At 43.6% G+C, this 288,358-nt stretch overlaps 2 protein-coding genes, 2 long non-coding RNA genes, 1 other non-coding gene and 1 pseudogene across 9 annotated transcripts; 3 read left to right on the top strand and 3 right to left on the bottom strand.

Moving 5' to 3' along the window:
* Positions 1-668: 668 nt before the first annotated feature.
* LOC147582001 (uncharacterized) lies at positions 669-5,519 on the top strand. 3 transcript variants are annotated; one of them, XR_015250460.1, is made up of 5 exons: positions 669-794; positions 929-1,017; positions 1,225-1,302; positions 2,991-3,125; positions 4,555-5,519. It is a non-coding gene; the product is annotated as an uncharacterized LOC147582001 (long non-coding RNA). The 3 variants fall into 3 exon arrangements; XR_015250459.1 differs by adding an exon at positions 3,746-3,876 and having other exon boundaries at positions 677-1,017; XR_015250458.1 differs by having other exon boundaries at positions 681-1,017.
* Positions 5,520-7,242: 1,723 nt separating this feature from the next.
* On the bottom strand, positions 7,243-12,696 carry LOC147582002 (uncharacterized). Its single transcript, XM_086702979.1, has 3 exons — positions 12,661-12,696; positions 8,749-9,591; positions 7,243-8,006 (listed from the first exon to the last, which is right to left on the bottom strand). The coding sequence occupies exons 1-3, from the start codon at positions 12,694-12,696 to the stop codon at positions 7,836-7,838; spliced, it is 1,050 nt and encodes a 349-aa protein (XP_086559105.1). The 3' UTR covers positions 7,243-7,835.
* Positions 8,476-8,595, bottom strand: LOC112859200 (small nucleolar RNA SNORA26). The gene has a single exon (XR_003223499.1). It is a non-coding gene; the product is annotated as a small nucleolar RNA SNORA26 (small nucleolar RNA).
* A 10,541-nt stretch (positions 12,697-23,237) lies between the features above and the next one.
* On the bottom strand, positions 23,238-42,571 carry LOC147582003 (uncharacterized). Of its 2 annotated transcripts, XR_015250461.1 has the most exons (3): positions 42,387-42,571; positions 34,710-34,774; positions 23,238-30,757 (listed from the first exon to the last, which is right to left on the bottom strand). It is a non-coding gene; the product is annotated as an uncharacterized LOC147582003 (long non-coding RNA). The 2 variants fall into 2 exon arrangements; XR_015250462.1 differs by lacking the exon at positions 34,710-34,774.
* USP46 (ubiquitin specific peptidase 46) lies at positions 42,228-103,923 on the top strand. 2 transcript variants are annotated; one of them, XM_025921432.2, is made up of 9 exons: positions 42,228-42,465; positions 66,308-66,388; positions 69,415-69,628; positions 71,302-71,531; positions 84,402-84,478; positions 93,234-93,317; positions 95,387-95,584; positions 98,969-99,047; positions 100,088-103,923. In XM_025921432.2, exons 1-9 carry the CDS (start codon positions 42,430-42,432, stop codon positions 100,187-100,189), a joined length of 1,101 nt encoding a protein of 366 aa, XP_025777217.2. In that variant the 5' UTR covers positions 42,228-42,429; the 3' UTR covers positions 100,190-103,923. The 2 variants fall into 2 exon arrangements, with proteins under 2 accessions (XP_025777217.2, XP_086561202.1); XM_086705076.1 differs by lacking the exon at positions 42,228-42,465 and adding an exon at positions 43,329-44,996.
* Positions 103,924-220,378: 116,455 nt separating this feature from the next.
* Positions 220,379-249,464, top strand: LOC112858690 (MICOS complex subunit MIC10 pseudogene; annotated as a pseudogene).
* The last annotated feature ends 38,894 nt before the right edge of the window (positions 249,465-288,358 follow it).

Raw genomic sequence — 288,358 nt, forward strand, 5'->3', positions numbered from 1 at the left:
TGTAGAGGATAGCAAGGAGAGGAGCTAAGGGGCTGTTTGTAGAAGTAATCCAGGCAAGCAATTATGAAGGCGTGAATTAAAGTAGGGCAATAGGGCTGACAAGGACAGTAATAGCACCTACTTCACTGGGGCTCTTCTGATGAGTTAATGGGAAGGCACAATGGGTTTAATTATTGTTCCAAATCAAACAAACAAATCAATGCTCCTTGCATACCATGCAGAGCAAGATATAAAGTATTCGGATTAGAAAGCTTTAAGGGAAACATCTTAATTAGTCCATGCAACCTTGCCTTCTTTCAAGCACAGGTAAAATCACCTCCCTGCCTAAGACCGGATAGTGTGGAATACAGAGTAAATGGCCGAGGTAAGGAATACCACGGAACATGTCAGAGCCTGAGCGTGACCTGTTCCTATGGTGCCCCAGGTAAAGGGTTAGGACCATTCGGGCGCCTGAGCTCCAGCACCTGGAGCCCAGCGCTACTGTAGGCGTTTCCCCTCCTCCCTACCCACTCAGCTCAGAGGTGGGGCCATTGAAGGGGGCGGGCATTCCGGTCGAGGGGTGGAGTTGGGGCCAGAAAAGATGCCAATGGGACGCGAGCTTTCCCCTGGTTAGCCAATTGAACGCGCTCTGGGACCGCCTCCATCCGCTGATTGGCACGACGAACCTCCCAGTAGTCTTGTGTCTCGCGAGAGTCCCGGTTTTCGGCGGTGCTTTGTCAATTGGTCTGGCTCCTCCGACACTTGGAGCCTTTTGCCGGGTCGAGGCTGAGTGGGGGGGCTGTCTGGTGTCGTGGGTACGGCCAGGGACCTTGACGAGGCGCAGGCTGGGAGCTGCGTCTCCTCCCACCCTGGAGCCCGAGGCCCAGGTGAGGCGCGGCCCGGGCATTGGGTTCTCGGGCTGGACCTTTACCTGCCTTCTCCTTCGCAGGAGCGGAGATGGGCTGGCAGAGACGCTCTGCTGCCACTTGGCAGAAGGACCCCGTGGTATTAAAGCGAGACCCGATTAAGCCCTGCCAGGTACTGACTCACTCCACCTATGTGGAAGGGTGTGCAACCTTGAAAGGAACATTTGGATTAAAAATAGTGGGTGAACTTGTGGTTCTAATGCTAACGCCCTTTTTAGTTCATGGAGTACAGTACAGTATACTATGCTTCTAGGGTTTAACCGCCTTACTTAAGTGTCCCAGCCCGTTTTTAACACGTGCTTTTTCTGCTAATTTACAGAGTTCAAGTGGAGTCACACATTTTGAACTTCGTTTCTAATGCAGACACTTAAAGCAGCTCTATTCACCTCCCAAAAAGGTAATGCGGATTCCTCCAGTAAAGGAGCATATCAGTATTTATTGAATTCTTGTGCTTGTCAAAAACCACAACATTATCTGTGTTTTCACTGAAGGAAAAGCTCTGCCAAAAAAGCGGGGGGCCTGGGGAGATGGGGAGGCAAAGGAGGATTGGGAAGCAAATACTTAACCCTGTAGATACCGGAATTTTCACCCACCGGTGTGAAAGTTTGTAGAAAATAAGTGTTGGTGAGGATATGGAGGAACTGGAACCCTTGTGCATTGCTTGTGGGCATGCAAAATGGTGTAGTTGCTTTGAAAAAGTTGGATTATTTCTCAAAAAATGAAACACAGAGTTACCATATGATCCACTGAAAGCAGACACTCAGTTACTGGTACATCCATGTTCATAGTAACATTGTTTCCAATAGCCAAAGGGTAGAAACAACCCAAGTAAATGTAGAAAGGAATGGATAAACAAAATGTGGTATGTACATGCAATGGAGTATTTGTCAACCTTAAGGAGTCAGTAATACCTGCTACAACATAGGAGAACCTTGAAAACATGTTAAGTGCAATAAGCCAGACACAAAGACAAATACTGTATGATTCCACCCGATATGAGGAACTTAGTCAAATTCATAGAGACAAAAAGTGAAACAGAGTTTACCAGGGTCCAGGGAGAGGAGAGAATGGGGAGTTACTATTTAATAGGTACAGAATTTCTGTTTGGGATGATGGAAACGTCCTGGAAATGTGATGGTTGTACAACATTATGAATGTAAGTAACGCCTCTGAATTACACACTTAAAAATGGTTTATGGCCTGTATATTTCACCATACACACACACACACACACACACACACACACACACACACACACACACACACAGCAGAACTCATCAAATACAGTCTATATTTGCAACCAATCATTGGGTAACTTTAATTCCAGCATTTGGGTTGTACAAACATAATTTGTGAAACCTTTTCAAGTTTTGATTTGAGAACTAAATGAGAGAAATTCATGTTCAAAGCTTACAAGATGCTGTTTTTCAGTGTATGTGTGTTTGTTTTAAATTCTGAATACACTAGATAGTATGTGCAGGATGAATATAGGTTACGATGTTTAAATGTTAGAATTCCTAAACACTCAACTACATACATTGTATTATACACACTGGAGACAACCAAATCTATTCTCGTTATGTATTTGGAAATAAACTATTTTGATATCTTACATTTGACCTATCAATCAACATCATTAGAAAAACCATAATTTCAGGGCACCTGGGTGGCTCAGTTGGTTAAGCATCTGACTCTTGGTTTCAGCTCAGGTCATGATCCCATGGTCATGAGATCAAGCCCCACATCAGGCCCTGGGCTGAGTGTGGAGCCTGCTTAAGATCCTCTCTTTCCCTCTGCCCCTCTTCCCTGCTCATACTCAAAATAAATAAACTGAAAAAAATAAAGTGTTAAAAACAAACAAAAAAGCCCCATAATTTCAAACTAGCTCTTTCTTAACATACAGCCAGGACAAATGGCATCTTCCATACTGTTATTGGGATGGATTTTATCTTAGGGTTTTTTTTTTTGGGAGGTGGGGAGGCTAAATGCTCCCTGCGCATAGTTCATATATTTCAAATATCATTAGCCATTCGATAAGAAAATGCTGATTTATTTTCTCCCCTTTTGTATATGGGAAAATACAAGGTGTTCAAGCTGAGATGGTATATATACGATGCCGAAACCTTCATCAACTCCTCCAAAGATTGTTTGCACTCTTCTGTTTGGACTGTTTTTCCATGTGTGGCTTGTGAAATCACAGGAGGAGTGACTGTTGCCCAGGTACGTGTTTAGCTGGCACAGCAGTGCTTTCCAGGTTGCCCACTAACCTTGTGAGTACATGTGAATAGAATTATTCTTTTTTCCACCATCAAAATGAGTGACCATTATTTAGAGCAACGAATTCATGTTAAGTTTTGTGTAAAGTTAAATAAATCTGCAAGTGAGACACTTGAGATGTTAAAAGTAGTTTATGGTGAAGAAGTAATGTCGAGAGCAAGAGTTTTTGACTGGCACAAAAGGTTTAAAGAAGGCAGAGAGGATATCCATGGTGATGTGAAAAGTGGCTGTCCAGTTATCCACAGAACACAGGAAAACATTGAGAAAGTCAGAAATCGGGTTGGCTCAGATAGCTGAAAAGTGAAATGTAGACTAAGAAACAAACTCATGCTGAAAGAAAACTTGCACATGAGGGAAGATTCTAGGAGGATTATATCTCATTCTGTTGTGGTTCAGGACCCTGCCGAGGCCAAACGATAACAGAGCTGCACATGAACCTGACACTTGGGTATATATTCAGGGCACAATCCTACAGACAGTTTAGTTTCACTGGTCTTGGAGTAACTTGTATCTGAATCTCAAGTGAGCTGAGCTTTTTCAAACGTGTTCCGTTGGCTTTGTAGGTACATGATTTGAGCAGAGTCAAACCTGTGGAGTTGAGTGTGACAAAGGAGAGAGCGTGGAGCCTAGAGGTTTATTGGGAACCTGGCCCTCTGTTACTGCAGTACCTAAATTTCTACCTTGTCTTTTCAGGGTGAGCTCATTTGAATAATCAGTAGGTTACCTACAGTCTGGGCAGTTAAACTTTCAACAGGGAGCTGGACATCAGTGTTACTCTGTATGGAAATACTTCATGTTATTTTTTTAATGTTTATTTATTTTTGAGGGAGAGAGTGTGAGCAGGGCAAAGAGACAATGGGGGGACAGAGGATGCAAAGTGGGCTCTGCACTGACAGCAGTGAGCCCGATGCGGGACTTGAATTCACGAACCGTGAGATCATAATCTTAGCTGAAGTCGGATGCTCAACCAACTGAGCCTCCCAGGTGCCCCTCTATGGTACTGTTTCAACAATGATAAGAAAAGAATGGCCATCTTTAGGCAGAAATATTCAGACTTGTAATAATGGAATTTTTGTGGTGGGAGACTGAGGTCAGATGTTGGAAACTGGAATTCAAATCTGTCAGCAAGAATGAAACAGAAGAGGCTGTAGGAATAGTGGGCAGTTTTAGTAAAAATATACTCTTCCCTTCCACTCCCCCCACCCCCAAATCAGGACCTGATTTTGGTCAAAAGCCCACAAAACTTTCTATTCTTTATGTAATCTAAATTTTAGTTTCAAATGGATTCTTATATATAAATTGTTTGGGTCTGGAATTTGGTATGAAGGGTAGACAAATAGAGTTCAATTTTGTTCCTAACTTCTTTCACCAGGAGAACGAGATTCCATGCTTCGAGTTTTGAAAGGCATGACTGCAATTAGCAATGTGTGAATAACAACATACTCAATCTCTTCATCGACAACAAGGAACTGCATTCTGACCTTCACATTGTCTACGTGTGCTACTGAGTGTGGGGTCATATCCTAAGCTTCAGCTCTAATAAGCATTCATCAAAGGGAAGGTACGATCTTGGATATTCAGTTGGCCACAAATAGCTCTAAGTACATTATGGTCAAGTCAAATGGTAGCTTTGCTGAAACATTAATAGAAAAGCATTGGTAATTCATGTCAGAATGAGACACAAAATAATAGGTGAAAAATGATTTCATATAAAAGAAATTTTGATAAACCTAGAAAACAATTTCAGTTATTTTTGTCCATTAACATTAGCATTTTAGCTTAAAGAGCTACTTGAATCACATGTTGTTCCTTCCCATAAGAAGAGATTTTGAGTACAACAGGATGAATTTCTCATTGAGAAACTTGTTTTTGCCCCAATTTCCTTTCTAGTCTCCAGTAGGACACTGTCATCATTCAGTATTGGTATTGTAGCAACTTAGATGCACCAAATTGCAACATATAGGACTTAAGTCAGAGCCCCATGGCAGTGACTCTGAAAAGACTAGTTTTATTAGTTATACTATTAAGGGTTTTTTGTTGCTGTTTTAAAAGACTCCCAGAAATCCAAATTTACATTTTGTGGAACATGAGCCAAAACTAATTGAGGGTGTTATGGAAAAATGGTCTCATTTTAATGGTCTATATTACCTCTGGGACCCTGCTGGTCAAAGCTGTGTGGCCCACAAGGCAAAAATTAGAATGATGTTTTTCATATTGTCTTAATTTTTTATTACTTTGTTACAGCTTGATCTTTGGAGGTGCTTTGTACTGTGTAAATGAAATTTACTGAAAATGTACATAAATGACGTCCCAATAAACCATAAATTGATTTTTTAATATTAGTGTTGATCATCTGTGTTTTATGAGGCATTTGCTAATCCTCCATACTTTAGCCACCTGCTCATGTCTCTAATGGTTTTAATCTAAATAAAGTTTAACTTCATTGCCATACCTCAAATTTTTTAAAAATCGACTAATGGATAGGTAAGATCTAACCCCCCTGACCCGCAGACCCATAACCCATAATAAAAACACAGCGTAGGAGGCAATGTGGTGAGGTTCCAGCTCCAGCTAGACTTGTGATCTGAAGTATTAGTTACCAGAGGCTAGCTACTGCAACCGATTACAAGCTCGGTGGCTTAGAACAACAGAAGTTTATTCTGTCAGTTTTTGAGCCCCAGAAATCAAGTATATGCTCTGGGGAGGAGGGGGTCAGTTCCTTGAGTCTCCCAGTTTCTGGCGGCTGCCAGCCTTACCTAGTCTGAAGTTGTATCTACATCATCTTCAAGGCCAAAATCAAATCTTTTTTTTTTTAATTTTTTAAAAATATTTATTTTTGAGAGAGAGAGTGAGTAGGGAAGGGGCAGAGAGAGAGGGAGACACAGAATCCAAAGCAGGCTCCAGGCTCTGAGCTGTCAGCACAGAGCCGAGGTGGGGGTCAAACCCACAAACCGTGAGATCATGACCTGAGCCAGTCAGTTGCTTAACCAACTGAGCCACCCAGGCATCCCTAATCTCTTTCTACTTGTCTTCACACAGCCTCCTCCTTTGAGCATGGAATCTTCTGCCTCCCTCTTACAAAGGCATTTGTGATTAGACTTAGGGCTCACAGATTATCTAGGATAATCTTCCCATCTCCAGATTCCTAATCTAATCACATCTGCAAATCACCTTTTCCAAATACAGTAACGTTTACAGGTTTGAGATTAGGACTCGATTATCTTTGGGAGTCATTCTTCAGTCCACTATCCCATAGATTTTTCTCTTCTGTAAAACACCCTATAACCTCTAGAACAGTACTGCCAATGAAACTTTCTGTAGTGATGGATATGTTCTGTATCTGTTGCTAGTACAGTAGCTTCTAGCCACTTGTGACTACTGAGCATTTGAAATGTGGCTGACACAACCGAGGAGCCACATTTTTCATTTTATTCGGTTTTGATTTAAATTTAAATAGCCCCATGTGACTAATGGCTATCACACCGGACAGTGTCTATAGTTCTAAATCCTGGTCTCTGTGGCACCTTAAAAAAAAATGAGTTCCCTATTTTTCCGCACTGTTTCACTGCCTGGCTTAAGACTGCTTACATTTTTCACCCAACTACACACACACACCCACATCATCTCCTTCAGGTTTTTTATCATCAGCACTCCCTGGCCAGCCCTGTCTGAGCTTATAAATGTCCTCCAGTCAGTGCAAATACATGTACTTGCTATCCCCCCCTCCCACTTTTTCCCCTCTAGCAATTTTGGCCTTCTAACACATTTGTTGTGTAAATTAACTAAAAATCACAAGGCTAGGTTTTACAATGTAATAGGTAATATTAAAAAATGCAATTTAGATACAAAGCCTTCAACACTGTTATGAAATAAGCATTAAGAGGGATTCCAAGGTGGGGATGCCCGGGTGGCTCAGTGGGTTCAGCATCCAACTCTTGATTTCGGCCCAGGGCTGTGGGATCAAGCCCCGCGTGGAGATCCGAGCTAAGCATGGAAAGTGCTTGAGAATCTCTCCCCATCTGCCCCTCAAAAAAAAAAAAAAAAAAAAAATACTCCAAGGTGAATATTAATTATCTTTATTTAAAATTACTGGAAAATGAGGTATTTACAGACAATCAGGGCAGGTCAGAAGGAAGAACTAGCTGATACTAGGCTCTGTTCATCTTGCTACAGTTACATTTCTCCCCATACAAAACCTTCCCCCATCACTCCAGTCCAATACTTTCACGTTCTAACAATCTAGCACCGTCCTGCCCTTTAAATCCCCCCTTCATAGCCGTTCTGCTCATTCATCAAAACCACCTAACATGCTGACAGATGCTCCCTTTGTGCCAAATTGCAACTTCTGTAGGTTCAATGCAACTAAATACTATGAAGAGCTTATATTCTTAATACCTCTGTGCTCTCCCCTGACCAAACTGGCCTCATCTGTTTCAGCATTTCTACCGTTACACTACAACATGAAATGCCAAGAGGTCACATAGCCAGAAAGTTACATGAGGATCCGTGTTCAGGGCTACACATGTGACAGGAGCTTGAGTCAGTACCTAACCTGTGGTTGCTTCATCTGTAAAATGAGAGCACAGCGTCACCTTCACAAAGTTGTAAGAACTAAATGACAAGATGAGAAATCGAACACCTGCTGTGCTGCCCTCACTGCCAGGGCTGTCCTGCACTGGATACATGGTTGCTACAAGTGAAATAAGAATATCTGACCTCATTAGAGGCATGTGTATGTTGTAAACTGCAGAGCTGGGATAAATCAGTTAAAATACCAGCATTAGAGTATTCCAGCTTCCATGGCTTGTGCCTGTGGTTTTCAACCTACAAAAAAGAAAAATTTTCAAATGACCTTTTACATTTTAAACAGAAAGCAAATTTTGAGGTACATTCTTTTCAGTTTGTCTCAAAGGAGGCGCAGGAAAAGCCTTGTATGCACTGTTCCAATACCTGGGTTTTTCACCTTTAAAAATAAGCTGCCCTTGGGGCACCTGGGCGGCTCAGTTGGTTAAGCATGGGGGGTCAAGATTTTGGCTCAGATCATGATCTCACCATTTGTGAGCTTGAGCCCCACTTCCGGCTCTGCGCTGGCAGCGGAGAGCCTGTTTGGGATGTTCTCTCTCTCTCAAAATAATCGTCAATAAATAAATGAATAAATAAATAAATAAATAAAAGGCATCTCTGAAGGTATTGTCAAAACTAAGGTTAAGGTTAAATTTATCACTGTGCTATTATTAAACGTATAAAAATATCACAAAGGTGCTGAAACTTCAAGAAAAATTTCCTCTGGTTCCGCTGTGACTCCAGACAGGATCCAGAGAGGAGTTTTAGTCTCATCCCTGGGTTTTATGGAGACTTACTTTACCCTTCTGTGTTAGCCTCTTAAGGCACTGCGTCAACCTTAAAAGGGCACAGGAAAGGGCGGTCTGGGGTTTTACAGGCTTCTCTACGACCCCTGCTCTCCTCTGCAGACAACACCCCCTGAACCTCAGCGGTTTCCAGGGCCAAGTCGGAAAACCCACCGGAAGCAGTTGTCCTGCAGGGGGTGGGGGAGCCGGGAACTTACATGTCCTCTATCCGAAGGGGCAGCCAATTGGGGGGCCTTGGAACCAAGCACGTGGGAACCCCCGGTAGCCATTGGCCACGTGCTCCGGGCCGAGCGCCTCGCTCTTCCCTCCAGGACGGGGACATACCTGCGCCTGGAAGTCAGGCCGCTGCAGCCCCGCACACGTCGGAGACCGACTCCGCAGGCCCCGGGTCGGGCTCCCGCATTCGCAGGCGGGGGCCTGGCCCCGAAACCGCCGCAAAGCAGCCGCCACTGCGGCCGCGCCCTGGGGGAGCAAAGCGCAAGAATGTTAGGGCGCCCGGGCCTGCCCGCGGGGAAGCCTCCCGGCGGCTCCGCGCGGCGTCTGTGCCTCGCGCGGCCCCGGGACGGGCTGGACCGCCCGCCCCCCGGGCCGCCGAGGGCTGCTCTACCCCTCCGTTCTGGCCGCCGGGAGCAGCGGAGCTCCGGGCGGGCAAAGCTCGAGGGGACGCGGGGCGAGCGCAGCCCCACCCGGGCCCGGAGGCCTGGCACCCTCCCCCATGCCCACCGACACTTACGGCTCAGCTCCGCGGGATGAAGCCGACGACTCGCGTGCGGCACAGAGAACCCGGCGGTGGCGCGGCGACGAGGTCGGCGGCGCAGCGGGAGGCGGGCAGCCAATCCTCTCAAGTCTCCGGCCAGGGGGCGGGGCGGGCCCGGCGATTGGCGCCCGCGGTTCTCGGCCCGCCCCGGTCTTTCGGGCTCCTTCGGGCTCCTTCGGGCTCCTCCGGGCTCCTCCGGGCTCCTTCGGGCACCTCCGCGCTTCTCCGCGCTTCTCCGCGCTTCTCCGCGCTCCTCCGCGCTCTTCCGCGGGCGGAGGATGCGCTAGGCCTGCGGGAGCATCTTTCTCGGAAGCTCCGGAGCCCTAGCGCCTCCCCTTGGCCCTGAAGGACGTGGTTCTCGCAGGCGCTGTGCCTTCCTAGGGGCCCCTCCTAGGGAGAGTTCGTGGTTACTCTAGGGCTGTGCCAGGATCCAGATAACCTTTCGTACAACTACACCAGTCCAGTACGTGTCTTGAGTCTGTCTTGCTAATCTGGAAGCTTAAAGAGAAGCCGGACCTTGTCTCTTTGACCAGGCTCACCCAGCGGCTCCTCCTAAACCTGAAAGGACCACTGTTCCTTCATTCGTTAACCGCGTTCAAAGAGCGGACTTCAATCAGCAAGCGGTTGGGGAGCACCATAAACCTTCCCTAGGTGACAGACTCACACTTGACAAACAAGCGGAATAAAATCGGAGTATGTGCTAAAGTAACTTGTATTACAGTCCTGAGTTTACCATCCGTTGTCAAATTTAGTCCTCAAAATATCTTATCAGCCCCACATTTTAAGTGGATAAACAGACACACTGAGTAACTTTCCAAGGTGACAAATTAGCTAGTAAGTGGTGGATCGGGGATTTCAACTCAAAAAGTCTGGAAGTATAGCCCCTTAAAACACCACACTGCCTTTCCACAGGTGTGTAAGGTGGGGCGGGAAGGGAAACGTAGCATCTACATTTGATGGGCTGATCAAGATAGGCCATCTATGTGGTTCGGGTCCAAGAGGCACGAAGAACAGCTTGTGGAAGAACAGGAAAGCACTTGACCCGTTTAAGGAGCCCAGAATGTAAATGGAACTTGAGGATGTAGGAGCAGAGTGGTCTGAGATGAGGGTGGCTCCGGGCCAGACAAAGCTTGAGGCCCTGGTGGAAGGCATATGACATGCTAAGAACAATGGAAAGCTGTTCTAGCAGTTTTTAGGAGTGGAAATGATAGGATCTGATGGAGGGTGTGGTTTGAGAGTCAGTAAGTTGCTTTTGCCGAGAAGAAAAGGAGTAAATTTTATTAATACATCGTGGCAGCCAGCCGCTACTTTGCAGATATTCATAAGATCAATGTAAAATGGGTTAAAGTGGCAGAGGGAACACCAGTTTGCTCGTGCGTTTACCTTTCTTATCTCAGATTCTTCTAAACAAGTCTCTGGTTTCAAACCTGTTCTTGTTTTAGTCCTTTTGGATGTCCGAGAGGCATTAACCTTTCCTTCGATTATGTCAGTGAATGTGGACAAGTTGCATGGCAAGAATCTTGGGACAGAGAAAGAAAATCTCAATAAAGAGACTAATGTAGGATTCCAGTGGCGATCTAGTGGGGTTGGCAGTAGTTGTGCAGAATGTCTTCCTCCCCAACCAGGTGATAAAAACTGAAAGAGGTTATGAAATCATTACAGAGTGTTTAACTTGAACTCAGGGAGAAACCCACCTCAGTCCGAAGGCTTCACACAACTCTGGCCAAATGACAACTGCAGCTCATTGGAAAAGGCGAAACCATTCATTGTGTGTAGAGGAAAAATGGCTTCTCAACTATGAAAAAAATTACTTAATTAAAATTAACACAGAGATGATGGAGTGAAATTAACTCATTGTATAAATTCAGGGTAATCTGTATGTGGTATTACAAATGCTTCTAATTCGGTTTAAAGAAAATGGAACCAATTGGCTTTATTACCAGATCTGATTGAGAGAAATCTGTCCCATCTGAGAGAACTTAGCTTGATCCAGAGGACCAGGGATCCAGGTGGAAAGGCACAGGAGACCTGATGGGCTTCTGCTGTCTTCCTAGTTCCCCAAACTCCCTCCTCAACAAATAGGTCCATCTTCCCTAGACCACCCTGAAGTCCCTGCCCCTGAGCTCCAGGCTCCATTCTTGCCAGCCTGCCACAGCCTCACAAGCTATCCATTATTTTGGGGTTTTTCCCCTTCCTGTCTCTTCTCTCACTTCTGCTTGGCTCTTAGCTTCTCTATGTATATATACTCTCTCTCTCCCAACCTGAATAAACCTTCCCTCCATCAAATGTCCCCCAGTCCCCCAAACCACACTCTCCTCCCCTTCCTAAGAGACCTTCAGAAAGACCACACCAACACAGGTCTCTAGCCTTATTCAGCCTCAGCCTCATGCAGCCCTCAGGTCAGTATAGTCTGGCTTTCCTCTTCCCAATTTCCCTGACACTACTCTCCAAGGTCACCAGTGACCTCTCAGTGATCAAATCCAATGCTCCTTATCTCCTCTAGCTTCTCTGTGGCATTGGATATAGCCGACCATTCCTTCCTTGATTCCTTCTTCCCTCTGGTTTCCAAGTCTCCACTCTTCCCTGCTTTTCCTCCTACACCTTCCTCCTCCCTCTTTTGTCCTACCCTTTCCGGCGACATTCTCTCTCAACTCTCTTGCCTTTTCGCTGTTTGCTCTTGCTGACCCACCTCCCAGGAATGATAGTGATACAACTCATTAATTGAGTATCAGACACTTTATACATGCCATCTCTAATTCATAAGACAATTCTGCAAGGGAGATAATGAGAATATTATTAGTATCACTGAATGAGCTTATGAACCAGTCATAGTGTTTAGTCTTTTACATAAAAATATCATTATCATCACTTTAGAGATCATAAACTGAGACCAAGAAAGCTTGAGTGATTTTCCTAGACTGCACAACTTTGGCAGAGCTAGGATCCCCATGCCGGGCTCCCAGCCTGCCTGCTTCCCCCCCCCCCCACCCACCCCCACCCCATGGAGAGGTGATCCCTCAGCCAAGACTGCTTCCCCAGCTTCAGGTACCAAATACCCACAAGCCCTGCACACATCCTCATCCGGTGGACCCAGAGACACCACAGATCAGCTTGTCTCAAGCAGTTCATTCTCTTCTTCCAACGCCACACTTTTGCATCCTCTTGATGAATAACACTTCCTTAGCCCCCGCGGTCCAGGATTCAGCCCAGATGACTTCCTCTTTCTGCCTCCTCTCCAATTCTCAGCACCCTGCTTCCTCACCTCCTTTCATTCGGTCAGTTCTCTCTATAGATCATCCCTTGAGTCTCCCGTCTTGTACCCACTCCCTGTTAAACTTTAGTTCTAGCTTACATCATCTGCTTTCTGGCCCACTGCGGCAGCCTCCATTCAGCCTCCCTCCCTCCGGTCTTCCCTCCCCCAGTATAACCCCCACACTGCTATCATCTCCATTGGAAATCCTTAAATGGCTCCACACTGCCACCAGGATCAAGACCAATGCCCTGTCTATCTTTCTACCTCCCCCCATCCCACACACCTGTTACGATCCAGCCATACTGAACTATCTGTGTTTCCCTGAATGTTCTGTCCAGCACTGCTCCATGCAACTCTCTGTGATAATGGAAATGATCTATAACTGTGCTGTCCATTATGGCCGCCACAAGTGGCTAGTCAGTCCTTGAAATGTGACCAGTACAACAAAGGAATGATTTTAAATTTTTATTTACTTTTAACTAATTTATTTTTAAATGTTTTTGATTATGTTTCAAGAGAGACAAAGCATGCAACTGTGTGAGCGGGCCAGGCGCAGAGAGAGGCGGTCAGAGGATGTGAATCAGGCTCTGCACTGTCAGCAGAGAGCCCAGTGCGGGCCTTGAACTCACAAACCATGAGATCGTGACCTGGGCCAAAGTCAGATGCTTAACGGACCACCCAGGCGCCCCTACTTTTAACTAATTTGAATTTTTTTTAACGTTTATTTATTTTTGAGAGACAGAGACAGAGAGCCCGTGGGGGAGGGACAGAGAGAGAGGGAGACAGAATCTGAAGGCTTCAGGCTGTCAGCACAGAGCCCAATGCAAGGCTGGAGCCCACGAACCTTGAGATCGTGACCTGAGCTGAAGTCGGATGCTTAACCGACTGAGCCACCCAGGAGCCCCTAATTTAAATTTAAATAGTCACGTGTGACTGGTAGATACCATATTGCATAGCACAGCAATTTATATCTCAAAGATGTCCAGCAGCATGGACATCACCTGAAATCTTGTCAGCAGTAAAGGCTCTCAAAAACAAACAAACAAACAAAAAAGAGGATCTCAGGCTTGATCCCTCATCTGCCGATTCATAATCTGCATTTCAACCAATGTAATTTATATGCACGTTGAAGTTTCAGGAAGCACTGCTCTAACAGCTCTTGCTTCCTTGCCTTTGCACATGCCGTTTTGTCTGGACTGCCCATCACATCTCCTCCTTTGTTCCTTAATTCCTATTTGTCCCTCAAGACTCATCATCTGCAAGCACAACCTATTCTTAGTATGGTTATCTGGAGGACAGAGAGTGGTGGGGAGGAGTGAGAAGGAAAGAGAAAATGTCTATGATAAAACTACATGTGTCTTGTAAACCCAAGTATCTATGTATCTGTATCTATGCTCATATATACACATATTATATATAGTCCGTGTGTCTACATGAAAAGATGGTTACTGTTGGTAGTGTTTCTCTCAAGATGGTGGGATTTCACGTAATTTTTTTCTTTCAAATATTTCTGAGGTGTCATTCAAATTCTTTACAATGAGTATATATTATTTGTAATCAGAAAATAGAATAATAATCATGGGGTGCCTGGGTGGCTCAGTCGGTTGAGCATCTGACTCTTGGTTTTGGCTCAGGTCGTGATCTCATGGTTCTTGAGTCCGAGTCCTGGGCTCTGTGCTGGCAGAGTGAAGCCTGCTTGGGATTCTCTCTCTCTCTCTCTCTCTCTCTCTCTCTCTCTCTCTCTCTCTCTTTCTGCCCCTCCCCCACTCGTTCTCCCTCTCTCTCTCTCTCTCCTTCTCTCTCAAAAATAAATATTAAAAAATTGTTTAAAAATAAAATAATAATCATTTTCATTACAGAAAATAAAAGAAAGCCTATTTTGCCCTTCTGTAGATACCTGTATGAACGTGATATCAGAATACAGTACTGTGGAACCTTGAACGATGTGGGGGTTAGACGCACTGACCCCAGCATGGTCAAAAATCTGCATATAACTTTTGACTCTTCCAAAACTTAACTACTAATAGCCTACTGTTGACTGGAAGTCTTACGGATCACATAGTCAATTAACACAATCCTGTATACTATAGGTTTAAATATACTGTATTCTTAAAATAAAGCTAGAGAAAAATGTTACTAAGAAAATCATAAGGAAGAGAAATACGTTAACAGTATCACACTGTATTTATTTCAAAAGTCCACACAGAGGCAGCCCTGGGCAGGCCAAACCTGTGTTGGTGAAGGGACACCTGTATAGTGCTTTTCAAAAGGACAGCTGACACCTTCCACAGTTAGAGACGCTCATTTGATTAATGGCTGGGAGCAGCAGGGCAACCGCTCACTGAAATCAGATGAAGAAAACATCATGGTCTCCCTTGCGACGCATTTGCTGTTCTCTCTCATGTCTACCCTTGTGCCCCAATAGACATGATCCTAACAGGGTAGAGACAATCACTGCATCCCCTGCCTGGGTTCCTCTCTATGGCTGCAGCCTCAAAGCGGGGTCAAGTGTCCCGAGAGGGTCACCTAGACTCATTACAGGTATCTGCGGAGGCATTTGGGCACCTTGGGTGGCATCTTAGCTGGCCCGAAGCATCATGGATTTGCTCTACTAAGAACCGGTGTTTTTGTATATTGCATTCCATTCTTTTCTAAGTTTTGGCGATGTTTTCTTCACTGGAAACAGTGTGACAGTTACCTATAGAGGTTATTTTAAATTCGTGGCAAAATGTGTTTGCTGAGCGGTGGGAGGCAATTTCTGCAAGGCTTAGTGGGATCAGCTGTGGAAATCAATGGGGTCCAGTTATAGAGTAGGGCCACAAAAAGCCATCAGCGCAAACAGAGGAGGCAACATAGCCTGGGGCCAAAACATTCTGCACAGCAATTAATCTGCAAAGTCAGAGAATATTGTGAAATTTGATTAAGCAGCAAGATGAAGGTGGCATTTTTTAGACTAGAGAGCTACCTATTTAGGGTATGATGCAAACATTCATTCAATTCTAAAGACAGATTAGAAGAAAATTTATAGTCTTTATTTTGGAGCAAAGGTGTCTCATCTAAGTGAATGACACCATTTAAAGTCAGCCTTTTTAACGTGTACGATCATATTTATAAGTCTATACCCATTTATCAATTTCCCTGCTGTCAGCACCCATCTGGCCATATCGTGGTGGCTCCAGAGATATAATATGACTTGGGTACCAGATGGAGCCAGACTTTAGGAGGCCTGACAATGAGACAATTTCAGTGGTCCTTCTCATGGAAAAGAAGGCAAAAACACCTTACTCTTATGCATTGAACAAAAATACTCAAACATGTGAACACATTGTAGGGCCCCTCCCAAGCCTGGAACCTAAACTTTAGCAGCTTCATTCTAAACCGGCCTGTGTTGCTCGGACGCGTGAGAAAAGGTAAGCTTTGGCTCTCCTTCAACAACATCCCTAGCACGGCACAGCTAGGGAGAAAATTCTGTGTTCGTACCGCAAGGCCTTCTTGCTGAATCATCAGAATAATGGCCAGCTTTTATTACACACTTATTATTATGTGTCGGGCACTGTTCTAGGTTTTTGACACATGTTGTCTCCTTGAATCCTCACGCTAACACTGAGAAATAGGTAATGTGATGGTTTCATTTTATACATGTAGAAACTGCGACCCAGACAGGTGATCACTTGCCCCAGAAGATGAACCAACTGTGCGTTGAAACGCAAGTAGAGGCGGGAACTGGTTTCTAGCTTTGGAATTCCTGCTGCAGCGCTCTCTCTGCCTGACTCCAGAACTGGTGGGAGAGAGCACACTGGGTCACCACGCTGAGATTGACCACGTGACCCTGGCTCTAGGAAGAATTTGGTAAGAACGGGCAGGTCTCCAAGTGACCAGAAAGGTCACTAGAAGGTGGACCCAGTTACCGGAACTGGGCAGAAGGTCTCAGCCAAGTTTGGAGGGCAGGTGTGGAGAAGCTTGGTTTTGAGCTCCAGGAATCTCTCCTGCACAAAATGAGATTGGTTTTAGAGACTCCGAAAAGATGAGCGAACCTGCATAAAGGTTCCCTGACAGCCACAACCTCAAGCATAAAAATGGTCAACTGCCTATACTCTCTGAACAGCCACCAAGCCCTCTGGATAAAAAAGCTGCTCGGAATGACTGGGGAACAGTCTGACACTGCTTTTCTCCGCCGTTTGGGATGGAACATACCTCACACGCTCGTCTTGCACGTGCGTGCACACACACACACACACACACACACACACACACACACACAATTACTCTCAGACCATCTCTGTAAGGCATGCTTTTGGTTTCCCAAACCAAAGGAAAAGTAGGAAAGTCCTAATAATATATCGAAAGCCCTCTGAGTCTTGCTCTCTCTCCATTCTTTTTTTTTTTTATGCTTATTTATTTTTGAGAGAGAGAGAGGGAGAGGGACAGAGTGAGTGAGGGAGGGGCAGAGAGAGAGACACACACACAGAATCTTGAAGCAGGCTCCAGGCTCTGAGCTGTCAGCACAGAGTCTGACGTGAGGCTCAAACTCAGGAACCTCGAGATCACAACCTGAGCCAAAGTCAGATGCTTAACCAACTGCGCCACCCAGATGCCCCTACATTCATGACATTTGTGGTAAACCCCAGCTCTGTTCACAGGTGATAAATGTCAGAAGGGAGCCAGACATTCATATATAAAGGAAGAAGGCAGTAGTACAAGTTAAAAAGTGAAATGGTGTTAACCAAGTACTTGAAAACAACTTGTAGTTATTTGTAATATTTTTTGTATTTGTTTTTGTATTTGCTTATTTGTAATTTATTCTTTCTTTCTTTCTTGTTTATACCCCTATGTTAGTCCAAAGAGGACTTGGCTGTAGTTTACAAGAATACATTGCAATGAGATTTAAAAAGGAAAAAAAAAAGTGAGGAAATTGGAGTGCGGGGTCTAGCACACAAAATATACCCATGAGGCTCTGTACACTTTGCTGGAGGAAGGCCAAAAATTTTGCTCTGCACTGCCTGGCAGTTGATGCAAAAATCAGAAAATAGAAACCATTCACTCAAGAGAAACACAAATATTCCTGAAACAATTTCCTCCACGGCTCTTCATAAAGAGGGCACTGGAACCAGCCTCCTCAGTATCAATAACCTGAAAAGAATGTTTATGATCTCTCAAACTTACACATGTCCAAGATTTTTGGCGTCCAGGTAGAGTATTTCCTAGTCGATGTTTTTTTCCAAAGCCTAATTAACACGTGGCAAGAGGGTTATCAGTCAGGCCAGATGACATTGGAGAAGAATCTGGGATTTTGATTACGAAGCACATAGGCCACCCTCCCCTAGCACACTGAAATCAGGGGCTGAAGACACATGGTATGCTCCCATACGAAAGATATGATAATCTGGGTGAATTCCCTGGTCAAAAGCCAGCCTTAAGTTATATATATATACATATATAATTTTATATAATATTAAGTTATATATGCGTGTGTGTGTGTATACAGTGGCAGGCAGATCTTTGAGGCACGTAAATGTCTCTAGTAAGATTGTAAGAGTAAAATTCAGTTCTGAAGCAATCGATCACCACAGGAAGTCTTACACAATAAAATGTGGAGCCCAACCAATTAGACACAAATTGATTTTCATGTGAAATTAACTCTTTGCTTAAAGTATCAACTGAATAGTTAACAATAATTTCATCCTCTTAGAACTTCAAGAGGCTTGGGAGGAATGTGAATATAGGTGTTTTCTTTTTTAAAATGACCAGAGAACTTTGAGCCCAGTGCCTTTCTATTTTGTCCATTCATTTCTCTGAATTCAAGGAGGTATTCAAATTCTCCCTTTGGCCTTTCCTTGCTGGAAAGTTCAAAACTAAAGACCTACCTCTAATATTTTCCCTTTAATCTCATCCTGACACTGTAGTGTGTAATCCTACAACTGAAAGTTTTGGAATCAAAAAAAGTGAAGATAATCAAGAAACCCCAAGTTCCTTTATTCTTAACTTTTTATCGTGAAAATATCCAGGGGTGCCTGGGTGGCTCAGTCAGTTGAGCGTCCCACTTTGGCTCAGGTCATGATCTCACAGCCCGTGGGTTTGAGCCCCGAGACGGGTTCTGTGCTGACAGCTTGGAGCCGGAGCCTGTTTCAGATTCTGTGTCTCCTTCTCCCTCTGCCCCTGCCCACCCCCCTTGTGTGCTCTCTCTCTCTCAAAAATAAATAAACATTAAAAAAAAAAAAAGAAAATATCCAACTATGCACAAAAATAAAATTCAACACACCCCTGTGTATTTATTTTTCAGCCAACAACTATCAACTAAAACCATTCATTTTTCAGGCTAATTTGCGAGATTATTTTAAAGAAAACCCAGATACCATGTTATTTCACCCCTAACTATTTCAGTATTCATCTCAAAAGAAAAGACATAATCATACCTAACAATACCAGTATGATTGCTAAGAAAATAAACAATAATTCCAAACTATATTCAACTTTCCCCATTGCCTAAAATTGTCTATTTTACAATTTGTTTGGATCAAGATCCAAACAAGGTCCACTCACTGTATTTGGTTATATTTCGTTTCTTTTAAGCCTCCTTTAGTCAAGAAAAAAAATGCCCTTTTTTTCCACAACACCTTTGTCAAATAACAAAATCAAGACAATTTATTTTTTTTCTAATTTTGTTTTAACATTTATTCATTTTTGAAAGGCAGAGAGAGACAGAGTGCAAATGGGGGAGGGGCAGAGAGAGAGGGAGACACAGAAATAGAAGCAGGCTCCAGGCTCCGAGCTGTCAGCACAGAGCCCGATGCAGGGCTTAAACTCACGGACTGTGAGATCATGACCTGAGCCAAAGTCGGCCGCTCAACCAACAGAGCCACCCAGGTGCCCCAAAATCAAAACAATTTAGTAACAAGTTTGATGTCCTTTGTTCAAGGGAACACAGTCCATGGTTTGGGGGAGTACAAGAGTGGGGCACTCTTCCTGAAGGATTTTGGGCAAAAGTGAGTTTTATAGAGCCTTAGAAGGGGCAACAGAAACAGGGCATGAGTGGCTAGGAAGTCAGAGATTTTAAATAAGACTAGCAGGTCCTATTTGGTAGGATAAGGTAAGCTCACTGAGCCCGAGTTGGAGGGTGATGACTAGAGTGGCCGTTTAGGTTAGGTTTCTTTGACAGGTGTTTCCTGTAAGTGCAGGCTGACCTAGGTTTTGATTCATGAGGAGGGCCAGGCTCATGGGTGGCTTCCGTTCTGTGGGTCCTGATATAGGAACCAACGTGATCAACTTCAGCTTTTCTATCGAACGGTTTTTGAGACATAACTCAGATACAATAAAATTTATCCCTTTAAGGTGCACAATTCAGTGGGTTTTGGTATATTCATAGACGTGGGCAATCATCAGCATTATTTGATTCCAGGACATTTTTAGCACTCCAAAAAAGAGACTGATCCATTAGCAGCCACTGCCCACTCTCCCTCCCCGTATCTTCTGGCGACCACTAATCTACTTTCTGTCTCTATGGATCTGTGTCGGACATCTCATATAAATGGAATTACACAACCTGTGGTCTTTGGTGTCTAGCTTTTTTTACTTAGCCTGATGTTTTCAAGGCCCAACAGACAAGAGTACCGCTAGGCAGTGCTGGACTCCTTCATCCCTACTGATGGCTGCGTTGATTGGATATATGGCATTTTAAAATGTATTTACCATGTTGTATGGAAACCAATTTGACAATACATTTCATATATTAAAAAAATAATAAATAAATAAATAAATAAATAAATAAATAAATATAAATAAATAAATAAATAAAAGGTATTTACCAGCCGGTAGCTACGCCTTTGGCTTTTTCTAGAAACCAGGCCAGTTGTCTCGCAGAGTGTTCGGCCTGCTGGCTGACTGCCTCCTCTTGATACCGGTTCACTTGTTTCTCTACCCTCTGTTCTTCTCATAAACTTGAAGAGCCACCTCCATTCTGGAAAGTCTCGTTGTCAAATTGTGTGTGGAAGAACCAACCACCGGGCACTCTTGCTTTAAGGAGCAGAAATCTAGGCCCCAGCAGCAGCAGAAAGTCTCACTTAGTAGACTTGAGAGGGGGCCCAGATTCTGCAGTTTTGAACACACTGGTTGATCCCGATGAGGGTATTACCAGAACACATTCTGCGAAACTCTGCTCATGCCCTTAGAACTTGGCTTTAATGGCACTAGATGCCATAAAAGCCACCGGTAGGTCATTGGCTGAGATTTTTAAAAAAACAAAGTTGGAGGTATTATGGGATTGCTCAAAAGAGCCTAGGTTAGGGGCGCCTGGGTGGCGCAGTCGGTTAAGCGTCCGACTTCAGCCAGGTCACGATCTCGCGGTCCGTGAGTTCGAGCCCCGCGTCAGGCTCTGGGCTGATGGCTCAGAGCCTGGAGCCTGTTTCCGATTCTGTGTCTCCCTCTCTCTCTGCCCCTCCCCCGTTCATGCTCTGTCTCTCTCTGTCCCAAAAATAAATAAACGTTGAAAAAAAAAAAAAAAAGAGCCTAGGTTAACATCCTAGCTGATGTCTGGTGGCTTGGAGATAGGCATTTGAAGGAATCCTGGCCAAGAGAATTGTGCTGTGGGTGTTAATTAGCCGCCCCGAGTGAGCGAAGCTGCCAAATGTGGCTGTAAAGGCAATGAGTGCCAGAGAGCCTTTCAGAATTAAAGGACTGCACGCATCTTTACAGTATTGAGCTCAAAATTTACAAGTGTGCCCAGATAATTAGAGTACTTTTTGGTTCAGGGATTTTTAATTCTTAATCTGAAGCTATCGTCTTTTTGGTGACCAAGAGGAAAGTCCGTTGTGTATATTCTAAGGCGGCTCTCCGTGTGCTCTAGAAAAAGAGCTACAACAAAGCACGGACACTTTTGCTTCGCTCTTTTCATTATCTAGTGCATTTTACACCCAAAACTCCTGAGTGAGAAGAGTTGTTTTCCCTTAACTTAATGATGAGTTTTCTTTCACTTAACAGATGAGTGATGCTTTTAAAGGTCTTTTAATGGTTCTCTAGCAGTCAAAGCAGCAAATGAACTTCCATTTATGCTCTTCGTCTCATCAAGCTATCACAGAAGAGGGTAATGTGGCCGAGGAAACACCGCTGTGCTTTTCTGGGTCGTGAGAGGGGGAAAAAAATGGACTTCTGGATATGAAAACTGAGTTTTGACTTTCAAATGCCCTTCTAGGAGCGTTTACAGGGGAGTTATCCTTAGAAAGGAATGTTAATTCCTAAATAATAATCACCCCTGCTTCTTGACTTAGTAGCCTGACTTATAGGGGGTGAGTGCCGACAGCAAAAGTATGTGTTTTTTTTAACGTTTATTCATTTTTTTGAGAGATAGAGACAGAGCATGAGCGGGGAAGGGGCAGAGAGAGAGAGGGAGACACAGAATCCGAAGCAGACTCCAGGCTCTGAGCTGTCAGCACAGAGCCCAACGTGGGGCTTGAACCCACCAACCACGAGATCATGACCCGAGCTGAAGTTCTGTGTTTAGCTGACTGAGCCACCCAGGCATCCCAGCAAAAGTATGTTTTTAAAAAACTTTTTATGGTGGAAAATTTCAAGTATTCCCAATAAGGAGAATATTGTAAAGCTTCACATACCCAGCATCAGGCTTCCGCAATTAGCCATGTTTTGCCAATCTCGTTTCAGCCACCCAAGGATTTAGCTTTGCTCAAGCATTTTCAGGAAAATCCCACACATTGTGTCATTTCACTTGTAAGAACTTTAGTATGCACTTCTAATCTATAAAAACTTTCTTTTTTTTTTTTTTTTTTTTTGAGGGAGAGAGAGACCGAGTGTGAACAGGAGAGGGTCAGAGAGAGAGGGAGACACAGAATATGAAGCAGGTTTCAGGCTCTGAGCTGTCAGCACAGAGCCCGACGCGGGCCTCAAACTCACGAACCATGAGATCATGACCTGAGCCGAAGTTAGATGCTCCACCGACTGAGCCACCCAGGCGCCCCTTGATAAAAAAATTCTTGAATGTAATTATATGTTACTTCCACACCTAACCATACTCATTTTTATCATCGAATACCAGGTCCATACTTAGATTTCCCCTATCGTCTCTGAGCAGTCTTTTTACAGTTAGCTTCTTCTAATCAGAATCCAAACATGACCTATTTGGTTATGTCTTTAAGTCTCTTTTATTCTATAACAATCCTCCTTCCTCACCTGACCGCTGATTTGTCACAGAAATTGAGTAATTTGTCCTGTAAAACGATGGCACTTTCCGGATTTGTCTTCTTTCTTCCCTTTGGTGTCACTTAACTTGTTTCTTTATTTCCTATAAACCGGCTTGATGAGATTTGAGTTGAATGTTGGGGCAAGAAAACTTCACACTTCCTAGTGAATCACATCATGAGGCACATAATGGCACAGTTGTGCCATTTTTCTAGGCTTCCTTTGTGGGTCCGGATGGTGTCCATGTGATTCCTCTGTTACAAAGTCAACAATCACCCTTTACTTCATGTCTTAAGCTCCCACTTATGTTCATTCCTTAAACTCTCTATCCCATTAGTTATAAAATAGTGATTAGAAATTGCTAAAAAATAATTTCTTCTGCATTTTATTAGCTGGACTATAAAGAACAACTTTCTCTCAAACACTATTTGGTTACCGCCCCCGCCCCCCCCCCCCCCGCAAAAAAAACAGTTCATACAGGAAAGGCAGAATACGATCTTTTTCTTTTCCTTTATTTTTCAAATTTCAAAGTAATACAACCTCTAATAAGAACAAGGAGGTTTCATACTATTATGAATTCAGGATTTTTATGTTTTACATTTCTTCAAAAGTAAGTTTTTAAATTGTTGCTGGGGATGGAATCCTGAAATGTGGGCATCAGCCTTCTACGATAGCATTTCTTAAGGTATGGCCACAGACCATACATGCATCAGAGTCCCCGGGGACATTATGTAAATACCCGGTCCCCGCCAAGACCTCCTGGGTTCGAGTCTTTGGGAATAAACCCTAGAATCTGCATTCCTAAAAAAACTCCTCTAGGGATTGCTAAAATAGCTATGGAATGGATAGCCTCTTGGGAGCACCTCATCAGAGTTTGGGGACAAAGCATCAAAGTGGGTACACACCTAAGCAGTTACTCCAAAATAAGAGCATGAGATTAACCACTGATAATTCAGGAGAAGGGAGGGTGGGGTAAATTAAGTCCTTGAAGAAGGGCTCGGCAAACACGAGGAGTGCTATGCAGTGCTGGCCTCCCTACACAGCTTTATCTTGGCTGAGACAGTCTGGGTTCAGACTACACCTTATAATTAGGACTCTGGGAAACTTTCATAACCCTAAATCCTGTACAGTGTGGTTCTACATGGCATTGAACTAATTCCTCCTGTGGATTCCCGTGGACCTCTGTTGTTCACACCCACAGCCTCAGATCCTACACAGCTGCTGTCCACTGGGCCCCCGAGATTCCCCCTGTGTGATTTGTGTCATCTCATCAGGGAACACAATTCCTCATCCATTAGGACATGGAGTGCCATTCATATTTGAAGTATCAATTAGCACTGTCCTCATATAGTTCTATTTTTGAGTTGCTCATCTCCTCCAGGGAACTCACTTTTAATATTTTTTTAAAGTCCCCTAGTGCCTGACATTTTAAGCAAAACATTTGTTTAGTTGGTTTTCCATAAAAGTGATGATCCATTTTTGTAATTTCATTTGCCTCGATTTATTGAATATTAAATAGCATTGTGGAATGCACTGACCCACGGGGCAGAAAATACAGATGTTTGAAAGAAGCAGCAAACTTGTCTGTCAATTGAATTTTTCTGCAGATTTGGAGACCATTAAAACACATCACTCGGCACTTTTCTGCCCTTGTATTTGGAAAGAGAGAATGGGAGTCAGGGTCCTAGAGCACAGTGGAAGTCCCAGATCTCCCTCTGAATGAAATCCCACTGTATGCCGGTGAAGCTCTGTGTTGTGCCAGTATCCTGCCAATAGAAAGGGTGTGGCAAAGGACAGGGTTGAGCGATCCTGCAGGGAACCAGAATATGCAGCCTGTATGGAGGTTCTTCCAGCTGCTGCCCATGTCTAGCATTGTTGCCTCCAGGCAGAATCCTGGGCTTCGGAGGCTATTTGATGAGGGCAGGCTTCGTAAACCCAAGTGCCTATGGGGGCCAGGAATAATGTAAAGGAGTGAAGAGACTTGGATAGAAGACTGGTGAGTTATGGAGACTTGTCTCTGCTGAAGCGGGTTACTCCATTCAATTTCTTCTGGCTGTGGCCCGGAATGTGGACCCTGAATGGCTAGGGCTTTTGACATTTTGAGAGAAGCCAATAATCTGAATTTTTATGAGAACTGTCTAGATTTCAAATGTTGGCATTAATTCAAACAGGTTTTAAACATAGCGATGATTAAAGTAAATATACCCATGGGCCACTATTTTCGGGCTTGTGATTTAGGGGATACAGTACTTTAAATTAATACCACGGTGAAATAGAAGAGAACTTATGTTTCCCAGATCAAGACGAGTAAAAGTTAAGAGTCTAAAGCCAGTTTGCTGATGCCATTAGCAGAGACTTAAACCATAAATCTTATAGGGATAAATTAGCTCTATTCTGGTCAGTGGCCAGAGGCTTGAATTTTGCAGTTGTGTGCCATTTGTCACCTAGAAGCTCTGGATGAATGCTTATGGATCAGGGCAGAGCCATGACTCAAAGTTCACACTCTAATGATTGTGGGTCAGGGGTGACCTCTTCCTACAAGAAAGCGATCATTACAGAGCTGGCCCCCCTTTTTGAATCCTCGCAGGCAAACAGAGCTGAGCATGTAGGCTGCTTTCTTAAAACCCAAAGGTCTGACTTGCAGGAAAAGAAGGTAGTGGGAATTTAGACGGAGTGCTTTCCTCTTTCGGAAGAGTGATAGCCAGACAGCGTGTTCTGCTGGGAGTAGATTTCGGTGCCAAGTTGTCTTCTACTTAGTCAGAAAGAGAAAGCATGACTATATAATTACTGCATATGGACTGTCAAAAGAAGCAACAGGTCCAAAATGGAGTCGCTAACATTAAGCCCCACCAAGACTTAATACCTTAATACTTAGTGCAGTTTTGGCCTCTCCTTGGAGTAGAATTTAAAACTCATCAGTCTGGAATTTCCTGATCAGCATTAGTGAGGTAATCTGCCTAAGACCCCCTGTTCTTCTCCCTAAGGGAAGGTGACCTTGCCTGAAACAATCCTTTTTTTTTTTTCTTTTGCAGATAACTTTCTTGTCCTGCCCTATTTGTGTGCATGAAAATGAAAGCCTTCCATTTTCTATAGCTCCTTGGAGCACCCGTCTAAGGGATGCTGCACGATTCACGAAACATTGAATAAATCCAATTAGATCTTTTAATTTCCTAGGTTGAATTTTTATTCTTTAACTGATTTGGTGGCAGGGGTGGGACTGAAGAGAACTGGCAGATTTGGGAACAAGAAACACAGGCGTGGCACCTGCAAACCCTTTGAGTTCTCCTCCTGTTTCCAAGGGCTATTGCTAAGTTCTCTGTTCTGATCTCTTTTCTCTTTGCATTGAGCTCCTGATCTAATTGACTTTCCACAGTTCTCTATTTGATTGGAAACCCCAGTCCTTGGTTCTAGCCCTTGACCCCACACTGAGACCTGTTGGTGGCAGCTGTCTGGAATCAGTCCACAGTCCTGTTCTTTGGGATCTGCTGGTTCAAATCTTTCCCCAGTTCCTAGGTTCCATACACGAAACTGTTACTGGTTACCAACCAAATTTGGACTGGGTCCAGGATCAGACTGGGTCCAATTTTGGCTAGACTGGGTCCAGTGGGAGGCCTTTCATTACACAAGGGCTAGTTGCTAATGGGAATTTCAGAAGTCAATAAAGTTGGTGGGCACAGATCCAGCATGTAAAGGTGGTTAGAGGATGTGCCACCTCAAGGACTCCTATGATAGACCCTCTTCGGTATTAGTTTGGCTCCAGGAAATACAAAGACCTAGCTAAGTTAAGAAATGGGATCCTTGGGATGCTTGGGTGGCTCGATGGGTTAAGCATCCAACTTCGGCTCAGGTCACGATCTCATGCTTTGTCAGTTTGAGCCCTGCATCCAACTCTGTGCTGACAGCTCAGAGCCGGGAGCCTGCTTCAGATTCTCCCTCTCTCTGCCCCTTCCCTGCTTGCACTCTGTCTCTTTCTCTCTCAAAAATAAACAAACATTAAAAAACAAAAAAAAAGAAGAAGAATATTTAAACAACAAAAAAAAAAAGGAAATTGGATCCTTTAGGGGCACCTAGGTGGCTCTGTCGGTTAAGCATCTGGCTCTTGATCTCGGCTCAGATCATGATCTCAGAGTCCATGAGAGACAGCCTTGCGTCAGACTCTGTGCTGACAGCATAGGGTCTGCTTGGGATTCTCTCTCTCTCTCTCTCTCTCTCTCTCTCTCTGCCACACCCCCCCCCCCAAATAAATAAACTTGAAAGAAAATAAAAGAAAGAAATGGGATCCTTTATATCCAAAGAGTTGAGGGCACCAGCTTATGGCACACCTGCTGATTTTATGTTTAAGAGCTATAATCCTAGAAGCTGCACATATGTAACAAAATGGCAAAACTTTACTAACGATAACCTAGAATTACAATGGCCACTACAGGGAACATCCCAATGAGACAAGATAGCTCACTTAAGAAACACACTTGAGAGCAAGGGATCCCAAGTTGAACAAACAGAATGGGATGCCTAATTTAATTGGTGAGCAGAAGATTTCAAAAGGCTTTAAGATTCCAAAGTAGCTTCATTAAAAGACTTTTTACAAGGGCTAATAAAAAATTGAAGACACAAGAGGCACCTTAAACAAAAAGATAAAAAGACTGATGTGACCCCCCTCATCCTTTTTTCCCTGAGAACCCACATTTCACTAATTGTCTGATCTACCCTTCCATTCTGAAGAGATTATCTGACAGTGACCTTTTAAAATAAAACTTTGCGGTTGTAGGTGAACCTCCTCAGGTACCTTTCACCCCTTGGCCAAAGACTGAACCAACGGCCATAGTTAAAGAATGTCCTTAACCTGGGGAGGAGCCCCAAAAGTTGTTTGAAGAATTTAGAGTCATTATCAGGGTCTATGACCCCAGGTGTATACAGCTCATATACATGTTGGTAGGACCTGGTAAAGGCCAAATACGGATGCAGGAAGCAAGATGGCAAGACGCCAAAGATGATATTTGAGATCTTTGGTCCACAGTGTCTCAGAGCCCAGCAAAAGCTCACAAAATAGCAGCTGAACTTTTACAAGCCACTCCTAGAGTCTTTCCTGCCCGTCCTCATTGGTCTATTATACAAACTTGCAAACAAACAAAAAAAAAAACCCGATGAATCTCTGGCAGACTTTGAAGGCTGTTTGTAGCTCTTTCTCTATGGCATTTGGGGTTCCATGCAATAAATAGGGTCACCCAACCTGTTTTGGCTGCCCTCTTTGTACATGGATTATCTCTTGAGATTAGTGGATCAATAAAGAGGCAGAAAATAGGATGGGAAGCCACTACTCTACCTGAACTCATGACTATAGCTGAGTATTTTGAAAGCACCCTGGAGCAAGATCATAAACAGAAATCCGCCAAGCTATTAGCTTTACAGCTCCAAGGCCAGAGACCCAAACAACACCTGGGTGTCTAGCACTGCACCTTCCTAGGGGTCCATTATCAAAACTCTGGTCCGAAGATTGATGTCTCAGCTGTAATCAACTGGGGCACTGGAAAAGAGATTGTCCTCAAAGGTCCCATGCAAATTCTTCTCAAATGCCCTCATACTTACCTTCAAAGGGGGGCCCGTCACAGAGTTGAAGGGACTCAGAGGGATTCTCTGCTAAACTATTACCAGAAATTCCCTTAAATAGCCAAGGGAAAACTAATGTTAAAATTAATAGGAAACCTCGCCAAGTTTTAATAGATACCGGAGTTACACGTTATACCTTAAACCCTACCCTCAAAGCAAAGAGGAGGTTTCCACAGTTGGAGGAGAGGGTGTCTAATAAAGTTCAGAGAGAATTTTTATCTCAACCAGTACAAATGATTCTGGGACCTTTTATTGACAAACATTCCTTTTTACTGTGCCAGTCAGTTCCAGATAATCTATTAGGTAGGGCTCTCCTTTCTAAACTAAAAGGGCTAATATATTTTGCCTCCAATGGAGACTTTGTCTTAGAATTTCCTGACCCACCAGAACCTGATCTTTTATGCTCCTTATAGTCTGTCCTTGACACAGGAAAGGAAGAATTCCAACAAAAGTCCCCGAATTTAATGGAGGAGCCCGAAAATCTGTGGACTACTTCTGATACTGACACTGGAAGAATAAGAAGTACAGAACCCATAATGATTCAGACAGATATAAATAAAACTGTCCCTATGTTGTCTCAATGTCCCCTCAAGCGTGAGGCCATCCAAGGCCTCACCCCACCTAATAGAAGGCCTAACTGCCCAGGGGCTAATCATTCCCTGTACCAGTTACTATAGATCTCGTCTGTTCTGAAACCCCCAACGGACAGAGAGGGCAATTCGTTCAGGATTTGAGAGCTATGAATATGATGGTCATTCCTGGTTTCCCAGTTGTTCCAAACCCGAACACCCTCATGTCCCAAGTTCCACGTGACTCTGTTCATTGCTGCTTTTGGGGCATCTCTGGAGACATCATCAGCCAGTTATCTGTTTGCCTTTACTTGAAACTATCAACACTGGACCCGGGTAGTTATGCCTGAAAGGCTCACCCAGGCCCCTTATTTCTCTCAACTAGCTTCACTGAGCTCTAAGTACCCTCCAGTTCCCCGGGAAACCGAGCCTTTTATGGTACGTAGACAAACTTTTTGCTGTGCGTGGTTACCAAAGAGGGCTCCTCTATCTATTTGCTGCAACAGTTAGCTGAAAAGGGACAGCAAGTCTCTAAGGAAAAATTACAACGATCTCTAGACATTGTTCAGTACCTAGGTCATGATCTAAGCTCTGAAGGAATTCAGCTGTCTCCAAAAAGAACTAGGCCAATTCGGGAATCGTTTAGACTTACAAGTTAAGTGACAGCTTTGTGGATTTATTGTAGACTATGGGTTCCTAATTATCCTCTTTTAACTTCTCCAACTCCGTGAACTCCCTAAAATTTCAGTCCCTGAACCCTTTGCTTGGAAAGACAAATGTGAGGAGATTTTTATAAGACTAAAACAAGCTCTGTAGGAACCGCCTGCCTCAGGGTCACCTAACTATTCAAAACACTTCACCTTATTTGTACAAGGAGGGGATAATGAAGTCCCGGGAATGCTCACGCACGGACGTAGTGGTAACGTAGGCCTGCCGCCTATGACAGCATACAGTGTGGCTCAGTTGCTCGCCCCTGTCCCAGCTGATGTGAAGCTAGAGCCACAGCTGCTAGGGGAGTGGAAGCCTGCGTGGGCCTGACCCAGGGGAACGACATCTACTTGGAAACTTCACACTTTGTCCAAAGTCTTCCTCGCTTTGCACTGACTCAACGTTTCTCTGCAAGTCGACTGACTTCCTGAGGTCCTTCTGCTTTGACCACCTAAACTACATCTTCTATGTTGCGACACCCTTAATTTGGCTATCCGATGAAGGTGAGCCCCCGGACTGGGGTCTTAGCTCCCGTTTTGTGACGCCTCGTCCTGACTTACGAGATGCCCCTTTAATCCTGATCTAATCTCACTTAATTGATGCGTCATCCCGTAGAGGCAAAAAAGGAAATTTTCAGGCAGGTCGTGCTGTTATTCCTCAGTACGACCAACCAGAAAGCAGAAACCTGTCACAAGCCAGATCCACAGAGCTCCACACCTCACCTGAGCTCGCCAGTTATCCGAAGGACAAACTGTTAATATTGATATGGAGAGCTGGTGTGCCTTTGGAGTCATCCATGATTTTAGAACGTTCTGGAGACAAAGGGATTTTTCTTGCGTCCTCCGGGACTCCGGTCAAAAATGGGCAGCCAGTAAATGATGTTCTTAGTGCTTGTTATTCTGCCATTCTCTTACCTTCTGGAATTGCTGTTATCAAAACTGAGGCTCACTCTGAAGGCACGGAGTATCGGAGCATGCCCTGGCTGGCTCTCGTGCAAAGGCAGAAGCAGCTGAGTGTACAGATTGTGGCACATGTGGAGGAAGTCCATTCTGCTTCTGTGAAAAATGGCCCGGCGTTGCCATAGTTTTGCCATCCCGATGTCCTTGTAACATGGCAGCGGTCTGCTCCTGAATCAGAGAAATGGAGATGGGTAAATGATGGCTGTAGATTAAACAAACAGTTGGAGCTAAATAAACCAAACCCCGTTTTTCGGTTTCTGTATTCCTTCGCCCACCTTAGCGCATTTAGGATGACTCAAGTTATAAACTGATATTGGTAGGGATGCTTCTGCAAGATTGCAAAAAACAGTCTACCAGCAACGCCTGGCCTGCCACGGCCATAATCCTGGCAAGATATTTTTGTCCCCGGAAGCCTCAGCCCTCCTTCCTCTGGACTCTGAACACCCGCAGCTGCTCTCCATTCAACTGCTACTTGGTACGGGTTGTCGATACGTTGTTATCGTAAGCGTGTTTTCCAGGTGTGCGGAAGCCATCCCCTGACATCGGTTGGTGACCTCACAGCGGCAAAGAAATTGTTGGAAAATGTGTTTCCCACTTGGGTTATACCTTCTATAACTCCAGTGATTGAGGCACCCACTTCACTGGGTAAACCATATGAGCCTTAATGAATACCTTGCAGACCTCTTCGGATACCACTGTCTCTATCCCCCTCAATCGTCGGGCAAGGTTGAGAGAACCAACGGATCCTCAAATGTAAAATGTCTAAACTTGCAGAAACCACTGGATTTCCATAGCCTACAGTATTGTCTTTGGTCTTGCTGACTGTTCACAGCACTCCCTTCGGGAAAATCCGTCTACACAAGATAGTCATCGGCAGACCAGTGTCTATTGGTATACAACCTTCTGCTGAAGATACACAACTTTCAGGCTAGTATGACTAGCCACAGTAAGTCTTAGGTTTGTCTTATGTTTAAGTATATCGTCAACAGATTAAAGAAGCTTTCCTGGATCCCATTTCAAGGGATCCTGTAGTTCACAGTCTAGACCCTGTTGATTATTCTAGAAATGTCATCAGAGGAAGACAACCCCATTGTTCCTCATTGGAAAGGACCTTAGCAAGTGCTCCCAATCACACACTACTGCAAAACTAGAACACACTGAGCCTTGGGTACATGTCTCACCGATAAAGAAGGTTCCACCTGACATGTGGGCAGATGATGCAGACCTACAAGCTGAATTGACAAGGAAGAGAGGTAGCTGACATGGAGGTAGACTGCCTTCACTTCACCCAAGACGCTGGATCAAGATTTTATACTTTAAACATGAAACCCTTTCTCCTTTTTCTTTTCTTTACTCTGGCATTGGCATGGAGAGACAATGCTCTCATTCGTTCCCCCCCCAGGCCATTGCTAAGGGGGGTAAACTCTCAGACTGCAACATTTGTCATGATGCAAGAGATCCTCCCTGTGACCAATTTCTCTTCAATTTCCAATGCCAATGCAAACTATGTCTGAGAAACCCCCCCCGACCACCACCACTTAGAAGTATGTACCAATTAGACATGTTTACCTATGTGAATCTTAGCACATTTGGACCCTATGTTCCCATGATTATCTAGACCAGATCTGCCCCCGGTCACCGAGAGATCTCACCAGCAGCACCCGTCTTTCTAAGGCACTTAGGATGACTATTTCAGGGTTGGAGATTCTCTTCCTACACAGGCTAAAAACCTGACTGACCCCTAGTTTAGGAGTAAATACAAGAAAATGGTTTGAGCCCTCTCCTTAACTCTTGGACACACTGTAGATTCTGTTGCTAAGATGCTAGCTGCCCAGCAAAGACCCTTATACTCTCTGGCCAAAGCTCTTCTGAGCAAGGAGGTGTCAGTGCTGTAGCCAACACAACGTGCTGTACCTGGATTAACACTCCTGTGGAGGCTGCAACTCTGTTATGTAAGATCAGTGGGCAAGCCACATGGCTTAAAAGGGGGACTTCTTCAATGGGGTCATTCTTTGATTGGTTTGGTCTTGGGGACCATGGCTCTGAAGTGCACTCCAAATGTTGGGACTTATCCTGCTTAGAGTTATAATGATCTCCCTGTATGCTTCATCCTCCTGAAAGCCTTACATGTGTGTTTGCAGCCACTAGCCACCAAGGAAACGATGTCCCTAAGATTGGGATGACAAAAGAGGAACAAAGAAAATGAGCAACTGAAAAATCGCGAGCCTGAAGTCATGACCTGTGAGTACCAGAGTCAGCAAAATCCAGGATGAATGAACATTTCGAGAACTAGAGCGGCCACTGAGAGAAGCGCTAATGCCTTAAATTTTGATCACCTCTCTCAGTGAGGCTGAGAGTTTGATCAAAAGGGGGGAACGGTTAAAAAGAAGCAACGGGCCCCAAATGGAGTCATTGGTGTTAAGCTGCACCAAGACTTCATGTCTAACCTGCCGTTTCAGCCTCTCTTGGTTTTAAACTCGGTCTGGAATTTCCTGATCAGCACTAGGGAGGTGATCCGCCTAAGATCCCCCTGCCCTTCCCCCTAAGGGAAGGTGACCTTGCCAGAAACAACCCTTCCTTTTCTTTTGGTGGGAACTTCCTTGTCCAACCCCGGTTCTGCCTATCAAAGCCTTCCATTTTATGCAAGTCCTTAGAATACCCTTCTGTTAGTTAGATGGGATGTGAATCTTAGATAAAGCCATGTAGATGTTTCAACTTACCCCACTGAATTCTGTTCTTTAACAAGATATGGTGGTCTTTTTCATGGTTAACTTAGCGCACCTAAGAAATAAATCTGAAGTTGGGGAAATCAAATTTAGTTTAAAGAGAAAGTTTAGATTTCAGAAAGTACATTCAATAAAATTCTAGGTATCCTATAAAAGGCTAAGGGTGTACGGACCAGAATTTTACTTCTGGCTCTGTCTGCAACTGAACCAGAATAGTCACAAAACAGCATACAGCATCTTTAACTATTTAAGTAGGACTCTTGAAAGTTTTGAATTCATTTGCTTGGTTCATGGAGATTTTGAAAGGTCTATTCGATGAATACAGCATTCTAAGCCAAGCAGTTGCTCACGGCCTATCTCTTTTAGGCCATCCTGATGGTAAGTGATAGGTAGGATGTGGGCGGTGTTTTACGAGGTAACAGCATCACATCCACTGCCATGCTGCTCAGGTGGCTTTGTCAGTGGCAACCTGAATCTGGCCCCCTGACTCTGTTCTCTAAAAAGGAATGGAAGAGCAGAGCCTCTTTATCCCTGATAAAGCAAGTTCAGGATGGTCGTGTGTTGTTTTCAGTGGCTGCCAACTCTCTAGAAGGACAGGACCAAAGAGGAGAATTATAGGTACTGCCCCTTGAAAGAAAACTCATTTCGGGTGCCGCATGTGAATCCCCGCCCTCCCACCAGGTGGTGGTGGCAGTGGGGTTTGTTAAAGCTATGGAAGTGATCACATATGGGCTGCTAGGGCAGGAGGGTATAATTTGGCAAAAAGACCTATGTTCCCTTTATTGAAAATAGTGTTTATGAATGGAAGGGATGTAAATGCCCCCAACAAAAGCCTGTTTTAAGTCTGATCAGACTATAGAACAAATCACCTGACTTCAAGAGTCCATACTTGGACTTCTTCCAGTCTTCTTTCGAACACATTCAATGCTATCCCCACTCAACACTTTATTGATCACCTACTATGTCCGTTACTGTTCTGAGGGATATGGCAGTGAACAAAGCAGTCAAAACCTCTTAAAAGTGATGGAGCTTATATTACTCCTTACTTTACTAAGAAGATGGGGGTTATTTCATGTTAATTTCTGCAACCTAATAGATGGATTTTCCAAAGCCCTAAGGCTTCTGATCTGTCCCTCTACCCTTCTAATAACTACCTTCATCAAGCTGCACTGCTGGGTTCACTGGCCCCTCATTTTTTGATGACAAACATACACAGGGTCTCCCCGGACTAATAGTCATGAAAAAAGGGACAAATAATATGATTGAAACTTTCCACTGTTCTCTTGCCTCCCTTAAGCTGCTGAGATCTCTCCTTATTTTATCACCAAATCTCTCTAGAAAATCTCATTTCTAAGGGAGGCTCATTTGCTTCAACTACTTTACCGCCCACTTACCTTCCAAACTCTGCCTTCCCCACACCCAATGAAGGCTGTTGGTTCTATAGAGTTCAGATCAGAACCTGGAGAAAAGAGAAAACCACCAGGAACACAGGATGGTGAGGAAACAGTTCTGACCAAGTGAGCCAAGGGTTTCAGGTAAAATAATTACCTGCTAATTATCTGAGAGCCTCTTGTTGTATGCCAGGCATTGTGCCAGGAATATTAGGTTTCTAGCGAAATACAAAAAATGACCTTTGATGAAAAGTTACAAGGAAGACGCGGCTGAGAAGACTTCCTCTGGAAGTAAGGTTTGAGCTGAGTTTTTGGGAATGGGTGGACTTGAAACCGAAAGAAGAATAATTGGCTGAGGGAGGGTAGAGGGGAGCCATGAGCCTGAGGACCTGGAAGCAGGAAATGGGAATGATGTGCTAGTTTGGTTTAAGAATTTGGCAGAGGTGGGGCAGAGCCACATTAGGAAAGTCCTTGCAAACCAGGCAGAGCCACTCATTAAAGGTACCTTTGAGCGCTTCAATCTTCTACTCCCCCATCTCTCTTTCCCTTCAAAGCCAAACGTCTTTATCTTCTCACTTCCCTTTCACTCACCACCCGGTTCCAGTATGTGTTCTCTCCTAATCATTCCCTGTAAACTGCCCTTGAGACAATTCAAAGGACTCCTGAGTAACAGGTCCTGGTGAGAGAATACGTACACGAATCCGGGCACATTACTTAACACTCTCTGAGCCTCAGTTTGCTCTAAAATGGGGATTATAATATTGCCTTCCTCAAAGGGTTGTCGGAAGGATTAAATATATCTTAAAGCCTTGCTCAAGAATTGACCATTGCTACTATTTTTATCTTCCTTGATCCCTTAGCTCTCTCTGATGCATTTGACTGTTCCCTCCATCTTGAAACACTCTTTGGCTTTTGCAATGTTGCACATTTGTTTGCTTTCCCTCTACCGCTTTAGTTTAGTTTAGTTTGTGTTAGTTTTCTTTGGGTCCTCTTCCTCCACCTGGTCCTTCCATGGTGGAGCCCTTCTTGACTTTCCCCTTGTCTATTCTCACTCTAGACACTCTCCCTACACAATTTCACCCATAAATGCATGTCCTGCATTATCTTCTATGTATTAACTACTTTTAGATGGATCTCCTCCAGTACAGACATTTCTTCTGAGCCCCGGATTTGTACTTGATATAACTATTCAGGTTTTTCATGGTTATCTGAAACTCAACACCTGTGAAACCAATGTCACTTCTTCCCAACCATCTACCCCTGAACCTTCTCCATCAGCATTCCCTACCGTTTAAAAAAAAAAAAAAAAAAAAAAAAGACATTCTTTTTCATCCTGGTTGGAAACTTGGGACCCATCTTTGACTCATCCTCATCTCTCATCCCAGTCCATCACCAAATTCAGCCGACTACCTCCCAAAAGCGTCTGCAATCTGTCCACTTTTCTGTTTTTCCACTGCTGCTACTTACGTGGACTCAGGCTACCAACAACTTTCTTGCCACAGATTTCTTTTCTTTCTATCTTTCTTTTAAAGTTTATTTTGAGAGAGAGAGAATGAGAGAGAGAGAGCGCGCACGCACATGAGCAGGGGAGGGGCAAAGAGAGAGAGGGAGAGAGAGAGATCCAAGTAGGCTGTGGGCTGTCGGCACAGAGCCCAATGCTGGGCTTGGTCTCATGAACCCTGAGATCATGACCTGAGCCAAAATCAAGAGTCAGATGCTTAACCAACTGAGCCACCCAGGTGCCCCTTGCCACAAATTTCTAAATAGCCTCACAAAGAGAGCTTTTGCTCTCCTTCGACCCTTTCTCCAGATGGTAGCCAGCTTTCTTTCAGTCAATCAAAATGTATAAGCAAATAGCAATCTAATCATGTTCCAACCTAGTTTAAAAATCCATCCATGGAGTTTTCATTTGGCACTTCAAAATAAGCCAGTTGTTCCAAAGGCTTAGGAAATCTTAACCACCCATAGATACACTCATGATCTTCGATGCACTTTCCCTCTTGTAGGACCTCTAAATTGATCTTCACTCCAAAGTTAGCTTGTCCTTATGTTATACTAATTGCATGCAAAAAGTAGCAAAGACATCCATAAACAGTGCCAATGAACACTGCATCAGAAATCAAACAGTGCAAACACTGTGACTGGCTTCTTTTATCCTAGGATCACCAGTGGCTCACAAAGCTTCTGGCACAAGGTATGTGTTTAGTAAACAGGTGTCTGATACATGGTGAAAAAGGAAAAAGGCTGCCATAAAGTTCCTCACAGAACTGAAATATAATCCACAGAAACCACTTTGGTTGCAAACTCTACAGGCAGCAAAATATTTTCCCCGTGGACAGCCAAATGTTTACTAGCATTTGCATAGCAAATGAGCTGCAATAACCTATTTGGCAATGAGGAAAAAAAGAAAGGAAAGAAAGCACCAGGCACAGTGCCTGAGGCCGGATGAGATTTTTACAAACTTGCAGACGAGCCTCCTCCCCTCCAGGAGCTTCCAGACCACTTGGAGAGAGGCAATCGCCCCCAAATTTAATATTCACTCCCTTGACTCTCCCTATGGATAAGGCATTGTGTCTTTCTTTGGGTGTAAAACGGTGAATGAAAACAGGTCTGTCTCTCAGTCTCTTTGTGTCTGATAAGGACTGGGAATTGGGCATTAATCAAATAATCACATGTGCAATAATAGCAGCTATTCTATACGGTGGTGAGTATGTGTCAGGCATATTTTTAGTAGTCTACATAAATTAATGCAGTCACAGCCTATGAAGGGTACTCTTACCATCTTCATTTTACAGAGACAGAAATTGCAGCAAAGAGAGGTGAAGAAACTTACCCAATGTCACACAGCCAATGCCATACAATGTCCAGGCAGTCTGGATTCAGGGGTCATTTTTTCTTTTAACGTTTATTTATTTATTTATTTATTTATTTTTTCAACGTTTATTCATTTTTGGGACAGGGAGAGACAGAGCATGAACGGGGGAGGGGCAGAGAGAGAGGGAGACACAGAATCGGAAACAGGCTCCAGGCTCTGAGCCATCAGCCCAGAGCCTGACGCGGGGCTTGAACTCACGGACCACAAGATCGTGACCTGGCTGAAGTCGGACGCTTAACCGACTGCGCCACCCAGGCGCCCCACCGTTTATTTATTTTTGAGACAGAGAGAGACAAAGCATGAACGGGGGAGGGTCAGAGAGAGGGAGACACAGAATCTGGAACAGGTTCCAGGCTCTGAGCTGTCAGCACAGAGCCCGACGCAGGGCTCAAACTCACGGACTGCGAGATCGTGACCTGAGCCGAAGTTGTCCGCTTAGCTGACTAAGCCACCCAGGCGCCCCAAGGGGTCATTTTTTTTTAGCCACCCATTCTACTGCCTCCATGCTGTGTGCTATACAGCAAAGACATATTTACAAATATGAGGTCCATGAAGGGAAGATGGATGGTGCTATAAGGACACGTAACAGGGCATCTCAATTTTTCTTGGCTTATCTGAAGGCTGAGTAGTGGTTGTTTTTTAAAATTTTTAAATTTTATTTTTAGATAAAGAGAGTGAGAGAGCACAAGAGGGGATAGAGGGGGAGAGGGAGAGAGAATTCCAAGCAGGCTCCAAGCTCAGTGGCAGAGCCCCATTTGGGGCTCCATCCCATGGCCCTGGGATCATGACCTGAGCCAAAATCAAGAGTGGGAGGCTCAACGGAGTGAGTGGCCCAGGCACCCCTGAGGGCTCAGTAGTGTTAACCAAGCAAAAAGGGGAAGTGGGAGAGGGAAAGACATGAAACTGGTCACAACGGAGGGGAGACTATGGAACCACCTGGATATAGTGTGGTTCATTGGTAGCGGTAGTGGGTGGGAGGAAAGGATCTGGAAGGCCTCATGGAGGAGGCAGATCTGAAGGAAGACCTTGAAATATTGGTTTAGTTTGTAGGGCAGGGAAGAAAAGGAAACATGAATTCAGATTGAACCTAATTAATTTGGGGGACAGAAAGACACTGGTTTTTAAGATTCTTTCAATTGCAAATAGCAGACACTCAATTTAAACTGGCCAAAGAAAGCAACGGCTTTACTAGCTTAAGTTGCTGAATAGTCCAGATTATAGATCTAGCAGCAGGTAGATAAACATGTTGTTAGGATCTCTCTTACATTCCTCAGTTCCATTTTTCTACGTTGGCTTCAGTCTCAGGCATGAAAATATGGAAGCTCTAGACTTTATCCTATCAGTTCAGCAAACTCAGGAAGGGGAGTACTTATTTTTCCAAAGGCCCGGGTAGACTCTCATTGGCTCCGCATATATTACATTCTCCTTGTTGAACCAATCACTGTGGCTGGGCCATGAGGTGCTCTCATTGGCCAGCCCTGGATCATGTGCTTTCCTCTGGAGCCAGGGGGCAGGGGCAGCCACACTTGAACCTTAGGTTCTGAAAATGAGAAAGTTTCCTGAAGTAGAATCTAGAAGCTGGACAGGTAAACACTGGGAATGGCACCACAAGTGATTGGCTGGAGCAGTGCTCCTCACACTTCATTTATTTAAAAAAAAAATTTTTTTTTAATGTTTATTTATTTTTGAGAGAGAGGGAGACACAGAATCTGAAGCAGGTTGCATGCTCCAAGCTGTCAGCACAGAGCCTATCGCGGGGCTCGAACTCACCAACCGGGAGATCATGACTTGAGCAGAAGTTGGACACTTAACCGACTGAGTCACCCAGGCACCCCATCTCCTTGCATTTTATATGAAGAGTCTCATTTAGTAGGTCTGGGATGGGAACCTAGAGTCTACGCTTCTTTCTAACAGCCTCCCAGGTGAGACTAGTGCTATTGGTTTATGGACCACATTTTGTGGAGCAGGGCCATACGATCTGGAGTGACTGCCTCCCTCAAATTTACTTAGACTGTTTAGGACTAGCCTGTATCCCATCCTTCCATTTGCCCACTCTCCTGTTTTAACTCCATACCTTCATATTGGCTGGCCTATATGTGAAATGCTTTTCCTCAAATTTCTCTCATTAATTTGTCAACATTTTTATGACTTTACCTCTATCACCTCCAAATGTCTCCTCGATGAGTGACGCTGAGGTTAGGATTCTTCTTCAACTGATGCCTTTTCCAATTTAGACCTGTGAACACTAACCTTGTGGCAGTATAAAAATACATTTAATTATTCATGAGTCTGACAAGATCTGCGGTGTTCATTGATCTGTTGTGTATGTAATTCACTGCCTGAGTTTCAATCTGGGTGTTTGTCTGTATTGAACACTTCAGTTTTAGGCTATAGGCTGTTAAAAGGCATGCAAAAGATCCTTGGAACTTGCTGATATAGCACTCAGTAACCAGATGATGTTCAATTCTCATTATGTCATTGGTGTTTTCAATCCTCTGGCCTTTGCAATCCACTGTGCCGATGTTGGCAGAAATAATGCCTCTAGTATGGTATAAAATTTCCATATCATTTAAGGCTTTGGATTAATGCCTTTAGAATGGAATGTCTGTGAAATTGAGTCCTGAGGCCTGAGTTTTAGCCTCAAGTGTGCTTCTTGCACGTATTTTGTGACTTCCTCCAAGCCTTCAAACCTCTTTAGGCCTTTTACCCAACTGGCCATATTGGGTGTCTTGTGGTCCTCTTCTCTCCCATGGTGCTCTGCCAGCTTTTCAGACCTGCTTCATTTGTAACGCGTGGGTGACACCATGGCGGTAGGATACTTGACCCTCTGAGTCTTATTTTACCCACCTGCAAGAGGCAATAATCATCATCTGATAGCTATGGTGGTGACTGACGGCCATGACTGCATAGAAGAAGATCATGGCTGACGGTGGTATGACGTCAAGGTTGGCTATTGCCATCATCAGGATCCGTTTGGAAACAAGATGCTGCCAGGATGACTTAACATAAGCAGGAATATTATTCTTTAAATCCACTGAAATATACAGAGCGGGGGGAGGGGGGGGGCGCCTGGGTGGCTCAGCTGGTTAAGCATCTGACTTCATCTCAGCTCAGGTCATGATGTCACCACTTCTGAGTCAAACCCCAATGTCCGGCTCTGCCCTGACAGCCTGGAACCTGCTTGGGATTCTGTCTCTCCCTCTTTTACTCTCAAAATAAACAAACAAACAAACAAACAAACAAACAAACTTAAAAGAAAAAAAAAAAAGAACTAAACAGAGCCAACAGGATCCCACAGAACTTCAGGCAGCAGTTGTCCGTGTTCTATTTCTACCTCAGGTCCTCGAGATCCCAGCCCTCAATGCTTCATCCCTGGCAGTGTAACACTACGGAAATAATGGAGGTTTGGAGGCATGATATTTTGCCAGTATGTCAGCCTTGGTTAGTAAAAAGCTACCTTCAATTGTATTCGTTTCTAATTCGATCTGTCATTAAATACATCGGTTTCAGAATTACCACGGGTTCCACCTCTGTAACTTCTCTGTTGAAAGCACTGAACTGCAACTTTGTAGAATTGTTTCACTCATTCGGAAAGCGGCTCCCCCACTATAGGCGAACAAATCTGCTAAGCGGTGTAGATCCGCATTTTGAGCCACAAGCCACGACCTTTTATGCCGGAAACCAGGCAGCACCCTCACCAAAGCCTAAAGAGGCTGCGTGCCTGAGAGGTCTGTGTTTCCTGAAGATGCGTAAAAGTTTGGTTCTCATTCTATCCGTATTCAAATCGCTCCTTGGGCAGTCTCTAGTCGTCGGCCAGAACCCAGACTTCTCTTTTGTACCTGCTAATGTCACAAATTGCCCGAGCGCGCCGTGGCTGGCCTCCGCCCAGCCCCAGATTCTTGTCCCCTCCCGGCGCCTTTTACCAGGCGGCCGGCCCGCTGCCGGCCAGGGCTTTCCAACAACCCCATGACCTGACCCCATTTACTTCTTGGGTCCCCGCCGGTGCCATCTGGCTGGAACCATGGGGAGAAACCAACAGTTGGACGTGGTCATCCCTGCCCCTGGCTTTCTCCACTCGCCCCAAATGAAAAACCCGGGGCTGTTGGGGGCGGGGGGGGGGGGGGGGCGAGCGGCAGGAAGGAAAAAGCGAAGACGGGAAACGGCCCCGGGTCCCCGCCGGCCCTCTAGGCAGCCCCCGCCTCCCCCGCCCTCGGACCGCGGGAGGCGCGGCCCCTCCAGGCGCCCAGCGCCCAAGGCGGTCCCCAGTTCCCCGCGGGCCCCGGACGGTCGCCCCCGCGCCGGAGTCAGCCTGGGGGACCCGCGAGGTGTGGTTGCTGCAGCCACGCGAGCCAGGGCCTGGCCGTGCGCTCCAGCCCAGAGAGGGGGAAGCAGGAAATGAAGAGGCCACGAGAAAGGCCGGGCCGGGTGGCCGGGGGCGCGGGCGGGCGGGGGAGCGGCGCGGGCGCGGCGGGGGCCGGGGCCGGGCGCGCGGCGGGAGCGCTCGGAGCGCGGGCTGCACGCGGCGCGCTCGGGCCGCCCCTCCTCCCCGCGCCGCCGGCCGCGGCCCAGGCTCCCTCGCTCCGCCACTCCCCGCCCCTCCGCTCTCCCTCCCGCCTCCCCGCCTTCCCCGCCCTCCCCGCCTCCTCCTCCTCCTCCCCCTCCTCCTCCTCCTCCTCCTCCCTCCCGGCCTCCCTCTCCCAGCCAAACTGCTAGCCGGACCCCAGGCCGCCTCCCCGCAGCCGCCGCCGCCGCCCCGCCGCCCGGCCTCCCCGCGAGCGCTCCACCATGGACAGTCCTGTTTTCACCTTATAAAGATGGCGGTGCGGGATCGCTGCAACCTTTAGACTAATGACTGTCCGAAACATCGCCTCCATCTGTAATATGGTGAGTGGCGGCCAGCGCCGCCTCGGGGGTCGCGCCCGAGGCGCGACGAGGCGAAGAAAGGGAAGCCCGAGCCGCACACCCGCGGGGCGCCGGGGTGGGGGCGGGGGCGGGGGGGGGGGCGCGCCGGGGTCCGTGCGGCGCGGCCAGAAGTTCCCGGCCCCTGCTCTCGGCGGGCGGGCCGCAGCCCCCGGGGCGGCCGCGGGGGAGGGGCCCGATCCCCCGCCCCCCTCCCAGCCCGGGGACCCGGGAGCTCGCCCGCTGGTGCCCGGCCGCGCCGCCGTGCCTCCGCCCTCGGGCTGCGGTGGAGGCGTCTGGGGGGGGGTTGGGGGTTGGGGGGATATGCCGGGGATCGGAGGCACCCATCCTGCCCTTGCGGTAGATAAAGCCCTGCCGGTCTCCCTGACCGCCCTCATCTCATTTTGAGTTCACTCCTTCAACTGTATTTAAAATTCACTTTGCAAAGGCAGCCGGTTGTATCTGGAGAAATCTGAAATGCAATAAAGCTGTAAAGAAGTGCATAATTGTAGGTGCAGAAGTGAACTTCTACCTGGTTGGGAAAGCACGGTAATTTGTGGTGGATGCCTCAATTTCCCCACCTGTGAAGGAGGGTCAAGGTTATTGGCGGTAACGCGTGGAGGCCCAGAGGGTGGGGCGGTCTTTGGGCCTGGAGGAGGTCTCCAGGGTTATCCTGCCAGATGCACTGCCAGACCCAGTAGAGGCTGGTGAGCAGGGGCACAGGGCAGCAAGGGGACGCCATTGGGCTCTGGTGGGGCTGGGTCCATGATGTGGTGCTCACTTCAATTTGGGTTTCTCCCTTGGCTCTCCCTACCTTTTCAGTTTCTGTGGGAACAGCCTCCAGCCCTTTGGGTGCCCAGGGTGCGTCCTGCTGGCACCCCCCACTTGTCAGAGCTTTGCAAAGCCTCAGCTTGACCCCTGGCATAAGGCATTGCCCTCCTGTGCAGGGTGAGAGACTGTGCTTTGCTTCCATTCTCCAGGGTCCCCTTCCCTTCCATCAAAGCGTCCCCCCCCCCCAAGCTGGAACATGTGTTCTTTTAATGCCAGTTGGGGGAGAACCTCCCTTGAAGCTAATAATACAGGCCCCCAAAGGGAATCTGAGAAGGCTTGATTGAGAAGCCTTGGGGTAAGGTGATCTGGCTACCCTGCCCCCGTCACACAGCTTTTTAAATTTTCTGTCCCACATTCTCCTACAAGATTAACACATGTTCAAGGAGCATTACGGAGCCCTCGTTGTTAGCTCAGGGGTGGAATCAGGACCCACTGGCCCTGGCTTCGGTTTTCAGCACCGTTGGACGTCGCTGCTGCCTTGGCCAGCAGAGCAAAGGCTGGGGCTTCCCAGAGTGATAGCTGCAAAGGTATTGGCGCAGGACCAGTTAGATGTGGTGGGTGGCCCCTGGAGCCGTTCCATTTCCTCCCTTTTCCTTACTTCTCCACGCAGAGATGGGTCTCCTGCTCCTTCCTGTCGAGTGGCATTAACGTTGCTTGGTGCAGTGAAAGGTGATGCCTTTCTTCTCGGTTACTCTCTCTGCGAAGACCAGCTCCTGAGGGGAACTGTGAAACCAGAGCAGCTCTAATACTCTCCCGTGCTTGCTGTGTGGCCTCGGGCTTACAGGGCAGTGAGGCATGGTCCCAGCCCTTGGTGGCGTTCCTCTCCTGCTTGGATGTGGTGACACCTCTCTGTATTGAAGTAGGCTGGGAACTTGAGAGCTTACATGTCCCAAGAGGAAGCCAGCCTCCAGCTTTCCTCCCTCCCCCCACCCCTCCGTGCTGCTGGGGCTTCTTGGCACACCTGGGTGGAATGTCACAACCAGTTTCCAGTAAAACTCAGGGAGGCGGACTGCAGGGAGGACGTGAGAGGTGCAGGCCAGTACTGTGTCTGGAGAGTCGACACCGTAAGTGCAAAGGTATCAGGGTTATTAGCATCATCACCCGGGTGAAATGAGGATCCGGTAATTCCTAAAAAAAGGATTTTTCCGCTCCTGTTTAGACACTGTCTTGAGCGAGTGCAAGTCCTGGCTCTAACATGTGCCCGCTTTTTGTCCTTGAACGAGTTGCTGTCTTCCTTATCTAGCAAAAGGGGATGACAGTGGCTCCTACCTCATCAGGCGTTGTATTAAATGAGCTCCTGCACTACACGGCCTGGTACCTGGCAAGTCCTCAGTGAGGGGCAGCTGCTATTATTAAGCTCTTTTTCACTATTATGGCACCTTCCAATGGTTTAAAAGACCAATGAAGATGATGCGTTCTTGGACCTGGTGGAAGCAACCACTGCTGTAAACGAGCCCCAGGATCATTTATGCAAACCAAGCCGAGAAACTGTATGGGAAGGCTGGGATGGGAGTCCTTTACCCCGCCCCTTGTAAAAGGCTGCTCAGATCACCCCTGTCCCTCCCAGCCTTCCTTCCCACGCGAAAAGGCTTGCTGATGAGGCGACTGCTGTCTTTTCACCTGGCCGCACGTACCTTTGCACTGGATCCCCCTTTAAATTCTTCACGATTATGAATTGTTTCCAGGTAGGTGTTGTCTGAATCTCTCTTCACTATTTAGCTTCTCTCTGGGGCTCTGACTGGTCTTTTCCACTCTGAACGTGGGTAGGTCCTCGCTGGTTTGAGTAGTTGTAGAAAGAGCAAGTGGCAGCTTCGTTTTGTTTTTTTTTTTTTTTAAGCAGGTCGTTTGGCATATTTTAAACAGGCTGATGTGTCTAGAAAGGGTGTTAAAAGATACCATCCATCCAGGTAAGACTTGAACAAGCCAAAACCTAGCACTGAAAAGTAGATTTGTTTCCTCTACCAGACAAGAAAGGACCCAACAGAGCAGAAACTAAACTTGGAGCAAATCCTTTATGTGATTGAGAAATGATCACCTTCTCTTTCCCCCGCACTTCTCATGCCGGTTTTAGATACGGGCGTTTTGGAGAATATCCACACCCCTTGCCCGCTGAAATTTTATCGTCTCTTGGAAGTTTCATGCTAGTTCCTATTTGTTTTCATTTTACTTCCATGTGAACTCCTGCCGTAGTGATTCTTGATCAGCTTGCTTGTGTCAGCTTCGCCACACCGCGCATCTGGTTCAGAGAGAGTAAAGCTTGTTTGGCTGGTGTGTTGTAATTTTTAAAATGTACTAGCTGCTGCCAAGCATGAGGAAATGTCCCTCGTTGATAATCCTCTGATTTTTATCCAGATCAATGGATTTAACTTCCTGTGTATTTTTATGGCTCGACGAATGAAAAGGTTTGGTGTGGGTTTTTTTTTTTTTTTCCCTGTTTTCAGTTTGAAGAGCTTGAGAAATTTTCTAAAGAGGAAGCATTTGTTAGGAGAAACCAAATGTGCCCTCTAGAAATGGGACTTGTACCGATGCAAATTGGTCTGAATCATTGAATCTTCATTTGTTGGGAGCGCTCTAAGATGTACCATAGAGAAAATGCTGTGTGTCAAATAGACTACAGTGTCGTTCGCATAAGCAGCCATTTGTTGAGGACCTGCTATGTTTGGGTTGGCATAAACTATGTGTTGGTGCTTCATGAATGAGGGGAGTCCCTATCCCCACAGAGCTCAGCAATTTCGTATTTTGTGGGCATAACATTGGTAAAGATGAAACAATTTGCGTACGGTGTGGTATCTGCACAGATGAACGTTGAACAGAATCTCAGAAGCAATACAAAGAAAAGGCTGATGAACACAGCAGGATGTTTCTTTAACGTAATTTGCATTTGACCAAAGTTGGGTTATTTTTTATTTTATAGTAGCGTAGCTTAGACCTGGCATCTGTTCCATGGCTGTCTTTTTTTAGGCATGAGTCTAAGGGTGCCTTTGGACAAGTTGTCGTATTTCTTGGGACCTTAGTCTTTCTCACCTTGTAAAACTCATACACTTTTTGGAGTTGTCCAAAGCTTCTTAGTGAACGGTATTTCTTAGAGTCTTTATAAAAAATCTCCATCTCCTAATTGGTTAGCAACCATTTGAGGACCAAACCAGCTTATTTAAAACCGTGTGGAATTTACCACATATTAGCATTTTTGTATTCATTGAACAGTCCCAGGATATTATTGGACACCATAGTGAGTGCCGTATTTGAATTGTCTTAAATAAATGAAGTTACCTTGTTATGAAGGGAAAGTAAATTGAGTAGCAATTTGGAACAGAGCTAGAGAATTTTATAGAGATCATTTTATCTTGCTAAGTCAATTGCCTGAGGCAGTATTTTGAGACTAGTTGGAAAAAATTTTTTAAACTATTCAAAAAGTATGTACATCTTATAATATGGGAGAAGACATAACTTATCTCTTCCTCTAGTACTGTTACTGTTGTTTCCCCTTCCCAAAGAGAATTGGAGACTCAGTTTAATGTATCAGCTAGGGGTCTTTAAAGTCATGTGTGAGGGTCTACTCTGATAGTGGTCAGAGTTTAGAAATTGCAGCCTGGGGTGGGGTGGGGTGGGGTGGGCTGAGGTTTAAAAAAAATTCTCATCTTCTGGCCTCTTGGTCTAGTATGTAGATGTTTGTGTTGGATCAGGACCTGACAATTAGGCCTATAGATTTTTCTCTGTTTTTTCTTGGATTCCTATATGAAAACAAACTTGAATGCCAATATTTAGTTAGCGTTATAGATTATAATATTATTTTCTAGATATCAACTTTGTGTTCCAGTTCACACACAGAATAAAACCTGTTTTTTCTTTTCATGTTGATTTTGAGAGAGAGAGCATGAGTGGGAGAGCGGCAGGGAGAGGGGGGGAGAGAGAGAGAGAATCTCAAGCAGGCTCTGTGCTATCAGCACAGAGCCCAACGTGGGGCCTGAACCCGCAAACCCGAGATCATGACCTGAGCCGAAATCAAGAGTCGGTCACATAACTGACTAAGCCACCCAGCCGCCTCCAAACCTATTTATTTTTTTTAACATTTTTTATTTATTTTTGGGACAGAGAGAGACAGAGCACGAACGGGGGAGGGGCAGAGAGAGAGGGAGACACAGAATCGGAAACAGGCTCCAGGCTCCAAGCCATCAGCCCAGAGCCTGACGCGGGGCTCGAACTCACGAACCGTGAGATCGTGACCTGGCTGAAGTCGGATGCTTAACCGACTGCGCCACCCAGGCGCCCCATATTTATTTTTTAACTAATGTGGAATTTGGGTATTTGGGGTTGTAATTGAAAGTATTTTTCGATTTTGATTCTCTTAGCAATTAAGAGAAATCTATAGTCACATGTTTCCTTTTTCCCCAGCTTGTTTGTTTGAATGACTTCAGGCTTTATAATCGTGTTCAATTCTGTGGTATCATCAAAAGGTGTCTCTGGGTGGTTTTATCTCTAGCCTTCTCATGGAGCTAGCCCAAAGCAAACAGACTGGAAGAGTTTGGTGTATTTTAGTCTAGTTAGTGCTCTGGACCAAATATTTTAATGCAGATTAAATTGCAATTGTGGTGAAACCAATGCTAATCTAAGGGTTTGAAAGGCCTTGCTGATCTTTTAAGAGAAAAAGCCACTCCAACATGAACAAGCAGATACTTTTTTGAGACAAATAAATTCTGTATCAACAATCAAACCTGGCATTAAAGGCTTTTGGAATGTTTGTGTTCGGAGATTGTTGCCAAGAATTTTGGGTATGTCATAAGTCCTCTACATGAGATGTTACTACAGTTTTAAGAATGGTTATTTGTGCTGGATATTTTTAAGAGCGTGTGGATGAAAACCTTGCTGGTTCCCAAAGCTTCACGTTTCGCCTGTCGGTCCATTCTTCTCCCGCCCGTCCAGTTTTCATGCCACTTGCAGAGCCTGAAAATGCTTTAAAGTTGTTCAGACTTGGGACTCTTCTTCAGGTGCTTACCTGGGTGGTAAATTTCAGGCACACAGAAAAATACGGAGAATACTAGAGTGAATGCCCGTGTGTTTCCATCCACCACCCAGTGAAGAAATAAAATATAAATACAGGCGAACCCTTCCTCATTTCACTCCCCCCTCCTCCAGATGGTGACCGCTATTCTGCATTTGGTGTTTATCCCGTTTGTATACTTTTACTAGATACGTGTATGTTCATCAACCACATGTAGTGTCACTTCCTCATGTTTTAAACATGCTCCCTGGTAGTGAGATTGCTTTTGTTTTAAACTCTGATTTCGAGGGGCGCCTGGGTGGCTCAGTCAGTTAAGCGTCCGAGTTCTGCTCAGGTCATGATCTCGCGGTTTGTGAGTTCAAGCCCCGTGTCGGGCTCTGTGCTGACAGAGCAGAGCCTGGAGCCTGCTTCAGATTCTGTGTCTCCCTCTCTCTCTGCCCTTCCCTAACTCGTGCTCTTTCTCTCAAAAATAAATAAACATTAAAAACACACAAACAAACAACTCTGATTTCGAGATTCATCCATTAAAGTCTACGTGATTCTAGGTTATTAACTGCTTTCCATGCGTATGCTACAATATACTCACTTTATTGTTGATAAGCACTTGGCTTTACACTTTTCTGTGTTTGTCATGACATTTTGAACTTGTCTCCCTGTGCATATGTTTGAAGTTTCTCTGCGGCATATACGTAGAAGAGAGATTGCTGGGTCAAAGGAAATGGGCATCTTCAACTCTTAATATATTGCCTGGTTGCTCTCCAAAGCAGTCGTGCCGATTTGCATTCCAACCAGCAGCGCTGGGGAGCGCCAGCGGCCGCACGTGCTTTCAGACACCCGACATTGTCAGACTTGATGTTTTGCCAGTCTGAAGTGGGATCTTTGTGGTTTAAAATGTACACTTTCCTGTTTACTAATGAGGCTGGACATCTTTTCGTGTGTTTATTGTGCTGGGTTGTTTTTCATCCAGCGACTCCGGGGCAGTTTTCCAGGGCTTGAAAGTCAGGATTGCATTGGTTTTGTCTGATAATAGGGAAAGGGAGGATGCAGGGGGAAAGTGGGGAGACCAGAGAACAAGTTGAGAACGGTAGGGGTGGAATGGAAGATACAGGTTGACGGAGTGATAGAAAGGGGCTGAAGACTTGCAGCGTGTTGAGAGTAAATTCGTGATACGTTGTCGGGCGGGCCAGGCCTCCCAGTTCAAGTTATGTGGTTCATGCTTCGTTTCATTGAAATTGGCTTTGGCGTCTGGGGCCTCTTCCGGTGAGAACGACAGCGAGGCTGGACTTACAGAGTTTTCCTGTTTACCCAGTTGCTTTCAGAAGTTCTTTTGGAAAGGCGGTGTATTTCTCTGGAAACAGTGCTGCCGTGAACGTGCTCACGCCTGTCTTCTTTGCACACGTGCCTTCGTTTCTCCAGGATGTAGGCCTCGAAAGGAAAGTGCTGCTCTCCGAGTGTGCCCATCTGGGGCTTTACTAGGTGTCGCCAGATTGCTCCCCAAGGTGGTTGCATGAAATGGAGCTTTTTGGATGTGTAGCTTCTGGGGCCCTAGTCTCAGAGTTTGTGACTGTACAGAGGTGTAGGTAGGTCTGCGGTGGCTTTTAATCACCTGCGAGATTTTTAAGTGCCACAGCTGATTCTGAGGAACATCCCAAGCTTAGACACCAGGGTGTTAGATTGGCGGCTCCTCAAGGTTATCTTCTTCACCGGCATTCAGCGCAGTGCCTGGCACATACGTGCCAGAGGCTCAACCAATGATTCCTGGCTGATCGAATGAAGAGCTGGAGCCTGGGAGAATGGGAGAATTGCCTCGGAGGGAGGTAGTGCTCCTCGGATTTCGGATTCTGTCGTCCACCGGAATTCCCTGGTGAGCTTGTTAAAATGCAGATTCTGATTCAGGAGGCCTCTAGTGGGCCCTAGATTTTGCATTTCTAGCGTGGCCAGATTGTCCTGGTTTGGGAAGCACACATAGAACAGCAAGTCCCCAGGGAAAAAAAAGAAAAAAAAATTTTTTTTTTTTTCTAAAGTGGAGGAGTTTGGGATTCGGAATCCTGCTTGGTAAATTTCAAAGCCTGTCTCCTCATCTCTTGATAACACAAAAAGGCAGGTGATAAAGTACCTTTCTCACAGCATTCTGGGGAAGAATCAAAGACGATCTTGCTGCCTGTGGAAGCATTTTGTGAACTGCGATGCCCTCACACATTCTACTTTTCGTAATTATTCTCGTTCTTTTAGGGAATTAATGTTTTTCCCTCAGGTTACCCAAAGCACAAAGCTGTTGTTAAAAGAAGTTGAACGGCTTTAGGGAAAGCAGCTAATAAGTTCAGGTAGTTTATAGATACACTGAAAACCACAAAGGATAACACACTGATGTCTGAGAATCACTGGCTTGATGGAATTCTGCTCTCATTTGACCTGCTGTCTACGTTTAGTGGGCATTTTGGGAGGAGTGGAGTTGGGGGAAGGAGGTCAGGCAAAGAGCAGAGGCAAAATTCACCTTGTGTGGTTCTGACTGCGGTGCTGGGACGTGGGGTTCCCTCTTCACTGGTTTGTGATAGGGGGAGGAACGGGACCAGAGAGAGGCCCAGAACTCTCTCCCACTCAGCTCTGCACTGTAGCAGGTGATAGGACAGTAGGGAGGCTCTCTAGTTTATTTCCCCAAGTCAGACACTTCTTACAGTGAGAGGGGGATGCTTTAAATAACTATTAGGCATTAATTGATTTACTGTAGGTGTAATCAAAGCTATTCAGGGCAAACCAGGCCTTGTGGTCAACCCAAGGTTAAGCCACCGAAGGACACTGTCATTTAAATGCAGCATTTCAGGGTGCTTTATTTATTGGGGATACTGCCTCATCCACCTGAGAAGAGGCAGTGTGGTATGGAGAGAGGAGGGCAAATACAAATAAAATAAAAGGGACATTCAGAACTAGTGTGTATTGTATGCTGCAGTTTTTTTTTTGTTTTTATTCCCAGTCTTCACTGTATCTTTTTTTTTTTTTAATGTTTGTTTATTTTTGAGAGAGAAGGAGAGAGAGAGAGAGAGGCGGTGGGGAGGGGCAGAGAGAGAGGGACACACAGAATCCAAAGCAGGCTCCAGGCTCTGAGCTGTCAGCATAGAGCCCGACGCGGGGCTTGAACTCACGAACTGCGAGATCATGACCAGAGCTGAAGACAGACGCTTGCCAGTTGAGCCACCTGGGCACCCCTTCACTGTATCTTTGAACCACTTGAATTTAGTAGTACTTTTCCTTAAATCTGTCCAACTTCTTTTAATTTGGTCTCATTCTCTGCTAAGACATCTGTGAAGTAATGGGTTTGGTGAGCTAGTTATATGCTTTTGTAATGCATATCAGAAACATAATCGCTATAGATACAAATATCAGATCATTATGTTATACACCTGAAACTAATTTAATGCTGTATGTCGATTATGCCTCAATAAAAAATGCATAATTGCTAGAGTTAAAAGTGTTCATAGTTGTGCCACCTAAGATTATCTAACCTCCCACTGGGATTCATGGTTCCTAGTTTGGGAGGCATTGGCTCAGATAAGAGGTTCTTTATGGTGGTTCAAATAACCGACTATTGGAGGAACACTTGTGGTTTTGTTGTTGTTGTTTGTTTGTTTTTTAAGTAATCGCCATGCCCAATGTGGGTCTCCAACTTATGACCCCAAGATCAAGAGTCCCATGCCCTACCGACTGAGCCAGCCAGGCGCCTCTGGAGGAATACTGTTACAGTGGTTTGTAGGTTACAGGTTGGCGAGCTTCCTTGGGGGGCAGGTTAACAAGTGGAGGAGATCTGGTTGGGGTTTCCACACTGTTGTTGGTTGAGTGTGAGAGTTGCCAATGCTCCCCTTTCAGAGACTCTGCTTGTCACCCATAATGTCGGTGGCAAGAGAACTTCCCTCCCTGTGGTATCGTGGGGCTGAAATGGACTCATTAATGTCTGGTGCTTAGCCCCGAGCCTGACCATTTTACTACTATTGCCTTCTAGTGCCCCTGTTTTTCCCACTAGCACTGCAGTCCAAAGGATGGAGTGGAGATTGCCTTGGGATCTGAGGTCTCAGGTTCCAGTCTTGATCCTGCCACTTTGTAGCTTTCCTAACACGGGCAGGTGACTTAGACCTCTTTGGGTTTGCACACTGCAATCTAGCACGGCTTCCAGTCAGAGACTGGACTTGTGGGGAAAGCCGGGAGGGGACAAAAGGAGGAAGAAGCTGTGATTTCCCACTGAAAGGTCCTGGGGAGGCACAGTGCAGTCAAAACTTTTGTAATCATCGGTCAGGATACAATGTTTTTCCCTTTCCTGATAATGAGAGCGCGTCATCTAGTCAAAGACTTTTCATCACCTAATAAGTGTCTAACATACCCTCTTGTACTACCTGGCATCTGCAGTTAGGTGTTCCTACCTGAGAAATACATAAGCAACTGAGCTCAGTTTCTTTTTAAAAAAAATTTTTTTTTAAGTTTTTAAAAAGGTAATATGAGTTCCTATGGTAGAAATTTCAAATTGTACAAAAGGATATATCTTGAAAATATAGCCAGCACCCAGTTGTTATAACTGGCCTGATTAATATTTGCAGTTTCTTCTGCTTCCATTCAGACGTATCCTATGCATATACAAACAAATATGTTTATGTTTCTCTCATAGTTTTTATTTTTATTTAAAAAATTTTTTTCAATGTTTATTTATTTTTGAGACCGAGAGAGACAGAGCATGAATGGGGGAGGGTCAGAGAGAGAGGGAGACACAGAATCTTAAGCAGGCTCCAGGCTCTGAGCTGTCAGAACAGAGCCCGACATGGGGCTCGAACTCGTGGACCGTGAGATCATGACCCGAGCTGAAGTCGGACGCTTAACTGCATGAGTGACCCAGGCCCCCCCTCTTTTTTTAAAAAAAAATTTTTTTTACTTTTATTTATTTTTGAGAGAGACAGAGCATGAACGGGGGAGGGTCAGAGAGAGAGTATTTTTGTTTTTTTAAAAAATGTTTATTCAGAGAAGAGAGAGAGAGAAGGGGCAGGGGAGGGACAGAGAGGAAGAGAGACTGACTGTGCTGAGCGCAGAGCTGATGCGGGGCTCAGCCCCACCACCTGGAGTTCATGACCTGAGCTGAAATCAAGAGTCGGGCGGTCAACCGACTGAGCCACCCAGGCGCCTCTATATTTCTCTCATAGTTTTTAAAAACACAGGTAATACCTCCGGCATATACTGATCTATCCTGATCTGCCCCTTGCTTTTATGCCTTGAAGGTGGGTCTGTGCTAGTAGTTAAGTGAAGAGCATCCTCATTCTTTTTTAATGGCTACAGAGTATTCAGTTACTTGAATGTATTAGATTCACTTAAGCACTAATGGGCATAAAGGTAGTTTTCCACCCTTTGGTTTTTACAAACAAGGCTATAGGGAACGTATATCCTTATGTCCATAAATCATTTTACATGTGTGGGAATATAGCTGTCGGCTTACTTCTCAGAAATGGATTTGCATTTGTAACTTTGACGGATTCTGCCAAATTGCCCTCCACCAGCAATATGCCTTGCCAAAGCAGTGTGCTATCCAGAAACCTTTTGATCCTTGCCAGTCAGGGGAAAAATGGAGTCTTAGTATATTTTTAGTTTGCGTCTCTCTTGTTAGAAGTGAGCTTGAGCAGCTATTCACACGTTCAAGAAAACCAGCTCAATTTCATTTAACTGTTTTGTTGTTGCCAATTACTTTCAAAGTCTGTAGAGAAGGACCAGTTTTATTTTCATTTTCGATCTGTGGCAGACTGATATTTTTATAAAATACAATAAAAAAGAATTATTAGCAAAATAGAGTTAAAAACTCCAAAGATACATAAGCACACAAACCCCTATTTTTTTTAATGTTTATTTATTTTTGAGAGACAGAGCACGAGTAGGGGAGGAGCAGAGACAGAGGGAGACACAGAATCTGAAGCAGGCTCCAGGCTCTGAGCTGTCAGCCCAGAGCCCGATGCAGGGCTCGAATTCACGAACCGTGCGATCATGACCTGAGCCAAAGTTGGACACTTAACTGACTGAGCCACCCAGGCGCCCTCAAAACCCCTATTTTTTATGATTAACTTGACAGATACAGAATTACTCTGTCCATTCATTATACCTGTTTTTACTTTCTGAACTTAGCTCATGGCACTATCAACACTTTGGGTGATACTGCTGTAAAGAACTCCTGTCGTTTCTTTTTTTCCATTGCAGCCCTGTTTGGGGATGAGAGAAGAGAGCACAGAATTCTATATTTTATGTTTCACAATCAGTACTAGATGTTTTTGCTCCATCAGAGTAGAATATCTCTGGTGGTGCAGTACTGATCGAGAAGGGCAGGGTGCCATGCAAACCCATCCAGGTACCTTAACCCCTTCAGTTCTCCCAGGCTGTAACATGGAATACTGGTGCCCTGGTTTTTCACTGGATGAAGACCTTGAACTTGAACTACTAGACAGGGTTGGGTGGAGCTCAAAATCACCCGATTAGTCCAATTTGCAGAGTTGACCTCTATGACCTGGGATTTTGCCAGTATCCCATGCCATTCATGCTGCTTTTCTAGGAGGTGATGGGAGGGGTTCCTGGGTAAAGTAAGACCTTAAGAGACCTCATAATCAAGGTGGCACGTTGGTGGCTTTGCAGAACGTTGGATTAGGGATGAGTTTCTCTTCTAGCACACTGAGTTCAGTGACTGTGGGTGAAGTTTCCTTTTTCTCCCCCTTCAGCCAGAATATAGACACAGACCAGTATCTTTTGTTCTGCTTTTGAGTTGAAATTTTATCTTTGCATGACGACTTTGTTACGCTGTCTCTAGGCACGCGGAGAGCTATTTTACGAACCAGAGTCTCGAGCTGCTCTTTAATGTCCCTTCCTGTGATGACTTGGGATCGTTATGTATCCCAGGGTCATCCTTCTTCAGTAGCAGAGGTTTTTGTTTTGTTGTGTCATGATCATTAAATTAAATCCTGTTGAGATGTTTTTCCTCGTGTTTCCCCCTACCCAATATCATAGAAGGCATGGAAATGTCATGCTATTGTGGTGCAGAATGCAGATGTGTTGTCACTGCCTTCCGTGGATGATGGCTCCCGGGGAAAGCCGGCAGAGGTCCGGAGGCAGGTGAGTGCTCGTGCCAGGAGTTGGGGCTGCAGCGTGTCAGGATTTAGGTCGTCGGTTCACAGCAGACCTCTGCTACATACTAACACCTGACCTTGGCAAGTTCCTTAACCCCCCACTAACCACATTTCCCTCACCTATGAAATGTGGTCCCCGGGAGTGGTTTACCTGGAAGGAGAGTTTTGTTCAGTGTTGCTCACTGGGCCTGGGTGACCTGTCTGCTCTCTAAGCAGGACGGGCACCGATAGCCATACCGGGGTGTTGCGTAGTCAGTGGTTAGCGTTCGATGGTTAGGTGATGAGGTGATGTGTGACCAAGGGCCAGAGAGCACGTGCTCAGGAACACCTCTGGCTCCCTGCCTAGTCCCTATAATCTGCAGCTATGGAATTATGAAAAATACAAATGAAAAGATCATCTCCCTTGCCTGGGGGTCAGGAGTTCGGGCTCTGAATCCGAACGGCCTGTGTTCAAGTTCTGTCTCCTTTACAGACTGAGTGAAGGTGGGCAAGTTCCCTCCATTTCTTCGTAAGTAGAACAGGGGTAACAAACATAATCTGGCTTGGGCTAGTGGACAAAATTAAGCGAATATATAGACATGAAGTTTCTGAATGAGTGGCACGTAGCACTTACTCTTCCCCATTTGCCAAATTTATTCAGTTAGCAAATTTATTTAAGTGCCTTTTATATGCCAGGTGCTCTGCTAGGTGCTGGCAAACGAATCAGACGTAATAAGAGTCTGTTCTTGTCGGGTTTATGGTCTAGTGTAGAGATTAGCAAGCTTTTCAGTAAAAGGCTCTATGGTAAATATCTTGGGCTTTCTGGGCCATAATGTCTTTGTCACAACTACTCTACTATCATATTGTGAAAGTAGCTACAATAAGTAAATGGATGACTGTGTCTGTGTTCCAATAAAAGTTTATTTACAAAAGCAGTTGTGCCAGATTTGGTCCATAGATCATCACTTGTCAACCTGTGGTTCAGTGGGAAAACATGTTAAGTAAGCACAAATATGTTATCAGAAGTCGTGATAGGTTTTATAAAACGGAAATCTCACAGGATTACATAAGAAAAAGGTCAAGAAAGGTAGCTTTGAAGAAGTGACATTGAAGCAAAATGGTAGGAAGGTAGCCAAAGGAAGAAAGGGCAGCTGCAGCAGGCATAGCTCTAGTGGCCAGTTTTAAACTTGCCACACCAGTTGTTAGCTAAGAGGCTCAGAATTACAGCCTGCATTTCTGTCTTTTGGAGCACATTGGATATTTTGAAGTTTTCTTTGAATTAAAACAGAAATGGGTGTCTGACTTCGGCTCAGGTCATGATCTCACGGCTTGTGGGTTTGAGCCCTGCATCAGTCTCTGTGCTGACAGCTCAGAGCCTGGAGCCTGCTTTGGATTCTGTGTCTCCCTCTCTGTCTGCCCCTCCCCCACTCATGCTCTGTCTCTTTCTCAAAAACAGGTAAACATTAAAAAAAAAATTTTAACAGAAATGGGAAATTTCCCCTGAAATATAATTCATGCCAGTTGTCTTCCCCTTCCCACCTCCCTAACTCCTGTTATAATCTTAACACTGAGAGATGAGCTCTATTAATATATTAACACATTTTGGGGCACCTGGAGCATGTGACTCTTGATCTCAGGCTTGTGAGTTTGAGCCCTACATTGGGTGTAGAGATTACTTTAAAAAACTCAAAAAAAAAAAAAAGGTGTGTGTGTGTATATACACATATATAAGAGATATATATAAGGTATATATACAAGTTATATATATATGTATATATATATATATAAGGTATATATACACATATAAAAGATATATATGTATATATAAACAAACACATTTTGTTATGCATTCTTCTGGTAGGTTATTTTCTCTATGCAGGTGTTTTCATTATATTGTCAGTATCTAAAAATTCAGAAGTTAGAGTAGTAAGATTGCACATTATTTCATTATTAGGTATAAAATATTTTACCCCTTAGAACTCATTTTTACTTTTTGATGTTTTTCTCTTTTTGCCTGGTTAAACTTAAGATTCTCTTCTTTTCCTATTTGGCTAAAGATTCACAGACCTTAAAACCATTTTGGGGAAAAAAATCTGTTTTCTTATTGACTACATCCTGAGTTTTTCCCGATTTCCAACCTCAATTGTACATTTCCTTTAATTTTTTTTTTTTTAACGTTTATTTATTTTTGCGACAGAGAGAGACAGAGCATGAACGGGGGAGGGCCAGAGAGAGAGGGGGACGCAGAATCTGAAGCAGGCTCCAGGCTCTGAGCTGTCAGCACAGAGCCCGACATGGGGCTGGAACTCACAGAGCAGGAGATCGTGACCTGAGCCGAAGTCAGACGCTTAACCGACTGAGCCACCCAGGCGCCCCTGTACATTTCCTTTATACAGGTTGTAGCATCTTACAGTATTCCGTAGAGATTTTACGGAAAAGTATGTTGCTCACTGTGGACTATTTGAAGGGGTGCCTCGGAGTTAGGGGTTTGTCTGTACAACTTTGTGACCCCGTCAAGTTTTCTCTTTCTGCCATTCTGGGATTCCGAGGGGACTCTGCCTGCGTGAGAGTCATTGCGGTGCAGTGGTTAGGAGCATACTGGTGTGAGTTAAACCCAGTTTTGTTCCTTGGCTGTGTGAACTTGGATCAAGTTACTTACCTTCTCTGGGTCCCAGTTTTCTTCTCTTTAAAATGGGAACAATCGTGGCATTAACCTCATGGAGTTAAATTTAGAGGATTAGAGGAGTAAAATGAATAAAATACACATCAGGTCCTTGGAGCAGTGACTGCAGTAGGGAGGATGATTTGTGTTATCCGTTGTTATTATTACTGGTTACAGCTGGGGAACCAGTGGCCCTATTCCTCCTTAACCATCCTTGAATTCTGGCAAGTGGCTCCTGACTCATCCTGAGATCTTGGGCTGCATCACTTCATTTTTGTTTCACCCTCTGTGTAAGGCCGTAGGACTGACTTTAATCAACAGAAGTCAGGGAAACCTAGTTTTTTTTGAAATCTAGTTCTTTATGTACTTTTGTACTTGGAAAACTTACTTGATAAGTAGAATAGCCTTTTGAACATAGACCTAAAAGTATGTCTTTGGCAACAACATTATCTTCTTCTGTCACATATTTTATTTTTAAAAATTTTTTAACGTTTACTTATTATTGAGAGACAGAGAGAGACAGAGCACAGCTGGGGGAGGGACAGAGAGAGGGAGACAGAATCCGAAGCAGGCTCCGGGCTCTGAGCTGTGAGCACAGAGCCCGACGCGGGGCTCGAACTCACAAACTGGGAGATCATGACCTGAGCCAAGTCGGGTGCTTAACCGACTGAGCCACCCAGGAGCCCCTCCTGTCACATACTTTAATTCCAGGTTTATAACTGATAACTTATTCTGTGTATACTTGGAGATTTTTACATGTTCTCTTTGGCCTTTTTTGTGTGTGGCCCTTCTTTACTTTGTAAAAACTTGAAAGAGAGGTTGCCTAACCTAGGATGCCGACAAATGGGCTGTCCTGGGGTTATCTTGGCCAAGTAGGCTTACTTCTCTGGGCCTTGAGTTTTTTCATCTGTGAAATGGGTCTAGATGATCTCCAAGGGCTCTTCCTGGTCTCTGTGGCTTTTGTTCAGGTGCTCCCGTAGTCTGGCAATATTCTCATTAGCTTTTATAGACCTTGCAGTGCTGCTGTTCTGATTATACCATCCTCCTGAGCAAGATTCTATCTCCTTTTTGTCCCCCACTGGAAGAGATCCTAATATGCCTTCCTTATAAACTGCCTTTAAAATCACTTTAAAAAGAAATGCCTTTCTATATCCATCTATGCATTTACGATTCATCCTTCCCGGTGGCGGTGGTTGTTTATTTGGTGGTTCTCTAGCCCCCCCTCGGCAGGCACAGGATTGCTCTCAGAAGTGCTCTGAAGAGCTAACATTACAGTCTTCTTGTTGGAACTTGTCCCAGCTCAGATTCTATTTTTAATAAAGTGTGGTGCATTGTTTTTCAAAGGTTACCAAATTTTTTACTGATGGAAATAAGATCTTTATGTTTCTATACCTCCAGACCCTGTGATTTACCACCATTGATAAGTTCTTTTGTTCAGCATCTGGTCATGGAGTAATTATTCTCAGTGCCTCCCACTTGCCTTTTGTGCCTGTGGGCTGGGTGCTAGCAGTGGGAGTGTAGGCGCTGGGATTTGTAGTGTACCTTGCAATTTGCATGGTGCTGATGACATTCCCAGTTTTGCTTGATTCTCCCTGTTACCCTGAGTAGTGGGTTGGCCCGATTCCAGCTCCTCCCCCACCCACACCCTCCCCAGCCAGGAAACCAAGGCCAAGAGAGAAGAGTGACCAAAACCAAAGGCAAATTCACACTGGGAGGAAAAAATGGCCAAATACAGTCTGAATTGTGTGCTGTGGGCTCGAGATAACTGGTCTGCAGGATATTAGTTTGCTAATTTTCATTAACTTTCTTTTTTTTTTTTTATAATTTGTTTTCAATGTTTATTTTTGAGAGAAAGAGACAGAGTGTGAGTGGGGGAGGGTCAGAGAGAGAAGGAGACACAGAATCTGAAGCAGGATCCAGGCTCTGAGCTGTCAGCACAGAGCCTGATGTGGGGCTTGAACTCAGAAACCATGAGATTATGACCTGAGCCTAAGTCGGACACTTAACCGACTGAGCCACCCAGGCGCCCCCATTAACTTTCTTTAATGACAAAAATAACAATGCCCAGTGTAAAAAGGGTGAATAGTTGGGAAGAGAACACGAAAAGCCTCTTGGTGGCCTCCTCAGTTCCCAGCCCTGCTCCTAGACCCTGGTGACTAGTGTTCATAATTTCCCAAGTATTCTTCAAGGGGTTTCCATTAGAATGTAGGCACGGAGGGGCGCCTGGGTGGCTCCGTTGAGCATCTGACTTTTGATTTCATGATCGTGAAATCAAATCAGGTCAAATCGGGACATGATCTCTCAGTTTGTGGGTTTGAGTTTCACGTCGGGCTCTGCACTGACACCGTGAGCCTGCTTCGGATCCTCTCTGTGCCTCCCTCGCTCAGGCACGCACACGTGTTCTCTGCCTCTCTCTCTCATTAACAACAACAACAAAAAACGTAGACATTGAACACAGGCCTGGTCTGCGTGTGCTGTGTGCCTCAGATATAAGTGCTGGGCACACAGCAGGGCTCGGTGTCCGTTGATTAAATTGAGTGGCATCTCCAGCATCATCCTGCACATTGTCACTCGCCAGCACGTTTCTACTTACTGCTCTATCTTGGACAGATTTTCAGAGCGGGACTTGTATGGCAACTTTACTTCTTTAAATAGCTGCATGGTATTCCATTGTATGGATCACTATAACTTTTTAACCAGTTCAAGCTGTTTCTAACTTTTTCTGTCACAAACCTTGCTCTGAGGGCCCTCTGGGAACAACATTGGTTGTTCCCCCCGATACCCATTTTCCAGTTCTTTTTTTGTTTCTTGTTTTTTAATGTTTATTTATTTTATTTTATTTTTTTAAAAAAATTTTTTTTTTCAACGTTTTTTATTTATTTTTGGGACAGAGAGAGACAGAGCATGAACGGGGGAGGGGCAGAGAGAGAGAGGGAGACACAGCATCGGAAACAGGCTCCAGGCTCCGAGCCATCAGCCCAGAGCCCGACGCGGGGCTCGAACTCACGGACCGCGAGATCGTGACCTGGCTGAAGTCGGACGCGCAACCGACTGCGCCACCCAGGCGCCCCAATGTTTATTTATTTTTGAGAGAGAGGAAGAGAGAGAGAGAGACCGAGCAGAGGAGGGACAGAGAGAGAGAAGGGGACAGAGGATCCAAAGTAGCCTCTGCACTGACAGCAGACGGCCGGATGCAGGGCTTGAACTCACAAGCCATGAGATCATGGCCTGAGCCGAAGTCAGATGCTCAAACGACTGAGCCACCCAGGCACCCATTTCCCATTTCTGATGTTAGCTGGTCATGGCCGCTGACACCTGCCAAGTCCCCTTGCAGCAGGTATGGATACCATACAGGGTCCCCAGGTGGGGGGTGGAGGTTGTGTGGGTGAAGTTTCCTGTTGCTGCTGTAAAAAATTACCACAGACTTCAGAGCTTCATTTGAAGCTCCAGAGGTCAAAAATCCTAAAGTCAAGGTTCCGGCTAGCCCCACACCTTCTAGAGGCTCTAGGAGAGAATGCGTTTCCTTGCCTTCTCCAGTTTCTAGAGGCTGCCTACATTCCGTCGCCCAGGAACTCTCGGAACTCTGCTTCTGTTGTCGTGTCTTCTCACTGACTCTTGCCTCTCACCTCCCTCTCCTGAGGACCCTCCCTTGTGGTTACACTGGGCCCACCCAGATAATCCAGTGTGATGTCCCCATCTCAAGATCCTTAAATTAACTGTACCTGCACAGTTCCTTTTTCCATGTAAGGTAACAGATTCACAGATTCCAGGGATTAGGGTGTGGAGGGGCCATTATTCTTTCTGTCACAGGGACTACCAGAGCCTGGGGGTAGTCAGTGAAGAATGCCCTGAGAAGGATGATGGGGTACAGCCAGGTGAAGAAGCTGAGGAAGAACCTTCAGGTGGTGAGTGGGATGGAATTTGAGGTGTCCTGATCTGTATGAGGAATGGAACGAAAGGCTGTTGTGACAGCCAAGTGTACAAGGGAGTGGGTGTTGAGAGGTGACGCTGGAGACAGCAGGGGAAGTCACTGGAGGGTTTTAGAGTAGCTTTGTATTTACAAAGAACACTTGTGCCGCCATGATGACAGTGGGGTTAGAGGTGGGTATGGAGGGTGTTGGAGGCCACATAGGAGGCTGTCGTAATTCAGGTGAGAGATGCTGGGGGCCTTGCCTTGCTCGTGGCAGAAGATGAAAGAGAAGCGGATGGCTCTGAGAGATTGAAACCACAGACATGGTAGTGGGTGGGTCGGGCAAGACCCCCAGGCTAGACCTAGCGTCGGCCAAGAAGGTGGCAGCATTGTCATTTGTGGGGAAATACCAGGAAAGGGTTGGAATTGGGGGGAAGGAGAAGGGAATGCTCTAATATGGAGTAGATTGATTTTGAGGGCCTATGAGACAAACCAGTGGAAATGTCAATATTCATCCAGTCTGAATGAGCTCAGAAGTTTTCTGGAATGAAGATGAAATTGGAAATGGTAGCTGCTGATTGATGCCACATGAGTGGTTATTACCTGGGCCCTACAGAGAGGCATGGAGAAGAGGGAAGAGGGCCTCAGTGCTTGTAGAAAGCCCAGGGTAGCTAAAAGCGCCCTCTGTAGTTGTCAATGTTTCGAGCTCATCGGGGGTGAAGTGGAGATAGAATCCAGATGAAGAAATGTGGAGGTGAAGAAACAGAAGAATCTTAAAGAGTATTATGGAAAACTTCCCAAAATTGTATTAGCTTCCTATTGCTGCTATAAGAAATTAGGATTGACTTAGTGCCTTAAACAACACAAATTTCTTGGCTTATAGTTCCGGAGGTCAAAGACCTGAAATTGGCCTCCCGGAGCTAACATATAGGATGTGTAAGTTTGAGTTCTTCCTGGAGGTTCCAGCAGAGACTGTTCCTTGCCTTTTCCAGCTTCTGGAGGTTGCGTGTGCTCCTTGGCTCCTGGCCCCCTTCCTTCGTCTTCAGAACTAGCAAGGGCCAGTTGAGTCCTTCACACATAGCATCACTCTGATCTGTCGGTCTGTGTGTTTCCCACTTTTAAGGATGCTTGTGATAACATTGGGCCCGCCAAGATAATCTGGGACAGTCCTTCTATTTTAAGGTCAACTCATAAGCAAATTAATCCCATCTACAAGCTGAATTTTCCTTAGCCATGTAAGGTAATGTATTCACAAGTTCTGGGGATTAGGACATAGACATCTTTGGGGCACCATTACTCTTCCAGTACACATATATGTTAATGTATAAACAGAATAGTATAACGAGCCCCACGTACCCAGCACTCAGCTTCAACAACACAGCGTGTCCTCACTTCTCCCCACCTCACCACTGGTTATTTAAAATAAATCTTAGAAGTTATCTGACTCATCTGTAGATGTTCCAGAATAGAGTTCTTTAAAGAAGTTGAGCTCTCATGGGACAGTGATGAGGGGGAGGTCACTGGGGAGATGTGTGGGAGAGTGTGCACGTGTGCATTTTTAGAGGGGGAGGCAGTTAGGCATGCTAAATTCTTCACTTTGACATTTGCAGCACTGGGCAGAAATCACATCATGTTAACACCCTCTACAGGGCCCTGCAGTAGGCATGTTAAATTCTGACGGGAAGGATCTAACTGTGGAGGAGAGACGGGCTTGGACGAGAGACGTGTCCGTCATTAACAGAGGGAGGCATGTAGGTTTGAAGGTTTGGGAACGAGAGTTCCTCTCTGCTGGTTTAATTTAATCCAATTAAAAAAAATGTTCCCCTATTGAGTAGGAAGCCAGTGAGTGGGGCAGAGGGGAACTAGGGGATGTTGAAGATTTGAGGAGCTCCAGGAAAGTTGGAAACAGTCACTGTGGAGAGAATGAGTGCACTGAAGAGACATTATTGGAGGCGGGACATGTTCGGGGCCTGCTTGGTGAATTCAAGTGAGTCCAGCCGGCATCGTTGTGGGACTTCTTCCGTTAGCATTGCACGTCTCTATGGGTGTATGTTCAGAGATGGCGGACCATTTGGCTCCTACTGGCTTAGTTTTTTGCCAGGTGGTGTGACCAGAGGACAGGGTTTTTAAGAGCAATTGAAGTCATGCTTCCTGGGCTCTACGCTGAATAAGAAAGAAGAGGCGTGACAGGATCAGGTGAGGTGAATGTAGCCATGGTGCTGGGATGCTTAAGGAAGCTGGCAGGCAGAGCGGAGCCTGGATCGATTGTAGGGTGGTGACCAGGTCCAGAGGAGCTGGAATGGAGTGGAATAAAAGCCAGCTGGTAAAGAGGACATCCAGTTACCGAGAGAGCAGGCTGTGGGAATGCTCCTCCACGTGGGTATTGAGATGACCCCGGATGACAGCAGGAGGCAGAGGGGAGGGTGAGGTCGTCTGTGAATGGAGGTCAGCCAAGAAAAGGAGATGGGAAGGGCCTTGCACAGATCTGGGAGGTGTGGACCTCAGGAGGGCAGGTGTTTAGCACAGGTTATTCCTCTTAAACATTGCCCTCTGTTTGGGTAATCACCTCCCCAACTCTCCCTCCAGTGGGAAAATATTAAGCTAGGTAGAGAAAAGCAGACTCGATCCAAGAATTCCTAAATAGCGAAAATCATGGATTCACTTGAATATATGGCTACCTCATAAAGAGAGATTTAATGAGCTCTGTCTCCGTGCGCTATCCTTTTATATCTGAAATTCCTCCCGGGCTCTAAGCCATATATTCTAATGTTGCTTCAGATATGGCCGTGGGTGTATTTAATATGCATTATTTATATTGATTTATGATTGGGATGTGGCTTTTTTGAAAAATTTTAGTGGTTTTTGTCTATACCATAAAATTCTGCTGTAATATTATAACTGCTGTTTAAAAGACTCAGCCTTGTATATGGCGTCGCTTATTGTGAAAGGTGATGGAAACCGCACGCGTGCGCGCACGAGAAGACAGTGAAACTATCAAATATGCACAAATGACCACTGAGCTCAAAGTCTCAGCTGACAGGAAAGGGAATTTAGATTGGTGGGCTGTATAATGGACCTAGAAAACACATGAAAACAGGATGTTATGATAAGGGAATAGAATTGGCCATTTCTGCTGCAGTCCTGTTTGCTCAAAATTGGGTTATTTTACATTTAACATTTTCTTGCTGACAAGTGACCATTTTGTCTGGTTCTCAGTCCACCTTTTGGCCATTTCTTCCCATGACAGGAGATGCCAATTATATGGATCAAGAATAGATATTAGCAGCAGATTCATTTTTTTTAGAAAACACAACGGTGTCTCTTCCTGTCTCCCAGATGTTTGAGATTCTCTGAACGGAGTCCTTCTCTGATAGCCTGAGAACGAGAGAAGGCTATAGAATGATGATAGAGCCACAGGTATATGTGGAGCCTGATCCTCGCACCCCAAACAGCTTACCTTGTTGGACTGGACTTCGGTCACTTTTCCTAATTGCAGCGGGGTCGTCTGGGCCTTCCGGGAGAAATGGGTGTCGTGTGGCTCACCAATCTGATGCATTTGGGAAGGGTTTTAAAGTATATCGTTCCATTATTCACAGTATTCCTTGGACGTTTCACTTTCCCAGTTAAGGCATTTCTCTGAGTGCCATATTTAAAGCTTCAACTATGTACACTCCCCCCCCCCACCCCCCGCCTTCATTTCTCTCCTCCCTGAGGTCCGCACCCTCATTTCCTGATTTGTTGTTCATCACTGTGCTTACCACCTTCCTGTATACTGTCCATTGTATTTGCTTTTTCTTTCTGGCTGTCTTCACTAAAATGTGAGCTCCATGAGTGTGGGCTTCCTTGTCTGTTTTGTTCACTGTTACATTGTCACTGCCTGGAATAGTACCTGGCACATAGTGGGCGTGCAGTAAATCGTTATCAGAATGAAGACGTTGACTTTGAGAGTGGTGATATGATTCTCTACACCACCAAGTATTATAAAAGCTGCTGGGCTTACAATTTACAATGTTTTATTCACAAGCTCTTAATGATAATTTGCTTATTTGCCTATCTCAAACCAACTTTACTAATAGAAGATCATGGAAGTCAGGTAGAATGGGTTTGAAGGGATGATTACATTGGATGAAGAGAAGAATAAGGCTGACATTATTAATTCCTTTACCGACTTACTTCTGACACTTTTTTTCCCCAGCACAAACAGCACTAACCACCACGAGGGCGAGAGTGATGCTGATCTCAATAGTGGACTCTCTTAAGAGTCTATTGTCCATTTTATGTACAATAGAAACTTTGTTATTTTTCTCTTTCAGGGCACCAATGCCTCTGCTCTGGAAAAAGACATTGGTCCAGAGCAGTTTCCAATCAATGAACACTATTTTGGATTGGTCAATGTAAGTATATAAAGATGTCTTATTTTTATCAAATGTTTTAGAGTACTTGAAGCAACTCCATGGCAGTTTCTCTTATTACCAATTTTTAAATAATTGTTCATGTGCCTTAGTTCCTAGAAATGGCAGGTGTTGGGGAGGAGAAATTTAGTTCAGTTTTTCAAAGTGTCAGTTGTCCCAGAAAAAAGGGTTTAATTACTGCATTGTTGGGTCACATTCTCACTTTTTTCCCCGGTGCTCATGAGATTTCCTTTATAACTTTTGGAATAATTTCATTAGCCTTTATGGCCAAATCTGCTTGTATCATGTGGGTGAGCTGGTCTTTGGCCAGTCTCTGTTTCAGTATGCATGAGTACAGAGTTTTAAAAGTGTTACCAGCTCATCACCAGGAACTGTTTAACAATCAAACTTGATGCTGGTACTGAAAGCAGGGGTGGATTGTGAGGGGGAAGACTGGGACCAATTTATCTCCCAATTCCTAGGCCTCATCTTATCTGTGCTCAGCAATGCTGCCTTGCATGTGACCACACTTAGGCTCTGCTTCCTTGATGAGTTGGTTATGACTAAGTCGTTAGGCGATGTTACCCAATACCCTTGTGAGCTTTCTTCCTCACCTGATCCGTTCCCTCTGGGGTAAAGGTTTTCCACCTCATAAGCACCTCACAAGCACCTGGTTTTCTGGTACAACCGCTCTGAGCAGAATCTGTCAGTACCCAGGTGTAACAGCTAGTAATTTCCACTGGGGAAGCTAGAAGTATTCTCAGTGAACAAATGCCCCTTGTGGCATAATGGAAAGAACATTGGCTTTGAAGTAATATAGCCCTGAATTCTGCCTGTGCTGCTCACTAGCTGTGTGATCTAGAGCAAGTCACTGGGCCTCTTTGAGCCTCCATTTCTCCATCTGTAAATTGGACACCATAACGATATCTTTCTCTTGGGTTATAATGAAGGATCAGTGAGCGAGCTCCTACTGAAGACCCTGACACAAGGCTGAGTCTTGTGAGACCCTGACACTCCGTAAACGTTAATTCCTTTTCCTTCCCAGAGTCATCCACTGGATCGGGGCCAAGCATTACTAAAGGGTATCTAGGCAAAGGAGGATACACTGAGTCAAAGAGAAAAGGATGGAAGAAGGAAGGCTAAAGTACTAGAATATAGGGCATTCTGTTGGCGAAATACGGACTTCCAATTTAAAATGTTTTTTTTTAACATTTATTTATTTTTGAGAGACAGAGAGAGACAGGGCGTGAGCAGGGGAGGGGCAGAGAGAGAGGGAGACACAGAATCTAAAGTAGGCTCCAGACACTGAGTTGGCAGCACAGAGCCCGACGCGGGGCCCAAACCCATGAGCCGTGAGATCATGACCTGAGCCGAAGTTGGACACTCAACCGACTGAGCCACCCAGGCGCTCCTGGACTTCTAATTTCAATACAATTTTTTTAGCCATTATGCACAGGCCTCTGCTGAGCTCTATGAAGATAGTTGTTCAAGTTGTGGAAAATTCTGCCCTTGCTAGGGAAAATACAAACGAGGAAAAAAAGAATTAAGTCCATTTCCTAGTTTGTGGAAGCATCGTGAGATTACATTTATTAATAGCTTCATTTATGTTCAAATGGTAATTCATGAAAGTTCCAGCTTCTCTTTAAAAAGAGGTTTGTCTCCTATTACATAATTATGTCAAAGTAGATTAAAATATGTAAAAATAGGAAATGTTCTCTCTTAGCATACGTAGAAATGTCACATTAAGTATGGCGGAGCATCTGTCTCACCCTTGGGAAAATGACACACAAGCCAACAACCAATCTTGAGAAGATGTTCATGTTCTATTTTAATCTTACAAAGGATTTTGAAATCTATGTTATTAATCTTGTGGTTTCTTTAGATTTTTCCCTTTTTATTTTCCTCTCTGTGAAGATTCCTAAAGTGATAGTCTAGGCTGTGTTCTTCCACTGAGTTGGTGTCACAGTCTGTTGAAAACCACTGAGATGATGACTTTTTCCTTCTTTAATCATAATCTGAGTATCTGTGGTTTTTGAGAGGAACAGAATATTAGGGTGTGCGTCCTAATGTGATTGTAGGAGACCAGGAACTGAGTGCCGTTGTGTTGGGACACTTACCATCATGGCAGAAAAAAGACTGAGGGTGACTCAGGAGTTGGAGGGGAAGAAGCTGGTGGGATGACCTAGGGAGGCACCTCTTTGCCCCATTGCTCTGGAGTAAGTGAGGACATGGGGTCTGAAGCAATGCGCAGGGGCGCCAGAATCTTGGAAGAGTAAGACTAAAACAAGTCCCCATGTAGATGAGGCTGCTTCAGCTGACCAACTGCTTCTTTTTCTTGGATTCTTTCTGATTTGGATTTTTATTTTCCACCGTAGGAGTTTAGATATGTCGTAATGTGGCCTCTCTTATTTATTTAATTATTGTTACTTTTCAATATTTATTTGGAGAGAGAGAGAGACATACTAAGTGTGAGTGGGGTATGGGTAGCAAGAGAGGGAGACACAGAATCCGGAGCAGGCTCCAGGATCTGAGCTGTTAGCCCAGCGCCTGATGCAGGGCTCGAACCTACGAACCATGAGATTATGACCTGAGCCAAGGCTGGTCGCTCTACTGACTGAGCCACCCAGGCACCCCCCTACAACATGGCCTCTCTTATTTAGCCAGCTGCTTTCCTTCGTCACCATATTATGTCGAGTTTTCTTCTTTTCTTTTTAAGCACTAGAAGCTCTCCTTAGATTTTTTTTCTTTTTTTTTTTTTTTAATTAAGGCTGAGAGCTTCTTATCTATTTTAGGGACTTTCATGGGCTAGAGAGGCACCAGGCTGATATAAACCTGTATTCGTTTCCCTGTTGCTTAGATAGTCACTGGTGTGTGTTTAGAGTGGTTTGCTGGTTTTCTAACATGGCGAGCAGGCCTCCGATACTGGGAAATCTGGGCTGGCTCCTGGAGGGTGGGCTTCTCCCTCTTCCCACCGGAGGTGGCGCGTCTCCAGACCATGAACTTGAACCATCCCTGTTGTCCTTTGTCAGTTCGGAAACACGTGCTACTGTAACTCCGTGCTTCAGGCATTATACTTCTGTCGGCCGTTCCGGGAGAATGTGTTGGCATACAAGGCCCAGCAAAAAAAGAAGGAAAACTTACTGACGTGCCTGGCAGACCTTTTCCACAGCATTGCCACGCAGAAGAAGAAGGTTGGCGTGATCCCACCAAAGAAGTTCATTTCGAGGCTGAGAAAAGAGAATGGTGAGTAATGTGTCTGAAGGTCCGAAAGAAGGAGTATTCATAGTTCTGTGCATCCTCAAAACGTACCTCCCCTCTTGCTTTTTTTCATGGGAAAATGGTCTGGCCAACTACTCATAAAGGCAGATACAATTCTCCTTTTCCACCACGTATACGTAAAATAAGACTGGATAAAAAATATGCTTACAAATTCGGACTTATCATTTCGTTTTGGAATGGTCTTTTTATTTGCCGTGCATCGGGAGGGGCTTTTTTCTGGATAGGACCCATGTAAGAGAAAACTTGCCCAAGGCAGCCTTCTAGGCCGGCACACTGATTGGAATAAATAAGTTGATGCAGTAATTGAATAAAATGGTACTCTTATAAAGTTGTCGTAAGTGATTAAAATAAATGTATATTCTCTAATTGGAGACTCTGCTCTTTTAAAAATAATAACTCTGATTTTTAAAAAAAAAATTTTTTTTAACATTTATTTATTTTTGGGACAGAGAGAGACAGAGCATGAACAGGGGAGGGGCAGAGAGAGAGGGAGATACAGAATCGGAAACAGGCTCCAGGCTCTGAGCCATCAGCCCAGAGCCCGACGCGGGGCTCGAACTCACGAACCGCGAGATCGTGACCTGAGCCGAAGTCGGACGCTCAACCGACTGAGCCACCCAGGCACCCCATAATACCTCTGATTTTTATGCCTGAGACAATTGAAGGATATTAAGTTGATATCTTTATATTATAAAAATGCCCGGCTGTCACCTGATTTTTTTTTTCTTCTGATTTTTTTTTGTTTTGTTTTGTTTTTTGGGTTTTTTTTTTTTTTTTTTGGTTTTTTTTGGGGGGTGGGGAGTGGTGGTGGGGACTAGGTTATTCCAGAAGATTTGCATTGGTAATTTCTATGACTAGAAATAGTTGGTATGGCAACTTGTGTTTATCCTAGATTTCAGCCTTACTCCAACAGACTTGCACAGTTAATCAGATGTTTGTTTTATAAAGTCTCATTTAATTTGATTGCTGTCTCTTAACGTTGTTGTAGTTTATACGTGCCAGAATAAAAATAATGTGAGCAGGAGGCAGAGCGCCCCCGAGTCTTGTCGCGAACGTGATTAATAACGAAGTTTCACAGCTGCATTCGTCTCTTGATTGTCCCTACGGCAGGGAACAGCAGTAGGCTTCTGGAATCACTCGTATTTGGTTTCAGAACACTATCAGATAGACACATATATCCCTCATCTCCCATATGTGTTTCGTTTAAGCTGCTTCCAGTCTGGTCCAGGGCTTAATATGATCTTTGGGAAGAGACCCCTTTTGCTCTAGATAAATTGCAAAATGAATAATTGATCATTGGTGGTCACATCATATTAAATATTGATATTTTATCAGGGAACTTATCAAATAATTTCTTGGGTTTTTTTTTTTTGTAGAACAAATAAAAATTTTGGTAGCTTTTTATATACATGATGACTTTTAGGAGACATGGGAAATTTAGTTCTTGGTGGGTGGTGAGAAAAATGAACAAAATTCTTTTAAAATGTAGCCATTAAAGTTGGAAAATAGAGATGAATATATGTGATACCTGTCCACTGGACATTTCAATATAGAAACTGAAGCGTGGTGTATAAAATGGAGCATCGTGTTTGCTTTTCAAGAACCAGAGACTGAAACGATGACCTTCTCTTTTCCAGATCTCTTTGATAACTACATGCAGCAGGATGCTCACGAGTTTCTAAATTATTTGCTAAACACTATTGCGGACATCCTGCAGGAAGAGAAGAAACAGGAAAAACAAAATGGAAAATTAAAAAATGGCAACATGAATGAACCTGCAGAGAATAATAAACCAGAACTCACCTGGGTCCATGAGATTTTTCAGGGAACGCTCACCAATGAAACTCGATGCTTAAACTGTGAAACTGTGAGCATTATGAGGGCTTTCATGTAATTCGCTTGTGCGTATCTGTACAGGCCGTAGTGTGTGTGAGTGCATTGTCTGTGAGTGCAAGCACCTGGCACTTGTCTTCAGGATATGCAGACAGTTCTATTTATGTATATGAGCAAACTTGTGGAAGCGTGTCTCCATCCAAGATGTCTCAGCTGTGGCTAAAGTAGACTGATGAGGGAAAATCTCAAAACTTGGATGTCTTTGGATCATGGGCAGGCAGATTAAGGGTGCACATATTGAACAAACTAAGGGTGCACAAATTAAGGGTGCAAATTAAGGGTTAAACTAGATCTCCACCAGTTACCTTGAAAAGATTTTGCTCATGCGGAGGTCATGTGAGGCTTAGAACAGACCATCCCTCCAACTTGAAAGGAATCAGCTATGGGATGGTGAACTTGAAGTTGGAAGTCGGACTCGGCTTCTGATCCTGCTGCAGTTAGCTGGGTGTCTTTGGGGCGGGTCCCTCACAGCACTGTTGCAAGGGCTGGGTGGGTTCATCTGTCTGGAGGAGTCTGGCACATGGTGGGCACTTACTGTTAGTTGAATTTGAAGTCATGGTCTCCGGAGTGCGACTCAGGACGTCACATTTGCTTGGTATATTTGACTTAACTCTATGAATGGTCTCATAATTGGGAAGTGAAAAGCTCAGCTCTAGAGCCGGGCTGCTGAGTTTGTATTGCTGGTTCTGCCATTCCTTAGTTATGGGACCCTGGGCGTATCATTCAGCCTCTCTATCTTCACTCTCCTCCTCTGTAAATTGGGGACGATGAGAGCACCTATGTCATAGGGTTGCGTGGCAGGGTGAAATGAGTTAACAGTTGGAAAGCACATAGGGCCATGCTTGGCATGTAGCAAATATGCAATAAATGTCAGCTGTTATTATTTACTATAACTGCTAACAACGTAGAAAGCCTCCGAGTTCATTAGGAATCTCAGAGTTTCTTCACATCATATGAAAAATTCTGTAGGATTGTGCATTTTTCTGGGGGGAGAGAGAGAGTCACTCTCATTAGTTTTTGCTAAGGGCTAGGACCCAGAAGTGGTTAAAAAAATGTGGATTTAAGTGGGAGGTTCTTTGGGTTTTTTTGGCAGTCTTTCTTCTGTCCTTTTAAATAATTTTTGAATCAACATTCTGATCTGTTCATTGTAGAAACAACTAGAGAGCATAGCTAAGCAAAAAGAGAAAAGAGACTAAAAGTTACCAGTGATCTCCCTACCCAGAGATGATACATTTGTAACATTTTCTAAAAATTGTGATCACATTTGCCCAGAGAGAACCACTTGAACATTTTGAGATACATCCTGCCAAAACATTTTCTACACATACTTTTCTATCTAGAGATCTTTCCTCCCTCCCTTTCTCCTTCTGTCCCTTTATATTTTATATTCCAGTACAATCCAAATGAATACGGAAGTAGAATAGTAGAGTAAATCCCATATGAGTATTACTATGATTGTTAACACGTCGGCCTGTCTTGATCATTTCTTGTTTCATGCCTCCCCTACTCCCCCCCCCCCCCCACCCTTGCCAAACTGGTCATTTTAAAGCAAATCTCAGATAACATATCACTTCCTTTGTAGTTCCTTTACTACTTTGTTACAGATCTCTAGAAGGTAAGAAAAAACATTTTAAACAAAAGTACAATATTGTTATCACACCTGAAAAGAATTCCTTTAAATCGTTATTAACTTAGTGTTTAAGTTTCTCAGTTTATGTCTTTTTTTTTTCTTTTCTTTTCTTTTTTTTTTAAGCAGTTGGTTAATTCACATCAGGATCCAGATGTCCACACACTGCACTCAGCCAGTATGTGTCTCAATCTATAAATTACCACCCACTGTTCCCCTTCCTTCCTTCTTTCCTTGCAATTTAGTTGTTGAAGAAATCAGGTTTGTCTTGTAGAATTTCCCACATTCTGGAAGCATCCTGGGGTGTTAACAGGTACGGGAAAATGGCAGTATGTTTCTGCCATCCTGTTCTTTGTTCTTATTTAACCCTCCTATTTTATATTCCTTTTTCTTCCTTCTTTTATATCAATGAATTCTTCTCCCCCACCCAACCCCCCCTTCTGCATCTATTGTATTGTTAGGGTTAAATTCTCTTAGAGGTTACTCTGGACTCCATGATATACATCTTTGCCTTAATTTTTTACCACTTTCCCACCATGGCTAGAACCTGTGGCATACTTCACCCCCTTTTCCTTCTTTTGTGTTGCTGTTTTCTGATGACCTTATGAATTTTAGCATTTTACGTGTTTTAATCCATTGCAGTTTTTTATTCTTCTTGGTAATGTATTTTTAGAATACCTTCATGTCTTTTAAACATCAAAATTAGAGCTCTATTGTAAATACTATAATCTGCAGATGTATAGTCTGTTTCTTTCCTTCTTCCCTCTTTTTAATAAGGGAGGATTCCTTGGTACCATCGCCACCTTACCTCTCGTATCTGTTCTGTCATCAGGTTCTGTCTGTTGTATCTCTTTTTTTCTTTTATTTTTTTAAAGTTTATTCTGAGAGAGAGAGAGAGAGAGAGAGAGTGGGTGAGCAGGGGAGGGGCAGAGAGAGGGGGAGAGAGAATCCCAAGCATGCTCCGTACTGTCAGCACAGAGCGTTGTATTATTATTATTTAATTTTGATTTTATCTTATTTATGTAAGTAAATGTATTTATTTATTTATTTATTTATTTATTAATGTTTATTTTTGAGAGACATCAGGGGATGGGGTGCAGAGAGGCAGGGGGACAGAGGACCTGAAGCAGGGCTCTGTGCTGACAGTGGAGAGCCCAGTGTGGTGCTCGAACTCACGAACCATGAGATCATGACCTGAGTCGAAGTCAGATGCTCATCTGACTGACCAGCTAGGAGCCCCAAAATGTTTATTTATTTTTGAGAGAGAGAGAGAGAGAGACAGAGCATGAGCAGGGGATGGGTAGAGAGAGAGGGAGACACAGAATCTGAAGCAGGCTCCAGGCTCTGAGGTGTCAGCACAGATCCCGACTCAGGGCTCAAACCCACGAACTGTGAGATCATGACCTGAGCCAAAGTCAGACATACAACCAGCTGAGCCACCCAGGCACTGCTCTTTTTAATCCTCTACTTCTCTCAGCCCCCACTATCACACCCTGGCTCAGGCCCCCTCAGCTCTTGGCAGGCGGTCTCAGTTAAATCGCAGTAACTTCCTATTGGGATTTTCTGCCTTTTCTCTTGCCTCCTGCATGTTACTGTCCTACTAACCTATAGCAGTCTATGGGTGCTTTGAGTGTTTGGTAGAACTTGCAACTTACTTTTGCATCCCTAAAATGTATCATTCCATTTGGCTTGTTTTTTGTTTTTGTTTTTTTTTTTCTTGATATGAATGAAGTCATACAATATGTATTCTTTTGTGTACTGTTTTTTGGTTTTGCTTTGTTGTATCCCTGGTAAGATTCTTTTGTGTTGTTGCAGGATTCTTTAGTTCATTCATTTTCATCACCATATAGTATTCATTCCATTGTATGAATATACCACACACACACTTTACTAATTCATTTCACTCTTGGTGGATATTTGGTTGTTTCCAATTTGGAGCAACTCTGAGCAATGCTGCTGTGAACCTTACAGTACATATAATCTAGTGGACGTAAATCTCTCTCTCTCTCTCCCCCCCTCCCTCCCCCCTCTCTCTCCCTCCCCTCCTCTCTCCCCCTCTTTCCCTCCACACACACACACACACACACACACACACACACACACACACACAGACGTATATGTATGTATATATCTATGTATTAATCATATGGTATGCTAATCAGAAAATGTTAAATCCCCAAAATGGTTGTACCATTTTATACATCCAGTATATGACCATTCTCCTTTCTCCACATTCTTGTCTATATCTATATCTACTATCCTTTGAGAGAGCCATCCTTAGATGGCTTCACTTTGGATAATACAGTGACTATGTACCTGAATACTCTTTTATTACCCTCCCCCCCCCCAACCCACCTCACATCTGCTGTGCAAAGGCACAGATATTGAGGATATAATGAGAGCCTTGCCTTTCTGGAACTTTCAACATGGAAGACAGGCATTAATAACAAAATAAATAATTAGTTTTGCAATTAAGATTATAAAATGCTGTGAAGAAGAAGTACCAGATACTCTGCGAACTTATGCTACATGAACCAGAACAGTAGGGCATCACATGTCTTCATTTAGCCAGGAAGCCTGCAGCAGACGGTGTGGCTGGTCTGGTCCTTTTGGTTATCTTTGACATTAACACGGTTATTAAATCTGTCTTGTGGAAAACTAAGTGAGAGTTTTCAGGAAGGCTCAGATAATAGGCTTAGTCACATTTGTAGTTTCTTTTTTTTTCTTTTTGTCTGTGAACAGTTATTTGAGCCCAACAAATGCAAACACCGCACTCTCAGACATTTGTATGGCAGTAACTATCACTTAGCCTGTTATTTCCTAAAGGGTTACCATAGATGTGATGCCTATGCCCAAAGATACCCTTCAGAACTTTTGGGTGATGGGTGCCTGGGTGGCTCAGTCGGTTGGGCGTCTGACTTTGGCTCAGGTCATGATCTCACGGTTTGTGGCTTCAAGCCCTTTGACGGGCTCTGTGATGACAGCTCAGAGCCTGGAGCCTGCTTTGGATTCTGTGCCTCCCTCTCTCTCACTGTTCCTCCCCTGCTCGCACTGTGTGTGTGTGTCTCTCTCTCAAAGGTAAATAAAGATTAAAAAACAAATTAAAAAAAAATTTGGGGTGAGACCAAATTTGTTTGGGATAATGGGATTCTAATTATATAACCATTATACTTGGTGGAAGTGAATGTGAATGTGTGAGTGTATCGTTTTGTTTTGTGTTGTTTTTGTGTGAGTGTATCTTTATGGAGGATGGCACACTCTGAAAAACCTGTGTTTTTTAAAAAGGGATTCGATTTGTGGCAGGAGTTTTCTGTGGAGTTCCTTAGGTGGTCACCTTCATTTCATGGATCCTTTAACTGGATGGGATCCTAGGAGTCATCTAATCCTTCCCTACCAGTGCCCGAGTCCCTTCTGTGACATCGTAGCCAGTTGGTCACCAGCATCTGCTTGGACTCTGTCCAGAGATGGGGAACTCAATCTTCCCAGCAGTGCATTCCATTTTTAGAAAGCTTTAATTGTTAGAAAAGCCCTCTACTTTCTAAGAAAATACAAAGCCTGCAGGCTTTTTTTTTTTTTTTGTCGTGGTCATCATGTCGTAGTCGCCGTTGTTGTAAAATGTCGAGGACTTAGTGTAAAAGAAGACCTAACATTTAAGTTTTCCTTCACTGGCTGAGAAATAGGGGGCAGCCTTCTGCCCAAGGCAAGCAGCCTTTAGATGGTGCTTGAGTCACATTTGTGAAATCTCACAGTGGGATTCCACTGCACTAGATCCTAAGCGGCAAATGAGCCCCTGGGGGAGCAGGGAGGGAGCCTTGCCATTGTAGCCACCTCAGCCAATTGTGCAAAAAACTCTTTGTGCCGGCTTTCATGCTTTTAGAAAACAGTGATTGTTTTTTTTCTTGGTCTTACCCTTTGTGAATGTTGCTTGTGATTGCAGTGCAAAATGTCAACTGCGAGATTTATGGAGACAAATCGTTTCCCTCTTCAATAGACTTGGAGAAACTGTTTTAAGGGGGGTAATTCAGTGCAGACTTTCCCAGATAACCTTGATCTAGGCACTTCAGAATTGCAGCATGGGGATTTTCCAGCCTAGTCTCAGCACTCCTTTGGTTGTCCTTTGCTTGGTTTATAAGATTTGCTGGGCCATTTGGAGCTTAATTTTGTTGGTGTTAATGTCCCCCCTTTCCATTTAAGCTGAGGTTTTGCTTTGCAAACTGGTGGTTTTTAGTGCTTCTCGGGGGCTTTAAGGCACATTTATATCTGTCGCTGGAGCCAAAAGGGTGTCTAAAGAACTGCTTTATTAAGTACCAATCGTACGGCTCCTTCTTGCTTATTTGCAGAGGTTAACACTGATTCAGTAGAGCTTCTGAGCTCTTCTGAGCTCCTCCCCAAGAGGAGGAGTTGGGGTGGGTGGTGCGGCCAGGTGACATCACTCACTGGTGCTTCTGAGTCCCTCAGGTGGGCTTTTGTCACCACTTTTCCCAAGCCCACTGCTTTGGCACTGCTCTAAGGTAGCACATCTTCAGTTCCTGGCCGATGGGCGTTGAATAGCCCCCTGGCCTTTACCACCAGGCCAAGGAGAGGCATCTGGGGACTCGAAGCGCATTTGAATATGATGTTAATTACTTGGAGCCCTTGGACAGCTCCTAATTTATATGTATACCTTATATATTAATTTGTTTTATGAATTGATTTGTGATTTGTTAAAACGAAGAGCAGGTAGGGTCACTTAATTTTCCTAGATACCTTTTCAACTAGTTTTCGGGGAACTCCATGCCCAGAACCAGGGGAGAAGAAAGGAGAAGAAGATGTAGCCTGTGCTTGCTGAGAGTATTGGAGCCTTAGTGACATATATGTTTCCTTGGAGACAAGCTGTATTTTCACTTAGACCAGAATGAGATCCTTGTGTGTGGGAAGAAAATGGTTTCATTATCTGGCAGCTTTCTGGGAAGATAGAAAGGGGAAAAAAAAAATTGCTTGATCACCCATTGCTTTTGAGTATGTCAGTCTGAGTCAGAGGGAAGAAGAATCCTGATGGAAGTGGTTTAGAGCCATTTTTTCTTATTCCCCACGGGGTTGATCTACCTGAGCAGTGCTTTCTCACACTGTAAATTCTGGAAGCAGGTTACACTGGGAATTGGGAAAGTTACAGTAAGCTTCTTAATTTCATTAATTAGGCTTGTACCTTTCTCCCCTCCCTAAAATAATTAAGTAGAGAAAAGATTGGCATCCAGCAGGAAACCATGTTTCTTTGTTTTTGCCCCCTTCAAATAAAAGCTTTCTTAGAACCTGATCCTCCCTCTCTAAATGATGTATGATTTCAGTTAGCCGTAAATCCGTTTATTTTCTCCCAGACAAGGACCATTTAGGTTTAAAAAGTTTTACTAATTTAAAAAGAAAAATGCAATACCTGTGGATTATTATTTATTTTTTGCAAATCATACACAGGCATGTTTAAAATGAAAATCAGGGGCGCCTGGGTGGCGCAGTCGGTTGAGCGTCCGACTTCAGCCAGGTCACGATCTCGCGGTCCGTGAGTTCGAGCCCCGCGTCAGGCTCTGGGCTAATGGCTTGGAGCCTGGAGCCTGTTTCCGATTCTGTGTCTCCCTCTCTCTCTGCCCCTCCCCCGTTCATGCTCTGTCTCTCTCTGTCCCAAAAATAAATAAACGTTGAAAAAAAAAATTTAAAACAAGCAGGAAAGATAGTCCCTGCTCTTTTGTTTACTAAGATGCACATTTAAACCTATACATTTCCCTTTACTGCCTTAGCTAGATCCCACAAATTCTGATTTTTCTTTGTCATTAGTTGAGAATATTTTCTAATTTCTCTTGTGCTTTTGTCCCTTTGATCCATATATTACTTAGAAATGTGCTGTTTAACTTGCAATTATTTAGGATTTTCCTGGACACCTTCATTTTATTGATTCAAAATTCAATTCTCTGTGGTTAACGGGAAGATAGCCTGTATCATTTCAGTCTTTTAAAATTAATGTGACATGTTTTGTATCCTAACACATGGTCTATCCTGGTAAATGTGCCTGAAAACGAGTCTCTCAACCTTGGAACTATTCATATTTAAAGTCAGATAACTCTTTGGGTGCTACCCTGTGTATCATGGGATGTTTAACAGCATCCCTGGCTTCTACCTGCCAGATGCCAGTAGCATTCCCCAAGATGTGACAGCAGAAATGTGTCCAGATGTTGCCAGATGTTCCCGGGAAGGAAAAGTTTCCCTTGCTGAGAACTACTGGGTTGAACAGAATATAGATATTGCAGTTATTGGATACATTATTCACATAACAGAGTTCTTCACATTTTCTATGATTTTCTTGATTTTCCTGCCTAACCTTTCTATCAGCTGCTGAGAAAAGGGGTTTAAAATATCTATGATTATGGGGTTATTTTATTTCTTCCTCTAATTCTGTCAGCTTTTGCTTCATAAGTCTTTTACTTTTTAAAAAACTTTATTGAGGTATAACTTGTGTGCCGTAAAGTTCATCCATTCAGTAATTTTTAAAGTAATTTGGTGAGTTGCGGTGCCTGGGTGGCTCAGTCGGTTGAGCATCCGACTTTGGCTCAGGTCATGATCTCGCGGTCCGTGAGTTCAAGAGCCTCGTCAGGCTCTGTGCTGACAGCTCAGAGCCTGGAGCCTGTTTCGGATTCTGTGTCTCCCTGTCTCTCTGTCCCTCCCCCACTCATGCTCTGTCTCTGTCAAAAATAAATAAACATTAAAAAAAATTTTTTTTAAGTAATTTGGTGAGTTGTGCAGCAATCATCATAATCTGGTTTTAAAGCATTTCTGTCACACTAGTAAGATCCCTTGTGTACCCAGCAATTAATCTCTGTTGCAAGCCCCAGGCCACCACTGATGTTTAATGTAATTATTGGTGTGGTTGAGTTTGGGGCTCCCATTTTATTATTTGTTTTCCATTTATCTCCCCTCAGTTTTTTATTCTTCTGTTCCTCCTCTGCTTTAAAGAAAAAAAAAAGTATTTTAATACATGTATATGTTGAGTATATGTACATATACTCATATGTTCATATATGCTTATATGAACAATTCCATTTTAATCTTCCTCTTAGTGTGCACTTGTGTGTGTATTGTGGTTTGGTTGTTTCTCTAGAGATTACAATATATAATCTTTACTTTTCACAGTCCACTTGCGATTAATAATGTCACTGTGCACATAAAACATAGCTTGTTACTGTACAGGCATATTCCTTCCGCCTACCCCCACCATACCTTGTCCTTATGCTGTAGTTGTTATATGTTTTACATTTATACACATTATAAACCCCACAGGGCAATGTCAAAATTACTGTATTTTTTTTAATGTTTGTTTTTGAGAGAGAGAGGGAGCGGGCAAGGGACAGAGAGAGGGAGACAGAAAATCTGAAGCGGGCTCTGCGCTGAGAGCAGAGAGCCCGACGTGGGGCTTGAACTCATGAACTGCGAGGTCACGACCTGAGCTGAGGTTGGACGCTTAACTGAATGAGCCTCCCAGGCGCCCCCAAAATTATTATTGATGCTCTTCACTCTGTCTTGAGGCTCTGGATTTCCATCTGGTATCATCTCCCTTCGGCCTGAAGAACTTCCTTTAGCCTTTGTTGCAGTGCAGGTCTGTAAATAATGAATTCTCTTTATTTTACCTTCATTCTGGAAGGATCTGTTTTGGACTCTAAGAGTTCTGTGTTGACAGTTTTTTCTTTTAGCACGTTGAAGATGTTGTTCCACTGTCTCTGGCCTCCGTAATATCTGATGAGAGAGCAGCTTCCAATTGAATCATTCTTTTGTAATGTGTCATCTTTCTGTAGATGTTTTTAAAATTTGCTTTTTACCTTTGGCTTGTAATGGTTTGACTGTGATGTGCCTTGGCTGGCCTTCTCTGTATTTATCCTACATGGTCTTTGTTGAGCATCTTGAATCTATAAATGTATATCTTTTACCCAATCAGGAAATATTTAGCCATTATTTTTTAAATGGCTTTTCTGCCCTATTCTCTCTCCTTCCTTCTGGGACTCCAGTTATGTGTATGATATTTTCTAACAGTTCTCTGAGTATCTGTTAATTTTTTATTCCAATCTTCTTTTTCTTTATTCTTCTCATTGGGTAATTTTCATTGATTTGTCTTCAAATCCACTTTTTCTTTCTTCTGTCATCTCCGGTTCGTTGTTAGGTCCATCTCGCGTATTAATTTTTCAGTTCTGGAATTTCCATTTGATTCCTTTTTTTCTTATTTCTCTGCTGAGATGTCTTGGTTTTTTTCATTCATTGTGAGTATATTTGACTTTACTGAGGATAGTTAGAAGAGCTTCTTAAAAATTCTTATCTGCTAAAAAAAAATTCTTGTCTGCTAATTTTAACATCTGCGTCATCTAAGGATCAGTGTTAGTTGTCTTAAGAATGTCTCCCATTTTCCTGGTTCTTCACACACATTGTAAGTTTGAGTGATATCTAGGACACTAAGGATGTAAAATTTGAGAGTCCTTGGGTTCTATTATTTTTTCTTCAGTGATTATCGTGTTTCTTGAACTTCAGCAGGCAGTTTTTCTTGGTTGGACTCCAACTACCGATCCAACGACAGCCACTTGAATCTTGGGTCAGCCCTTTTGTCTGTAGCCGAGTTGCTGAGAGTGTATCCTGTGCATAATGTGCTCAGGAGTCAGGCAGAGATGAGGACAGACAGAGTCGGGGATACCTTCCCAGACTCATTCCCTTCTTGCCAGTAGACATGGCTTCCCAGATTCAGTTTTCTGGTTCCAAAACCAAACAGACTGCATTTGTTTCCCAGATAAAGGCTGTGAAACCATAAGGCTATTGTATACAACTGTCCTCCTTCGGGTACAGACTTCCCTGTGTTTATTCTCTTAACACTTTCAGGTAGCTTCTTTTATTTACAGTTCTCTGAGCTTTATATAGTTTTCTGGAGGAGTGTTGAAATCATAAGATTTTAGTCATTACTAGAGCCAGTCTTGAACTTTCATTTTAGTGAGGGAGTCAGACAATTAAAAAAAAATACAAATAAAACATTTATACTGTGATGAAACAGTTGTATCAGTTATCTATTGCTTTGTTACAAACCACCCCAAAACTGAGACTTAAATCAACTCTTGTTCATTGTAATTCATTCAACTGTGGGTTGGCTGAGGGTCACCTGATCTAGGCTGGACCTGGCTGAACTCGGGTGTTTCTGTTTCAGCTGACTCACTTGTATGTCTACAGGCTAGCTACACGTTTTGTTCTAGCCTGGTCTTGTCTGGGGCACCTTAGTGAGAACAGCTCTCTTCCATGGGTCAGTCTCTCATCTTCTTCCTGGGGATGGTGGGCTACCCTGGGCTTATCTTTCTTATGGCGATGACAGAAACGAAGTGAGCGATTTCATAAGTCCTTGTTCAAGCTTCTGCTCATAACGTGTCCTCTAATATCCCACTGGCCAAAGCATTCAGATGGCTGAACTCAGAATCAAGGATAGGGAAGCTTGTCTCTTGATGGGAGGATCTGTAAAGTCATGGCGAAGAAGCCAGTATAGGCAGTGGTGAAGATCTGGGGCTTTTTATGCATCCTACCATAGCAGTAACAAGTGCCATTAAAAAAAAAAAAAAAAAAAAAGGGCAGAATGACATAGTGTGTGTATATGTAGAAGGGCATGTATATGTGTGTAGATGTATATGTGCCTTTTTTATACAAAATTGGAATTAGCCTATAGATGGTAGTATAGCCTACTTATTCATTTAACGTGGTACGCACCATGCAGTAAACCTTTGCCAGCTCTTAGACCATGTTAGGCCATTTATAGTTTCTGTACCCCTCTCCGACTTAGTGACTGTTTCCTTTTTTTGTTTTTTTTTGTAAGTTTATTTATTTATTTTGAGAGAGAAGGAGCACAAGCACGGGAGGGGCAGAGATAGAGAGGGAGACAGACTCCCAAACAGGTTCCGTGCTGTCAGCCTAGAGCCTGACATGGGGCTTGAACTCCTGAACCGTGAGATCATGACCTGAGCCGAAATCAAGAGTTGGACACTTAACCGACTAAGCCACTCAGGTGCCCCGACTTTTACTTCTGAAAGCACTTTATGTGTGTTGTTTTATCCTTATGACAGCCCTATGAAATTGATGTTCTTACTGTCCCCACTTTACAGATGAGGAAACTGAGCTACACCGAGGCTAAGTGGCCTTAAGTCGTCCACTGCATGGTGGCAGAGACAGGATATGGAACTGGAAAGTTCATATCCTGCCTCAGTACCCTTCCTTGTGTATACTAATGGAAATATAAAAGATTGTGCCCACCCTCTGAATATTTCTGTAGAGAATGGCCTAGCGGTAGAGTGTTGGGTCATAGGGTAAATGTCACACTTAAAGGAGTGTTTTCTCATTTGGTTGCCAATTGGCAGAACACTTCAAGGTTGTTGCTGAGCTAGTTTGCTCCTCCCACTGCCAGAGAGTAAAACGCCAGGCTGCCAGTGAACTTCTGGCAAGTGCAAGCACTTACTCGGTGAGCTTGGATAGGTACGAGAGCCAGGATTGGTGTGGTGTGAACCGTAGGGGCTGACAAACAGCTGGGCCAGGGAGCCAGCCCCCGAGAGCAGGCCACAGCACGGGGCCCGTGTGAGCCAGGGCCCCTGGCCAGCTCTGGGCCCAGCTGTTACCACAGACAACACAGGGCTCTGCAAATGATGGCCACTTCCCAAGCTGAGAGACAGGTGCACGTGCCGTTAGTGTGACTGTCCAGCCCGGCTCACACTAGGCTCCCTGGCCCCAGACACAGTTTGGATGACGAGGCGCAGGAGCGAGTGATTTCAAGGGATTGGCAGTTAGCCTCATGAAGAGGTGACCCTCTGAGCTGGGGGTTTTCAAAGTCTCTTGTCCTTTCTCCATTTCCGTTTTTATCATTGTGCCGGTCTTGGCCATGTGGGTGTTTATTTGATAACTTCCTACTTTGAAATGATGGGGAAAATGAATAGAGAGGAAGAGACATCTGGTTGAGTGTTCACTGCTAAGAGTTCTAGATCAAGGCTGGAATGGGACCGTGGGTAAATTGAGAATTTGCGATTTTCTCCAGGTCGTCTTCAGCGTAGCTGGTTGCCAGCGAGTGTCCAAAACCGTACGTGGCTGTTTCTGCAGTCGTGGGGTTTGGTTGCCTAGGAGCATTCAAAATTTTATCTATGTCTATTATGTATTTTGTACCTAATACTTTTTTTTTTTCTTATTTTGCTTCAGGTTAGTAGCAAAGACGAAGATTTTCTTGACCTCTCTGTCGATGTGGAGCAGAATACATCTATTACCCACTGTCTGAGGTAACCTCATGAATTCTGACTGTGATCTGAGATTTGGATCAGACCGGTAAATAAGTTGGGGGGGAGGGGGGGAGCGGGGAATCCTGTATTTCCTCAGGAGGTAATCTTCCTTTCTGTTAAACCCATATAATCCTATTATTTTCTGTTTCTTCTTTCCCAAGAGAGATTAAAAATAAATATATGTGGTCTAGAGAAGGATCCTGCTGAGAAGAAAGAGGATCAAGTGGAAGTCATTAGTCATTAAGTTTAAAAATAAGTTTTAGTCTTTAACACAGATGTGGGCTTTCGGCTTTCATCAGTTTCTCTCTCTCTCCTCTTTGTCTCCTTGACACAATCACACAACTAATAAATGCTGCACATACCTACCATTACCCTTTTTTTTGTTTTTTGGTTTTTTTGTAAGCTAATATTAAAAATTATGTACTTTTGAGTGGAGACCCGGTGAGGGGAACTGCCTCTCCTCCACCTTTCGGCATTCTGTGGAGATCATTAATAGAAGGAATTCTTCCTTGTTAGGGTTGAGAGAAGGTACGAGCCTGGAATGCAGGAACAGCTCATGTCCAGGGTTCCATGCGTGTCGTGTATTGACTTGAACATTGGAAATGTGCCCAGAGTTGACACGGAGACACGATTCCCTTTTCCCTACTCCATCCCTTCTCTCCTGTCCTGTTTTCAGTAGGTCGGGAGGGCTTAGCAGCAGCCCAGCCCTGCTATAGCCACTAGGCATGGAGGAGTGAGTGGCAGACACATTCCGGGCCCTCACAGCACTTGCATCCTGGGGGGGGGATCCACAGGCAACGATTGGTGCCTCGAAGAAATTTAACAGGTCCACAGAGTGCGTGGTCATGGGGGTGCCAGTGTAGATAGACCTCGTGGTCAGGGCAGGCTTCCCCGTTGCTCAGGAGCCCAGAGCTCTGAGACATTTTATAGTGTCTAACAAGGCACTGTTGATTTTTACCAATGGTGATTGGGTGACAGAGGTGTTAGTCCAGGTTACTTGGAACCTTTTAGAAGGATAGGTTAAGGGGACTCGCTGTGGTGGTTGGCTGTTAGAAAGTCATCTTGCGGGGCAAAGGCACCAACGTCAACATGGGAGAGTTTCTTGCTTCATCTGGGTTTCATGTTTTGTGTGAGCGGGTGGGGAGCTGATTGCTTTCTGATTTCCCAGGGCCCCAGGTTCCCCTCCGCTCCCCCATGAGTGACCAGTTACCCAGCACTTCCTGTTGGTGTGGCCCACCGGCCCTTGTGTCCAAGTGCCTTAGGCCCAGATGTCTAGGACAGGTGTGTTAACTCTTTATTTGCAAAGTGTTTTGTAGGCCAGGGTGGCCTCTTTCTTCTGAATGGTTCTGTTTATAGCATGGGTTCCTAATATTCCTGTGACAAGAAGCCATTTTTTATTTCCCCAAGGTCTTACAATCACAGGGAGTGGGGAAAGTTATGATTTTGCCAACGTCAGTTGCAGACAAAGGACTGGGAGGAAAGGTATCACTTGCCCATCCCGCCCCTTTTTATTTTGTTTTTTTACGTTTATTTATTTTTGAGAGGGAGAGAGACCACAAGCAGGGAAGGTGCAGAGAGAGAGGGAAACACAGAAACCGAAGCAGGTTCCAGCCTCTGGGCTGTCACCACAGAATCAGGGCTGTCAAACCTACAAACCCTGAGATCATGACTTGAGCCCAAGTCAGATGCTTAACCACCTGAGCCACCCAGGCGCCCCTCATTCCCCGCCTCTTTTTTTTTTTTTTTTTTTTTTTTTTAAAACAAGTGGGCGTTAGGGAGCATTTGGAGTTAGAGTGACTGCTTCCCCTTCCTTCTTAGAAATTCCTGGGCTGCTCAAAAGGGCAGATGGCAGTGGCTGTAGCTTTGAGATCTCAGTCAACCAGCTAGAGGAGGGCTAACTTGTTAGTTATAATTTTAATCTTTGGGGAACCTTGTTATAAAGAAATGTAACCCAGATTTACGTTTCTATTATTATCATTATTATTTTGAGAAATGTATATGTTAGTCATGCATACCTGATGTAGAGGTGTTTGGAGACGTTAAAGCTGGGATGGATGAGCATGAAATAGCTTCAGAATACCTTTTTAAATTTTTTTTTTTTTTTTCAACGTTTATTTATTTTTGGGACAGAGAGAGACAGAGCATGAACGGGGGAGGGGCAGAGAGAGAGGGAGACACAGAATCGGAAACAGGCTCCAGGCTCCGAGCCATCAGCCCAGAGCCCGACGCGGGGCTCGAACTCGCGGACCGCGAGATCGTGACCTGGCTGAAGTCGGACGCTCAACCGACTGCGCCACCCAGGCGCCCCTTCAGAATACCTTTTTAAACATTAGATTCCCATCCGATTGGGCTTCCGGGCTGATATTCCCGAATTGCCTGCCCTGCCGCCATTTTACATCATCCCTAAACTAGACCTTGACTGACTTCCCCACACCTGCCCTCACGCAGGCAGGCCTGACATCACCCCCACAACAGGAAGACAGGCCCTGCCAGGCCCACCCACCCCCACCCTCACCCTCCCGGAGAGTATTGTGCTGGGAGTGGCGGCGTTCTCACCTGCCCCCGAGGAGTGTAGCAGTGTAGCGGGGAGCCAAGGCCCCAGGGGAATAAATGATACCAGCTGATCAGCTGATCGTTAGCATTTTCTGTCTGAGACAAGGGAGAAGGAATGATTACAGATCTTGATCTTTTGGGCCCCATTCATGGTTTAATTTCGTTTGCATTCTTAAAGGTTTGTTTTTAAAATTAGAACTATGAGTTTTCTTTTTATGTTTGCACCTCTTCTGATATTTTATCTTTCCTTCATTTTGACGGCCAAAAAAAAGAGTTAAAAATCAAGCTAAAATTGTAGGACTTTTTTTTAATGTTTGTTTATTTTTGAGAGAGAGAGCGCGCGCGCGCGCGCGCGCGCGCGCATGCGTGGGGGAGGGGCAGCGAGCGAAGGGGACCCAGCGAAGTGGGCTCTGTGCTGACAGCTGGGAGCTCCACTTGGGGGAGGGGGGGCTTGAACCCAGGAGCTGTGAGATCATGACCTGATCCGAAGTAAGACCCCTAAAATTGTAGGATTTGAATGTAGGGCCTTTGCCACCTCCTTTCAAGGGACTTTAGATGACCGATTACAGTGTGTTTTCACTGCTTTTGTTGCAGAGAAATGATGAAATAAATAGTGGTTCTATTCAGGGTACAGGCCTACGGAAGCCATTAAATCCATACTGTAACTGACCTATATTCCAAATATTTCATATGTCAGTGCCTTGTCTTAGGCCCGGGGAGCCTTCAGTATCAGAAGTGAATACCAAGATAGTTTTTTCTTCTTTTGAAAAGTTCAGGGATGGCCTCAGGCAAAAACTTCAAATACGTGAAGTTTATCTTAATTACCCTTCTATGGCCTTTTGGGTAGTTTTTGTCTTTCACTTCAGTGCCTTAGTCTCCCCTGTGGCTCCTTTACAGAAACCTTCTCGAAACATTCCACTCTCTGAAGCACCTTTTCCCCTTCCCCTGTCCTCCTCTCATATTAAATGTCCGTTCTTCCAGTGCTGCCGAGGTCAGCTGGGAGGAAAGTAGCTTTTCATTCTCCCGTAGCTGTTTTAAAAATGTATCCTCTCTAAAACGAATTATTTTTCTACTTCTTTTGGAAAATTTCTTTTAAGTACTAAGTCCATATATCTCCTGTCCCCACCACACATCCATTGCTGCATGCTTGTTTATTGGTTTCTCTGTTTTGTTTCTCTGACCTGTATTGGGTTATTACTGATATAAAGTATTTTCTAATAGTTGACATCTAAGTGTTTCTTGTGGATTTCTTTTTTCAGTCTTCTTTAATACTCTGTTCATTGGTTCTCAAACTTTGGTGTGTATGAAAATCACCTTGGGGAAGTTTATAAAAATAGGGGCCTAGCCAGTATTCAACTTCAGTGAACCCAGGCCTCTCTCTCCCTCTTTTTTTTTTTTTTTTTTTTTCCTTTTCAGAGCCAGGGCCCAACAATGATTTATTTGTTTTGGGCATCATATTCTTTTTTTTTTTTTTTTTTTTTTAAGTTTTTAATTTTAATTCCAGTATAGTTCACATCTAGTATTATATTAGTTTCGGGTGTACAATATAGTGACTAAGCAATTACACAACACCCAGTGCTCATCACAACACTTGCACTCCTTAATCCCCATCACCTATTTCACCCAGCCCCCCACCAACCTCCCCTTAGTAACCATCAGTTTGTTCTCTGTAGTTGTGTCTTTTTTTCCTTCCTTTGTTTTGTTTGAGTGAAATCATATGGTATTTGTCTTTTTTGACTTATTTCGCTTAGCATAATACACTCTAGCTCCATCCATGTTGTTGCAAATGGCAAGATTTCACTCTTTTTTATGGCTGAATAATATTTATGGCAGAAATACACACACACACACACACACACACACACACACACACACACACCCCATATCTTCTTTATCCTTCATCAATCGTTGGACCCTTAGGCTGCTCCCATAATTTGGCCCTGGCCATATTCAACTTCAGTGAGCCTTGGCCACTATTTTTAATTAATTTTCTTGGTGATCCTAATACCACCAAAGTTTGAGATCTGCTGCTCTAAATCTTTGCTACTCAAACAGTGGTCTGTGGGCTAGCACCATTGACATCACCTGGGATCTCATTAGAACAGCATCTCAGGTCTCCCCCAAGAATGAATGAATGAACCAGAATCTGCATTTTGACAGGATCTCCATGTGATTCAAGTGCATGTTAAGGTATACAAAGTACAGAGCACAGTGGCTCTCAGACTTCGAAGCATATTCTTAAAGGGAAACTTTAAGAACAATAATGCCTGGATTCTACCTGGAGAGATTCTGGTATAATCAAGTGGGGGCCAGGGGGAGGAATTAGGCATTGAGTGTGTTTCGAAAGCTCCCCGGGTAACTCTAATGGGCAGCCCGGAGAACCGCTGATGTTGCCGATGTCAACCCCAGAACAAAGTTTCCCAGCTGGTGTGCACCAGGAAATAGGTTACAGGTGTGGATTGATCCCCTTGGCTCCTGGGAGGTCAGGCACAGCCTGGAGCTGCTCTGGGCTAACTCTTCTACAGGGTAACCTTTTCTGTGGAGATCATGACAGGACACTTATCGGGAAGTGTTGTTTGAGAATTAAAAAAAAAAAAAATCAATTTCTGAACTATTGCATTGAGTGGAAAAGTTAAGACTGTACTAAAAAACGTGTCAAACATGGACATAACCTTGGACACAACGGCTGTCTTTACAACAGTCTTTCCACCCGGAAACATAGTCTTTCTTCAGGTTTTCAAGTTTTCTTTCATATATTTTTCTAGAATTTCATAGTTTTCTTTATAAAGACTTCTATTTCTTACTAGATTCATTTCCAAAGTGTATTTCTGAACGATGTTTTATTGCTATTGTAACTCTTTGTAAAGAAATACAGAGTTTTGTGCTTTCCCCTAACCTTACCTCTGTGCTTTGGTCATTTATCCTGAGCATCAGAAAGGCCTCTCTCCTCTCTCCCTCCTCTTTGACTTTCTCCTTGAAAGGTGTCCTTACCCCTTGTTGCCTGCTTTGATTCCAACAACTGTACAGCCTCTATTGACAGACCTGCTCTGCCTCCGAGTCTCCTGCTGGGGTCAGCCCTTTTCCCTGATGTAGCCTCATTTTCCACTTCTCAACTCACAGATGCCCCGGAAGCATTGCCCTGTGTCTCGTGGCAGTAAGCCCCCAGCCAGCCGGGGTGTGGCAGGATGGAGGTGAATTTTAAATCAGGTCTTTATATTAAGTACTAACTTTTGCTATATTTCCACTCGTGTGGGTCTGCAATCACCTCAGAAAACTTTCTTTGAAAAGTAAGAGTAGAAAGTATTTAATTCCTTATTCACTGCTGTGCTTGCCTTGGTTATTCTGGCTCTTGAGCTGGATAAAGAGCTGTATCTGTGGTAGAAATCCCATGGATATGAACCTCCACCATCACCCACCCATTCTCTCCTCCCCCTCTCCCTTGTCTCCCCCAGCCCCATTCCACCCCAACCCTGTGCAGGCCAAGAAAGGATTTCACATCAGTTACTTCATTAAAGAGTTAGTCTGGGGGCGCCTGAGTGGCTCCTTTGGTTGAGCATCAGACTCTTGACCTCGGCTCAAGTCATGACCTCACGGTTCGTGAGTTTGAGCCCCACGCCGGGCTCTGCGCTGACAGTGCAGAGCCTGCTTGGGATTCTCTCTCCCTCTCTCTGCCCCTCCCCTCCTCATGCTCGCTCTCACACTCTCTCCAAATAAATACATAAACTTAAAAAAAATAAAATAAAAAGGAGTTAGCCTGTGTTCATTCAGTTGTGAGTCTGTATTACGCACCGAGCAGCTGAGATCGGAGATTTGAGTATAATTGTCTTCTAAATCCTTTTCTTGCCTCTCAACACCTCCTGTCCTCCTCTGTAGTGCTGCCAGAAATGGTTACTCTAGAAAGCACTGTCTGGTTACATCTTTTCCTTGCTGAGCCCCATCAGTGGATTTCCAGAGTCACAGGGTCCACACCAGCTTCTAAGGCACACCCACACCTTGCTTCCGTCTCCCTATGCTGGAGCGTTCCCTCTGTCTGGAATGCTTGCCTCTTACCCACCTGCACACTTTCCTTCTTCGAGAGCCTGACTTCCACATCACCGCTTGGAAACAACTCACATTACCCCAAGTTCATTTCTCCCTCCTCTGTGCTTTCCCCTGGACTTTATACACGTGCTTCTGTCTTCACTCAGCCAACAAATATTATGGAATGCTGTGCTGCATTGGTCCTCTTCATGGTGCTGGGGCTGCGGCAGTGAGTAAGACAGAGTCATTGCCCACATAGAGGGAAGGCATGTAATCAAATAGGAGGATGGTTTCAGATAAGGGTAAGTGCTCAGAAGAAAACAAGACTGCAAACCAGATAGAGGCTGAGTGGGTTTGGAGAAGGTGGACAAAGAAGTCTCCCAGGAGGTGACATTTGTGCTGAGCTCTGAGCAATGAGCAGAGGCAGCCATGGAAGCATCTGGAAATGAGCTGTTAGTGCAGAGGAAGCAGCACCTGCAGAAGCCCTGAAGCAGAAAGGGTATGGCATTCTGGAGGGACAGGAGAAAGCTGCTGGTGTGGCCTAAGCCGGGTGAAGGAGGTGAGGCAGGGTAGGAGATGAGGTCAGAACAGCTAGGGGTATGGGGACTGAGGGCCTACTGGCCATGGCAAAGAATTCAAGTTTCATTCTGAATTGCACTAAGGAATTGTTGAAGCATTTTAGGCAGGAGAATTGTATGAAATTATTATTTTTTCTTTTTTGAGAGAGAGATGGCGGGGGGGGGGGGCAGAGAGAGAGAGAGAGAGAGAGAGAGAGAGGTACCACAAGTGTGGAGCCTGACTTGGGGCTTGATCTCACAAACTGTGAGATCATGACCTGAGCCAAAATCAAGAGTCTGACACTTAACCAGGTGCCCCTGAAATGATTTTTCTTTTTTAATGTTTACTTATTTTTGAGAGAGAGAAAATGAGTGGGGGAGGGACAGAGAGAGAGGGAGAGAAAATCTGAAGCAGACTCATTGATGACTGAAGAGAGCCTGACACGGAGCTTGAACTCGCAAACCTTGGGATCATGACCTGAACTGAAGTCGGACACTTACCCGACTGAGCCACCCAGGCGCCCCTGAAATGACTTGTTGACCTGCACTGAACACTTAGGCGGCTCGCTCGCATGTGTGCGTGTTAGACTGTGAGCAGTGTGAGGGCAGGTGCCTCTGTGAACCCCTAGCACCAAGCCCAGAGTGCTGTCAGTAAACATTTGAGTAGTGAATAAATGAGCAATCTATGTTTTCTTTTGGTAAGCTCTGTTTATGTGTGTGAGTCCATAACACCATGTAAATAACACTTTCTGTTTAATAAAATCTGATCATTCTGGTGCTAGGATACTCCCTATGAATAAAGAAACATCACAGGCTTTCTCAAGACTCTAGGGTATTATTATATTCTGGATGTTCTTCTCAGCCTTTGAAGCGGTACCACAGGAATGTTAAGTAGAATCTCAATGACCAGAAAAGAATGAAAAGCCATGACATTTAAAAAATGAAAACTTTTAAGTAGTGCAGTAAGTCTCATGACAGGAGTGAATACAGATATAACATCACAATGACATTTGTTCTCAAAAGGAGCCGGGGGGTGGAGGGGGGGTGGGGGGGGCAGGGAGCTGGGGATTGTAGAAAGCTGGCATCTCCTGCTAATTTGGGATTTTCTTAGTTCAATATAAGGGCAGTTGTATGTGATTTAAATTTCATTATCTTTACTCTCGTGATCTTAGAAAATACAGACTCCTGAGATACCCTGTTTTTCATTAACTACACAATAATGTCACCTTGCATTTTATGTGATTGAGATTTTTGGACCTGACTTACAGTGTAATGATGGACGTTTACAATAGTATTTTCGGTTATAATTTTTAATCTCCAATTTATAGGTAGCTTGTTAAAACTTGATATTTTTTTTAATCAGTTGGAAACTCTAATTTATATCTATTTGTGTCCCATTTAATAAAGCTATCCTTGGAAATCTCCAAAGGTGAAACCATAAGCCAGTCCAGGAGACATGCTGTAATGGCAATCATAGCCCCTACTCATAAGAAAAGTCTTTTCTCATTACTTCTTTCCCTGCATTCACTTAAAAATTACCCTGCAGGTGATAAAGGGTTTAAAACATGGTGTATACTAAGTACATTTTGGACTGTTTTTTGAGTTGAAAATATTTTTCTCTGCAGAGACTTCAGCAACACAGAAACACTGTGTAGTGAACAGAAATATTATTGTGAAACGTGCTGCAGCAAACAGGAGGCCCAGAAAAGGTGTGTAAAAGGGTTTAGCCCAGAGGGTGGCTTGGTTTTGAGGGAAGGAACCATACCTGATTTTGAATCCCAGTTCTGTGGGCTCGTGGCCAAGTAGCTTTGAAGAAGTCAATTGCCTTCCTCCCTGGATAAACTAGGATAAGAGTGCCTGCCTTGGAAAGTTGTCCATTTGTCTGATCGTTTGATCATTTGTTCATTCATTCGTTCAGCAAATATTTATTGTGTGCTGTGTATCAGATACCATGCTGGGTAAATGAGTGGTGGTCAGATATAATTACTATTTTCTTGTGATTAAAGACAGATTATAAAAAGGATTTAGCATAGAGTATAACACATAGTAGATATCTAGTAGAATTGTTACTTCATATTGGAACTTCTTATTTAGAGGCACAAGAGGTTTAAAAAGTTAATGATTTAATGTGGAAACACGAGGAAATCAATAACACATCAGTTGCATGGATAGGTGATAAGAAGCATCACATTCTGAATTGATACAGGATCCATAGTTGCCTTTTTACCAGCACCGGCAAGTTAGAGCCCCTGGACAATGTGTGCGAATCAGTGATTCTCTGTTATCTGCCCCCGGAAGCCAAGAAACTTGACATTTTAATTATCCTGTGAAGTCTTACTATGAATTGAATTTACTCTGCCCATGGTTGTGGAATATTCAGAATAGCTCACAGAAGCTCATTACCGCCATCTAAAACCTTCAGGGGTCTTGAGCTGAGGTTGAAATCATTTCTTTGCTCAGCCTTCCCTGCTCTTCCCCCCTAGACATGCACATCTTTCCTTGCTGCATCAAAACTTACGAAAGGTGACTCCTTGTGGCAGATGGGAGTGGAGTGATAGCTGGTTAATTTTTGTGAGTCATCAGGGGAGCTCACTTCTCCCTGTCCTTACAATCTCAGTCAACCCAAGGCCAGCCCAGGCCTTCCTATATGGCATGAAGGCATGTTCATTAAAATACTGTGTGTTCCTGTAAAATATCAGGCTTCCCATGATTCTTCTGTTTCTGCAGACGTTATTTTGCTTATTTTTACGAACAGGGTTTTACCTCAATAGATTCCTGAACAACAGTCTCTTAAAATTTGTCCTTTTCAAATAATATGCATTGAAAATGTGTGCATGCTGAACAGCATTGACACTGACTCAGGGCATTCCTAGAATGGGGGTCCGGAAGGGGACCAAAGATCTCTAGGACCAAAGATCTCTATTCCAGCAGAGTTGTCTCCATAAACTATTGTTTTTATGAATTTTTTTTTACCAAGGAATATTAATGGTCACCTAGTGAAAAAAGATTTCTGTGTTCATGTAAGTTTGGGAAATGCTACATCAGACAAAAGAGAACAGTTCCTTTACTATAGGATTTCTCAGAACCTCTCTGCCAGTGCACAGGGAGGAACTTTGAAATAGAAAGTAGCTGTCCAAACTTGGCCCCAGGAACCCCGCCTCTGCTGATGTCTCCAGTGCTCCACAAGCCCAGTTTGGGAAGTGTGGCCCTTAAGCCAACCCCTACATTTTACGAGTGGGGAAACCAAGAGCTAGACGAGGGGAAGGACCGACACAAGAGTGAGTGAGCGTGAGCCCAGCGTGCTTGGTTTCCCCAAGCGCCCCCCGTGGTCCTCAGACCCCAGAAGTCCATACCGCAGCCTTCTGCTTGTCCTCTTCCCAAAAGTGGTCACCCCTCCTCTCCATTATCTCCAGGCGGGGTGGAGGGGGGGTGTGGCTGTCCAAATATTGTTCCTTTCTGGAAGGCAGGGGGCAGTAATGGAGAGCAGTTGCGCACCGTATTTGCATTGGTACAAAACTTCAGGACTGTCTCCTTTGGCCAGAGAGAAACAGAGCTGCTGTTGCCCTCCTCTCCTGCTGGCTGTGCCCGGTTAGCCGAGCAAGCAGGTTAACCAGCTGTATGTGTGCAAGCATCCTTTTATTCTTACGGGCGGTGTGGTTACTTGCCAACCTGAAGTCTGTTAGACCCCTTCTGCTCTCCGTTTGTGTGGCAGCAGTGTATTCTGCCCCCCAACAGCTCTTAGGGGGTACAACTTCTTTTCTATTTCGTGGTTTCTTAGGATGAGAGTAAAAAAGCTGCCCATGATTTTGGCCCTGCACCTAAAGCGGTTCAAGTACATGGAACAGCTGCACAGGTACACCAAGCTGTCTTACCGGGTGGTCTTCCCGCTGGAGCTCCGGCTCTTCAACACCTCCAGCGACGCCGTGAACCTGGACCGCATGTACGACCTGGTCGCTGTGGTGGTTCACTGTGGCAGGTGAGGGCAGGCGGAAAAGCGGGGCGCACGGCGGGGTGCACGCGAGAAGGGTGCCGAAACAGAGGCAGCTATGCCTTTCCTGGGCTGTGAGACTCCGTAGTAATGGGACTTCTGAGAATGTCTTCCAGGCTCTTATCTATCATCTCAAAATGAATCCAAAATGTACTCTTCAAGATATTCTTCATGCAGTTTTTAGCCCAACCAGAAAAAAGAGAGTAAGAGAGAAGGCTCCTAGATACGGAGAAGAAAAGTGTTTGCTGAAAGTCCTTTGAGCAGATATTTTTTTCTTCCATAGCTATAGATACAAGCATGGAAAAGTCCACTGAAAATACACCTGTTTGTTATCCTTTGCTCAGCTGGAAGAGATTTGTGTTCTGTCGTTCCCCTGCCCTTCTGGGTTTTAGGTAGGGGTGTGTCACTGAGCAGGATTATTTTCCTCTCCATCTGCCTGGATTGGATTTTGGTGCACAGACCATAACAAGAGGATGCATGGTTCCACGCAGAGGAGTAGACTGATTTCCTTTTCCCCCTGCACGGCGGCGGATGCTTCGCCTCTGAAGCACCTTATTTGTCCCATGCAGAGCGGACTTGAAGTCACAGGATCCTTTCTTACATTCCCAGTGTTCTGTGTTTTGGTCGGTTATAAGCCAGCTCTGTGGTTTTCCTGAAGAGGAATTCCACCAGTTATTTTTCTAAAGAACGCACGAGGCTCGTGATCTGGAAACTAGCTGTGAATGTTGGGTGGGACCTCGTGGCAGGAACTTAGGGCTGGCAGAGCCTGGTACCTGAAGGGCATTGTGGCCGAGGTGGGCAGTGGGCTGATGTGGGCAGGTGATGGGGAGACAGAAGGTGCTCAGAAGTATATACACGGTTTCAGTACAGATCTCTGTGGGTGATGACTAATCCCTAGAGCATTGGTGAGGATAAGGATGCGACCCCTATAGGGGACCTGGAGGACAAGTGAGGTTGGGTTGCAGAATAGTGACTTTCTGTAATGAGGGCTCAAGGTCAGAGCGGCCCTGGCAGCAAGGGCCAACTGGTGCCGAGTCACACGTGCTACTAACTAGCATTCATTAAATTCTTCCCCACTAGAGACAGGACTGTCCTCCTACACAGAGCAGGGCTGGCCTTGCACATGGGGATCAGGTGGCTCTGGGCCGTGGACGCTGGGGATCTCCGAGGCTGGGGAGCTGAGCGTTCCCTCATCCACGCCAGGACCTCCTGGCCCATGGATGCAGCTGGTGCGGTCTCATTCTCTGATTTCGACTGCAGTTATTCTTTGAACCCTTGTTTCTTGGGTTCGTAGCAGAGTCTGAAGGTACAGCAGTGATGAAGATCCACGGGCCCTGTTCTCATGAAGCTGAGCCTCTGGCGAGAAAGACAGATAATTAGCAAGTAAGCACACCGCCTGTCAGCACCAAAACAAAAGCACTGGGAGATGACTTCGAGTTTGAGGAACGCTATGAGGAATGAACAGGGCTCTGAGAGAGAGCAGTTGAAGGTTCCTCTTCAGGGATGGGGACTGGTGAAGCGAAGCTACCAAGGTGACATTGGGGTTGAGGCCTAAGGGCTAAAATGAGCCAGGAAGGCCCACATCGGAAGAGGATCATTTCGGGCAGAGTGTCTCAAGGGCAGAGGCCCGCCGTGTGAAGAACAGGAAACCAGGGGTCCAGAGCCCAGGGAGGGGAGAGCGTGGCTGGATGGCGTCGGAGAAAGGCAGGAACAGTTCGCGTGGCTCGTCTTGTATTTAAAGAAAGCGGACAGGGTCACCTGGCTGGTTCAGTCAGTACAGCATGTGACTCTTGGTCTTTGGGTTCTGAGTCGAGCCCCACATTGGGCACAGAGGTTACTTAAAAAAAAAAAAAAAAAAAAAAAAAAAAAGACAGAAAACAAAGGCAAATTTGGCTTTTGAACTTTAGTGGTAACACTGAAAAAACAAAACGGAACTCTAGATTTGGGGTTAAATTCCCTCAGTCGTGCAGATCTAACTAATAGTAACAGCTGTGTAGTTCCACTTTTTCCCATATTATGTGATACGTACCTTTTCCTTTGAGCACGTGTTATTCTATATTATAGTTTAACATATTTCTAAAACTTAGATGATGCCACTCCTCAGAGTTCCCCAGTGTCTTCCTGACTGACTCACCACGGAGTCCAAAATCCAAACCATGATACCCCGCGCCCCACCTCTGTGGCCTCCTTCCTCCCCTCCCCCTGGCTCACTGGGCTCAGGCTTCCTTGCTCTTCGGTGAACCCCGCAGGAACCCCCCCACCCCCCACCCCTGCCATGCCCAGTACCTTTGCACCTGCTGTAAACTTCCATCACATGGTCACATGGCTCGTCACCATCACCTCGTCTCTCAGGGAAAGTTCCTTCTGCTCAGATCTTGGGTTAGCAGAGGACTGTCACCATTGTGTATCAAATAGTACTTCCCGGGGCGCCTGGGTGGCGCAGTCGGTTAAGCGTCCGACTTCAGCCAGGTCACGATCTCGTGGTCCGTGAGTTCGAGCCCCGCGTCGGGCTCTGGGCTGATGGCTCAGAGCCTGGAGCCTGTTTCCGATTCTGTGTCTCCCTCTCTCTCTGACCCTCCCCCGTTCATGCCCTGTCTCTCTCTGTCCCAAAAATAAATAAATGTTAAAAAAAAGAAAAAATTTAAAAAAAAAAAAAAATAGTACTTCCCTCTGTCACTCACCATGCTTTACTCTGCTTTATGTTTCATGGCAATTTTTTTTTTTTAAAGTTTATTTATTTATTTTGAGGGAGAGCAAGCGAGAGGGAGGGGGTAGGGGCAGAGAGAGAAGGAGGGAGAGAATCCCAGACAGGCTCTGTGTTGACTCTCCGTGCAGAGCCCGATGCGGGGCTCAAACTCATGAACTGTGAGATGGTGACCTGAGTCAAAATCAAGAGGCAGACACTAGACTGACTGAGGCACCCAGGTGCCCCTTCATCACACTTAGTATACATTGAAATCTATTTTAGTTTGTTCAGTGCCTCTCCAGCCCTCATCCCAAGAAAGTGGGAACACTGTTTTCTTCACTGCTTTTTTGTCTGACGGCCAGAAGAGAGTCTGGCACATAGTAGGTGTATGGTAATTATTCATTTATATTTGTTGAATTTGAATATCTGCTTTCCCCACTGGACCGTGGGTCTTTAGAAGCCTGACTTTTTTGCGTCTTTGCAGAAGATTCCTTTATGCTCACCACAGCACCACCACGTGGGTCTTCCTCCATAAATTGTGGCCAAATAAATGTGGATATAGACGTGACCTATACCCATTCTCCTGCTGAGAGAGGTTGTTCAGGTAGATCACTGCCTAAAAAGAAGTACCTAGTTTTTGAAAGAAGTTAATGTTAACTTGATAACTTGTGTTTGTTCTTTTCCAGTGGTCCTAATCGTGGGCATTATATTACTATTGTGAAGAGTCATGGCTTCTGGCTTTTGTTTGATGATGACATTGTAGAGGTTGGTATGCAGATTACTCTATAATGGGGCTGCAGCGTAGACTGTATTTGGGGGAACGTGTATGTGCGGACATTTCCTAAGATAGGCCTGTTTTCCCATAACCTGGCTTAAAAACCATTTACATTTCTCTCAAGACTAAATTCTGCTGTTCTTTATTCTCTATAGAAAGGGAGAAAGGGGTGTGACTGGGGACTAATGAGTTAACTGCGTTCTTGTTAACTGATCAGCCATAGATGTGGGATCTCTTTGTCCCCTGAAACCGTATTCATATGTAAGTCTCATTTTCCACTGTGACTAAAGCCCTCTCTACTACAGACCAAATAATAAACTCTTTATTTTCATTTTTTAAATTTTTAATTTTTTTTAATGTTTATTTATTTTGGAGAGAGAGACAGACAGGGTGCGAGCAGGGGAGGGGCAGAGGGAGAGGGAGACACAGAATCCGGCTCCAGGCTCCAGGCTCTGAGCTGTCAGCACACAGCCCAATAATAAACTTAATAAAAAGCTCTGTAAGCACTCTTTCATTATGCCAGATTCTTCTTGTATGGATTGATATTTAAAAATATGTTTTCAGTCTGTTGGACCTGGAAATCTTTATGTTACACTCAAGTGTTCCCATATATTGATTCTGTTGTAAAGGAATACTAGCCGGAGAGAATTCCACACTCAGACAAGGTCCGTTTTAGCTCAGAGGGTGACACTAATGGGAATGAAGTCTGACGACCTGCAAGAATTAAGGTTATTCCCCAGACCCCCCAGTTTACCATTTGAAAGATGGGCGTCCTGGCTGCTTCAAAGCATGCCCACATATGTTTGCCGATAGCTTGAAGGCTGGCCTCCCTCCTCCAGGATTTGCAATGTATGTAATCATGCCCCATTGCCAGGTCTGTGGAATTAGCTGTTTGCTGTTGAAAGTTCCCAGTTGTGATTTTGTAGCAAACAGTGTTTGCTTCAGTCTTCTTGTTCATTCCATTTGTTTTTCTTCCCTTCTCTCAGTCATCCCATTAAACAGTTGTATTGTTTTCTTTCTCTTATTGCAGAAAATAGATGCCCAAGCTATTGAAGAATTCTATGGCCTGACGTCAGATATATCAAAAAATTCAGAGTCTGGATATATTTTATTCTATCAGTCAAGAGAATAACTTGAAGAACTGTGGGACGAGTTCACATGGGGGGAACTGTTCACGGCACTATTCCCTGGTTTCTCTGCAGACTTTCCTCCCCAGTGGCCCCGCCAGTGGTACTACGCCAAGTGTAATGGTCTGGCTGGGTTAGACTTTCTCTCCCTTTGGTTTTTTACATGCAGCACTACTTGTGGTTTTATTTTAGTCTGAGGTAGAGTTAACTGCAATCAGATTGTAGTAAGATTTGTATGAGTAACAGTTGCTAATTTTAGGATTGGGGAAACGCTACGCCACCGGCTACGTCTGGCTCAATTAGAGTGACATTTCCTACGGGAAGGTCTACAGTCTGTTTTGGGTCCCTGCTAAACGTCCCAAGTGGCTTCCGGGATCTCACGTCAATGCATTCCTTTAACTTGTCCCGGGAAGCACTGCTACCCACTTGTAGCTTCTCTGCCTCTTTTCTGACGCAAGGACAGAATCGGGTAGAAGTTCACCTGTTAGGGCTGCAGCTATAGCTTTAAGTTTGTGCAAGTGAAAACGTTTAAAAGTGAGTAACCTCAATACTAAAATCATCCTCCAGGTGGAACAGGGTGGAGAGAAGCTGTTCACGGTGGCTAGCGCCTGCCTGGGGCTGTGTTCCCCTCGCCGCCCGCCGCCGTTAGGACCCCAGAGGCTAAGAAGGCACGGAGCTCAGGGCAGGCAGAGCCCAGAGGAGGACGCTTTTGTGGACAGTGAAAACTTAACTTTTCTTACCTTTCTACCAAAACCACGTTTCAGGAAGATACCCCTACGCCATTTGTTTTTAGTGATGCTCTACTTCCGTAAGGTCCTGTGAGTTGTATCTGTCCTTTATCTGGCGCTGCTAAGCTTTCCAAGGCATCCGCCCGGGCCGGCTGGTGTTCTGCAGGCTGTGGCCGCAGGGCTGAGCTACCGTGGTGACTGCTTCCGGCACAGCTCTCCTTAGCCAGTCAGTACCCACCACCTTCTCGGTCAGGAAGGACCCAGACACTGCAGTGTCACCACCATTGGCCGCATTGTACAGCTGTTCACTTTTTAACATTTCAGTCTGTTGACTGAGGCGCTGGCGAGTCCCAGGACTAATAAGGAACCTTCCCTAGAGGGACCACTGGAGTCAGCTGGGGGTGAAGGTGGGTCAAAGGAAGTGGGAGCGGGTGGGCGGAGGAATGAACAAAATGGCAACTTTTCTTTGGCTCAGACTCCTAGAACGCTTGACAAGACCGTTTTGTGGAAGAACCTCATCTCACTGTAGTTACTTTTACTTTTTTCACTTTTGTTATGTATGTATTTATTAGATCACTTGAGTATTGGTACCTTTTATTAAAAGGGTCAATTTGGCGTTTTGCTGTTGAGCTGGTTTTTGGATTCTTACAAATACTATGAGGCATAGATCTTGGCTTCCTTTGGGAAGTCGGTTGACTTCCATACACTTCTAAGATACTGTGAACATACTATTTTGTTACCTAATAAATCAGCGAATGAACATGCAAATGTTTGGCATAATGTGAACTCAAATTGAAATTGGAAATGTTAGCAGCCATTTTGTAACAATTAAGAGCATAGCACTTTATCTAGATGAAAACTGGATTTCTTGTCTTTAAGATATCTTGAACTGTTTATTGCTCAGAACTTAAATAAGCATGCCAACACTTCATTTGTTCATGCTTGAAGTGAAATGTTTTACTTTTCACTGGAGAAGACAAAAACAGGGTGATCTTCATGTTATTTTATACAAGTGATGAAAATATACCTTGCCTTATTTAGAGGCAAATTCATATTTATAAATATTTTGTCTTTTTTTTTTTTTTCCTCATGAAACATATGCAGTAATCACTTACCTGGAAGGTGAGTATTTATTCCGTTTTTAAGAGGAGACACTTTGCAATTGAAGGCAACTGATCCGAGGAACTGTTTGTACTATATATAACCCATATATTTGACTGTAGGTTGCAAAGTTTTTTTTAAAAAAATGATGGTTCATATCTAATATATTTGGAGCTGGTTCATAAGAAAAACTATTAAAATCATCTTTGGAATGACTCTTGAGGCTAATTTGTTAGAGAAAGAAAGTTTCAATTGGAAGCCTACAGAGGTAACATCTAAATGCTAAGTCACAGATTCACTACTGTTTTTGTTTGTTGGTTTGTTTGTTTGTTTGGATTTTTTTGTTTTGTTTGGTTTGGTTTTGGGTGTTTTGTTTTGTTTTGTTTTGTTTTGTTTTGTTTTGTTTTTGGTCTGTATGTGTGAAGAGTTTTTCCCAGTGACTTAACAGAAGTAATTGAAAGGGTCAGTTAAAATTCTGAATTCATGGATAGAGTTTAGGAATAAAAACAAGTACGGAAGAAAAAATGCAAAGGCATTAAAATGGTTGTGTGATGCAGGAGAAGAAGCTTGGAGAAAGACCAAAACACACTTATCCACCAACACTCCATCACAGCTTTTAAACTTCGAGCTATCTGGTAATTTCTTTCCTCTTCAGTAAATGGAACAAACACTAGGCAGCTACATTTCCCCAGAATCATTTCACTTTATGTAAAGACAGTAGCATGCAAACACTTTCTCTTTCACCCTTGTTCATCGTTCGTGCAGGGCAGGGAATGGTGTGAGGTAGGTGAGACCATTCTGAGGTCAACGATAGCACAAAGGCTCAGCAATATTCCCTCAAATGGCAGGGTTTTTGTGGGTCCTTTTCTGGCAGGAGTGAGTAGGCCTGCTGTATTTCTTTTAACTGCTGCAGGGTTTTAAAATAAGTTACAGTGTTTTACACCTAGAGGAGAGAAGAGTATTTGCTTTATTGGTGACTTACTGGCCGAGCATCTAGATTATGGTACAGTTTGCTAAAAAGGCATTTGTTTAAAAGTCACTTTTTGGCAAAATGAGCTGACATCCAGTCCTGTTACGTGGATGCATTTTTCCCTCCAAGGCAACATCGAATGGACTGGTTCTCAGAGAGCCAAGGAACACAATGCAGGAGGGTGTTGGTTTGACTCGGAAGCCAGTCATGTTTGGTTTTACCGCCTGGTATATTTTGGATTTCAGATGAAATGGGAAAAAAAAAAATGACAGGAGTGGTCCCTATGCATTTATTTTCATGGATATGCTTAATTTCATGGGCATGCCTAACAATGAACTATGTTCTAACTGGAGCTTAGGGCTTATTTTAGATATTGGAGTGTAGCTTTATTACAGATGGATTTTATCTTTAAACATTGCATTTTGATCAACTTTGTATATTCACGTGTATTAAAATATTGTGCACTAAATGTTTTGCCCTCATTTGCTATTATATGGTCAAGGCATTTATCGGCACTATTGTGATTAACTCATGTAAATGGCATGGGTCAGGGAAAATTATTTCCTACTTTTCTGCCTAATTAAATTTCTGTTTTCCAGTATTACATTAATTTATTTTTGGCTTCCATTTCTTTGTAACCAAAATAGTTACTGTATTTGTGTGGCATTCATTTCATTTTGTTGCTAAAGAAAACAAGTTTAGTTTTTATTTAAAATGATCTGTACCTTAATCTTTTTTTTTTTTTTTGTAACCAAGTCAAGCACTTTAAGCAATAATGTCAATCTTGTGAAATTTCAATCAGTTTAACACCCTGCCTCTAAAATTGTTTGCAAAAAAAATAAATAAATAAAATAGGAATTCCCTTCCTAGAGAATTATATCTTGGTAATGTTACACACATGGACTTAAAATCCTTTTTATAAAATGTGAGTTATTGGCAAGTCTCATGTCTGGCTAATCATTCCAAATGAAATTTTGAAGCGGTGGAAATGTATAGAACATTCTGGTCATTGTGACGTATAAAGGCAATGCTACTGTCAAGGTTCTGGAGGTAACCCATCCCTTGCGCCGAGTAAAAAAAGATCAACAGAAGTAATCCAGAAACCTGTATTTGGGGAATAGCAAAATTGAGGGTATCAGTGGGTAGGGGGTGGGGTGAATTAGGGGCCGTATATTAGGCATCACAGTGAATTCCTTAGCTGGGACTCTGCATATCAACACGTCCTTTCCCAGTTAGGAAATAAAAGATCCCTTCCTTAAGTAAGAAAGTAGCTTCCTGCTTCTGGCCTCTAGGCAAGAGCGGGCAGTGTGGCCCTGGCCCTGTTGTATTGACAGCCAGCCCCGGACCTCTAGGTGGTTTCCAAGCTGAGGTGGGAGGGACCCCAGCGGGGTGCACACCACTGCCTACACTGGCCTGCCAGAGTAGGGGCAGTATGTGGCTTCCAGCCCCAGACTCAAGGTTGCTGTTAAAAAGCTCAAGGCTTTCCCACCGCACCCCAGCCCCCCGCCCCCAGCCAGTCACTTCAAGGGGCCATGTGTGGGCAGGAACTTGTCATCTGAATGCATCTGTCTGGGCCCAATTATGAGAAATGCAAACCCACAGGCCAAGAGTGGGACAGTGTGCCATTCAGTCTCTCAGCTTCTGTCCCTCTTCTCTCAGGTCGAGTCAGCTGAGTGACCGAGCTGGAACAACAGAGGCTTGTGGGAAAGTCATCTGTATCCTCCATGAAGGCTGTAGGAAGGAAAGACCTCCGGAAAGCCTTTTTCTTTTCTAGGCCTGGCGTTGGCCAACTGTTAAATGGGGTCTGTAGGATAGGTCTGTCACCGCCAGAGGAACCCGGTTCCTGGGGAATAAGGAGTGTTCTCCATTTATCCTCCATTTCTGTATTTTGATACCTAAAACCCCTTTAACAGAGAAAGAAGTCTCCCTTTGCCTTCTATTTACATGAAGATAATATCTGCTAAGTAGGGAAGGTTTTGATTGTGGGATAGTACTAAAAACAAACCACTGGGGCGCCTGGGTGGCGCAGTCGGTTAAGCGTCCGACTTCAGCCAGGTCACGATCTTGCGGTCCGTGAGTTCGAGCCCCGCGTCAGGCCCTGGGCTGATGGCTCAGAGCCTGGAGCCTGTTGCCGATTCTGTGTCTCCCTCTCTCTCTGCCCCTCCCCCGTTCATGCTCTGTCTCTCTCTGTCCTAAAAATGAATAAACGTTGGAAAAAAAAAAAAAAAAAAAAAAAAAAAAAAAAACACTTAGACCTGTCCTAGAGATGCCCCCAGTGGAGAGGTTTCTAATGAAGCCATCATTTAGCACCTGTTACATGCCCAGTGTGTTGGGAGTTGGGGGACAAAAGGAGGAAACAGAGGATCTCCTTTCTCATTTCTTAACCTCAGAAAGAAAAGATTTGTGGAAAAGAGATTTAAATTGTGGAAGTACTGTGTGTGAGGGGAATTCACAACTGAGCACAGTTTGGCTTTTGGCCTGGGTCTCCAGGAGCAGGGGGCCAGTTAGATAAGGCAGGCGGGTTCCTCTCTCCCCTGGGTCCCATTCTCGGAGTCCCATGTTCCTCTCTGCCTGCTCCTTTGAGGGAGGGACAGCACATCTTTAATTTTTTTTTTAATGTTTGTTTATTTTTGGGAGAGACAGAGACAGAATGCGAGTGGGCTGGGGCAGAGAGAGAGGGAGACACAGAATCAGAAGCAGGCTCCAGGCTCTGAGCTGTCAGCACAGAGCCTGATGCGGGGCTCGAACTCAAGAGCCGTGAGATCATGACCTGAGCCAAAGTTGGACACTCAACCAACTGAGCCACCCAGGTGCCCCAGCACATCTTTAAAAACAGTGTATAAATCTGTTATGTTGTAGCAATGGACTTGAGCGTCTTGCCTCTTAATTTCATGTCAAAAGAGCCAGAATTTTGAAAGTCTTAACAGAGGATTTTTGAATAAGATAAACAATCCCTTTACATTATTACCAAATAATTGGAGCCTGTCTGAACTTAGCAAGACCGATCAGGGCAGGAGAGTTTCTAAGCTATGCGACTAATGACTTTATTGACTTATCAACTGTGTTCCCTTTTTTGAGTTCCTTTATGTTTTATTATTTTTTTAATGTTTATTTATTTTGAGAGCAAGGGAGCACAAGCGGGGGAGGGACAGAGAGCGAGGGAGAGAGAATTCCAAGCAGGGCTTCGTGTTCAGCGTGGAGCCCAACGTGGGGCTCGATCCCATCACTGCAAGATCATGACATGAGCCGACATCAAGAATTGGACGTTAAACCAACTGAGCCACCCACGCGTCCCAAGTTCCCTTCTGTTTTACAAGTGCTTTGAACAAAGCACATTAGGTAGGAGCTTACAAACAAATGAAAAGCTCCGTTTTGGTTGTGAGACACCAGAGTCAGAAACGACATTAAATGTTGTAAAAAGGATTCCTAATTTTGTGCTCATTCCCCACATGATCATTCATGAGAAAGTTTTTATTGATGACCCTGGCGTGGCATATCCGCGTTGTAAGTTAACGTGGACGCGTCTTCACGAGTGAGCACACAGGTTCTACTAAGGCAGTGTGGGATTCCACAGAAACTCCAAGAAGGTTGGGCGCTTGTGTTGTGGGTTGAATTCTTATTTTGTTTTGACCTCCTCCTTCTCACAGGAGGGAGCTTGGAGAAGAAAACAGATGTAGATTTGACTTGGCAAGAGGCAATGTAATTTAATAGTTGAAGCCAGCATTTCTGTGTATTTAACCAAGTCCTCCTGAGATCCAACTCAACTGTATTTGTATTCAAGAGGCTTTTAATCCACCTTACCTGAGAGAACATTCTGTACTGGGATAACTGAAAATAAACACACAGTTTAAGAGTGAGCCTTCATCCTTCCTGTAGCAAGCTGAGTCTCTTCACTAAGGAGCTCTTTTCCAGGTGAAAATTCCCTGTTTCCCATGCTGAGGGGTAGAAAAATATCTTTTTTTTTAAGTTTATTTATTTATTTGGAGAGAGAGAATTCCAAGCTGGCTCCGCTCTGTCAGTGTGGAGCCGGACGTGAGACTGACCCACCCAGGCACACCGGAAAATATTTTTAATGGGTGATAAAAGCTGCGTGAAGACTCATTCACCCCCACCCCCAGAATAAATTGTTTGGGAAAACTCTGAAAAGAGGTTGCTTCTGCTCATTTTTCCATCTCTGCAACCCCAAAGCCCAGAGAACAAAAATAAGTATGAGCTGCCAACCTAAGTTGGTCCTCTGTGCCAATCTGGACTTTGAACAGAAGGAGGGGTGAAGGCTGTGGAGACGATCCCTCTTCCTGGATGTTCATTGATTGACCTGGTCCCTCAATTATGTCCTCTGAGGAGTCTGGAAGTTTGTGAAACTTACCTCAGAATCTGTCTTCAAGTGGGAATTTGTACAGAATGTAGAAGAATAAGGGGGTGTGGCTCTCTGGAGGGGAATAAGACCCATCTACCAGTCTTCTAGCCTGGGTCTCACTGCTGCACCTGCCCCAATCTGCATTTGCACTGCAGGATTAGATGAGCCCCAGGGAACCCTAGAGGTGCCTCTGGCCCATGTACAGCCTACAGATGCTACACCATTTTCGTTACTGTCCTGATCTCTGACGAGAGAATTTTAGGCTCAATTCAGTGGCAATGTGGAAAGTCCTCCCGGACTCGGAATCCGCTCCAGGTTCTCGTGCGGGTTGGTCGCCAGTTGGTGCCCTTGGCAGAGCATGTGGGGAGAGCAAGGGATCAAAGCCATAAAATCTTTTTTTTTTAATTTTATTATTGTTATTTTTTTAATATATGAAATTTATTGTCAAATTGGTTTCCATACAACACCCAATGCTCATCCCAAAAGATGCCCTTTTCAATACCCATCACCCACCCTCCCCTCCCTCCCACCCCCATCAGCCCTCAGTTTGTTCTCAGTTTTTAAGAGTCTCTTATGCTTTGGCTCTCTCCCACTCTGACCTCTTTTTTTTTTTTTTTCCTTCCCCTCCCCCATGGGTTTCTGTTAAGTTTCTCAGGATCCACGTAAGAGTGAAAACATATAGTGTCTGTCTTTCTCTGTATGGCTTATTTCACTTAGCATCACACTCTCCAGTTCCATCCACGTTGCTACAAAGGGCCATATTTCATTCTTTCTCATTGCCACGTAGTACTGCATTGTGTATATAAACCACAACTTCTTTATCCATTCATCAGTTGATGGACATTTAGGCTCTTTCCATAATTTGGCTATTGTTGAGAGTGCTGCTATAAACATCGGGGTACAGGTGCCCCTATGCATCAGCACTCCTGTATCCCTTGGGTAAATTCCTAGCAGTGCTACTGCTGGGTCATAGGGTAGATCTATTTTTAATTTTTTGAGGAACCTCCACACTGTTTTCCAGAGTAAAAGCCATAAAATCTGAGTTCAAGTCCTAACTGCCATCCTAGTTGGATGGTGCTAGAGATCTGTCACCTGAGGCAGACGTCGGACACAATGTTGGGGTTAGGGTGCTAATGAATGGTATTTGCAAAGGGGCCCTTCTCCACAGGCCTCTAAGGCAGATAAAAACACAACTGCCGACAACAATGGAAAGCATGTAATTGCTAGTTTAAAAAATTTTTTTAATGTTTATTTATTTTTGAGAGAGACAGAACACAAGTGGGGGAGGAGCAGAGACCGAGGGACACAGAATCCGAAACAGGCTCCAGGATCTGAGCTGTCAGCACAGAGCCCAATGCGGGGCTTGAACCCATGAACTGTGAGATCGTGACCTGACCTGAAGTCAGATGCTTAACCGACTGAGCCACCCGGTTTCAATAATTAAGTTCTGGGATACCATGCTGTACTGCTTGCTTTTTTTTTTTTTTTTTTTTTTTTTTTTTAATCTAACCACGTCTTCCAGACGTGAAAGACAAGACTAAACAGAGCTGAGAACAAGAAAAACAGCCCGGACAGGCGGGAGCTAGCTTGCGACAGATAACATTTTGGATGTTGTTAGGAGCTGACCTGGCACTCCGGCTGGGCCACCGTGTTTTCTGGTTGGACACACCCAATGTCACAAAACACCAACCTCAAACAAGGTTATGCCGTGACCACGATGAAGTGACACAAAAAACAAGACCACGTCATAATTTTATCTAAGCCCAGGCAAAAACAAGGTCACTGCAAGCCACAAACTACCAAACATTCATTTCTCCCACGGAAGTCTGAGTCACTGCCCCTGCTCTACTGGTGACAGCATTAGCGCTTTGCTCTCATCTGTCCTAGGTGAGATTTATTGTGATACGCCATCAAAGAATTATCCCCACTTCCCGACAGCACTCGTTCCAGAGCAAACCCCTGTTCCTTGGACCTTCCCCCAAATTACCAGACCAAAGCCCCAATCCCACTGGATCTTTCTACGCGCTGTTCCCGAGGGCCCCACGCTTCCGCACCATGTGTGGTCTCGCTGCTGTGAACATTAAACACGATCCATTCAGCTTCAGTTGTGTTCCTGGTGGTCCGGCTGGAGAGCATCCACACAGGAGTGTCCTACACTGACAGATAAGCCACTTCCTGGGGTTGGCCTGGATCGGCTATCCTCCTGGCTGGGGAAAATGAGCCACACACATTCAAGGTTGTCATTACAGGAACTTAACAGTTCCTATAGAGGCTTCTTACAAGTGACTTCGGATAAATCTAGACCTCAGTTTTTCCTAACCTGTAAAATGAAGTTAGAGCAGGACTGTGATGAGCAGAAAACCGCTGGAGAGTATGGTAGGCATACAACGTGAGGATTATGAGCAGGATAGGATATCTATTGCTCATTGTTTATGGATCCCTGGTACCTGCATATTTACCCACACTTAGAATTTCTCAGGCTCAGGTATGACTCTCTCCAGAGCCCCCTTGAGTTCACCCAAGTGTCAGAACCCCAATTTTGAGGCAGGGTCTGAAAACTCGTGAGATGGGCCTGAGTTCCATCTGTAGGGAGGGTGCAAACTCTACTGAGGAATTCCCATTCTCACCAACGAAGAAGGTCTCAGTTCTGTCTGGACCTTGTTATGTATGCTGAATAGCCTTTTAGAATTACAGAGGCAGTGAGGGGTGAGGACCACTGAGAGGTGGGGAAGCCCAGGGTCCTAGAGGTGATTGAGAACATGGTGCAGGGTCCAGTGCCCTCTAATGGGAATGACCTAAAAATACCCCTGAATTTTCTCAAAAGAATTACTGTTTGTCTGCTTTTATTTTATATACGTTATTTGTCCATGGGTTTTTTGTTCATTACAAACAAACCCTAAATCTGACAACAGTTATGTTGAATCCACATCGAGGCTTTAGTTAAACAGGCCCTCACTCGCCTGGGTGGCGCAGTCGGTTAAGCGTCCGACTTCAGCCAGGTCACGATCTCACGGTCCGTGAGTCCGAGCCCCGCGTCAGGCTCTGGGCTGATGGCTCGGAGCCTGGAGCCTGTTTCGGATTCTGTGTCTCCCTCTCTCTCTGCCCCTCCCCCGTTCATGCTCTGTCTCTGTCTGTCCCATAAATAAATAAAAACGTTGAAAAAAAAAATAAAAATAAAAAAAATAAACAGGCCCTCACTTTTCTGCAAGATGGCGCAGTGGAGCAAGGTATGGGCGGGGTCACAGGAGAGAAGAAAACGATCTCTTTGAAGACAGAGGAGTGTTGCTTTCACATCCGAAGCTTCATGCCTGGAAAAGGCTGTAGAGTGAAAACAAGCGCTTGATATCAGGCAGGAGCTAGAGGAGAGGAACCTAAGACAGAAGAGCAGAGGGCAGTTGATTCCTGGTCCTATGTAGCTTGTTAATGTTACTAAGCAGGAAGGGAAGAATAGAAAAAGAAGAAAGGACAAAATATGGCATCACTGAGGAACTGATACAAAGAGTTCAGTGAAACATCTGACGGCTACTTTCATGTTTGGGAGGTAAAAGGACGGAGTGCCCCACAGCAAGCCAGCTAAGGTGACAAGGCGTAATTTTAATCCTTACGGTTTTGCCCAAGGGAAAAGATACTGTTCTCTCTTTTTTCTGCTATTCACATTTTGGTGAACGTTCTTTGCAAGCTATTGATTTTTGTGCACAAACACTGTAAGACCTCTGCAAGGGTGATATGGGGGTAGGGATTCATTTATTGTTTTAGAGTTTCTGGAAAACTCTTTTGCATTTGGGGGCAGCCTTACATTATTTTTTCTGGAGGTGTGTATTTGTAATCATGTCTGCTGACCCTCAACTGTAGGGTATAGACAACAGAACTTTAATTACAATTAGGCTCAGGGTTTTTCTCTTCTGCATTTAGACAAATGAGGGAGTGACGTATGGACAGAACGTCTATAGGTACATTTGGGGACAGGAGCTGTGAATGAGAGAATGAGGTGTGCTAAGAACATCTAAGAAGAAAAATTGCATCGCGGAGCCAAAGGGAACAGGGAGAGATAACGGTTATTCCTCTCAGGCATGGCTGGTCAGTGTGTGACTTCTGTCACACTGAGATTCAGATGAAGGTGACTGATAGGATCTATTCTAAAATAGATTTCAGGGAGGAGGATCTATTCTAAAATAGATTTAAGATTTATTTCAGTACAAATAAATACATTTATTTAAACTTTATTCTAAGAAAACTTAAAGATGTATAAAAGTAGGATAGAATACTGAACCTCCATGAACCCACGACCGGTCTTCAGCAGTTAGTTACGGCTGGTCTTGTGTTAGACTGATAGAATTTTCACATCGCACTGGAAAGTTACCCAAACTCACAAGCCTCCAACTCTTCTGGATATCTAATAAATATATGAGGCATTAGTACAGTTCAGATTAACAACCTGCTCTAAGGGATTACCTGTCTATCTTGTCATTCCTCTAACGTCATTCCTTGAACCTGAAATGTTTCTGCATACAAGTGGAGACATTTTTGCAATACAGAGATTTATGGTGGAGGTAGGCTTAACTTGTATAATGGCTAAATAATATGAAATATAATGCTGAAGCTGCAGGGTTTGAGGGTGACCACATTTATGTGGAAAATAATGATGAAAATAATGGCCCTTCTATTAGTTATAAACTAATCTAGTTTTAGAAGACGGTCCTCCGTATGTTTATGCAAAAGTGAAAAGTTTTATGGCTCCGATCTCTCTCATACGCCTTCTCTTCTAGGTCTTCACTTTTCCATCTACCCCTTCTCTTTCTGGAATTTTCCAGAGAAATGGGGCCAGGCTCAACATTTCTATTTGCCTCCATCCTTTCCTGTTGGTATTTTCCCTCCCGCCAGCTCAAGAACAGATCTCGCCGATAAGTGGAGTAAACGGATGAATGCTAAAGTGGAAAGGAAGTTCCGGGTTAACAGGAACCGGAAGCCCTGAGCTCTTAGCAAGACTTGCTCGATTTGCTTTCCAAGCTGGTGTGGCCTGGCGTCAGGCAGGAGGGCCTGGCCGCAGACAGGACCTCAGAGCTGCAGGGTCTGGGCAGGGAAAGAGAAACAGGTGGTCTTAGCAGTCGGGGTAGAGCAGAGACCTGAGGGTCTTGTGCATGAGACTTCTCCCTCCCCACCCCGTTGTCCAAATGGGCTAGGGCTGAGGTTTTCAAACTTTTCACTTAGTAGCACGATCTTTTCTGAAAAATAAAATCTTATGTAGAACCTCACTGTGGGTGTATATAGTAGTTTATATCACATTTTATTAGTCTACATTCCTTTTATAAGTTTGCTTTATAAAGCTAATGAGAACAATGAGACTACTTGATGAACCTGGTATTTCGAAAGTGGCCGCGTTTTATTGGTCCCAGGACCCAGCTTTATGAATTTTGTTTTGCTTGCGTAGGATTAAGAAAATCCAAGCTCACACAGATATATGATTACAAATAATGTTTTGGGTTTTGTTTTTGTTTCTTTGTTTCTGTTGTTTTTTAAAAAGCTGTCTTGCAAATTCCAGTATTCTTTTCAGTAGAGAAAGTGGGGGAATTTTGTTTTTGAAATCTTCATAAAAATAAGTTAACCTCTGAAGTTATTTCAGCTGGAAGTCTCCAATGAATTTAAATTTGATTTATAACACACTTGAGTATGTCTGTTGATTATTAAACCACATTATATTTAAAAAGTAAAATCCTAATGGGGTGCCTGGGTGGCTCAGTGGGTTAAGCATCTGACTTCAGCTTAGGTCATGATCTCGGGGTGAGCTCAGGCCCCCATCTGGTCTCACACACACTCTCTTTCCTCTCCTTCTCTCTCTGCAACTCATGGGATTCTCTCTCTCTTCCTCTCTCTACCCCTTGCTCACTTGTGCCTTTTCTCTCTCTCTCAAAAAAAAAAAAAAAAAAAAAGGAAAATCCTGATGAAAACATTTCTGGAACCCCTGAAAGCAGGGTTGTGTGGAACACAGTTTGAAAACTACCAATCTGGTCTTCAAAAAGTAAGGCTTCCTTTATTTCCTTACCCAAACATCTTTCAGCCTTTAATGCTGCCCTTTCATGGCTCACCCCGCCCCCCCCCCACCAAGATGAGCACATTGAGCTGATTTTCCCCCAAGCTTTATTGAAATGTAAATGACGCACAACACTGTATCCATTTAAAGTATACCAGGTAAGGGGCACCTGGGTGACTCAGTCGGTTAAGTGTCAGACTTTGGCTCAGGTCATGATCTCACACTCTGTGAGTTTGAGTCCCACGTCAGACTCAGTGCTGACAGCTCAGATTCTGTCTACCTCTCTCTGCCCCTCCCTCACTCACGCTTTGTCTATCTCTTAAAAATAAACATTTAAAGAAAAAAGTGTACCAGGTAATGATATAATACACATATATGTGGCAAAACAATTACCACCATTACCTTAGTTAATATCCATCACCTCAAATAGTTACAGTGTTTGTTTGTTGTTGTTGTTGTTGTGAGAACTTAAGATCTACTCTCTTAGCAACTTTCAGATAAGGTTGATTGAGCTCATTTTGACTTTCTCTAAGATAGCGCTGTTGGTCGGAGGATGGAAAGGAGGATAAAGTAGTCAGCTTGTTCTGCCTGGGTGGGTTCCAGGGCCAAATAAATCAAGCAGGTGAACTTGATGCCCATGGCTTCTTCAGTCCTTCGATCAAGACTTCTCTCTGTTCAGTATTCCCTGACTCAGACCCTATTTCTGCACGGAGTTTGTTGGCTATCCTGGTAAATCCATTTGGCTGCTGTGTCTACCCTTTTGTACCCTTTTGTAAGTACTAGTTATTTGTATTACATATTTATTGAGCAACTGCTATGTGCAAGATACTAAGCCAAGCACATTACATGAGTTACCGCCTTGGGTTCCCACAACAACCCTGTGAGATGGGGTCTAGTATTATTCCCATCTAGGGATGGGAAAACTGAGGCTGGCACTTCTGAAGCTTGCTGTTCTGCCACCAAAGCTACCTGGTTCGAATTCCAGGTACAAATAATGAGGTGGTTTAGAACCAAGCTTTTGTTCATCTGAAGAACAGATTTTCTTTCAGTAACAGAGCAGATAAGAGCACAGGCGTTGAAATCAAATTACCATGAATTTGAATATAGGCTCTGCCACCTACCTGCGGTGTGTTCTTTGTCAGTCTCAGTTTCCTTATCTGTAAAATGGGGATGAGGATAATAATAGTACTTATGTCTAAGCATTATGAGGATTAAATGAGATGAAATATGTCAGACAGGTAACACAACTCTTGCCTCTGAGTTCAGTGCATTCAATACATTCGATGCTATAAGTGTTCAGAAAGTATTAGTTATTATTTTGTCATTATTAATTCATTAATAGGTCTGGACTGGCTGAACACGATGGTACCAGTCAAATCTTCCACTTATGCACGTATTTAAAATAGGAACAACCGAAGTTGCCTGGATTAATTTCAGAGAAGAAGTGAGACTATGCTAATACCATTTAGATGACTGGTTTTATTCTTTTAAGGTATGATGGCCTCTGAGAGGTGCTAGCTCATGTTTGGTGTCTTCTGTGGCCTAGTTCCTTTTTTTCCTTATAGTTTTTTTTTTTTAACATTTATTTATTTTTGAGAGGGAGAGACAGAGCATGAGCAGGGAAGGGGCAGAGAGCAAGGGAGACACAGAATCAGGCTCCAGGCTCTGAGCCATCAGCATAGATCCCAACGTGGGGCTCGAACCCATGAACTGCAAGATCATGAATGACCTGAGCCGAAGTCGGATGCTTACCAACTGAGCCACCCAGGTGCCCCTGCTGTGGCCTAATTCCAAGGTTACTGCTCCTCCTCCATACCCGCCATGTAAACCTTTTGTTTTAATAAATAAAACATATTCATAGCTCAGATTTTATTTATTCATTTTTTAAATATTTATTTTTTGAGACAGAGAGAGAGCATGAGCAGGGGAGGGGCAGAGAGAGAGGGAGACACAGAATCCGAAGCAGGCTCCAGGTTCTGAGCTGTCAACACAGAGCCCGACATGGGACTCAAACTCACAAACCGCGAGATCATGACGTGAGCCAAAGTTGGACACTTAACTGACTGAGCCCCTCATAGCTCAGATTTTAAATCACATTTACAGATGAGGAACACTTCTGGGCCCAAACAGGTTAACAGTGAAGCTACTATTACTAGAAGGAACGCATGCCCCTTCCCCCCACCCGGTGCAGTTTAAGCCTAAAGAGCAGAGACTTAATGTCAGAGAGCATAAGGTTAGTGTTTTATGTCTTCTTTTCCTTTAGGGCAACAAAGTCAGCAGATCGGGGTCTGGGCATAGGTGCTTGCTGCTCTGGCCAATCCGTGGAAAGAAAGGGCAGAAGGAGCTGAGGTCATCAACTCATCATTCCTGTACTTGAAGTGAACTTGGCCTGTGAGCAGCTTTGGGACAAATTTTGCGCCCCTGAGAGCTGTTCGTGCTGCTGGTGTCTAAATAAGTCAGCATTTTCTCCATAAGCGCCGTTTCTGCACTGGGGAAAGGACAAGGGGCCTGCCGGTTGCTGGCCGCCCTCGTGCACGCAGCTGGGCCTCAGCGGGGCTTGCAGAGGCCCCGACTCACAGATACTGGGATCTCTCCTGGGCCTAAAGGGACAGTCACGGGGGCCCACGTGGAAGGGCTTCTCACTTCCTGTCCATCCACTGAAGACTGGCCCAGCTGCTCCAAATCTATAGCAATTTTGCAGCCCCTTTTCTGAGCCATTTAGGGAATCTCCTACTGGGCTTTTTTTTTTTTTTTTTTTTTTTTAATTCCGAAACACCCTTGCTTTCCCTAGCTCCGGTTAGTTGTGTTTATTGTTTTTTAAAAGAGATACTTTACCTTGGGGCACCTGGGTGGCTCAGTCAGTTAGTTCAGTGTCCAACTTTGTCTCAGGTCATGATCTTGTGGTTCGTGAGTGCGAGGCCCTCATTGGGCTCTGTGCTGACAGCTTGGAGCCTGGAGCCTGCTTCAAATTCTGTTTCCTCCTCTCTCTGCCCCTCCCGTGCTCATGCTGTGTCTCTCTCTGTCCCTCAATAATAAATAAATGTTAAAAAAATTTTTTAAAAAGTCATTTCCTATAATTCTACAACATGGATATATCATAACTTATTTAAAGAACAGTTATGTTATGTTCTTTACTTGCTATTATAAGCAACCTTGTAGTAAGTATCTTTGCAAGGGACTCATTAAACTTTTTTTTTTAAAGAGATCTCTATGCCCCACATGGGACTTGAACTCATGACCCCTGAGATCAAGTGTTGCATGGTCTACGGCCTGAGCCAGCCAGATGCCCCCTGTGAAACCTCTTGGACAAGAGCTAACACTGAACTTCAGAACTATTTGGGCTTACGAATGCCCAAAGAGATATTTTAGTTTCATGTTTGTTTGACATACACAGACCCTGGAGCTATCATCTAAGGGTAGTAACCGCAGGCATAATTTTAAGATTACTGGAACACAGTATAAAATGGGCTTGATGTCTAATCTCATCTGGTGTTTTGGATTCTTTCAAGTGTCCTAGAGCCAAAAGAGGCTTGAAAGTTGATTATGTGTGTTTTTCCATTGTTACCCTTTCACCAGGGTCTAGAATTTCCAACTGGTTCAATTGTGAGACTTATCTTTTTGCTGAAATGTTTTTCCTTGATTTGGGAGTGGGTTTTAACAGTTGCCAAAGTCACACGATTTAAATTAAAAATGCCACAGAGTGTATTCTCATCCTGCTCTTCTTGAGATAAAATGTGAGGGATCTGAAATTTGAAGAGTAGGACTTGGAAAGGAGCAGGTAGGACTTCAGAAGCTACAGTTTCAAAGTCTTCATGAAAGTGATGCCATCACACGTTGCTTTGACTTTAGACTCTCTTGAATAATCTTGTTTGTCTGTCAGACCATCCCTGGGACAATGATTAATAAACCCCGTCCAGCCCGAGTGGAGGGTTACTCCCAAACACCGAGGGAGGTGAATACAACAGGAGTCAGAGACTGAAGTCCAAAGCCAAGACTATGCCTGGAGCAGTGGCTCTCCAACTGACTGTGTCTCAGGGCCAGTGGGAAGCTTTCAGCAGCACCGTGTCCCGGGTCTCACCCTCACGTACCCCACGTCTAACTAATCACAGACTCCAGGAGTGGTTATGGCTCCTCCATGAACATGTGTTACATCAGTGGGAACAAGTTATGAGTATGTAGTCTGCAATAATAACACTACATTTATGTTTACGGTGACTTTAAGGATTATCGTAATATATGGAAAGATAATATTAGGCTGATAGGTCAACGTGAAAGAAACTGACATGTAGACTTGCGTGACGATGACAAGTGTAAATCTGATACCTCTGTCTCCTCATGCCGCAGGCCTATTCCTTCACCTTCAAGAAAAATGTCAACCACATGGGCGTCCCTTCACGTCCATTGTCAAATGCCTAGACCAAGCCACGTTTCTGTTTGCCTGGACCAACCTTCTGGATTGCTCCCTCCAGTCTATTCATGGCACAGCAGCCTGAGGGATTGCCTTTACCTTTTTACTTTGAAAAATGGCAAACCTGCAGAAAACTTGCAAGAATAGAATAATAAGCACATATATACCTTTACCTAGATTTATTGATTGTAATATTTTACTGTATTTGCTTTATCTCTTTATATATGTGTATCTTTTTTTAAGTTTATTTATTTATTTTGAGAGAGAGAGAAAGAGACAGAGAGAGAATGAGCAGGGGAGGAGCAGAGAAAAGGGGAGAGAGAGAGAGAATCCCAAGCAGGCTCCGCGTTATCAGTACAGAGCCAGATGTGGGGCCTGAACTCACCAAGCGGGGAGATCATGACCTGAGCCGAAATTAAGAGTCGGATGCTTAACCGACTGGGCCACCCAGATGCCCCTATATATGTGTATCTTATTGCTATCACTATTACAATTATTTATTTATTTATTTATTTATTTATTATTTATTTATTTATTTCTTGCTGCTCTACTTCGAGTATGCAGGAGACATCATGGCCCTTCACCTCTAAATATTTCAGTCTGTGTCCTCCAAGGACAAGGGCATCCTCTTCATACCAACTACATACAGCCCAATGATCAAATTCGGGAAATTTGACATCGATTCAATACCATTATTAATAAATAGTCCACATTTAAATTTCACCGATTGTCCCCAAAATAGCCTTTATAATTTTTTTCTTCTAGGATCCAATCCCCAACGTACATTTAGTGGCCATGTCTTTAGGCTTTCTTAACCTCAGACTTTGTCTTTCATAACTTAGGATTTTTGAAGAGTGCAGGCCGATCATTTATAGAGCACCCCTCCCTTTGGATTTGTCTGAGATTTCCTCACGAGTAAATGCAGGTGATTCATTGGGGTAGGCTCCTTCTCAGAGCATCACAGCAGGGATCCGACAGACCGTTGGACAGCTGGTGCTTCTGTGGGTTTGTCACCCTCCGGTGGCCTCTCCCTCAGGTAACCTTTCCACGCCCTGGCCACAGAGCCCGGCACCGCCTCATGGCCACTTCTCTTTACCTTCCCTTGTCCCATCCACTCCCTTCCTCTCCCTGTACTCCTGCCGCACTGGGCTTCTTCGAGTTCCTTGAGCCGGTCACCCCTGTCCCTGGGAAGCTCTTCCCACCCCATTCTACTTGCATTTGGTCAGTCTGTACATTCCAGGAGTTCAACTATAGCAGAGAGAGAGAGAGAGAGAGAGAGAGAGAGAGAGAGAGAGAGAGTAAGGAATCACCATTATTTTGAAATGGAAGTCACAGCAAGACGGTTTTTGTTAAAAACATTTTACCTCCCTAAGGCTACTTGTCTTTCGTTCTCTTCGCTTCAGTTTTTAATGCCAGATTGCCCAAAAGGCAGGCTGAGCTATAACTGGGACTTGGCACACGCTGATATACAACCCCAACTCCATGTGACAGGCTTAGGTTTTGGTGGAGTGTTTTGTTTTGTTTTTTTTTTTACAACAAGAGAATCTAAAAGGCAGCATTTTAAAAATCAACTTTTAATTGGATTTACAGCAAGGTTGCAAAAGATTATCGAGAGTTCCTGTAAATCCCCTCACTCCTTCCCTCTGTTGTTGACATCTCACCTTCCCTTGGTACTTTGTCAGAACTAAGGAATCAAGATGGCCATGTTATTTTTTGTTTTTTTAATGTTCATTTATTCTTGAGAGAGTGGGAGAACGCGAGTGGGGGAGGGGCAGAGAGAGAGAGAGAGAGAGACAGAGGATCTGAAGCGCGCTCTGCGAGGACAACAGAGAGCCTGATGCGGGGCTCGAATCCACAACCTTCGAGATCACGACCTGAGCAGAAGTCTGACACTCAACCGACTGGGCCACCCAGGCGCCCCTGGCCTATTATTAGTAACTAACTTCCTGACTTCATTCAGATTTCCCCACTTGTGCCACTAATGTTCTCTTCCTGTCCTAGGAGCTAATCTAGGACAGGACAACACATTCAGTTGACATGTCTCCACAGCCTACTCTGATCTGGAGTAGTTTTGCGTTTATTCCTTGTTTTTCATGATTTTTTTAAAAAAAATCATTCAACAAACTTTTACTGATACTTTTTACAGAGTACAACATAGGGACTCAATATATGTATGCATTGTGAAATAATTACCACGATCAAGTTAATTACCATGTTTTTCATGATCTCGACAGTTTTGAGGAGTACTGATCAGATATTTTATACAATGTCTTTCGATTTGAGTTTTCTGATGTTTTTCTTTTTATTAAAAAAATTTTTTTTAATGTTTATTTATTTTTGAGAGACAGAGAGAGACAGAAAACGAGCAGGGGAGGGGCAGAGAGAGAGGGAGACACAGAATCGGAAGCAGGCTCCAGGTTCTGAGCTGTCAGTACAGAGCCTGATGCGGGGCTCGAACCCAGGAACCGTGAGATCGTGACCTGAGCTGAAGTCAGTTGCTTAACCGACTGAGCCACCCAGGTGCCCCTGTCTGATGCTTTTCTCATCATGGGATCAACGATATGAATTTTTGGGAAGAAAACCTCAGAGGTGAGGGGTCTTCTCATTGTCTCCAGTCAATGGGTGTGTCCTACCAACTGGACTTAACCACTGTCGTATTAATCTTGGTCCCTCGGCTAAGGTCATATCAGCACCCTTCACCACTATAACATTATTTTTCCCATTCCATACTCCATTCTTTGGAAACAAGTCACCAAATCCAGCTCACATTTGGGGGTGGGGGTGGGGACAAAGGCAGCTTCAAAATTGTGAGCGTATGTGCTAGTTTCGCCATTTAGAATTAAAAATTTTTTTTTCCAACTGCTTCTGGGGTCAGAGGGGCTATATTCTTTTGAAGTGTTGTGATCAGACCCTGCTCCAATACCTCCCTGATGCTAATTCCAAATGCTTTAATATGATTTGGCATTTCCAAGCTGGTTCATAGCCAGAACTAACAAGGTTTGGCCGGGAAGTTTATATTGAAACAGTTTTAATTTTGTAAAGATACCTCTATATTCACATACTTATTTAATAAGTAGATATTTATTGAGTGCATCCCATGTGCCAGGCGGTGCTGGGGAGTCATGGACACATTTCTTCACCCTGCAATTTGGCATGGGGGAATAAATAGAATCACAACTACTTATGGGGGGCCTGGGACAACCTAGACATTGGGTTTGGGTGCCCTATATCCCTAATGAAATCTTTTAGCAGTCCTGCCAAAAGTAAGGTTTCACTATCCCTGGTTGATTTTATTTTAAAAATTAATTTATTTTTTAATCAGAAAAGCTCAGCATCAAAGATTTATGATGAAATATAGGAATTCATCACCCATAAGCCATGCAACCCCCAGAAGTAACCCACACTCACCTGTTCTAGCCATTTCTCTCGGTGTTTACCTCTGGATTTGTAAATAATACGCTTGCATTATCATTAAAATTTAAAAGATGCATTTAAGGCAAAATAGAATACAGACACAGAGCACCACACAAAGTCAATGAATGGTTTAATGGGATATAGTGAGCCGAGCACCTTGTAACTACTAAGACATGAAACAGACCTTTGTGACACATCCCTCCATGTGCCCCAGGCTTATTGTCCCTCTTTTTCAAGAAGTAACCACTCTGCTGACTTCTCTTGCTATCACTTTCTTGTGTTTTTTTTTTTTTTTTTTTCAACGTTTATTTATTTTTGGGACAGAGAGAGACAGAGCATGAACGGGGGAGGAGCAGAGAGAGAGGGAGACACAGAATCGGAAACAGGCTCCAGGCTCTGAGCCATCAGCCCAGAGCCTGATGCGGGGCTCGAACTCACGGACCGCGAGATCGTGACCTGGCTGAAGTCGGACGCTTAACCGACTGCGCCACCCAGGCGCCCCTTGTGTTTTTAAAATAGTTTTATCACCTGCTGTGCATCCTTGGGCACTATGGTTTGTTTATTTTTCATCATTTAAAAAAAATCGTTACGTCTTTTGAGTTTCTTTTCATCTAAAGTTTCTTCTTATCCTTTTTTTCCTCCCCACCAAAATCCACAGTTAGGATTTTCTTGGTTTTAATCTTGGAGGGTGTCTTTGACAGGACATTGCCCCAGTGCCTGGACTCCCTTGTTACACCAGCTAGCTATGCAAATAGAGACAACCTGCCCTAAGAGACATTTTTACACCTATCATTTTTTGGAGAAAGACATAAAATATAGTCCAGTGATCGTTTTGGAAGGTAGGAAACTGAGGGTGAAATAGAAGTGTGGGTGCTCAGTAGAGGCCAGCGGGGGTTTACCCAACATTTTGCCTTTAGCAGAAAAAGAACCACTATTATACGTATAGTTTTGAAATAACAAAGACCTTAAAAATGGCATACTGGGTGCCTGGGTGGCTCAGTCTGTTGAGCATCCGACTTCGGCCCAGGTCATGATCTCGCAGTTCACAAGTTCGGGTCCCACGTCGGGCTCTGTGCTGACAGCTCAGAGCCCGGAGCCTGCTTCTGATTCTGTGTCTCCCTCTCTTTCTGCTCTTCCCTCAGCTCATACTCTATCTCTCTCTCTCAAAAATAAATAAAAACATTAAAATAAATAAATAAATAAAAATAAAATCACCGTTTAAAAAAAAAGTTGCATACTGATTAAAAGTAGGTGCTCTGGGGCGCCTGGGTGGCGCAGTCGGTTAAGCGTCCGACTTCAGCCAGGTCACGATCTCGCGGTCCGCGAGTTCGAGCCCCGCGTCGGGCTCTGGCCTGATGGCTCAGAGCCTGGAGCCTGTTTCCGATTCTGTGTCTCCCGCTCTCTCTGCCCCTCCCCCGTTCATGCTCTGTCTCTCTCTGTCCCAAAAATAAATAAACATTGAAAAAAAAAAAAATTTAAAAAAAGTAGGTGCTCTGATCGCTTCTCGGCCTTTTGGCTAAGATCAAGTGTAGTAAAAGTAGGTGCTCTGATATATGCTTGAGTTCCAATCCTGGCCTCTACTGTCTAGCAGCTTTGTGACCTTGGGCAAGTTACTTAATTCCCTGTGGCCTCAATATTCTCCTCTGCAATATGGGGTGATAACTGTCAGGGTTGTGGTATGCTTTGAGCTCTTATTATTCTTTGCAGTGGCAAATAGATTGACAATGATCAGCTTAAGTATGATGCACATGGCCAGGATTTCCAACTCATTTTCTTTCCTCCTGGTACATTTCCAGATCTTGCTCATGTGACTGGGGATAAAATTAATTCATCCACAGCTGTTCTTTAATCTCTGGTTATTTCCTGACTCCTTGGCAAATAAATTATCAACCTTTAAACTAAACAATTAGTCCTAGCTTGAAAAAATTTGTATATATCTCCAAGGCTATGCACAATGAAACAAATCTTTTGTTTCCTCTGTTTATACGTAAACTGTGGGTTGTAACTTACTGAAATCTCTGCTCTTCTCTATGGTATTTCGGGAAGGAGAAAAAGACTATCATAAGTCTTTCCCTGCAATCACATTTTCTTTTTTTTTTTTATTATTTTTTTATTTAAAAAAACTTTTTTTTTCAACGTTTATTTATTTTTGGGACAGAGAGAGACAGAGCATGAACGGGGGAGGGGCAGAGAGAGAGGGAGACACAGAATCGGAAACAGGCTCCAGGCTCTGAGCCATCAGCCCAGAGCCTGACGCGGGGCTCGAACTCACAGACCGCGAGATCGTGACCTGGCTGAAGCCGGACGCTTAACCGACTGCACCACCCAGGCGCCCCTGCAATCACATTTTCTAATATGGGTATCTATTCTCTTGTAGTGGATTGAATGTATCTCCCCAAAAGATGTGTCTGAGTCCTAACGCTCTGGTACCTGTGAATGTGAACTTATTTGGAAATAGGGTCTCAGCAGATATAATTAAGCTAGGGAGCTAAAGATGAGATCATCCAGGATGTAGGGTGGGCTCTAAATCCAATGATTGGTCCTTATAAGGGACAGAAAAAGAGACACAGACACAAGGGGAAAGACAGTGGAGACTGAAGTAAAGCTTGGAGTGACATGTCAGCAAGTTAGGGAACATCAGGGATTTCCAGAACCTAGCAGCGGGGCTCTGAGGGTAGATTCTCTCAGAACTTACAGAAAGAACCAACTCTGCCAGCATTCTGATTTCCGACTTCTGGCTTCTGTAACTCTGAGAGAATAAATGTCTCTTCTTTCAAGCTGCCACATTTGTGGTAATTTGTTATGGCAGCACTGGGAAACTAATATAACCCTCATGATAGTAAAAAACATTCTGAAAAAATTTCATTTTAGTGTATGTGCTGCTGAAGTGAGCACTCTTCTGGAAATTTTTAAATCAGAAACTGAAGAAAACTACAGTGTAGACCTAGATATTCTACTTCTTTAAAAAATTTTTTTTTTCAACGTTTTTATTTATTTTTGGGACAGAGAGAGACAGAGCATGAACGGGGGAGGGGCAGAGAGAGAGGGAGACACAGAATCGGAAACAGGCTCCAGGCTCCGAGCCATCAGCCCAGAGCCTGACCCGGGGCTCGAACTCACGGTCCGCGAGATCGTGACCTGGCTGAAGCCGGACGCTTAACCGACTGCGCCACCCAGGCGCCCCTCTACTTCTGCTAGGACAAATGACACCCCTTCCTCACACACTCACTTTTTATTTATCCTAAATAAAACACAGCTAGGAAAAGAGCAGGTTCTGGTTCAGATGGGGTCCCATAACAGTATCTGTACATTTAAGGAATCCAAACATTTAAACCACGCTGCACATAAACTATTCGCTCTTGGATGATTCAGAAGGCACTGCATATTTTTGGAGGCCCAGAAGTTACCTGAGATGTCCCCATCACATTCACCCAGAAGTTACCTGCGGCCTCCCCATCACATTCACCCTGATGTCCAGTTAATCACACGGGCCTTGGACGTTACCTTTGAAATACCTCTCGAATGCACCCTTCTTTCCAGTCCTCTGTCACACCCGCTATCTCCTGCCTGAAAGTCCCCCCTAGGCATCTGCGGCTCTTTGGACAAGAGATCAAACTCCTTGACAGGAGAGACTTTGTTTTCTTTTCTTCCTTTTTAATTTTTTTAAAAAAGTTTATTTATTTATTTATTTATTTAGAGCGGACACGTGAGCAGAGAGAGAGGGAGAGAGAATCCCAAATGGGCTCCGAGCTGTCAGGGGAGAGCCTGATGCGGGGGCTCAATCAATTTCACGAACCGTGAGATCGTGACCTCAGCCGAAATCAAGAGTCTGACGCTTAACCCACTGAGCCATCCAGGCGTCCCGAGACTTTGTTTCCTTTTCTTCTCTATTTCAAAGCCTAAAACAGTGCGTGGCCACAATAGGTACTCAATAAATGTCCATGGAATGAATGACTTAAACGATGCTTTGCATAATCTAGCTCAGAATCTAGCCAGGCCCCTACATGTGCTGGCTGCGTGACTTTGGGAAGAATCACTTTAGGAAGAAATTCTCAGGCTCCCTCCGGGGCCCTGCTGTGCCTGGCTCACTATGCCTTAGCCACGCTGAGCCTCTTGGGTCTTTGCATATGTTGGCTTTCTTCCGTCCTAAAGAGTTTTTACCAGGCAGTCCCCCCCTCTTTCTCATACCTCCTCTCTTAGCATCTACATACCAAATGACACTTCCCAGGTGAGATGACCTCTCCTTATTACAGAATCTCATAGGATTTTATACATTTCCTCCACCTTGCGTATGACTGTATTTACGGCTGACCCTTGAACAGCACGGGTTTGAACTGTGTGGGTCCACCTATATGCAGACGTTTTCCCCATAAACACAGTACAGTGCTGTAGATGTATTTTCTCTCCCTTATGATGCTCCTAATAACATTTTCTTTTCTCTAGCTTACTTTCTTATAAGAATACAGTTTATAATGCACATGACATACAGAATCTGTGTTAATTGACCACTTACGTCATTGGTAAGGCTTCCAGTCGACAGTAGGCTATGAGTAGTTACATTTGGGGGGAAGTCAAGAGTTCTGTGTGGGTTTTTGACTGCACAGTAGGTTGGCACCCCTGACCCCCGCGTTATTCAAAGGTCAACCACGCATATTTATTTGCTGATTACTTGTTTGCTCTCTGCCTACCCACGAGGCTTCAAGTTCCATAAGAGGAGAGATAGGCTCCACCAAATTTACCACTGTATCCCCAGAGGCAGGCACGGTGCCTGGCATATAAAAGTTGCTCCATAAAGGTTTGTGGAATAGAGCGGGTTGCTTCGTGGTGTCTCAGCCTTGTCATGATGACTTGCAATGTGCACAGCACGCTTCTGGCTTTGGGGTTCATGATACATGAGCATTCACAGTGATATTCACTGGAACCCAACATGGGTAGAAGATTCTGTGTGATAGGAGGTCTCCCGTGGGCTCGCTGATGTTGTATGACGAGCGGTGGTGGAGGGGGAGGCGGGGAGGCAGGGGTGGTGTGTGGCAAGCAAGCAGGATGGAAGAAGAAAGGTACAGAAAGCAGCAAGAAAATCAGGGCTTTTGTCCCACCCCTGCCTTTTGCACCTGGCAGTCCTGGGCAGATAAACTACTGGTCCCGGTAGAAGGAACAACAGGACAGGGTCAGAGGGAGGAGAGAGGGCAAATCCACACAATGTTTCACAGAGAGACAAGCTACAGAGACACTGAGCCTCTTGGGAAACACTTTTCCAAGTCGGTACATCATGGTTCCCCTGAAAAATGAAACTATGTTTAATAGTGCTTAAAACTTTCATTTTCTCCCTGATTCAGCTGTTATGATGTTGTAGTACATCACCAGGCCAAGAAACTGCAAGGCAGGTTGGGAAACAACACTTTTTGAGAAACTTTAGAGGATCAGGTTCTGTGCTACTGACATTTGTCAGCTTCTTTCTCTTCCTTCCTCTTTCTTTCTTCTTTCTTTCTTTCTTTCTTTCCTTTCTTTCTTTTCATCTTTCTTTCTTTCTTTCTTTTTCTTTCTTTCTTTCTCCCTCCCTTCCTCCTTCCCTTCATCTTCTTTCCTTCCTTCCTCTTTCTTTTTCTTTCTTTCTTTCTTTCTTTCTTTCTTTCCTTCTTTTCTTTTCATCTCTTTCTTTCTTTCTTTCTTTGTCTTTCTTTCTTTCTTCCTCCCTCCCTCCCTTCTTCCCTTTGTCTTCTTTCCTTCCTTCCTCTTTCTTTCTTTCTTTTTTTCTCCCTCCCTTCCTCCTCTTTCCTTCCTTTTTTCTTTCTTTTCTTTCTTTCTTTCTCTTTCTTTCTTTCTCCCTTCCTCTTCTTTCCTTCCTTTCTTTTTCTTTCTTCCTTCCTTCCTTCCTTCCTCTTCCTTCCTTCCTTCCTCTTTCTTTCTTTCTTTCTTTCTTTCTTTCTTTCTTTCTCCCTCCCTTCCTCCTCTTTAGTTTCTTTCTTTCTTTCTTTCTTTCTTTCTTTCTTTCTTTTCTTTCTTTCTTTCTTTCTTTCTCCTTCCCTTCATCTTCTTTCCTTCCTCTTTCTTTCTTTCTTTCTTTCTTTCTTTCTTTCTTTGTTTCTTTCTTTCTCTCCCTCCCTTCCTCCTCTTTCCTTCCTTTTTTCTTTCTTTCTTTCTTTTCTTTCTTTCTTTCTTTCTTTCTTTCTTTCTTTCTTTCTTCCTTCCTCCCTCCCTCCCTCCTTCCCTTTGTCTTCTTTCCTTCCTTCTTCTTTCTTTCTTTCTTTCTTTCTTTCTTTCTTTCTTTTTCTCCCTCCCTTCCTCCTCTTTCCTTCCTTTTTTCTTTCTTTCTTTCTTTCTTTCTTTCTTTCTTTCTTTCTCCCTCGCTTCCTCCTCTTTCTTTCTTTCTTTCTTTCTTTCTTTCTTTCTTTCTCTCTTCCTCTTCCTTCCTTCCTTCCTCCCATTACCCGGCACTGTGTTAAGTCCTGGGAATGCACTGATGATTAAGACATGCACAGTTCCTGCTGCCATTGGGCTCACCCTTTAGCTTTTATAAATTTAATTCTCCCAACCATCCACTGCAATATATATTGTTTTCCTGGTGGGGAAATAGGCACTAATAGGTTAGGAGTCTTTACCTTAGAATTGGCAGAACCGGATTCAGTCTTGGACCTACATCCCTATCGTAAGCTATTTCTAATCCCTTCCCTCTCAGGCAACATGTGGTGCCCTTGGGAAAGTCACAGTCCTCACCAGGGCTGCACCATGAGGAGTCAGTGGCAATAGGTTGGGGTGATATTGGGGTGAGGGAGGGGCGCCTGCAGGAGCCTCTGGTCCCTCACGGGAGCCTGGCAGATGCTGTTGGTGCCCCACCCAAATCCCCTCCACGCTCACCATCCAGACTTGTGGCAGAAGCATCCTACTGCCAGCCCCGGGGATTCTCCACACAAAGGTCTGCTCTCAGTCTGGGCATGAGGTAGGTTGAGCAGGCCAGGGAGCTCATGCCCTTGGAAGATCCCTCAGCCAACAACAGACAGAGGTTAGAGGATAAACATCCCTCAGTGTCTCCCAGAGCTTCCCAGCAGGATGAGCCTCAGTTGCCCATGGGAGACACTTTACTGGCTTCCTTCCCTTTCCTCCCTCATTTCTCCACTTCCTGGGATCACCTCTAACCACTTGCTTTCAAACCTTCATCTCAGAATCTGCTTCTGAGGATTCCATACCGAGAAAGGCAGTAACACTTCATATTCTGGCATATTCCAGTACTGACCAGGCTCTTCAGTAGCCGTATAGTTTTGGAAAAAGTGATCTTTTTCAAGGTTCCGTTTCCTTAGCCTTAGAAATGGGGAGTAATAGCATCTTCCATGTCTCCCTCTTGGGGGACTTGTGGGACAGTCAAATGAGAAATGCCTTTGTAAGTGACAGAGTTCACAGAAACTTGGTGTAGCCTTGGTATAGTTAAAAGTTACCTGTGGTGTTGAAACAGTTGAAGTGTTTGTACGCCCCAAGTTCAAAGGCCCCCTTGGGTCCCCGGAAAGGGTTCCTTGTTCAATGGCCCCTCAGAAGTAGTTTCCAGTTTTGTAGCCTCCCTGTCTGGGGCGGTGGGGGGCAGAGCATATCGTGACCATTGCGGAAGGACTGACATGACTGATGGTCTGGGGAGAGGGCCCTAGCCCCTGGGTCCCTCACCAAGTGACAGAGGGCACCCCTTTGTGGTCATGAAAATGAAAATGCAGCCAGAAATGCTTTCTCTCTATGTTAAAATGAAATTTGAGAAAATGTTCTGCAGTAGGAAACCCTGGAGGTGTAAGCAGGGACCCTACAAGAGTCTGGATGTTTTTAGCCTCCTTCCCACAGCGGCCGTCAGCAAGTCACTGTGGATGTTTCTTAGAAGCTGGGTGCTTTGCTGGGCCCGTGGCCATCACCACCTGTGCCCCCACCAGAGCCCTATGAGGGAGGCACTTCTCCATGGCCCTATGCTGCAAGGCTAGTGCCAGAGAGGTCCCCAGCACGCCCCGATCGCTGGGGCCCCCATTTCGGCCAGGCATTCTGGCACCACAGCCAGGTCCCTCGGCCTGGTCACCGCGCTGCCTCCCTGGGGGATAGTGCAGTTAGAGCCAGAAGACCTGGGTTCGACACCCAGTGGAGATTACTGTTTGGTGCTCCTGGGCTGCTGGGGAGGATTAACTGAAAGAATGCACAGGCAAGGGCTTTATACAGTACGGGGTATTATGCAAATACTGTGATGTTGACAAGGAATACGCAGAAGACAGGGGGGAGAAGGCAAGCCGTTGTACTGACATTGAGTGCCGAGCAAAACAGGTAGCAGAATCATCTAGAGCTCCCCAAACCCGAACCTCCTCTTCTGGGGACAGAGCAGGGTGCATTTCTCAGTCTCATCTGTGGGTAGAGAGACTTCTGCCTCTAAATCGTCCTGCACATGTGTCCTTAGTCTCCTGCCTTCCATGTCTGCTGGCCAGGGCCAGAGGGGTCTCTAGTGACACCTCTAAGGCTCAGCCAGAAGACCACGGCACCCACGAGACTCCCTGCCCAATAGTCAGTTGAGCTTTGCATGAGTAAGAGATAAAATGGTCTCAAGTTAAGTCACTAAGATGGGGGTTATTTCCTGCAATTGTGCGTGTGCCCTTCATAACAGAGAGGATGAGAATATTTGCCTTGTTTCCTTCTCTTTTATTTATTTATTTATTTATTTATTTATTTATTTATTTATTTTTTAACCTTTTTGCTCAGACCAGTAGAAATCACACTCTGGAACTCAAGGGGTACATCCGTTGGCTACAGAATGCTTTGTTCAAACTGACCCAAGATGGAATTCTCGCTTCATATTGTTCTAATTAACAAACAAGCCAACAAGTAATTTGCACTCCCTTTAACGTCATTTTCTAACGAAATGAAAAACGGGATTTAAATAATAGTACTTCTTAGAAACTTGGGGAACACATATTCTGGTATTAATCCTATTCCCAAATCTCATTATCCATGGAGAATCCCTGACAAAATTTACAGGCACTTGAGCTCTACTTAAAAGACAAAAGTGCAATCATCTCCTTAGAACAGAGGCTTCTCCTGGGGGGTTGTGATTTGTGGAATGTGGTTTAAGTTAAGCTTTCGAGGCAGGGGTCTCTCATATGAGCAAAGATTACTCTGTTGGCTAAGCTCCTTTGGAAGGTCACCACGGTCAGCGGCCAAGGGCATCATATCCATTTTAGAAACCGGGCCCAAACCTGGAATCGCAGGAAAACACAAGAGGAAACCTGCCCACTCCAGCAGAACTGGGGCATGTTGGTTCTGGATGCTAGACCAAAACGAAGGTTCTGGAATCTCAGCTATAAAAATCGCCACAGCAGCCTCTGGAAAACCAGAAAGGGTTGGTCATAGCATGAAAGTTAAGTAGCCACAACATGGCAGGAGCCCTCTGAATATCAGCAGCGCGGTGGTGATTGTTAGGGACTGAATGTTGCCCTCTCCGCCCCCTTCCCCGTATATTGAAGCCCCAAACCCCAAAGGGATGGTGTTAGGAGCTGGGGCCTGTGGGAGGTAATTAGGTTTACATGTGATCATGCAGGTGATGCCCCCATGGTGGGAGTAGGGGGTGCCGTACAAGGAGCCGGGAGAGACACCAGAGCTTCCACCTTCTCCATCGAGTGGGGACCCGGTGAGAAGGCCCCACCTGCAAGCCAGGAAGAGGGCCCTCCCCGACCCCGACCATGCTGGCTTCCTGATCTGGGACTCCTCACCTTCCAGAACGTAGAGCAATAAATGTCCGTTTAAGTCCCAGCCTGTGGTGTTTTGATATAACAGCCTGAGTTAAGACAGGGGTTTACTTTGTACCTCAGTTTAAAAAGAGGGTTGTTTGGAGGGTGCCTGGGTGGCTCTGTTGGTTAAACATCTGACTGTGACTCAGGTCCATGACCTCAAGGTTCATGAGTTCGAGCCCCACATTGGGCTGTCAGTGCAGAGCCTGCTTCAGATCCTCTGTCCCCCTCTCCCTCTGCCTCTCCCCAGCTCGTGTGCTCTCTTTCTCTCTCTCAAAAATAAATAAACATTAAAAAAATTAAAAAGAGGGTTGTTTGGGATTTACAGTGCAGGAGCTGGGTTCTTTCTCTTGACTCAATGATCTTTTGATGAATCCATAGAATTGACCCCTACGAGAGTCATTTCTTTTCTGGAATCTGAGAGACCCAGGAAATCTACCCTATTAGGCAGTTGTTATTCTTCTAAATGTTTTTTTAAATCTTTATTTATTTTTGAGACACGGAGAGACAGAGTGCGAGCAGGAGGAACAGAGAGAGAGGGAGGCACAGAATCCGAAGCAGGCTCCAGGCTCCAAGCTGTCAGCACAGAGCCGGACGCGGGGCTCGAACTCACGAACCGCCATTTGTGACCTGAGCCGAAGTCGGACGCTTCCCCCACGGAGCCACCCAGGCGCCGCTGTTATTCTAATTGCAATTTCTCAAATCCCATGTCCTCCCACACTTACAAACGAGTAGGCGCGGTGTTGCACGACATCCACAGTGGTATCTTCTTTCCAAGCTCTCAGTCCCAACTCGCGGGGCACGACCGGGGGGAGTCTGCTGCTTGCCCATGTCTCTCCCATCCCACCCGGCTGTCCTGGACCTGTTCTCCTTCAAGTCACATCAGCGAGGCATCCGTTCCCCCTACTCTGTGTGGTAGGTAGCTGCCACTCAGCTCAACAACTAGGCTTCTTTCTTCCTTTGCAGGTGACCATAAATACAGTGCCAAGTGGCTCAAGTAGAAACGGGAGATCGTTGCCTCGCGTGGTGGAAGCGCCAGGGCTCTATCTTCGGCTTCTAGCACGTTTGGCCTAGGCTTCAAAATAATACCGCCGAGATCCCATCTGGTGATCCCTCTTTCCTTTTATCTCTTTCATCTCTCTTGCTCGTCCAGCTTTTTTCTCTCGGAGTTAGCTCTGTTTTCAGTGCCCACCTGTTTCGAAGATGGCTGTGGCCTTCCAGCTTCCAATGTGAAGTTCAGCTTCAGGAGGAAAGAGCACGTGCTTCCTTGCAGCATTTCCGCAAAAGGTCTCATTGTGTTTCCCCCCCTCCCCGGCACTGATTAGAACACCTGTTGATACCTTAGACCAGTCACTGTGGGGAGCCGGTGGGGGAGCTGAATGAGCTCCTTGAATGAAGTCACGTGTTTCATCATTGGTGCTTTGGGGGGGTGATGGGGTTAGGTGTACATGAGGGGCAGTGTGCATCTGAGCCCCAGGGCGTAAGAATGAGAACCGAGCCTGTTAATGGAAGTAGCTTGAAAGGACACCGGGTGACCCCAGATCAGCAAATGCCTATTACCGTTCCTGTCTAAACCTGTCCTCTACATTAAGATCACCAAAGAGGTCTGTAACTCCCTAAATGGTAAAAGGAGACTTCAAGGTTCCCGATGTTTTTGGCTCAGGGTTGTCTGAGAAGTTTTATCTAGAGTGTAAAATCCGAGTGCTTTGGGAGAATAAAGTTCCGGACAAGCAGGATGTTTCTGGGAATGTGTACGCGTACTGACAGCCTCCAACGATGAAAGGCAGAAAAGAGGACAGATAATTACAACAGCTGTAATATCAGCCCTTAGACTTTGAGCACTGTGTTCAGCCCTTTATACGTGTTTCTGTAATAGAGAAAATGCAGACATTAGAAATCAGGACCTTAGATCTCCAGCTCTGCAATGGATGGGGAGGGACATCTAGTCCAGACCTCCCTGGGGGTCAGGGAACATTGCTGGGTCCTGCTGTGCCGCTCACCTGGCCTTCTGCTTCCACAGGGCCATTGCCTTTACCCTTTTTGAGTTTCTTACGACTTACAAGCCCAAATGAATCTCTTCTTATCAAATTAGAATGCATGGGTAGATCTTTCCTAAAATTGGTCCTGCTGCCTTTCAAGATAAGCTCTGCGTCATTCCCACTAGAATGTAAGATGTGAAAACCCTGCTCCCTGTCATCCCCACCTTAAGTGATGAATATTCCTCCCCCTTGTTAACAACTTTCATCAGAAGGTAGAGACCCAAACCCCAGGTTCAGCTCTCTTTTGAGCTCACCCGTTCTCACATTTCCAGAGTGTACTTTCGATTTAATAAACTTTCCTGCTTGTACTGCTAATCCACTGCGTTGGGTCTGTCCTTGAATTCTTTCTCATGACCAAAAAAGGCCTTTGAGGGCATCTTCTGGACAGGCTGGGTCGAGGCCTCAGGGCCTGAGGTCTCCCCAGTCCACCTGCTAACAAAATCTTCCCGGGTTTGAGTCTGCTTGGGGGTCAGCTTGGGAGGCTGTCACTCTCTGAGGACACTGGAGGGACTTTCCAGAGATGATGATCACAGAGAAGGACATGAGGCACCCTTAGCAGGACCCTAGTCTTTACTCTAATCTGGAGTAGACCTTTGAGGAGGGGGACCAGACCATCCTGGCATGTTCCCACACCTCTCCCAACAGTGGTTCCAAAGACTGTGACGTCTCTAGTGATTGGGAGTAGCTTAGAATCTAAATGGACCTTTTCTGCAACTCTCAGTGATGGATCCTTTTAATCCCTTGGGAAAATACTAGGTTAATACAGTCCAAGGAACTACAGGTAAGCTGAAGAATAATAGCTTTGGTTCTAGTACAGAAAGGTCATCGTGTATTCTCTAGGTCATATGGCTATTTGACATTCCTGCTCATAGAATCACTTACAGGAGGCTAAGTGATGTCTTCTCCCAGACATCACTGCAAAGACTTGCCATTAGTCACAGAGTGTTGAACACATACACTTACCTCATTCTACCACCCCACCCTGTCACCAATATCTTGTGAAGGGACAACGAAAGGTGAAATCGCAGGAAGACACCAAGTGAACAGTGAATACCTTCAATCGCAAACAAGTTCCCTTTCCCCACTGGGTTCTGACACGGAAAGAAGCTTTGTACCCTTCTCCATCCTACGGCAGAAAATTGGAGGATTCCTGTCTGGTAAAACCAAGCAGCTCAAGAGAAAAGAATTGATGATCTCTAGCCTGATATCCTACGAGAGAAGGCCACCCGTCAACAAACGTTGTGTTCAGAGTTTCCGTTTTTTCTCCCTTTGTTCCCGAATGAAGTTTTGAGGCCTTGGAAAGAATAAGGTAGAGATGTAAAAGGGGTCAGCAAAGAGGCTGTGCACAAAACGTAAAGGCACCCTTGCCATGGGTGGGTCACAAATTTGGCTCTCTCAAAAGCCAACCCTGAAATAGCCACACGCTAAAAGCCAATCTGTTGCTCCTAGCGCCCTTCTCTTTTACTGTCCCCCTGTCTCCTAGGGATGGTTGCCATGGACTCTCTCCTGGACTCCACTTTTGTAGATTGAGTGTCTGTCCTTGGGGGCATCTCAACAAAATGCCCGTAGCTCGGGTTCTGTTTGAACGGAAGTCACCCTGGCCGTGTCTGTCACTCCCACGCCCAACACGCACACTTCCGATTTCATAACAGCTGATGAACATACCTCCTGGGAAAATGCTGTCACGGCTATTGACTTCTAACCCACCCATCCAGTAGGTCCCCAAAGAAGATTAAAGGGATGATGGGGATTAATTTTTAAAAAAGAAAGAAAATTTCTTTTTAAGGGTTGACTTCTAAAGCTTTCGTACCCCCACGGGCAGGAGGTGGGGAGGCGTATTGGCTCAGATACCTGCTTCTCCATGGAAATTGTCCTAAAGGGGCACGGGTTATTTGCATTCTCTGGGCCTTTGGTTTGGAACTTCAGAGTGCCCTTATGGAAGCAATCATGCTATTAAACTCAATTCAAGGTATACCCTGTGCTCTGCAAATTTCTTACATGGAAGCCTAAAACCTGTATCTTCTTTCTCAAAAGCCTGCAAGGACTCCCTTCCAGTATCCCCCAAATATGTATAATGTATAAGTACAGTCGTCTTTTCTTGCCCCAACGCGACCCAGGAAAACAGAGCTTTATCCCTTTATTAAAAATGGATGGAAAAGGAATCCTGTGTTCAAATAAGATAATTTTATTTTAGATATTTTATTGCACTTGCCCGCGACAGATGTTGAATATCCACTATGTGCCAGGCGCGGTGCTAGATGCTGGGATACAATAACAAATGAGACTTTCCTCAAGGGGTTCATGGTCTCCTGAGGAAATAGACAGAAACTTCACCATCATATACATCTTGATCAGTACTTTGAGATAAGCTTGTACAAAGTGCTGTGGAAAGTACATGAAGGGTCAGTGAATTCTTTCCCACAGGGATGGGGGGTGAGAATGAGGAAGGGTGATATTAGGGAAGACTTTGTGAACCTCATGCTTATCTTTTCATTTTTATACAAGGACAGGAAAAGAATAGCCAAAAGAGTTTAATTTGAGCATCCATTGGGTGCTGGAAGTGGGTATAACAAAATAACATGGAGTTTTTGGCCCTGAGAAATGTCTTACTCCTTTTGGGTCTGAAATCTATTTGGTTTCCTATAAACAGCATTCACTAGGAAAATACGTACGTCATATGTGTTGAAAGTATCCAGATGCTTGATCTAAAGACTAAAGGGGAGATGGTCGACCCCGTCTGGAAAGGGAGAGTGTGACTCCTCACGTTCAAGGAGTCATTGATGGAACAGGCATCGGGCTTATTAAGTGCAGCTTGGGGGAAACTACCTGAAGGCAGTTGTGAGTCCATTCTAAGAAAGATTTATTTTTCTGACATTTAGAACTCTCTAAATCTGGAACAAGATGTCTGGTGGAGTGGTGAGTGCCTTGTAAAGCAAATATAAAATAATATTCAGGTGCTATAAAAGATTGAGCCAGGGGCGCCTGGGTGGCTCAGTCGGTTAAGCGTCCAACTCTTGATTTTGGCTCAGGTCACGATCTTGCGGTTCATGAGATTGAACCCTGTGTCGGGCTCCACACTGGTAGTGCAGAGCCTGCTTGGGACTCTCTCTCTCCCTCTCTCTCTGCCCCACCTCCACTCATGCTCTCTCTCTCTCTCTCTCTCTCTCTCTCTCTCAAAATAAATAAATAAAATTAAAAAAAAAGATAGAGCCAAATTCATTTGTTTAACAATTATCTGCCATGTGCTCAGCATTCTGCCGGTATCTAGGCATTTAATAATGAGTAAATCATAAATCTTGCCCTCAAGGAAACTGACAGGTATACAGGCAGTACATAGACTACGGTGCATAGAAGTAAATTTAACGTACTGGAGGGGATTATGGAAAGCTGGAAGCATCACACTTCTGATGCCAAACTGTATCACATAGTAATCAAAACAGTATGGTATTAGAATGAAAATGGACACATAGACCAGTGGAACAGAATCAAGACTCTAGAAATAAACCTCTGCATATATGTGAGCTAATATTTGACAAGGGAGCCAAGACCGCTTAATGGGGAAAGTGCAGTTGCTCAGTAAATGGTGTTGGGAAAACTGATACTCACTTGCAGAAGAATGAAATTGGACCCTGATTTTACACGACTCACAAAAATGAACTCAAAATGGATTACAGACTTAAGTACAAGACCTGAAATGGTAAAATTCCCAGAAGAAAACCTAGAGGGAACGGTCCCTGACATTGGTCTTCGCAATGATTTTCTTTTTCTTTTTCTTTTTTTTTTCCTTTTTTTGCATATGACACCAAAAGCACAAGCACCAAAGACAAAAATAAAGAAATGTGACTGTATCAAACTAGACAGTTTCTGCACAGCAAAAGAGCCAACAAAATGAAAAGGCAACCTACCAAATGGGAAAAAAATGATTACAAACCACCTATCTGCTAAGGGGTTAATTTGCAAAATGTATAAGGAACTCCTACAACTCAGTTTCAGGCAGACCGAACAATCTAATTTAAAAACAGGCAGAGGGATTGAATAGACATTTTCCCAAAGAAGACATACAAGGCCACCAGGTGCATGAATAGATGCTCAACATCACTCATCATCAGGAAAATGCAGATTAAAGCTACAATGAGATATCACCACCTTACACCTGTTATAATGGTTCTAATTAAGAAAGGAAGGAAGGAAGGAAGGAAGGAAGGAAGGAAGGAAGGAAGGAAGACAGGGGCACCTGGGTGGCTCAGTCAGTTAAGCGTCCAACTTTGCCTCAGGTCATGATAACACAGGTCATGAGTTCAAGCACCATGTTGGGCTCTGTGCGGACAGCCTGGAGCCTGGAGCCTGCTTCAGATTCTGTGTCTCTCTCTCTCTCTACCCCTCCCCAGGGCATGCTCTCTCTCTCTCTCTCTCGCTCTCTCTCTCTCTAATAAAAAAAAAAGACAAAGGAAATGACAAGTGTTGGTGAGAATGTGGGGAAAAGGGAACCCTGTGGGCTGTTGGTGGTAATGCAAACTGGTGCAGCCACCATGGAAAACAGTATGGAGTTTCCTCCCAAATTAAAAATAGAACTAACTTATGATCCATCAATCCCACTTCTGGATGTAGATTCAAAGGAAATGAAATCAGGATCTTGAGACATCTGTGCTCCTGTGTTAACTGCATCCTTATTCACAATAGCCAAGATATGGAAACAACCTAAGTGTCTGTCTGTGGATGATTGGATAAAGAAGATGTGATATATATAGGTAATAAAATATTACATGTGTCATATATATGAATATTATTCAGTCGCTTGCAACAGTATGGATGGATCTTGAGGGCGTTATGCCAAGTGAATGAAGTCAGACACAAAAAGAGAAATACTGTCTGATATCCCTCATATGTGAAATCTAAAAAAATCATAGAAATCTAAAAAGCATAGAAACAAGAGTAGAACAGTGGTTGCTGGGGCGGGGAAGTGTGGAGTGAATGGAGACCTGTTGTCACAGGGTAAAAACTTCCAGTTATGAGATGAATAAGCTCTGGGGATCTAATGTGCAGCATGGTGACTAGAGCTAACAATACTGTATTATATACTTGAAAATTGCTAAGAGGTATATCTTATTTAAAAACTTTTTTTAATGTTAATTCATTTTTGAGACACAGAGAGAGACAGAGCGTGAGCGGGGAGGGGCACAGAGAGAGGGAGACACAGAACCTGAAGCAGGCTCCAGCTCTCGGCTGTCAGCACAGAGCCGGACGCGGGGCTCAAACCCACGGACTGCGAGATCGTGACCTGAGCCGAGTCGGCCGCTTAACCGATCGAGCCACCCAGGTGCCCCAAGAAGGTATATCTTAAATATTCTCACTACAGAAATGGTAACTACATGAGGTGATGGAGGTGTTAGCCAACCAACTGTAGCAATCATTTTGCAATCTACGTGTATCAGCATCATGTTGTACGTCTTACCTTACACAATGTGATCTCAACTATATCTATAAATTTGGGGAAAAAAGAAAGCACCACCGCAATAAAGAAGATGAGTGAGTCAAATAAATTTTTTGGGTTTCCCGGCGCACACAAAACTTCTGTTTACACTATGCTGCAGTCTATTACGTGTGTAATAACATTGTGTCTAAAAAAATCCTTTGTGTCCATTGTGTCGTTAAACAATCCTTTATTTTTATACTAAAACTGCTAACCATCACCTGGGCTTTCAGCAAGTTGAGATCACTGACCACGGATCACCATAACAAATATGATAATAATGAGAAAGTTTGAAATATTGTGAGTGTCAAAATGTGACACTAAGTGAGCAAATTCTGCTTGGGAAAATGGGGCCACACAGGGCTGCCACAAACCTGCAATTTATACAACACACACACACACACACACACACACACACACACGCACACACACATACACACACATACACACCCATACACACGCACACACAGTATCTGCAAAGCCCAGTAAAGTGAAGTAACATAACACGAGGTCTGTCTAAAAAACAGATTGAAGTTCCCGAGACACTTTCCTAATCCCCTGCTCTCCCCCCACCCCAGAAGTAGCCATTTCCCTGGACTTGGTATTTATCTTTAGTGTGTATATGTTAAGACTAGGGTCGTTACGTATGTATCCATAAACAAAAGTAGTTTTGCGCTGCGTGTTTTTTTTTTTTTAATTTTTTTTCAACGTTTATTTATTTTTGGGACAGAGAGAGACAGAGCATGAACGGGGGAGGGGCAGAGAGAGAGGGAGACACAGAATCGGAAACAGGCTCCAGGCTCTGAGCCATCAGCCCAGAGCCTGACGCGGGGCTCGAACTCCCGGACCGTGAGATCGTGACCTGGCTGAAGTCGGACGCTTAACCGACTGTGCCACCCAGGCGCCCCGCGTGTTTTTTTAAAATGATACAAGGGGACTTGCTATTTTTTTTTACTCACCGTTACAGTTTCAGATCTATGTTGACACATACATGTTTCATTCATTTTAACCTACGTATAGAATTCCATTCTGTAAATACACCACAGTTTATTTTTCCATGGTTGCATGGAAACCATTCTAGTTCTGGTTGCAGCAACCATTTTAGCACGTCTTTTTGTTTGCAAAAGTGCAGAACTCTTTAGTGTTATGAACCAAATGTTTGTGTCCCCCCCAAATTCATATGTTGAAGCCCTAGTCCCCAGTGTGATGTTATTTGGAGGTGGGAACTTTTGGAGGTGAGGTTATGAGGGTAGAGCCCCCATGATGAGATTAGTGCCCTTCTAAGACGTGGAAGAGACCACCCTTCTCTCTCTCTCTCTCTCTCTCTCTCTCTCTCTCTCTCGTGAAAACATAACAAGAAGGCAGCCTTTTGAAGAAGGAAGAGGGCTTTCACCAGACATTGAATCTGTTGGCACCTTGATCTTGGACTTCCCAACTTCCAGAATTGTGAGGAATAAATGTTTGTAGTTCAGCCTCCCGTCTGTGACACTTTGTTATAGCAACCCAGATGGACCAAGACACCCAGAGAAGCCTCTGATCATCAGAGAATGAAGAACTGAGGCGTTCAACCCAACACTTCCTTGGACTTTCTTGGTGTTCTTGGTTGCAAAAATATAGACTCTGCTCTAGCTGGTTTCGGTGTGCATAAAAGGGATCTATTAGAGGATTTTGAATCAAACAGAAGCTTGAGATGGGGCAAAGCAGCAGATTTGGAAGCCTGCAGTGAGGAAACATATCCACTGTCTTTAGGGGTGCTGCTGTTTGCCCGTGATGCCAGGCTGGGATTCACTAGGAATTCTATGTCTACTGCCTCCAAAGGGCCCATGTCGCATCATCCCCCATGCCAGAATCAGTGTCACCCTATTCTTTTCTCAATCACAGGTTCATCTGGGTGCATCTGAATGGGGAAGCCTGGGTCACATCCCTCAGCTTTAGCAGCAAGGGAGGCTGGAAAAGAGAAGGCAGGCTTTTGCCCAAGGGACATGGTGCTAAGGGTAGGAAATTCCTCCAATGGAGGACCGTTTTCAAAGAGTGTTTGGTGGCTAAAAAGCATAATAACTGTTCACTATGATACCCTAAATTAGAACTTTGTGTTCGAAGGCAGGCATATCTTCTGCCTAGTAGATGTTGCCGAATTGCTTTCCAAGTGGTTGTGTTACCATTAGAAATGTATTAGTCATCTATGGCTGTGTAACAAATTACTCCAAAATTAACAGCTTAGCACAACAAATATCCATGATTTCACAGTTTCTGCAGGTCAGGGTGTTACTCACGTGAGGTCCTCTTGGTCAGGATCTCTCATGCGATTGCAGTCAAGCTGTTGGCCTGGGCTGTTGAAGCACTGACTGTAAGACGGTCTTCTAAGCCCACTTGGGGTCATTGCTGGCAGGCTACAGAATGTTCATTTCTAAGCCAACTCACATGCCTATTGTCAGGTCTCAGAACTTCTCTGGAGGCTGGCTAGAGGTCTCAGTTTCTTGCCCTGATGGGTGTCTCCATAGGGCTACTTCCAACATGGCTGCTTGCTTCCCCTAGCATGACAGATGACAGCAACAGAGTGAGGGCTTTTTAAGGAATGGATTCACACAATAGTGGAGGTTGGCACGTCCAAAATCTGCATGGTGGCTGGAGACGCAGGAAAGGGTTGCTGCTTGAGTCCAAAGGTGGGCTACTGGCAGAATTCCCTCTTCTTCTTTGTTCTATTAAGGCCTTCAACTGATTGGAAGAGGCCCACCTGCATTATGGAGGGTAATCTGCTTTAAAGTCTCTGGTTTAAAATGTTAATCTCAGGGTGCTTGGGTGGCTCAGTTGGTTAGGCGGCCGCCTTCAGCTCAGGTCATGATCTCACGGTCCGTGAGTTCGAGCCCTGCATCGGGCTCTGTGCTGATAGCCTGGAGCCTGCTTCTGTTTCTGTGTCTCCCTCTCTCTCTGCCCCTCCGCCATTCACACTCTGTCTCTCTCTGCCTTTCAAAAATGAATAAATGTTAAAAAAATTTTTTTTAAATAAAATAAAATGTTAATCTCTTCTAAAAAATGCCTTCACAGAACTATTTGGAACAGTGTTTGGCCAAACATCTGGAGAATGTGGCCTAGCTAAGTTGACACATAAAATTAGTCATAAAATTATAAAATTAGTGTGTGTGTGTGTGTGTGTGTGTGTGTGTGTGGTGGGGGGTGGGGGGAGGGCCAGAGGGAGACAAACTGTGGAAGAGCAAGAGGGGGTATAGTTTCTCTGTAACTCCTCTCTCCCCTTTTCCCTTATTTCCCAACCATACACGTCACTGTCTCACCTGTACCATGCTCCTGCCGGGACTGGGCAACAACCGGGCATGGCCTGACTCCAAGCAATGGCTGCAGAGTCAGTGGCGGGGGAGGGGAGGTGCAAAGTGTGGCTCCATCAGGCTTCGGCAGCCGCCAAGAAACTTGGGCAACGGAGAAATGTGTATTTGCTCTGCTTACTCAGACCTCCCCCTCACTGCACCCGGCGGGGGGGGGGGGGGGGGGGGGGGCTTTCTCATTTCATCTAAGGTCACACCTGGCTGGGGCAACTCGGTGATGAAGAGAATTCCCAAGGGGGCCTTAAGTATCTTAGATGGACTCCTCCACCCCCCTTTCCACCCTCCACGACGAGCTATATTCAATCCCCTTGCAGAATCCATAGACATACACTTACCTATCGTCCTCTGTCATCCCTAAAGATCCTCCAAATCCCCTGGCTGAACGCTCATTTGGGAGAAACGCAGGACCTAATTGTTGGATTCGCTTTTCTTCGAAAAAGGTTAACCTCTCCTGGTAGAATAATCCAGTTTACCTTTATGTTCAGTTTATCCTTCCTGTTCGGTCTTGCTCTCCATACGCCTTTTGAAGATTAACACCCAGAGCCTTTGGGTAATCATGTATATTTTTTTATCCATTGAAAAATGCTTAGAGACCCTTTCCGCTTAGAGCAATTGCGTGTGCGGCTTTATGATTTTGGAATATCTTAGAGTCATTTCTTATTTGAACACTTTCTATCTATGAAGCCCAGGACTGAATTGGAGAAGAGAAAACGGGGTTTGACAGTTCAGTGAAAAATTGACAGCATTTTTCCCTCCTGCAAAAGGGAGAGAGGAACCCTGTGCTAGGGAGGGGCTGGGCGTTGTCTCTGGCGCAGATACTTCTTTGCGTTAAAGGTTACTTTGTTCCATTTCAATGCACTGGAAACTTTTTTGAATCAGAAGAAATTTACTTCTGCCTTCACCCTCTCCCTTCACCCTATTTCTCTGGATATTGAAAACACTGAAATTTAAGGGAGTTCTGGAGAAGGTAGTCTTTATGTTTCTGCAGATCATACAGTAACCAAGTAGGATTTTCAAACTTACCTTCCAATTTCTGTTTTGAAACCAAGGTGGATTTGGGGGGAAAGTCTAGTTTCCCTGTCTCTGACCTAGTCCTATCCAATCCATCTCCCACAAGCACCAGCGTTTTCTAATAGGCCCTGGTATTTTTTTTTGAATTAAACAGTAATTAGGTGGCTGCGTGTGTATGTGTATGTGTGTGAGTGTGTGTGTGTGCGCATGCGTGTGTGTCACGTGTGATTAGTGACAGTTGTGAAGATGTGGCATAGGAATTACTACGCTGTCATTTATCTTCTTTCTCTGTCCTCTGCTTTCCGTGTTACTGACCAAATCAGTGTGTTAGCTGCAGTGTTTCCACGACTTTCTACGGCTCTGAGTTGCATAACCTGGTGCAGCCTCCATTGGCAACCTCATCTGGCATCCTGAAAGGACATGATGTCTAAAGCGCTTTGCTGTGCCGGGCTGTGGTAGGCACTGCTGGTGGTCTTCCCCCAACTTTTCCCAAGCCCCCTTTCCCTTGCCTGTGTCTCAGATCCTCACTTTCCCAGCATCTTCCTTTCCTGCTCCCATCCCAGCTGGGGTGGCCATGTGACTCACTTATGGTAACTTCCCGCCTTTGGGTGTGGTAGGAGAGAATGTGGTGCTTGTGAAGCCTGGAGCCATTGCAGCCGTTTTGCAACCACGAGGCATCGAGATGACAAACCAACATTTGGAGTCAGTGTATTAGAAAGATGGCAAGAGACTGGCTGGAGATGGCAAACCATTTCTGAGACTGCCTACCTCTGATTTTCTCACTAAGGAAACAACGAGTCCCTATTGTTTAAGCCGAATTTTTCTGGAGGTGGGATTTGCAGCCAAAAGCAATTCTAACTGATACACAAGCAGAGCAGGATAGGACTCAATATATACTTTTTGGATGGATGAGTAAAAACCAATGAATGAAACTCCTAGCTTTAACCAAACCCACTTGCACTCCAGTTGTACCTGACTGCTGACAGTTCCCAGATTAGCCCTTGCTCTCTGGCTTCGGTATTTTCTACACTCTATTCTGTTTCTGGTAGACTATCTATCTCCTCCTTGTTCCTATGTATCATCCTTCAGGATTGAGTTCAAATATTAGCAGCTCTTCACAATCTTATATGACTTCCCTAGGAAGGCTGAGAATTCCCTCTATGATCCCAGAGTGGCTATTCCAATTTTAACAGTCTACCTTAAAACCTAGTGGTGAAAACAACCATTTATTATGCTCCTGGATTCTATGGGTCTGGAATTTGAACACAGCATAGCAGGAACAGCTTCTCTCTCCTTAGCTGGACACTGGAAGACTGGGCTGGGATCATCTGAGGACTTGTTCATTCACTTGGCTGGTAGTTGTTGCAGGGGAAGGGCTGAACACCTCGACGCTAGAACAGCAAGAGCCCGGAGGCTCTTTCTATATATCTCTGTTGCTTCCCTACATTCAGCATTACAATTTTAAGGAAGCTGGACTTTCTACAAGGTGGCTCAGGGTTCCAAAGGTGCACACTGAGAGAGCGAGAGAGAGAGAGAGAGAGAGAGGAGAGGAATTGAGAAAGCTTGTATTCTTTAAATGATCTGGACTTAGAAGTCCCTGAACATCACTTCTGCTTTATTATATTGGTCAGAACAGTCACGAGTCCATCTAAGTTAAAGAAGAGAGGAACTAGATGTCCCCTATTGATGAAGAGTGGAAGGTCCTGGGTGGTTCTGGAAAAGCATGTGAAACTAAAAATACTGCCAGACCATTTTTGGAAAATCCAATCTGCTACCGTGCCCTATGCATACCTCTATTATAAAATTTACCTTTTAATATAATTAGTTTCTTTCATGTTATCATTTTAACTAAAATGTGAACACCTTGAGGAAACAAAAATAATATAAAAACAGGGAGGGGGCCAAAACATAAGAGACTCTTAAATATGGAGAACAAACAGAGGGTTACTAGAGGGGTTGTGGGAGGGGGGAAGGGCTAAATGGGTAAGGGGCATTAAGGAATCTACTCCTGAAATCACTGTTGCACTATATGCTAAGTAACTTGGATGTGAATTAAAAAAATAAATTAAATTAAAAAAATGTGAACACCTTGAGGTTTTCACTGCGTTTCATTCACTTTAATGTCTGTGGCACCTTTTAAAATACATGTTCAATAAATGGCTTAAGCTAACCTCTCTCGGCCTCATCTGATTTTAAAAAAAGCATCAGGAAGAGTAAGAACGTTGATGTAGCTTGCCAAGGTCCTTGCCAACTAGGACATTGTGAGAGTGCCTCTCTTTAGGAGCATACGAGAAGAACAGGTCTAGCTGGTATAGATATTGATGGGTATTCGCTTTTCCACCTGTCAAGCTCTATAGCCGTGCTGCCCTACAGAGCTTTCTGGGATGATGGAAACACGAAATATCTGCACAGGCCTCTATGTCACATGTGGCTATTGAGCCCTTGACGTGTGTATAGTGTGACTGAGGAACTGAGTTTTAAAGTCTATTTAATTTCAATTCATTTTAGCTAATTCTAGATAACGCACGTGGCTAGTGGCTGCCTTATGGGACAGCTTAGTTGTAAAGGGTCAGGTTTGGCCATTTGATCTTGACTGTGGACCGGTACCACTGGCCTTTTTTTCTTCAGCAAAGTGCCAAACGTCACAAAGCCTTTTTGTGCGTCCGTCCCTCCCCACTCCCTGCCACCGAAACACTCCTTTAAATTCCCAAGGTAGCTCTTAGTAGCTGGTTTCAGCAAATTTCCCCCACTCACATTCTGTCTTTATTTCTCTAGCCTTTGGGGGCGCCTGGGTGATTCAGTTGGTTAAGCATCCGACATGACCTTAGGTCATGATCTCGCAGTTCGTGGGTTCGAGCCCCGTGTGGGGCTCTGCGCTGGCAGCTCGGAGCCTGGAGCCTGCTTTGTTCAGATTCTGTCTGTCTGTCTCTCTCTCAAAAATGAATAACTATTTTTTTAAAATATCTATTTCTCAAAAAAAAAAAATAATAAAAATAAAAATAAAAAAAATAAAAAAAAATAAAATATCTATTTCTCCAGTCTTTCAACCAGTTGGTCATGACATACAATGCCTTTTGTCCCCATTTTCTTTTTGGTACTTGGAAAAATACTTCCTCGGGTCTAATCTGCATCAGTAGCACATACACTAATGTGATTATCTGTGGAGAAAGGTGGTTGATGTTACATAAGCTGGTTACTGCATTCCTGCACTTTAATGAAACCCTTTAAACGTTCGCGATTGGTTGTTGTTAATTGTGTTCCTGTCATCTGGCTTCTCCGGCCACCTTGTCTGATTCCAGTTGGCATTCTCTGTGCGCTTCCCTTTGGCATGTCCTGTGTTTTTAATAAACTGTTACTGGAATGTTCTTCCTCTTAATGTGGCTTTTGGGGACTAGCCAGCGTTGTCTCTTTCATAGTAAGGAAAGGGGGCGGGTGGTAATCTTTACTGACAAAAGCGTGTAGCCTTATAACCCATTTCTGAACATTTTGAGAGTGAAAACAGGCAGGTGTTCTGCCCGAAGCCCAGAGGTACTGCCACGAAGAGAGTCTAGGAAGCATGACTGGGGCTCTGGAATGTTTACATTTGGAAGGCAAACTTTATTTTCCTAAGAACAAGTGTGAAATTGGAATCTGGAGTGACCTGGGGATTTAGGTTTTGCAGCAAAGGCACTTGGGCTGCTCTGGAAAGGAGATGCCACAGCTTGCTGGAGGCCCCTGCAGGAAAAAACTGGAAGATCAGGACAGGATACCTGCATCATTGTTGGACTAAACCAGAGAATGGCGACGGAATGCTTGGATGGGGAGAGCGGGAGAGAGAAAGATAAACACGCAGAAGACACAACTTTGTTCTATTCACTGTTGTACCCCAGCACCCCAGCATTCATTCATTCATTCACCAGATATTTAGTATGGATTACGGGCCAGGCACTGCGTCAGTGAAAAAAACAAACAAACAAAAGAAAACCAGATGAAGATTCCTGCCCTTGTGGAGCTGAAATTCTGGCCCGGCATGCGGGTGTGGGAGAAAGACACAAATTAAAGACAATAAGGAAGTACATTGTAGTGTGTTAGCGGGTAACACTAACATAATTTGTTACAATACTTTCAATACTTGCTAGTGCTGGGAAACAAAGCCTACAGCAGAGTAAGATAGGTGGGGAGGCTGTGCTTTAAATCGCAATTTTATTTAAAAAATTTTTTTAATGCTTATTTCTTTTTCTTTTTTTTTTTTTTTAAATATTCTTTTTTTTTTTTTCAACGTTTATTTATTTTTGGGACAGAGAGAGACAGAGCATGAACGGGCAAGGGGCAGAGAGAGAGGGAGACACAGAATCGGAAACAGGCTCCAGGCTCTGAGCCATCAGCCCAGAGCCCGACGCGGGGCTCGAACTCACGGACCACGAGATCGTGACCTGGCTGAAGTCGGATGCTTAACCGACTGCGCCACCCAGGCGCCCCGATGCTTATTTATTTTTCAAGGAGAGAGAGACCTAGGGTGAGTGGGGGACGGGCGGAGAGAGAGGGAGACACAGAATCTGAGGCAGACTCCAGGCTCTGAGCTGTCAGCGAAGAGCCCGATGCAGGGCTTGAACTCATGAGCCGTGAGATCATGACCTGAGCAGAGGTCGGATGCCCAACCGACTGAGCCACCCAGGCACCCCAAGATTTGGTGATGTGTTTCAAAGCCAGAGGAGAAAAACTGACCTTGCTGAATTTACTTAACCACGCACTTACACAGTATTACCATCTCCAACCGGAACTTTCTCAAAGTGTGTGAAAGCGAGTCCTGCAAAATGCACGTCTGTGCCCACTAAACGGGATACTGCACAGTGAGGTGACGGTGGTGGGGGGAGGGGCGTGGAGATTTGCAGACTCAAGTTAGAAAAGCCAAGCTTCCCTGGCTTCACAGTTTTGCCTGGGGCCAGGCCTGTGGGAGAGTTTTAATAATGAACATTCTTCATGGCTCTGAAGTTATTTAATTTCATGGTGATTTTACAACTCCCATTTTCAGACTCGAGACACAATGAAAGTAGATCATTTGTCTGAGGTTCTCCAGGGTGAAAACACTAAAGCCCATAAAAAGTTTTGTGTTGCCAGGAGCCTAAGCTCTTGTGCTAAATACTAGATCCAAACGGACTGGGTTTAGAGAAGCGCGGAGTTGATTAAGTAATTCATTCATTGATTTGAAAAGTATATTTGAGCCCTGTGTTTGAGCCTCCGAGACGGCTGCCAAAGATTCTTGCCTCCTGCTATTCGTGTTCTGTGTAGTTCCCGGCTACAAACACTAGGGCGGACCTGGGAAACCCACAGGACATTGTGGAAATGACACGGTGTGACTTATGAGGCCCAGACACCAAAACACATTATAGCTTTCATCTTGCTTTCCGGGGGCACTTGCTGGGAGGGGAGCCATCATGTCCCGAGCAGCCCCCTGGAGAGGTTCTAGTGGCAAGGAAGAGAGGCCTCTTGCCAACAACCAGCACCAACTTGGCAACGGTGAAGTGGAGCTCTGGAGGTGGACTTCCGGGCCCAGTCACGCCTTCTGGTGGCCGCCGCCTGGCTGACGTCTTGACTGTGACCTCACAGAAAGACTCCCATCCAGAACCATCCAGGTAAGCGGCTCCCTAAGTCCTTCCTCACAGAAACTACGCGGTAGTAAACGTCTATTGTTGACTTGTTTTCACTCACAACGCTTCAGAGGCCAAATGTGTGTGGGTTTTCCATACCGGTTCTCCCGTTCTCTGCACACCAGGCGGGTGTTGAACGATTGGATTCAATTCTGACACTGACTACCCGGGGTTAGCGCAGACCCCACAGGGTAAGAGCTCAGTCCCAGAAGACCGTTCACACTTCCGACGCCAGCCCCAAGTCTGGGCCTCTCGTACTTCTGACCCATCAGCTTATAAATCGGGGTTCCCACAACCCCCTCCTCAGGCTTCATAACATGCTCGAACTGCTCACAGAACTCAGGAACACCCTTTACTTGTTATTTTTGGTTTATTATAAAGGATACAACTCAGGAACAGCCAAGTGGAAGAGATCCGCAGGTCAATGTATAGGGGAGGGGATGCTAGGCAGAGCCTTCATCCTCTGCCTGGGGACGTCACCCGCCCGGCACCTTATTGTGTGTAACAACCTAGAAGCTCTGAACCCCATTGTTCAGGGGGTTTTATGGAGGTTTCGTTATATAGACACAATTGATTAGATCATTGGCCATTGGTGATTGAACTCAACCTTCAGCCCTTCCCCCTCCTGCCCCCCCACTGGTTGGCATTGGGGTGTGGAGGGGCTGAGCCAACTTGCTAATTATGCCTTGGTGTTTTGGGGGCCAGCCACCATCCTGAAGCTATCTAGGGGTTCCCCGGCTGCCCCTCATCTCATTAGCATATAAAGACACATCACTCAGTACATTCCAAGAGTTTTAAGAGCTATGTGTCGGGGACTGGGGACAAAGACCAGATATATATTTCCCATTATACTATGATTGTTTTAAGCCACTAAACTCTGAGGTGATGTTTTTACTCAGCAGTTGGTAACCAATGTAGATATCGGTACTTGGAAGGGGGATGACGTCATAACAAAATCCTGAAAATAGGAGTGTGATTTTTGAGTGGGGTGGTGGGCCGAAGGACGTGGAGAGGAATGTTAGCGAAAGCCCGAAGAATGACCGGAGACACTTGAAGTCAGGCTCCACTGACATCAGGCCGTAACTACATTTTCGGAGCATTTTTTCCACCGAACCCCAGATGGCTGCTCCTTTCTCAACGATCCTCTCGTGTGTCAGGGAAAAGCTTTCTTAGATAATTTCCAGACGGGTTCCCAAAATGAAGGACTCCTAAGCACCCGGACTGGTACAAAGCCGAAAACCATCCCCATCCTTCTCTTTGCTTTGTTCATGCATTCCACAGATAACCGTTCAGCACCAAACACATGCCAGGAGTGATTTTCGGCACTGGAGATAGAACTGTGAACGAGACAGGCAGAGGCTCCCATCTCATGAAGCATACATCCCATTGGGAGGAGACAGAGACAAAAAGAAGCTCTTGGTCACAGTGACTTCAGAGGGTGATGTAAATGCCCCGAAGAAACAGTCTATGACAAGAGTAACCCTGATAAATGGTCCCCTTTGATCTCAGATGACCCCTTTGTCTCCCGCTGTTACAACTTCTAGATTCCGAGACATCTGCCCACATCCCACTTTTTATCCTACGGTGCACCAATTGCCAAAATCTGGAAGCAACCGAGATGCCCCTGGCCATAAATGAGAAAGTTGACTCTGTCTGGGAATAAAACTCTTGAATTAGCTGGTTCTTATGGAAGCAGTCCACAGCCAAGTGCAGACAGAAGAATTTGGCTCTAGGGCATGAAGACAATGGGTGGGCAGGCAGCAGGGACAAGGTACTTAAAAGACTTTACAAGTAGCCCGTTGTGTTAAGTCCCAAGGGAATTCCAAAGGCTACCTTATTGAAAAACATTAAAAAAATCATCCTCCTGCCCTCCCCCCCTCCCCCAGCCCTGACAACCACCGATCTTTTTACTGTCTCCACAGTTCTGCCTTTTCTGGAATGTCATATGGTTGAAATCATCCCATATCCAGCCTTTTCAGACTGGCTTCTTTCACTTAGTAATTTGCATTTAAGGCCTCTGCCTACCTTTTTCATGACTTTACAGCTCTCTTCTTTTCAGCCCTGAATGATATTTGTTGCCTAGACATTCCACAGCTTATTCATTTATTCATCTACTCAAGGACATCTTGGTTGCTTCCAAGTTTCAGCAGTTATGAGTAAAGCTGCTGCAGACATCTGTGTGCAGGTTTTTGAATGGACATACGTTTTCTTTCTTTTTTTCTTTTCAAATTTGTATTTAAATTCTAGCTAGCTAACATACAGTGCAATATTGGTTGCAGGAGTAGAATTCAGATCATCCCTTACGGACAACACCCAGGGCCCGTCGCAAGTGCCCTCCTTAATTCCCATCATCCATCTAGCCCATCTCCCATCCCCCTCCCTCCGTCAACCCTCAGTTTGTTCTCTATCTTTAAGAGTCTCTTACGGTTTGTTTCCCTCTCTCTCTCTCTCTTTTACTCCCCCCCCCCATATGTTCACCGGTTTTGTTTCTTAAATTCCCCATATGAATGAAATCCTGCGGTATGTGTCTTTCTCTGACTGACTCATTTCGCTTAGCATAATACCTTCTAGCTCCATCCACCTCGCAAACGGACATACGTTTTCAATTCCTTTGGGTAAATGGCAAGGAGCACAACTGCTGGGTTGTATGGTTTAGCTTTGCAGGCTTTGTGAGAAAAGGCCAAATTGTCTTCCAAAGTGGCTGTACTATTTTGCATTCCCACCGGCAATGGGTGAGAGTTCCGGTTGCTGTGTCTTCTCCAACATTTGGTGTTGTTAATGTTCTGGATTTTGGCCAGACACGGTACCGGTATCTTATTGTTATTTTAATGACCCTAATTAGAAAAATTAATTTAATTCATTTCGTAGTGCACCTTAACTTTTAATCCATCCCATACGTGTTTGAGTACCCGTGATGCGGACGTCACTCATATTTAATTTTTTTTTTCAACGTTTATTTATTTTTGGGACAGAGAGAGACAGAGCATGAACGGGGGAGGGGCAGAGAGAGAGGGAGACACAGAATCGGAAACAGGCTCCAGGCTCTGAGCCATCAGCCCAGAGCCCGACGTGGGGCTCGAACTCACGGACCGCGAGATCGTGACCTGGCTGAAGTCGGACGCTTAACCGACTGCGCCACCCAGGCGCCTCAAACGTCACTCATATTTAGCTTGATAGGAAGATAACAGGAGTCCACAGGCAAAATAGACATTAAAAAATGTAGCCAGATCCTGAATGCTGGGCACTAAGAACTAGTGGCTGTCGTGTGGGTCATCTTGCTTCAAAACAACGAAGAGAAGGCTCTGTCACATACAAGGCATGCCCTACACGGCAGGTTTAATTCATGCTGGGTGATGGCTGTATCCTGGGATTAGTGCATGAAGGGGTCGGAGAATTGCTTTTTTTTCCCCTATTTTCTGCTTTACAGAAAGGAGAGTCCCACCCCCTGCCTCCTGCCTCTCTAACAGTTGACAATCTCCAATGCATACGAATAAGTTTAAAAAAAGAAAGCAACATGCAGAACGGCATATATTGCAAGTAAATGCGCAAAATGGGAGAAATTATTTATGCATAGCTATACATGCATCATTAATATTACTGAATCCCACCATGTAATAGGCATTTCACTAGGTGTTCAGGATGCAGAAGTAAATGCAACAGACGACACTGCTATCCTCGGGGCGCTTTTACCCTAGGAGTGTAAACAGAATTGGTTTATTTTAGAAGCAGCTAGTTGAAGTATGGTACCTAGTTTGTAAGAACCAAGTAAAGGAAGCTTCTTCCAGTTGGGTGAACCTGGGGAGAAGGGTTTTTGGAATGATGAAATGACAGCTAGCGCCACTACTGTTTTGACTATATGGGACTCTTACTAAATGTATTGAAAAGACAACTCAAGCTCTCTTAACCGACAGCAAATAGCAGGGGTGGGAGAGGGGAACTCAATGGACTTCTCTCAGATTTCAAGGAGAAGCTGAACAGCCGATCCCGAGGCCTGTGTGGTTCACCAGCGATGACATTAGTGAAACTCAGGTCTCAGCTCCCAGTTTCTGTGTCCCTTCGTTTAAATTTTTCAGAGAGAAAAATCATTGCACTGTGACGCAGAGCAAGACTGGTCCGCTTGCTCAGGAGCCAGACTCCCCCATTCCTCCTGAGAGAGTGGGATGAGCCTCACTTACTTGTAGGTATGGAGAATGGATCAGGTGGGGTCTGTCAGACTCTTCTTTTAAAGACCTGAACCCTTTCACCCCCACCCCCCTCTTCATTTAACCAAAGCAGCCCAGAATGGCTTCCGTACCTGTCCACCCTCTTCCCATGGCCATGGTAGAGCCTGAGGTGGTCCAGGGCAGTGCTGGGGAAGCGGCCTCAAGCACTTGGCAAAGTTTCTAAGTCCTTTTTCCCCACTCCTGGTATTAGCCTGGTTCCACTGGGTACAAATGACCAGTATCGCTCCCTTCCAAGGGCTAATATGACATAGAATCAACAATACCAAAAAATTGTGCAGCCTTGGAAAGTGTGGCCTTTCCTGAATTCTGGGAACTTGCTTTAATTTAAAGATGTTGTATAGCTTAATGGTTAACAACTAGGACACTGGAGCCAAATAGTAGTGGGTTCAAATTTCAATTCTGCCAATCACTAGCTGTGTAGACCTGGGTGGGTTTCATGACTTCTGTGTGCTTTAGTTTCCTCAGGGGTAAGTTCGATGTGGAAATAGCAATGCTTATCTCACAGGGCTGCATAGCACACACTTGCCTCTTGGGTGCTGCAGCTGGGCAGTCTGGGGTGGCTTTGTTACTGGCCAGCCATATGACCTTGGCAAGTCATTTCCTCTGTCTGTGTCTCAGGTGTCTTATGCAAATGGGGATAAATCTTCTAAGAACGTATCTCAGAGGGCTTTGGGGGCTTTGGGGAAGATGAAATGTGTTAATGTATATGAAACGGGTTGGATTTGGTCCCCCAAACAAGAGATGTTGAAGTCCTAACCCCTAATATCTCAGAATGTGACCTTATTAGAAAATAGGGTCACTGTAGATGCAATTAATTGAGATGAGGTGATTAAGGTGGGCCTTAATCCAGTGTGATGGGTGTCCTTATAGATAGGGGGGAAGTGCGGACATAGATATTCACGGGGAGAACGCATGTGAAAATGAAAGCAGAGATTGGGCTGATGTACCTACAAGCTAGGGAACGCCAAGGATTGCCAGCAAACCACCAGAAGCTGGGGGAGAGACAAGGAGCTGATTCTCTCTGGAAACATTTAGAAGAAACCAACCTTGCCAATACCTTGACCTTGGACTTTCATAAAACTCTGTGGTGCAAGCCACCCCGTCTGTGATCCTTTGTTAGCCCCATAAAACTGATACAGTAAGTAAAGCACTTGGAACAGAAAAAGGGCACTAAGTGAGTTACTACGCGAACCCCAGGCGACTGTAGTTAAGTGGTCAGGGAAGGTCAATCATTATTGTTAGAACAGAAGACTCAGAGGCTGGGAATGACAAATATCCTCATCACAGGTTCTTCCATGGAAGGAAGACTCCATCAATAAAGGGATGACACTGCCTCCTTTTAGGGGGGGATGCTTGTACTTCAATGCAGTTAGGATGAGGCTGGGTCAAGGTGTGCCTGCAGCGCGGCTCACTGTTGAGTGAGAAACCCTCACCTCAGAGGTCACTGCCAAGGGCTTTGAGGAAGACAGGGAAGCAGCAGCCCCAGGGAGAGGTGGTTGGAGGTGTGCACAAACATTGTGCCTGTCTCCACGCCAGACAACAATAAGGAACAAATCTCAAAGGCTGCTGCTGAGGAGAGCAGAGTGTGAAACATCCACTCCCCAAAAGGGACACTGGCTTGCACCTCCATCTTTACTGGGAAGGAGGGGCTTGGGGAATTCTGAATCCACTCCTTGCTGTGCCCCGGTTGGCTTTGACTGTCCGCCATTTTGATGGCAAGTTTAAACTGCCATTCTTTCCTGAGCACTTGAAAGTGACTTGAAACCCTGAAAGCTGTTTTGCTTTTTCGAAAGAGCAGTCTGCCTGACGTGCTCTATTTGTCCTCAAATAACACACTGTGATTACGGCCTGCCTCTCCCATCACCTCCTATGAAAAAGGGAGGGCAGCTGTACAAAAATTGTCGCTGGTGTTTGCAGTACTGGGGAAAAAAAAATATCCATTTGTTCTCAGCTGGCTTGATGAGATCTTATGAAACCCTCTGGCTCATGGAGTGGGTGGTCCCTCTGGGAGTAAAACAGAAGGCCTCTTCCACCAAATTCCCATTGGCATTGACCGGACAACGTCAACTTCAGTTCATTGTTTAGGAATAATAATGTTGCAATTATCATGCGTCCTTCTGGGGTTTCTCTGAGGAGAGGGGAAGTTAAAAGCAGGTTCTTTTGAAACAGGAAGCTCCTTCTGATCAAAAGTTATCAGTCCATTATAGTCTATTTGTATAAAACATTTCTCCAGGGGGCTCTGGAGTGAGTGTAAATGTCTGTGCAGTGTCTTTGCAAGGTCTAGAAGGAATGTGTTGTTCAGTTCTGTTCTGTCCAATACGGTGGCCATTCCCTGCGTGTGGCTACCAAGCACTTGAGATGTGGCTAGTCAGAACTGAGATGTGCTCTAAGTATAAGATACGTACCAGCCATCAAAGACTTGGTATGAAAAAAGCACGTGAAAGATACCATTCATAATTTTTTTATTGATTACCTGGCAAAATAATATTTCTGATATATGGGTTAAAAATTAAAGTACCATTAAAATTAATTTCACCTGTTGATTTTTACCTTTAAAAACGTTTCTAGCAACCACTTTAAAATTGGACACCAATTTGACAATAAATTTCATATCAGAAAATTACAAAAAATTACATCTATGACTTAACATCTGGCTTACATCATATTTCTGTTGCCCAGTGCGTGTCCAAAACGTTTGTGCACGTGTTTCCTCTTAAAGGCTATTTGGGTATTTTTTTGACAAGTTGTCTTCCTGTTGAAAGTTTAGTCTTGCCTTCTAGAAACTGATACCCAATATTTCATTCAGATATTTTATTTCTCCTTCATTGCTTTTTATGTTTGATTCAGGTGACTTAGCAATTTGCTACCAAATGTTGAAACAGTATTTGAGTTTCTTTTCCTTTATAGGGCCTATTTATTCATTTTTAAACCGGAGTGCTAGATAGGATATAATCCGAAAGTCTCCTTCTGGCGTTGGGGTATTATGACTGTTTTAAAATGTGAGGCCTTATTATATTTTTAATGTTTATTTACTTATTTTTGAGAGAGAGACAGAGAGCATGAGCAGGGGAGGGGCAGAGAGAGAGAGAGAGAGGAAGACAGAGAATCCCAAGCAGGCTCAGTGCTGTCAGCGCAGAGCCTGATGTGGGGCTCGAACTCATGAACGTGAGATCATGACCTGAGTCAAGAGTTAGTCACTTAACCTACTGAGCCACCCAGGTTCCCCTAAAAGTTGAGACCTTAAAAGGAGGAAGAAAATCTAGATTGACCTCAGAGAGTCTTGACATTGGCGGCATGATGGTTTTCCTAAGATAAAATCTTTTTTCCATTTCTAGTCCTGCGGAGACAGAAGCCTGGAATCCCAGCCAGTGGGGAGGCCAGGGCCTAGCAGGCAGAGGGAGACAATGCTGCCCCCTTCTGGGCTGGAGGGGAGCCGCGGCTGTGTGTGCATCCACACACAACTGCTGCTGTGCTGGTCACAGCCCAGAGTGAGACCCCCAGGCCCCGTAACAGACACAGTGTGTGTGGGGGGGTCCCAACAACCCCCGGCAGTTTGCCCAGTCTGCCCCCCACGCCTTGCCATGGGTCTAACATTTGACGCAAGTAGGAGCTGATGGTTCCCTTCTGGTTACAGCTTTCGCTCTAGGGATGTCTGGGGTCCAGGCTGGTGAAGCCACAGGGATGTGAGTGAGGGCAGGAGCCACCCCCTCACGGTTCCTGCCTCCGGCAGACAGCAGGCCTGTGAGAAGATACCCGACGAGCCATCAGAGACCAGCCCCAGAGGTTAGCCCGAACTGAGCTCCTGCCCTTTTCCACCGAGAGTCCTGAGCAATCAGCGCATGAAGTGCTTCCTTAGAAGAAGATGAGCTGACTTTCTGAGTAAATAAAGGATGTGAATGGAAGGGACATGGGCCCTTTCCTCTTTGCATGCAATATATTTAGGACAAAGGGAATCTGAGGGACATGGGAAGCCAGACTGGTGCCAGACAAAGTGTGAAAAGGCACCAATGAGTTTGTCCATATCTGTTTTACCCCCATTACCGGGGTCTCCTCCCCTAGAACCCTGAGGTCCCAAATTTATCACTGCTCTGCTGCCCGCAACATCCTTTTATGTCTCATCTCATCTTGCCAACCCACCGCACGCTGATGCACATTGTACACACACACGCACGCACACACACACACACACTCCACTCTTCAATAGCAAGGAATACAAAGGAATATACTTACCTGTGTCACTTCAAGTTAAGGTGGGTATCGCTTGTGTCTTCATGGGAATAAGAAAGACTGGAATCTCAAGCTTGTTGCCGGGCCATTTGGGAATGGAAGTAAAGCCATGCAACCTGTCTAGAGGAGTAAGAGCCACCGGGAAGCATAGCATCACAGAGCCCAGAATGGATTATGGCACCAGGAAGGTCATTCAGTACTCACATCGTCCTTGAGACCAGTTACCCTGTTTCCAGCCTCAGCTCCTGTCTTCTTCTTCTGAGAAGCTGGAATGTGTTGATCTTCAAGTGGTCAACTATTCTGGGGCACACCTCCCGTTTGTATCTCCAGCCCACTGTGAATAGCTACTTACTTCTCTACGTGCATATATCTTGACTTCTGTGCCCCCATAGCTTCTGCTTCCTCGAGTTTCACAATTTCTACTTTCCCTTGACCTTCTAATATTTGTTTCCAATCCTGTTTGTCCTTTCCCTGTGTTGTTATCCTTCTCTCTTGCGACCAAAGACAGACTCTCTTCTTGGCTTCATTTCATATTGCTGAGAAAGATAATTTGATGCCTTAATCACCATCATCTCTGAGGGAAGCCATTTCTCACCAGGCTTTCCCATAGACCGCTGGTCAACCCTAAGTTGACTACGTTCTGGTTCGATAAGCTGTGAGTCTGGAGGCAGGGCACAGACATGGCCATTTTTGCTTACGGACCAGCATCTCAGTGAAGTGAGGAACCTTGTGTATAACCCTTTATGAGGGGTCAGTGGGAGTGGTGAGTTCCAAGACTTCTCCTGTCCCATATACACCCGTAGAGTGCCTCTAACTCCCACCTACAATGACATTTTCCTGTCTAATGCTCATCTTCTTGGTCTAAGATAAAATTTTTAAAAATTATTTATTTATTTTTATATTTTAGACCAGGAGAGAGAGTGTGAGTGGGAGGGAGGGGCAGAGGGAAAAAGAGAGAATCCCAAGCTCCACACTAAGCGTAGAGTCCGACACGGGGCTCGATCCCACAACCCTGGGATCATGACTTGAGCCGAAACCAAAAGTTGGATGCTCAACCCACTGAGCAACGCAGGTGTCCCCCAAGATCACATTTTATAGGTTGCCACCTGCATTACTTGGACAGAGCCCAAGTGTTACTTTTCTCTTTAACTGGGAGTAACAGATGGGGTGGTGGAGAGCTGGTATGATTTTGCTTCTTTAATAAAATAAAAAAAAAACTTTGAGAAGAAGGAAGTGTTTCATGGTGGTGCGAAACAACACACACATCTTGTGCACCATCGGTGGCAAATGCAGTATGCTGGGACTCTTCCCAGAGGAAGAACTTTCTGGGGAATGTGGAGAAGTGGAGCGGGGTGGGAGGTATTGGAAAAGAAACCTTAGGCATCTATCCAAACACTGTTCTTTTCCCTCAGGCATCTATCCAGACACTGCTGGTATCCCGGGACAGTGCCAGTCTGGGGGTCACATGGTTCAGTCAGTCTTTTTATTTAGTGCAAACCTAGAGTTTCTCCCATCTATTCAATATCAATTTTCCACCTCTTTTTTTTTTTTTTTTCCAACGTTTATTTATTTTTGGGACAGAGAGAGACAGAGCATGAACGGGGGAGGGGCAGAGAGAGAGGGAGACACAGAATCGGAAACAGGCTCCAGGCTCTGAGCCATCAGCCCAGAGCCTGACGCGGGGCTCGAACTCACGGACCGCGAGATCGTGACCTGGCTGAAATCGGACACTTAACCGACTGCGCCACCCAGGCGCCCCACAATTTTCCACCTCTTTAAATAGCTGTCAGTGACTGTGCAAAGAAGAATCTTCTCGGAGCGTGGCTGCTCTCCTCACACGTACATGGCCTGGTTTCTACTGTTTCTAAGTGAAATCATTTCCGGTCATTCTGGATCTGGATGATCTGATTTGTGAAATCTAAGGAGAACTGAAATTGGAGAAAAATGCTTTATATTTTCTTCCTGGACATAGCATTCTTATGTTTTGGAAATTTCAATCACTACATTCGTCTGTAAAGTTCCGGAGTTTGTCTCCTGCATGTTTTTTTTTTATTTTTATTAAAAAAAAATTTTTTTTAACGTTTATTTATTTTTGAGACAGAGAGAGACAGAGCATGAACGGGGGAGGGGCAGAGAGAGAGGGAGACACAGAATCGGAAGCAGGCTCCAGGCTCCGAGCCGTCAGCCCAGAGCCTGATGCGGGGTTCGAACTCACGGACCGTGAGATCGTGACCTGAGTTGAAATCGGACGCTTAACCCACTGAGCCACTCAGGCACCCCTCCTGCATGTTAATGATGACCCTTACTCTGCTGTTTAAACACCAGGCTCCGTTTTCTAGTGAAATCTGGGGTTCTGTGGGCATGAGTTCCTACTATGTACCCGGCACTGCTGTAGGAACTGTAAGTTCACGAAGATAAAGACAGATGTATTTGTTGATGCAATTATTCAATGTGTAGCAAATATACCAAATATACTCAAGAGTATGTAATGGCTCAGATATGATGGAAGTTCATTTCTTCCTCATATGAAGTTCACGGTGGGCATTGCTGATGAGTAGATGCCTCATTCAAGTAGAAATTTGAGGACCCGGATTTCTTCCTCTTGTGGCTGTGACATTTTCAATATGCGGCTTTCAAAGTCTCAATGAGTGTGGAGGATTGCTTGGGGGGAGTTTCTATGCGCCAGGCCAGGACGGGCACACACGACTTCCATTCACATTGCATTGGTTAGTGCCCAGTCACATGACCTCCCCTAACTGCAAGGAAAGCTGGGAGATGAGACAGGAGGTTAGGTAGGTGCCTGGTAAGAAGAGTCTTTGATGCAAACACAGCAGTTTCTGCTACAATAAATGAGTTCCTTGTTTTCGAGAAGCATGCACCTGTGATTTCAAACAAGGAAAGATGCTTCAGCGTGTGACAACTAGAACCAATGGGCCAACTAACATCCCTGGCTTTGACTACTGTTTGCCAGGGACATAGCCATTGATCACTTGGCTTCCACAGATTTCCCGTGGGGAAAGAACGCATTGATGAAGAACACCAGAACTCTAGTCCGGCATTCAGGGAACACCATAAGGACAGGGATCAGGTATCCATAACTTTAGTTCTGATAACCATAGCTAATATTTGGAAACTTCTTCCTAGAGGCTAATCTAAGGATGTGACAAACATAGACAGAATAGAAGATTGAGACTCTACAGGAGGGGGAACACCATCTTCGCTTGGTGCTAAAGGACTAAATAAACAGGCTGACTGAGTCTGTGGCCCCAGTCGCACAGCTAGTGAATGGCTCATGCCCGGATAGTTTGACTCGGGAACTGGTGTTAACCTTTTGCTGTATGTCCTTGTTAAATGGGTGAATCAGTTATAAACCAAACCAACCCCTGCCATTGTGTTTTATGCACTGATCTCTTATGAATTTAGTTAGGGTGAAGCTTGACCTTCCAAACTTAGTTGTCCTGTATACACAGATAACATTAAGTTTCTGGAACACTGACTGTCTCCTGCCAGTGGAAAGGCTTCCTCCTCCCAGGGGCCAAGAGCTTCCTTCAAGGACCTCCTTCTCTGGTCTATTCCATTGTCCAAGCTTTGGTTCCTTCAAGACTTTCTCCCTACTTCCTTAATAAAAGTCTAGTTTGAAACTCAAAGCTAAGAAATGAATCATTTGTTATAAGTCAAAGCTGCCTTCCCACTCCTTGGTCCTAGCCAACGAATTAAAAAAAAAAACAACCACTTCTGAATTATTAAGAAGGGAAAATGCTTAGATCCCACAAAAAATGATACTGTCGTTCTGTGACTTCAAGAAAAATTTCACTTGTCTTTGCTTTTAAAGGGGAGCACAAAAAGCCAACTATAAGATTGTTTTCTGTTTGTTAACAAGTTCTGACTATGCGTTAGGCATGACAGCAGATTCTGGAAATATAAAGAGGACAATGATGTGGGCTAGGCAGGGAGGGAACGATGAGTTGCTATACATGTTAAGCGCTAAGCAAGTGTGGTGGGGGGCTAGAAGGCAGAGCGACTGCTTCCATCTGGGAGAAGGATATACCCATGGTAAATGATAAAAACCAGAACCATGTTCGATAATACCATTATTAGACATCATTTTTGCTTCTTGATCTTAGTGGGTATGCCCCCAATATTTCACTGTTAAATATTTGTTAAGATGTTTCCTCTCTCCCGCATTCAGAGAGTATTGATGTAGTCCGTCCATGGCTTGTTTTTGAAGGAGACAAATTGAGTGGCATTTAGAGAATGATTGGGTATGCGAGGGAGTTAGTGTGTGGGGCATGAGGCGACAAATAGAGGCCATTTCCTTCAAGCAGCCTGAAGTAAGGAGGACCAGAACCAAAGCAGAGGCAGTAGGGGGCTGGGGCAGATAGGTGGAGATGCAAATCTAGAAACAAGATTGGACAGAGAGCTCTGGGCATCATCAGTGTGTGTGTTGTCTGTGGTAGGCAGTGAAAGTCATGGGACTGGGTGAGGTTCCCTGGGTAAGTGTGCAAAACAGGGGGAGAAATGAAACCCGATGTCAATGGTGCAGGCAGAAAGGGTCAGCCAGGCAATGAAACCAACAGGGTGCTTATCGAGTCTGATAACATCTGGGAGAGTGTAAGAATAGCTACCATTGTTTTGAGTGCTTACTGTATGCTTGGCACTATGCTAAATACTTTTTCATGCGGTATGTGATTTGATTCTCACAACAATAAAATGGTTATAAAGTTGGAATTAGGCCCATTTTATAGATGAGGCGATCGAGGTCTAGAGAGAGTAAATAACTCACCAAAGGTCACACCGTTAGCCTGTGGCAGACCTAAGATTTGGACCCAGATTTGTTATACTTCAGAGTCTTTGTTCTTACCCCATATGGCTTGCAGTGCTAGCATCTGGGAAATTGAGCAAGGAGGGAGTTCAAGAAATACGGGGGGTGGGTGTTGGAGACATTGGCGGGAGAAGATATTTGCTTGTCCAATTCTGTCTTGTCCGGACTAATATCAACAACAGTATGCAGACTCCTGTCTTTGGATAGTTGAGTAAAAGAATAAAGACCCCTAATGTGAAGGTGTCATGAGATCTCATGAGACCCTCAGTTTGGAAAGGAACTTGAGGGCAATTCGATCCCTGAAAATTCAGGCACCAGAGAGGCTGGAGGCAGGCGGTAGGTGAAAGAAACTAGAGCCTCTTACCAAGTTCCAGATTCCACTCTTGAAACACGTCACGATTGCAGCCAAGTCTTTCTTCCCATGGCTACGAATTCAGATTTCTCTTTTCATTGATTTCCTAATTCAGAAAAACCACGGTCCCTATCCTACCCTCAACACAAAAAATACTAAAAGGTGTGAAACATCTATTCTGGTAGTGCCCTGAAAGTTAAATTTGATGAAATGATTCTTCGTCTCTAGGCCAGTAATAACTCTTAATGGTCATTGAGTCTTTACTTTGTCTTTTCTAGGGACTGATTAAAGGGTTTTATGTGCACGATCATTTTTAAGACACATCAATCCTGACAGATAAGCGTGACTTTTAGGCTCATTTTACCAATGAAGTCAGTCTCTGGGGTCTGCCCTCTTCACCCCTGCATCCCCAGGACAAAGGATACTAACTGGCAGCTGGGTGTTTTGCAAAGCCAAGGAATCTTCTCTTGCTTCTCACTGAATGAGTTAATGTTGATTCACTGTATGTAGAGGAGAATTTGCCATAACAGTTGTAATCTACATGCATCAGAAAATTTAGTTTTGTTTTCAGCTCTTTCATGAACGTTGTACTTGGGTCACTTTGCAGACTTCTTTGCGTCTTAATGTTCCTACTGTTTTTATTTTAAAAACATTATTGTAAAACATACCTTACATACAAGAGTGTATAAAACACACCTGTACAGGGGCGCCTGTGTGGCTCAGTCGGTGAAGCATCTGACTCTTGATTTTGAGTCAGGTCATGATCTTGTGGTTCGTGAGGTCGAGCCTCACGCTGGGCCCTGTGCTGACTGTGGGGAACTTGCTTGGGATTTTTCCCTGTCTCTGTGCCTCTCCCCTGCTTTTGCGCGCGCTCTCTCTCTCTCTCTCTGAAAATAAATAAATAAACTTAACAAAATACTTCTACAGTGTGAAGAATAGTAACACAACATAAAAGCGTCTCCTACCTGGGCCAGGAAATACTATGTTCTAAAGCCCAGAAGCTTCCTGTGCGGTTTTCCTGATTGAATTTCCCTCCCTTCCTCTGGAGGTGACCATTGTCTGAATTCTCTGTTGATTAAGTCTTTGCTTTTCCTTCTAGCCTTATCACCTCTGATTGTCTCTAAACAGTGTATATTTTAGTTTTGAATGTTGTAAACTTAGGTTAAATGAAACCATACTCTCATTCTTGCTTCTCTCCCACCATCACGTTCTCGAGATTTCTTCATCATTGCGTGTGCTGTGACTCACTGTCTTTCACTGACCTGCACTGCACGGCTGTTGGAAGGCCCCATCATTTATTTATCCATTCTTCCATCACGGGCTGTTTCTGGCTCTTGCCCTCACTGACAATGGTACTTTCTACATTCTGGGACAAAGTTCCTGTGCGTAGGTACGTGACTTTCTTTAGGGGTGGAATGGCTGGATGTAACTGCCCTTCCGCCTGTAACCTTTGTGATTTCTCTTCTACGAGGATGTTAGGAAAACTGATGGATGGGGGCAGTTACAATGAAGTGATTTAGGCTTGCCTGCTCTAGCATCAGACTGGCTCGGTTCAAAGTCTCGTGCTGCCACTCACTGGCCGTAGGTTCTTGGGCATCTCTCTGAGCCAAAGTTTCCCGATTTGCCCATCTGGTTAAATGAGAGAGCCTAATTCACAAGGTTATTCGGGGAATTACGTGAATTAATGCTTGTTAAGGAGACGATTAGCACAGTGCTCCAAGACAAGAAATGTTGGGGAAATGTCACTTTTTGTATTACCAGGTGAAGGGACTTCGGGAATCTTTCCTCAGTCACTACTTCTTCCCCTCCCCCTCCACCGCCCAACCCCTATCCAGAAGGACAGCAGAGTGACTTCTCCAATACGGAGTCTGGGAGAAGAAATGAGCCTAATGGCTCAGTCACTGTCATTTCAAACAAGCCAGGCCACAGAGGGATGTGTTCTGGTCTGTCTCCGCATGAGGTAGGTTAAGGGGGACTAGCTCCGCCCTCAGGGGGAGGGGTCTGTGGTTGTGGAGTGTTGTCTGTAATTGGCGATCCAGTCCAATTCAAGGATCAAATATATACATTTGTTTACTTGTGTATGAGCTAAAGCCTTGTCCTGTGGCCACTTCATCAGTAGTAGGGCTGTGTTCTGGTCTCCATCTGTCCTTCCATGTTTCACTGCTCACGTTCCAAGCTCTGGAGTGGGAAGAAAGAGGGTATCATTTATAGACTCCCAAGACATCAATGCTGAATGCTCCATACACATTACTTACGACAATGCAAAATGTTTGGGGAGCCTCTTAAGTTTAAGATGCAGGGCAAACTCCCTTGTGTGCAGGACCAGAGTTGAGCTGTTCAGGTAGGTTCTAAGACCCAAGTCCCATCTGGAAATAATCAAAGATACCCAAAGAATCTGGTTAGTTCATTTCATGGTATGAATGAAACAGTGTTGCCCAAGGACAGGCAGCTGATCTGGGGATTAAGGCTTCCCCAGCTATCAGTACATCTAGCTTTCAGAAAGGGATAAGGCTGCTGCCTTCCTGATTTGGCAGTCAGCTGAAGATCTCCAGTCCCAAAGTCACAGTTGGCAGTGTGGCCCTGTAGATCATACGGGGATCAAGCTGATGTGTGTGTGTGTGTGTGTGTGTGTGTGTGTAATGTACATGAAGGGAAGAAGAAGTGAAAGAATGCTGAATATATTGAATTGAATGTCTGTTGCTATTGAAAAGTATTATTGTTTTGGGGCACCTGGGTGGCGCAGTCGGTTAAGCGACCGACTTCAGCCAGGTCACGATCTCGCAGTCCGTGAGTTCGAGCCCCGCGTCAGGCTCTGGGCTGATGGCTCAGAGCCTGGAGCCTGTGTCCGATTCTGTGTCTCCCTCTCTCTCTGCTCCTCCCCCGTTCATGCTCTGTCTCTCTCTGTCCCAAAAATAAAAAAATAAAAAAAATAAAAAAAAAAAGAAAAGTATTATTGTTTTGAATCTTTTACAAATAGTAGAGCTTTCTACATTTGCATGATTCAAACAGTGAGAGACAGAGAGAGACAGAGAGAGAGAGAGAGAGAGCACAGAGCACAATAGAAAGAGATGGGGAGAGCGGGGTGGGGAGTCCTCAAAGCCTCTGGATGCTCTGGTCCTGCTTTTACCTCCTGTTACATGCAATTTCCCTAATGACATTTTAAGATGAATGAGTTCTTTTCAAAGAGACCGAAAACATCTTTGGGGGAAACACAGATGGAGATCTGGGTTTGTAAGTGCTGCATAAGCTAAAAGCACTCCTGCTCCCACTGCCTTCCCTGGCCGCTTTCCAGCATGTTCCTCCGGCATCTGAAGGCAGAAGGTCATCTCGGTTCTACCGGGAAGTGCAGCTGCGGACCGACGGCTGCAAACAGCCGGTGTGTGTGGGCAGATGCTGTCGGTCCTTCTTCCTTGCTCCGGGTTCCAGGGACCCTGGCTCTCCTGCTGGTGTTTTCCATCACTGTTGTTTCAAAGAGCAATGCAGGATCAGGAGAGCAGGATCCCGCCACGTGAAAAGCTGTGTTTCAGATCTGCTCCCAACTGGTTGGTGACAGTGAAGTTCCTTCCGTAATGGGGGCCTCTCTCGCTCCCCTATCGGAGTTCTGGCTCCAATAACTTGTGTCTTGCCATCTCCTCCTGTCTTGCGGACTGGAGTCCGACGCGGGCCCCGTGGCTGGGCTGTGATTTGCTGCCCGGCGTGGCTGTGCTGCCGGTTTGAGTATCCGTGGGTGGGACACCCAATCCATCTTGGCCCTGTCGCCCACCTGTGGGGCCTCTATCTCGGGCAGAGATCAAGGACAAAACCCTACAAGGAGTGTGGCGGGGTTGGATCACAAGCAGGTCAGATAAGTGAGGCTGCCAAAGAGGCTAAAATACTGAAATATTTCCATAGCTACTATCCCAGGTCCCTCGGTGTCCTTCCACTGTTCCCTGCTGCTCTCAGCTGCTCAGGCCCCTGCCTCCGGACTCCCAGGATCCAGCAACCAAAAGGGTAGAACCCATACAGTCTGGGCCTCTGAGACCTCACTTCAGGTCCTGGCACGGACAGTTCTGACCGCTCATGCCCGTAAACAGGGCAGGGAAGGCTGGGGTGTCAGACTGGCTATAGGTCGGTGAGGTGCCCAGACAGAGACGGGGGGCTGGCAATGCCCTGCAGTGGAGAGCTGGGAGCAAGCAGAGGTGGCCACAAACACTCCCGCAGTTGGCACGCCCTGGATGACACTGTCACCCACTGGAGAGACAGCCTGCTCCTCGGGAACCAGTCACCTCTGCAAACCAGAGCTCCCCACAATGAATTATCACAGATTTAGGTTGAGAATAACATAGATTTCTTCCCTCACGGTGCTGGAGGTCAAAGTCTAAAATCAACGTGTCAGCAGAGCTATGGTGCTCTGGAAGCTTCCGGAAAGAATGTTGCCTTGCCCTGTTCTGCATTCCTTGCTCATGGCTCCCTTTTCACATCCTGTTGACCTCTTGCTTCCACCATTACATACCTTATTCCCCACTCTGACCCTCCTGCTTCCTTCTTATAAGGACCCCTGTCAATCCATTGGGTCCACCTGGATGATCCAGGATCACCCTCTATCCCAAGACACTTACCCTAACCACACTTGCAAGGTCCCTTTTACCATTTTCACAGGTTCCGGAGATTAGGGCGTGGACATCTTTTTTTTTTTTTTAATTTTTTTAAATGTTTTCTTTATTTTTGAGACAGGGAGAGACAGAGCATGAACAGGGGAGGGTCAGAGAGAGGGAGACACAGAATCTGAAACAGGCTCCAGGCTCTGAGCTGTCAGCACAGAGCCCAACGCGGGGCTCGAACTCACGGACCGCGAGATCATGACCTGAGCCGATGTCGGCCGCTTAACCGACTGAGCCACCCAGGCGCCCCATAGGCGTGGACCTCTTTGAGGGGCTGTTATTCTGCACAGCACGCTCCTCCTCAAGCTGCACAGTTCCCCGGGCATGCCAGATGACAGAGTGGTCCCCACGTGTGGTGGCTTCGCGTGAGCCTCACGTACAGGCGCACCTGTTGGCTCCCAGAGGGGAGACTGGAGTATGAGTCAAAATTCATACGGCGGTATGACGAACAGATTCACAAAGTGGGTCACGTGAAAAATGTGAACCTCCACATGTGAAAGTATGAGAATGACACATGTCAGCTGTGCATTGAACAGTTTTATTGAATGTAATAATAATGAGGTGGAATTGGGGGGCACTCCTGGAAGACAGCAGCGTATTTGTAGAGTATGGTTTGCTCACGGCACAAGTTCCTTTTACCGCAGTGTGCCAGGCTACCAGAACAAAATAACACAGATTGGGGGGGCTTGGCACCATTTATTTTCCTACACTTCTGGAGGCTGGATGTCTGAGATCAACGTGTCAACAGGGTTGGTTTCTCTTAAGACCTCTCTCTTTGGTTTGCAGAGGGCTGTCATCTCCCTGTGTTTTCACCTGGTCGCCCCCTTATCCACACGCCTCTGGAGTCATCCTTTTATAAGGATACCAGTCATATTGCATTAGGGTCCTACCCCAAGGGCATCATTTTAACTTTGTCACCGTCTTTAATGTTTTTTAAGTGTTTATTTATTTATTTTGAGACAGAGAGAGAGCAAGTGGGGAAGCAGCAGGCAGAGGGGGACAGAGAGGGAGAGAGAGAATCCCAAGCAGGCTCTGTGAGGCCAGCACAGAGCCCGAGGCGGGACTCGATCTCACCAACCGTGAGATCGTGACCTGAGTCACAATCAAGAGACGATTAACCGACTGAGCCACCCAGGTGCCCCTTCATCACCTTCTTTAAAGATCTTATTTCTTTTTTTTTTTTTTTTTTTTTCAACGTTTATTTATTTTTGGGACAGAGAGAGACAGAGCACGAACGGGGGAGGGGCAGAGAGAGAGGGAGACACAGAATCGGAAACAGGCTCCAGGCTCTGAGCCATCAGCCCAGAGCCCGACGCGGGGCTCGAACTCACGGACCGCGAGATCGTGACCTGGCTGAAGTCGGACGCTTAACCGACTGCGCCACCCAGGCGCCCCTAAAGATCTTATTTCTAAACTTGTTATATTCTCAAGTACTTTTATATGCTTGTGGGACTTCAACATTTGAATTTTGGGGGTATTCAATTCATCCCACAGCATCCACTCTGCCCAGATTCCTACCACTGATCCTTCCTAATGGTCTTTTTCAGGAGATTCATGTTTAACTGGGTTTAGACATTAGATAAACCCAGGAAAGGTTGTCACATGAGGAACTGTGACTTATTAATCTGATTTGTGAATATAGTACATGTTTTCTTTAAAAAAAAATCGGAATGTACTGAAACGCTTATAATAGTGAAATAAAAAATATCTTTAAAAAATCGTAATATTAAACATTTTTTAATGTTTATTTATTTTTGAGAGAGCGAGAGAGACAGAGAGAGAGAATGAACAGGGGAGGGGTAGAGAGAGAGGGAGATAGAATCCAAAGCAGGCTCCAGGCTCTGAGCTGTCAGCACAGAGCCCAACGCAGGGCTCGAACTCATGAACTGTGAGATCATGACCTGAGCTGAAGTCGTATGCCCAACCCACTGAGCCACCCAGTGGCCCCCTTTTTTTAAAAAAATGTTTTTACTAACATTTGAAATATATCAGTTATGGACCTTGCATTGCACATGATCTGATTTAATTTTCTTAACTCCGTGAGACAGGTCTACTGTACAGACAAGGAAACTGAAGCCCGGAGAGATTATGGGACTCATCTAAAGTGCCACAACTGGAAAACAGTGATTCTGTCAAACTTTGGAGCCCACCTTCTCAATCACCCATGAAGTGATGCTGTCCTTTGTAATTTAGAGTGTTGTTACTTTCCATCTCCTCTCCTGATTCTGCCAACAACATGGAGGGTTAGGCATTAGTATACCCACATTATAGACGAAGAAACTGAGGCATAGCTTCTTAAGTATCCTGCCCAAGGTTGTTCGCGGGAAATAGGCAGTGAAAATGGGACATGAAGCCAAACTTGTAACTTCGAAACCCTCATCACTATTTTCAGAATGCTGCTAGCTTCTGAAAGGGCTGTGGCCAAATCAGTTACCATAATGTTCCAGATGCAGGCATGTCAGTAAGAGGATACATGGGTTCACAGAAGCCAGAGACCAGGTCCTTCAGTTGTGAGACACATAGAGAAATCCAGAATGGAAAGCTCTAGGCCCTTCTTGCTCAAAGTGTGGACCATGCATCAGCAGCAACGGTATCACCCAGGAGCTGGTTGGAACCACAGAAGGTCATGACCCACCCTAGACCCATTGAACCAGAATCTAATTTTAACAAGATCCCCAGGTAATCCTTGCGCAGATGAAAAACACACACACATACACACACGCACACACATTGATACCCCATATCATAGAACGATCTGTGGTCATTTAAACTTCTCTTCTAAAGAAGAGATAACTGGCCTGGTGGCCAGTATCAGGGGGGTGGCATCCCAGGTTGTAGGTTGTTTTTGTGGTCGTTGTTTTGTTTTGTTTTAAATAGACTATTTTTCAGAGAAGTTTTAGGTTCACAGCAAAATCGAGGAGAAGGTGCAGAGACTTCACATATGCTCCCTGCCCCCCACATGCACAGTCCCCTATTAGCAACATCCCCATCAGATGGTACCTCTGCTACAACCGATGAGCCCACGTTGACTCATCGTAACCCAGAGTTCATAGTCTACATCAGGGTTCACTCTTGGTGTTGGACATTCTGTGGGTGTGGACAAGTAAAGTCTCCCAAATTGGAAAATCCTATTCAATTGTCTAATTGATGCCGACATTTACATGTCTAGTGTGCACCTCAGACTTCGTGTGGCCCACGCTGCATGCCATCACCCAAGGACGATCCCCCCAGAGGCCTCCCATCTCCATATTGCGACTCCACTGGAGTGGTGGCAGTCCTGGAGACAAGCCACGCCCCTCCTCAGAGCCCACGTTGGTCAACCAGAAAAGCTCCTCTGCCTTGTCCTCAAATATATCAGAAATCTGAGGACTTCTTTCTGTTGTCTTCCTTTAAGCTGTTGTTAAAATTGAACGGTCAAACCTCAGTTTTGTTTAGGCCAAGGAAGCCGGACAAATGGTTCTCAAATTCATTGTGCTTTAGAATCACTCAGGACACTCGCTAAGAGCCCACACGGCCAAGTCCCGTTTTCACAGATTCTGACTTGGTAGCTCTGACGTTGGGCCCAGGAATCTGCATTTTAGCGAGGACCACGCCCCCACGCCCAGTGGATTTTGGATGACGGTTGTTCGTGGGTCGTGTTTTGGGAATTATATCTTTACAAACGCTATTTTGTGACCGCGGTTGGGGGTTTTAAGTACACATTTCAGAAGCAGAAAATGTTAAAAAGACGAGAGCATGGTATCTGATGCAGAAAAGTTAAGAAAAGAAGAGAGGGTGGTGTTAAATGCCACTATTTCCTTCAGATCTCTGAGCTCTATTGAAGATTGTGATCAGTGTCCGTTGAGACCAAATCACCATTTTCAAGGTCAACTGTGGTCAAAGCGTTTTGCCTTCTGTCTTCCTGCTGGTTCCCCACTAAAAGAAAGAACGTTTTATGATGAAGAGAGGCTATTTCACTCTCTCAGCCTAGCAGACTTGTGTCAAATGTCTTCCTGGTTAACTTGAATGATAAAGTATAGGTAGCGATACCATCTTGAGCCAGGCAGTCCTGGAAAAAAAGACAATTTCATTTGAAAAAGAATCTTGAGTCAGAAACTTGTTGGACTGATCCAAAGTTAAACACCTGTTGTATTGAATTCAACTGCTGTGAATTGTTTCTGTTTCACGGACGTTTTACAGGTTTGGTCTAAACTTGAGGGCAGCAAAAACTTGAGATCCAGCATAATGTAAATGCAGAATAAATATCCGCCTTGTCTTTTGTGTGTAGCATGACACTCCTCTGCTTTCAGATTTCCCAGGGTCTGCCTTGGAGGCCCAGTGGAGAAATCCTGGCAGGACTGCGGAGCGTCAAGCCCCCTTCCCTTGTGGCTGGTAGGTTTCCGTGTTCCGGGTCTCAAAGGGAGGGAACTGCGGCCATGATTATGTTCTCCTCTCTATGAGGGTAGATGAAAGTCATGTGAATAGACGAAAATTGCTCTTCTAGTGGTCCCCTATTTGGGGCTCCCGAGACTGTGCAGGAAAAGAAGTAGAACAAGGGTGGTTGATGTTCTGAGTTGAGGCTGATGATAATCGAGAAGCTGTCATTTGGAAGAGCCTCTATGTAGAGAGGAAAAGTACCCAAATGAAACCAGCTCACAAAAGATGTTCAAAGGAGCAAAATGTCACATTACCAGAAGCTTAGCCTTTCAAGCACCAACCTTCATTTTTAAAGCATATCTGAGGGGCGCCTGGATGGCTCAGCTGGTTAAGTGTCCGACTCGATTTTGGCTCAGGTTATGATCTCAACGGTTTGTGAGTTCGAGCCCTGCACCAAGATCCTCTAAGCCCTGAGATCCTCTCTCTCTCTGTCTCTCTCTCTCTGCCCCTCCCCTGCTCATGCTCTTTCTCTTTCTCTCTTTCCCTCAAAATAAACAAATAAAACTGTGAAGCATATTTGATGAACATCTTTCTGAAACTTTATCACATGTTTTCCATAAGTGCTTTAAATGGGGAATATGGAGCACAATTTAATGTCAGGGCGGGGAGGGCTGATAGAAACTCAGACTCTAACTCAGTCCCTCTGTTTTGCAAGTGCAGAGCTCAACCCCCAGAAATGCTGGGGGACTCACACCGGGCCACATAACCCATTCACAGTAGAACCAGGCTTTGAGAAATACTTGGAAGTCTTTCAATTCCACAATTCCACTCTTCCCTCCCCCTTTAAAGTGTTATTACTCTCTTATCTAATATTTTTTAAAAATAAATAATGGGGGGCGCCTGGGTGGCTCAGTCGGTTAAACATCTGACTTCAGCTCAGGTCACGATCTCGCGGTCCGTGAGTTCGAGCCCCGTGTCGGGCTCTGGGCTGATGGCTCAGAGCCTGGAGCCTGTTTCTGATTCTGTGTCTCCCTCTCTCTCTGCCCCTCCCCCGTTCATGCTCTGTCTCTCTCTGTCTCAAAAAAAAAAAAAAAAAACGTTAAAAAAAATTAAAAATAAATAAAAAAAATAAATAAATAAAAATAAATAATGGCTAAGGAAACTTACGCAGACTTTCCCGTCAGGTGCAAATCTGGTGTTTGGAAGGTCAGCACAGAGGCACTCAGGACGAAGGTAAGCTTATCACTCAGACCCACGTGTTCTGTCTGCTCAAGCTTATTGATGCTTTTCTGCACACTGCTTCCAGATAAAGCCTCTTGCTTCCCAGACTTTATCTCCGTGTGCACACCACCCTCCCTTCGCCCCTTCAGTCTTGAACCGGCGGCTGCTTCTATTACTTTTGTTTGGAGCAGAGTTCTGCTCAAGATTTATCTTCCCAGTGTTCACATCTTGTTTCTTATTTTCCTAACAAACAGGAGACCGAGTGTGGGACGTACTTGTACAGTGATTGCATTGCCCGCCAGAGAGGCCATTGCACACATGGTTAATAGCATGAACCATCCATTCTATTCTTCCTTTATAGAAACCCCCTTAGGGTTTTGTGTTGTTGTTTTTTTTTTTCAGATGGAGAAGATAAAAGCTGTTTTCCCTGCTTCATTTTCCCTAACCCACCAGATTTCCGGAGTGGTGTAAGGGTAGCCGATGAGAAAAGTTAAGACTCCCCGGAACATGTAAAATGTATTTTTTTTTTCCATATGAGAGAAAATATAGATTTCTGGACAAATGGTTTTAAGACCCCCAATATGGTGACGTGATGATTCCTTTAAAGACTATTCATGATTCGTTACTGTGGCAGTGCTATTAATTTCCACTCCCCTGTTTCATGGTGGCTTTGAGCATAGTCTAGAAAAGACAAAAAATGAGAAGAACCATTGCTTCCACCACTTAGACTTTTACTTGGAATCGCTGCATTTACTTTTCTCTTGTGGCACAAAAATGAGCGCCTGCCGAAATAGACAAAGCAAGACGTACAATTGTAAGTAGGGAGCTCCATACGTTTTGGCATACGTGTGCACTCACGTAGCTATCGCTCAGATCGAGATAGGAAAATCTGCAGCACATCAGAACGGTTCCTTATGCTCTCCCCTGCCCATGTGCAGCCCCCTACTAGACATGACTACTCATGATTTTTATCACCGTCCATTATTTTTGCCTTCTGGCGGACTTCGTATCGACGGGAGCACACAGGGTGTGTCTTTTGTGTCTAGCCTCTGTCGCTCCACATGTCTGTGAGGCTCATTCGTGCTGGTGCTTGCATCAGTGGATTTTTCTTTCTTAAACTAGGTAATGCATTTCATTAGCTGGCTATATCAGAATTCAACCATTCTCCGGTTGATGGACATATGGGTTGTTTTCCATCTTGGGTCATTATAAATAAGGTTGCTAAGGACACACTGGCATATGTCTTTTAGTTGGCACAAGAACTCATTTCTCTTTGGTACATACCCGGGAGCAGAATTCCTGGCTCAGAGGGTATATGCTTGTTTAACTTTAGTGCTCATGGCCAAATGGTTTTCTAAAACGGCTGAGATCCCATCAACGGTGCGTAAGAGTTCCAGTTGTATCCATAATACATCTCAAATTAACTTTTGAGTGTGACCTGAGGTAGGGGTCAGGGTTTATTCCTTTCCCTTCCCTGCCATGTGAATATCAAATTGTTCCAGCACTACTTAATGCAAAGGCCATCCCATTTCACCGCGGTATGGTGGCATTTTTGTCGTAAAGCAAGCGACAGCGTATCTGTGGGTCTATTTCTGGATGGAGGAATTCTACTGTTAGTGTATTCACTGCATGTGTTGTAGTGGGTGCAGCACTGAATGGGCATCAGGAGCCTCGGCCTCCAGGGCTGGTGTCTCCAGGGGGAACCAGGAGACTTGGAAGTAGAGAACATATTGATCTATTTGCTGCCACCCAACCCTCCCTCTTGGCTTCTTGTGCCCCATCCTATGTGAGAGGTGAGCACGTCTACCTTCATCAATGCTGGTTACACCATGGGGGACGCCTGATGCAGACCTATCCAGCTACCTGATGGCCTTCAGATTCTCTGCCTCTTGGTAATTTGGCCCGGGAGTAACAGAAACTCGTAATTTGCACTGACAGGTGCTGCAGAATAAGTTTTGTGGTCCAGTGAAGAGATGCCAAGGCCACAGGGCAAGTTTCAGTTAAGGGAGAAGGTGCAGAAATGGCCCAGTGAGAAAGCCAGCTGAACGAGAGAGAGAGCGAGGGAAAGAACGGAAGCAAGGTACAAAGAGAAATGGTGGAGACACCAGACGAGAGGGCGACCTGCAGAGAAAGATTACTTGAAAGCTCTGTGAGAGACCCTCTTAATCAATCTTCCAACAGTTCCTGGAGAAAGAACAGGAAAGATGCACAGAGGGGGTCTTTGCCATCAAAACACCCTCTCATCCTGAGGCACAGCAGAATGCTTTCTATAATTGAACAAAAATCACGTACAGATATATTTTAATGATTTCCTTTTCTTCTTAGATCCCCCAAGTAACTTTGAAGGGTGTTTTACACAAGATCTCACGGATTTTGGATCCATCGCTGCAGGGCTGGGAAAACCCTGCTCTTACAGCTCTCCCTTCCTCCCACCCCTGCACTGGAGCCAGACTGGATGTGCTTTGCCTGGGTGAGGTTTGGACTTAAAAGCTTCAGTTTCCCATAGGTTGTGTATCTTTGTTAGGAAGTCTTATTTTTATTCAAACTAGCTTGGGTATTTCTTGCAACCAAACAAATTCTGGCTACATCCCTTGAAGAGTTTGTTACTTCTATTGTCCTAGGTACTCAAGAGGGATGTTGGCCGCCATAAGTGGAACTTGCCAGAGAAGCTAAACACACACGTGACAGGGCAGGAAGCAGGGGAAGAGCAGCGAAAGGAGGCTTCGGTTTGGGTTGTCACCCCCCACCCCCCCCAAGGAATTGAAAAAGGGGAATAAAGTAAACAATAACACCCAGAACATATTTTTTTTTCCTACTGAAAACCAAGTATTATTATCCATTCGTGAAATTGTAGTGCTAACGAGCTCCCTAAAACCTGGAGAAATGGCTGCCCTCAGTGTTTCTCTAATAAAATCCACGTGCAATGAACATGACTGTTGTCTCTGAGGGTAAAGCAAGAAACTGTAAATGAGGGCTCAGAGAATTTGGGAACAGCTAAAACTCCAACTCCAATGTGATTTGTCATGAGAAAAAGGAAGTCGAATCAATCACATGGTGTCCTGTGAGGAGAAAGGGTAGGTGAACAGGAAAGGGCGGCATCAGCTTGGAGCGTGCAAAGTTGTCCATGTGTACCTGGTGCTGTCCGGATGAGGGAGATGCTCTGGGGCAGCACCAGCTTTCTGGTGCCTGGAGAAGGGCTCTCTCCTGGCACAGGGACCATGACCTGGAAAAACACCTGGGTGACTATCCACTACCCTCCTTTGATCTGATGCCACACACATGGCTCACTTCTGATCACCAGTTGCCAGTACGTCTCCCACAGTGTTCTGTGAGTGGGAATACCATGCCTCAGATAGGAGTAGCAGTATTTTAGCCACTAGTGAGAGATAGCTCTGGTTTACATATTTCAGTGAGTTTCAGCGGTAAAAGTCAGCATTCTTGTTCTCACCCAACTCTGGTACACTAGCAAAATTAAGAGCACGATTCCAGTCAGCTTTTTCCTGCAAATCACCTACGTGGTTGTCCCTAAGTTACTCTATATCGCCATGAGAGTTAAGGGCCATAGGAATCATCTTGCGGACTATAATTTCTAAAGGCATTTACAAGAACGTTGCAGTGGGTACCTAAGAAATGCCTTTGCAGGGGTGCCTGGGTGGCTCAGTGGGTTAGGTGTCCAACTCTCGATTTTGGCTCAGGTCATGATCTCACAGTTCGTGAGATCGAGCCCCACATCGGGCTCTGGGCTGACAGAGTAGAGCCTGCTTGCTTGCTTGGGATTCTCACCCTCTGCCTCTCACTTGTGCTCTCCCTCTCAAAAATAAATAAATAAATACACATGAAGGAAAAAAAAAAAAAAGAAATGCATTTGCTTTGGAAGGCCCTCATATCTTCAGAATTTTCAGCATTTTGTGATTTTGATGGATCAGATAGGAACAGAAATAGAGCATGAGAAATAAGGTCATGTCTTAGTTTGCTAGGGCCTGCCATAATAAAATATCACAGACTGGCGGGCTTAAACACCAAAGATTTACTTTCTTATGGTTCTGGAGGCTGGAAGTCCAAGATCAAGGTGCCAGAAGGGTGATTTTCCTGTGAGGCTCTTTTCCTTGGTTTGGAGATGGCCACCTTCTCACTGTATCCTCACATGATCTCCCCCGTGTGCACTCACCCTGTCCTTTTCTTATGGTCACCAGTCATACTGGATTAGGGCCTCACCTAATGGCCTCATTTTAACTTAATCACCTCTTTAAGACATTATCCCCACATACAGTTATATTCTGAGGTACCAGGCTTGGGATTTCCAACATATGACTTTGGGAAGATACAGTCCAGCCCATACAATGTGGTAAAATCTATCCTGTCAAGGCAGCAATCCTTCTTGACTAACCTATTGTTTTGGTGAGTTAGAGTAAGGAAGAATTTCTGGGGATTGGTAGACTCCCCCAATGTCAGCACTCACCAGGCAGGCAAGGTTACCTTACTTGTCCTAGAATGTCCACCCCCCACCCCCACCCCACGCCAGAGTCTGTTCTTACAGAAAGCATCATCAAAAGTCAACTTGTAATTATTGCGTTTCATGGACAGATGCACAGCCAACATAAGATGTCATGGTTTTAATCTCAAAACCAGTGGGTAGGTGAAGAATATACATATCCCAAGCAGTGCAGGGGTATTGGTCTGATGTTAGTGAAATAGTTGTTGTTTAGGAAGAAGGACTTTTCTGTGGGGAATGACCAGTCAGCAGGCCAAGAAAGGGAGAATTAGTACTTCCTGTGCTGAGACACAGCTTCCCAGAATTCTGAGGATTTTGCCAGAGTCCAGCTGGTTCTCGGACGGGGTTGTTAGACTTCTCAGGGGGGCCTATCAAAGGTCCCTCCTCTAACTGCTGGGCAACCAGAGTCCACTTGTTCTCTGCCAATCTCAGCTCCAGATTTATGAATGAGAGGAAGCAGTTGAGTCCAAACTAGCTGAACCATAATCTCTGTTGCCCTAGCAATGCCCCTAGGGGTTCCGATGATGGACTGTGTTTTTCCAAGCACGATTTCCTTCACGTGCCACTGCCAGCTGCCAGGATTGGGTCGCCGTGAAGAGGGTTGTAAATAAACTGAGGTTTGGCAGGAGAAATGGCCTCAAATAAGAGTTAGAATGACCAACACATTTATTTGTTTATTTATTGAGCACCTGGTAGGGTCAGGTATTGTTAGCGGAGCTAGGGATATGCTTCTGATAAAATAGATAACAATCCCTGCTCTGGTGGGGCTTTCACTCTATTGGGAAGAAACAGATAACAAATAAAACCATTAAATGAAATATATCCTATGTCAGATGATAATGTATGGTTAGAGAAAAATGAAGCAGGAAAAGGGAAGGGTCCCAGGTGGTTGAGAGTTTCACAGTGGTAAAGGGTGTCCAGAGAAGGTTTCACAGAGAAAGTGACATTTGTACAAAATCTTGACAAAATCAAGGAAGGAAGCTGTACAGCTATCTGGGGGAAGAATGTGGCAGGCAGAGGAGATGCCTAGCGCCATGACATGAGACACATGCAGGAAAAGTAAGGAACCCAGTGTGGCTAAGTGAAGAGAAGAGGGGGGACAACAGTAGGAGATGAGGCGATAAGGTGGGGCTAGGGCAGGCCAATCCCATAGAGCTTTGTGGGCCATTGTAAGGACTATCACTTTCCCTTTGAGTGAAATGGAAGCTGTTGAAGACTTTTCCCCCCTAGCTTTATTGAGGTGTAATTGACAAATAAAATTATGAGATATTTAAAGCATACCCTATGTTTGATACATGTATACATCGCGGAAGGGTTCTCCCTTTGAGTTAACACATCCATGAAGGTCAACTGGTGCAGCCACTATGGAAAACGGTATGGAGGTTTCTCAAGGAATTAAAAATAGGACTACCATATGATCCAGCAATCCCACTTCTGGATGTTCATCCAAAGGAAATGAAATAATTATGCGGAAGAGATATCTGTACTCACATGTTTGTAGCGGCATTATTCAAAGTAGCCAAGATATGGAAACAACTGAAGGTTTTGGGCAGGAGTAGCATGACCTGAAAACTTTAAGAACAGTTGAGAACAATTCCAAGAGAAGAAAGCATGGAGGCAGGGAGATCAATAAAGAAGCTACCTCAATTATCCAGGAAACAGATGGTGTTGGCTGGGACTGGGGTGGTAGCCATGGACTGGTGAGAAGTGGTTGGATTCTGGATACGTTTTTTTTTTTTTATAATTTTTTTTTTATGTTTGAGAGACAGAGAGAGACAGAGTGTGAGTAGGGGAGGGGCAGAAAGAGAGGGAGACACAGAATCTGAAGCAGGCTCCAGGCTCCAAGCTGTCAGCACAGAGCCCGACGTGGGGCTTGAACTCACCAACTGTGAGATCATGACCTGAGCGAAGTCGTACGCTTAACCAACTGAGCCACCCAGGGGCCCTGGATTCTGGATATGTTTTGAAGGTAGACTTACTGGGATTTACTGACAGCTGAGATGTGGGGTATGAGAGGAAAAGAGGATACAAGACTGACCTCAAGGTTTTAGACTGATGAAAACTTGAAATCTGGTGCTAAAGTGCCTAGAAGTATTATCGGAGGTATTTCTAATCAAATGGATAGACTTTGGAGTGTCTGATACTCAGACATCATCGTAGACTCCTCTGGGATTACTGAAGTATATAAAATGCTAAAATTCTCCATTCTCACTTCAAAGTAACTGACACCTCTAACTCCATTCATTCTTTCATTTCCTCATTCATTCCATTCATTCAACCTTATCTCAGATGCCAACCAGGAACTCCCTATTCTTTGAGATCTACATGAGCATTATTTGAACACCACCATCCCATGCTATGTGCAAGTCCAATGGTTTTCCAGGGATTTCCATCAAGTATCAGGGGAACTCTGGCTCTTCTGGCCTCCTCTGAATCCTGGATACCAGCTGCCCCCAATGCTGCCTTGGTTGTGCCCTCACACTAAACATCTGTGGGTGTTAGGCACTCTACTGATGATTTGGGATGGGACACCCGTTTCTCCATCTTTTCTAGGAGTAAGAATTATTTCCTTCATTGTCTTCTGCATAGCAGTTTAGTGGACATGTTTGTGACTTAAGCTTGGACTTCATCCCAAGATCTTATCTTAGAAAAACCATGTCCTTAGATTACTCTGAAAGGTTCTAGGCAAAACTTGTTTGTTTTCTCGAGGTTTCTCTGGCTGTTGGTTGGACTAGGGACTGAAGGTAGATGAAAGTGTGGGAAGGTCCATGCTCCTTGCCACCCCTGTCACTGCCCGTTGTCTGTACTTGCGTTGTGCTATACTCTTTGTTTTGTTTTTAATTTTTGTTGTGTATTTATTTTGAGAGAGAGAGAGAGCACAAGAAGGGGAGGGGCAGAGAGAGAGGGAATGAGAGGATCTTAAGCGGGCTCCATGCGCTCAGTGAAGAACCTGACGCGGGGCTTGAACCCATGAACCATGAGATCGTGACCTGAGCTGAAATCAAGAGTCAGACGCTTTACGGACTGAGCCACCCAGGCACCCCTGTGCTACACTCTGTTAAAAGTGCCCTATACTAGTGCTGCTTGGGGTCCAATTACACACATCAGCCAAGTAGCTATTATGGCTTTTACTTTGCTCTCTATAACCCTGGCACCCAGCTATGGGTTTGGATCAGAGAGGGAACCAAGTTACAACCACCGTGCTGTAAACAGCCTCCTTCCCCTCTACTCACAGGTGTGTTTATTAAGCCCTGCTAGTTTTCAACGTTTTGGTTTTTTTTTTTTTTTTTTTTATTTTTGGGACAGAGAGAGACAGAGCATGAACGGGGGAGGGACAGAGAGAGAGGGAGACACAGAATCGGAAACAGGCTCCAGACTCTGAGCCATCAGCCCAGAGCCCGACGCGGGGCTCGAACTCACGGACCGCGAGATCGTGACCTGGCTGAAGTCGGACGCTTAACCGACTGCGCCACCCAGGTGCCCCAAGCCCTGCTAGTTGTATCCAGTATCTTCTTCTGCCAGTCAGTATTTGGCAGACCCACACGGCCACTTTACCAAATGTGCCCATACATATCTGGCTGTCATTTAGACTCCATCTGGGACCTACGATGTTATGAATAAGCTTCTTCATGACACGTTGACCTCAGTCAATGACATTTATACTGGTCTCGAGTGAAACTACTTTTGCGTAGAAAGGATATCCAGAACCTGAGATGAACATGGTCATAGTTAAATAAACCATGTGTGATCATTTGTTGTGTCTTTTCGTTTCCATACTCAAAACAATCCCCTTACAAGTAGTTTCTAAGTATCCTGGCATTGCCAGTGAAGGAAGCCAGAATATCCCTGAATTCATGCATCACTCAGTCAACGCTAATTTCGGCAGGTACCTGAAGACACGGGCCCCATCCAGTCACTGCCCTGTTGGTTTGTGGCCAATGTGGAGAGTCTGGTCGGAATGCACTGACACCCACCGAAAGCTTGGTCAGACTTCTTTGTCAGACAGGAGGCCTTTGTGTAAAAAGAACAGGGGAAAAAATGCTATTATACTTATAAAATATAAAGCTTTTTCCATTAAAACCACTAATTACTTATAAAATGCAATAGGAGGAAGAGTGATAAGTGAGTAACAACATAAGCTTGCAAGCTGCAAAGAATGTTTTTAGTGTTATATTTTTGTACAATATTCTACATAATAACGCTTTATTAATGTGAGAACTTGATCATAAGATTTTTCTTTCCTGGCTCAGTTTTCTGTAAATGTATTAGCTCATCACAATTTATACTTTTAGCAGCTTTATTTTCAATTGATATAATTGAAAGACCTCAGTTGCTTTTGACCAATGCGAGATTGTAAATCATTTTTTTTTATCATTTTCCATTTTGAGAAGGTTCTTTCTGCTGACAACCATGATCGCAGTTACTAAGATTCCTTTATAGTTTGAACAACACTGACCTATGTGTTGAGAATTCTTTCAAAATAGAATTTTTAGCACATCTAGAGCTGATGGTTCTCGCCGACCTATTTTTCTAAAGGGATTTGACCCTTCATCCAAATCTGCGTTGAGTAAGTCTGAAATGATTTAATTTTAACTGTTAATTTATACAATAGCGTTTTAGTCTTTCTCCTGGTGGTTCCTGTAGCACGTGGAGGCAATGCAAGAAACAGAAAGTGGTGTTGTGATACAGACATCATCCCAAAAGCCTTTTTTGCTTCAGTGCAGCAAAAGTTCATTCTAAAATCATCTTCCTCAAAGATTGGTTCTTCTGAAACTTTATCTGGACATTTCTCTCTTTTCTATCAGCTGTGATGATCTTTACATCTTAATTTCTAGGCTTGTGCGTATTTGCTTTGTGATGTTGCGTTAGGTTTTTTTTTTCACATTTATTTATTTTTGAGAGACAGAGAGAGACAGAGCATGAGTGGGGGAGAGGCAGAGAGAGAGGGAGACACAGAATCCGAAGCGGGCTCCAGGCTCCGAGCTGTCAGCACAGAGCCCGACGTGGGACTCCAACTCACGAACCGTGAGATCATGACCCGGGCAGAAGTTGGAGGCTTCACTGATGGAGCCACCCAGGCGCCCTGATGTTGCATTGGGTTTTTTTTTTTTTTTCAACGTTTTTTATTTATTTTTGGGACAGAGAGAGACAGAGCATGAACGGGGGAGGGGCAGAGAGAGAGGGAGACACAGAATCGGAAACAGGCTCCAGGCTCTGAGCCATCATCCCAGAGCCTGACGCGGGGCTCGAACTCACGGACCGTGAGATCGTGACCTGGCTGAAGTCGGACGCTTAACCGACTGCGCCACCCAGGCGCCCCATGCATTGGGTTTTAAAACTGGAGTTTCTTTCAAGAATTCTAATAACTCCCTGCTTATCTTTATTGCAATATCCACGTGTATGTCTCTGTTTTGTAATAAGTTATTGGCAGAGGTCACTGCCCAAGAGCTAGCAGTTCCGGTCCTCCTGCTCAGGTCCAGAAGTTGTCTGTGCTGATATTCCAGGTGTGGGCTCTGGAGGTTGGATGGACCAGCTGGCCTCCCCCTAAGGGTCTCATTGTTGCCCTTCTTCCTCCCTCGGCCACATGCATGCACTGTTGCTGCTGCTGCCTCAGTTACCGCAGTCAACCTGTGGCCAGGTCCCACCGCCCTGAGGTACGCACATGCGCTCCAGGCTGCAAGGCCAATTGCTCAGACCCCAGCTGCCCCCTGTGCCTGGGAGTGAGTGTGGCCGCCTGGTGCGTCTCTGCTGCTCACAGGCACGCCCCATTTCCCCATTGGACTTCACTTACAGAGCATAAGTTCAAGGATAAAATTCTTAGAAGTCTCAAGGCAGTGACGGCAGAGCATTAAATTAAGAATGGGATCTTTTTGAGGGTGGGTCCTGTCCCACTACACAGATCGTGTGCCTGTAAAACCGGCCCTGGTGTCATGTGACATAAAGCAACTCTATGTTGCAAGGTGACTACAGGGAGGAAAGAGTAAGGGAGCTTGGGTGGCCGAAGGTATCTCATGCTTAAGATGTCCAAAATGGAGCTCTTTGTCTCCTCTGGCCTCCAAATTCCGACGTTCAGCAGGCTTCCCCGTCTCCATAAATGGCTATCCCATTTTTCTAGCTATCCAGGCCCAAGTCTTGGGGTTAAATGTCACCCCTTTCTCTTATACTATGCGACTAGCTCTTCCTTTAAAGTATATCCCTAATCTGACTGCTTCTCACCTCTTCTGCAGCTCCTGCTCTGGCCTGGTGCTTGGGGTTCCATGCTTTTGTCTGTACCTTCTAATGTCCATTCTTAAAACATCAACTAGAAGGGTCCTTAGAAAACATTCAGTGGATCATGTTATTTATTCACTGGGTCAAAGTCATTTGATGACATGCCATCCTATTCAGATTAAAACCCACTGGCCCACAAAACTCTACATGGTATGCTCCCTCCTCACTTCTGATACATTTTCCTCTCCTCACCTACCATCCTCCAGTCACACATCCTGCTTGAGGTCCTTCCAATGAGCCAAGCATCTAGTGCATTTGCACTTGCTCCTCTCCGAAGAAATGCTCCTCTCACAGATATTGCCCAGTCAGCTTTTTCACTTTCTTTAAGGTTTACCTCAAGCATCTTATCAGGGGGCTTTCCTGACACTCTGTTAATGGAGGTTCCCTCCTCGTATCTCCATCTCCCAACTGTGTTTTTCTGCATGACACTTATCATCATCGGGCATCGTAATTATTTATTTTTTGTTTGTTTATGGTCTGTCTCCCCCCCAGAATATAAGATCTAAGGCGGCAAGGCTTATGTTTCCTTCACTCTCTTCTCAGCACCTAGAATTGGAGCTGGCCCAAAGTAATCACTCAGTAAACACGTACGAGATGAATGAGTAGGTCTTTGGAAGCTTGACTGGTTTTAAGGGCACGCTGATTTCTAGGCAGGATGATGAGGGTCAAGCACAAGCATTGTAATTTCAGTCTAGGGAAGTAGTTCTTAAAATGTGGTCTGTGCTCCCATAGGGGTCCCAGAGACCCCTTTTCACTGTGTTAACATTTGGACACAAAGTTCAGAAACAGTGGGGAGTAAACCTGCAATGGCATAGTACACATTAGAGCAGTGGCACCAAACTATTAGCAGAGCACTCAATGTCCAATTCCCTGTCATGCTCTCACCAAAATAGAAGGACCAGTGTCACTTAAGAATGTTCTTGATGTGAGGGGGCACCCGGGTGGCTCAGTCGGTTAAGCGTCCAACTTTGGCTCAGGTCATGATCTTGTGGTTCGCAAGTTCGAGCCCTGCATGGGGCTCTGTGCTGATGGCTCAGAGCCTGGAGCCTGCTTCAGATTCTGTGTCTCCCTCTCTCTCTGCCCCTCCCCTACTCGCACTCTGTCTCTCTCTCTCTCAAAAATAAGTGAACATTTAAAAAAATTAAAAAAAAAAAGAATGTTCTCAATGTGAAAACTTCCTCTACTCAGTCTCAAATCCTTGGAAAAGAACATTTTAATATGTGGTGTGATGGGATGAGAGGTATGCATGAAGCACTTTTGCTGTCTACCAAAGGAAGATGGCCGTCTCCAAAAGAGCCCTTGTGAAATGGTGGAGTTGCAAGCTAACTCGCCACTAGCCTTAGGGGAAACCATTTTTTTTAAGAGAATAAGTGACATAGAAACTATGGGTATTTAGATTTGAATGTTTGGCAGGCTTCTTCTTCTTCTTCTTTTTTTTTTTTTTTTTTTTCAGAAAATGATTGAAAGGAGGCTGTTGTTTCGAGAAAAACAATGAATAGCATCTGCTGCCAATTCTAAGACTTGAGTTTTCAAGGGAAAATTAGGAGCTTTGGAAAACTTGTACTTGCCACAGTGAATTTGACAGCTCTCCAATACTTGAGGACTTTTTGATAAGATCAGTGTCTACACTCGAAAACTCTGCATAACTCAGTGAGTCAATAGTTTCCAAATGACCAATGCATGCTATAATAAAACTACACATGGAAAAAGATCCATTCAAACTATAAAATGAATCAGGGGATTTTAACATAGCAGAGTATGAAAAACTCATTAATCTGGTTTAAGATTTCACACCGCAACTAACTTCTAAGAAAGTACCACTTGTCAAGTTTTGATGTGATATCAAGGAAGAATATCGACAAGTACCTGAGAAGGCTATTAAAATATTTCTCCCTTTTCTCGCTATATATTTGTGTGAAAATGGATTTTCTTTATATACTTAAACTAAAACGACATAATTCTACATATTAAATGTAGCAAGCAGATACGAGAATCCAGCTGTCTTTTATTAAGTGTGACAAAACAAATGTGCAGAAATATCAGGCAATGACACCTTTCTCACTAATTTTAGAAAACGTCATTATTTCTTTAAATGGATTTATTAAGGTATAATTGAAATACACCAAACCACCCATGCTTAAATTCCACAATTTGATAGATTTAACATATGAATACATCTATGAAGCTATCCCCCCAAATCAACATAATGAATATAACCACCACTCCCCAAAGTTTCCTTCTGTTCCCTTTTAATCCCTTCCTCCCTAGCCTGCCTCCCTCATTTCTAGAATATCACTGATCTTTCTGTCACTCTAGCTTGCAATTTCTACAATTTTATATGAATGGAATCAAAGAGTTTTTGCACTTTTTCATCTGGCTGTTTTCACAGGACCATTATTTTGAGATTCGCCTGTGTTTTTGCATGTACCAGAAGCTCATTCATTTTTATGCCTGAGCATTCTTCCATTGTACGGCTATAGCATAATTTGTGTCTCCATTCACTTATTGCTATGGTCTCAATGTTTGTGTCCCCTCCAGTTTCATATGTTGAAAACCTAATACCCTAGGTGGTGCTACCAGGAGGTGGAGCCTTCAGGAAGTGATTAGATCATGAGGACAGAGCCGTTATAAATGGGATTAGTGCCTTTATTGAAGAGGCTCCAGAGAGTGTGTTGGTCCCACCAACATGAAGATACACTGTGAAGTCTTCAGTCAGGAAGAGAGCCCTCACCTGACTGTGCTGGCACTCTGATCTAAGACTTTCAGTCTCCGGAATTGTAAAAACTAAATAAATTTCCATTGTTCATAAACTTCTCCCTCTGTGAGTTTTGGTTATAGCAGCTCAGATGGACTAAGATAATTGCTGATGGGCATTGGGATTGTTTTCAGGTTTGGGCTAGTACAAATCGAGCTGCCACGAACTATTCATAAAGAAGTTTTTGGATAGACATATGCTTTCATATCTCTTTGGTAAATACCAAGGAGAGAAATGATTGGGTCATATGCTAGGTGTCTGCTTAACATTTTAAGAAATTGCCAGAGTTTTCCGACGCGCCAACAGCGCCCAACTTATAATAAGTCGACTTGACATTTTTCAGCCTTCCAATGGTGCGAAAGTGATACGTGTTCAGTAGAAATTGACCTTTGAATTTTGAGTTTTGATCTTCCCCAGGCTAGTGATGTGTTGGTACAGACTCTGCTGAGGTCAGGCAGTGACTGTGTGGCACTTCCCAGGCAGCTGCGGGGCCGTAAGGGCAAACAACTGATACACCAACAACCAATCCGCTTTCGCTTTCAGTACAGCAGTCAATAAATTACACAACATACTCAAGACTTTCTTAGAAAATCGTGTCTCACACGATTTTGCCCCACTGGAGGCTAAAGTAAGTGTTCTGAGCACGTTTAAGGCAGGCGAGGCTAAACCTACCTGATGTTCGGTAGGTGAGGGGGGGTTAAAATGCGTTTTCAACTTACGACATTTTCAACTGATGACATTTTTCAATTGAGATGTAACCCTGAGAAAGACAGATATCATATGGTTTCACTCTTATATGGATCCTGAGAAACTTAACAGAAACCCATGGAGGAGGGAGGAGGGGAAGAAAAAAAAAAAGAGGTTAGAGTGGAAGAGAGTCAAAGCATAAGAGACTCTTAAAAACTGAGAACAAACTGAGGGTTGATGGGGGGGGTGGGAGGGAGGGGAGGGTGGGTGAGGGGTATTGAGGAGGGCACCTTTTGGGATGAGAACTGGGTGTCGTATGGAAACCAATTTGACAATAAACTTCATATATTGAAAAAAAAAATAGAGATGCATATATCTCTTTGAATTAGTGCTTTTGTGTAGTTGTACCATTTTAAATTCCCACCAGCAGTGTATGAGAGTTCAAGTTTCTCCACATTCTCACCAATGCTGGGAATGGTTGTTCAATTTTGGTCATTCTAACAGTTGTGTATTGACATCTTCTTCTGGTTTAATTGAATGACTGATAAAGTCGAGCATATTTTCATGCGTTGATTTGTCACCTATATATATTCTTTATTGAAGTGTCTATTCAAATATGTTGTATACTTTCCATTGGAATGTTTTCATCATTTTCTTTTGAGTTTTAAAAATATGTATCTTAGATAAAAGTCCTTAATCAGATATGAGATGTGCAAATATATTCTCCCAGTCTGTGGCTGGCTTTTTATCTTAACAGTGTCTTTCAGAGAACAGAAGTCCCTAATGTTGAAGAAAACTTACTCTGTCAATTTTTTCTATTTTGAATCATGCTTGGAGTTTTGACTGAGAAATCTGCCTAATTCAAGGCCGCAAAGATTTTCTCATATTTTCGTCTAGAAGTTTTATAGTTTCAGGTTTTACATTTAGGGATATGATCCCTTTTTAGGTAATTTTGTATATGGTTTGTAATGGAATTCATTGTTTTGCATATGACTATACAATCTTTCCAGCACATTTGTAAAAAAAACCATCCTTTCTCCACCAACCTGCCTTTACACCTTTGTGGGAAATAAATTGACCACAGAGGAGTAGGTCTATTTCTAGACTCTACTCTGTTCTGTTCACCTATTTGCCTATCTTGATGCCAAAATCACATTGTCTTGGTCATTTGTCTTTATAATAAGTCTTTAAGTCAGGTAGTATAAGCCCTCAACTTTCTTCTCCTTTTCCAAAAATGTTTTGGCAATTCTAGGTTCTTTGCCTTTCCATATGAATTTTACAATCAGCTTGTCAATTTCTACAAAAAATCTTCCTGAGATTTTGATTGTAGTCATATTGAATATATCGAGTGATTTGCAGAGAACTGTATCTTAACAGGACTGAGTCTTCTAAGAATTTTTGCACAGATGCTTTAAAAAGATATTGATCCATAGGGTTTTGTTTTGTTTTGTTTTTTGGTGATGTCTTCACCTAGTTTGCTAACAGGTTAATACTGACCTTACAGAATGAGTTAGGAAGTGATTCCTCTTCCTCCTCTATTTTTAAGGAGATTTTTAGAAAAACTGGTGTTAATTCTTCTTTAAATGTTTGATAAAATTCACCAGTGAAATGATCTGGTCCTGAATTTTCCTTGATGGAAGTTTTTTTGCTGACTGATTCAATCTTCTTACTAGTTATAGGTTCATTCCGATTTTCTGTTTCTACTTGAGTCAGTTTTGGTATCTTGTGTGTTTCTAGGGATTTGTCCATTCCGTCTAGGTCATCTAATTTGTTGGCACATAATTGTTTAGAATATTCTCTTATAGTCCTTTTTACCTCTGTAAGGTCATTAGTAATGTCCCACTTTTATTGCTGATTTTTATAACTTGAGTGTTCTCTTTTTTTTTTCTTGGTCAATCTAGCTAGAAGTTTGTTTTGTTGATCTTTTTTAAAAAGCAGCTTTTGTTTTATTGATTTTTCTGTTGCTTTTCTATTCCTTATTTCATTGATCTCCACTCTAATCCTTATTACTTCCTTCTTTCTGTTTTCTCTGGGTTTAGTTTGTTCTTCCCCCCTGCCCCCCGTAATTATTTAAGGTGGAAAGTTATGTTAGAGATTTGAGATATGTCTTGTTCTTTTTGTAAACATAGGTATTTAGAGCTCTAAATTTCCCTGAGTGTTGTTTTTGCTGCATGTTTGGTATGTTGTCTTTTAGTTTTCACTCATCCCAAAGTACAATAAAACCTTGGATTGCAAGTAACCTGTTCTGCGAATAGTCTGCAAGATGAGCAAACATGTCTAATAAATTTTAACTTGATAAACAAGCGATGTCTTTCAATATGAGTAGCACATGACCACAACTGAGCCAATGGTTCTCCCTCCCCCTCTCTCTATCTCTTTCTCTCTTTCTCACTGCAAGATTGTGGGTGATTGTCTCCCATGCTCTGATGCTTGGTCTCAGGCAGTGGTGTTTGGCAGAAATCAGTGATTTTTCAGATCATTGGAAGGTGCCCACAACTGACACGAGTGTACTTTTTGTTGCTTCAAAGCACCTGTGGACAGTCCTTTGCTTTTCCACACAAAAGTAAGCTTAGGAGTGCTTTGCTTCATTCTAGGTCAGGCTGCCTGCAGATATAGACCCTTTCCTCTGCTGCCTTATTGCCTGTTACATTAGATACAGTATATGACAAGAGTTCATTAACCCTAAACTATAGTCAACATCCATGCAAGTGTATACAATGGCCCCCATGTAGAAAAAGATTCCTTTGAGCCAATAGACAGCAGTGATTCCGTTAGTGATAGTGAAAGTCGTCCTACATAATAACCCTCCTCTCTCTTGTCTCCCTCACATAAGCCACGAAGTTTTTCCAAGGCAAGTGCAGGTTAATTTGTTTATTTTTCTTTATATTTGTATCACAGTACAGTAATCATTTTTATATGAATATTTTTGGGTTTTGGAATGAACCACCTGAGTTTCCATTATTTCTTATGGGGAAATTCGCTTTGATGTACAAATGTTTTGGATTATAAGCGTGCTTTTGGAATGAATTATGGCCACAAATCAAGGTTTTACTTTCTTTTCTACTTTTTCTTGTGTTTTCTTCTTTGTTTCAGACTGTGTTGTTTAAACACACTGTCAAAAAATTAAAAACTGAACTACCATGGGATCTAGCTACTTTACTTCTGGGTATTTATTCAAAGCAGATGAAAACACTAACTTGAAAAGATATCTTCACCCTCATGTTTTCTGCAGCATTATGTGTAATAACCAAAGTATAGAAATACCTTAAATGTCCATTGATGGATGAATGGATAAATAGATCATGATATCTATCATCTATCTATCTATCTATCTATCTATAATGGAATATTACTCAGCCATAAAAAAGTAAATAAGTCAGAGAAAGGCAAATGATCTCTTTTACATGTGGAATCTAAAACAAAAATAAAAACCATAGATACAGAGAACAGATTGGTGGTTGCCAGGTTGTCAGAGGCAGGCAGGTAGAGTGGTGGGAAAAAACGACTGAAGAGGGTCAAAGGTCAAAAGAAAAAAAGAAGCAATGCCAGGGATAGTCTGAGTTAGCAGTGTATTGTTGGAACTAAACTGTGCTTTTCATAGTAGGTGAGCAAACAATATTTGCTGAATGAATTAGCTAGCCAACTCTTGGTTTAAAAAACAACAACAAAACTTCTTTACTACATGCTTGATATTAAGCATAGGGAGTGGGAACTGAATGGTGCAGAAATAACCTATAAAACCTGAAAACAAAAACAAAAGAAAACCAAGATAATATCTAGAAATATTCATCGTTAGGCTTTTTATATCAGATCACTTGAAAGTTAGTCACCCCTAGTCAGTCAAAGACAACATATTGTTGGGGTGCCTGGGTGGCTCAGTCAGTTGAGTGTCCGACTTCGGCTCAGGTCATGATCTCACAGCTCGTGGATTCGAGCCCCGTGTCGGGCTCTGTGCTGACAGCTCGGATCCTGGAGCCTGCTTTGGATTCTGTGCCTCCCTCTCTCTCTTCTCCTCTCCTGCTCGTGCTCTGTCTCTCACAAAAAATAAGTAAACATTAAAAAAAATAAAAAAAGACAACATATTGTCTATAGAAGGGATTAGTATGGAAGGAATAAAAGCTATTCAATGTCAAAGTTCAAGTTTAAAAAAACAAAATAAATAGGCTTTTTGAGGCTCAAAGGCAAATATTGAGGAAAAGCAGGCATGGAGTATACGACATAACAATGGAACTAGAAAGAATGTAGGCATATAGAGGAAGAAAGAGATCATTATGCACCTTCACTTGGGTTTGGGTTTGGCATGGAGCAGATGAATCTTAGAGGAGTTGGGTGGGGGCATCGAAGGAGATCTGACTTGGTGGGAGGAAGGGGACAGAATGCTCCTGACACAGGCCCTCACTTGTTGGCTCACACCGAGGGAGAGCTTAGCCAACATCCACGGACCATGACACTGCCTTCAGAGGGAAGAGTGAACACTGTTCTAGAAGAAAAGCTACAGAGCTCTTTGCCTGCTCCTGTGGGTTGTGGACCTTCCAATGATGGCTACCAGCATACTTCCCATGCATTCTCCAGCAGGTGTTGACCTCACTGTGACCTGACACTTGGCCGATCCCCATGGGACCTGCTGTATGTAGACAACATACTCATTTAAAAAAAAAGTGTGTTGTTCAATTTCCACATATTAGCGGATAGTCCAGATTTCCTACTACCATTGACTTCTAACTTTATTCCGTCATGGCTGGGGAAGATATTTTGTATGGTATCAGTCTTTTAAATTGACCGAAACTTGTTTTGTCACCTAATGTACCATCTATCCTAGAGAGTAGGAAAGAGAAGGTATACAGTATCAAGGGAACCTGTAATGGAGGTTTGACCTGGGCTGGAGGGTCAGGGAAGACTTCCCTGTAAAAGTGACAATTACACTGAGAGCTGAGAGAGAGACATGTGTTAACTCGGTTAAGGTGGGAAGAAACAGGAATTATCTTCATTATTCCATTTGGCTTTTCAGAGACTGACTCGCTAGTCTTTTGGTCTTCTTCCTTCCCCTCCTATTCTTCCTTATTATCTTTCTTTTCCTCTTCCTTCTCACTCTTTCTTTCCTCCTCCCCCTATTTTGCTCTTTATTAACTTGGAATAAATATTGAAGCCTTTCTCATTTTGACGAACAAACATTAGAGCTTTTGTGCGGAGAGGGTTGATAAGCAACTGTAAAATCTGTGCTCGTGTTGTGTGAACTGATGAAGCCCAGAGAGAAGGCAAGTATTCGGGGTTTTGATGATACGTGCTTACTGTTGTGGGTGGAGGGTGGCAGCGGGGTGAGAAAAAAGAAAGGTGCTGGGACCAATCAGATCATAAGCTGAGCCACTTCCGGCAAGGAAATTTAATTTCAGGAAAATAACTAAATGCACTCTGTGTTTACATTTTAAGCACACTTGGCCTATCCACCTTAATGGAGAATATGAAGATGGGTGTTAATGTCCCAACAGGAGACAACATATTTCTTTGTTAGACTTTCGTCTTTTACCATGAAGGGCCTTTCAGGATTCTGTAGCACGAAAGAATTTATCTCCCCAGGAACCACATTTCTGGAGTTAGATTCCCTTTGGCACGGTACCAACATTAGCTGTAAAATGCAGCAATGCCAACTAGAATGGCAAGCCCTTTGGCTTCTTAGCTGCCCAATTAAACATCAGGTTCTTAGTTTGACTGGGATATGTGATCTTTCCAAATGAAGCAGAGCTCTGGCGTAACTGTAAACCCAATTTGTCTTTCTTATCAGTGAAGAAACAGGCAGAAACCAGGTCAGAGCAAAGAGACCTCCTCCGCTGGGATTGTTAAAAGCTATTGTTCCATAATTACTGTGACTAAGGCAACAAACAAACTCTGTTGAAGTTGACAGCCGCATTAGATCCATGCAGCTGAATTTCTGCAGGTTCTTCCCACATGTTCCCAATGAAAGTATAGCATGTTTTCACAGAGAAAGCAAAAGAGGACAATAGACTATTATAACCCCAGAGAAGCTATTGTAATATATTGTGCCAATGTGAAAGGGGATGCATTTCATTTAGGCTTGTTTTGAAATGTAGCAAAACATCACCATATTGGGGAAAGACTATTCCCCATCCAAAATAATAAGTGCAAGAGAGTTAAAAAAAGAAGTGCATTATGCATTTAAACTGGGCTTGCCTAGACTAGTCTAGACTCCTGGAACTCTAACCTAGTCGAAGACCATGATGGAGGGTATTCATTTTTTCCTCTGTTCTTCCGTGGCACACATTCCATAGTGTCTGTTTGAGAAATGTTTCTTAAATTGTACTCAGTTGAGCTAGTTTCAGTTATCCAAATGTTCTCTTTTCATAGGAGAACAGAATAGGGGAGCTGTGGCAGTCTTTCTCACCCCGTGACATAGTCATTCTTGAAATCCATTTTATCATGGCCATCTCTCTGCATTAGAATAGTAGTCTCATGCAAGCCAGCCACTGGACATGGGTATGGAAGCTCCTGGAAAGATTTTTTTTTTTCTTTCTCTCTCTCTATTTGATGGGCTGCAGACTCACAGTCTCATGAGTGCATTAGTGGAGGCAGATATGAGCATCTCGTCTACAAGTTTTTGAGTACACATCCCTTGATTTCCTATCACTGCAAATTTTCCTTTACAAGGTGACAGAAACGTTTTAAAAGGCCACAGTCAAAGAAGCCCTCATTCTTTAGAAAGATATTCCCATCTTTCACCATGAAGAGCTTCTCAGAATTCTGCAGCACAAAGGAATGTATCTTTCCAGGAGCCTAATTTAGGAAGAAGCCATTATATACTAGGTCATTGAGAGAACTGGTTTGCTTTGAGGCACTTATCAACAGATAATAGAGATTTATCGACTACTTACTGCCAGGCATTGTTATAGATGATACTATGATGAATAAGATAAAGCCATTTCCCTTATGGAGTTCAATGATGAAGACAATAGAGAGGGCTGAATCCTAACCACTAGACCACCAGGGACGGTCAATGATGAAGACAATAGAAAACAAACAAATATGTATACACTATAATGGTTAGTGGTGAAAAATCTTATGAAAACACAATGCGGGATAAGACATTAAAGACGAACAGAGCTGTCAAGGAAGACCTCCTCGAAGAGGGGACATTTGTACTAAAGAGTGCATGCAAGGACGACGAAGGAGCTTGACTTACTTGAGGAATAGTCACAAGGCCAGTGTGGTATAACGTTAGCAAAAATAAAACAAAACAAACCCAAATTTTGTGGGTAATACATAACTGAGAAGCTCAATAAACTTAAAGAAGACAAATACGAAGAAAAGCAGACCTAGATTAAGCCGCCAAAAACCAAAGATAGAAGGAAAAATCTCAAAAGCACTCGGAGGAAAAAGTCATATCGCGTACAGGAGAACGGTAACAATAATGACAGTTAATTTCTCATCAGAAACCATGGAGAAAGAAGGCAGGGAACAACATCTTTAAAGTCCTGAAAGGAAAATAGCCTGTCATTTGAAAATTCTTTATTTACTAAAAATAGTCTTCAACAAGGAAGGTGAAATAAATGTGCTTTCATAACAATGAAGGCTGAGAGACTTCTTTGCCAATAGACTCATTTACACTATAAGCGATGCTAAAGGAAGCTTTTCAGGTAGAAGGACAATAAGACCAGTTGGATATTCAAAAGCAATGAAAAAAACTACATGGATAAGATGTGGGTAAATATAAAAGAATTTTTTTTGTTTAATTGTCTTATCTCTTTAATGATTTTAAATTATAATTGGTTATTTAAAGCAAAAACATGTATTTTGAGCTAGATAACAAATGTAAGTATAACACTATAATAGCATAAAGGATAATAGAGATTACAAACGGAATTTTACTCTTGTAAGATTCTGACATTACATGTTACATGGTATTATAGTAACTCAAGGTAAATGATGAAAGTTAAGGATACATGCTAAACTCCCTAGGGCAATCAATGGGACCAATAGAAAACATACTAAAATAGTAGACATCAGCACAACCATATAATTGCAGTAAATTGACAGTAAATGCCAATGGTCTATATACCCCAGTTTAAGGCAGAGATTGTCAGACTCATTTTTTTTTTTAAAAAGAAAGAAACATTGCAAGGATTTGCTTTGAATATAAAGACCTAGATTTTGAATACAAAGACTAAGATAGTTTGAAAGTAAAAAGATAGAAAAATATCATATAAACACTAATAATAAGAAAGCAGATTTGGCTACATCAGTGTCAAATAAAATAGACTTCGAGATGAGGAGTATTAGCAGAGATAAAGAAAGACTTTTCGTAATGATAAAAAGGCCAATCCGTGAAGAAGCCAAGTAAATCCGAGATATGTATGCACTTATTAGCGACACGAAGCAAAACTGACAGAGTAAAGGAAGAAATAAACACCCCACAATTGCATGTATTAACATGTGTTTCTCAATAGTTGCCAGAACAGGCAACATCAGTCCTTGCTAATAGTCATCTGAGCAGTGGTTGCTTCTTCAGGGGCAGAGGGGAGGGAGGTTGACTAGAAAAGATTATGAGGGAATTTTCTGGAATTATAAAAGCGTTCTACATCTTGATATCTTTTATAGACAGGTATATACATCTATCAAAACTTCTCAAAGTTTATATTTAAAAATCAACGTATTTTACTCTAGGTAAAATATACTCAGTATTTAAATTGAGCATCAATTTATAAAATTTAGCTGTAGATATGTTATGGCTCAGATTCTTATTTGATACCAAGGTGGGGATGTTAAAGTGACACGTAAATTGGGTAAGTGAGTCTGAAGTGCAGGTTGGTGCTGGAGTTACGCATTTGAGTCATTATGTAGACATGGTGTTTAAATCCACAGGACTGAATGAGATCACTCAGATACTAAAAGTACAGAAGACAGAGGACCAAGGCTTTCAAGGCCATGCTGACGCTTAGAAGTTGGGGCAGTAAAGGAAAGCCAGCAAAGAACACGGAGAGTTATCAACTAGTGAGATACAAGAAAACCAGGAGGATGAAGACGTCAAATTAAGGAAGTGTTTCAAAGAGCACAGAATGATCATGTCATATTCTGTTTAGAGATACAGCAAGATGGGCGCTAATAACCGCTCATCCATTTTTTCCAAGATGGAAGTCATTGGTAACTTTAAAGGAAGAAACATATAAGAATGTCACACTGCCAAGAATGAGATTGTGCCATCTGCAACAACACGGATAGACCCAGAGGGTGTTGTGCTAAGTGAGGTAAGTCAGGCAGGGAAAGACAAACACCATATGATTTCACTTATATGTGGAATCTGAAAAACAAAACAGAATGAACAGACAAATGAAAACAACAGAAAGAGAAACAGACTGGTAACTACAGTGAACAAACTAGTGGTTTCCAGAGGGGAGGAGGGTGGGAAGATGGGTGAAATAGGTGAGGGAGATTATGAGGTACAAGCTTCCAGCTATAAAATAAGTAGGTCATGGGGATGAAAGTCAGTAGTATTTTAATAAATTTGTGTGCTGACGGATGTTAACTATACTATTGTGGTGAGCATATCGTAATGACTACAGTTGATGAATCACTGTGTTTGTACACCTGAAACCAACACAATGTTATGTATCAACTATACTTCAATTAAAAATAAAAATTAAAACAAAAACTTTAAAAATGAGTGGTAGAATGTGAGCCTGATTGAAGTGGGTTAAAGAGAATAAATGAAGGGACAGTAAAGTGCAGAACACTTTCCAGGTGGTGTTTTCTGTGTTGATCAGATGAGATGACATAATGCTCCTCGTATTTGAACAATACTGATGGGTCTTGCATACTGTTTTCTGGAAAGAATATACTAGAGAATGATGATGCTGGATGGGGGCTTAAGAACCATATCCTCCAGTGATTGTTTTTTTTAATGTTTATTTATTTATTTTGAGAGAGAGAGAGAGAGAGAGAGAGAGAGAGAGAGTAAGATCCCAAACAGGCTCCTTGCTGTTAGTGAAGAGCCTGATATGGGGCTTGAACTCATGAACTGTGAGATCATGACCTGAGCTGAAACCAAGAGTCAGACACTTAACCGACTGAGCCACTCAGGTGACCCTATCCTCCAATGATTGTTATTTTTTCCCCTAATATATGCATACATATATTCATGTAGCACAAAATTATATATACACATACAATCTGCATGCTGCATAATAATTTATAAATGATAAACAATTCATGACAATTAATAGGTATTACTTTTTACAAAATCAAGACAAAATGTTACAGCTTTTCCCTTCATTAGTTACTCAAAATGAAAACCACCAACACTTTACACTAACACTTTATTTTTAATTTATTTCTTTAATTTACATCCAAGTTAGCGTATAGTGCAACAGTGATTTCTGGAGTATATTCCTTAATGCCCCTTACCCATTTAGCCCATCCCCCCTCCCACAACCCCTCTGGTAGCCCTCTTTTTGTTCTCTATATTTGTCTCTTATGTTTTGTCCCTCTCCCTGTTTTTATATTATTTTTGCTTCCCTTCCCTTATGTTCATCTGTTTTTTATATTAAAGTCTTCATACGAGTTAAGTTATATGACATTTGTCTTTCTCTAACTTCGCTTAGCATAATAGCCTCTAGTTCTATCCATGTAGTTGCAAATGACAAGATTTCACTCTTTTTGATTGCCGAGTAATACTCGATTGTGTGTGTGTGTGTGTATATATATATATATATATATATACACCACATCTTCCTTAACCATTCATCCATTGATGGACATTTGGGCTCTTTCCATACTTTGGCTATTGTTGAAAGTGCTGCTATAAACATTGTGGCGCATGTTCCCCTTCGAAACAGCGCACCTGTATCTGTTGGATAAATACCTAGTAGTGCAATTTCTGGGTCATAAGGTAGTTCTATTTTTAATTTTTTGTGGAACCTCCATACTGTTTTCCAGCGTGGCTGCACAAGTTTGCATTCCCACCAGCAGTGCAAAAGAGATCTCTTTTTCTGCATCCTCACCAACATCTGTTGTTGCCTGAGTTGTTAATGTTAGCCATACTGACAGGTGTGAGGTGGTATCTCATTGTGGTTGTGATTTGTATTTCCCTGATGATGAGTGATGTTGAGCATTTTCTCATGTGTCGGTTGGCCATCTGGATGTCTTCTTTGGAGAAGTGTCTGTTCATGTCTTTTGCCCATTTCTTCACTGGATTATTTGTTTTGTTGGGTGTTGAGTTTGATAAGTTTTTTTATAGATTTTGGATACTAACCCTTTATGTGATATGTCATTTGCAAATATCTTCTCCTATTCTGTAGGTTGCCTTTTAGTTTTGCTGATTGTTTCCTTTGCTGTGCAGAAGCTTTTTATTTTGATAAGGTCCCAATAGTTCATTTTTGCTTTTGTTTCCCTTGCCTCTGGAGACGTGTTGAGTAAGAGATTGCTGCGGCCAAGGTCAAAGAGGTTTTTGCCTGCTTTCTTGCCAAGGATTTTGATGGTTTCCTGTGTTCAGTTTAGGTCTTTCATCCATTTTGAATTTATTTTTGTGTATGGTGTAAGAAAGTGGTCCAGGTTCATTCTTCTGCATGTCGCTGTCCAGTTTTCCCAGCACCACTTGCTGAAGAGACTGTCTTTGTTCCATTGGATATTCTTTCCTGCTTTGTCAAAGATTAGTTGGCCATAGTGTATGGGTCCATTTCTGCGTTCTCTATCCTGTTCCATTGATCTGAGCGTCTGTTTTTGTGCCAGTACCATACTGTCTTGATGATTACAGCTTTGTAATACAGCTTGAAGTCTGGTATCTTCAAATGATTGTTAAGAGGAGTTCTAACCAGGGGGTGCCTGGGTGGCTTGCTCAGTTAAGCGTCTGACTCTTGGTTTCAGCTCAGGTCATGATCTCATAGTTCATGGGATTGAGCCTTGTGTCTGGCTCTATGCCGACAGCACAAAGGCTGTTTGGAATTCTCTCTCTCCGTTTCTCTCTGCGCTTCTTTCTTTTTCTCTCTTTCCATATAAATAAATAAACTTTTTTTAAAAAAGAAGAGTTCTAACCAATCTGTAGAGCTGCCCCTCAGGATTGGATGGGGGCACATAGTCACGTATACCTGCTAGTACTTTAGTTTCTCTTCATAGTGATATTTTTAAAACCTTTGTTTAAACTTATTTGGAGAAGAAAGTGAGCTTTGTCCTTTGTGGATGAAGTCACAAAGTCACTCATGGTCATTATCAGTCTCTTTGTAAGCAAGTGGTCTAGCACTGACCCAATGCACCTACCTCACAGATGTAAAATGTCTCCATTAAGCATGTTCTTTATTAAGGATCTCACTTTTCCAAGTATTCCTTCTAAACATACATATTGTTCTCCCTTAGAGAAATTCCAATAGATTCATTTTTCTGTTAGGCTATAATTTCAATTCCATGTAACAGAAACAAAATAGCAATGGTGTAGATTAAATAGAAGTTTCTTTCTCTCACACAGAAAAATCTGTGCTGACATAGCAGCTTTGCACCGCAAGATCACTGGGAACCTTGACTCCTTCTCTCTTTTTGACCCACCAACTGTGTGATGGTGCTTTCATCCATATGGTGCGAAATGACTCACCGCCATGTTTGTATTCTGGCCAGTTAGAATGGGGAAAGAGGAAGGAGGATGTGCATCCTTTTCTCTTAAGGCCAGGGCCTAGAGTGGCACACATGACTTCATTCTCATCCTTTTGCCCAGCACCCAGTCACAAGGGTGCCTAGTTTATATAGCCTTTCTTCAGAGTAGCATTATGCTCAGCTAAAAACCACCATGGGTGATCAGATGGGTACTGATATAAACCTGGCAACTACTTCCTTTTCCTATGATGTTTTAGGTTTTTAGTGCTCCCTTCGAGATAGGCACTTGGGCATGTGGCTGTCCTGCCTCTTAGTCCACATCCACCATTGGGATCATCACAGGATGAGGAGACAGGGTGACCCTGCCATAAATCTTCCAACAGGTGCAGCATCTCCTTCCATTTGTTTTCCATATTTGACTTCTGCATTAGATACAGTTTGAACAAAGACTTAGCCACTTGTGTTGTTAATTTGGTGACTGAGCCACAGGTGAGTCCCTCTATGTAACAGATGAGAGAACTGGGGCCCAGGATCACTGTGGCCCCCACAAATCAGGTAGCCACAAAAGTGGGACTAGACCTACTTTTCTAATAGTCTAATGTTCTCTCCATAGAATGCTTTCTTGTCTTTCAGGTCACATCACAGATGAAAACACACTGGGTTTCACTAAGAGGCATATTCATATACTGCTTCTCAAGTAAAGTTGATCTTAAGCTTCACATTATTTGAGCAATCTCCATAGGAACTGTAAAATAAAAATTCACTTTTCATATGAAGTTTTTCCCTGAGCTAAAATGATGGGAAGATGTGGAAAACAAACATACTGAGCTATTTTAATGGTCAGCCCTGGAACAGAACAGCGTTTAAAACCTGTCTGGTAGCTGAATTGGTGATTGAATTCCACAAGCAAACGCCAACATCACTAAAGTAAAAACTCAAGTGTTAGAACAAAGAAACACTGTAAGCATTTTGCATTAAGCAGACTAAAATCCAGATTTTACTTTTCAAAGCTCAAAAATAAATTAACCTCTTGCTGTGGCAGAGTTTGTATGAGTAACACCATGCCCCATTCTCCCTCGTGTGTGGGTGGGAGAGGACAACTGTTGGTCTGTCTGGGGGAGATGTTGGGAACAATCATAATTTCTATGGATGCAGAGACAATCTTTTCCATTCCAAAAATCAAGTCATGTCAGCAATGGCTTTTAGCAAGGAGTTAATAGAAACTCTAGTTTGATAATGACTGAAGTGTTCTGGGAATTCGTGCCAATTATTCTATTGCTATATTACTAAGAAACCCACCCCTTTTTGGAGATATGATTCACACAACATAAAGTTCACTAAAAACTAAACTTCCATGGAGTTTAGTATATTCACAATGTTGTGTAGCCATCAACACTGTCTAATTCCAGAACACCTTCCTCACCCCAAAAAGAGACCCCTTCCTTATCTATCGGCAGTGACTCCCTACTTTCTCCTCTCCCCAGTTGCTGGCAACCGCCAGTGTACTTTCTGTCCATTGGGATTTGCCTATTCTGGACGTTTCACATAGAAGGAATCTTATAATATGTGGCATTTTGTGTCTGGCTTCTTTCACTTTGCATGTAATGTTTTCTTTTTTTTTTTTTTATTTTATTTTTGGGATAGAGAGACAGAGCATGAACGGGGGAGGGGCAGAGAGAGAGGGAGACACAGAATCGGAAACAGGCTCCAGGCTCTGAGCCATCAGCCCAGAGCCTGACGCAGGGCTCGAACTCACGGACCGCGAGATCGTGACCTGGCTGAAGTCGGACGCTTAACCGACTGCGCCACCCAGGCGCCCCTACATGCATGTAATGTTTTCAAGGCTCATTTACATTATAACATGTATCAGAATTTCATTCCTTTTCATGGCTAAGTAATATTCCATGCTACGAATATACCACATTTTATTTATCCATTAATCAGTTGGCAGACACTTAGGTTGTTTCTACTTTGGGGCTATAAGTTTTGTGGTTTTAGTTCTCTTCAGTATATACCTAGTAGTATAATTGTTGGGTCATATATTTTAATATTTTGGGGAATTACTGAATTGTTTTCTGGAGTTAACACTGAGTTTTTTAAATAGGTTCTTTGTCAGATACTTGTATCTCACGTACGTCCTTTCGGTGTGTAACTTGCTTCTTATATTTTCTTAATGTCTTGCGAAGGGGAGAAATTCTAATTTTGATTCCAGGCCAATTTATCAATTTTTTTTTCCTGTTGTGTTTTCTGTTTTTAGTGTCCTGTCTATGAAATCTTTTTCTATTTCAAGGTTGTGAAAACTTTCTTACGTGTTTTCTTTCAGAAGTTTTGGACTTGTAGCGTCTATGCCTAGGCTAATAATGCACGTCAAGTTAATTTTTCTATGTGGTATGAGTTAAAAGTTGAGATTCCCCCAATATGGTATCCAATTGTCCCAGCACTTCTTGTAGCCATTTCCTTACTGAATTACCTTGACTACTTGATCAAAGCAATCACCATTGAGTTCTATCTCTGGACGCTCTATTCTGATCTGTATCGATCTATTTGTCTAGCCTTTCATTAATACCATATGGTCTTGGTTTCTATAGCCTTATAAAAAGTCATGAAATCAAGTAGAGTAAGTTCTTAAACTTTGATCTTGTTTGCAAGATTGCTCTGGTTATTCTACGTCTTAGCATTCCTATATAAATCTTAGAATCAGCTTATTAATTATTACAAAAACCTCTTGGGATTCTGATTGAGATTGCTTTCAATCTATGAACTGATGTGAGGAGAAATTAGATCCTAACAAAATCAAGTCTTCCAGCCCGTGAATATAGGATAACTCCCCAGTTATTTCAGTCTTTATTGACTCAGTTTTCAAAGTAGGGGTAATGTGTGTTTTTCATTACATTGATTCGTAAAGGTTTTAGTATTTTTTATTATTGTAAATTGTATTGTTTTAAAATATATTTTCCAGGTTTTTTTGGTCACTGGTATAAATAAGCAATATTTGATTTTAGTATATTGACCTTGTATTTTACAATCTTACTGAATTCCGATTGTTTTAACATTTTCTATATATTTATTAGGATTTCATTCATGTCGTCTGTGGACAAAAAAGAGTCATACTTCTTCCTATCTTTCAAGATGTTTTGCCTTTTATTTCCTTCTGTTGTTGTGTTGATCTAGCTAGAACTTTCAGGATGATGTTGGATAGAGTGGTGATTTTAGGCATCCTCATTTCATTCCTGATCTTAGGAGAAAGAAACTCATTCTTTCACCATTAATATCATGCTATTTGGGGGCGTCTGGACGGCTCAGTCGGTTGAGTGTCCAACTTCGGCTCAGGTCATGGTCTCACCGCTCGGTGGTTTGAGCCCCGTGTGGGGCTCTGTGCTGACAGCTCGGAGCCTGGAGCCTGCTTCAGATTCTGTGCCTCCCTCTCTCTCTGCCCCTCCCCCGCTCATGCTCTGTCTCTCAAAATAAAGTGAATAAACGTTAAAAAAATTTTTTAATAAAAAAAAATCATGCTATTTGTAGATTTTTCACAGATGCTCTTTATCAGATGAAGGGTATTCTTTTCTATTTTGCTAAGGGTTTTTATCATGAAGCCATGTAGAAATTTGTCAAAAGCTTTTTCTGCATCTATTGAAATGATCACATGATTTAACTCTTTTATTTCGTTATGCAAGAGATTATGGATTTTCAGATGGTAATTCTATCTTGCATTTCTAGTACAAACCCCATTTGTCATGACATTTTTTCTTTTTTTTTATAACTTACTGGATTTGTTTTAGAATTAAAAAAAATTACACCTATGTTTTGGAGGATATTGATCTTAGTTTTCTTACAATGTCCTTGTCAGACTTTGGATATCGGGTTACACTGGCCATATAGAGTAGATGTACTCTCTCCTTCTCTATTTTCAGAGTGTGTGCAATATCATTATTATATGCTCAAATGTTAGAATTTACCAGTGTGGCAAGTTGAATTCTCTATAAGTGAATACTGAGATAGGGTTTGAGGGTGAAAGATGTCTCTTAGTGATCAACACCTATACTGGGAGAGGGAGAAGTAGACGGGACAATACTCAGCAGCCAAGTTGACCCCCACCCATCTTAGCCAAATCAGAATCTGAAGTCTTTTTTTTTTTTTTAAGTTTATTTATTTATTTTGAGAGGGTGGAGAGGGGCAGAGAGAAAGGTAGAGAGAGAATCCCAAGCAGGCTCCGTATTGTCAGCACAGAGCCCAGCGTGGGGCTCGATCCCACGAACCATGAGATCAAGATGGGAGCCAAAATCAAGAGTCAGATGCTTAACCGACGCAGCCACCCAGGCACCCCCAGAATCTGAGTTCTAATCTGTGTCACTCAGGTCTCAGAGATGGCCAGCATCCAACAGTGTTCTGCTTCCTGTGCTGTGGTCCAGAGGTGCCAGACCATCTGGGGGGCTCCCCTCGTTCACTTCCCTTCACTCGAGGATCACAGTTCTGCACTTTCTGTAGGCAAAGAAATTAGTTGTTCCATATATCATTGTCAGTTTTATACTTGTTTTCAACAGGGAGGTTGGTTGAAGACCCATTACTCCATCACATTGGGAAGAAAACATCTCTAGTTAGGCTTTTGATAGTCAGTTACATAACATTTATTTTCATTATCATTTTTAGAAATTTATTTTTGACACAGTATTATCATTCTAAGGTCTATTTCTCCTTAGCTGCTTAAAAATGTTTAAAAATCTTGGGAATACAAAAAAAAAAAATCTTGGAAATACAAAAGACAGCAATAAACCCAGATCACAGGTCGGAAGATTTCGCTAATGTAGATTTATCTTCAGGTGTTCACTTCTCCTACCATCATGATAATATCCTTAAAAAAGATCAAATGAATCCTATAAACATGTTTTAGGGCAGATTTCCAGACTCGTCAGCCCAAACAGAAGAGATCTATTATAGCTTCCTTCACGGTTGAGCTCTACTCCTGGGCCATTTCTTGTGAGCAAGAACCCTCACAAACCTGAGTGGTTGGGGCGCCTGGGTGGCTCAGTCGGTTAAGCGGCCGACTTCGGCTCAGGTCATGATCGCACGGTCAGTGAGTTCAAGCCCCGTGTCGGGCTCTGTGCTGACAGCTCGGAGCCTGGAGCCTGTTTCAGATTCTGTGTCTCCCTCTCGCTGATCCTCCCCTGTTCATGCTCTGTCTCTCTCTGTCTCAAAAATAAATAAAACGTTAAAAAACAAATAGCACACTCCATAGTGGAGCCCTGGTGGTCTGCTCCTTCAGGCTCTTGGGATTCTTTGTACCTACACTTGCTGGTGGGCTGAAAAGTTAAACCCGTGAAGCTTTTAAGGTTCCTGCTTTTCAAGAAAGAGTACTCGTGATGAAGATGGGTTGGCCAGAATAAAAAGGAAGCAAGGAATGGTATAGAGAAGGGAGGAACTTTGGGCATATTTCATTTTTATTTTTGTACATTGCTACGTATACAGTAGGTGTTCGTGTAGAAAACAGACACTTGGTTATTGGTGGGTACGGAATTTCAATATTCAGTATAACTGGTAATTTTCCTTTCTTAGCAGTCAGCTCATTTCAGCCCTACGTCTCCCCGTGGAAGGAATCATCGCTCTATTTTGGCACTTTTGAAATAATGGCAGACATTGTGAATGCAGAAGCAATAGCAACGGAATGGAAAAGAATTATCAGCAAGTGAGATTTCTAGTGTGGGTGTTGAAAACTAATGAAATGCTGTATTATTCGGTGTTCTGCTCTAGAGAACTTTTGATATTCTTCTTCTCTAGTTAAATTCGACTCTACTACTTATTATCATTGCAAAAATGTGAAGAATAAAAAGTTCAGAAGCCATTTGTGTTCAAATAGAGTGCAATTAAAAAGTCCCAGGCAAGCATAAAGCTCATAAACAAGAGAGCTAGCAAGAAGAAAAATTCAAGAAGCAAACGCTGAAGCAAGTTATAACCTGCCAGATATGAGAAAGGCAATAGAAATTCAGAAAAGAAAGAAAGGAACAGTTATGGCCACTAATTAGCAAATAGAAAAAGATAATTAGCCCCCCCCCAAAAGGCTGAATTATGAAAAATGCTGCTTCAGTTTCAACAAAGAAATTCCAGGCAGCGACAAGCTTTTAAAGTTACAATGAGGATTGATGAATAGAAAAGAATTGCTATCAGGAGATTTCAGGGAACAAAGAAAGAACTGAGTCCAAGATACAATTAAAAAAAAAAAAAAAAAAAGCTGGGAGGCTGAAAAAATTCTGCCAAAGGTAGAATATGTCACCGTATTCTCATACCCTCCTTTGTGTTTCCACAGCTATTTTGACTCTTTCATTCAGGTTTGCCAAATCTCTCATCAATGTTTCTCCAGAAGACACTTGTGTTTCGGCGATTGTTGGGTCACTGTCATCTGTCATACTCACAACCTCAAAAAACACACGAACAAACAGATCTCTTATGGATCTTCATTTTAAAAATGCTTCTGACTGGGGCACCTGGGTGGCTCAGTCAGTTGAGCAGCCGGCTTTGGCTCAGGTCATGATCTCCCGGTTCATGGGTTCGAGCCCCGCGTCAGGCTCTGTGCTGACAGCTCGGAGCCCGGAGCCTGCTTTGGATTCTGTGTCTCCCTCTCTCTCTGCTGCTCCCCTGCTTGTGCTCTGTTTCTAAGATAAACAAACATTAAAAAAAAATTTTTAAAAAAGCTTCTGACTGGCCTCACCCAGGTCAGAAACCACAGGTCAGAGAGATTCAGGAACTTCCTCAACATCTCACGGCCGATAAGTGGCAGAACTGGACCCGAGTTCACCAACCCACGTGCTCTCATCCTGACCCAATGTTGTTATTTGTGAGACTTTTGCAGGGGTAAGTGCTTTCACGTGAGAAATGACAATGAGCAACATCTGATGACATTTTGAAAACAGCAGCTGTGATAAGAGAGAAAACAAAAAGAGTGGGGTTGAATTCCAAATCAGTGGTTAGAGTCTACAGTCAGTGGATAAAATGAAAATACGTAGCTCGTAGACAAAATAAATTTTGAGTGGCGGCAGTGCATTAAGCACACTCTACCCTAAATACATACGCAACTGTCTGAGAACTCTGAAGAGTAAATAATAGTAGGCATCTTGGGCAAAAAAGTACAATCTTGAGGAATGACTGATACAGGCGTTTCTTTCTTTCTTTCTTTCTTTCTTTCTTTCTTTCTTTCTTTCTTTCCTTCTTTCTTTCTTTCTCATTCTTTCTTTCTTTCTTTCTTTCTTTCTTTCCTTCTTTCTTTCTTTCTCATTCATTCTTTCTTTCCTTCTTTCTTCTCTTTCTTTCCTTCTTTCTTTTCTTTTCTTTCTTTCTTTTCCTTCTTTCTTTTCTTTCTTTCTTTCTTTCTCATGCATTCTTTCTTTCCTTCTTCCTTTCTTCTCTTTCTTTCCTTCTTTCCTTTCTTTCCTTCCTTCTTTCTTTCTTTCTTTCTTTCTTTTCCTTCTTTCTTTTCCTTCTCTCTTTTCTTTCTTTCTTTCTTTCTTTCTTTCTTTCTTTCTTTCTTTCTTTCTCTGAATCCACCATAACTTCTGGTTTATACTTGAGAGCAGACTGCATCCTGAAATTATACAGGAGGTAAGGACAGAGAAACCTCCAAGAAAAACCTTCGCTTTTTCTAGTCACCAGGAAGTAGGACCTTTACAGAGCAGAACATGGGGAAGAAATGGCCCTTCATTTTCTCTCCTTTTCACTCTCCCAATCCTACTCTGAGGCAAGCCCCTGTTGTGAAGCTGTACTTCCCTAGTGGCAGAAAAGGCTGTACGTGAAATCACCAAGACAGTTAACCCCAGATCTAAAACACAGACTTCTAAGTCTCTGAAAGAAAACCTTTCTCTCCGACTTGCAGGCCCTGTGGTCTTGCACTGCTATGTCCTTGAGGCACTCAGACACAGAGAGCGTGACACCGTTCAGGGACGATAAACATCCAGGTTCCTACCTATAGGACCAGAAAAGGTGCCCCTTGTTGATGGAGAGTATGGTGATACCACAGGGAGAAGGGGACTGAACAAAGAGATCCTCTAAATCTGTGTGTCAGATCCTGGACCCATCGCGGAGTTGCACATGCATGAAACTGACCGGAAGCGGCCCAGCAAATGTTTGGGAAACCAAACCACAATGTGAATCAACTCTCAGGTCCCAAACCTAGGAAGTGCTCACATGGGGACAGACTCAAGTAGTACAGCAAAGGCTTTGACAACTAAACTGAGACGGAAACCACAGTGCACAAAGGGGCATCAGGAGCCGTACTCCAAATCTAATCAGATTGCTTGCTTGCTAAATCAAAACATCAACATTTTCCAGAGGACTTAAATAGGACCCAGAGACTCCAAACAAAATATTCAAAATGCCCAGGATATTATCTGATATTACTCAACATACACAGAACTAGGAAAATCTCAACCATTTTCATGGAAATATAATCAACAGATTCCAATGCCAGGATGACCCAGATGTTGGACGTATCAGACAAAGACTTTAAAGCAATTATTATATAGATATACTTTATGAAGGGCAAACACTCTTGAAATGAAGGTGAAGATTAAAATTTTCGGCGAGCAAGTAAAAGAAAGAAATAAGAAAATTAAATGAATAGTTTAGACCTCAAATCTTATAATAACTGAAATAAAAAAAACCCCACAGAATGGTTCACTAGCAGAATGCAGATAACTCAGGAATCAGGGAACTTGAAAATGGATACATAGAAATTAGCCATGGAAAATTTAAAAATATTCTGAGCATATCAAAATCTGTGCGATGCAACTAAGGCAGTGCTCAGAGGAAAACTTAAAACATTGAATACAAATGTGAAATTTAGGGGCACCTGGGTGGTTCAGTCAGTTAAGTGTTCAACTTCGGCTCAAGTCATGATCTCACTGTGCATGGGTTCGAGCTCTGCGTCAGGATCCCTGCTGACAGCTCAGAGCCTGGAGCCTGCTTCAGATTCTGTGTCTCCTCTCTCTGTCCCTCCCCTACTCACACTCTCTCTCTCTCAAAAATAAATAAACATTACAAATTTTTTTTTAAATATGAAATTTAAAACATTAAGGCATATTAATAAGAAAGGTCCCAGATAAAAATCTGATATTATACCTTAAGAAGCTAAGAAAAGAAAAATAAATTAAACCCAAAGCAAGCAGAAGGAAGGACACAATAAACAGCAGAAATCAGTGACATTGAAAACGGAAAAACAATAGAGGAAATCAATGAGGCCAAAGCTGATTTTTTGAAAAGATTAAGGGAATCTATGCTGAGCTGAGAGAAAGAGAGGACATGAATTACCAATATCAAGAACAAAAGAGGGAATATCATGATAGACCCCAGTGACACTGAGATTGAAAATGCAGCAAGAGAATACGATAAACAGTTATATGCTTATAAATTCAGCAACTTTGATGAAAGATACCCATTATGAAAATGTATACAAGAAGTAGGTAACCCGAGTAGTTATACATATTTTAAAAATGGAATTCATAGTCAAAAACCTCCTAACAAGGAAAACTTCAAGCCTAGATGACTTTACTGGTGAATTATTCCAATATTTAAGTAAGAAATAGTATCAGTTCCACATGATCTCTCCTCATTGTATGAGGCCAGCATAACTTGCTTGCAAAACTAGAGAAGTTAACAAGAAGAAGAGAAAGGAGGAGGAGGAGCCTATGGCTTAATATCCCTCATTAACACAGGGACACAAATTCCTAACAAACTATTAATGATTCAAATCCAGCTATAAATAAAAACATAACATAACACTACCAAAGCAGGGCAGGGGGAGTGGTTTATCCTGGGAATGCAAGGCTGGTTCACCATTCTAAAATCTATCAGTATGGCTCACCATATTATATTAATCGACTAAAGAAAAAGTATAAGATCATTTCAACAGATGCAAAAAACAAATGGACAAAATTCAATGTGCATTCACGACAAAAACCCAACTGATAAAAATTATCGACAACCCCCCCCCCAAAACAAAAACCTACTTAATGATGAAAGATTGAATGCTTTCCCTCTAAGGTTGGGACCAAAATAAGGCGGTATGCATTGAGAATTCATATTCAACATCATACTTGTCACTCTAGTCAGGGAAATAAAGCAAGAAAAGACATAAAGACATACTGACTGAAAAGAAAGAAAAAAAACTGCCTTTATTCATAGATGACATGATTACTTACATAGAAAATCCCAAGAATTCTACAAAAAAGCTCCTAGAAGGAATAAGTGAGTTTAGCATGGTTGCAAGATACATAATCAATATATAAAACAAGTATATTTACACCTGGAACAATTGGAAACAAAAATTTTACAAAAGTATTATTTTCAATAGTTCCCCCCAAATGAAATGCTTAGTTGTAAATCCAATGAAATATAGACAGGCTGTGTATGCTGAAAATTACAAAATGCTGATGAAAGAAATCAAAGACCTAAATAAATGGAGAGATATATTGTGTTCATGGATTAGAAGACTCAATATTGTTAAATGCCAAGTCTCGCTAAATTGATCTATAGACTTACTGCAATCTTGATCAAAACTACTTCAGATTTTCTTATAATATCAAAAGCTGATTCTGAAATTTATACAGAACACAAACTAATTACAATAGCTAAAATAATTTTAAGAAAGAAGAAAGAAGTTGGAGGACTCAAACTACCTGATTTTAAGACTTACTGTAAAGTTACAGTAATCAAGAGAATGGGATATTGGTGAAAGTATAGACACACACATCACGGGAACAGACTAGAGTCAAGAAACAGATGCACACTAATATACGGTCAATGGAATTGATTTTTGACCAAGTTGTGAAGTCAATTCAATGAGAATTGCCTTTTTCTATAAAAGACACTTGAACAATTTGACAGCCATATTTAAAACAATGAATCTTGGGGCGCCTGGGTGGCTCAGTCGGTTAAGCGGCCGACTTCGGCTCAGGTCACGATCTCGCGGTCCGTGAGTTCGAGCCCTGCGTCGGGCTCTGTGCTGACCGCTCAGAGCCTGGAGCCTGTTTCAGAGTCTGTGTCTCCCTCTCTCTCTGACCCTCCCCCATTCATGCTCTGTCTCTCTCTGTCTCAAAAATAAATAAACGTTAAAAAAAAATTAAAAAAAAATAAAATAAAAAAGAAAACAATGAATCTTGACATATACTTCACAATTTATACCAAAATTATCAAAATGAATTATAGGCCTAAGTGTTAAAATGTGATACAATACAACTTTTAGAAGAAAGCATAAGAGGAAATGTTCATGACCCTGGTTTAGGCACGTAATTCTGAGATATGACATGAAAAGCACAATCTATAAATGAAAAGGACGATAAATGGGACCTAGTCAATATTCCAAACTTTAGCTCTGCGAAAGAAATTGTTGGAAAATGACAAAACAAGACTGGGAGAAACATTTGCAAATCAAATATCTAACAAAGGACTTGTATCTGAAAATAACTCTCAAAAATGAAAACAAACAACCCAATTAAAAAACGAGCAAAAGAACCTTCGCTTCACCAAAGAAGATACATGGATGGCAAACAAACATGCGAAAAGACGCTCAACATCATTAGTCGTTACGGAAGTGCAAATGAGATACCGTGGCACACCTATTAAAATGGGTAAAGTTAGAACAAATGGAGAACAGCAGTTGCTGGCAAGGGTAGAGCAATTGGAACTCTCATACATTGCTGGTGGGAATGCAAAATGGTACAGCCACTTTAGAAAATCGGTTGGCAGTTCCTTATAAATTTAAATATATACCTACCATATGACCCAGCAATAAGAAGTGAAAAGTTATGTTCACACAAAAACCTGGAGGCAAATGTTCGTCTCTGCATTATTCATAATCACCAAAAACTAGAAACGACCCATCATTCTTTAACTGGTAGACGAATACACAGGAGACAGTTCATCCGTACAATGGCGTATTACTTAACAATACAAAGGAATGCGCTATTGATACTTGCGATGACATGGGTGACTCTCATAGGCATTTTCTAAGTGAGAGAAGTCAGACTTAGAACATTATATACAGTCTGATTCCATTTACCTGATGTTCTAGAAAAGACAATACTTGAGGGATGGAAAACAGATCCATGGGTTAGAGGTGGGGGAGATTTGACCACAGAGCAGCAGCCGCAGCAGGAGTAAATCTCCTTGGAGGGAGGGAACTAATCTGCATCCTGATTGTGAAGGTAGTTTCATAACTTCTGTGCATTTTTCAAAACTTACAGAACCATGCATAAAAAAAAGTTAATTTTATTGTATTTAGGTTAAAAATTAGTCCCCAAAACTATTCTTGTAAATTCTTTAAGTAGCCTCCTTTAAGTATACTTCTTAGAAGACCAGAGCATTGGCTGCGAGTCCTGGAACACTTTGATAGGAACAAATCGAGCAGAAGCCTATGAAATTTTGAGGGCACACTGTCTCCAGAGGGTCTTTGAGATTAGTTTGTGACAAATCGAACGCCTAAAAAATCCCTAAGCCAACCTCTGTATTGATGGGAAATTTAGGCCACACCCCCCAATTCTTCATCTTTAACCTTTTAGTTCAAGGACTAGAAGCACAAGGAACTGTCTACGTGTTCCATAAATGGCAATGTTAAGGACCGAAGAAAATAGAAAAGTAAGTAAGTAAATAAATAAAAAAACCAAGTAAATAAATAGAGAAACACCTGGGATTAGAGGAATATAAACTAGATACAAGCACACTTTGTTCCTGGTGAGTGTGTGCCAACTTGAATTCTTTATGCCAGGTATTAAGCTGAGATCTGGACATCCTCATCTGGCTTGGCATTTCCAGGTTTCCTTATGGCAATTTTTTACTGGATTTAACACGTCACCGTTGGCACCGAATTTATGCAGAAGAAAAGTCTTCAATCAGTTTAGGATTTGGAAGGCGGAATCTTTTCTTCCATTAAAGAGGGAGAGCTATTTGCAGTTGATGCTTGTGGCTGTTCCCTTTGCAGGTCTTCTGTTTTATGAATTTTTACTCTATGACTTAGTGATCTTTCAATAGTGTTGGCCTGAGGTGAACATGCCAGCTTTCGTAGAGAACCAGGGTTCTGGAACTTGTGCAAGCACTGATCATCTTGGGAAAACAAGAAGTCACTAGATAGAGGGATTATGAAGACAACAGCCAATGGAGAGAAACTTCCAGATCACCCATGGTTGCTGTAACCTGAAATCATCTTTACTCAAGGATGCTCAGAGCTCCTTCCAGGCTGATGGATGATGTGCGAAGATGTTGACGGGTGTGGAGTCATCCCCTTCGTGGGAAGCTCGGTGCAGTTGCTGGCAACCATGACATTGGCTTCCACTCTCAGAGGACGACATATGAAGCAAAATGACTTGAGAACATTTTCAACGTTGAAAAGCTGTCTTCTTGTAAGAGGATAAATTTTGCAATAGCGAATAGCACTTCCCTGGAAGGGAACAGGCGCAGTAACTGTTTCTGCCCTGGCAGCCGAACTTGACCTTTGTCACAAGCGGAGTTGCTCCCACCAGCAGGGACATTATTGCAGCCCGGGTAGCGATAAGCAACAGCTTCCAGCTGCAACCCAGTCCTTCTGCTACATTATCTACTTTACCTGAGAAATTATGCTAAATGTCGTGGGGAAGATTCTGCTCATTTAAAGATAAATGCCGTGTGCTTTCCTGAGGCTTCACAGAAGTGGCTGGGGTGGTTTTAGCCTCAGCTGATACAGAGTGGCCACTTGCAGAGTGCCTGAACCCACAAGGTCAACAGTCCTTGGTCTTTTGCTCGGGGGGGGGGGGGGGGGGGGGAACAGAAACTACCCTCGTCTCAGCTTGGTGGCCTGATGCTCACAGATCATTCCATCTCCTGGTGCTGCTTCCACTTGAAGACATGGTTGTAACCATGTCCGGACGGTGGCAGGTGCTCTGATGGTCCTCGTGGTAGCTCATGTTGCGCTTTTTTTTTTTTCTTTAATGTTTACTTATTTTTGAGAGCGGGGGCAGAGGGGCAGAGAGAGGGAGGCACAGAATCCGAAGCAGGCTCCAGGCTCCCAGCTGTCAGCGCAGAGCGTGACGCGGGCCTCGAACTCACAAACCGCGAGATCAAGACCTGAGCCGAAGTTGGACGCTTAACCGACTGAGCCACCCAGGCGCCCCTCGTTTTAGGCTTTTAACTTCACCTCCTCTTTCAGGTAACATTTCCTCTGAGAGCGTTAGTCAATGTGAAAAAGAAGAGATCTGCCCTGAGTACTGAATGTCAAAGATAAGCTGAATTTCATGCGTAGTATGTGTTAGAACCAATTGAATGATGAGTATAAATGCGGGACATTTTTATGGCCCCCATACAAATTCTAAATCATTGATAAGAATTATTACAACCTGGTTAACTGAGTTGCTTTCTTGCTATAAAAATGGAATGAACGTTATACAGCGCATCTTTTTTCTTGCTGTATAATTTTAATTAAAATTTTATGGAATCAGAGGCTACAGCTGCACAATATATGAATGCCGTTGGTTCCATCCCCTGTGTGTGCAGACACCTTCATTTCTCAGGTGCATTTGGCAATTCTGGGATACACACATGATTGTCTTTGCGTATTTGTGTTGCATTTTCTTCCATTCTCACGGGAAATAAATCTCAAACTCCTCAATATTATACACCTGCTCACTTAATGAAAGATGTAACTACCACGAGCAGGAGCATGTGGGTTTAGTCGACTAGCTCTTCTTAGCTAAATTAATTGAATTAGATGTTTAAATAGATGTAATTTTCTCTTCGCCAGACAAAAGGAGCAAATCTGAAGCTAATGTCTTTCAGTAAGTAAAGGAAACTTTTTGAGAAAAGGAGGAAACGGCCCTTGCTAGTTTAGAAATATATCAGTTGTATCTCGGGGCGCCTGGGTGGCGCAGTCGGTTAAGCGTCCGACTTCAGCCAGGTCACGATCTCGCGGTCCGTGAGTTCGAGCCCCGCGTCAGGCTCTGGGCTGATGGCTCAGAGCCTGGAGCCTGTTTCCGATTCTGGGTCTCCCTCTCTCTCTGCCCCTCCCCCGTTCATGCTCTGTCTCTCTCTGTCCCAAAAAAATAAATAAACGTTGAAAAAAAAAATTTAAAAAAAAGAAATATATCAGTTGTATCTTGACAATCTTAAACCAAGGAAAATGTATTCTTTTATCCTTTGTAAGAGTCTGGTTTTTTTTTTATTCAATTGAACTTTTAAATAGGCAGTTAAATTAGTGTAAGGCTATCTTCAAAGGAAAACTTATTGAGTAAGTATACATTTAACAAATAGAAATTCATTTTGGGGGCACGGTATCCCTAGTTTTTTGTGTGTCTATGTTTTACTTGGAAAGTGTGTGGGTAATTGAAAGTAATTTCCCTTTTATAGGTCTCAGTGGAAATGAGATTTTCATGAGCAGTTAAGGTTGAGAGAGGTGATAAGATAATGCTAATGAGGGCGCCTGGGTGGCACAGTCGGTGAAGCGTCTGACTTCAGCCAGGTCACGATCTCGCGGTCCGTGAGTTCGAGTCCCACGTCGGGCTCTGGGCTGATGGCTCAGAGCCTGGAGCCTATTTCTGTTTCTGTGTCTCCCTCTCTCTCTGCCCCTCTCCCGTTCATGCTCTGTCTCTCTCTGTCCCAAAAATAAATAAACGTCGAAAAAAAAAAAAAGGTAATGCTAATGAGATTAAAAAAATATGGTGGTTAGATTGATTGTCTATAAAATTTTTGTCTTTCATTTCAAGGACAGGTATGTCTAAATTTGAACAAAGGAAATTATAAGGGATTACAAATGTATTTTAAAATTTTTTTAATGTTTATTTTTGAGAAAGAGAGACAGACAGAACATGAGTGGGGGAGGGGCAGAGAAAGAGACACAGATTCTGAGGCGGGCTCCAGGCTCTGAGCTGTCAGCACAGAGCCCAACATGAACCGGGGCTTGAACTCATGAAGCATGAGATCGTGACCTGAGCCAAAGTCAGTCACCCAGGTGCTCCATTATGAACATTTTTTTAAATCCAGAAAACGTGAAAGAATTTTCCAGTGATTCCCCACATAGCCGCCACTTGGATTCCACAATTAACACCTTCCTATACTGGATTTATCACACTTCTGTCCATTCAGCCGATCCCCTATCCATCTGTCAATCCATTTTATTTTTTGATGCATTTCAAGGAAGGTGCAGACATCGGTATACTTCCCTTCATTTAGAATGCATAACATTCACTAGAGCTGTGAAAATCTTTTAATAGCAAGAGTCTTAAAGATCATATTGTCTGGAGAGAGAAATGATGTCCTTGGATCCTTGAAAAAAAAAAAAAGATAAATTACCATTTGGACACTTGGATGCATTTCAGTGTTTTATAGCTAAGGCTCAGAAAAATAAAGACAAATTGATGACAGTTTATGATTAAAAAAAAAAGTCTTCTAAACTCCTAAACTTTCACTAATAGGAAGATGGCTTCCAAAGTTGTTCATCCCCCATGACAGGCATTTTTCCCTGCTCTGATACAACAGCAGAGACTCTCTCTCTCTCTCTCTCTCTCTGTCTCTCTCTCTCTCTCTCTCTCTCCCCCCGTTAAATGTGGCCAAATCCTGACAAAACCAGGAGAAATGAAAAAGAGGTTCCTACCTTCTACCCGAAAAGGCAGAAAATCATCAACTGATGTGGCCATTGTCTCAGCATTCTGGATAATCTACTAACCAGCCAATGAACTTCCTAGAAGTGAGAGGCTGCTCCCAGCTAGTTCTAGGAATTTCTAAAACTCCAAGTGCCAGGGAAGGTAGCACTCTTAGCACTTGGACTACCCAAATGTAATGGAGATGTGGCCATGTAACAAGGAATTCATTGATTTGGCCTCTCTGGATTCTAAGCACATCAGGACCATTCTGCATTTAGGCAAAAATATTTAATAAGCTTTGAGAATGCTAAGAGGCACATCATCTTGATGTCAGTTTTGCTAATCCCAGTGTCTGACCTAACTGCACACACAGATTTCCTCAGTAGATTTAACATCCAATGAATTTCGCAGAAATCCAATTTTCATTCCTAGACTTCCATTCAGGAATGAGCTCTGACCCATTTCCACTTACTGTTGAAGATGGTGTCATAGAAAGGATGTTTCTTGGTTTTTCTTTTTGCTTCATTAAACTACCTTTAACACATCATGGAGAAATCTGTAAATGCTATCTGTAAATGGCAGAAATGGTGTCAGTTTCCTGGGTGGTCCAGGAGAGGTTTCCACAGATTTCTGGGTGCGGGGTTAAAACAAGTATCTGTTTATTGACTTAGGTGTTTAAAGAAAAAGTGAAAGATTGAGTCGGGAGAGATGCAGGGAGAAAAGGAAGAAAGAAAGAGGAAAGAAAGGAAAAAACTCACCTATTAGTTTTTGTGTTTACACACACACACACACACACACACACTCCTCACAACTTATGAGTTCTTCAAAAATGACCTTGAAAGTGTGACTTATTTCTGGAACATAATTGGGCAGGATAATTGCAGTAGCCTAGTTCAGTACAAATAAGGTAGCTTGGGTGTAGGGGTCACAGAATGACTCTTTAGGAACTTGAGGTCTAAAGTCAGACCACATATTTGGAACCTTACCCCACCATTTGCCTGCTGAATGATCTTGGGTGACATAATTTGCCAAAACTCCTTATCTGTAAAATGAAGTTAACAATAGTGCCTCCCTTACAGAATTGTAGTGAATTTGCATCAAATCGTCCATATAGGGTAGATATCCTTGAATGCCTGCTCTGTAGCCGTTCTCCACTTCTTCCTTGCTGATGGATCATGGTTTAATTTGGGGATGTTCAGAACCACAGAACCACAGGCTCAAGGTAGCTAAGCTCTATCACCAGGCCCAGGAGGCAAATTAAAATAATTTCTCTCCTTTAGTCAGAGATCCATAGGAAGTGATTCCTTATGTTGTTGCCTCCATGTTGTGATGTTTGGAGCTGTGGCAGCCATTCTGGAGCTGTGAAGGGAATTAGCTGAGGTCAAACTAACCCACTGAGAATGGCAGAGTAGAAAGGAGAGAAGAACCTGCGTGTCCAACCACATTGTTTAGCTGCTGAATCATCCAAACCTGAAGACATTTTCCTTCGGGGCTTTTTGTAATCTGAGATACTAGTCTTGTTGGTTAAGCCATTTTAACTTGTGTTCTGTATATAATGGCAGCTGAAATCATTCCAAGGGGACACCATTCAGTAAAGCATTTAGGGCATAGTAACTATGTAATTATAAAGCACAGCCCGTGAAAGTGCATCAGACTTAGAGATAGGAGATGCAGTCTTGACCTTGCTTGCCTTGGCCTGTGGTACTGACTGGATTCTTCCCACCTGAGCTGACTTTACCTAAACAATCTTCCCTGCCTGCATACTCCCCCGAGGGACCTCCTCCCCATCCCCTGGCCCACCCTGTCCCAGAATTCTACCGCTTCCTGTGGAGTTCCTTCCAGAGCAGTCCTGTCCTGCTCCCAAGTCCCTATCCTCTGCACCAGCTTTGCCGGCTCTATTTATGTCTGAGCAAGACCAAAGGACAGCATCACATTCCTGAACCACACTTGGAACTTCTTTCTAAACGAAGCATGAGAATGGGGAGCTAAGAACTGACCCCCACCCTCCCAGTACTCATAGGCTTTAGAAAAATGGTTCTCACCTGGGGGACGCAGTGAGGGGACATTCGGCAATTCCAGAGACATGTTGGTCGTTGCAACTGGGGAATGCTGACTGCATCTAATGGGTAGAGACAAGGGAGGTGGCTAAACATCCCGCAATGCAAAGATCCGCATCCACAACCCCAACAGACAATCATCTGGTCTAAAACAGCAATCGTGCTGAGGTTGAGAAACTCTGCTCTAAAAAAATGTGGAAATTTTAAAAAGGCATCACGTTCCAAGGCTTTCTTAGCTTTGTGGCATCGTCACCTTCCTCCTCTACCAGCAGCACCCCCACACCTTTCTGCTGAATTTCTCCTTTATATTCTGTGTTGTTCAGACACGAGAAGAAGCTTTCAGCACTCGGATGTTACTTATCTGCTTCCTCTGGACCCTTCTGGTTTTTAAAAAAGGACTGTATGAATAATGAAAGCTTACTTCGGGGACAAGAGCTTTTGATCCTTGGACCATTTCCTGTTTCCTGGAGAATTTTGCACACTTCTTCCTCCTCTCGGAAATAATTCTAAAACCAGAGAAGCCTGTCCTCAGTCAAACTCTCTTTGTAATGTTAGTAGACTGTAGCCTTAGGAAACGAGGCCATATCTTAGATTGATGCTGAGCCTGTTAAGGTTTAAATTTACAGTCTGCTCTGCTTTTGCAGAAACCTAACATCTTAACAGCGAGGGTGGCCTTCATCCATCATTTCGGTGAAACTTTATTTTTGTAGAATTTCCTTTCAAGAGGGTAGATTATTGTACATTCTGGGGCAAAAGGCAAGAGAGGAAAGTCCACCACTGATAGAAAAAGGAAATAACGGGTCTAATCTCTATGCGGTAAAATGAAAGTTCGAGTCAGGTCATTACATTCTTTGGATTAATTCAAACCTCCAAATTTATGAAGTGACCTCCAAGTCTTGAAACTTCTTAGCTATGAAAGATGAGAAGTTACTGCCCCCAAACAAGAAGAAACTCCAGCCTGTGCCTTGAAAGATGATGGGGCTGTGGGGCCAGAAGATCCAAATTGGGGGCTTAATTTTTACGTTCCATAAAATGAGGAGCTACTTCTGTAGCTATGACCTCAGATCTTACAGTGATTTAGAATTTCCCAAAGAGATTTCGCCCACACGGTGATTTCCATCGCTTTTCATCACAGCGACCCCTTGTGGTAGGCATGTCAAGTATTATTACCCACACTGGGCCAAGAGAAGAAACGAGAAGCTATAACGGTTACGTGTCTTACTTAAGAAAAAACAAACTTAAAACCACATTAACTCACTGAGAGATGCGTGACTGTTGAACGTAACCAAATGTTTCAGATCTTCCCTGGGACGGTTAAGATTTAAGGGAATCTGGACTTTCTCCCAGTATGTTCCTTTATCAGACAACAGGTCCTAATTTTTTACTCAGAATACATAGTCACTGGTACGTTGACCCGGAGTGGCCGAGTAGGAATTTACGTATTTATCCTTCATTTATCCATTTAGCCCCCACTGATTATTTTGCATGTGTTATGTGTGACGTTTTGCCCCGGGGGCTGGAGAGGGAGGGAGACAATGACGCATGTGATATAAAATGTGGTTTTTGCCCTCAAGGGCTTAGTGTCTTCCACAGCATGCAGGCAGGTAGACCTCCAGCAGTCACGTAGGCAGAAGGGGCAGAAGCCACCGTTTTGGAACCAGGGTCGAAGGAGAAGTTTATTCTGCCCGTGAGAGAACAGGCAAGGCTTCGAGGAAGAAGACCTAGCTCATAGGTTGGGCCTTGAAAGAGCAAGATCCTCAAGATGAGAGAACATAGGGCATACTACAGAGAAAGAAAGAATATTCACAATCCTGGGTGAATCTTCGGCCGAAGTTGGAAGCTTAACGTCAGCTCCCAATTCGTTATGGGACAGGGCCTTAGACTGTAAATCTGCTGACTTATTAACAACGGAAGCATTCTGTCTCTTTCCCTTCTCAGAAATGAATGTGCCTTTTCGTTAAGGGCACAGACCAAATGGAACTTTTGCAAGGGCAAGTTATCTCAATCCTTATTTCCATTTACAAGGTCACTGCAACCTCGGTCATTGCCTTCCCTGTATCTTCTCCTTGCACAACTTGGTGAAATCATATATAGATAGACATAGGTATAGACAGCTAGAGAGACAGAGGATATAGAGCTGTGTGTGTACGTACGCGTCCATATCTTTTTGTCTTATGTACCAGGCACTGGGAGCACATCATTAATCCTCACAGATCTGTGAGTTAGGTGGTGTTATTATTGCTATTTTATCGTTACGGAAACTGAGGTTCAGTGAAGCAGAGTGATATGCTCAAAATCCCACAGATGTTAAGTGAGAGACACAGGGTGGAGAGGTGTCTGTTTTGCTCAAAACCCCAAGCTCCCTCTACTCTACCCTGCCTCCTCTGACTAGTTCTGTTAAAGGGAATTCACACTGTGGCAGAGATGGATCGCTGTTCCACAGAATCTTTCTCCTTTTTTTCTTTCTGGAGATAGAACTGCCTCCTTCCCACCCTCATCAGTTTCAGCAGAGCACATGGCCTCCCAGCTGTGGCTTTCATCTCCAAGGTTGCCTTGTAGCTAAATGTGACCTTCTGATTTAGTTCTCCCCAATAGAATGGGAGCGAAGGTGCCTGTAAGCTACCTGGGCATCACATCCTGAGGGGGAGGCTACCTGCTCTCCACTTTCTTTTTGCCCTTTGCGGCCAGAACCTGGCATGGTGCCGGTGGTCTTCCCTGCTATGGTGGATCAGCAAGTTTCCGAACATGGGTCCCTGGACGATTTGGTGGAGCGGCGCTTGGACTTCTGGGCACTTGGTGAGAGAGAAACTTCTATTCTTCTATTTGAGCCACTGTAATGTTTTTGTCTCCTAAATTATTCCCTAACTAATATAATGTCCATGATGTAAGAGCGCTATTCAAAGTTTCCTAAGGTGTCAGAGCTGTGCCATTCCAGATATACAAAAAGGGCCAGTGGTGATGGGTTGCCACTTAAGACCCCTTGGCAAAAGCTTATTTGCCTTCTGGTGTTACCAACCTTCGTCCCTAAACAGTGTGATCCTGGATGTCCCTGTTGCTTTGGAGGTCTACCACAACCTTCAGATGTCAGACCACGTCGTGCCCATACGTAACGACAAATGGTTGGAGACTGCAATCGCTCTAATCTCAGAAGATGTCTGCTTTCCCATCACTGAGCAGAATGGCTCAGATCATTACATTTCTCTGCAGCCTTGTCAAATGTCTAGAGAAGGAAATGTGCCAAACGAAAGTGATCAGTTTCATCCCCCGTATTCCTTGACAACACACTGATTGTCTTGTATGTTATCGTATCTCATGGACCTTGGCTTCTGAAGGATACCAGAGCAGATGTGATCTGTTTGATCACTACCTGTCTGAACCAGGGCTCCTGAATTGTGCTCTCCAGCCCTAATGCTCCCTTGTAGCCCTCATCAGGGCACAGCAGAAGTCACACTCATGGTATGGCACCAATGGGACTGCGGCAGGAGGCTCAGTGGAAGGAGCTCAGGATTTATAGGGAAAACGGGGGCCCCTGGATTGGCACTAACTTCCGATCTAGAAGACTACAAGCCATCCTATGGAAGTCAGACAAGTTGCTTAAGAGTGACTTGTTCTAAGAAAAGCTGTTGCTTGGTAGAGACACTCTGTACTTCAAATCTAGCTTGTGAGTCCCAATTGTCCGGGGCCTGCTGCTTTGCTCTGCTTCTTATCCAGACCACACCTCTGGCCCCGACTGACTGGCTGGCTGGTCAATTGCCCCTCACTGCTAGTCTCCAGGAGGTCAGCATGAACGGATCACAGCACATCTGTCACCGCTAGACAGTCAGAAATTAAACTGTGTAAGGAATGCATCATAATCATTGGGAGTTATGCACTTCTTTGATCAGCTGATGAAATCAACAACAAAAAAGGACATTTCCATACGATTTTGTATATCATATGTATATTAGTAGAGAATCAAGGGTCCTGGCTGGATACATGACTGCTCATAGTAAAGATGCCGTTTCCCCACCACGTTTGCAGCTGGGTGTGGCTATCTGACGAACTTCTGGCGGAGGGGTTGTGATTGATGTTGTATTAAATACTGGTGGGGGAGGGTATCTCTTCTCTTGTTCCTTTCTTCCTTGGTGCTGGTTGGAATGTAAACATAAGGAAGAGCCATCTTGGACCCCCCACAGTGAAGAGCCTGCATTGTGGAGCTGCCCCACTGGTCCTGAATTGTTTCAGGTTCTTCAATCCCACCCCCACATTTGGAGATTTGCTAGAAGGACTCTCGGGAGTCATCACATAATTGTGCTCGTGGCTAAGATTTATTACAGCCATGTGGTAAGGATACACAGCCCGATCATAAGGAAAAAAAAAAATCACACACACACACACACACACACACGCACACACACGCAGGCAGAGTCCGGAGGAATCCATATGTAGGCCTCCTTGTGCCCTCCTCCTCCCATTAGTGAGGGTCACACAGAACTCACTCTTCCCCCAGCAGTGAAAATGCAACAACACGTGTGTGATGTCTCTGCTCCGGGAAGCTCATTAGAGACTCAGTGCCCAGTTGGGAACTGGTCATAGTAGGTACCCCCTGCCCAGCACACACCAAAATTCCAAACCCTCACAAGGGAAGGAGACAGAGAGTCGATGCACAGTGTTTAGTGGTATAAGATCCTTGATCTCAATTAAAAATATATCCCCCAGCATTTTCTCGCATTATTCCCCAATATCAGCTCATTGTTGACTCAGGGCACCCAGGAGCCGAATTTCCAGCTGCCAGCTAAGGGCTGACCTTGCAGACAGACCTCTCCAAGGAGAGCAGTCTCACAGTTGCTGCTTTAACGCTTGTGTGCAGGGATGATCTACATTTACCTGAAAGAGAAATCAACTTTCCACCGGTTTGAGCCAATGTTTCTCCGGGCTTTCTGTTGCCTGTAGCCCGGTCTAATTCTAATACCCTTCCTTCTTCGTGTACTTGAGACCTAGGTGGAACTAAAGCTCAGTGTCCGATTTAACGGTGGAGGTGGGTCCCGCAGGCCGATTGGGATATGCGCACTTAAGAGCACATGTTTTCATAACTCCAAATTCGGCTCGACAGCGGATGGCATCAATTCACAGAAGAGCCTGAGTTCCCAAGGTTAGTTTGTAAACTGCACAACGCAGCCCATGAAATGAAGCCAAGGTTGACCTAAGGGGCATTCGGAGGGACCACGTTCCAGTGAGCACCTGCAACTTGCTGTCTCTTACTTTTACGGATCCTACAGAGGAACAGGCCATGATCATGTGCAGGGAATGGCTTGGGGATGACATCGCTCTGGCTTATTGTAGACCTGATACATCATAGAGCCTCTTAACATTTCAGCCTCACTATGGTAGTTCACACTGAGAAACAAAGCGTTTTATAGATTTTCTGCTGAGTTCAAGCTCCAGAGGTTTGCAGCTTCTTTTTTTTTTTTTTAACTGGAGAGTCTCTAACTCATTTCCTCATCTTACCGAGGTAAAATGTAACACATTTCACAAGACCCAGCAAGTTAGCAAAAGTAGAAATAGAAATCTGTCATCGTGATCCCCAGTTCATACCACCCTGAATAATCAATCTCCTGTGATCATCTGCTCACTCAGCAAAACTAAGAATTCTGGATCCTCTAGGAAAACAGATCCGGGCACATGGGCAGTCCCTAACATTGAATCACTGACCGACTGTAATGTCACTGACTCACCCTCCAGCTGTGTGGTACTTTCAGAAGCAGGAAGAAAAGGTTTCTAGTAGAGGCGTGAGGATAAACAGAAGGCACTTCACTCTATGGCATTACATTCGCTTCTTGGGTATTTTAAATGGCACCCGTGGGAGAGTAAAAATTCTCCTGGAACCCAGGAAGCACCACGAGTACCTCTGTGTTGATTATAACTACAGGACTTCCCTTCAAGTCAGCTTCGGATACTCCTTCGGCAATTTCTTTTGAGGTGCTTCTAAGATACTTGTTATTAACATTTAAGCCACCAATTAATTTGCATGCACACCAAACAATACTGCAGTTTTCACATGCTTGTGAGCACTGGATAAATGATACTTGGAGAGGCTAATATCTATTCATCAAACCAAAAGGCATTTTCCAGTTTCTGAATAACAACCCCTTTTAAAGAAAATTATATACTGGATGTGAAAACCCTAGCCTTAAAATCAAATGACTCACTGGGTTTTCTGGATATTATTTGGAACCAGTGCCAGGCATTTGCTTTCTGTCCACCTATTTGCGATGTCTGTGGGCCAACCAGACTCTCGGGCAGCTTAATAACCAGATGCAGAAAAACCATGAAATTGCTGAGGACTGCTCATTATCACCTGATGGTGTTGCTGAACAAAGCACGGAAGTCCTTATGAGCACAGAGGAGAAGACACACACACACACACACACACACACACACACACACACACACACACAATTCTGGAACACCAAAGATCATTCCCTTTATCTGGGGGCACTGGGGATGGTGGGAAAGGCAGGGACTTGTGATGAACCTCCGACTAGCCTTTCACCAGCCTCCTTGAGCCTCAGCTCTAGGGCACAGCTAGAATCACCTATTTAATAGGGCAGTTGTGAGGATAAAAATGAGAATGTTTATGGAAACACCCGTGGAGTGCTGGGGGGAGATACTGAGAGGCCTGTCACCCCTTCCAACCGCTTCCCAGAGGGAAAACAGTGTTCTTCCTGTTGAAGACATCGTTCGATTCCTAAGGGTGTAAGAAATCAGCTACATAAATCGGGAGGCATATGTCAAGGTTCTGTGGGTTTTTTTCCCCAAATATAAAAGAAATACACACTTTTACATTTCCACAGACGATGACACCCCAGTCTTTCCACGGCTTCACAGATGGCGTCCCAAGAGCCTGCCAGCCACCATGTGTTTGCTCATATGGGCATTTTCCAAAGCTCGTCGGTAGCAAAGTGCTTTTTTTCTCTTTTTGATTTTTGACTTCTTGACCATGAAGTACTTACATGATCATCTATGGTTTCTTTCTTGCTAATGATACCTTTTTTTTTTTTAAAGCACAAGCAAAGGTATTTTTAGGAACAGCCTGTAGCCATCCCTCAGGCTTTGCTGTGTGAACAGACCCTGCCTATTTGTCTCTCTCCCTCCTTCTTCTCTTCTTTCGCTGCCTCTTCCCTCATGAGCCCATTAGTCCCAAGAAAGAGAAGTCCCCAGTGTTCCAGGTGGGCAGAAACAACTCTTTCCTGGAACAGGGTTTCTGAACCGTGGGTTGTGATTTTAGGTGATTTTAGGTGACACGCAGATGTGTCATTAAGTTACATCTTATCAGGTTCTGAGAAAACCATTTTCATCTCAATTCTCTTTCAGTCCTTTCGATTCCATGAAGGGGAAAGTCTCCGGGTAGCACGATTATGCTTGAACATTTCTCTAACGTTTTAGTCTTCCTTTGTGACAAAGGAAGAACAGATCACATGTTCAGAGTCTTGGGCACACCGAGTAATTTAATTACAGAGGGGTTTTTTTTTTTTTTTTTTTGGTTGCAGTTTTTAATTCCACTGGCGTTTTGAATTTATGCCAAATGATACATTGTTTTTATCTGTGAGAATAAACCATCGGGGTTCCTTTTAAAAATACATTTCCCTTTCATCACGATAAATAAAAATCTTTAAAAAAATAATATTCCTTGGATTTTATTTATTTTTTTTTTTAATTTTTTTTTTTCAACGTTTATTTATTTTTGGGACAGAGAGAGACAGAGCATGAACGGGCGAGGGGCAGAGAGAGAGGGAGACACAGAATCGGAAACAGGCTCCAGGCTCTGAGCCATCAGCCCAGAGCCCGACGCGGGGCTCGAACTCACGGACCGCGAGATCGTGACCTGGCTGAAGTCGGACGCTTAACCGACTGCGCCACCCAGGCGCCCCAAAAGTGAGTGATTTAAAGAAGCAAACGGTAGTTCAGATAAGACGTGACTGTGTCAAAACTGTGAGGGTGGCCCTTGTACGGCTTCAGTTGGACCATTTGCCCAGAGCCGTCAAGAGAAGCTAAACGCTTAGAGAGGGCGGAGTAGGTGATGCTTAGAACACACGGATTCTCTCTAAAGAAACATATAAGCCATTTCCTCCTCTTCTTCTTCCACCGAAGCCCACCAGCACCATCACCTCCATAATCATCACCGCCCCTCCATCATCGCCTCCATGACTCATCGCCATCGTTAATGCACAGCAGCACCTCACCACCCTTCTCACCGTCACCCCCAGCCCAATACATAGCCCAGGTGCTTTCTACCCCAGGCCTCTATTACTGCAGATGCCCCCGACGTGGGGTCCATGCTCCCAGTCTTTCTTCAGTCCAGTTCATCCTGCACATATACACGAAGCCCACTCCCTCCACCAGTAAGGACTGTGAACTGGCCACGTTGCCCACTTCACTCCCTTGTCAAGTTTAAATTCTTCTGCCTTTCTTCCACGACTCCCTCGTCTCCCTTCCAGCTCTCTTCTTTTCCATTTTCTGTCTAGAAAATGGCAACCTCAATGAAGAAAAAGAAAACATTTCAATTAGAATCGTTCTCTATTTTGATATGAAAAAAAGAACCCCATAAGGAATAGAGAATATCCTCCACTTGCCACAGTGGGCACCAAAACTCAGCATCTACCGGGAGAAAATATTCTTAATTTAAAATATTATGACCCCAGAGAGGAGTCCGTTGAAAAGGTCGGTATGTTTAAACGTAGTAATTACGGCATCAACTATCTATTGCCACAACGATGCTGCACGTAGCTAACCCACAAGCACACAACAGCTCAGCGACAAATAACAATAGGTGTTTATGGTTCACATATGTGGGTGGTCAGAGAGGGGCTCTGCTGATCCTGGCTGGGCTTCATTGTTGGGGTGTTGGCTGGCTGTTCACTGCCCTCAGCTGCCCTCAGCTGCCCATCCTTGGCTAGGATGATCTTCACTCTACTGCCTGCACTGTTCACTAGCAGTAGACTGGGTGGGTTCTTGTGGTGGTTGTTCAAGACCGCACTCGTATCACATCTGTTACCATCCCACTGGTCTAAAAAAGTCACATGGCTGGGCCTAGAGGCATGGAGGGTGATGGCCTGACGAAGGACCCTGACAAAGGGCTGGGATACAGGGAGGGATGGTGAACTGGGGCCATTTTGCAATCTACCACAACCTTCAAGTGCACTTTTGACAAAGATTTTAGACAATTCTTCTGGAAAATTTAAAGCATGTTGGAATAAACACATTCTTTAAAAATACCAGTGACAAAGCAAGATAAGCCAAGAGTCAAGTACATTAAAAGGAACCAAAGTATGTCAATATGTGTCAAAATAATTATTATGATATTTTTAAATGATCAACGGAAAATAGTTTCTTATGTTGCTTTAAGACATATAAACATATTTTTAGTTTTTAAGGAATATTTTCTATATTTTGAAGATGATTTTTAGGCCCATTTTGTGGGTTTGAAACCACTGGTCAGTTAATAAATAACGATTTCAATGATTCTATAATTTAAATTATTTTTTGTATCCCTTTTTATTTTCAAAGATGTTTCAGTTTAGGGGCGTCTGGGTGGCTCAGTTGGTTAAATGTCTGACTTCGGCTCAGGTCATGATATCACAGTTTGTGAGTTTAAGCCCCACATTGGGCTCTGTGCTGACAGTTGGGAGCTGGAGCCTCCTTTAGATTCTGTGTCTCCCTCTCTCTCTGCCCCTCCCCTGTTCACACTCTGTCTCTGTCTCTCAAAAATAAATAAACTTAAAAAAATTTTTTTAACGTTTCAGTTTGGATGTTAAATTGTATGGACACTGCCCATACTCCCATTATGAGATATAGCCACTGTCAACGTTTTGGGGATCAATCCTTTCCTTATTATAGCTAATTGTGTTTCTTCAACAAAACTGGGGATGACCTGTTTTCTTTAACAGTTAACATGTTTTATTTTGAATATTTTTGTATGTCATTAAACGTTTCTTTAAATTTGGGGGCGCCTGGATGGCTCGGTTCGTTGGGCATCTGACTTCCGCTTAGATGATGATCTCATGGTCTGTGAGTTCAAGCCCACCTCCGACTCTCTGCTAACAGCTCAGAGCCTGGAGCCTGCTTCGGATTCTGTGTCTCGCTCTCTCTTTCTCTCTGCCCCTCCTCTCCTCTCTCTCTCTCAAAAATATATAAACACTAAAAAAATTAAATGCACAATTTTTTGTAGTGCTAAAGTATAAGTTACAAGTGTTCCATGATCTATTTATTTAACCAGCCCCTTATTATTAGATATCTTTGCTGTCTCCATTTTTTTTATTGTAATGAACACAGCTACAGTGAAAACTCTTGTGTATGAACAGGGATCACACCTTTTACCTCTTTTTTGCTTCCTCGGCTAAACAAGTGACCACTGCTCAAGTGAAACCTAAGGGAGAACAGAAGCATTCCAAATTGTCACTTTACACAGGACCTTGAAGAGCTGAAAAAAAAATTACTTTTGGATCTGATGATGACCTTGTTTCCTTTTCTAAGCAGAGAGCAAAGAGAGACCCAGCAGCAGTGAGATGATATGACTTTGCGCTTTCAGAAACCAAGAGAGATGTTTATTGCCGAAGTCTCCCAAAAGCTAAGATTATGATCGGAAGGCTTTCAGCCTCCTGCCTTAGCCTGGTAGCCTCAGGCCACAGGTCAGTCACGTGAGGAAGTGATGGCCTCTAGCCCCAACTATCTGCGCACCAGTGGAGATTGGAAACATGAGCGGCACTGCTTTGGAGAAGTAACTTATTTTTGTTTGATGGGGAGCCGGGGCAAGGGTGGTGAGAAGACAGTGCCCTAAATATGATATAATCCAGCTGTCCAAATATGTACAATTCAATTCAGCCAGTCATCCGCTCTCCCAAACCCAGATGGTTGCCATCACGCAGTCTCAGACTATCTTTCCTTATAGCCAACGTAACTCGTCCTAATCATGTGTGTCGAGGGGTTGCATTTGCTTTTAATTAGAAGACATCTATTTGGATTCCCTGGGTTCTCTTCGCTTCAACTCAGAGACACAGCCTACATTATTAGTAAGCTTTAAACCGTAACTACCTTTGCCTTGTGACAAATCACTGAGGCTTTCCTTCCCTCTCTGAGTTCAAGTAACAGAATGTCAGTATTACATACGTTAACACGATCTGCTGATTACAGGAATTTGTTAGCATATGGATAATTCTGTGCCATCTACGCGTTCAGCCACTGAACTCTCATGACGGTTGGTGGACTCTTCGTATCTGTGTGTCTTTGTGTTCAGAAGTCCCCAACGATGATGCTTGCCATTAGACCTACTTCAAAGTCTGGTGAGATGTGTGCTCTTGCTTAGGTCATTAACAATGCTTCTGAGCTTAATTTCCTTAACTGAAAATTAGAGGGTAATAAAACGGTGTGAGGATTACATGTCATACAATATTTTTGAACAACCAGCAGAATGTCGATTATGCAGTATGTATGCAAAGACTTCTGTTCCTTCCACCCTTTCACAAACCACTAGCACTCTCTAAGTGCTTACTCAGTCCTACCCCTGGGGGACTGAGACAGATTTTCAATGAGATTCGTTTTTAAGCGTTAGTCCTAAGCGAGCAAATAAAGCAAGAGAAAAATCCTATATGAACATTCTGGATATGCTAGAAGCAAATGAAGGCTATTCTATAATGGATCCCTTTCTTGTGAACTATACTTCAGGACCATTTTTTTGACCTGATACTTTGCTTACCAAGAGCATCTTCTGCTGATTTCATTTCTTTTTTTTTTTTTAATGTTTATTTTTATTTTTGAGACAGAGAGAGACAGAGCATGAACAGGGGAGGAGCAGAGAGAGAGGGAGACACAGAATCTGAAACAGGCTCCAGGCTCTGAGCCGTCAGCCCAGAGCCCGACGCGGGGCTCGAACTCACGGACCGTGAGATCATGACCTGAGCCGAAGTCGGACGCTTAACCGACCAAGCCACCCAGGCGCCCCTGATTTTATCTCTTAAGTGCATCAATAGTAGGTACCAGGGGAGCACGCATCTAGCCTTCATGACTTTGGAGAGATGAGTCTATTATTAAGAATAGATACACTGATTATATGATTAATTCTTTGTATTTTCACCAACTTGCTTCTCAGGAGTTTCTCTCCCAAAGGTGACTCATTATTGATGAGAAGACAAAAATCCAGACTCTGAGTCTATGAAGATGAGCCAAGCCCTGGAATGATGCAAAAGCACCAAGACAGGTGTTCTTGGGTCTCTGCTGGGTCCACAGATAGCTTGTCCTCCTCCCTGTCCATCAGTCTCTCACTGTCTACCCCCTGTCCTGCTTTTCCTTTCTTTTCTTCCCCCTCCCCTCTCTTTTGAATTCTCTGCTATGCTCTGATCTGTTTCTTTTTCGTGGCTCCTGGCTTTCCCTCGCCATTAATACCTTGCCTGGTTTACACTTACTTCATTGCTTCAGTTCCCAATCTTTTCATCCAACCTGAGTCATACTTAAGCCAGGGACAGGTTCAGGCATGAAATAAATATTTACAGATGGAATATGAGAGGTCTAGCATGATTCTTCTTGCAAACGGAAAGAGGCATACAAAACCAGTTAACATTATTGCCCACGTACACCAGGTGTTCTGCTTAACTTCCTCACATGCAGTTATGGGCTCAACGTTTGCGTCAACCCAGAATTCATGTATGGAAGCTCTAACCCCCTCCTGTGTGGCTATATTTGGAGATGGGGCTTTTAAAGATGTAATTAAAGTTAAGCAGGATTGCAATGGTAGGGTCCTGATCCAATAGGACCAGTGTCCCTGTTAGAAGAGGCACCAGGGAACTTGAGCATGCTTACTCTCTCTCCCTCCAAGCACATGCATAGAGGCAAGTCCTAATGAGCACACAGCAAGAAGGCAGCCATCTGTGACCTGAGAAGAGAGTTCTTATCGAACTCTGGCACCTTGATTCTGGGCCTCCAGTCTCCAGAAATATGAGAAAATAAATTTCTGTTGTTAAAGCTACCCATTCTCTGATATTTTCTACGACAGCCCAAGGCGACTAATATATGCACGATTTCATTTCATCTGCTCAATAGTCATATTAAGTCTTATTATTCCCATTTAACAGATGAGGAAAGTGAGGCATGTAAGACAAGTAGTCTGCTCTCAAATACTCAGTTATTATGTGGTGGAGATAAGAATTTGAATCCAGGCAATCAAACTCTAGAATTCAAGTTCTTAGCGGCCCCACGTTTTTGCTTGGCCCTATCACCATCCAAAAACAAATACACCCTGCTTAAACTGTGGAGAAAATAAGCTTCTCTCAAAGTGTGAGAATGGTGAAGGTAATTTCGGGAAAAAAAAACTGTTTTGAGTTCATAAGTGTTGAGTTTGACTTAAGACATAACAACTTGGCCCAAATGTGTGAATTAATAGTAAATTAAAACATTGACACAGAATTTCTGTTGAATTAAAAACCTCTTCGATTTGCAATATTGCACTTAATAATTCACTACTTTTCAACTTAGCAAACGTATTTTCAAAATTCCACTTACTGCTTTTAAGCCTTAAATCACTCTGCTATGGAGTCATGGCAGAAAAGATACGGTCCCTGCTTTGCAGAGCTCAGTCACAGGGTGGAGAGTAGACACTCTCACCCAGGATGTGCCCTGACACATTTACTCAAGAAATACTATTTGAGGCCTTACCATGAACCAGGTACCGTTGGTAGACGGCTAGGAGATTTCCAGTGGGTAAAACATATGTGCAAGTGTGTGTGTGTGTGTGTGTGTGTGTGTGTGTGTATCATGGTGGTGGAGGTGGGTAAAGGAGCCATTCAGGAGGGGAAACTATATGAAAAGTCTCAGACAGGTGAACAGATTGAGCAAGAATTTGTTCATATGAATTCGTGTGTGTGTGTGTGTGTGTGTGTGCGCATGTGTATATGAGAATGTGTGTGTGGTTGTGTGAGTGTGTATGTGTCTGAATGTATGTGGTTGTGTGTGTGTGTGAACAGTAGTGGAGGTGGTGGGGGTAGGTACAAGGGGACATTCAGGAGAGGAGAGAAAGATCAGTTTTTGCTTTTTTAATTCTCATTTTCCCTTTGTAAGAGCCAACGTGTTGCAGGATGTATGGGCTGAGCTTGTAACTGAATGACCCTGATTCTAAAAAATTATTTTGTGCTGTGCCTTTAAGCTTGACCAAGGCTTGTTTAATGAGAGAGGTGATGTCCAACATCTCAGCTCCAGTCTTCATGGCTACTTGCAAAGGGGAGATACCAAGCCAGGTGCCTGGTGCCGGCCTAGAGTGAGGAGCGTAACAAATACTTATCAAAGCAACATGAGTATGTGGTGTTATAAAAATTATAAACAAAGACTTAAAACTTAAAGCAACAGCCCCCTGGTCAATATCCTCCCAAGATCAGTTCTCAGGGGTGGTTATGTTAATTTATTTAATAGTTTCTGTTTTGGATTCTTCCGATGGGTCCTCCATGTTGCTAAGTATATGACTATATAACTTACCAATTTAAGAAATTATGTATTAATTTCTCTCTGAGAGAAGAGGGATTAGTCCACATAAAACAGTTCCCCCAAATAGTTTCAGCACTCTTTCTAGTGCTTGCCTTGGTTACCTCTGAAAATTTAAACAAAAGACTTACATCATTATTTCTTGAGTTATCAAATACAAATACAAAGATCATCTCGATCTTTCGACTCTCCTCTTTATAAGATGAAAATAGTAGTCTCCTTGCCCCAATTTTTGCCATAGGTAGTTTAACCTTTACATCCTCGTGGTTGAAACATTTGGATTCCTTTCTGTGACCATAACTAAGCCATGTCTGTAGGTTAGCTCTAACTGTACAAAGTCGGCAAATAGTGCTTACGTCGTTATACCTCCATAAAGATTGTTCATTTCAGGGTCAAATGGTTTGCCTTGGTCCTGTTGCTCTGCTGTTTGTAGGTTTAGTCTTTTCTGTTGTTTCTAATTGCCTTTATTTTTTCTTAATTGCATTAAAATTTTTTTTTTAATCTTTATTTTTGAGAGAGAGAGAGAGAGAGAGAGAGAGCGTGAGCAGGAGAGAAACAGAGAGAGAAGGAGACACAGAATCTGAAGCAGGCTCCAGGCTCCGAGCTGTCAGCACAGAGCCCGACACGGGGCTCAGGCCCATGAACTGCGAGATCATGACCTGAACCAAAGTCCGACGCTCAACCGACTGAGCCACCCAGGAGCCCCTCTTACTTGCATTTTTAAGCCTCGTGCATAGTACTACATATCCAGAAACATCCACAAATCTTTTGTTTTCCAGGTTTCTATATGCCTGTCTTCCTGATTTTGGACTCCTTCATTTTGCTAGATCACATCTTCAAGTAGCTTCTGACAAAGGATATGAGGGAGGTAGTTTTTTAGAATCCTTGCATACCAAACAATAACTTTAATACGAAACCACACTTTACTGGTATTTTGGCAGTGTATAGAATCGTGGTTTGAAAATAACTTTGGATTTGTTTGGAGGCATTGCTCATTCATCCTTTAGTCTCTGATGTCGGTGAGAAGTCTTTGTCTAATTCTCATTTCTCTGTAAGTGAACTCTTTTGTCTTTATGAAAGCATTAAAAATGTCCTCTTCATCCTTAAAGTTTTGAAATTTCAATGATATACCAGGTATTGTCACGTGGGAAACTGCCTAGCTGCGGTAGAGCTTCCAAATATACCTGCTTGCTCCACAAGTCGCAGAAGAGAAAGGCTTGCAGAACAAATTAAAACGTTCAGACCACATAGTTTATTAAATCAGTTGAAAGCATACAGCAAGAAGGTAAAACAAGTTATTGGGTAAGTTGGCCCTTAGGATAAGGTGCGAGCAGGGTAAAAGAATGCTACTGATCCTGGGGTATGCGATGTTCCTGTGTCAGCTCTCTCTCTCTCTCTCTCTCTCTCTCTCTCCTTCTGCCACTCCAACCTTCCCCAATGATGGTAGGTTATTAGGACCAGAGTGTTGAAGCAAGAGGGCTCACAGATGGAAGGTGTCCTCGGCCAATAGTACAGACTTGTCTTATTGGAAGGATGCAGGACAAGGATGCTGGGCCACTGCTAGAACTAGCCAATTAGCCTGCTTAGTAGCCACGGATTTTATTATTGTTTCGTGAGCAGAGGACACATAGAGCCAGAACGGACATCACTAGTGGCTGGTTGAATTAGGCCTCCGAATATAGACTGAATGCTTCATGCCTCATGTATATTCAGTGAATTTTGAGTATTTAGTGCCTGCTGTATATTCAATATATCACGAATATTTAGCATCTGGGCACCTTTTGTATATTTAGTTGCTCATGAATATTAGTTATCTTTTGGTTCTTCCATCCCTTCTATTTATGTTTAACACATACGTGCTCTGCTTACTACTTATCTGTGCTTAAGACATGTTATGAATTTCATCCATCCTATTTATTTTCTTTTCTCCTATAGCAGGAATGCATACTTTCAAACAATACAACAACTGAACATTACAGTTAATAAACTTTTTTTCCCCTCATTTATCCTTCTTGGCATTTGATACTTTTATTTTGAAGACTAATGTCTTATTTCATAAATATTCTTGTGCTCTTTGATAATCTTCCCCCCACCTTCGTTTTTCCTTATTTTCTCTTTCTAGAGTCCATATTAGTAGTAAGCTGGATCTACCAAATAAATCATTAATATCTCTTACTTAATATTATTCCTTTCCATTTTCTTGGTTTTTGTTTGTTTCATTTTGGAAAACTTCTCCAGTTTTCTTATTCAACTAGTCTACTGACTTCTTAAATTCAGTAACTACATTTTATTTATTTACATCAGTTTCAGATTTACAGAAAATATTAGAAAGATAGTACAGAGAGTTCCCATACACCTTGTACCCAGCTTCCTCTATTATTAATATCTTATTAGTACGAGGCATCGGTTGCAGTTAAGGAACCAATACTGATGCATTATTAACTCAAGTTCGTAGTTTATCTGGATTTCTTTAGCTTTTACCTAAGTCCTTTCTCTTTTCCTGGATCCCATCCAGGAGACCACATTACTCTGAATTGTCATGTCTCTTTTGGCTCCTGTCCACTATTGGAATTTGTCTGATATCTTCCTCATGATAAGTAGGGGTAGGGATTATTGGGAGGAAGACATACTCATCACATCACTATCAAGGGCACATTCCACCAGCATGATTTATGGCTGCTGACCCTGGCCTTGATCACCTGGCTGGGGTTGTGCTTGCCATGTTTCTCCACCGCTACCCTTTCCCTTCTCCCTTTTCCATATCCTGGTCTTCGAAAGGAAGTCACTATGCACAGTCCGCACTCTGAGGAGTGAAGAGTTCTCCCTCTTTGAAGTTGAAGTACCTACATAAATTATTTGGAATTGTTCTGCATGGGAGATTTGTCTCCTCTGCTCAGTAATCAGGTATTTAATTTCCAAAATTTTAAACTTGTTCTCTGATTGTCCCTTTCTCATAGTGTCCCACCCACATATGCTATATCTTCTCCACTTTTTTTTTGACGATGTCATTAGAAGGAAGGAAGGGTCTCATTCTCTGAATTTCTCTGTTTCTTTAGGAGTTGGTTTATCTTAGTCTTTCTCAAACTTTCCAGGCTTTTTTTTTCAACTTTCTGTAGATCCTTGGTTAGTTATTTATATTCAGATAGAAATCAATAAACAGGAGGACTCAGACCTTTGTCTGTGGGAGTTGGAGCTGGTTAGCTTACAGGTGTCACTTTAGGGTAAGAAGAGAACTGTTCCTGTGCTGGGGGCCCTTCAGAATACAGAGAGATTTATCTGACACACCAACACTCACAGTAGCTATCCTGGTAATTCTTAGACAGCTTATGTGGTTTCTTTATTTTTTTTTTAATTTAAGCTAAGTAATAAAATATATATATTTTATTAAAAATTTCTTATTGGGGGCGCCTGGGTGGCTCAGTCGGTAGAGCGTCCGACTTTGGCTCAGGTCATGATCTCACGGTTCATGAGTTTGAGTCCCGTGTCAGGCTCTGTGCTGATAGCTCAGAGCCTGGAGCCTGCTTCAGATTCTGTGTCTCCCTCTCTCTCTGCTCCTCCCCTGCTCACACTCTGTCTCTCTCTCAAAAATAAATAAAGATTGAAAAAAATTAAAAAAAAATTTTTATTGAAGTATAGTTAACATACAGTGTTATGTTAGCTTCAGGTGTACAATATAATGATTAAATAATTCTATACATTTCTCAGTGCTCATCAAGATAAGGGTATTCTTGATACCCTTTATCTATTTCACCCACCCCCACCTCCCCCCTCCCCTCTGGAAACCATTAGTTTGTTCTTTGTATTTGAGAGTCTATTATTTTTTATTCGTTTTTTGTCTTTTTTTCTTTGTTCATTTGTTTTGTTTCTTAACTTCCAGATATGAGTGAAATCATATGGTGTTTTTCTCTGACTGACTTACTTCACTTAGCATTATACTCTCTAGGTCCATCCAGGTCATTGCAAATGGCAAGAGCTCATTCTATTTTATGGCTCAGTCATACTCCACTGTGTGTGTGTGTGTGTGTGTGTGTGTGTGTGTGTACCACCTCTTTTTTATCTATTCATCTATGGATAAATACGTGTTGCTTTCATGTCTTAACTACTGTAAATAAGGCTGCAATAAACACAGGGGTGCTATATATCTTATCAAATTAGTGTTTTGTTTTCTTTGTGTAGATACCCAGTAGTGGAATTACTGGATCATATGGCAATTCTACTTTTAGTCTTTTGAGGAATCTTCGTACTGTTTTCCACAGTGGTTGCACCAATTTTCATTTCTACCAATGGTGCACAGGGGTCCCTTTTTCTCCGTCTGTGGTCTCTTTAGAGAACAGCCTTCTATGTATTTGTGGGAGTAGGGGAGCTAGATGCCCGACTGCTGGTTGTTCTGAGCACACATTGGGGGAGGGGTGTCATGGGAGGGTCATTTGTCCCATCTGACTTTTAAATAACGCCTGTGTTTTCTATCTCATTTCTCATTCCTGCCCTCCATTGTACCATATGCAGTTTGCAAGGGTGGTATGTCCTCGGGATGCTAGCAAACAAGATCCCGGATACACTGAAGCCTTTGTCCTTACGGGGCCCGCCAGGACTAGGTGTCGCACTGTCCAATCTGCTTCATCCGCCAATATTCTTCCATCTACTTCCAGTCTCCTGGGAACTTGCTAAGATCTCTCATAATCTGTTGGGGTCCCTCCTGTCCTGGCTGTTACTCTTTAGTGTCACTTTCCCATGATCATGGGAAAGAGTGGAGATCAGCATTATGCTTAGTTTGTCACCTTAAGCACTATTCCATTTGTTTTAATTATAAAAACATGGTGTATCGTGTTGATTAAAGGAGGCTAAATTGCTGTAACAAATTGATCCTAGGATGCATTTGATAGATTATTTCACATTAGGATAATAGCCCAATGTTTCTGGCAGCTGCTGTCCTTAATGCAGAGATTCAGGGACCTTTGTGCCTTTGCCATCCCTAGCATGCCTGGCCAGCAGGAGAGAAGAAAGTTGTGGAAGAGGCACATAGGTTTCTCAAAAGCTTTGGGCCAGCAGCACGCACATCTTATCTGCTTGCGTTCTGTTGGTAAGAACCGATCCTATGCCCACAGCAAAATTCAAGGAGGCTGGACAAGGTAGTCCCTACCTCTCAGCTGCATCTCTATGTGATGATGAGAAAGTTGGATGTGGTTGTCCACCTGGTCTCCTGCTGCACGTGTACGGGCCCAGAATGCAGGTGAGAGGCAATGATAAGAACTGGGCAGGATTACCATCTGCTCAATGACAATTACTAGTCTATAACAGCAGTGTGGTATGATACCTTCATGCCTGCACGCTCCCCAAAACAACCACGCATCTCCCTGAGCTACCCTGGCTGCTCTGAAGGAAAACTGAAGGAAACGATGCTCGTTTAATACAATTTATGTGTCAGGCACTACGCTAGGTGATTTACATACAACCCAGACAACACATGTTCTCCCTGAGTCACAACAAAAGCTGTTTCTCTCTGTGAAATTTGGGCTCCCTGTGGGAAAGGCATAGTACTCGGGGATCCTTTTAAAGGAATAATTTGGCATAAAATCATTGCTCCCCCACAAGGTGTTAGAATGTCCGTGCCAGGTCTTGGGAGCAGAGATGGAAAAGGCTTCATCTCTAATTTTCAGGAGGTCAGCTTTCTCTAAAATGCAAACAAACAATCGCAGTACAATGTGATGCATGCCATAGTGAGAGGCAGGGGAAAGAGAGAATTTTCTCTGCCTAGAGAGGCAGGGTGGGCCGGGAGGAGGGGATCAGAGATGTCAGAAAGAAAGCATCTAGCATTTAAAGAGGGTCTTGAAGGATAGGCAAGAAATTGCCAGAAAGAAAGGAGGAGAGGGACGTGCGAGCAGAGAGACTAATAGATATTGGTCAAGATTCATGGGTTTCCCGGGGGGTGACTGGCTGATACATGGGGCATGCCAGGAAGGTGAGGCTAGAAAGGGGAGGTGAGCATATAGCTCCCTCAAGACCAGGGTTTCTCCACCTCTGCACTATTGACATTTGAGGCCAGATAAATCTTTGCTGTGGGAGGCTCTCCTGTATATTGTAGGACATTTAGCAGCACCCCTGGCCTCTGCCTGCTAGATGTCTATAGCACCTCCCAAATTGTGACAACTGAAAATGCCTGCCTCGACATTGCCAAATGTCTCCTGGGATACAGAATGGCTCGGCTGAGAATCACGGCTTTAGACAGAGGTCACCTAGCTTCGATCACCCACCATAGAATTAAATACAGTGTTTCCATCTAGTAGGTCTACATAACTTGAGGACAGATCCCCTTTGAGACAAAATGCCTTGTTCCATCAGCCAGTAGCCCTGTGCTGGCTCAAAACAGTGTTCTGAGAATCACCCAATATAGAATAGTTACCCCTTACTTTATATTACGGTTACCTTTAAAATGCCTCTTTTGCAGTAAATTGAAAGCTAATCTCATAGGTACTCAGTTTACATTTATTTTCTTAAATGGAAGGTCAGGTCACTTAAAAATAAACTGATTAAGATCTGAGTAGATTCGAAATGATTTTTTCTTTCTTTTTTTTTTTCCAGGCCAGAATGATCTCTTTTATGCTTTATGACCTAACCCGTAAAAAAACAATACTTTGCTCACTTGCCAATGTTCCTGCAGTCCGTCTGGGGAAAATACCAGTCAGGCTCCTACGTTTCTCAACTAACTGTTGACTTTGCTGACTGCACATCTGGTACCTGAAACATATGGGTCACCCTTTAATCAACAGCCCAGAATATCATCACTTTGAACACCTGTCAGAGAATTTACCCAAGAACTGATTGCAGTTCAGCATTTGCCAAGAGCGGGACCGAGACATCTGATTTTCAAGGAGCCCGTCTAAATGGCATATTAACTCCCTGTTCTTCTCAGTTCTCTCATTCTACCCCGGCCCAGAGTCAGCTCGTCAGAAGAACAACAGGTCTGGGGCTCTGTTATTCAAGCTTTACACAGAAGTGCCTTTGCCTACTTGTAATTTTGCCTTTTTTTTTTTTTTTTTTTTTGGTAGAGGGAAATATACGAAATACTCATCTACAAGAAAATCTGTCTTTTGAAAAATCACAGAGTTGTTGTCAGTTATAATCCAATGCCTGCTTCCTGAGAGTGAGCTGAGTTCCGGTTCCAGCAGTGAGATAAGAAAAGCCAGAAGGTGCCTTTGGACAGAACACGGCCAGGTTCAAAGGCCGGGACCAGGAAGGGCCAGAAGAAATGACCGTGGTGAGTGCGTGTGAAGGAAAGAAGCACGCTCTGGAGTAACACAGCAAACGTGGGGGCTGGGCTGGGCTGGGCATCTTCCAAGCCTTCACAGTTGGTCCTTTGGACACAAGCAAGCCCTCAGGTGAAACCTAGGGAAGGAAAAAAGAAGACATTTTCGCTCTAAGTGAGATGGGACACCTGGGACATTGAGTTTCTTTTTTTTGTTAATTTTTTTTCAACGTTTATTTATTTTTGGGACAGAGAGAGACAGAGCATGAACGGGGGAGGGGCAGAGAGAGAGGGAGACACAGAGTCGGAAACAGGCTCCAGGCTCTGAGCCATCAGCCCAGAGCCTGACGCGGGGCTCGAACTCACGGACCGCGAGATCGTGACCTGGCTGAAGTCGGACGCTTAACCGACTGCGCCACCCAGGCGCCCCTGGGACATTGAGTTTCAAATGAGTCCGAGTATACCAATGGACGGTGGCCAGACCGTATAGAATAGAACTCTGCCCCACACCTGCAGCAAACGGTTCAGGAAACCAATCCGTTATTTAGAATAACCAGCTCAGGAAGCCAGCCTGCTGTGAGACCTGTAGGAGGTCAGACTGCTACTTCTAGCAACAATCCAGGAAGCCAAATACTAACTCCCATGACCATCAGTCCCAAAGGGCTAGGACTTGATTAATAACCGTCAGCTTCCCTAATTTTTATCACCACTTCCAACTTAGGACCAGTCAGAGAAAGCCAAACATGCACTCTTTCCCAATCACATAGGAAGCCTGCTTCTAGTTAGGACCCTCCCTCCGGCCCCCCTCTCCGCACCGCCTCCCCAGGCCAACAGCCTGCAGTCAGGACACAACTGAAGCTTCCCCTTGTTCCCGCTTAGAGCTTTCCTGCGGCTCTACCAGCCTGTGGGTCTTGGCCAAAACATAACTGATGGCAGCTTGACCATAGTAAGCGCTGAATAAATAGCTTTCGTTTGTTCTCATTTAGCTGGTCTTCATTTATTTCCATCGAGTGTTGGAAGTCATGTAGCCTAATTTTGAACCCCAAGCTAGTCAGGTCGTGGAGAAGCATGCGTGTGGCCTGCCCCTGCCCCTTCTGTGTCTGTGCACCCAGGGTCTTCTCTCTGGATGGTCCTGTCTCTTCTCTTCCCCCTGGAGAAATCCCACTCGTCTCCCCGGGCCCAGCACGAGTCCCTGCTTCTGCAGAGGCTTCTCTATCATTAGCAAAATCCTAGGAATTCTGCTCTTCCTCCAAGTTAGGATGACACAGCAGTCTGACGCTCAAAGTCAATGGGAGAGAAACCAATATTTCCCGAGCGTTGTCTCTTTTCTGGGTATTTAGTGCATGTGTCATTGCATCAAACCTTCTGTTGACTTGGCGAAGAATTCCTCCCCCCACTTCACAGATGATGAAAGCAAGACCTTAAGTCATCATACAAAATTACAACGGTGTCTGTTTTTTCTAATTAGATTTTGAGCTCCTTGATAAGATTATTTCTTATGCAATTTAACTCTTCACACAGAGCAAATGCTGGGTTCATGAAAGATGTTTCATACAGGCTTGGTGAGTGAGTGAGTGAGTGAGTGAGTGACTACAGGCCAGGAAAAATGAATTTGTTGACAAGCCTAGTCTGGCTTAGAGGACTAATTATTCAAAAGCGTGGACCATGTGGTTCCGATAGGTAAAGGGATATAAGTCAAACTTCTCTCTCTTCCCCAAACCCAGTTTTTCTGGACAGGAAATCAATCATTAGAAAATTCCAGGTAGAGGCTGCCAGTGTTTCTAGTTCTGGCTACGTAGGTTTGGGGGCTTTGATGTCTGTGAGTCACGTATGGAAGATTTACCAGGCAGCAGAGGCTTCCCGCCTCGGTGAGAAGACAAATGTTCAGCAGGTGATCTATAACCTGTGCCTAAGCAACAGAGAAGGAATTTTCTCATGTAATCGGTGTATATGAGAGCGTATCATTTCACCCAGCCTCAGGGAGTCCACATCTTTGGTGCCTTGGGTTTACTTAATTATTTTAAACATTTTTGTTGAAGTTGTCATAGCGACCGCATCAAGAAACATTTTGAAGGGACAAATTCTATTTCCAGCCCCCTCGGGTCGTGTTTCATCTTTGCCCATTATCTACCCCGGCTCATCCACGCGTAAGCATTTTATACACTTGCAACCACAAAGCAATGCCTGTTTTGCATTCTGCTATGTCACTTAGCAGCACATCCAAAACAGTTTCTATGTTTCCATAGCCTTCATATTTAAACATTTCAGTGTTTGCACAACAGTCCAGAGCTTACTAAATTATTCCTACATTGTTGTACAATTAGTTCCCTCCCTCCTTTTCGTCGTTTTTTAGGTAACATTTGCAGGAGGCATCTTCTCGCGTATAATTTTTGCCTTCCCATGAACCTCTCCCTAGAACACATTCTTAGGAAGAGAATTTCTGACATCTTTGTGGCTTCTGCTACATCATACCACGTGGCTTTGCTGAGGTGCTTCTGCTAACTTAGAGAACCAGGTTAGAGCTCGAGGGGGGTGTCTTGCTATGAACCCTAGGCAGGTGTCTCCTTAGGGTGAGAGTCCGGACAACTGATGGATGAAGCATCTCCTTAAAAAGAATGAAAAGGCATCTGGTGAGACAGCCGTGTCGGCTGCACGTGTAGGAAAAATTAACACCAAGGCCGCCTTGACTGGAATTTTCTGAAGCAAAACTGTTCTTGCTCTGGATGTGTGAACTCTCCTGATAATAAAACGTTCTCCTTCCCCGCCTTCCTGAGGCTTATGTCTCATACATGAAGGTGTGACTGGCTTTTAATAAACACACTAGAGTTCTTATATATAAACGAGGGCCATCTTCCAAAGATCTTCCATAGGAACCTCTCATGTCATTGCTGCACACGTGAAACACTTCTTAAAGAATTGCACTCGTGGGGCGCCTGGGTGGCTCAGTCGGTTGAGCGTCCGGCTTCAGCGCAGGTCACGATCTCACGGCTCGTGAGTTCGAGCCCCGCGTCGGGCTCTGGGCTGACGGCTCGGAGCCTGGAGCCTGCTTCGGATTCTGGGTCTCCCTCTCTCTCTGCCCTCTCCTGCTCACGCTGTCTCTCAAAGATAAATAAAATAAACATTAAAAAACAAAAAAAGAATTGCACTCGTACCCAGCATTACAAAAGGAAATTTAGACTCGTTTTACCTTTTTTCCATACCGCAAGAGATAGTCACCCAGCTTGATGACCAAGCAGTGAAAAGCAGGCAAGTTACCTGTATAATCCTGCCATCTCAGGAGCACGTACTGTGTGATTCAACTAAGTCATTCAACTTAGTTGAATCTGTGCCCAGATTCAGGCAGGGGTAGCTGGGTCGTGGGTCTGGAGGAGTAACCTTGCCATTCTCACCTGCTCCCCACCAAGGGCCTGAGCTCCGCTGGTGGTCCCCAGCCACGCAAAGCCTTCCAGAAGATGTCTTATCTCCATCCCTATGGCTCTGCCTTTGTGGGAATCCCTCCATTTCTTCTTGGAAGCCCACAACAGGCCACTGCCTTCATCGTAATGCGGCCTGGCCTCATCCTTGAACACCGGGCATTAGTTGCACAGCTACTATCCCACTACCCTCTTCTCCTGGCCCTGCCTCATGTCAGGTCCTGGCTTCCTCCTGCCCCCACCCCCCGTCTGCCACTTCTACAGCTGAGAGGTGCTACCTCCGAGAACCAGAAGGATGCTAACGTTACTTACCTGTCTGCTCAAGCTCTCTTCTGTGAATCATACCTGTGCCCCGCCTCCAACCCATCCTAAAGTAGGCGGGGCTTCTTGCACTGGACCCTGGCTCCTTCCGCTCCCACCTGCCCCACGTTGTCTCCCTCCCCACAGGAACCTCATCCCCACACCCCAGTCCTGAGGTATGTCACAGGAAACTGGAAAAATTTTGGAGACCAAAGCCTGGGATATAGGCAGAGAGCCAATATTGACCGGGTGCTTGCCCGTTTCGCATATGTTATCCCTTGTAATCGTCACATCAACTCTGAGAGAGAGACGATGATTTTTTTTTTCTACTTTATAAAGAGAAGAACTAAATTACAGTCAATTTTCCTCAGGAAAACGGCAGACCTGGATTTGAATGCAGAATTTTGTCTCTGGAGTCCACTCTTCTCACCACTGTTCTACAGGCCATCTCTGGGTGGGGGGCTAATGAAGGGAAGGGAGTAGGGCAGACCTAGAAACGAATGGAGAGGCCCTGTTTTCAGAACGAGGGTAACCCAAGGGAGAAGGATGACATTGGGGACAAAATAAGACATGTCAAACATCCCATGTCTTGATGTCATCCCCCAACCCTGATTCTCCCCAGTCTTTCCAATCTCAAAGGCAGTTCTATCCTTCCAGTAGTTCAGGTTGAGAACCTCAGAGCCTTCCTTGACTCTCCTCTTCTTACATTCCACCCATCAGAAAATGTTATTGGCTCCATCACCAAAATGCAGAATCTAAACACCTTTCTGCCAAAACCCAACCGATCGGTCATCCTTTCAGTGACTCTCTCTCTCTCTCTCTGTCTCTCCCCACCCCCCACAGTGATCTGCTCTTATCTCTCACTGCAGCCTCTCCCTCACTCCCCTCCAGTCTCACTGAATCCCTCATTGTTCAGCGAACATCTCCAACATGCCAAGCACACCAACGGGACATGAGTTGTACATTGTATATTCCTGAACCCTCAGGGTTCCCACTGCTAAGTGATGGGAACCAAACAATTGTCCTGGACTCAGATCGCACACCACCTTTCTTGTTTCCATCCTGTGAGTTTTAATGAATATAAAAGACATTCTAGGGGCGCCTGGGTGGCGCAGTCGGTTAAGCGTCCGACTTCAGCCAGGTCACGATCTCGCGGTCCGTGAGTTCGAGCCCCGCGTCGGGCTCTGGGCTGATGGCTCAGAGCCTGGAGCCTGTTTCTGATTCTGTGTCTCCCTCTCTCTCTGCCCCTCCCCCGTTCATGCTCTGTCTCTCTCTGTCCCAAAAAAATAAATAAACGTTAAAAAAAAAATTAAAAAAAAAAAAAAGACATTCTAATAGAATCAAGGACTGTGGATGACACTGATATGTGATCTGGAGAGTTTGGGGGACAATATATATTTTGTGTATTAAATATACCCCTCCCCACCCCCCGCCAATAGTCTTGACCAAAGGATGAGTTGCCTAAAGGATACAACCATGACTTTGCCTGTGTGACACTGCAGGAACTTTTAGGTAAGGGAGGGTATATCAGACACTCCCCAATTCATGACTTATGGTAGGGGGCAGCAACATTTTTTCCGTCAATGTTCAGTTAGCAAATACCCTAGGCATTTGTACACCATTGTAGTGTGAAAGCAGCTATAGATGATATGTAAATAAATGAGCGTGGTTGTGTTCCAACAAAATTTGTTTACAAAAAAAAAAAAAAAGCAATGACCAGATTTGGCCCGCTGACCATAATTTGCCGGTGCCTGATCTGGGGACACACGTGGGAGCCCAAGCCACCATGTATGAGCACAGGTCAGACATGATATGTTCATAGGAGCGTCTGGCCGGAATATAAATATCCTGTTTTCTCTTGGACTCTCAGCATCTCGCATCCCACCTTACATAGAGTAAACATTCCCTAAAACCTTTTTGGAATAAATGACTGAATGAATGAGGTATAGAGCTTGAGGTGGGGGGGATATTTTCTACACTTAAAGAGACATCTTGTGCATTTAGGCAGTTGTTAAACATTTATTCAGTGCCCCCACTTGCTGACTAACAAGATGGGATTTTCGTCAAACCTCACAGAGCCAAGTCTCCTCTCAAGAGGCAGATGTTCAAAAAGGAGTATCAGTAAAGTGTGAAAAGTGTCAACCGGGGAGGTTCAGGGGGGGTTGGAAGCACTTCGAGGTTTGGGGACAAATAATGATGTTCTGATCTCATAAGACTCTGCACCTGTCAGTCAAGCTGGATTTAGTTTCCTGAGTAGCAAAGGCGTGAGCCCACAGATGAGGAGACCAGAGCTGATACAAATGGACTTGTCATCTTTACAAACACTGGTAAACTGGGGCGCCTGGGTGGCACAGTCGGTTAAGCGTCCGACTTCAGCCAGGTCACGATCTCGCGGTCCGTGAGTTCGAGCCCCGCATCGGGCTCTGGGCTGATGGCTCAGAGCCTGGAGCCTGTTTCCGATTCTGTGTCTCCCTCTCTCTCTGCCCCTCCCCCGTTCATGCTCTGTCTCTCTCTGTCCCAAAAAAATAAATAAACGTTAAAAAAAAAATTCAAACACTGGTAAACTGTTTCGTGGCAGCACCTGTCTTCAATAAGGGAGGCGCAACTGCTCCCAGAACAGGGCTTTCCAATCATTTATCAAGTGGAAATTACTCTGTTGTGAAGGCTGCATTAGGAATTTTAGAGCGCTATTTTATTTCTCTTCAAGCCTCTTTGAGGGAGTATTATGTTCAGAGCCAGCCTTTTTACAAAGCATTATATTTAATCTTTTTACCGCTTTGATCTTTTTCTCTAAAAATTTTCATTATTCCAAGTTTCATTTTGCCTTTTCTATATACCCTTTATAAAATTGTCGGTAAGAGATAAAGAGCACATTAAACGCTGTGAAGCTCCAACCTGGCTTTAATAAAGAAAGAAATGTGGGAGCCCAAACAGAAGGTCACTGCATTGTGAGAGAAGTGGATTGGTAGTGGGCGTGGCTTTCTTTTTGCGTACATGCTGGATACAGTGCCTGGTCGGGACTGTGTGAAAAATGGCAAGCCATCCCTGCAATTCATCAGGATGACGTCTCTTGTACCAAAGATAGACTATAACCAAAGTTCTAATGTTCATGTCACCAGCGTCCCCAAAAGAGAGGGGCTGAGAAAGTACTTGAAGTAATAATGGCTGAAAAATTCCCAATGTGGCAAAAGACCTGAGACCATAGATGTAAGAAGCTGAGTGAATCCCAAACAGGATCAACCTAAAGGAATTAAGGAATTAAGACCTTAAGGAATTAAGACCAAAATACATTCCAGTCAAACTTCTGGAAAATAAAAGCAAAGAAAAATATCTTAAAATCAGTAAGAGGGAAACAACACCCAAAACAAAGGGGGAAAACGAATGCCTTTGGGTTTCTCATCAGAAACCACGGAGGTCAGTGCGCAACATTTTTCAAGCGCTGAAAGATGGAGCTATGAATTCAGAATCCTATTCCCAGTGAAAATGTGCTTCGGGAATGTAGGAGAAATCAGAGCTTTCTCAGGTGAAGGAACTAAGAGAATATGTCACCAGCATACCAATCCTAAAAGAATGGCTAACTAAAGTTCTCTAAACAGGAAAAAAAGCCAAAGCAACGAAACCAAACAAACAGTAATGGAATAAACCTTGGATCATCGGGAAGAAAGAAAGAACACAGCAAACATACTAATAAATACAATAGACTTTTTTTCTCCTCTTGTGTTTTCTAAATTATTTTTGATGGTGAAAGCATAAGGGATAAAACTATCTCTATGGTTCTAAATACATGTCTAGAAGATATCTACAATACTTACATTATAAATGTAAAAATAAATAAAGGGACATAAAGGGAAGTAAGTTTTCTACACATCCTGGTAGAGTTGGTAACACTACCCCAGTAGATTGTGTTGACTTCTGTATATGTAAAGTAATATAGACAGCAACCAGTATAAAATCTTTATTAATATACAGTCAAAACTACCATAGATAAATAAAAAATGTTCAAGGCATCCATAGAAAGGAAGGAAAAAGGAAAAACAGAGAGATGGAAAACAGCATAACTAATAAAATAAAAATTTTAATGGCACACTTATGCACCAACATCAATAATTATATTAAATGGAAATTGTCCAAATACACCAATTAAAAGGTAGAGATTGACAGAGTGAATTAAAAAACAGGACTCCACTATATGCTGTCCATAAGAAATTCACTTCAAATATAATGGGATAGGCCACTTGAAACCAAAAGGATGGAAAAAGTTAATGTAAGCATTAATCAAAGGAAAGAAGGGGTGGCTGTTTTAATATCAAATAAAGTTGACCTCAGAGCAAAGAAAATTACCAGAGACAAAGAAGAACATACGTAATGATAAAAAAGGCCAGTCCACCAAGAAAACGTAGTAATTCGAAATGTGTATTCAACAGAGGCACAAAACACGTGAAGCAAAACTGATAGAACTGAAAGGAGAAATAGACAAATCAACAGTTCCAGTTGGTGACTTCCGTGCCCCCTTTGCCCAACTGAAATAATTGGAACCAAATCAGCGAAGGGATGGAAGAACTCACCGTCACCCACCCAAGGTAGAATTGATATTTATAGAATCCTCTACCCCAAATAGCAGGACACCTATTATTTTCAAGCGCCCATGAAATACATACCGGGACAGACCACATCCTGGGCCATAAAACAAACCTCGACAAATTGAAAAGAATGGAATTCATACAGTGTTGAGAATGTGTTCTCCGACCACAAAGGAATGAAACTAGAAATCGATAAAAGAGATAAGTGGAAAATCTCCAAACTCTTGGAAACGGCACACTTCTAAAGAATTGAGGGATCAAAGAGAAAGTGTCAAGGGAAATTTAAAAAACACATTGGATGAAAATAATAGAGCATATAAAACCGTGTAAGACTATTTCAGTTCTGCGAGATGAGTAAGTACCAGAGACCTAATGTGCAGTAATATGACTATAGTTAACAATACTGTGTTGTATAGATAAAATTTGCCACGAAGGTAGACCTTAAGTGTCCTCCCCTCCACATACATACACACACAACGAAAATGGTAACCAAGTGAAGCGATAGATGTTAATTGGCTTAATTTTGGACATTATTTCACAGTGTGGTGTGTGTGTGTGTGTGTGTGTGTGTGTGTGTATCTCAGAATATCAAGTCATACACCTTAAGTAAATACAATTTTTATTTGTCAATTATATGTCAATAAAACTGAAAAAAATGTGGGACACGGTTAAGCGGTACTGAGAGGGAAAGGTACAGCAATGAATGCATACATTAGAAAAGAAAACACTCTAGGATGTAAATTAAAAAAAAATAAATTAAATTAAAAAAGAAAACACTCTCAAATAAATAATATAAGCTGCCATTTCAAAAACCTTTGAAAAGAAGAGTCAATTAAACCTAAAGAAAGTAGAAGGAAGGGAATAATAAAGATAAGAGCGAAAATCAACGAAACTGAAACAGAAAAACAATAGTGAAAATCAATGAAAGAAAGAGCTGAGTCTTGGAAAAGATCAATAAACAAACCTTTAGCAAGCCTGACAAAGAGAGAAAACACAAGTTATCAGCGTCAGGAATGACACAGAGAATATCACTACAGACCCTGCAAACCCCAAAAGGATAAAAGGGGAATACTCTGAATAATCTCTACACACATAAATTCAACGTTTGTTGATGACAAATTTGACATCGTGTTGACATTAAGTTGATAAACTTATTCCTCAGAAAAACACAAACTGCCATAACTCAGCCAATATGAAATAATTTGGATAGTTCTAAAACTATTAAGGAAATTGAATTTGTAATTTTGAAATTCCCCCAAAAGAAATCTCCAGGCACAAATGGTTTCCCTGGAGAAAGCTACCAAACATACAAGGAAAAATTAAACCAATTCTGCGCAATCTCTTTCACCAAACAGAAGGGAAGGGATACTTGTGAACTCATTTTATAAAGGTAGTATTACCCGGATACTAAAATCAAATGAATACACTACATAAAAAGAAAGCTCCCGATCAATATTCTCCATTAATACATACATGCAGAAGGAAAGCAGGAGCTGTGGGTGGGGAACACGTCGGATTCTGAGCTGGGTAGGACATGGGACCAGAACGTGGCAGAGGCAGTCGTGAAGGTAGGTACTGGATTTGAATTATGACTTGTTTTCTCACTTACCTTCTGTAAAAGAAGAATGTGGCCATTAGCCTTTGGTTCTGGCATGGGATTGGGAATGGCCCACTGCAATTGTCACATGATTTTCAGGCTCCATACCTTCTACATGGAAAATATGTCAAAGAGCAGGACCAGTGATTTACCCCTGAACATCCCAGTGGGAGGAAAAGAGAAATCATGTTTATTCCTCAGGAATACTGAAGTGCCCTGGGGTAAGCTGACATTCTTCTATAATAAGGTTATAAGTAACGCTTTAAACTCCACACATTGTTTATGTATTTGAAATCAAGTCAGTTTCTTGATTTGTATTTTCTCTCTGGAAACTGCAAGGAGGTGGTCTGAAAAGAAATAAGTTAAAAATAGGCAATATAGATATAGATATATAGATACAAAAAATGCTTAATAAAGTATTAGCAAATAGAACTCATAAAACATAGGACAAATGGTTGCTGAACTTAAAATTACAATGCCATTTATAATTGCGGGGGTTGGGTAGAAATACTTAGGTAAAAATTTAGCAAAACACGTACAGGACTTGAATGCTGAAAACTACAGAATGCTGGTAAAAGAAATCAAAGGAGACCTAAATAAACGAAGAGCTATAACTTATTCATGGATTGTGAGACTCAATAGCAGAGATGTCCATTGTCCCCAAATTCATATAGTTAGTGGTATTCCTATCAAAATTCCAGCAAGATGTTTTGGAAATAGCAATATTATTCCCAAATTCATATGGAAAGACAAAGGAGGTACAGTAGCCAGAACCGTTTTTGAAAAATAAAAATAAATTGAGGGCAATCAGTTTACTTCATTTCAAGAAGACTTATTAGACAGTTGCAGTTATCAACACTGTGGTATTGCCAGAGGGATCAACACACAGATCAAGGGAACAGAATAGAAAACCCAGAATTAGATCTCCCAAAATATGCCTTACTCATTTTTTTTTTATGAAGGTACAAAAGTAATTCAATGGAAGAAATATAACCTTGTCAGAAAATGATGCTGGAGTGAATGGATACCCATAGGCAAAAAAAGTGAACCTTGACCTAAGTCTCATACCTTATACAGAAATCGACTCAAAATGGATTGTGAGTTTAAATGCAAAACTATAAAAATTTTAGAAAAATTAAGCAAGGAGAAACCTCCAGGATCTAGAGCTATACACAGAGTTCTTACATATAACACCAAAAGCATGATCCATCAAAGGAAAACTGATAAATTGAACTTCATTGAAATTAAAATTTCTGCTCAGTGAAAGATCCTGTTAAGAGGTAAAAGAAAAAAACCAACCAACCAACCAACCAAACAAACAACAAAAAAAAACCAAACCACAAAAAACAGGGGTGCCTGGGTGGCTCAGTCAGTTAAGTGACTGACTTTGGCTCAGGTCATGATTTCACGGTTTGTGAGTTCAAGCCCTGTGTCAGGCTCTGTGCTGACAGCCCAGAGCCTGGAGCCTGCTTCAGATTCTGTGTCTCCCTCTCTGTCTGCACTGCCCACAGCCCCCAATCATACTCTGTCTCTCTTTCCTTCAAATCTAAATAAACGTTAAAAAAAATTTTTTGAATATAAAAGAAAGAGGTGGGAAAAACAAACTACAGCCTGGGAGAAAAATATTTTTAAACTATATAGCCAACAAAAGACTAGTATTTAAAAACATAAAGAACTCTAAAAATAGTAAAAAAAAAAAAAAAAATCCCAAAGAACCCAATGAAATCATAGACAAAAGACCTAAACAGGCATTTCACTAAGTGGATGTATAGATGGTAAATAAATACATGAAAAGGTGCTCAACACCACTGGCCTTTGGAAATGGAAGCTAAGTCCACGAGATATCACCTCACACCCATCAGAATGACTAAAGTCAAAAATAGAGAAAACACAGAATGCTAGTAAGGATGTGGAGAAACTGGATCGTTCATACATTGCTGGAAGGAATGCACAATGATACAGCCACTCTAAAAAAACAGTTTGACAAGTTCTTTAAAATCTTAAAAAGCAGCTGGGGCACCTGGATGGCTTGGTCAGTTGAGCATATAACTCTTGGTTTGGCTCAGGTCACGATCTCATAGTTCATGGGATCAAGCCCTGCATGGGGATCTATGCTGCATGGTTGGGCTCAGCGCCATGTGGGGACTGCTTGGTATTCTCTCTTTCTCTGTGTCCCTCCCCTGCTCATCCTCTCTCTCTCTCTCTCTCTCTCTCTCTCTCTTTGTCTCTCTCTCTCCCCCCCTCCCTTTCTCTCTCTCTCTCTCAAAATAAATAAATAAACTTAAACAAATATTCATATGCAGCTACCATTCAACCCAGAAATTGTACTTTGCAACAGTTAATTCTAGAGAAATGAAGACACGTTTACAGGGAAACCTGTACACACATATTTATAGCAGCTTCATTTGTAATGGCCCCAAACTGGAAACAACTTGGATGTCCTTCAAGGGTTCAATGGCTAACCAAACTGACCCATGCATACTGTGTAGGACTGCTCAGGAACAAGAAGCAAGGAAATGTTAACACATGTAACAACCCAGATCAGTCTCCATAGAATTATGCTAAGTGGAAAAACTGAATCCAAAAGGTTTACATACTATATGGTTCCATTGATATAAAATTCTTGAAATGGCCGAATTCTAGGAATGGAGAACAGATTAGTGGTTTGGGGGGTTAAGGAGGGAGGAGGGGCAAGGAGGAAGTGAATGTGGTTATAAAAGGGTAACAGGAGCATGGTCATGTGGTCATGGAAGTGTTCTGTATTGACTGTATCAATGTCATTATTGTGGTTGTGATATTGCACAGCAGTTTTGTAAGATGAGAGAAATCGGGCGACAGGTGCATTGGATCCCTTCCATATTATTTCTTAACAACTGCATGCAAATCTAAAGTTGTCTCAAAGTTAAAACTATTATTTTAATTTAAACCTACTAAAATAATAGGTTTAATTTTGGAAGTCCCATTATGAGAGGTTGCAAAAATATCAAATCAGAAAATATTTATTGAACACTTACTATGACCAGGGACCAATTTAGGCGCTAAGGATACATCAAGAATCAAAGAGTCCAAGTCCCTGCTCTCATGGGGCTTATAGTCTAAATATAGAAGGGAAAGGAGAACAACAACAAGAAAAAAAAAAAAAACTCATCATGTTCAGCATTTGGCAAGTATTATTACTGAAAATAAAACAATTTCAGGAAGTTGTGGTTGGGGAAAGGATAAGAGGCTTATTTATGGAAGGTGATCCAGGCAGGTGTCTCAGGAGAAGATGGCATCTGTGTGGAGATTTAAGACAGTTTGATTTAGGACATGTTGCGCTGGGATGCCACTGGGTATACCAATCCAGGTAGAGACGTCCAGAGATGGGAATAGACACATAGATTTTGGAATCATTTTCATGGGGATGAATATGTAGTAGCGATGCAAATAAATGAGATAACTAACAGTGAGGGCATAGAGAGGACAGAAAGAACCAAGCACCCCATCTTCACAAGTCAACATGAGCCTTCTCTCCCTTTTGGTGAACCTCGCTTTAAACCGGGCTGAGCTGGACCTTCTCGGTTTTCTCTGTGACTCCTTTTCTTCCAGCCCTCCTAAGTCTGGAGTTTATCAGCCTTCAGCCCTTGGATCTCTTTTCTTCACTATCTCCACCACACCCTTCGAAATCTCATCTAACCTCAACCCTTCTCCTGAGCTACAGGTTCTTCTATTCCACTACCTATCTTCACTCCATTTGGGTAGCAACCTAATTTTCTGAAATTAAATTTGTCAACCTGGGGATGGATAGAGCAGAAATGCGGGAAATTTCGAACAGATCCTCAAGTCCAGTATCTTGAGTCGGAGCATCATGGCCCCAAATTTTATCAACAGGTTTTCCTTTAGGCTTCCTTCAAAGTCTTTCTGTTCCCATTGGCATAAATGTTGTCTGTATACTTTATTTTTAGTCTATGTTTTACAGCTGGTCCAGAGCAAAAAATATATATAATACAGTACCAGAAAATGAAGTAACAGAAATGGGTGGGACGACCTTATTACCTCCTTTTCTAGTTTTGTTTCAGAGGCTCTTTCACAAAAAATGGATTTTGCAGAGGCAGATATCATCTCCTGAAATGATTCCTATTCCAAGCTCCAGATACGTTTTATTCTGAGATGTATGCATATTCCCCAGTCCGCAGTGAGCCATTTCCAAGCAGTCAAAGATATCTCACATGTTTAAAATACTTCCAAATCACTTTAACATTTGGTCAGTTTTGTGAATTCTATATATTCAGACTAAAAACCCAGATCTCATCTTCATTTGTATAACCTCTGTATTTTGAAAAGAGAGCATTTATTGTTTTCTACAGAAATTGTTTCATGTCTTGAGAAAAAAGATCATGGATTTTTTTTTTTCCAATTTGTATCTTCAGGGGCAGTAAAGTATGTATTTTGTATCTACTTCTGTGTAACAAATTACTCCAAAACGTGGTGGCTTAAAACAATGGTATTCATTGTCTCGCGGTTTCTGTGGGACAGAAATCTGGGCACGGCTTAGCTGGGTCTTGTGAATCAAGGTCTCTCAAAAGGTGAAATGGAGGGGCACCTGGGTGGCGCAGTCGGTTAGGCGTCCGACTTCAGCCAGGTCACGATCTCGCGGTCCGTGAGTTCGAGCCCCGCGTCAGGCTCTGGGCTGATGGCTCGGAGCCTGGAGCCTGTTTCCGATTCTGTGTCTCCCTCTCTCTCTGCCCCTCCCCTGTTCATGCTCTGTCTCTCTCTGTCCCAAAAATAAATAAAAAACGTTGAAAAAAAAATTAAAAAAAAAAAAAAAGGTGAAATGGAAATGTCAACCTGGAACGCAGTTAACACAAGGCTGGACTGGGGTAGACTATTCTTCTGAGTTCACACACAAAGTTCACAGGATTTATTTTCTCACCTCATGAATCTCTCCATCAGACTGCCAGCTCACAACATGGCCACTTCCGTCACCAGACTGAGCACGTGAGAAGACACAAGAGGGGCACAGAGAGACAGAAAGGGACAGAGAATAAGAGCAAGACAGAAGTCAGTCTTTTGTAATCCAATTTTGTAAGTGACATTCTATCACTTTTCACTGTCCTTTTTGTCAGAAGCAAGACACTTGGCCCAGCCCACACTTATGTGAAAGGGGATGTATAAGTGCATAGTACCAAGAGGTAGACAGGGGAGACATTTTAAAAGCAGACTGCCATAGAATGCTGGATATTTGTTGAATGAATGAATAACTGGATAAATGAGATCATATAGTCTGATGCCAATTATTATGAGAGAACAAACCAAATGATACCCTTGACAAACTCAGTCCATTTGGTTGAGACTTCTAGGTCAAAGCACCTTTCCACGAAGGTCCATTTGTGGAAGGGTCTAATTGTTAGAAAGTTAGATGTTCTTACAGCTTTGTTGAATGAGTAAGGCATGGAGAAGGCACTTCCATAAAATACTGATTTGCGTCTGGTTGGGTTTTACCAATCTGACTGTGGAAATTAAGCATTTCCCGTGAGCTATTATTGACCCACTCAGAAAGATTCAGGCTTAAAAATATCTTGGGCTTATAAAAGAAAATATTTCCTTGATCAAACAGAAAAAGATGATTATCAGCACCCCCCCTCCCCATCCACTTTTGGAATTAATAAATTTTTCCAACAGAGATACAATAAAGACTTCAGACCAGGGGTGCCGGGGTGGCTCAGTCGGTTAGGCGTCTGACTCTCAATTTTGGCTCAGGTCATGATCCCATGGTTGTTGAGTTCCAGCCCCACATTGAGCTCTGTACCCACGGTGTGGCGCCTGCTTGAGGTTCTCTCCCTCTCCTTTTCTCTCTGCCCCTCTCCTGCACTCGTTCTCTCTCTAAATAAATAAACTTAATAAAAAAAAATCTTTAAAAAAAGACTTCAGACTAATAAATGAGTATCAACATCAAATATCAAATAACTTGTCATTATCTATCTCAGTGAATCTGGTATGGAGGCTAAATGCAGAAACCAGGCCTAGACCAGCCTCAAAGTAGGAGCTGCTGGAAGCAAGAAATGTTCCTGTAAAAAGCTTGCAGCACAACTCTGAATGTTCCTGCTGTCTTCCCCCCAACCAGGAATTGTGACTGTTGATTGCACCAGATTCCCAAAGCAAAGCCCTGCTGCATCCAGGTTGGCCCCGCCAGTAGCAAGGTTAGACGTTGACCACTCGGAGTCACTTGAAGGTTGAGGAATCATGGCCCTGCTCAAAGGGCCCCCAACCTTTCTCCTCATTGGTTCCCAACGGTCTCAGAGACCCCTGCCACCACCCCCTGAAGTTGAAACAGAACCTAAGCGGGCCATCTCCCCTTTAAAGGTTATCTCTCCCGGGAGGAGGCACGTAGCAACTCATAGGGAAAGATTAATAAATCAGATCCCAAGCAGAAACCTGGCAAACAAAACTCCTGAGAGTAGAGTCTGGGGCAAAGCAGTTGGGAAAATGCCTGCAACGTTCTGGGAGCTCTGGATGAGTCCCTGGGGCAGCCTGCACAGGAAAGAGAGGCACCTCCACTGCATCACCCCCAACCTCTTGGCTGCACCACTGTGGTGCACCAGCTGAAGTAAGAGCATGATTTCTGACCTGTCTCACGGTTCCATTAGGGATTCTCGCTACCATTTTCACAAGGTTTATGGGAACTAAGGGACAGAGGAAGGTGAGCCAGGATCCGAGAGTAGCATCGTCTAGCTTTATTGTCATAGCATGACTACTATTTGGGGTATGTACTGGATTGAATAGTGTGTTCCCCCAAATCCAATAGATGTGATGCGTTACACTAAAATGAGGTCATACTGGATCAGGGTGGGCCCTAAGTCTGGTGACTGGTGTCTGTACAAGAGAAAGGACAGGAGATTTGGACACACAGACACATATATACAGAGAAGAAGGATGTGATGATGGAGACAGGGATCAAGTAATGTAGCTACCAACCAAGCAACCCCAAGGATTGCTGGGAGCCACTAGAAGCTAGGAAGAAACAAAGAAGGATTCTTCCCTAGAAACCTCAGAACATGGCCCCACCAACACCTTATTTAGGACCTCTAGTCTCCAGAACGGTAGGAGAATAAATTTCTGTTGTTCTAAGACACACCGTTGGTGGTACTTTGCTATGGTAGCCCTGGGAAACCAATATAGATTTCTCGAAATGGACACAAGCCCGTGTCTTCCTTACGTTTGTTGCCAGGATTTTTAATCACGCTGGTTACAGCTTAGGACCCCAAATAAACATGTCCCAGCCAGAACTCCCCACTACAATCCTTTTCTTTCCTGTTTCTCCTCATACTCTCCCTTCAGGTCCGAGGTCCTTTATATCAGGGTTTGCATTTTCACACAACTCAAGGATTCATGAGAGATTCTGTCCTGGACCACATGCCCCTCCTCCCCCCTCTTTCCAGCATCCCACATCCCTTCTCACCCAGTCAGGTGAGTCCTACCTAAGATGCCCAGTGCTGGCTACCATACAAACCAAGTGCCCAGGTACTCCCAGCCTGTGAGAGCCGTGTTTCCAAATCATAGTGGCATGAATATAGGTTGTGAGATTTTATTCAAAGAGAACCATATTCTTTCCTCTTATCTATGCGATATTTCCTAAATCACACTCATATTACCAAGTTTGTGGACGTCACCACAGAGAGCCAGATTTTCTTTAAAAAGTCCACTGGGCTGCCTTCTTGCATAGAGCTCCCAAAAAAATGGCTGTCTAGCTATTGTTTTCAGTAGATCTTGTTCCAGCAAGTTCTGTATCCACTTAACTTTATGAATTTGGGTTCTGTGGTTTGGATCCAGTCCCTGCTCCCCTACCACCCTCTTCCCAATTTAAACCTTTCTAATCTAGGATTTCAGACAAAGTTGGGGGTTGGGGTGGGGGAGCCAGAAGCTAAAAGCTGTATTATATTCTTTGTCTCTTGCTGCCCCCTGCTGGGCACATCATTCTTTTCTGTTCTTTTTCCTTTCTTCTTTCTTTCTTTCTTTCTTTCTTTCTTTCTTTCTTTCTTTCTTTCTTTCTTCTTTCTTTCTTTCTTTCTTCTTTTAACTAAGGAAATGAACTGAACAGGTTCCTAAGGGTGGATGAGTGAGGGAGACGCAAAGTGTCTTAGAAGGAGGGAGAGGGCCAGACAGTTTCCATTATTTGAAATTCTTAGTTTACTTTTTAAAAAACAAGAGATGGTAATTGTGATATTTGAAACATGTTTGTATTTAACTGCTTAGTATGTTTTTAAATTTTTTAATGTTTATTTATTTTTGAGACAGAGACAGAGTGTGAGCGGGGGAGGGACAGAGAGAGAGGGAGACACAGAATCTGAAGCAGCCTCCAGGCTCTGAGCCGTCAGCAGGATGCCCGATGTGGGGCCTGGACTCATGAACAGTGAGATCAGGACCTGAGCCGAAGTTGGCCGCTTAAACAACTGAGCCACCCAGATGCCCCTAACTGCTTAGTATTTTCAAACACACACAACTACAATATACTATAATTGTGTTTCCACAAGATAATTAGATTTGTAAAAGTATCAATTTAAAATATGGTGGTAGCTGGCCTAGTGATGGGACATAGTGTAGTCTTCTCTCAATCTATTAGTACATCTTGGTCTGTGACTGCATCTGGCACTGCATCTGGGATGATGGCGAGGCCCTTTTCCATAGTGAGGTGAGGCAGAGAGGCCTTCCCACCCTCCCAGTGATAGTGCTGAGGAGACTGACTCTCAGGGAGGTTCTAGTGAGGGGGGCAGAGCAAAGGAAGGGGAAGGTGGGGAGTACAGAGTTGTCCCCCACCCCAGTCTTCCCAGTACCCCCACATACAAGGTGAAATGTTGTGTACTTTCCCTTGGATGCCATGTTTGTTAGAAGGGTTCTCTTAGGGGTAGGAAGGAGTGTTTCTGTGTAGAGCTTCTCTGGGATGGTTGGTTACCACCAGGCACTGCCCCGGGGCTGAAGGACCTCAGAAGTGCCTGGAGCCAGGCCCTGATCCCAGAACTCGACTGCAAGAGTAGAAGCAAGGCCACTGAAAGTACATCTCCGCTGTTGGCTGCCCAACAGGAGAAAGTTGGGGTCTCCCTCTGCTTCCAACAGATGATGGAACAAGGATTTCTCTTCAGGTTTCAGACCGCAGACCTCCCCCTGGGGAGTCAAATCCTTTTGGGAAAATGCAGTTTCCTACCAGCAGGGGCCAGGGCATACACTTGCTGTGTATACTAGGAATCACACTGCTTCTAGAGTCTCTTCCACCCCTTTTCCCTCCCCCACCACACTGGCATTCAAGTCCCTCAGAGATAATTTGGTTAACAATATCATTCATTTCTTTTTCAAGTCTTTTGCAAGGAGCTTTATCACTTAAATTAGTTGATCCAAGACGCTGGGACAATGAATGAGAAGCAGACTTAAGCTGATTTGGAGGAACTAATGGAAATAACAATGCATACTTCCTTTTCCTACCTGAGTTTGTGGATTAAAATTCAAACCTACATATCCATTTGCCCTGACATCTCTTGTATCCTACCAGGTATAACCTAGTACTTCCAACACTGAGCCTTCCTCCAGACCTTCTTCTATCTCATAACCTCCCTAGTGGTTAGCAAGCGAGGATAAAGGTCAACATTTTTTATTGTAATTTCCCCTTGCTGCAGGATCTACGTGCAAATCAATGGACTTGTCCCTTGGAATGGAGTAGCAGCCACCTGAGGTATTGTCATATCGGGGTGGTAGGTCACATGTGGCACGAGGGTGTGCTAATCACGTCCATTAGAATCACGTATCAGTCTGGGATGAAGGGGGGAAAATCCAATCTTTCACTACCAATAGTTTGAGAAGCTTGGGTGGGGGTGTCTGTCACCTAAAGGGAGGTTACCATGGCCTCTGGGTATGTGGAGACTAATCTCTTTCCTTCTCTGATTAGATTGTGATTCCTAGGAGAATATGGCTCTTGATGTCTTGTTTACTACAGAAGCCAATGTTCAAATGGTGATCAGCACATAGTAAGCGCTCGGTAAATATTTGTTGATGGGCTCCCTGCTTCTGGTTAGCAGCTATCCAAACCCAACACATTTTCCGTGCTGCAATCTGAACAATCTTTGTAAAATTCAAATCTGATCAAGACCTTTCCTATTTAAGGCCCTTCCATGACTCCTCAGTTATCAAGGTCAAGTCAAAAGTCCTTAAGGAACCTAATAAGAGTCTTGACCTGTATTCCAGCCATGCTGAACTCACATCTTGCTGAAGGGCCATGTTTTCCAGCCTCCAGGACTTCACTAGCCTGTTGCCTTGGTCTGGGATATCTCCTTGGCCAGTGATAACACTATCAGGTCTCAGCTCAGCTGTAACTCGCTCTGAGAAGACCCCAGGGTCCTACTGCAATTATTATTCTGTATGCCCACTGGAAGATGGTCTGTGCCTCCCTTATCTGCCGTTACATCCACTCCAAACTAAGGCAGTACTTACCACATAATTGGCAGGCAATAAATATAATGATGTCTTTATAACAGAGGTAAACAGGACTCTAGAAGGTTTCAGTCATGGGAAGAAGGGTAGTCACCTCTTACTCTTTGGTTGGTCAAGAGTGGCAAATAGTTCCAATTTAGACATCCGCCAGTTGGGACACTTTAGGTAATATGCTTGTGCCTCAGCTACCATCTGTAACAGGGCTCATGATTGGACCTGGATAAAATGAGTTGGGGTCCTTATCTCAGGGCCTGGCCATTAGTGCTTAATTTGCATTTATTAAGTGCTGAATTAATATTGGTTGTGATTTTACCATTACTTCTGAGACCCCTGGCTTTCTGCTTTCTTCATTTTTAAGTTGCTATAATCTCCTCCAAGGGCCTCCCCCACATAAGATGAGGTGTAAACATCGCTCTTCCTTTTTCCTTAATAAGGAAAAATAAGGAATAAGTCCCTTAATAGGCCCTTCAGGGGAAGGTGATGACTGCGAATCACAATGCTAGCTTTAAAATAACGAATAGGAGCGTATTACATACAGAATAGACATCTTATGACACTCCTTTTTTTTATTAAAAAAATTTTTTTGTAATTTTTTTAAACTTTATTTTTGACAGAGAGAGACAGAGTGTGAGCAAGGGAGGGGCAGAGAGAGACGGAAACAGAATCTGAAGCAGACTCCAGGCTCTGAGCTGTCAGCAGGAAGCCCAATGCAGGGCTCGAACTCGTGAACCACAGATCAAGACCTGAGCCAAAGTTAGACACTTAATTGACTGAGTCACCCAGGTGCCCCTTATAACATTCTTAATTACCCACCCTCTTATATGATTTTCTGAAGCTCAGATCCTCCATTTTATTTTGAAGGTTGGGGAAGAGGCATCGTGATTAAAGTTTATTCAGCCTCTCCTTTCAGGCTTTTTGGAGGGTCCCTTTTTTCAAGATTGGATGGAAAAAATAAGTTTGATGAGGAAATTCTTCTCTGTGCTTGCAAGTCTCAAGTGGGTGGTTGTATCTGGAAGCCCTCCAGGTGCCCACTGCCATGATGACAGTAATAGCAATAATAAAATTAACAACCATAAACCCATTTATTGATGGAACTTGCTACTAAAGGATCATAATTACTATTCTCATGTCATTGCTGGTAAGTGGCAGGCTTTGAAAGCAAGCCCAATCTTCTGTTGCACAGAAAAGATCACAGGATAACCTTTCCTCACCCAGTATGAGTTTGTACTAAGCAATGCAGTATCTCCTACAGGCCTCTCCCGGTCAACCAGCAATTTCTTCCTGTCCCGTAGGTCCAGGAGCGCTGCTAGGGACAGGCAATAGTCGCTTCATGGAATTGTGTGTGACAGTCTGTGCATGTGTGTGAATATGTGCATTTGTGCCCATGCACGCATGTACATGTGCATCTGCTGTGGTTCAAGCCTCAGGTTGATGCTTGATCCCCCTTATTTTATTTCTAGTTCAATCTTTCAAAATTAAATAAATGTAGTTCTGGTTAAATACATACAGTGAAATAGATATTTTAGGCTTTCAAAACCGGATCCGGTTGGGGCATCCACTGTGTGGCTTAGTCAGTTAAGCATCTGACTCTTGATTTCAGCTCAGGTCATGTTCTTGCATGCAGTTCATGGGATTGAGCCCCGCGTTGGGCTCCATGCTGGTGGCGTAGAGCCTTGGGATTCTCTCTCTCTCTCTCTCTCTCTCTCTCACTCTCTCTCTCTCTGACCCACTCATCTTGTGTGCTCTCTCTCTCTCTTTCTTTCAAAATAAATGAATAGACATTAAAAAAAAAAATGGATCCACTCTAAACTTGAATGGGAGGAATTGAGTTGGTTTGGAATCTGTACTTTGGGAAAATTCTCTCCATGCAGAAATTTGTATCATGACATATTTATTGCAAGAATAAAAATTTTCTTAAGCACTGCACCGAAAGAGTAAGGTTTAAAAAATACCTAAACGATGGTCTGACAGTGATTTAGCCCAGTGGATCTCAAACTTGATTGTGCCCCTAAACCATCTAGAAGGCTGCTTTCTGGGGTGGTAAACATTCCCTAGAGTTTCTCATTCAGTAGGTCTGGGTATGGCTCAAGAAGCTGCATTTCTAACAATCTCTCAGGTGATGCTGGTCTGGGGAGGCACTTTTAGACCCACTGGTTCTGAGACTCAGCTATGTAAAAATGAATGATGCCCATGGTCCCCCACCCCCAGCCCCCGTGACTCATTGAATTTGACTGCGATTAAACTAGAGGTTTTCAAAGCTCCCGAGATGATTGCAATGTGCGGCAAAATTTGAGAACCACTGACACGGGAACAAAAACTCATATGTGAAGAATGATGAGGGCGTTAGAATCCCAGTGCATGTGAAGTGGTGATTGGCTCCTTTAGCTCAGCCTCCTTGGAAGGCTGAAAACTCTTCTCTGGGTTCTTAGTACTTAAAGAAGCTTGTTGCTAACTAGGCAGAAAGAGTTTGGTAAAAAGTTATGGAGTGATTTGAGGCTAAGCTTCCAGGAGTGGGTGCACAAAACCAAGCCCAGGATGGCCTGATCAAGAAACTGCCACTGCTTCCCCATCAGACGTGGGCAGAACCACTGGGGCCACTGCCCCACCAGGAACTTGACGTTGTTGACCTTTGACACCTCTGGAAGCCAGATGCCTCCATGCAGCCCTTACCAATAGAACAGGTCCCCTGAAATACAAGTTTCACCTGAGTGAGCGTCATTAAAGGAGTCCCTGTCACGAGCCCTGCTCTGGCTGTTACGGAAACCTAGGGATGCAGGTTCTTACTGAACTTGGCCATGGAAGTCAGGGAATTCCTCCAAACCTCACCAAGTTCTTCCACAGCCAGGGAAGGTGACAAGGTGTGGTTATTATTGCTGAGGCCCATTTTTCTTTTCTGAGCTGCCACCACCTTCTCCAGGAGTGCCCTCCACCCCACAAGCAGTGGTGAAACCAGTTGTCCCAGTGATCATCCTCCGTCCTTGGCGAGGATGGATTTTCTTGCCCATCACTGCTCTTTTTAAAGAGCAAACATGTAGTGACAGCATTAAAGAAAAGAACTATTGTCCCTGTCTTATGTGAAATGCCTCCTCTTTGGCCAGATAAAAGGAGATGAATGGACTAAACATTCTGGAATGTTGTTCACACGCAGATTCCCATGCAAGGAAAGCCAAGGGCAGAGTCATTCGGAGTGCTATTGCCTGGGACTCTTCTGAACTCCTGATACAAACCAGAAAAGGGGTTTTGACAACCCAAATGGAGTCGGAACATATCTAACTGCTTGAGTGGTGGCCATGGGGCGGCCAGGCCATCCTTGGAAATAAGAGCCTATGGGCAAATTTCATTTGTTCCCCAGAAGCCACCTGCATGAGCTCCTTGAACACAGGGCATTTGTCCTTTGTCATTCCTCCTCAGGCCTGATGAGAGTGCCAACTCTGGTGAATAGGGCTCTGCACTATGCCCAGTCCTGTCAGAGCAGACACCTTCCATCAGGCCTTGTTTGCCTCCAAACAAGCCCAAAGTGGAAAGGATAAGAAACTTGCCCAAGTTCAGGAGCAAAGTGGTTCAAACCCTAGCTGACTCCAGAGCCATGACTGTTTATATCACAATAAAAAATAATTTAGCATGTTTTTTTCTGATTACATTTGTATATTGTATATAATATTTCAAATATACATATTGTATATTTCTGCATATTTGTAAATATTGTGGAAATTCAAGCAACACTTGAAAATATAAGGGAAAGGGTCAAATTCACCTGAAGTCCCAGCACCCTGAGATTACAAACATCATATTTTGGTAAGTGCTCTTTCTTGCATCTGTTTATGCACACACACACACACACACACACACACACACACACACAGGCACATGCAATGTTGGACAAATGGAATCTTTACACTCATGTTGGTTCCTATAGCTCTTTCTTGTTTGCTGGTCAGTACAGCTCAACCAGATCATCTGTTTCCTTACTGAAGTTATGATTGTGAGGTGAGAAGAAAGTTTGCCCTAAGTAGATAGAGCGCTTGGTAGTGGGCCTGCCTCTTTGCTGTGTATGGACTGGCAGGACAGCAGAGAGGGGAGGGAGTGTGGCACGATCAGGAGCATGGATGCTGGGGTCAGACTGTGAGGACTCTCTCACTTACTAGCTGTGCAACCCCAGGGAAGTTACTTAACCTTTCTGCATGTCAGTTCCACAGCTAGGAAGTGGGGATAATGGAGCCTACCTGACAGGGTTGTTGTGAGAATTAAATAAGAAAATAACTGAACTAAACATTTTGTGAGTGCCTGCTGTATACTGGGTGCTAAATAGAGACACAAGAAATGCAAAGTTTAATAACAAGAGATCTGCCCTCAAGGAGCTTATAATCTAGTGACTCCTTATGTTTCTTTATTGGAATCACACACACACACACGCACACACAGTAAAGAGAATGCTTTTCCAACGGCAAGAGTCATCTGGTCTCATTGTTTTTGAATTTAAGCTGTAAGGTACACATGGATGAAAATTAAAGCCCAGACACAACCAAATTAACTACACTTGATTTATTCTGTTTGGTTTATAAGGACAGCAGGAGAAAAAGAATTTTAAAATTGAGTCCAAATGTCGACCACCCAATTAGATGGAGTGTAAGCTTCCCTCCAGAGTTATAAGTCATACACGTCCCACTGGGGAGAGACACAGCCTTTATAAAAGTGTACTGAGACAGGAAGAGCCACCACAACCAGGCAGAGATAATTCCATTTTGCACGTGTGCCTTTGGAATACCAGTTGAGCACTCCCTTATGACAAAGGGAAAAATGCTTGGTGGAATAGAGAATGTTTCATTCTTGGCCAAATCCAATCCCTTTTCTGGCTTGTTTACCTCAGTGGACAAGGAAAGGGTTAGCCAAGGTGTGTGCATGTGTTCCTAGTGGCTAAGAAAACAGATGCTAAGGGCCGTCAATGTTCTCCAGTGTAATTGGCTTAAACATGCAAACTCCTTAAGTAAGTAAACCAAGAGTAATTTAAGTAAACCCAGAGTATTTTAATGGTTTTCTGCCTCTTAATCCCACAGTGTCATTATTTGCCTTATATTAATTACTTCTTACAGCGGAGTCAGCAACAATTTCTCTCTTGCTGGTGGACACATCATCAAATTTTTTGGCCGGCTTCATGAGTTTGGTAATCAAACACCCTGGGGGGAAACAGAAACGTTGGACTAAATATTAGAGGTGTTTTATTCTAGATTTTATTACTTACAGACACAAAGCTTTATGTCAATTTGAAAAAAAAAAAAACGTCTCTCTACTTTATTAAACTTGGGACTCCTTCAAGAAAATGTCACTGAACAGAATAAAAGCTATTATTGGCACAATTGCCTCTGTTATTGTATGGGAAAAGATCAACATAGCAATGGCAGCCATTAAAAAGAGCAAAAATCATTCAATTCTCTTTTTTATTGTTTGCTAAGTGAGTTCAGTTGTAACCCAAAGAGACGGTGGAGAAGCGGTATGTTGTTTCCCTCCTTATTTCAGTGCTTGGCACTTGGGGTTCATTTGGGCTTTAATACCTCGAGGAAGGTGCCCAAAGCAACTGGTCACAGCCACCTGCCCGTCTGCATTTGCTGCTGCGCACTTTATATCTTGCCATGTTCCATTTGGCTGCGACCCCAATCTAACACCTTATAAAATATATCTTTTTCTGGAACATATGTTTCTCCTTTACATTAAATACACAAGAAAGAGGTCCAATTAAAGGAAGACATTTGACCAAAGCTAATTGTGTTTGAGGATGCTCCATTTCAGAGAGGTTGTGCTCCCCAATTAAATCAAACTAAACGGTAGTCTTTGGTAGATTTTAGGAGTTTCTTAAGATACCATTAGAAGTCTTTTTTTTTTTTTTTTTGATCTATGAAACCTTTAATGAGAATCTGTTTTCACAAGTGCCAGCATGAAGAAATAAAACTCTGTACATTTTCCATAACTCAAATTCATTTCTGACTCCATGCTTTCTTTTTGCTAGACTCAGGGCTGGGAGAGAGTCCTAAGCAGAGCCAAGATGTATCTGTGTACCAACTGGTTACTGATGAAAGTTTTGAAATTAATCAGCTCTACTTGCTTAATTGTGGATAAAATTTAAGAATAAGTATCTTGACTTTGCTTTAGAATCTCCTCTTCCGCTCCTATTAACAAGCTTTTGTGAGATTAGTTTTTCTACTCTGCAGGCCAAATATACAAATAATTAAGATATATATTATCCTCTGTGAGGATCATTTGATGGCAAAGTGACTGCATAAGTGATATAAATGACTCAGCAAGAAGCAAGCTCATTTGGTAACATTAAAAAATTAACATGGACGCCTGGGTGGCTCAGTCGGTTAAGCATCCGACTTCGGCTCAGGTCATGATCTTGCAGTTCGTGGGTTCAAGCCCCGTGTCAGGCTCTGTGTTGACAGCTCAGAGCCTGGAGCCTGCTTCGAATTCTGGTCTCCTTCACTCTCTGTTCCTCCCCTGCTCACGCTCTGTCTCTCTCTCTCTCTCTCTCTCTCTCTCTCTCTCGCTCTCTAAAAAATAAATAAAGTTAAAAAAATTAAAAAACAATTAACGTATATGGGATTCATTCTAATGTGTGTACAAATATTTAAAATGGGTTATTCACTCACTAATTCTTTTATCGTGAGTGCAGAAAACAGAAATTTACAAGTGTAAGTGCAATTCTGTTTTAATCATTTATACATACTCTTAATGAGCAACATTTACAGTTTTTGTGATTTTTTTCTTTTTCTCTATATTATGTTTGTTATGACTACTTTTATTGAATTTTAATTTTACGTCTGTTGAACCTACTAGTAATAATAAAAGATTGATTATACATTTTGTATTTTCTCATTTAATTTTGCTAGTAATTAATTTTTATTGTATTTATAAAAGTGTTGATCTGTGATGATAAAGAATAAAAAACAAAAAATCTAGTCCTTCATTACAAATAGTTTGAGAACTTACAAAGAACTCAAATTGCTTCATACCCTAAGTTTTATATGGCCATTTCCTCCTTTTCTGAAAGAGCTGCTGCTTCAGAAATCCTTGAGAAATTTAGGGTGAGACAGCTTAGGGTGGCCCTTCTTAGCTCAGAGAGAGAAGGGAAGAAGCTTTGGCACCCCAGGTACTTGGCAGTTATTTCCGATAAAAATCAATTACTAGCATCTGACTTTCATGGAGGTTTGTCTAATCCCAAAGACCCGGCTCTTTGCAAGACACCACACTGTCTCCAGAAGAAGGAAGAATTTATGTATTCAGTAAATATTTCTTGGGCAAATATTATGTGCCCAGCTTGTTCTGAACGTTGAGAAGCCAGTAGTAATTAAAACAAACAAAAATCCCTGCCTTTAGGGAATTTACACTCTAGTGGAAGGGGTAGGATTTGGTGATGAATGTTTCAATACACCCCAAATTAGACTTTTCTGTGATGCTTTTGTTTTGGTTTCAAGTTTTCCTATTAAAAACAACTGCCGGGGCACCTGGGTGGCTCAGTTGGTTAAGCGGCCGACTTCGGCTCAGGTCACGATCTCGCGGTCCGTGAGTTCGAGCCCCGCGTCGGGCTCTGTGCTGACAGCTCAGAGCCTGGAGCCTGTTTCAGATTCTGTGTCTCCCTCTCTCTGACCCTCCCCCGTTCATGCTCTGTCTCTCTCTGTCTCAAAAATAAATAAACGTTTAAAAAAAAAACTTAAAAACAAGTGCCTGGGGCACCTGGGTGGCTCAGTTGGTTGAGCACCTGACTCTTGATTTCAGTTCAGGTGGTGAAATCCCAGGGTCGCGGGATCAGGTCATGGGGTTGAGCCTCACGATGGACTTCTTACTGAGCATGGAGCGTGCTTGAGATTCTCTCCCTCTGTCTTTCTCTCTCTCTCTCCCTCCTTCCCTCTGCTCCTCTCCCCCACTCATGTACACCCTCTTACTCTTCAAAAACAAAAACAAAAACAGAAACAAGTGCATAAGAGATGTTTTGCCTCAGTTCGAGGATAAAGTTGGTTAATAAGATTCACGTTCTCAATGTTGAAGATTTTACCCACATTTCTGTTAAAGCTTCAGTACTAGACTCTAAGAAAAGATGGAAACTGATCAAAAGCCAACGTATTTTGTTACTTTATGAATATACTAATGTTTTAGGTTGTTGCATAATGATCACATGACCTTCAGGTACTTCGTCTCCAAGGAAAAGTTGGAGAACTCCTAATCATATTCTCAATTCGTGTACAGACAAAAAGGAAGCTGCCATCCTTCCCGCAAGTCAAACTTAAAGATGAGTAAGCTTACTTCTAAAGGGCTGGTGGGTTAATACCTTGCAAATTTATACAAATATTTGGCTCTTCTGGGGCGCCTGGGCGGCTCAGTTGGTTAAGCTTCCGACATCAGCTCAGGTCACGATCTCGCCGTCTGTGAGTTCGAGCCCTGCGTTGGACTCTGTGCTGACAGCTCAGAACCTGAAACCTGCTTCCGTGTCTCCCTCTCTCTTCCCCTCCCTCACCCACACTCTGTCTCTGTCTCTCAAAAATGAGTAAACGTTAAAAAAATTTTTAATTAAAAAAAAAGGAATATTGAGTTTTTCAGAATCATGAGGTACCGGTATCAGAGAAACAGCCTATTAAAACCAGTCCTAAAAACCCTGGGAAAACCATCAAGAGAACATGAAGAGCAAAAACAATGGGTAATAAATATAGTTGAAAATGTTAGCCTGACTGGAAATGAGCAGAATGTAAATTAAGACAACAATAAAATATCATTTTTCACCTATCCAATGCCAACGCTTTAAAACAACAATGAACAGGGAGTGCCTAGCTGGCTCAATTGGCTACGTATCCGACTCTGGATTTCAGCTCAGGTCACGATCTCATGGTTCATGTGATCGAGCCCTGCATCAGGCTCCACGCTTGGCAATCTCTATTTCCCTCTCTCTGCCCCTCCCCTGCTCTCTCCCTCTCCCTCTCAAAATAAATAAACAGGGGCGCCTGGGTGGCGCAGTCGGTTAAGCGTCCGACTTCAGCCAGGTCACGATCTCACGGTCCGTGAGTTCAAGCCCGGCGTCAGGCTCTGGGCTGATGGCTCAGAGCCTGGAGCCTGTTTCCGATTCTGTGTCTCCCTCTCTCTCTGCCCCTCCCCCATTCATGCTCTGTCTCTCTCTGTCCCAAAAAATAAATAAACGTTGAAAAAAATTTTTTTTAAAAAATAAAATAAAATAAATAAACAAACTTAAAAACAACAATAACAATGAATAGTATTCAACACTGGATAGAATGAAGAGACAGTTACTCTTTTGTGCTACTTTCAGGAGTACAAACTGGATGCAGCTTTTCACAAAAGCATTGCCCATGAACAGTTTTAAATAAATGCATAGTCTTTGTTCCAATCAATAAATTTCCAGAAATGTGTAAAAAGTCAGAAATGTAGGAAAAGGGTCATGCAGAAAAATATCGAGTGCCGTGCAACTTACATTGGTTAAAAAATGTAAACAATCTAAATTTTTCACGAAAAGAAAATTGAGAAGTATGTTGTGATCCACATGATTTAATTATATGGCCATGAACTATTCATAAAGTTAAGGGGCAAAAGTAAAACCATAGTATGATCTCAAGCAGAGGAAAATACACGTGTACTAAAAGAATACCAAAGGGTGCACAGCATGATGATTATAGTTAATGAGACTATATCGTATACTTGAAATTTGCTAATAGAGTAGATCTTAAATGTTCTTACCACAAAAAAAGTAACTGTGAGGTGATGGATGTGTATACCAGTTTTGTTGTGATAGTCATTTCACAATGTATATGTATTATCAATTCATCGTGTTGAATACTTAAACCTACACAATGTTGTTTGTCAATTATATCTCAATAAAGCTGGAAACAGAACAAACAAATGATACAAAAAGGAACCCCACTAAAATTTTAATAGTCATGTTTTCTGGATGTTGGTATTATGGCCAGTTTCTTGTTTTGTTTTGTTTTTTTCTATTTTTCTTTTTTCTTTTTTTTTAATTTTTTTTAACATTTATTTATTTTTGAGACAGAGAGAGACAGAGCATGAACGGGGGAGGGGCAGAGAGAGAGGGAGACACAGAATGGGAAGCAGGCTCCTGACACGGGGCTCGAACTCACAGACCGCAAGATCGTGACCTGAGCTGAAGTCGGACGCTCAACCGACTGAGCCACCCAGGCACCCCTCTATTTTTCTATATTAGCCAATTTTTTCATAATTTTGATATACTACTTTGATAATTAAAACTTCTTTGGGAAAAGTCCAAGTATAAACCATTTTATAGTTGTCAGGTCATTAAAGATTTCTATAGGTAAGGCTTACTTTTACATGATTTTAGAAATTTTCAGTCCATAGCTGAAGAAAGAACCTGTAACAAGCACCCACATACACACACACATGGAAAAATCTGGGTGTGTAGACAGCTCCACCCACCAGGCACTGGCTCCATGAGCAAATGCCTCAGAGAGCAGAGATGGAAACATTGAGTTTGAACAGTAAAGATCATTGCTTGTGTAACTCACTGTGTGTTTAAAGAGATACTTTTCTTTATTAAAGAGATACTATACATTATTCTGAATATGGTACATTTATGAAAACACATAAACACACTGCGTGTACAAGTCTTATGCGTGTACAAGTCTTGTGTACCAAGAGGTCTTAACCTCAGCACTATGACATTTTGAGCCAGGTAATTCTTTGTTGGCGGGCTCTCCTGTGCATTGTAGGATGTTTAACCACATCTATGGGTTCTACTCACTAGATGCCATAACAGCCCCACCCCTAGGCATGATAATAAGGTAATGTATCCAGATGTTGCCCAATGTCCTCTGGAGGAGGAGGGCACCTTCCCAACTGGGAACCACTGATGTGCACTATAACCGGTGCCATGCAGAGATGCACCTGCATGCATAGATATGACTGTATGTATCCCCTAGGTCTGTACAACCAGGACGTCCACTTCATTGGTCATATGGCTGTGCCATACCTATTGTTAAAATTTTGAGTGTCACATTTCCATGCTTCACTTTATGGACTATTTAAGGAGGATCCAGGGAAAACACAGCTATATGTGATTTTCCTTACATGCTGATTTAAAAACCCAGCCCCATGTAGATTGCATTGTAGGTAATTTTTTATGCAATCTTTACATTTTATGTAATCTTTAAACATAAGCATAGTAAACTCTACACTGCTGATGGATATATATCAAGTGTTAAGCTCTGGATGATAGGGGAAAAGTTGATATTACATTTTTAAAAAATGGGCTTTAGAATCAAACAAATAAAATCCTCCAAAAGCAATTCATAACTGACTGTACTCTGGCTCATGGAGTGAATCAACATATGCCATAGAAACCAGGATGCCTCCCTCTCCAGCCATGGTTGGGTCAGCTCACCTGAGGCAGGCTAGAACCTTCCCACAGCTTTCTGTAGACTTTTGAAAGTAAAGGACGCTATTTCTCGGGGAAAAAATGTCTTATGGAAGGATGAGTTGGCAATAAGCAAAAAAATCACCCTAAGAAATCTAACTCAAACTTATGAATCAATAAAAGGTAGCTTTTATACTTCTGGAAGTTGTGTTTATTTGTTTACTAGAACACAGACTCACATCTGGCTATTTCATTCGTCACAGCACCAGCCTTACTGATAAAAGTTGCAAGTGGACCCACAGTGACCTCATGGAAGCAGGTTTGAATCTGCAAACATTTTAGGGCAATGTGACCCTGGAATAAATAACGAGGCTTTTCCGACCTAAACAATGGTATCTTCCTACTAAAGAGAGGATATTCAAACACCACACACACACACACACACACACACACACACGGGCCCTGCTGACCCAGGCTGGCTGTGTTCCAGCAGGAGCATGAGCTCACCCACTCTATTGTAAGTGGCCATTTAAGAGCCGACTCTGTTTGTCCACACTATCCCATAACTAAGCTGCTGGCCACCGAGACACAAGGTGACCCAGAAAGTGAGAAAGGCAGGCTTTAAGAAAGACATATCTGCTTTGATGACATTTATGTAACCTTTAAATATACACCTAGCAAACTATATGGTAAATAGCCACACATATTTATGTAAAACTATGAAATACAATTATAAGAATATACAACAGACTCATGGTAATGGTGGGAACGGAATTTAGAATGCTTGTTAAAGGGGACTTTTCTACTGTTGTGTTTTTTTTTCATTAAGAAACACAAATTGAAAAAAGTTATTAGTTTTAGGTGATAGGAAAAATATTAATTATTTGTTCATTTGTTTGTTTGTTTATTTTAAAAATGGGCTTGACAGTCAAATAGATCCAGGTTTTTGTCTCTGCCACTTACTAGCTGAGAGGCCTTGAGCAGGTGTCTTGAATATACCAAGTCTCGGTGTCATTAAAAAAAAAGAAGATAATCATAGTACCTCGCTCCACGGATTGTTATGAGGATTAAGTGAAAGAAGTCAGGGTCAGGCGCACAGTATGTATTCAGTGCAAAGTGGCTACTACTAAGATGACGGGTTCCAAGGTTATGAGCACTGCATGCTACGTTTCATAGCAGAACAGCTGTTGTCTTGATTTGTGCACAGAAAACTGAGAGCTTAACCCAGAACACACACGGCAGAAGCTCTGGCGGTTCCCAGGTTAGTCGTGGACCCACGTGCGCTGAGTTGCTATGGCAAGGTGGGGGACGGTGCATCTCACAAAGCCGCCCAGTGTGAATTACAGAACACATTTCATGAGAGGGAGGTTGTAAGTTAAGGGTTAGCAGGACAACACGTGGGGTCCCATGATCTCTCTTCATTCTACAGAGAGGTGTCAGGTCAGACTGCTGAACACCAGGAGAGGTGTCCTGACCTCCATTTGCTCTCCATTAAAAAAAATTTTTTTTAATGTTTATATATTTTTGAGAGAGAGAGAGAGAGCGTGGGAAGGGGAGGGGCAGAGAGAGGGAGACACAGAATCCGAAGCAGGCTCCAGGCTCTGACCTGTCAGCACAGAGCCCGATGTGGGGCTCAAACTCACAAACCGCAAGATCATAACGTGAGCGGAAGTCAGACGCTTAACCCACTGAGGCACCCAGGTGCCCCTGCGCTCTGTTTTTGGAACTGAACTTGATAGCTGAACCCTAACTCTTTGAGTAGGAGTGGATATTACCAGTCTGAAATAGATACCAGATGTTTAGGGGAGGCTGCAGAATACAAGATGCTCATCACCTGGGTTCCTTGGGGAGCCATGTGGTGGGTGGTGTTAACATGCCTCCTTCCTGGGGAGAGGAAGCTCCCAGTTCTATGGAAAGTTTAGTTTGGGCACCGCTTGGGTGAAAACCAGCGCTGTTCCAGATAATCCATTGGCAAGGGGTCCCAAAGGAGCCTTATGGTCATTTCCTGCTTGATCCTCTACATTAGGGTATATAGAGAACGAGAATGGCCTGCACAGCTATAGACACTGAGCAACAGTAAGCTTCTTAGGGCATCTCTGAAGGCCGTAAGACTAATGTAGATCACGTCTCTGGTTATGTCTTCCATAACAATGCTGTAGAAGGTAGAGGCTTTGGTAGGCTTGGAGAGGACATACTAGATACGGAACACTTAAGCTGGGTCTCGAGGGATGGGGGAATTTGAAGGAGGGAGGAGAGAAAATGCTGGAAGAACCGAATGAGCAAAAGCATGGTGGGGAACAAGGGAAATTATTTTTAGAACAATAAGTAGCTAAGTAGTGCTCAAATTGAGAGTTTATTTGGAGATGGGTAGGAAAAGGAGGTTGAGTTCAAGCTGTGGTGGGAATCCGTGGCTAAGGACTTTAGACCTGACTCCAAATGCAGCTAAGGAATGGCTGCACCTGGGTGATAAGTCAGGTCTCTTGGTTGCTTTCCATCTCTCCTCCACTCTCCTGCACTGCCTCTCAGTGTCCCTGTCTCCAGGAAGTATGTTGTTTTGCTGGGAAACGGGGTCATCTGGGCTCCGATTCAGGAAGCAGTTGAGTGCCTTGGACAAATCACGTCTCTGGGTTTCAGTTTCTCAAATCTAAAATGAGATGGTTGGAGCAAATATTTTCTAGCACTTCAAGATGGAAGTAAACTTTTAGGAAAATGATTACAATTCCAGTATGCAAAATAGTCTGGGAAGAGGAAAAATCTTTGATATCTGGGAGGATACCAAAATCGTGTTGGCTACGTGGTTTATGGTAAATACAACATAGCATCTTTCATGTAATGAACACTCTCAGCACCTCCTGCTTCCTTTTTTTAAAAACCATTTTAAGGTGCCATTGTGTTTTGATTTAATGTAGCCTTCATGTATTGAATATTCCTTACTATAGGGTGGGTTTCATATGTAAGATATTTTCATTTTTAGTGAAGTTTAAGCTAGCTATCAAGCCTAAGAGCTCATTGTTTTAACCTTTGTCCAACTTAACTTTTACCTAATTTCTGGAATCCATCCTAATGCCAAATTCCAAAGTGTCCACTTGTGTTTGTCTACAAAGGAGAAGGAGGAGAGCAAAGCAGAGATCAGGAGAGGTAGCCAAGTGCTAGACCATATAAACTTTGTGTGTGCACTGAAGTCTGCCAAACCAAGATCTTGGAGATCTTGAGGATCTCCAAGAATTCGAAACCATATATAAAATAAATAAATGCAAATGGTATATCTCCTAGTTACACCAGGTCTCCCTGGACTTCTTCAGGTCCAAGTGTTTCCCTTGTTCTTTCCTTCATTGGCGTCAGGGGGATCGGAGTCAGAGTCTGACCATTTACTGAAAGATTATATACAAGGAGGGAGGAATAAAAGAATAATATTGAGTCAGACCCTATGGGGAAGTAAAAGTAAACATCTCCCTAGAAAATAAACTCCTGTTCTTTCAAACCCCGGGATGCCACCTTTTCAAGAATGAGCTGTTCAATCTCTGGAGTCATCCTTTAGAAGACCTTGTAAAGACAACTGGCCAAATTCTAAGGTGTACAAATCATTTCCATATTTTCATCAGTTACACATCTATTTATCTCATCTTGCTCACTGTGCTTTAAGACTTCAAAAGGCACATTTTAATACGGACCCCAAAGCTTATTATACAATACTATGTACGCGTAAAAAAAAAGCCTCTTTTCAGGCCTCTCAACATTCCTGACACCAGATATGCGGGTTTCCCCCACACCAACCAATTCTCCAACTCTCTGGACACCGACTGGGCATCACAATTCAATTATGACACCAGCCACCAGGAGACAGTGCACCAGGAGTTAGTGCAGCAGGAACTAGGGCACCAAGAGTTAGGTCAAAAACTCAGTCCCACGAGATTACTTCCCACTTCAGATGCCAACTGAAAGTCCCTAGGTGTCACCTGTACTTCTGACCGGCTGACTGTATATTATGCTTTCCCACAACCCCTTTCTTGGACTTGATCATTTGTTAGGATGGCTCATAGAACTCAGCAAAGTGCTTTACTTTACTTACTATTACCTGTTTATTATAAAGATCATAGTTCAGGATCAGCCAAATGGAAGAGATGGATAGGACAAGGTATGTGGGAAGGGGCACAGAGCTTCCTTGCTTTCTCTGCCTGCGTCACCCTCCCAGCCCCTCAATGTGTTCATCAACCTGGAAGCTCCCCAAGTCCCTTCTGTCAGGTTTTTGTTTTGTTTTGGTTTGGTTTTTTAATGGAGGCTTCATTATACAGGCATGAATCACATAGGTATAATTAATTCGTTGGCCATTAGTGATGAACTCAACCTTCAGCCTTTCTTCCAGGAGGTTGGGGGGGTGGTGTGGAAAGTTCCAACTCTCTAATCACATGGTTGGTTCCTGGCAACCTGCCCATATCTTCCAAGAGTCACCTCATTAACAGAAATTCATTTAAGGTTGAAAGGGGCTTATTATGAATAAAAAAAGATGCTCTTCTCATCCTTATCACTCAGGAAATTACAAGGGTTTTAGGAACTCTGTGCCAGGAACCTGGGATAAAGACCAAATGTATATTTCTTATTATACCACAATATCACAATATGTACATATGCATATCTATTTAACCATCTATCTATCTACTTATCTATCTCAATAAATCCTGAGGATTGTTCCAATTATTTATTGTTGCAGGACAAACCACTCTAATGTGGTGGTACAAAACAATAATTCTTTTGTTATGTTAATAGGTGTGTTGATCAGGAATTTGGACAGTGGCGGGATAGCTTGTCTCTACCCTCTAATATCTGGGGTCACAGCTTGGAAGATTCAAATTCCCTGGACCTCTCAGGGCTGGTATATATGGAAACTTCTGCACTCAAATGTCTTATACCTGTAACTCGAAGTCTGACCCAGCAGAGACTGTTGACCAGAGTATCTACATGTGGTATGTCATGTGGCTGTATTTCCTCACACCAGGACACCTCAGGATTTCTTACCTGGTCTAAGAACAAGGGTTCTATGGAACAACCTTGGGTACTAGAAAGTTCCATGACCTTTCATGACCTAGCTTTGAAAATCACATATCATTATGTTCACCACACTTCATTGGCCGAAGCAGATACAACCCCGCCCAGGTAAAGAGGAACGGCTATAGACCCCACCTCTTGATAGGAGGAGTATCAAAGAATTTTGTATTTTAAATTTTTTTTTTTTTCAACGTTTTTATTTTTGGGACAGAGAGAGACAGAGCATGAACGGGGGAGGGGCAGAGAGAGAGAGGGAGACACAGAATCGGAAACAGGCTCCAGGCTCTGAGCCATCAGCCCAGAGCCCGACGCGGGGCTCGAACTCACGGACCGCGAGATCGTGACCTGGCTGAAGTCGGACGCTTAACCGACTGCGCCACCCAGGCGCCCCAGAATTTTGTATTTTAAAACCCATCGACCTTTACTAAATCGCCATTTAATTTGTATGCATTTCTAAGATTTCAAAACTCCTTGGACACCGATCCGTTTATTCTTAGGATATAGAAGATAGGTTGGTAATATAACCCACAGGGCATTCCCCATGTTTTCCAGGACCCCAGGATGGAGGTCTCTAACTGCCTTCAAAGGAGGGAACATGAAGGGAATGAACTTTAAAAGTACCTCCTCACCTGCTACCAAGAACAGAATGTGTACGGGACCCTGGCATGAATATCTGCATGTTGATGGATTTGGAAGCCATACAGAACCAGGGGTGGGAGAGAGGGAATCAGGCATGACGCCCTGATCTACTTCTTACCCTGAACCCACAAGGGACATTAATCACCACATAAGGGTATCTGGGCCTTAGGTGGGGCTGAGAGAAATCCTTCTTCCAGCCCACATTATAAAATCTCCTTGCATGACCTAACAAGAATGGGTCTGTTTTGGAATCACTTGTCTCCAATCTCTAAGATCCTCCCCTACGTCATAGGAGAGAGGAAAGAAGCCTCAGTTTACCTGGGCACAACACTACTGTTTTTATTTTACAGAGGATGAAAGGAGGCAGGTAAGAAGGTTCAGGGAAAGTCTGTTGTAAACAAGGTAAAGAGAATCAGGTCTGCTGATGGCAAGGTAACAGGTGGACAGGAAGTCACAAAGATGATTTTCTAAGTCATTATTTTTCCCAGGCTCAGCCATGCTCCTGGTCTAATTCTCCTTCCCAGATGTCATAATACCTCATCACTACTAAAACTTAAAATTTGTAAGTTAAAAGGCCACCTGTTATACAAAGAGGTGGTTCCAACCCAGTACTATCACTAACTCTGGAGTTGGTGCTGGACAAGTCACATGCCATCTTAGGCCCTTTGCAGCTCAAACCTACTATGATTCAGGACAGGTTGGTTTCTGGAAAATCTTGACCATGGATTCATAGTTAGATCAGAGAGGAAGGTAACCTTAATGTACAGGTACTAAATATTGTATAAGATACATTATACTGAGAAGTTACTCATTGTTTATCTAAAATTTAGATTTAATTTTTAATTTTTATTGGATTTTAACTGAGCATCTCATATTTTTTAAAAACAAATGTTAATGTTTATTTTTGAGAGAGAGAGAGAGCGAGCATGAGTGGGGAGGGGCAGAAAGAGAGAGACACAGAATCTGAAACAGGCTCCAGGCTCTGAGCTGTCTGCACAGAGCCCGACGTGGGGCTTAAACTTACGAACCATGAGATCGTGACCTGAGCTGAAGTCAGACGCTTAACCGACTGAGCCACCCAGGCTCCCCAAGCATCTCATGTTTTTATTTGCTCTATTTGGCAACACCACATTAATAGAATGTAGATAGACTCTAGACCAGGGGTCAGCAAACATTTGCTATAAAAAGGCCAAATAACAAACATTTTCAGGTTTGCCATCGTAGCACAAAAGCAGCCATAGGCGATACCGTAAATGAATAAGTGAAACCATGGCCCAATAAAACTTTATTTGCAAAGCAGGTGGCAGGCCCTACTTTTACAGATCCCTGTTGTAGAGCTAAACTACTCAGGCTTAAAGGCTACTATGCCGTTTATCAGACGCGCAAAATTAAGCCACTTCCTTAATCTCTTTGTGCCTCCGTTTCATACAGGCGATAATAGTACACCTGCCCCCTAGGGTTGGTATGACATAAAATGATCTCTCATGTGTGAAGTATTCTGAACAAGGCCTGCAAATAGCACATGCTGTTAGGGACCAATGCATGCCGCTTCATGGGGTGGGGTTTCATACTCAGAGTGAGCTGGGACGGTGATAGTTGTCACTCACACAGCCCTTACCTCGAGGCCGGACACTTTACGTGAGCTGACTTGTTTAATCCTTGTAACAGCCTAGGTTATGGGCAAACCATTGTCTTCATCATTATCATCATCTCCACTTTACAAACGAGGAAGCTGAGGCCCAGAGAGTCACATGGCTTGTCGAAGGTCACTTAGTTCGCAAGTACCCCAGCTGGGGTTTGAACCCTCAGAGTCCGGGGCCAGACACCATTGGCCTCACCCCTGCTCTAGAAGGCAAAGCTAGGAGAGCAGCAGGCAGATCAGGAGGTGCCACATTAAGTGTCTGCACCGATGTTTGGCCGACGTGGGGACAGTACCTTAAGTATCAGTTGTTTTCGAGAAACTTGACAACAGACCTTCCTCGGCCTTTGTTTGGAAGGTCTCTTCCCCCTCGTTCCTCCTCAGCTCTGAGGACAATTACTCACATCTGTGGTGTCCCACTGAATTCGTATTCATCCATGTGGCAAAACTGCCAACTCTGGAAACATCTCAAGTTTCAGGGGCGTGAACTCTTTTTCTTTCTTCCTCCTCTTCCCCTCCTTCTCCCTACTCTTTCTTCTTTCCTCTCTTCCTTCTCCACAACTTATTTAGGCCTGAATGGAAGCCAGAGAACAGATATTTGCTTTGGGAGGAGAAGAGAAAAATAAAAGATGCGTTAGCCACGTGAAAGAATAACTCCGATTTTCCACAAAGGGCTACTTCATGGAAAGATTGTGACTTACTGCTTTATAGTGACTCCCTCTCTCTCTCTTTTCTTTAGGAAAAACAAAGTTGATGTAAACAGCTGGAGACTGTAACTTGAAAAACCAAGAAAGTAAGATGAATAAAACTTCCTGTTTTCCTCTCCTCCCCGGTCTACAGGGGGTTGGCCTACAAGGCTGCCTTCCAAACCAGATGTTTGATTCCCAAAGCTTGTTTCAGAGTCTCTGCATATCAATTATTCTTTACACAGCACGACCAGACCCTAGATTCAATTACAGTGAGCATGCTTCAGCCAAGCGCCTGCTGGGACACAGGTCCTCTTGGGAAAAGCAGTGTAAATGTGGCCAGCATATGACATGCCACCAACAAGTTAAACTCTCTACTGTCACAATCTAAATTCTATGCAACACCGACAGAGCTCCTCCTAGGTGCCAGGTACCACGGTAGGACTCTGGATTTAATCTCACCTCATCTACACAACAACCACACAAGGGAGACACTGTTACTACCCCTGTCCTACAGGTTAAGAGATGAAGCCTTACAGAGGGTGATTACCTGACCACAGGTTCCACTCCTAGTGAGGGTCCCCTTCACCCCTTCCCCACTTTCAGTCTTGCCTTGTTTAGAAAATTCTAACGCACGGAAGGGAACATAGGGATAGGGAAGCCCTCCTCTCTGGAAAGGAGATATTGTCCGCGTTACTCTCTGTCCCTGCCTGGGCTGCTGGGCGCGTTGCTTTTCTCTTTGGCGGCTCATCCTTTTTGGAGACATGCTGTCATCAATGTTGAAAGTCTGTCTGCATCCTCTGAGGTCACACCCAGCTGGGACTGGCTGCCAGTAGTAATGCAGGCTCCTTTCACCCCCCACTCAGGCTCTCTGGTCCTCACATATGCAACCCAGAGCAGGGAGGGCGTATCTCCTTCAGAGTCAAACTCTTAAGTGCTCAAACAGATCATAAAAATGAGCTCCAGGCAAGACACCCATCTATATTTGGTCTTTGCATGCCGAGCGACAATCTGCCAGGAGGATGAGTGGTGGGGCCGTTATCACAGCCTCTTCCCTGCAAATCAGGACACAAAACATGTGCCTTCACTTGGAGTTGATTCTTGGCTGGTGGCGAATTATTAGTAGCTGGAAATACATAGTCATCTCCAATGTGGGGGCTCTGTCTGTTTTCTTTTTTTGTTTGTTTTGTGAGATCTTCAAAATTGTCCATAATTTTCCCACTGGGAAGGATGCCAGTTTGGAGGAATCTTTTCAACCAGTTAATGGGCATCCACGAGCACACTTCAGAGATTTTCTGGGTGGCCCAGATGTCAGGTGCACCTTTGTGTCAACTGCCCTCCGGTCAGTCACATGTCACAGTGGTGGGAAAGTGCATCATTAGCACCCCAGCCTCTGCACCACGCCCTTCAAGGAAGAGTAGCCTTCCTCACTAAGGTCAGCCGCTATCATGGTGACCTCATTCAGCGCTTTTAGGCAAGGACACTGTAGGTCAGTGTTTCATGCCCCAAATCTGAAAATACCAATTTAAATGGAAAAAACAAACAAACAAAGAGAAATCAAAACAGATTTCTTTACCATAGAACTTCTCAGTACCGTTAATATCCTGATGTCACTCAGGGCCCAAGAAGGGATGTGTATAATGTATAGTCTCCCAAACTTTGTTGACCTTGGAACCCCTCACTCTCAGCCCACTTATGATATTAGCGTCCCATAGACACATGTTGGGAAACCACGAAGTAGCCACACGGCCACCGTATTCTCAGGGTGACCCATCTCAGACGAATGCTGGGTGCTCTGCGTACATTTTCTCCCTCATATTCATCACATCCTAAACCACAGGGCTTATCACCACCACTGCACAGGCACAGAAAACCCAGAGGGTTAGAGGATTTCAGTTACTTGCTCAAGGGCACACAGCCAGGAAAGGGTAGCGCATGGGCAGAGGCCAAAGGTTTTGAACGTTACATTTTATGTTCTTTTTCCTTATGAAAAAATTTTAAATGAGGTTTTAAATTTTCATTCCAGTATAGTTAACGCAGTTTTATATTAGTTTCAGGTGTATAATATAGTGATTCAACAATTCTGTACACCACTCAGTGCCCATCATGGTAAGTGTATTCTTTTTTTTTATTAAAAAAATTTTTTTTAGTGTTTATTTCTTTTTGACGGAGAGAGAGAGACAGAGCATGAGCAGGGGAGGGGCAGAGAGAGGGGGAGAAACAGAATCTGAAGCAGGCTCCAGGCTCTGAGCTGTCAGCACAGAGCCTGATGTGGGGCTTGAACCCACGAACCATGAGACCATGACCTGAGCTGAAGTCGGAAGCTTAACTGACTGAACCACGCAGGTTCCCTAAAATTTTTTTCCATATAATTTATTGTCAAGTTAGGTAACATACATTGTATACAGAATGCTCTTGGTTTCAGGGGTAGATTCCCGTGATTCATCGCTTACATACAACACTCAGTGCTCATCCCAACAAGTGCCTTCCTCAATGCCCATCACCCATTTTCTCCTCTCCCCCTCTGGGATAGCTTCAGATCCCACAGGTTAAGGGCTCAGTCCTACAAAACTGCCCCTCACCCCCACTTAAGACACTGATCACAAGTCCAGCTTGTCACCTGTGCTTCTGACGGACCTGCGGTAGATCAGAGATTCCAACGATCTCCATCTTCAATTCGACCAATTTGCTAGGGCAGCTCACAGAACTCAGAGAAACTTTTTCTTTTCTAGATGACCAGTTTATTATAAAAGAATATAACTCAGGAACAGCCAGATGGAAGAGATGATAGGGCGGATGTATGAGGAAGGAGTGCAGAGCTCCTATGCTTCCCCAGTGCTGCCTTCTCTCCAAATCTCCACATGTTCACCAGCCCCAAAGCTCTCAGAACCCCATCCTTTTGGGAAGGAAAACTATGAGGTGGAGGATGAGGAAATTGGATAAAAGTGGTCAAAAGGTACAAGTTTCCAGTTATAAGATTAATGAACACTGGGGATATAATGTACAACATGATGACGGTAGATAACACTGCTTGCCATATGGTACCTTTGAAAGTTGCTAAGAGAGTAGATCCTAAAATTGCTCATCACAAGGAAAAGAACTTTTCTTTCTTTCTTTCTTTTTCTTCTTGTATTTATATGAGATGATGGATGATAGCAAAATTTATTGTGGTAATCATTTCACAATATATATAAGTCAAATCATTATGCTGTACACCTGAACTTCTACTGTGGGCTGTATATCACTTATATCTCATAAAACTGAAAGAGAGCAAACCCAATGGTTTAATTGGAGAACTTTACTACAGATAACCAGCTAGATAGCAGGATGAATGAGCTATCATAATACAAATCACATACACACACACACGCACACACACACACACACACACACACATACACAGCACAGCAACAAGGAGTGATATGTAGACCTCTGCAGAAAGTCTCAGATTGTTCAAAGAAGAGTGGTAGGCAAATCTTTGATTACCATGTGATGATGTGAACTCCCTCAGAAATCAGAAGAAATAATTAAGGAAATGATTACTACGGACTCACTGTCAACCAAAAATGAAAGAAGACCTGGGGAAGTGAAAATGAGTCTGGGGAGCAAGTAATCATGTATCTTAGCAGAAGAAGAAGAAGAAGAAGAAGAAGAAGAAGAAGAAGAAGAAGAAGAAGAAGGAGAAGGAGGAGAAGAAGAAGAAAAAGCATAGTAGTTATAGACAGGTATGTATGGACTCTAGAAAGTTGGAAAAAATGATAGCTATGATACCAGGGTCATATACTCTTAAAAGTTCAATTAAAAAGGGATCAGAGCCTCTAAAGTTGAATTCTGGCAGAACAATGATCCAGGATCTTGATGAGGAAGACAAACAGAGCTATGTAAGGAAACCCTGACTCCACAAGAATCTCTCTGAGCCTACTTTTGAAAGATATGTATAAAAGAAGCTATGTGGGTCATGTGACTAAAAAGTAGAACACGGAAAGCGGTCCATGTGCCTATCAGAAGAGTGTCAAAAAGACTGTATTCCAAAATGCGCTGATTATTCAAAATACGACATTGATCGCCAGGTCAACAGAACAGCAAGGATGAAGAGTGGAGAATGGTAGAGTTGGGATCATACACAAAGAAAGGGTTTTTAAAAATTTTCTGTTGATTTTAATTAATTAGTGTTTTTGAGAGAAAGAGAGGGCGCGTGGGCAAGCAAGCAGGGAAGGGGCAGAGCGAGCAGCAGGTGAGGGGGCAGAGGGAAAGGAAGGGAGAGAATCTCAAGAAGGCTCCACACTCAGGGCAGAGCCCACCGCAGGACCCAGTCTCACAACCATGAGGTCATGACCTGAGCCAAAATCAGGAGTCGGTCGCTCAACCAGCTGAGCCACCCCGGGTGCCCCACAAAGGAGTTTTTAGATGATGGTGGAAACATGAATCGGAAGAGTAATGAGAATGTGGGGATTGAAGAAGCCAGCTCTATGCTCTGAGCTAAGTGGGTGAGAAGAAATAAACTAGCTCCCCTCCTATGTCTCTGGTAGCAATACTGAAAACCCCAAATTTGAAAATGAAAGCTGGTTATAGAGTTCGTTTTAGTTGGTGATTCCTCTGACATTAGTGATTGTGGGAGGAACAGACATCAGTGAGAAGATGCAAGGCATATTAGGCAACGGAGCTTTTATACATGCCCCCGCCCCTGAAATTACAAGATTCACCTTACATGTATGTAAAAATAGGTACAAACACACTTACATTTATAGCAATATATCATTAAATGTCAACAGTAACTACCTCTGTGCAGTGAGACTATGGATACTTTAAGTCTTTCTTGAGGGCCTCCTGTGTTTTCTAAATTCTATATAATAAACATTTATTTTTATTTATTAAAAAATTACACAAATGATATATAGCACATAAACATTTGTGAAAAACTCAAGCAATACAAATTAATGGAGACCCTCCCTTGACCAAAAACTGTGACCCTAGTCTTTTCCTTAGAACTAATATTCCCTATCAGGTTGGCATGAATCTTTCCAGATCCCTTTGTTTTAATACACTTAAGTTTGAATTTTTGGATTTATGCCAAAATAGAGTGGAAAGTACAGACATTTCCATATACTCCCCGCCTACACAAAAGACCAGCGTCCCCTACTATCAAAATCCAGTAGCAGACTGGTGTATTTGTTATATACAATCTATGAGCTTGCATTGGCCCAGCATTATCACCCAAAGTCCATATGGCTCTTTTTAAAAAGCATTTATATACATATACGTAAATTGAGGTCATTTGCGTATATATATATATAGTACCACACTGAACATTCGATTCTGCATTTTCTTTTTTTCCATAACGGTATTTCTTAGAAGCCTAATTTCATACCAATATTTTGTTTCGGTATATACAGAATTGCTTCTTCTTACTTTAGTGATTCATTCACTCAACCAATGTTTATTAAGCACCTTGATAATAAACAGGCTCCAATGTTTGGTGTCATTTTGTAACTTGGGTTTGGGTTCCTACATCTTAAAATATTTTTCTAACTAGAGAAATTACAAAGTATGACTATATTACAGCATATTTACCTTTTCCCTATTAATGGACCTTTTGGTGGGCCATTTTTCCATTATAAACAACATTGCAGTAAACATTTGTGAACTTGTGTTTTCAAGCAACTGTGGGAGTTTAACTCTAGACAAGAAATACTGTTGTGGTGGAAGGGGATATACAATTAACTAGTGAAAAGGCATGTTCTAAAATGATAGCCAGAAATATTTACTAATTTATATTACTAGTATTATTTGTCATTTTTCTACACCTTGAGTAACAAGGATTTTTTAAAAAATGTCTATTGAACATTAACTGTATCTCAGACACTAAGTGCTCTGCATATATCAATTTAATATTTTTCAAAACAATGTGGTAGTTACTATTATTGTCCTATGATAAGGAAATAGAGGCCAGGAAAATCAAATAAATTTTTTTAGTGTTTATTTATTTTTGAAGGAGAGAGACAGAGTGTGAGCGGGGGAGGGGAAGAGAGGTGGGAGACACAGAATCTGAAGGAGGCTCCGGGCTCTGAGCTGTCAGCACAGAGCCCAATGCAGGGCTTGAACTCATGGACCGCAAGATCATGACCTGAGCCGAAGTGGGACGCTTAACTGACTGAGCCACCCAGGTGCCCCCAGGAAAATCAGGTAAATGTGCCAACTCACACAGTTAACAAGCAGTGAACTCAGACAACAAGACCCCAGAGCTTGTGTTCTGCCACTCAAATGGGAGGAAAATGGAATGTTGTGTCTATTTGAATTACCTTGTCCATTTCTTTTTATGTTTGCCGGCCTTTCATTTTCTTCTATGAATCTCCCATTTGTAACCATTTCTTATTGTGGTAAGCATTGGGCACAGAAGAAGATGGAACCCAATGATCCCCTCCTCCTCGTAGTCACACCCTGTGTGATCACCTCCCTTTGACTGTGGGCTGGCTGCACCTTATGACTCACTTCTAACAAACAAAATACAGCCAAAGTGATGAGATGTCACTTGAGAAATTAGGTTACAAAAACTGTGACTACTGTCTCAATGGCACTGGCTCCGGTTCTTTCTCATTTGCTCACTTTGATAAAGCCTGCTGCCATCTTGTGAGCTGCCCAAGTGGCAAAGATAGCCGGTGAGGTATTGAGGACCCCATCTACCAGCCAGCAAGAAGCTAAATGCTGCCAACAACCGTGAGCCATCTTGGATGTGGATCGTTGCCAGTCAATCTCTGAGAGGCCTGCAGCCACAGTTAACAACTTGATTGCTCAATCTATCTGCAATTTACTTTTATGTGTGGAGAAAGTTAAGAATCTTTTTTTTTTCTTTTTCCTTCAAGAGGATAGTCAAAAAACTATTTGTTGAATAGTCCAATATTTAGTCAGTGATTAGATGTCACCCTCATCAGTTATTATATTTTCATATGTATGTCTGTGAATCTGTTTTTCATACTTTCTGTCTGACAATTGATCTGGGTATTTGTGTCTTAATTCTTGTCTTGATTTTAATGACTGACTTTACAGTATATTTTGACATCTGGTACTTCAAGTTCTTTTAGATTACTGTTTTCCAAAAGTCTATTACCTATTTTTTTTTTCAGAAGAAATTATAATCAGCTTGACATTTCCATGAAAAATCTTAATATTTGCAGTAGAAATGTATTAAATTTGTAAATTAATCTGGGGAGAATTACCATACTTATAATCATGTGTGTTCCCTTTTAGAAACATTGTATATTACTCTCTACTTACTGAGGTTTTGTTTAATGTCTTTTCAGTGAAGTTTCATAGTTTTCTTCTGGTGCATTTTGAATATTTCATCATTGCTATTATGATCATTTTCCTTCTAATAGGTTAGGAAAATCATTGCTCTGTAAATTTCATGCATCAGCATGATACTTTCTGCTATTTTCTGGTAGTTGCTCCGTGTGTGTGTGTGTGTATCTGTGTGTGTGTGTGGTTAATAAGGGATGGCTGCTGAACTTTAGCAAATACCTTTTTTTTTTTTTTAATTTTTTTTTCAACGTTTATTTATTTTTGGGACAGAGAGAGACAGAGCATGAACGGGGGAGGGGCAGAGAGAGAGGGAGACACAGAATCGGAAACAGGCTCCAGGCTCTGAGCCATCAGCCCAGAGCCCGACGCGGGGCTCGAACTCACGGACCGCAAGATCGTGACCTGGCTGAAGTCGGATGCTTAACCGACTGTGCCACCCAGGCGCCCCAGCAAATACCTTTTATTATCTATCAAGATGTTCATATAGCTTGTATCCTTTAATCTGTTACCACAATGAGTAACATTAAATGATCTTTAAAATTTTGAACTGTATTTTTGCATCTTTAGGTTAAATCCTACTTTGTTATGATGTAACATTCTTTCAACCCACTACTGGTTTTGGTATGCCAACATCTTATTTAACATTTGACTTGCTAACATTTTATCTAGAATTTTTGCATCAGTGTTTGAAAGCAAAATTAGCCTGCCATTTTCTTTCTCTATGCCAACTGTGTCTGGTTTTAGAATCAGTGTTACGTTAGCCTTAAAATTGATGGAGTCTCAACTTTTTTCAGATTCTGGAACAAGTTTTGTAACATGGGAATTACACATTCTTGGAACATTATTTTTAATATCACCTGTAAAATCATCTGGTTCTGGTGCTTTTAAAGGGTTACTATGTTATTTTTATAATTAGAATTTTTTTCCGTAAGTGAGACAGAAAAAAATTGCTTTATTTTTCTTCTATTTACTATATTTCTTTTTTAAGTTGAGGCTTAATGGCACACACTATTATATTAATTTCGGCTGTACAACATGATGATTCAATATTTGTATATATTGTGAAATATTCAGCAAAATAGTCTAGTTAACATCTGTCACCACACATAGTTACAGAATTATTTTCCTTGTGATGAGAACTTTCAAGATTTACTCTCTTAGCAACTTTCAAATATGCAATATAACATTATTAACTGTAGTTGCCATGCTGACATTATGTCCCCATGGTTATTTATTATATAACTGGGAGTTTGTACGTTTTGACCCTCTTCATTCATTTTGCCACTACCCTCCTGCCCCAACTCTGGCAACCACCTGTAATCATTCTCTCTATGAGCTTGCTGGGTTTTTTTTTTTTACTTGTCTTTTTTCCTTTTTTCTTTTTTTTAACATTTCATGTATAATGAGATCATGTAATATTTGTCTTTCTCTGTCTGACTTGTTTCCCTTCAGAGCCTCCAGAAAGAACCAACCATGCCGACACTTTGCTATCAGACTTCTGCCCTCCAGAACTCTGAGAGAACAAATTCCTGCTGTGATAAGCCACCAAGTTTGTGTTTATTTGTTATGGAAGCTTCAGGTAACTAATATACCTGGACGGGGAGCTCACTCTCTATGACTGGGTAAAACACCTCCCTCCCTTTCAGATCTTTGGTCCAAAATGTCCTCTTCCACTTCCTTTACCCTTTGAAACAGTCTCTGAACTACCACTGACTGCATTGATGTAAATAAACTTTTTTTTTTGAAGTAAATTCTACCCCCAATATGGGGCTTGAACTCACAACCCCAAGACCAAGAGTCGCTAACTGAGCCAGCCAGGTGCCCCATAAACTTTAAATCTTATTTGGTGGTTTGCCTTTTTAAGGAGTTTGTCAAAATTTGGTGAACATTAGGTGGGGAGCTA

Source organism: Puma concolor, chromosome B1 (genome assembly GCF_028749965.1).
Source record: "Puma concolor isolate L17-30 chromosome B1, mPumCon1.1.hap2, whole genome shotgun sequence".
Classification (NCBI taxonomy): domain Eukaryota; kingdom Metazoa; phylum Chordata; class Mammalia; order Carnivora; family Felidae; genus Puma; species Puma concolor.

Bases quoted from the DNA above. Each gene is read 5' to 3' on its own strand.
- USP46 (XM_025921432.2), top strand. From the start codon at position 42,430: ATGACTGTCCGAAACATCGCCTCCATCTGTAATATG. The intron at 42,466-66,307 runs GTGAGTGGCGGC...TTTCTCTTTCAG, and splicing joins TCGCCTCCATCTGTAATATG to GGCACCAATGCCTCTGCTCT. The intron at 93,318-95,386 runs GTGTGTAAAAGG...GTGGTTTCTTAG, and splicing joins AAACAGGAGGCCCAGAAAAG to GATGAGAGTAAAAAAGCTGC.
- LOC147582002 (XM_086702979.1), bottom strand. From the start codon at position 12,696: ATGGAGGCTGCCGCAGTGGGCCAGAAAGCAGATGAT. The intron at 9,592-12,660 runs GTAAGCTAGAAC...CCGCAGGCCTAG, and splicing joins TGGGCCAGAAAGCAGATGAT to CGCATCCTCCGCCCGCGGAA. The intron at 8,007-8,748 runs GTAAGTTCCCGG...TCTTTTTTGTAG, and splicing joins CCCCTTCGGATAGAGGACAT to GTTGAAAACCACAGGCACAA.